The sequence below is a fragment of the Bos javanicus genome, chromosome 5 (assembly GCF_032452875.1).
Source record: "Bos javanicus breed banteng chromosome 5, ARS-OSU_banteng_1.0, whole genome shotgun sequence".
Lineage (NCBI taxonomy): Eukaryota > Metazoa > Chordata > Mammalia > Artiodactyla > Bovidae > Bos > Bos javanicus.
Window position 1 is genome coordinate 18,291,039 of NC_083872.1, and position 288,358 is coordinate 18,579,396.

A 288,358-nucleotide genomic window follows, 5' to 3' on the forward strand; every position below is an offset into this window, starting at 1 on the left:
CAGATGAATGAAGTAAGGATAAAACAAGAACTTCAAGTGAATGCAAATAATGAGTTGTAGTTACGTAACTTTATACTCATGTGTGCCTGATTGGCATTAATAGTTTTTTCGTCCATTTGTCCCTTCAGGGCTTGAGGGCAGTAAATTATAATGCATTTGCCCTTTATCCTGTAAAAAAGGTATAAACCATTTATATATTTCCCTATTCCACAGAAAAAATGAGGCAGCAATTTTGACACATAACAAAGCCTTTCTGTGAGCATCATATTGTTAAATAGTGTTGTCAAGAAATATACCCTGATTGAATGTATTTTTAGATCTTGATAGCAGTTTGTGCATGCTTGCTAGGTTGCTTCAGTCGTGTCTGACTCTTTGCAACCCCATGGACTATAGCCCGCCAGGCTCCTCTGTCCATGGATTTCTCAGGCAAGAATACTGGAGTGGGTTGTCACACCCTTCTCCAAGGGATCTTCCTGACCCAGGGATCGAACCTGCGGCTCCTCCATTGCAGGCAGATTCTTTACCGGTGAGCCACTGGGAACACTGGCCAACAGCAGTTTCACAGAAGGTCAGGCAATACCAGGAGAAATAGATACTCTATCTGTGTCTCTGTCTCTGTGTCTCTTACACAGACACTACACACACATACACCTTTTCAATTTCTTTATCAAAATAACTGAATTTCTCCAAAAAACAATCACCCTCCCTCAAATTTAAATCTAGTATATTATCTTCTGACAGTTTGCGTACCCATATGAGTACCTACTCTGTTTTCTAACACAAATAGATACACCACCTTTTTTATACAAGGCTGTGTGTTCCTTTCTAAAATAAATAAGTATTTGTTTTTTCTCATCCTTTTCAGCAAACACTAAAGTTTTACTAGTTTCCCTGGGACTCTGCACTTTCTACCTTTGTGCACTATTTCTTTTTGTTTTATTTCTTACATCCTCCTTTATTCCCCAGTGGAAGGAAGATTACCACCCCCGACTCAAGCACTCCTGACCTGCTGGGCCCAACAGCTACAGCTGATTTAAGTAGGGCCTCGGGCAGCAGTGTCACCTTTCTTAGGAGGCATATATACTAAAGTCTGCAGCCTCGCCCTGGAGAGGAATACCAAATCTGAACTGGGACAAGCCGGGCTTCAGTCTTCCCTCTCCTAATGCAATTCATTGCTGCAAGCGTGGTTTCAGCAAGGGATCCAGAGAAAAATACGCCCCAGAGTGTCCTCCACTCCATCTGTCTTTATGCTTTTATTTATTTTCAGATACTGTAGAAGCCCTCCAGCTACATTATAGCTTCTCTGGATCCCTATAACCTGAAATAAACTATTTTTTTCTTTATCCAGTGATAAAGAAAACCTTTCTTCGATGAAAAGGTTATGCTTTGTTTGTTTTCATTTCTGAAGACTCCTGCTGCTAGTATCAGTGAGTTAGAAATAAATGTTCCCAAACTGTCTTATTGGGATTTCTTCCTCCATTCATTTTCTGTTAGTGTGATACTGCTGACCTCTAGTGTACAGAACACCAATGTTTTCTGTAACTTGATTTTTGTTTAGTATTTTTAAAACTCAGGTTTGGCTCTTCTATTAGTGGAAAGTGTGCGTGTGTGTGTACGTGTGTGTGTGTGTGTGCTAGTTGCTTCAGTCATGTCAGACTCTTCGCAACCCCATGGACTGTATTCCTCCAGGGTCCTCAGACTGTAGGGTTCTCCAGGCAAAAATACTGGAGTGGGTTGCTACGCCTTCCTCCAGGGGATCTTCCTGACCCAGGGATTAAACCTGGTTCTTCTGAATTGCAAGTGGATTCTTTACCATCTGAGCTACCAAGGAAGTCTATTAGTGGAAACATAAAAATTCTAAGTTCACTAATAAGTAAATAATTGCCCTTTAATATAAGTACTGGATCTGAGAATTAAGGCTTGGGAAATTTTTAAAATAGGAATTATTAGAAGAGATGTGAACATTTTCAATTTTCATCACAGACATTCCCTCTGAAGCATCTCAAACTGAACATAACTTAAAACCAAACTCCTTCAGTCTCTAGCCTTCCAATTTATTCACACCAAAAATCTTGGTGTTAACCTTACCTCCTTTCTTTCTCTCACCTTACAAGTCCATGATAAATCCAGTGGGGTCTGCTGTTGAACACATCACAATCCAGCACTTTTCACCCTCTCCACCACCTCCCTGTCCCAAGCCACATGCTCCCTCACTGGTATTATGGTGATAACCTTCTAACTGGTCTCTCTGAACCTGTGGCTCTCATCCTACATGGAGTCTGTTAGCTTTAGCAGCCACCGTGCTCCCTTAGGGATGGAAGGCAGGTTGTGGCATTCTGCTGCCCAAAACCTCCAGATGGCCTCCTGGGCTCTCAGAGAAAAGACTAAAGTCTGGAGATAACCACAAACCCCCATCTGACCTGTCTCTACAGCCCACCTCTCTAAGCCCATCATTCACAACACTCCCTCTTTCTCTTTCCAGTCCATCCAGTTGGTTTCTTGGCTATTTTACGAACAAAGGCACTAACCAAGAAGACCTGAAAATTCTCTTCAGCTTGACTAAAATTTCGACAGGGTTCTTCCTGCCTCTAAGCCACTGACATCCCTTTTCTTAAAGGTTTTTTGCACTTTGCAAGTCATCTAAATGAAACCGTGAACTCTCCAGGACCAATTTGTAACAACCAAGAAGAAAGTTAATGTTTACAAAACTGAATATAGAGGTTGAGAATATACATCCTAGAATCAGAAAGACTTAGGTACAAAATGGAGTGCTGCACTTTTTGGCTGTTGACTTGAACAAGTTACTAAGAAACTGGGAATCACAGCATTCTCATTTTATAAGGTGGAAAGGTAAAATTAGTGCATATTTGAAAGAATATTATGAGAATTAAATTTGATAATGCATGTAATACACTTAGCATATGCCTACTACAAAGTAAGCAATCTATAAAATTTTGCTATTACTGTTGGTGTCATTGCTTTTTTATTTTTGGTCACAACCAACACATAAAGCTTCAGTAAAATATAGCTATGCTAGAGGCAAAATTTATTATTTATTATAATATTATGGATTTTATTATAATTTAATATTCAACTTTAGAAAAATACTGACTTTTAATTATTAAATGTTCTAATCTGTTTTTCTCCTTAAATAATTATTTTATTTCATTTTCTGATAGACTGTAATCTTGTTTAAGACAGAGATTGAGTCTCCTTCCTTTGATTCAGCAAGTCCTTATTTATTGCCTACTATGTGTGAGCCATCATTTGAGGCTCAGAGAAAGCAATAATAAACTAAACAGTCCTTACCTTCATGATGCTTTTATTCTTAAGGATAAAAACTGGAAATAAACAAACAAACATATGATATACCACATATGTAGTTAATGGGATATCACAAACCTCTTGAATTGGAATGGGTTCAGAACTGGATTAAATTTGATTATTTTAAATTATTTTATTATAACAAAGAGAACATGCAGAGATGTGCTGAAGTGAGTTCTTTCCAGCTCAGGAAAGTCTGTTCAGTTCAGTCACTCAGTCATGTCTGACTCTTTGCAACCCCATGGACTGTAGCACGCCAGGCCTCCCTGTCCATCACCAACTCCCGGAGTTTACTCAAACTCATGTCCATTGAGTCGGTGATGACATCCAACCATCTCATCCTCTGTTGTCCCCTTCTCCTCCCACCTTCAATCTTTCCCAGCATCAGGGTCTTTTCCAATAAGTTAGTTCTTTGCATCAGATGGCCAAAGTATTGGAGTTTCAGCTTCAGCATCAGTCCTCAGGACAGTCAGTCGTCCATTTCTTCCTAATTCTGTATTTGATGACTTCGATTTGGTGGCTTGAAATCAACCATGGTGAGAGCTTTTACACCACAGAAATAGACAAACTGCGGCTGTTTTTGCTAAGGATCAACTGTCAAACATTTATCAGCACACAACTGGACAAAAGCTGATCAAGTGTGGGATCTTAATTTTATGCACTTCTGGAAATAAATAACCCTTAGTATACCACATTAATATATTAACATATATTACTATAATGCTGCTACTGCTGCTAAGTCGCTTCAGTCGTGTCCGACTCTGTGCGCCCCCACAGACGGCAGCCCACCAGGCTCCCTTGTCCCTGGGATTCTCCAGGCAAGAACATTGGAGTGGGTTGCCATTTCCTTCTCCAATGAATGAATGTGAAAAGTGAAAGTGAAGTCATTCAGTCGTGTCCGACTCTTAGCAACCCCATGGACTGTAGCCTACCAGGCTCCCTCCATGGGATTTTCCAGGCAAGAGCACTGGAGTAGGGTGCCATTGCCTTCTCTGATATTACTATAATAGCATGTTAATATATTATTTCAGAGAGTCACATTTACAAATTATACAGCACAATGCTAGTCTGAAGATGATTCAGAAGTATATATACTTACATCAATAGAACTATTTTTTCCCAGTAATAAATAGGCATTCTTGATTATTCAGGCCCATGCAAGAAGCATAATGTAGATAAACCATAAAATCAACCAACTAACAAATGTTCTCTCTAAAAATTTAAATAACCTTTTTAATAAAACAATTTTATTTTGAATAAGAATTCATGTAGTATGATGAAAGCAATTTCACATCCTTTAAATATAACCCATATGGAGGGAAAAAAGAAGCTTTTGTATGTCAGGAGGAGGCAAATGAAATCATTTTCCTGTGGAAAATCTCAAGAAAATCACTTAATTGACTCTAGTGGCCCTACTGGTAAAAAAAAAAAAAAAAAAAAACTTGTCTGCAAATGCAGGAGACTTAAGGGACATGGATTTGATCCCTGGGTCAGGAAGATCCCTTGGAGAAGGTTGTGGCAACCCACTCCAGTATTCTTGCCTGGACAGTCCCATGGACAAGGAGCCTGGCGGGCTACAGTCCACAGGGTTGCACAAAGTCTGAAGCAACTTAGCACAGCATAGCACATGCAGTCACAGTGCCCTAGGCTAGAAATTTTCTAGCACTGCATGCCTGGAGGGTATAAATTATTAAATCATAATTTAAAAAGGAAAATAAAAAAGAATCTTTTAAAATTCTCCTACAACTTAAGACTTACTTAATTTTTAATGGTATAATGTATCAAATTTATTTCCTTCTTATTTTGTTTTGTATATGTGTGTGTATATATATATATTAAAATTGAGCATTGTTTCTGAATCAAAAATATAAAAAAGGGAAACATTTGCTCATCTTTTAGTCACCAGGAGACTTCAGGGAAGGAGCTAGTGAGTCTGAGAATTATCAATCTGTTCTCAAAAACAACTTCAAACTGTATTTCTGCCTATTCTCCAGTAGAAATATACAGATTTTATTATATTCGGTTGTTGTTCAATATCAGGCAAAGAAGACATCAGGTTAAGTCCTGAGAGTATGGCCACATTATTTCTATTATATTGATCAACAAGTAGTGATAATCTGTCAGATAACTTCCAGTAATAATAAATGAGTATCATTTGTTGAAAACCTCCTCTGCCTGCATGATAAGTTGCTTCAGTTGTGTTCAACTCTTCATGACTCTACGGACTGTAGCCCACCAGGCTCCTTTGTCTGTGGGATTCTCCAGGCAAGAATACTGGAGTGGGTTGCCACGCCCTCCTCCAGGGGATCTTCCTGACTCGAGGATTGAACCTGCGTCTTATGTCTCCTGCTTTAGCAGGTAGGTTCTTCACCACTAGCACCACCTGGGAAGCCCTGAAAATCTCCTCTATCCCAGACGCAACTCGTGGCATTTCACGTATTATCCCTAATGCCCAAAACAACCCTATCAGAAAGGTGTTATTACTACAAGTGAGGGAATTTATGCACAAAGAGACTAAATATTTTCTCCCAGGTCAAACAACTAGCAAAAGGCAAAGCCAGGAGCCTAAAAATGTCCCCTGGTTCCAAAGCCCATGTGAATGTATTGAACTCATTGGCAATTACCTACTCTCCTTGATAATCACCCTTAATTTGTTCTACAGCAGTCTTTCCCTGGGGGGAAGAACATAAATATCAAGTTGGCAATAGGGGCAATTATCTCCCCAAACACTGCCTTCCAAAGCCAACCCAAAGCAGATTGAATTGTAATGAAAATTCTCCCAGCCTTACTGTGGATGATCGGTTTTGATTAGCTTTCAAATGGTACAAATTGTCCTTCTGAGTTTTTTCAGGAGGAAAGTAGAAGTTGTGGTTTTTATTTTTTCAGGCAGTTTAGTCTCCAGTTTGTGACAAAATAATTGTAAGGAAAAAAATTGATTTCCAGGTCAAACAGCAGCCTCTGGTAAAAGGGTCTGGAAATTATTTTCGAAAGAAAGGCTGTCTATAGAAAACTGTCTTTAAAGATAGCATAGATATATCCTAAGATTAGAATGGAAAACAAGCTATTTGGATCCCTCAAGTAAATCTAAGAGAATTTAGGTTAAAATGTATAATAGTCATATTATAAGGTAAGAAGTTATCTACATCAAAGGAATAAAGAGTTTTAAATAAGAAGAGAAGTAAAACACAGCCTCTTGGGTGATAAATGCAAGAGTACTGATGCCTAGTTTTTATAAACGTGCCCTTGTTTATTTGGAAAGTATACCTAGCGTGTTCTTGCAGCTTTAGGAGTTGAACATGCTTGCCTTTTCCTCTTCCTGCCTTCCTTCCTTTACCCAAATATTGGCAAGCATAGCAGTAAATAGAAGCTTAACAAACTTTTCATTCAGTGGTACATTCTAAATATTCTTAGATTCATGTATTCATTCAACAAGTAGTTTTTGCAGAGTTTGAATTTTGCCTGTGACATTGTATTTGAGTCATTTGAAATTTATTTTCTGTGTAAGATTAGGGATTCATTGTCTTTTTTTTTTTTCTTTAGGGATACTCAATTTCCCAAAACATTTATTTAATAACCTCTTCTTCTTCAACTGATCTACAGGACCATTTTTGCCATATATCAGATTGACATAGATATGTAGGTTGGTTTTCTAGGTTCTCTATTCTCTTTAATTTTGCCTCAAATATCATAATAATGTCAACATTATTCTGTTTCAGGTATAAAATATAGTTTTATAATATTAGAAAGCTTTAGAGAAAATCTAAATATATGACAGGCAAAGCCCCAAACTTTATTTTTCTCAGATGGTAGTATCTTGGTTATTCTTAAGGCTTTGGAATTTCATATTAATTTCAGAATAAGCTTGTCAAGTTTCATGAAAAAACCTGTTAGAATTTTGGTTCACATGATATCATGACTAGATCAAATTTGTAGACAATTGACATTTTTTAATATATTGTGTTTGTTTATCCATGATCCTGGTCTAGAATGTTATTTCTTAGGTGTTATTAATAAGTTTCATTAATGTTTTATAGACTTATGCACAAAATTTTTGCCCATTCATGAATCAATTATTTAAACTAATCTCTTTCTCTTTTCTATACACACACACACAGCCTATTGGTTATGTTTCTTTAGAAAATCCTAATCAAAATTTTGGTCTAAGAGTGGCTGTATGGGAACATAAGGATGAGTTTTCTGGATTGTTCCTGGGTTTTCTGCCCTTGGATCTCTAATCTGATTAGTTTTGAAGACATTGATTATTCTGTTTCTAGCAATAAAGCATTGCTAGCTCATAATGTGATGTGGCAATAGAAATATGCACAAATATCGCCATTGGATACCCATTATCAAACACCTAGGTAGGGCAAGGATCCATGTGACTGTGTATATGATACTTTCAAACATTTTTGTCACGCTAACAAATATGAGACTGGCTGATTGCTCCTAATATCACTGAACAAAAGACAAAAAAAATGAGCTCAGGAATTTGGATATTTAAAGACAAACAAAAATGAACACGGAGTAGTTATATTAAGGGTTAAATCACAACCCACTGCAGTTGCTCACTGACACAGCATGCCCTGAGAGGAATTCAGGATGGAAAAAACAGGATGAGACATGCTGAGCTTTGGAATAAACAGGCCACTGGATAAACATCTCAGGAAGAACTTCAATAATCCCAGATTTGTGCATCTTTCCATACATAGGAAAGCTCTAAAATCATTATGAGATAACTGTTCTTCGTGATTAGCAGTAATCTTTTACTAAGATTTGATATATATATGCTTGATTACATTTTTCCTAGCCAAAACATTCATATATGTATGTATTGGCTTCTCCTCTACTTCTTCATAGCTGGTTACTCAGAGGTACTGAGAAGCTATCTCCCCAGTGATAATCCACAAATAAGATCCTGAATAAAACTTAAACTCACAACTGTCATGTGCATTTTTCTTTACACTTACAAATGCAAATGTGTCATGCATTTATGTAAATTTTTAATTTACATAAATGTAATTCCTAGCTCATACATCAATAAATGACCAGAAAAGTTCTATGTCTGCCCTGAATGAATGCTCTCTATTGCTCATAGGTACACTGTTGAGAGTGCTGGAAAACAGACCCAAAATTTCATCCTAAAGTGACTGAATTGTTACAATGATTGAATTAATACAGTGCAAATTGAGTTCCCAGGCTCATAGGTTACAATGATGGCATTGATTGGGAAGGAACATAATCCTGAAAATTGAAATAGGAATATGTAGGAAGACTCTGATGAAGCTGGGAACATGGAGCCCCTAAATTTTGATATCTTCTTTGCCAGTAGAAGTAGTCTCTCTACCCCACAGTAGAAGCAGCCTTTCCACCCCCATCTGAAATTAACCTTGAGATAGCTGCCATGCCAGATATGCTGATTCCCTCAGGATCCACCCCCTGAACACCTCTTTGCTACCCATCTATAACTAGACTCAAGTCCCAAGAGGCTCCTAAAGTACAGTGTGTGGCACTTGAAGATGTATGCTACACGTTACAGTAACTACTTGAGTTTTCTAATTTATACAGGCAAAAACTGAGGGAATTCATGTGGGAATGAATATTAAAGATACAGAATAATCATGGAAAGAACAAAAAGTTAGATCAAGCCTAATTTGTTGAATCTCTCCCACTAAGCAGAGATTTTGCACTTGGTTGCAGCTCAGGGCATTAGAAACGGTTCTAATAGTTTGGTTTGTTGGTTGGTTTAAATATGCACTAAAAAGTAGTCCAGAATGAGTAAGCTAGAAATGCCAGACCTGCCTTGATTTACTGTAGAGGAAGGGATTCAAAGGTTTAGGGAGACTGGAGTCTTTGAATGGATTTGTCACCTAAGAACTACTCATCCTCCGTGGAAGGGTCGCAGAGCCACCTTTGCTGCTAAGTCACTTCAGTCGTGTCCGACTCTGTGTGACCCCATAGAGAGCAGCCCACCAGGCTCTGCTGTCCCTGGGATTCTCCAGGCAAGAACACTGGAGTGGGTTGCCATTTCCTTCTCCAAGAGCCACCTTTATGTCATCCCAAATTCATATGTTTTGCAAGATCTAACACCCCACGACCTCAGAATGTGACCTACTTGGATATAAGGTCTACACAGTTGAAATGAGGTCATTTAGATAGGCCCTAATCCAACATGACTGTATCCTTATAAAAGAAGAGATATGAATGCATAAACACATATAAAGGGATTTTAATATAAAGAGACACAAAGAGAAAGATAGTGATCTGTAAGCCAAGAAGAGAGTCCTGGAATAGATCCTTCAGAAGGAACCAACCGGCACCTTGTTTTCAGACTTCTGGCCTTCAGATTCGTGAGACAATGAATTTCTGTTGTTTGAGCCTCTCAGTTTGTGGGTACTTTATTATAGTGGCCCCAGCAAACTAATATACTACATTTCCAATAAATGCTATTTTAATTATTATTATTATTGCATTTTGAAATGAATAGACTCATTGAACACCAGTAAAATTCATCAAACTTCTTTTATGTTCCAAAAAAGCAACTGCCCAGCCAGGGGCATAATGGAATTTAAGCTTAAAAGCACTACTTGTACACTTAAGAGTCTATAAGCATTTCTTCCTCCATCAATTAATAGACAGCTTTTCAACTCAGCTCTTTTCTTATCTCCCTCTCAAGTCTGTCTTACCAGGATATTTTGCTGACCCAGTTTTTATTTATATCTATGTGTAAAAAAACCATAATGACTACATCCTTAAGTTTTTGAAAGTGTGGAGACAGAGCCCCATTAAAACCAAGAAACTACGGTTTATTACTCCACAAGTTGGAATCACAGCATCAGTTTAGTTCAGTCGCTCAGTCATGTCCAACTCTTTGGGACCCCATGAACCACAGCATGCCAGGCCTACCTGTCCATCACCAACTCCCAGAGTCCAACCAAACCCATGTCCATTGAGTCGGTGATGCCATCCAACCATCTCATCCTCTGTCATCCCCTTCTCCTCCTGCCCCCAATCTTTCCCAGCATCAGGGTCTTTTCAAGTGAGTCAGCTCTTCACATCAAGTGGCCAAAGTATTGGAGTTTCAGCCTCAGCACCAGTCCTTCCAATGAACACCCAGGACTGATCTCCTTTAGGATGGACTGGTTGGATCTCATTGCAGTCCAAGGGACCCTCAAGAGTCTTCTCCAACACCACAGTTCAAAAGCATCAATTCTTTGGCGCTCAGCTTTCTTTATAGTCCAACTCTCACATCCATACACGACTACTGGAAAAAGCATAGCCTTGACTAGATGGACCTCTGTTGGCAAAGTAATGTCTCTGTTTTTAAATATGCTGTCTAGGTTGGTCATAACTTTCCTTCCAAAGAGTAAGCGTCTTTTAATTTCATGGCTGCAATCACCATCTGCAGTGATTTTAGAAAATGTTTTAAAAATAAAATATTCCTAAGAGTCCTTATTGCCTCTCTTCTCCAATAAATGTTGAACAAGAGGCTACCAGTAACTATAAGACACAAGCAAATACAAATACAGGGGGTTCCAAAGTCTTAGTGAAGTTCTGAACTTTTATAAACATGGGAATACAAATGTTACAAATTTACAAACATATCATTTGAAAGGTTAATTATTTATATTGCTCTCCTATTAAGTTTGAAGAATAAATTTTTAATTTTAAGTTTTTGTTTCAGTCACTCTGCAGATGAAATTTTTTAAATAATAAAATTTTGTTATTCAAGATTCACAATTCTAAACGAGCACAAACAAAATGGAAATAAATTTTCAAATGATGTCTCTCTCTTACATTCATAAGCATTTATACTTCTGGAGTTTCTGAAACCTTAAAAATTCACTCAGACTTTTGGGATACCCTATTATTAATTCACTTTTTTTCTTTTATGAGTCCTTTTCTCCAGTATGATCATATAATTTTTGTTTTCATGGTAGGAAATATTTGTTTTTCAGTTCTGAACGTAGCACATTCCAGCAGTAGATTTTGTAGTTTCCCTTTAAAAGCCATTGTTCAGCAACAGCCCTGAAGGACAAACCAGACTTTGTCTCTTTCTATAACACATCAAAGTGTATATCTATTAGAATTCCTCTCATACTCATCACCATACTGTAACCCTGGGACTTCACTGAATTTGTTTACATTTTATCTGTAACTATCACAGAGGGCCCAGTTAAAATCTAGGTAAAGAAAGAAAATGTGAGGTTTCTTCCTTAAAGAATATTGCAAAACAGAAATCAAAGGCACAATTTTACTCCTCAATCTGTGCAATCTAATTTAGTTTACAATTAAAGAGTGATCTTAATTGTCAAACTTTTAAATTTTATTAAATGTTTGTGGCAATGCATCGAATGAATCCCAGACCTATACAAATACACAGGCAGCTGTTTGTAATTTGCATTTTTATCAGTTTTGAAAGAGCACAATGTACTTCCTGCATCTTATTTTCAGAATTTGCATTTTATCATCTTTGGCTATCCAGTATATAGTATGGAGTACTTGAATATCTCATTCTTGGAATTTTCATTTTTGATTGTAAATCAGATGATTTCTGGCACTTTTCTCTTTTCTCATTTTTCTCTTCTCTCAACCTCCAGGTTTACTTGCTCCCATTTCTTCTTGGCTCTAATAATGAAACACAAAACATATTTCAGTTATTTTCTTTTTCAGCATTGTTCAGGGTACAAACATTTTGCATTTCTTTTGTTAATTACGTCCCATAAATCTTAAGACAAAACAAAAACTAAGCTTGTTTTAATTCATAAATTTTCAGAACGCCATTCAAATTAATTCCATTTCTTTCCAAAGCTTGCTATGATTTGAATTTAGATGAAGGGGAGGATAGAAAGGAATAGAAATACTACTATACAGAAGGCTGCACCATGGGGCACCCAGAATGAAGAGAATGAACGTTGCCTTCTGAGCAGACAGGCACCTCCAGTCAACCAGCTATATCCCTATCGGAAAGGACATGTGGCCTCAAGGGAAGGCTGACAATGACATCTCTAATTGCCTTCAGCTCCTTTCCTCGATTCTCACAGACACACTTTCCTCTCCTCTTGCATTATCCTCAGAGCGTCAAAAAACATTTTCCCAAAGGGCTCCTCTCACCCATTTACACTTCCTCTGGCCTTGGCGCTCAGGTATTCCTCAGAGGAACAGACTAGTGGCAGCTCGTGTTTTCTGCCTCCTCTCTCCACAGGCCATCTGTCCACTGGGAAATGCTGCAATCTCTCCACTGTGCCCTAGCAGGAAGTGCAGGCGAGAAAACACAAACTAACCTTTCTCTCCCTATTCTGGGGAAAACAACAACTGCAAAGGGGAAGTGTTTAGGGGTTACACATTACCCAGCCAAACCTTAGGCAAATAAGAAAACTAACTTTATTTTGTTAGAAGCCTTTTTAATTTCTTGACTCTAAATTCCCATTCAGCCTGATGTCGAAAATTTATCTAGTCCTGTGCCTATAAACTTAGTCCAAATTCAGTGGTTCCACAGTTATTTCACATGTATCTTTCAATCACATTCAAATTTGAAACTCTTTCCCAGGTTGGTTTTGTTTTTGTTTTTGTTTTTTTCCCTCTGTTACCTTCCTGCTGTTTATCCTAATTTCTAGGGTTGGGACTGGGCTTCCCAGGTTGTACTAATGGTAAAGAACCCACCCAGTCAGTGCAGGAAACATAAGAGATTTGGGTTCGATCCCTGTGTTGGGAAGACCCCCCAAAGGAGGGCATGGCAATCCACTCCAGTATTCTGGTAGGCTACAGTCCACAGGGTCGCAAAGAGTCAGACATGACTGAGGTGACTTAGCACACATGCATGCAGGGTTGGGACTGGGGAGAATGGCTGCTGCTGTGTGACCATTAGGAAAAGAATGTCATCTCAACAATCTTGGGTTTCAACAAGGTCTGGGTCCTATGCTGGGGAACAGTGCCCATATAACATAGTCTAAGGTTTCTCAGACTTTAATGTGTATCCTAATCACCTGGGGAATCTTGTTAAAATGCAGATACTGATTCAGTAAGTCTGAGATGGAGATTCCATATTTCTAACAAGCTCCCAAGTGATGTCATTGCTGGTGGCCCTCAGACCATCCTTCAAGTAACAAGGGTTTGATCAGTGAGTGATGGCCTGGTTTCTAATCAACTCCCTGGAAATCTGTTGTGATTCCAGCTGAGTCCTCCCCTGGAAGAGAACCCAATCACAAAGGCATCTTTCTGATGCTATCCCTTCAGTCCCAGCCAGGAGACTCTGTGTACACCCACAAGTCCTCTCTCCCAGAAACTCACTCTCACTTGAAACTCACAGGAATACGTAATGCCCTCCCAAGCAAACTTGGAGCTTGGCAATTTCAAGAGGCTCTGTCTCCAACCCTCTAGCATTAGACGGGCTTACCCTCCCTGCAACCACATCACCAGAGGGCATTGAGAAATTCTCTCCAAAGTTTTTCCCCCTAGGTTGCATCTGAGAAGTACACTGCAGGTCCTTTCTATGCTCTGATTCTTAAAAATTCAAGGGAAATTCTGTCATTGACTTTTCTACCCCTGGGCCCTGGCGGAGCTGGAGGTGGTGAAAGATGAGGCTCCACAAAGTTTCTGTTCTCTTGCTGTCTGTTTCACGTACCTTCCTCCATGCTCTCCAAAATTGAAAGAATAAAGCAGTTTTGTTAGCTTGCATTCCTGTCACATACAGGGATGGTACGTGTTTCATATTCCGAAGTGACCCCTCTTCCCTCCCAAACCTTTGGTGATTCATGTTTAACTATGTAGGTGAAGGCTGTTGGAATACAGGAGCTGTCCCTGGGACAGGGGTGGAAACATCCCACCCACAAGGAAATCATGGGAGAAAAAGACATGGCTTAACAATTGGTAGTTTTATTTAGGATTTTCACCGGCTTTTCACCTCTTTCCTCACAAAATTAAGTGCAGCCCACATGAACTTAAGATGAAATATAAACAAATAGCACTGCAGTAGCATTCTCTTGTAGTAACATACGCAGAGACGGGAAAAAAAGAAAAGCGATTCACTCCAGTATAAATATATATGAAAGTGTTAGTTGCTCAGTCATGTCCAACTCTTTGTGACCCCACTGACTGCAGCCTGCCAGCCTCCTCCATCCATGGAATTTTCCAGGCAAGAATACTGGAGGGGTAGCCATTCACTTCTTCAGGGATCTTCCCAACCCAGGGATTGAACCTAGGTCTCCTGCATCACAGGCAGATTTTTTTTTTATCGTCTGAGCCACTAGGGAAGACCTATAAATATATATACAGGTCTACATACTGCATCACAGTTGTAGTGAAGAGTTTATAGGGAAATACTGCTTTAGAAGATCCTGGCTCTTTATTTTGGGAAGTGTACAGTTTCTAGTCTGGATGTATTCTGATTATTCTGGGAATCTCTTGTATAAGGTTTTATGAATTTCAGATGATTCTGAAAGTTCTAGGCTACTGATTTAGGTAGGAACTCTCTACCTAGGAGTTTTTCTGAAAGTTTCATGTTTCTAAGAAGTAACTGAAACCAGTTTATCCTGTGTGATCTTTCAAACCTACTGAGCAAGCCTCAGAATAAGCTGGGGTAAGACACCAAGCTTTTTAGTAAAAGAACCACATCTGGAACCCGAGGTTGGAGCTTCTATAAACCTTTACCCTCAGGAGGTCCCCAGAATCCCTACACCCTCCCAGGGAAAAGAGCACAAAACAGAGACCATAGTCACTTTGAACCTCCCAGGCTGGAAACTACAACTTAGGTGCCCTGTCAGCCTGCACTAGCCATTATGTACTCACTAGCCAGGATATAGCAGGGCTTTAATATTTTGTGTCAAAATATGGTCTTATATATTGCTTTGTAGTTCAACAAAGAATGCATCTTAACAGATTATATAATTGCTGAAACTACTATGCTTCTGGCTAAGGAGAGAAATATATCAAAAGACTTCTGACAAAATAAAAATAAGCAAAGAAAAACCTAATTTAAAAAAAGGTAAAATTAAACCAACACAGCATTGTAAAGCAATTATCCTCCAATTAAATATATAAATAAAAGGCAAAAAAAAAAATTGCTAGTCGATGAGATCTCTTCTAAACTCCAAGTAATTATATTCATATATATCATGAAAATTTTCTAAAATATGTTGCTTGAGCTTAAAACTTGTCATTCATTTTAGAGTTATATGATACATTAAAACCACTAGTAAATATTTACCTGCATATATCTTTTCATTTTTTGAATACGTTTTTGAAAAAGGAATTCTTTTTTGCCACGCTGAACCATTATATGATGTTGACATATATTTATCTGAGAGAAAAAGGAAACAGGAATTAAATATTTTATAATGTTAAAATCATATTCCAGGTGTATTTCAAAGTTATTATTCTCAGAGGTGAAGCTAGTCTCTAAGTAATTCATTTTACCATTTCAAGGGTAAGGAATCAGGGATACAAGTAAGCTTATTAAGACCATTTAAGTTATCAATGACCGTGGTTACACATCTCTTAATTGGCTGTTCAGTTCCTCAAATAAGAATTGCTCCCACGAGGCTAAGCTAAAGTATGATATATGTACGTGATCAAAATATTTCATTGTCTGGCTTTCCTGTGATTTTACATATAATTCTGCTAATATTTGCAGAACTAAAGAAAGGAAGGAGAGAAGGAAAGGAGGAAAGGAAGGTCTGAGGCCCCCCAAATACAAATCTAGACAATTGCATCTAACTGTCCGGTAGTCACTGTATTCTTCACAAATGTCCACTCACAGTAAAATAATAATAAAATGATAATAGAAGTAAAGGGCTTTATTCTTGCCTGGGAAATCCCATGGACAGAGGAGCTTGGCAGGCTACAGTCCATGCTGCTGCTACTGCTGCTAAGTCGCTTCAGTCATGTCCGACTCCCAGCGACCCCATGGACTGCAGCCTACCAGGCTCCTCCATCCATGGGATTTTCCAGGCAAGAGTACTGGAGTGGGGTGCCATAGCCTTCTCCGATGGGGTCGCAAAAAGAGTTGGACATGACTTTGCAACTAAACAACAACAACAGTAGTAAATATAAATAAAATCATGTATATAAATCCATACAGATTCTATTTGAAAACAAACAGAAGAAAAATAATTTAAAAGCTAGCTTCTATGTAAATTGTAAAAGAAGGACCAAAGATAGACACAGAGTTTTTTACTTATGCTTCAAGAAGTATACAACAATCAGAATTCCACTGACTAGAGGCAAAAACAGGCAAATACAAACAAAATTACAGGGAGTTGAGTGACCTTTTGTTAAATTGAGAGAATCAAAATCCAGCTTTAAAAGAACCAAATTCATCTGAGACAAGGGATTCAAAAATAAATCTGGTTCCCTCCTCCCTCAGGGCCTTGTACTTCCTGACACATACACTATGACTTGGCCTATTACATGATGGAATGATTTAAAAGCAGTCTGGACATGGATGGGAGAGATGAGCGGTTGTCAAAAATACTGCAGTTAACCCCCAAACTAACCTTTTCAGAAAGTAATCATGAAGGCCTAAAGAAAAACCAAGGCAGTAGCCAAAAAGTGATAACAGAACAATGCAGCTGGTGGAACAAGAAAATGTCAACCATTCAAAAACAATCCTCAAGAGTGAAATAAAGCCATCCAGGGGGAACAAAGTGCAGTGCTCTGAGACAAAACTCTAGAGAGGGTCAGTGACAAGCTATCTGCACCTAACACGTTCTCTCCAATGTCCTTTAAACCATGTGTACTCCTACACATGGACAAAATCCTCTCACTAGTTTTCTAAGATGTTATGGTGGTGATGGCCTGGAAAGGGAAGGGGTGGGGAGAAGCTAAGATTAGCTGGTCCCACAGGGATGCAAATCACAGACATGAATCAACAGTTATGTAAGTGTAGAACCTCACCTGAACAGAGCTTGAATTTGGGTTCCTTGTTAACATCAGCTTTATTGTAGGACCCGTGTGGAGGCCTGCCGTGAGGAGGTGCATTCAATGAGACAGTTCTGACAGCATCTCTCTGAACATGGATATAGGATGCATTCTCAGAATTTTTGTTTTTATTATTACGATGGTAACTCATTTTATTTTGGGGATTTGAAGCCTGTACTGCTATAATAAAGGAAAGGGGAAAGGGAACAAGGGATGAAGCAAGCTGGTTTCACACCTGTAATTAATGCACTGCGCTTTAAATGTTTAATAGCACGATGGAAGATAATGTAAGCTGAAAGAACTAGGTTTATAGGAATTGACATCTCAAATACATGGTGCATGATAGTGCCTTGTTTGTTGGCTAGAAAATATTATTTAATCTATTTTCAAATTATAATTCAGGAATACCAAATATAGAGACACTTTACCTCTCTGCATCCCTGGGTCAGGAAAGTTCTTTGGTTCGTCATATATCCATTTTCTTTTTTTCACACCTTTAAAATGAGGCTTCATCACTGGATGGACATCATTCACTTAAAGAAGTTACAAATTTTTACAGTTTTTAAGGAGATGCTTTCATCTGAAAATTACTGTAGGTACTAATTACATATCTGTGCATTCACATGTCAAGCAAGGAGGAAAGAAATGTACCACCCTAATACTTTACTTTCTAGAACAAATGGTGATTTATTTTTAAGTACCAAAAAGATTCTATCTTGATTTTTCTCATCAAATTGATTGATGAGAAAACTTTCAATAAGTAACACTCCTTTGGAGGAAAGATGCTTTTCGTCCAAAGGAATATGTGGATCCTTTTAAAGAACATAAAATTACAATCCAAATATAATTATATATCTCATTATAATGTTATTTTTAGTAGTTTTAGAATTGTCATTGTGAACATAAATCTTTCTTTACTTTTTAAGCCAAAACTACTACTTCTTAAGAAGTTGGATTAGTGTAAAATACTTTTAGTGAATATTATCTTATTGTTCTAAGCTGGGGTCATGGATAGTTTGGTGAAACAAGACTCAATAATCAAAATTTGTAAGTGCTAATATCACTAAGTTATTCACTTCTTGCTTGCTTGTTTTAACACGGAAAATTTTATGTGCAGGCTCAATTTTCCAAGAATTTCTAAGGTACATTTCTCCAGAGTAAAAATGAATATCAAAATCACTATGTAGATTGCATTAGCTCTCTATAGTGGGCTAATAAATCTCTCTTTGCCCTAGCTCCCATCTTCAGCTTAAGCAGGAAGCGTTCAGTGAAGCCCTGATTCACTGCCTCCTCTCCAAACATCATGCTCCATCCTTACTCGCATGCTCCCCTTCCTAGAATTTGGAAACTATATTTTTCACAAGTGTCACTGAACTAAGCTCCTCTGAGGTAAACCATGGTTCTCTTCGTTGCCCAGCTGGGGTTGAAGAATATTACAGGGGTTCAACAAATGAAATAGGAAGGAAGGAGGGAGGGAAAGAAGATTCATGAGTCTTGATTGTATCAAGAGAAGAGGCTTAGAGTACTAAATGGCAAGGAGAAGCAAAATCAAGAAAAATTTAAAAAAAAGAAAGATAATTTAAAAAATATGTCAATGAATCCCACAACAGGTTAAATTTAAAATATCATACTAATGGATCTTCTAAGAATGTAGTATTATATTATCAATTTTAATACCTAAATTAAACTAATGGGAAAGTATTTAATTTACTAGGACCCACATCACAATTCATTGTCAGAGTTAGTAGAAGACTATTGTGTCTTTAATTCTTAATCTTGAATAATTTTCAAACCATCCTTTTTTCTTTCTTTTTAAAAATTCTATTTCAAATAAGCAAAACAAATCCATGATAAGACAAATATATCTAAGGCCAAAAAGTGATAGAGCTAATGTCTCACTTGAAGAAAGGTCCTCTCTGCACTTCATACTGATATTCTCAGTAGCATTTAATACATGCGTTGTAGGTACTAGTCGGGTAGTTAGGGAACGCTTTGGATGAGGGCTGTCCTTGTTATCTTTTAAAGCAAATTAAGAAAATAAAATGTCAGTATTAATAAAAAAAAAAAAGAAGTATTTCTGTTGGTATTTCACTTTGCAAGCATTATATGATGGGCATATATATGCCCATCTATGCTCTTTAAAAAATATATATGCATATTAATTTTTAGAACCCACCACTGAAATTCCCTAGTTAGCACATTGAGTCCTCCAAATCTGTCAGTATCAAAACATTAAAAATTTGAAATACAGCCATTATCTTCAATAGGTAAATATGTATTTGTGGCAATATTTTTAATACCTCCATACAAAAAAATTGTTTTTAAAAAAAGGGTTATCAATTTTATATCAAATGTGCCAATTAAAAAAAATTACTGATTTCATTTACTTATTTGGCTGGCCTGGTCTTAGTAGCAGCACATGGGATCTTTGATGCAGCATATGGGATCTAGTTCCCTGACCAGGGTTTGAACCAAAGCCCCCTGCATTGGGAGCACGGAGTCTTAGCCATGGACCGTCTGGCAAGTTCCAAGTATGCCAATTTAAACCAAGGATGAAGAAATATCTGTAAAACACTTCACTTGTTCTAGGCTTTGGAGCAGAACAATCCAACAAAGCTTTCTACAATGATGGAAACATTCTGTGCCATCTGAAACGATAGCCACTGGTCACATGTGAATACCGAGCACATGCAATATGGCTAGTGCAACTGAAAAACTGAATTTTAAAATTGTATTTAATTTTGATTAACTTCAGTGTTAAAAGCCACATGCGAATGATGGCTACTGTTATTTGTGAAGTTAGAGGTGTGTTTTTTGATGGACTGAACAAAAGAGAGGAGGAGAGATTTACATATTGTTTTCCATAGGAAGAGTTTGATCACGTGTCTTTCCCTGTCTTTGAGAATATTTATTTAATGATGGAGAAGACAGTAGATAAAATTGGTTAACACTTATATGGAGAATAGGTGAAGTCCTCTAATTACAGGACAGCTCTCCTGTCTGTGGCTTAGAGAGCTGCCCAGCCAAGGTCCCAGCTGGGGGATTCTTAGCAAGGTAGAGGCAGCATAAACCTACAGAAAATGTACAATATTAACATGTTTCTGGATTATTCCCAGACTACAGTTAGTAATAATCCTAAAGCGGGAAGTCAGCATGAGATTAGTACTCTTCTCAGTATATATATCTTCACAAAAGCTTTCTAAGAAAATTCAATCACACTGAATATTAGAAGCTGGGAGGAAAAAAAAAAAAAAAACTAAAGAGAGCTGGATATTACCATTGGAGAGAACCAATGACTTTAGAGCCAGGAGGACTCTCAGCAATTGTGTAGTCCAACAGGCTAGTTTCTCCCATAAGGAAACTGAAGGTAAGAAAGATAAAGCTCTACAGGAGAATAATTAGTGACAGAGCCAGGACTGGATACGGAGGGACCCTGACTCCTATCCAGTATATTTTGGTGTGTATTTTTATTTATTACCTTGTCTCTTGTATTGGTTTCTACAACTGTATAATACAATCAAATTTTACGTTTTGAACTTATTTAAACAAGTCACAAATGGATCAAAATATAGACTGGCTCATTACCTTTAGCATTTGAACATTTTGATATGGTACTTTCTTTCTCTTCAGTTAAAACTTCATTTTCATCTACTCCAAGAAATATGATTCTCTGTGGAACGTAGCAGTCACCTCCTAGGACAATAACTTACTGTCAGTGGCAACAATGGCAAACAATTGTACAAAGCTATCTTTCAATACAGCATACTCCTCCTCTGAAACACTATTTAAATACTTCTCAGTGATACTATTGACATCTCTATACATATCATATATGTTTTGATTAATATATATGTATATGAATATTCAGTATGTACACTTACAGGTAATTGTCAGAAAATTCAGTCAACACAGTTTTCCATCTAACAATCTTTACCACACTTTGCTATGCTATGCTAAGTCACTTCAGTCGTGTCCGACTCTGTGCGACCCCATAGATGGCAGCCCACCAGGCTCCCCGTCCCTGGGATTCTCCAGGCAAGAACACTGGAGTGGCTTGCCATTTCCTTCTCCAATGCATGAAAGTGAAAAGAGAAAGTGAAGTCGCTCAGTCGTGTCCGACTCTTCTCGACCCCATGGACTGCAGCCTACCAGGCTCCTCCATCCATGGGATTTTCCAGGCAAGAGTACTGGAGTGGGGTACCATTGCCTTCTCCGTTACCACACTTTAGAGATACTCAATAAATATAATTGCTTTCCATATAATATCCTCAAGTGTATGAAAGCAGTTTTCATATTCCCTAAAGATCTATTTTCCAGGATAAATATCCACAGGTGCTTTAAAATGTATTTAAATACTTAATTTCAGATCTTCACCATACAAGTTTCCGTTTCTTAACATAGAATACTTGTTTTCAAGTAACCTTGTTTAAAAATAATTCTCAAATATGGACTACCCTGTATAGAAATCAGTGGAACTAATACAATAATAGATGACATTTATACAGCATCTTTCTACATGTCAGATAGTCTACTGAATATTTTAAATGACTTATTGCATTTAATTATTTTTCTTTAGTACTCCTAATAATGCAATGTAAGTTTATCTTAGCTATCTGGTAGCTGACACAAGTTACTTAATCATTTTGAAACTTTGTGGCCAACAAAAGCATTTATTTTTCCCTCACAATCTGTATCATATCAAGTCTTTCCCAACTTGAAGAAAACCTACCAGTTACGTCTTGGACTTAACTGCAAGAGGCTACGTTTATCACAGTTTGCCTTTGCCTCTTTACATTCCACTCACTGTCCCAGCATGTTAGCTTCCGGTCACCTGTGCATTTTATAAACAACGTCTCTATACATGTAATCGCCGTTCAACTGTTTAAGCACAAAGCCATTTGTTCCACAAATATTTACAAAGTGTACTGCATGTGCCAGGAATTCTACTGCAGAGAGCAACTGATTATACACAATTCCTGGCCTCAAGGAGCTTATCCAAAGTCAGTGATAAAATATCAAAGAGACATTGATGAAACAAGTTGCTTATGAGAGAAAAAACTCAGAACTATGTATTTTATGGTGATATACTCAGAATCAATCAGTAATAAATTAACTAACCTCCATTTTCAAAAGCAGCAATGTCAGTCCTTGGTTTCCTGTCCAATGATGCTTTTATTTCACCTTGCCTTTCAAATAGGCTGAATTTTGTTGGAACTGTCAGACCATCCCCTAAAAATTAAAAAAAAAAAGAAATCACTCAAGAAACCATTAGGTGCTTATCTAAGTTTCTGATAGAATTTATGATGATAGTAAAGAATCTAAAAGTTAATCGAAGTATTGTTTGTCTAGTGATTTCATGAACAATAAAATTATAATTATATACATTTTAAGCCAACTTATAATAATCAGGAAAGCAGAAGGGAAGTTTATTTTCTTATGTGGATAACGTAACAAGTGGCAGTTAAAAAATGTGAGCAATCTAATGCTATAGTGTATATATATTTAATTTAGTTGATGTGACATATAATGAATTTTATAATATTTCTTTTGTTTTTATCTACTCACCATGAATAAACTGAGTAAAATGTATTAGGATCTACTTCCTGGTGGCTCAGACGGTAAAGCGTCTGTCTACAATGTGAGAGACCTAGGTTCAGTCCCTGGGTTGGGAAGATTCCCTGGAGAAAGAAATGGCAACCCACTCCAGTACTCTTGCCTTGAAAATCCCACAGACGGAGAAGCTTGGTGCAGGCTACTGTCCATGAGGTTGCAAAGAGTCAGGCACGACTAAACAACTTCACTTCACTCACTTCACTGATTGAAAAATGCTAATTATACTGATAATTAAAGTCTCTCCATTCTCTTTATACATTTTTAGATAATTTTCTCCTAAAATAAAATATTAAAAGGAGAATAAAGGAGCTATGGTAATCTGATATAACTTGTGATTCTGAACTGGATTCTAAATAAGGTAGATTTCATTTTAGTATAAAGAACATTAATGGCACAATTAGTGAAACTTTTTTTTAGGTTTGTAAATAATATCACTAGTAATCTTCTGATATTGGTATTTATACCACATTTGTGTGAGAGTTATGTATGCCTGCAACTTACTCTCAAACAATTTGAAAAAAAATAACAACAATGTGTATATTGAGAGAGAGAGAGGAAGGGAATGAAAAAATCAAATGTGTAAAGTGCCAATATTTGGGGAAATCTGGGTAAAGAAGGTTCATGAATTAACTGGAATTATTTAAAAATAAAAAGCTTTTTAAAACCATAATATAAAGTGAAAACGCATGTAACTGTCTTTCTATCTGACATTTTTAATACTCATTGCTAACATGTTTGCCCTTGTTTTGTTTTTCTTGTCTGTGTCATTTCCTTCTCCAGGGGATCTCCACTCCCCAGGGATCAAGCTCATGTCTCCCGTGTGCCCCGCGTTGGCAGGCAGGTTCTTTACCACTGGCGCCACCTGGGAAGCCCTTGTCTGTGTAATTCGGACAATCTGTCCTTCACTGGATGGCCCCCACCTATCAGCTTGGCTTTTTCGACTGTTCTACCGTTTGACAGTATGTTGCTGCCACCTACTGCCATATATGTTTAAATGGCTTGCCACACATACTTGCAAGACAGACATTCTACTCTTTATCTTATATTCATCTTGATCCTGGGAATCTTTTCCAACTATTTTTTTGGTACCTAAGAGGAGGAAAGAATTCTGATTTCGCTTACTGCTATAAAGGTTTTTTTGTTTAAGCTCATCCCAGAGGCAAGAAAACTACTTAAACCCATGGCATCCATGGATTTTTCTCTGAGTTCCTTGTTTTATATCCAGAAAACAGTGTTCTTTTTATCTTGCCTTCAAGAGCAAAACATTCACCAACAGAAAAGTCAGATTCACCAGAACATAAGACCCGTAAAAGGCACAGCCTTATATTTATTCACCTGTGTTGCCCTTGAAATTGGCTGGTACACAGGAAGCACTCATTCAATGAACAAATATACCCTTGTCCTGCCGCTAACATTATTCCGTGATCTCCCTTTTGTCCTTCTAGGGCTAAGTTGTCCATTCTACTTATGAAAAAAAAATCTACATTTGTTTTACAGGGAGATTTATTTTCATAGACAAATGAAGTGGTGAAACCAAGTTATTTACAGAATGACTGCATGGGGTATGTAGTGTCACCATGGTTTATGTAGTCTATTCATTCTGTGGTTCCTCTGGGAAAATATGATTACATTAATAGCAGCTTTTCATATTAAATTTAGGTTATGCAATAAAATCACTTCCTTCTCACTCTCAATTCTGATGTATTATTTGTCATTTAACTCCAGTGCACACTTAATAATCCACAGCCTATCACACCAAGTATTCACCACCTTGAAAAGCTTCCTTTTCATTCCTTACCTTCTTGCAATTCACTGCCACTTTCCAAAGACTTTTCTATCTCTTTTTCCACTATAGAGGCTATGCTTTTAGATGATGAAATATCTGAAGGAGTATGAACTCTGTAGTATTCACCTAATCTCCCACAAGAAAATCAATGGTTAGTGCACTTCTCACATCAAATATTAGAAAATATACAAATGTTTGATTTCTTACCAGATTTATAACACATCTCCTTTATTGCTCTTTTTTCTTCAATTTCTTCAGGAGTCTTTGTCCATAAACTAGAAGCATCTATAGGATATATTTTTTTTAAATTAAATTGTCCCAAAGCCAAATAATCTGAAAATTTATAAACCAGAATGAAAAATCCCACACATTGTCCTCATAAATGGATTACTGTTTTAAAAATATTTAAAGTCAATAATTTGTGTACTAACAAATGTTTCTTATTGCTATATTTTATGTTTTAGAAAGAATCAGTCAAGAGAAAAATGACTGTACATTATATGTGTCTTGAGATGAGAGGCTGGACATATAGGTTCACATTTGAGATTATGTTTGTCTGGAGAAGGAGGATGTTGGGATAGGAGACAGAGCTAAACAGCAGAAAGTGGCACATCTCCTTTTTCCTATTCTTCCTCAAAGTTAGTTTTAAAATTAAAGGATGATGAGTGGGTTGTAATATATCCTCCTGAGGTTTCAGGGGGTTCTGACTCTAGATCAGAGGTGGAATTCCCTATTAATTATCTTTCTGTAGTAAGATAGCTACAGAAAAAAATGTAACATTTCAGTCTTTTCAATGTGCCCACATTCTGAGTCTCCATACAATGACAAATTCCAGGGCAGAGACAGACTTAGTTTATTTCTCTGGATGTTTAACTTGTTTGTACATACTTATTGGTACTGCAGTGCTGTGGTGATATGGGAGGAATAGGATGGACTACAGTGTAAGACCTGGGTTCTAGTCTTCTTTATGCTGGCAAGGATTACTGGGATAATGCAGATGATAATGCTTTACACATTACAAACTACTCTACTGATCTCTATAGCTTCAAGGATTAAATGTGAGACAGATAGATTGACACTTATGTATATCAATGTTGTTACATATAAACAGACAATGTTATATATAAATTTATATGATTATATAAATCATATTATCAATGTTAATTTATACATAAATAAAACATGTTATTAGTATACTTACAAGCAACTGTGCATATTTAAACATGAGATCTGTCTTCTAGCCATCATACAACAAAAAACTTTCAATCCAAACAATCATAAATATATGTGTAGATGTCGAACAAATTAGAACATAATGAATTTAATATATTTAATAAAATTAAAGCTATTTTCTCACCAAAATATGTCTTATATATTATAAACTTCTAAAAGTTAAACAAGTATGCAGAAAATATCATGAAGTTTTTGAATGTGCACTGTAAATGTGACAAAAGGTTTATTCACCATTTTGTTCACCTTCTTCCTCCTCCTCTTCCTCAAAGTTAGTTTTTAAAACTAAAGGATGGTGAATGGGTCGTGATATATTCTCCTGAGGTTTTAGAGGTTCCTGACTCTGGGTTGGGGGTGGAATTCCTTCCTGAGTTTCTTTCTGTAGAATGATATCTATAGAGAAAAGGCAACATTTTAGTCTTCAAGACATACCTTTTGGCACATGTTCAATGATTAACTATTGTCCTCCTGATTAACTGCATACTTTTGTTAAAAGACGTCTCGTTTCTAGAAAGGTTATTAAACTAACTTATAAAAATCAGCATTTTGCTGGTAAGATGTGGAAAATGTGCTAATTCATAGACTTTAGATAGTAATTATAACCACATTTGGGTATATATCATACTTTGGTATAAACACAAAGTGATCACAAGCATTACTGTATTCTTCGATTACATCTATGGGATAAGAATAACTTAGTTAATCACATTATGACTATTTAACAAAGGTAAACTCATATAAGACATAAGTCAGAGTATACACGTTTAAAGGGGGGGGGGGAATCCAGAGGTTCTAATTTTCTGTGGTTGGGGGTTGATGACTTGGAAGTAAGAATAATACCTTCAGATTTCTCTATTGGCTCCACATAGGTCAGACTGAACAAAGCTCTAGGTCATATTTAAATGTTCTGTAACCTTCAAAACTAACCAGCAAATAATAGAAAAAGCTAGTGAACACATACATCTTTGATCGTTACTTATTCAAGTCTCTTTATTTTTCAAGCCAATAGTTATCAAATCTGGCTAAATATCAGAATCAACTGAAGAAATTATTCAAATCATCTTTTCTATCTCTGTTTTCCAAACTTCTGATTCTGAAGGTTGAGATTAAAGCCTGGAAATCTGATGGTATTTTTCAAATGTCTCAGATAATTGCAAAATCAGTCAAGACTGGAAACCAATGCCCCAAATCAAGGATCATCTACCTGGGGTCCAGGGTCATGGGAAGCCTTTTAGCGGTTTTGCCACCAGAATAATTTGAAAGCCTGTCAGGCTCCCCTGTCCATGGAATTATTCCAGGTAAGGATACTGGAGTGGGAAGCCTTTCCCTTCTCCAGGGGATCTTTGTAACCCAGGGATCGAACCCAGGTCTCCCACACTGTAGGCAGATTCTTACCATCTGAGCCACCAGGGAAGCCCTGAAAGCAATCAATTGTATTCCAAATTCTTAATTTCTACATCTATTTCACCTAAAATTGCCCGAGAACAGGCCTCAGTCCATAATAGCCTTTTCTCTACTTTACAAAATAAAGGTGGACAGGAAAGCCTGGCATGCTGCAGTGCATGGGGTCACAAAAAGCTGGAACTGACCTAGCAACTGAACAACAACCCTTTACTCATGCCAACATTTTCTATATAGCACATTGCCCAAAAGAGAAATCCTCTTTTGCTGAATAATCAAACCACCAGGAACCCATAAGGCTTTTTCCATCACCTTGACTTATACACACTCCTAGAAAAGGTTGTAATAGGCAGAATAATGCCCTCCCAAAGATGTCCAAGTTTTTATTGCTGAAACCTGTGTACACACTAGGTTATACAGGAAGGAGGAATTAAGACAGCTAATCAGCCAACCTCAATATTAGCAAATTATCCTTGATTATTCAGGTGGTCCTTTGGAAATAGACAAGTTGCAGAGGAACAGGTGTGACAGTGGAAGCTAGGTCAGAGTAATGCAGTATCAGAAGGACTTGACTACCCATTGCTGATTCTGAACTTCAAGAAAGGGTACATGAACCAAGAAATAATGAAGACCTCTAGAAACTGGAAAAGATAAGTAAACAGGTTCTCCCTCAGAATCTCCAGAAGGAATGCAGCCCTGGAGACACCTTAATTTTAATTCAGAGAGATTTCATCGAATTCCTAAACTACAAGCTAATAGAATTGAGTTGTTGAAGCCACTTGGTTAGGGGTAATTTGTTACAGCAGTAACAGGAAACAAATACACATGGGATTAGAAAAAGTGCTACTGGGGTTTACATTGGAATGGTCTGAATTCACATGCATGATAGAGTATGTCGGTAGTTAAGAATTTTTATTGAAAATTTTTGCTTCCTCCACTTCTAGACTCTTGTTAAAGAATATGTCAGTTTTGAAAAAAAGTCTCATGGCATCAGTGAAGAGAGAGCACTAGTTAGAAATTCTGAAGGAAAAAGATGGCTTTAAACAGAACTTTTCAGCTATTCTAAATACCTATTCCCAAGACTTGTCATTAGCTGCAAAGAAAAGCTTCACTGAACACTCAAAACAGTAAATGTTAGTCCCATTTTTTAAAAGCTTTCTTGAGATTCACATACTATACAATTCACACATTTAAACATTTTTTTAGTATATTCATAGAGGTGTGCAAATATTGCCATGATCAATTTTAGGATATCTGATCCCCTCAAAAAAGAAACCCATACCTATTAGCAGTTAACGTTCATGTCTGCCCGATGTCTCCAGCTGTACAAACACTAGTATACTTTCTGTTTCTATGGATTTGCCTGTTTTGGATATTTCATATAAATGAAATCATACAGTATGTAGTCCTTTGTACATGACTTCTTCAACTTACCATAGTGTTGTGCTTTTAAATTGTTTATTTGTTTGGCCACACTTGCTCTTTGTTGCAGCATGAAGGATCGTTAGTTGCTGCATATGGGATCTAGTTCCCTGACCATGGATTAAACCTGGGTCCCCTGGATTGAGAGTGCTGGGTCTTAGCCACTGGACCACCAGGGAAGTCCTCTCACAGTGTTTTTTTAATAGTCAAATAATATTTCACTGTGTGCATATACCACAATTTTTCCATTCATCAAATGATGGACACTTGGTTTATTTCCACTTTTTTAGTTGTTTTAAATAATGTTAGTATGAATATTTATTGTTGTACAAGTTTCATTAGGACATATGTTTTCACATTTCTTGGATATACTTAGAAGTGAGTAAGTAGGACATATGGTGATTCTAGGGGCTTCCTAGGTGGCTCTAGTGGTAAAAAACCCACCTGCCAATTCAGGTGACATAAGAGACATGGGTTCGATCCCTGGGTCGGGAAGATCCCCTAGAGGAGGGCATGGAAACCCACTCCAGTATTCTTGCCTGGGGAATCTCACGGACAGAGGAACGTGGTGTGCTACAATACTTAGTCTCAGGAAGAGCTGTAATGACTGAAGCAACTTACATATGCACACTTAGTGATCTATGTTTACTCTTTTGAGGAACTGCCAAACTGTTTTCCAAAATTGCATCATCTACATTCCTATCTGAAATGTATGAAGATTCCAATATCTCCATATTCTTGTCAAATCTTCTTATTATCTATTTGATTAAACCATCTGAGTAGATAGGAGTGATACCTCATGGTTTTGACTTACATTGATCTAATGGTGAGTTACAATGAGCATCTTTGCATGAGCTTATTCAGTTCAGTTGCTCAGTTGTGTCCGACTTTTTGTGACCCAATGGACTGTAGCATGCCAGGCTTCCCCGTCCATCACCAACTCCGAGAGCTTATTCAAACTCATGTGCATTGAGTTGGTGATGTCGTCCAACCATCTCATCCTCTGTTGTCCCCTTGACCTCCTGCCTTCAAACTTTCCCAGCATCAGGGTCTTTTCCAGTGAATCACTTCTTCACATCAGGTGGCCAAAGTATTGGAGTTTCAGCATCGGCATCGGTCCTTCCAATGAACATTCTGGACTGATTTATTTTAGGATTGTCTGGTTTGATCTCCTTGGTGTCCAAGAGACTCTCAAGAGTCTTTTCCAACACCATATTCAAAAAGCATCAATTCTTCAGCACTCAGCTTTCTTTATGGTCCAACTCTTATATCCATACATGACAACTGGAAAACCATAGCTTTGACTAGACTGATCTTTGTTGATAAAGTAATGTCTTTGCTTTTTAGTATGCTGTCTAGGTTGGTCATAGCATTTCTTCAAAGGAGTAAGTGTCTTAATTTCATGGCTGCAGTCACCATCTGCAGTGATTTTGCAGTCAAAGAAAATAAAACTGTCACTGTTTCCCCATCAATTTGCCATGAAGTGATGGGACTAGATGTCATGATCTTAAAGTTTTTTGAATGTTAAGTTTTAAGCCAGCTTTTTTACTCTCCTCTTTCACTTTCATCAAAAGGCTCTTTAGTTCTTCTTCCCTTTCTGACGTAAGGGTGATGTCACTGGCATATCTTAAGTTATTGATATTTCTCCTGGCAATCTTGATCCAGCTTGTGCTTCATCCAGCCTGGCATTTTGCATGATATACTCTGCATATAAGTTAAATAAGCAAGGTGACAACAAACAGCTTTGTGGTACTCCTTTACCAATTTGGAACCAGTCTGTTGTCCCATGTCCAGTTCTAACTGTTGCTTCTTGACCTGTATACAGATTTCTCAGAGGGCAGGTAAGGTGGTCTGGCATTCCCATCTCTTGAAGAATTTCCCACAGTTTGTTGTGATCCACACAGTCATAGGCTTTAGTGTAGTCAATGAAGTAGAAGTAGGTATTTTTCTGGAATTTTCTTGCTTTTTCTATGATTCAACAGATGTTGGCAATTTGATCTCTGGTTCCTCTGCCTTTTCTAAATACTTGAATATCTGGAAGTTCTTGGTTCACATACTGTTGAAGCCTGAATTGGAAATTTTGAATATTACTTTGCTAGCATGTGAGATGAGTGCAATTGTGCAGTAGTATGAACATTCTTTGGAACATTCCTTTGTGACTGGAATGAAAATTTACCTTTTTCAGTCCTGTGGCCACTGCTGAGTTTTCCAAATTTGCTGACATATTGAGTGCAGCACTTTAACAGAATCATCTTTTAGGATTTGGAATAGCTCAACTGGAATTCAACCACCACCTCCACTAGCTTTGTTTGTAGTGATGCTTCCTAAGGCCCACTTGACTTCGCATTCCAGGATGTCTGGCTCTTGGTGAGTGATCATACCATCTTGGTTATCTGGGTTTAAGATCTTTTTCGTATAGTTCTTCATGTATTTTTACCACCTCTTCTTAATATCTTCTGCTTCTGTTAAGTCCATACCATTTCTGTCCTTTATTGTGCCCAACTTTGCATGAAATGTTCACTTGTTGTCTCTAATTGTCTTGAAGAGATCCCTAGTCTTTCCAAGTTTATTGTTTTTCTTTATTTCTTTGCACTGATCACTGAGGAAGGCTTTATCTCTCCTCACTATTCTTTGGAACTCTGCATTCAGGTGTATATGTCTTTTAGCCATTTTTATATCTTTGAGAAATGTATATTCAGATTCTTTCCCCATTTTCTAATGGAATTGTCTATATTACTGAGCTGCAAGAGCTCTTCATATATTCTGGATATAAAATGCTTATATAAAAGATATAAATATTTTCTCTCATTCTGTGGGTTGCATTTTTACTTTCTTGATATTCTTTGAAACACAAAAGTTTCTAATTTGATGAAATCCAATTATTTTTCTGCTTGTTTGTTTTTTCTTTTGGTGTCATACTGCTATTGCTACTGCTAAGTCACTTCAGTCGTGTCTGACTCTGTGCGACCCCATAGACGGCAGCCCACCAGGCTCCACCGTCCCTGGGATTCTCCAGGCAAGAGTACTGGAGTGGGGTGCCATGTCCTTCTCCAATGCATGAAAGTGAAAAGTGAATGTGAAGTCGCTTAGTTGTATCTGACTCTTAGCGACCCCATGGACTGCAGCCTACCAGGCTCCTCTGTCCATGGGATTTTCCAAGCAAGAGTACTGGAGTGGGGTGCCATTGCCTTCTCCGTTTGGTGTCATAACTAAGAATTGTTTGAGTAGTCTATAGTTTCTAATAAGAATTTTATAATTTTAGTTCATATTTAGGTCTTTGTGGCCTATTTTGATTTAATGTTCACAAGAGCAAGGTCTGTACTTACCAAAGCCTAAAAATAACCTAAATAGATGATAAATACTAAATTATTATTCAATAATAGTGGGATATGTAGATAAATTTTCTATATGTGATGCTTGTGTATAGTGTGGTTAGGTATACGTGTGCTTAGCTGCATCCAACTCTTTGTGGCCCCGTGGACTATCAGACTCCTCTGTCCATGAGATTTTCCAGCAAAAATAATTGAGCAGCTTGCCATTTCCTACTCCAGGGGATCTTTCCAACCCAGGGATCGAACCTGCATCTCTGTATTGGTAGGTGGGACAAGCACCACTTCAGAAGCCCATGGTTATATCTGAGAGTGTTGTTAAACATAGGAGATCTATGTAATGCATTTAGAGATAACGTGTCATGACATTTGCAACTAACATTTAAATGGTTCAAAAACAAGGACAGAAATATATGTTTGTACATTTTTTGTGTATATGTAAGTACAATAAAGGGAAAAGAGAAAATAAATTGATAAATTGGTGAATCCTGGTGAAAAGTACATGGTTGGGTGTTCATTGAAACTATTCTGAAACATTTTTGTAGGTTGAACATTTTTGAAATAAAAAGCTGGAGCTAGAAAAGTACACTGAAGGCTCAGCTCTAACACTCATGAATTTAACTGTTGGCTTAAGTGGTAATAGGAAATAGGAAAAGGAGTACGTCAAGGCTGTATATTGTCACCCTGCTTATTTAACTTATATGCAGAATGCATCATGAGAAACACTGGGCTGGATGAAGCACAAGCTGGAATCAAGATTACCGGGAGAAATATCAATAACCTCAGATATGCAGATGACACCACCCTTAAGGCAGAAAGTGAAGAGGAACTAAAGAGCCTCTTGATGAAAGTGAAAGAGGAGAGTGAAAAGTTGGCTTAAAGCTCAACATTCAGAAAACTAAGATCATGGCATCCAGTCCCATCACTTCATGGCAAATAGATGGGGAAACAGTGGAAACAGTGTCAGATTTTATTTTGAGGGGCTCAAAATCACTGCAGATGGTGATTGCAGCCATGAAATTAAAAGACGTTTACTCCTTGGAGGTAAAGTTATGACTAACCTAGACAGCATATTAAAAATCAGAGATATTACTTTGTCAACAAAGGTCTGTCTAGTCAAGGCTATGGTTTTTCCAGTAGTCATGTATGGATGTGAGAGTTGGACTATAAAGAAAGCTGAGCACAGAAGAATTGATGCTTTTGAACTGTAGTGTTGGAGAAGACTCTTGAGAGTTCCTTGGATAGCAAGGAGATCCAACCAGTCCATTCTAAAGGAGATCAGTCCTGGGTGTTCATTGGAAAGACTGATGTTGAAGCTGAAACTCCAATATTTTGGCCACCTGATGCGAAGAGCTGACTCATTTGAAAAGACCCTGATGCTGGGAAAGACTGAGGGCGGGAGGAGAAGGGGACGACAAGGGATGAGATGGTTGGATGGCATCACTGACTCAATGGACATGAGTTTGGGTGGACTCCAGGACTTGGTGATGGACAGGGAGGCCTGGCCTGCTGCAGTCCATGGGGTCGCAAAGAGTCGGACAGGACTGAGCAACTGAACTGAACTAAGTTGTGATAGGAATGGTTTGGGGGGATGGGTTGGGTTGTTCTTTTCAGTTACTGCTGTTGTTTCAAGCTCCCCAGATAATTCTAAAGGGGAGCCAGGTTTGAGAAACATGATTCGGGGTACCTGGTCTTCCTAGATTCCGATGGTTAAAGGGAACAAGCCCCACCTATGTGTGTCCAGAAGTAAACAGAAAAAGAGAAAGAAAGAAGAAAATTTATTTAATGGAAATACACATAAGTCAGAAATGTTAGAAGTATTCTACTGTTTAATGTAAATTAAAGGGGAAAGGGCATCTTTTATTATATGTAAAGAATCTTAATAGCTTTGAAAGGAAGGTTGTGCCGTAGGGTGGAAGAGCATTACCTCTTAGAAGGAGGAAGCCGGATTAGGTGGTCTCGTGGGTGGATCCATTCAAATTACCAAAAGGACTGGTTATACTTGAAATGCCAAGTCTGGGGTTGTTAGGCAGTTTTAGAGTCAGAATTGTGTTTGAAGTCAGGTACCTCTAGTTATGAGATATATTATGTCACCTAAGGTATTTAACCTGTCTGGGCTTCATTTTCCTCATCTGTACAATAAGAATACTATTTTTCAGATTTTTGTGAGGATTAAATAAAATTAGGCATGCATAGTACTCAGCATAGGGGTGCCACACAGAAAACTCATATTATTTGAAAACTGTGGATATGAGATTTTCTCATTTCTTATAATCCTACTTCATTTTTTTTTAATCGATTACATTTTTAGTTTATAAAGTCTTAAAGAGAAAGTCTGTGGACATCTCAGACATGACTAACAATGTTAGGCCTGGGAACTAAGACTTGAGTATGAAGCATGAGTGTGCTCAGTCATGTCTGACTCTTTGTGACCCCTGGACCGTAGCCCGCCAGGCTCCTCTGTCCATGGAAATTCCCAGGCAAGAATACTGGAGTAGGTTGCCATTTCCTTTGCCAGGAGATCTTCCCGACCCAGGGATCAAATCCAGTCTCCTGCATCTCCTGCATTGGCAGATGGGTTCTTTACCAGCTGAGCCAGCAGGAAGTAACCAACTTTACTTCCAGAAGTACCATGCTCATCGATGAGAGCAGACAGCATCCAGTTAGGATGAGGAGTCTCCCATCCAAACCCAAATTGTTACAGGGGTCACCATCATCTGGTTTAAGACACTTGCTCAACCCCTCTCCCCTTTCCCCAAAGAAGAAAGAACTGATGTGAACAGTTTTTCCTCTTATAACTATTAACAGTTGTCTTACTCTGTGTCTTATCCACACACACACAAAACTAGTCTGTGTTTTACTGACTCAAATATGTAAGTCAAGGTGTTTGTTAAATTATTTAAAAAACATGAGACATTGGTTTTTTAAGACATAATGAAAAGGTCATGTACACATATTCATGTAGGCAAGACCTTGTAAAGTGAGCTACCCAGGCTTCATTTAATGTGGTCAAATAGTCAGTTGTTGAAGGCATCTCCAACAGTGACTCAGAATACACAAAAATCAAATTATCCTTTCAGGTATTCATTTTAGAATAACATGGCAAATAATCAAGGAGATGAGCATTTGCTTCAATGTTTGAGCTACTCTGTTCTGAATAAATTGTCCCTTAGCAAAATGTAAGGAGTTTCTTAAGAGGAACCCTTTGTTTGGGTATACTAACCTCTACTGCGTACCATGGGAGAAAGAACAAGAACCCACCAAGCTCACAAAGAAAATGCAAAATGTACTCAGAAATGCCTTGCAAATTCTTATAATTAGAGCAAATATTAACTGAGCTATGTTTTTCTTAGCACTATCATTTGGTTTTAATAGCTATTTGCCTCTAAACTTAGAGATGATAACCAGAGGGATTAGGCCACCTTTGAAAATGTCTAGTTTAGCAACATTTAAATGAAATATTTGGCAAAAGAGTCCAAGACCTTTTTTTAAATTTGTTAGCAGATTAAAGTTTAAATTGCAAAAGACTAACTGGCAGTTTTACACGTCCAGACAAAAAATGTCAGACTCCTGATAATTGAACTTAGTCCTTAAAGATAACAGACAATGGCAAATTAACTAATGGGAAATTGCTTTCGGCAAACACCTCATTCTGGAAGAGCACAGCTGGTAACTTAGATAGCACTGCTGTGGCTGCAACTCACCCACTTAATACGGACCACATGATGGGTCTCAATTCCTTGATCAGAAGCCTTAGAAATTTTCACAGTGTATGCATTTAATAACCTAGATTTTATCTTATTTTAACTGGACACAAACTTACACATGAATTACACAATACCATATATGAAACAATAGTCATATTTTGCTACCAAAGAAACCCTGTCATAATCCTACCCTGAATTTGTTAATCACGTGTACCCACTAAAACATAAAGGTAGATTTTAATAAAGTTATAACTTTGTAATTTAACTTTTGTCTAAGGTGAGAGGATTTAATTTCCTGGTTCTGGTTAATATGAACCTTGGTAGGTAGATGCTCCTGGAAATATTTTAGGAAATATTAGGTCTACAAAAAATCACACTATAACTTCTGAGGTATTGAAATATTCTTAGAATGAATAAATGATGCAGTAGTTCAATACATAATTCAAATGAGTTTAGTAGTTTTCTGTGGTGGTGGTGGTATAGTCACTAAGTTGTGTCTGACTCTTGCAACCCCATGGACTGTAGCCTGCCAGGCTTCTGTCCATGGGATTCTCCAGGCAAGAATACTGCCATTTCCTTCTCCAGGGTAATAGTTTCCTACAGCCTGGATCCTCTTTCCTAAAGCACAGAAATGTGCCTGGGCAGAGAAAAAATAGTTACCTACTTATTGTGAATAAATATTTTTCAGGACTTCCTGGAATAGAATTAGCCACAATGTGAAAAGTAATACTTTATGTTTGGTGGTTGGGATTTATCAGTAAACAAAGATTCCTATTCTTACAGAAATTTCATTCTATAGGGAGGAGTCAGACAAACAATAGATGTAGTGAAGAAATATATCTGAGAAAGTGATACGGAAGTGGCAAAGATAAAGCAGAGCTTATCTCCTCTCATGATGGGAATAGAATGGCTAGGAGAAGGATCTGGTCCTTCCAAAACCAGTGCATGGATCTGGTTTGACCCTATCAAGAGAGGGGAAAGCTTATCCCAAGAGTCAGAAGCAGTTTTGACATGTGTTGAAGAAACTGAGACTTCCAGAAGAGCCAGAACTATTTTTGACCCCCAGATTCTATGCCTAATCTATGAGGATAATGGAATGTATCCCTAGAGAACTTAGCTGAGGACATGTCTTAACAGTGGGGAGCCCACTGTTTGTTACAGAGACATTCTACCTTTCCTTTGCCCTTGGAGATGCAGTCTTTCCTCTAGTACTGAAATAATTAGTTTGAAAGACAGCAATTTCACCCCTAGACCACTAGGAAGTAGGCTAGCACACTATATAGAGAGAATTTAATACAATGTTCTTAATGAAATAAAATCACGCTAGATGTTAACCAATGGGACAAAGTTAACCACTTAGTAGGTGTAATAACTTTCATCCCAGTAGGTTACCTTCACTAGTCATCTGTACATCTATCAGTTCAGTTCACTCAGTAATCTCTGACTCTTTGTGACTCTATAGGCTGCAGCACACGAGGCTTCCCTGTCCATCACCAACTCCTGGAGCTTGCTCAAGCTCATATCCATTGAGTCGTTGATACCATCCAACCATCTCATCCTGTGTCATCCCTTTCTCCTCCTACCTCCTATCCATCTATCCAAGCATCCAATTTTACTGAGCATCTGGGCTCCCCACATTGTGCTAAGCATTGGTAGGGAAACTAGCTATGAGCCCCATCCTTATGATGTTCACAGTCTAGTGAAGAAAAACATTGATCCAGGTATTATATGTATGATGAATGCTCTGAGAGCAGCATTTTCCAGAAGACTATAACAAAGAGACATGGTTTTTAATCATTCATTTGCCAAGGATTATCTGAAGCCAAATCTTCAAATACAAAGGACTGATATTCTATAAACTCATTTCTAGAATAATTCCATTATAAGAAATGCAGTGGCCATAGCAAGAGAGTGAAGTGGCTATAGCATCAGAGAAACCTGATTCTCCCAACTTTTCAAAGTTCTTGCCATTTACTGTTATAGGACATGGTGTCTTCTATACCCCTTTCCCATAACTTAGTTTAAGGTTCACCACACAGTAGAGTCTCAGTAGCATTTAGCTGGTTTGAAGGGTGCCACTTATTTAGCAACAATGGGATTGCATCTTCCCCACAAATGAAGTCTTAGGAAGAACCACACATCTAGCTGCTCTTCTAGAAGCAGAAGCGTGCAAACCAGAGCATGCCCTTGCTCTCCCCATGTATAAGAGGTTTCTGCACATTTACAGGGAGCAGTGGTGAGGCCAGAACCTCCTAGCTTTGCTCCAATCATGGGATGAGTTGCTGAGACAGCTCCCCTCTATCCAGTGAGGGCAGCAGTCATCTCACTTTTCACATGACTAAAATCCACTTTAGAAACACAGTCAGAGAAAATTTAACTCTGGTCATTCCATTTGGTTAGCTACTTGATGGCTCAATCTCATAATTCTTGATATAACCATCCTAAATCATCCACTGGCGATTACACTGTATTACTCACCTTGCCATACTTTAATGTGTCATTCTATGCTGCTATTCCAAAATCAGACTATAATATGGTATAACCATGTTATTCAAAGAATATACTCACTGCTACTTGGTGGCAAAAATAATCCATTGATATTTCGAGGTTTGCTGTGATAAAAGATACAACTGATCTTCACACAACCAAGAGGTTGAGTTTCCCAGAAGCATGAAATACTGCAGTTTTGCTAGATAAAGGAGGTGAGGCAAATGTAAGGATGAGATGCCATAATCACAGTTAAATACAACGTGCTGCAACACGACATGACAAAAACTACTGTAATTGCTGATTTACGATTGTGTGTGTTTCTAGGCTCCGTTTCGAAGCTCTGTTATTTAAAAGATGCAATGGGTACTCCTCAGACACATTTGCCCATTTTTCCTAAGAATTTAAGTTGAGCAAAGTGGAAAATGCCTAAAATTAAGTCATTGGAGGAAAGAATCATTTCTTTTCTATTGTGTTGTAAGAGTACAGAGTTCAAAACTATCGGAGGGAGGTGCTTATAACAAACATGATAATGTTGAATAATTCTACCTGCATTTCCATGTGTCTAAATCTGCAAAGTGGATCTAAACATTTTCCCTCTCTCCATAATGAGCACACTGTGTCACTGCCAAGGGCCTCTTCACAGTGTCGGAATCGGCACTGGGAACCCTGAAAGAAAAAAAAAGTAGACAGTGTAGAAAAGTCAATATATGAACGTCAGTGTTTAACAGTAGATTACTAATCAACTGAATAAAGTATGAGATCAAAGTAAAATTAAAAAACACTACAAATCCAAGACCGTCAAGTCTAAATTTTAGCAAAGTATCAAATTTTAGTGAGACTGATAAAATAATCTAATGATTAAACAGTACATTCCATAAGTCACTGATAAAATTCTCGTAGTGCCTGGAAAATCCCATGGATGGTGGAAGCTGGCAGGCTACAGTCCATGGGGCTGCAAAGAGTTGGACACGACTGAGCAACTTCACAAGGATAAATATATAAAAGGTCAGTGACACTCTTGATCACAGTCTAATGACAAAGGGATCTAATTTTCCTTATGAAAGCCAGAATTATTTCTAAGAATCATCACCCATATTCTAATTGTGGAGATTATCTCTATTAATCATAACTTTTATTAGATAATTGTTCTCTTACTCAGATTAGGCACATACTGTTAAGTGTGCTTATAGAGGGAAAGTGAACAGAGTTTAAACTTTTTTATTGTGGAATTTTAAATATTTAGCACATTGTACTAAGTTATATACACATATATATTTATACATTTACATCATTATATCTCAACAAAAGCAGATGTGGATTTTTTGAATGGGCTGCTATTTTTTGCTTATCTTATGTCTTTTACACATAGATCAACAGCTGGGAAAATTGTAGGTCATTGTCTTTTTTTCAGCAGAGGGGTGGGTGACATAGAACAAAAGCAAACATATCCTATTAAGCTCATCCCTTTTTTGACAGGTTTCAGGGTTGTTCCTTATTTTTTTCCCCCACCTTCTTACTGTCTGTCTTCACTCTCTCTCCCTTTTAAGGTGGCTCTGTAGATCTCATAGACCTAGATAGCAGGCAGAAACCAGATAAACCAGTATTTGAATGCCTGACTCTGTTTTGCCCATAATCACAAAATCAATCCATTACTCACTCTCTGTGCCTCAGTTTCCTCATCTGTAAAAATGGAATAAAATGCCCTTCTCACATACTGTTGTAAAAATTATGGGAGATAAGGTAATGTGATTGCTATTATTATTTTTATTTTTTTCATTTAATTATTTATTGATAACTTAGAATTTGAGGATATAGCAGTGAAACTGACAAAACTCTCTGCCCACACGGAACATAAATTCTATTATTTATCATCATCCCAGGGTTTAATCTTAAGGTAACAGGTAATAGAAGTGGATCTAATTCTTACAGTCTAAGAGGCTGACTCTATTCAGTTATCCTAGCAGAGACGAAATGCTTCAAACCAGACACAGCACGTCTTTCACTGGGTTCATTCTGACATGAACATGAAGCTCCAAACATTGGATTTCTACATTTATTTGGCTTCATTGAGATCCACTAATCCAAATCACTTAGACATTTTTTTTTCCCATTTTAACTTTATAAACTTGAATTCTTGTTTGGCCAGTTTGTATTATTTTTTGCCTTTTCCATGATATTAATTATTTACTATTACTTTGACAGAGGAAAATTCAATAATTTCATTAAAAAATTCCAAAAGAGGGAATCAATTAGATTTATTAAGCTGAGTTTGATAGTGAACCTGAATTTAACTATTTGAATATATATGACTGGAATCACATTAACCAAAATATCATATGCTTTAACATTAGTAATTTGATGTTTCAAGGAGCCATAATATAGGCAAAAGTGCCACATGAGGATTAAAAAGCCATAGGCTCGTAACTGGCAGATAGAAGGAGAGTTTCAGATAATTTTAAATATTACCAGATCTCCTCAGAGAAACTCAACATATCAAAAATACATGATAAGGCTTTACTTCATATTTTAACTATGTACAATATTTTGTGGGAAAATAGTAAATTTTTACTCAGCAATACAAATAAACTGTTGCCATATTTTCCTTCATTCTACTAAAAAGCTTAAGCATGTGGAATATGTACCATAAGTTGTACAATATTTACCTTTATGCATGTGGAATTAAAAAAGAAATAGCAGTCATTCCCAACTTCTGCCATTTTCAACTCTCTTGCTGCTAATCCAATGTTTTTTAATATAAGAATTGCAGGAATGCAAATATAAGAACTATCAGTGTGTAAGGGGAAAAAGAATTTCTTTTCCACAGTCTTTCAGGCTATCAGTAGTATTCCTTTAAAACTGACTTCCTGTTGACAGTCTATTACACAATAGATAATTCTTAAAGAAATTTAAATTAGAAGATACCTTCTCTAGCTTTGCAGAAACCTTGAAAGTGGTTGCTAGTAAGCACACAAACTCAAACTTCCAGAATTTTCCTCATTGTTACCTAATTCATTATTTGCTCATCATAAATGACGTCATATCTAACTGTAGGCTAGTTTACCTTAGTGAATACTGTACAGTATTTATTTCTGTTACTCAGTTTAGTTATTGACCGGAAAAAGCTAATACAAATAAAACAGTATATTTTATCCTTCAATGTTCTGATTAAATATGGAATATAAACTAGTTCATACTTTCATAATTAAGAAGTATTAAATATTTTACAAGTTAATTATTTTCTAGACTCATTTCTATGTATGATTTGAAAACAAAACAAATTTTTATATAAGTAAATATGCTATATTTATTTTAAGATGAAAACAAAATTATGTACTCACCACTATCCACTGATTTGGGAAAAAAACCATTCAGATTGGGATATTTAATAATACCTGAAAATAAGTTGGACTACTTATTCATCTTGTAGCTATAGTCCATTCACTCTTCATCCATCATTAAAAGGGAAATAGATTCTTCCTATAGCACTAAGTTTCCAGATGCTTGCAAATTTTGAGAATTTGTTGAAAGCAAAGTGAAGTACTCCGATTCCCAGAATGAGACATTTCAATCAGCAGTTATTGAGATCTTTCTTCATCTTAGTATCTTTACTAAAAACTAGAACCTAGAAGAAATTAATAAAAATATTCATAGTAGGTAATTTAGGAGATGCCATAGAGATGAGAAATTACAATAGATCAACATGTATTTTTAAATACCTTTGTACTTTTAATTGGAAATTTACAAAATCAAGACATATATTCATTTTGATATTTGGCAAAACCAATACAATAGTGTAAAGTTTAAAAATAAAATTAAATTAAATTAAAAAAAAAGACATATTCACTTTGGTTAAGTGAAACAGACTAAGTTGGTATGAACTTGAGTACACTGCTTTAGAATAAAAATCTAGAAAGTATGCTAAAATTTATAAAGAATTATAATTGTAAATAAGGGAAAATAATAAAGTCAAAAATAAAAAACAAGAGCCATGCAGCATTGAAAGTAAATGAAGTAGAAAATAAAGACTTAACTTAAATCCTTGAAAATATTAGCAATTATATATAGAAAAATCGAATATCTCAACTTTTGTTTTGCCCTACCTTCTAATTCTAGAATAATAATGCACCCATCTCAAGCACATAGCTTACTGGGAGAAACACCCCTAAGAAACAGCTTTAAGTAGTCTTTGCCTCCAGATAAACTTCCTCTTCACATATGAACTTACAGCTAGCTGCATTGCACTATTATCAAATACTTTGGTAATCACTATTACCAAACACCATTATTGCATGATTACATTAACATCACGATTAAAGCCATTGTGAGAATCCATGTTTTACATAGGAGAAAGGCTGAAAAAATGCTTTACCTCTTGAAATTAGTTTTGAACAACTATGTTCCATTAGAAACAGCAAAAACACAAAAACCCACAAGGGGATTTTTTTTTTTTTGTCATTGTAAATAGATCTGTGAATTTTGGTAGTCTTTAGCATGCCTGGAGCCCTAATTTCCTCTTCTTTTTTTCCAATTCTCTTTTCCTTCCCTTTCTTTCTTTTTACCCTCTCCCCCACCTTTTCCTTATTCTCTTCATTTCTTAACTGTTGTGAAATTCCTTCTAGTTTTTTAGGGAAAGCTATGACCATACCCAGGATGACTTTTCTCTCTGTAATGAGTAAAGCAGAGTTATGAGAAATTTGCATGCACTACTCAGGGTAGGCCTGCAAATTTTGTTTTTTGAGTGTGTTGGCCAAGGTATACTCTGCACTGTATACTTCATTTTCGGTTCATGTCAGAACACTAACACATTAGAGAAAAAAAGTCTTTCTTCCAGATTGTGAAATCCTGTAACACCACTTTTAAATACTGGGGCTGGTAATCAGTCCTTGCTGGCTCTTCAGACTTATGAAAATCAAAGGGGCGGGCTGCTGATTGTCAGAGTGGGAGTCCAGACTGTGAGTGTGAACTGCACCAGTGGCTCCCCTTAGTGTTGGACTACCTCGTTTCTGCTGGAGGCTTTACTCCAGGCACTGATGAAATCAAAGTATTAGAAATAGAGCGCTTCTTAAAACATGGTTTAGCTTTGCTGCTACTTTCAAACAGCAAGTGGAATATTTTGGAAGGTGATCTTCAGAAACGATAGAAGGTTGGACCTAAAAGATTCTCTGGCAGTTTGGGAAATGGCAGTTGCAAGTTTTAGGAGTTATTTCATTGTTGTCTCCTTGAGTTCCATGAAACAAGCTCTCAGTTTAGGACTCCTGTGGAGGAACAAAAAGTCCCTGGTTTTTGACTATGCAATGTTAAGGACTTTCCGATCTCAGGATCTCACATTAGGTGTTTTCAGCCACCGCCCCCCGCCACCCCGCCCCCCCCCCCCCGCCCCCATCCCGAGGCCCTTTTTTATTTATTTTTCCTATGAGAAAGTCAAAGATAGTAAAAGAAAAAGTAAATACTTTTGTATGGCAGATCTCTTCTTCCCTCCCTCCCCTCTAAATCCAGCAATCAAAAAACAGTGACTTTTTTTGAGGGATATTTTATTCTTTGGGAATTCCCTTATACATAGATACCTCCAAGTGTAATACAGTAGATGCCTACAGATAAAACAACTATAGAAATGAGACTCGGGCTTTGTCAAAGCACCTAAAAGATGGCAGTAATCAAAAGTCCCTATTCCGGACTACTTGCTTCAGTGAGAAAGGGTACTATTACTAAAAGTTTACTTTTTCAGCCGTTTGATTGTTATTACTTACCCTCCGAAATTCTTTTGAGAAGTCAGAGCTGTTTTTAGCTCTGCAGTTGATTGCTGACAAGTACTCAAGCCATTCTGTTGGAGCTCATACTTAACTAAGGTAAGTGAGATTCCTATGAAAAAAATGAGACTGAAATCTGGTTGTTGGTATTCCAGTGGTTTGGAATTGGTCTAATACTAAACTTTGCACTCACTCTGGAAAACAAAACAAAACAAAACACCAGAACCAACTTCGACCATATTATGCCTTACAATGAGTTTGAGCAAACTCTGGGAGTCAGTGATGGACAGGGAGGCCTGGCGTGCTGCAGTCCGTGGGGTCGCATGATCGGACACGACTCAGCGACTGAACTAAACTGAACTGATGCCTCACAACAAGGAGTAATCCAAACGGTAATTTTCTTTCTTTTTTTGGCCCCAGATATTTTAATTGTAGCGTTTTCTAACATTTTTTCCTGGGAAATTACTTTTCATTTCGTTTTGAGATGTCCCCGGATATTTCTAAGCTTCTACAGTGCTTTCCTGGAGAAGGCAATGGCACCCCACTCCAGTACTCTTGGCCTGGAAAATCCCATGGACGGAGGAGCCTGGTGGGCTGCAGTCCATGGGGTCGCCAAGAGTCGGACACGACTAAGCAACTTCACTTTCACTTTTCACTTTCATGCATTGGAGAAGGAAATGGCACCCCACTCCACTACTCTTGCCTGGAGAATCCCAGGGACGGTGGAGCCTGGTGGGCTGCCGTCTATGGGGTCGCACAGAGTCGGACACGACTGAAGTGACTTAGCAGTAGCAGCACAGTGCTTTCCCCAGGAAAATATTAAAGGGAACAAGTAAATCTGTTTCATCAAAATGATGTTAAGTAGCCACCTGAAATAGTTCATTACTTATCGCTTGATAACATTTAATTTTCATAAATATCATCGGCTAGTAATACACACACACCAGAAACGGATAAAACCAGAAACGGATCTTTGTATTTTCACGGTCATCAGAACCCCGAGGGACGCTCTCGAGAGCGCACACGAAGGTACCTCGGCTTCCGCACTACAACTCCCAGAAGGCTCCGCGGCCAGGAGGCCGTTTCCGGGCGTGCGTCCCCGTCCTACGCTCGGAACCGGGGGAATGGGGAGCGGTGCTAGCTGGCCAGCTCGCGGCGTGTTCGCGACTTGAGTACGCGGCTGACCGCTCTGAACGCTTCCCTGGTCAGGACCCGGCGCTGCTCGGAAGGGCCCTCTCCAATAGCACTGCTTGAGGACCGACCATGAGGCGCTTGGGGTCGGTGCAGCGGAAAATGCCGTGTGTGTTTGTGACGGAGGTGAAAGAGGAGCCTTCCACCAAAAGGGAGCATCAGGTACCAAGGAGCACTGGGCCCGCGGGGCGGCCGCGGGTGGGTTCCTCCCCGCGACGCGGGCTGCATTCGAACCCGCGAGCGCTTCCAGGCGCGGTAGAGCCGCCCTGCAGCCCGGGGGTCTCTCTGCAGGGTTCGCTCCGGCGGCCTAGGGTACAGGTCTTCCTTCAGATAAAAGTGTCGTAGACTGTAAAGACTGTAAAACGGTGGCATAGTCTTTCTCAGAAGTGAAAATGAATCACGAAGTTCGTTGGAACTTTTTTTTCCTCCATTCTTGATGCTCTTTTGGCTTCCTGACAATAAGCAAATCATAAATTAAAAACGCAGTTTACTACTGATAAAGCTGAAAGGGTGCCCGTGTTTCTCCTTTGCACTTAACGTACTTAACATTGTATTATGCATTTTATGACTGTTGTCTCCTTCCTTAAAATAAACGTTCCACCGAAGGCAGGTGCCATTTGACCTCTATCCTAGTGCTGAGGCCAGTGCTTAACCCTTAGGAGGCTTTTAGCAAATGATTATCAAGTAAATGAACACACGTAACACTTGAGCTAGGCATACAGCTCTGCATAGGATATGATTCCTGGTGTCAAGCTCATTATGGTGGATAAAGAAACATGTGAATACAGTTGGTCTGTGAACAATGCCAGGATTCGGGGTCCGATCCCCTGAAATCCGAGTATAACTTGTGGTTGGCCCTCATATTCAAGTTTCCTCCGTAACAAGGCTTCTGCATCCAGGATTCAACCAACTGTGTGTAGTACTGCAGGATTTCCTATTGAAAAAAAAATTGCGTGTGAATGGTCCCATGCAGTTCAAACCCCTGTTGGTGGAGTCAACTGTACTTAACAAATCTCGGTGGACAAACATGTATTGCTGTGATAGCATAGAAGAGGAGGAGATGATTTGTAAGAACTTTACAGGAGAAATATTTTGAAGGATAAACTGGTGGTCATACCTTGGAACTAGGGAAATTAAAAACTTCCAGGTGAGAGCATGTAGAAGGCATAGAGGCTGTTTATCTTAAACCAGTTTTCTTTTTCTCTTTTAAGCCATTTAAAGTTTTGGCAACTGAAACTTTAAGTCACAAGGCATTAGATGCAGATATACACAATGCAATTCCAACAGAAAAAGTGGATGGAACATGTTGTTATGTTACTAACTACAAAGGTAAAATAAAACTGTACTACAAATATTTATTTTTCTTAATCACTTAAACTGTATATATCTGAAGTGCTCTTCATAAACCCTTGGAAACCTAAGTTTAATGGGAAGATAATAAAGTCACAATCACTGTACCATTGTATCTTTCTCTTGGGGGAAGAAAGGATGATAACTTAATATTTACTTAATACTGATTAAGGGCCAGACAGTATGATAAATGCTTTATGTGTTATCCTTATCTATCTGCACAATAAGCCTCTCCTGTTGCACTGAAACAGAAACCAAAGCTCAGAGAACATAAATAATTTGTTCGAAACCATTTAATTAATGAAGGCTCAACTGGTAATAGGACCCAGGTTTATGTGACCCTAAAGCTTGTTCTTATTCTGCTGAGCCCAGTGCTAATTCAGTTGTTTTATTACTGTTGCCAGTGTCTCTTAATTTGTTTCATTTTAATGTACTTTAAAAGAGATAGAAACTCAAATCAAAATTGTCAACTATGTTATGGAAAAAAATGCATTGAAAAGACAGAAATAATCTTTGTGCTTTTTTTCTAGATATTGAAATTACTTCTCACTTCCAGCAAGAGAAATAAAAGTTAAATGCTTATTGGATACATTCTTCATAATAGGAAGTCTCTTCTGAAGTGCACCTTTTTTCCTTGTGGTGTGCTGATGTTCACATAACATAGAATTCCCTGTTAGTCCTTTTTAAGTGTGCACTTCAGTGTGGTGCGCAGTTCCCATTGTTGTGCTGCTGTCAACACCATCCGTCTCCAAAACTCTTTTCATCTTGCAAAATTGAAACTTCACACCTTTTAAATAACAGCCTCCCACCTTGTTGCACACACTGCTTTGTTTCTAGGATTTTGACTAGGTAACTCACGTACGTGGAGTCATTTGGTGACTGGCTTATTTCACTTAGCATATTGCCCTTAAGATTCCTTCGTGTTGTAGTGCATGTCAGAATTGCCTTCCTTTATAAAAGGGTGAATGCCGCATGTTTGTGTATACCACATAATTGCGTGCATACTGTTCATCCATCCGTGTGTGCTAGGTGGGACTATTAGCTGTCGTGAGCCGTGCTATGAACATGGTACACAGGTCTCTCTTAGAATCCCTCCTTTCGGTCTTCAGGGTATATATCCCAAAGTGGAATGGCTACTGTAACTCTTTTTTGTTTTTTTTGAGGCACTGTCATACTCTTTTTGTAGCAAGTGCACTGTTGTGTTCCTACCAGGAGTATAGAAGAGTTCCAGCTTTTCCATATCCTCACCAGCACTTGTTATTTTCTGTTTTTTTGATAGTAGCCATCTTAATGGGTGTGCAATGCATTTTTTATGTTTATTTTTAAAAAGAACAAAAGGTTTGTTCAACAGAAATGACAGTGTAGTTTTAATCTGGTTCTTCATATTATTTATTGGTATAGCTAATAAGTAATGTAGAATGCCTTACCCAAACTGTAATCAATAATTTTTCAAATAGCTGATTTATATATTTGAAGAAACAAAGTTTTCTTTAGGGTTTTATATTTATATTATGGGCTTCCCAGGTAGCACTAGTGGTAATGAACCCTCCTTCCAATGTAGGAGACATAAGCGAAGTGGGTTCCATCCCTGGGTCAGGAAGATTTCCCTGGAGGAGGGCCAGGCAACCCACTCCAGTATTCTTGCCTGAAGAATCCCATGGACAGAGGAGCCTGGGAGGCTACAGTGCACAGGGTTACAAAGAGTGAGACATGACCAAAGCGACTTAGCACACAGGCACATATTTATATTAAGAAACTTAAGTATGCATCATATTGTGTAATTACTATCAATATAATGGTGGCAGTTAAACAAAATTGGATTGCTAAAGAACACTTAGAGAACCCAGACTGACAGTGCTTGTAAATCCACAGTTAATTACAGGTACAGGATAGGCGATGCAGTAAGGGCATTAAAAGGATGCACATCACAACCAAAGACTCTCTCAGAGTGAAGGCTCTGCTGCTGCTGCTAAGTCACATGAGTCTTGTCCGACTCTGCGGCCCCATAGACGGCAGCCCATCAGACTCCTGTCCCTGGGATTCTCCAGGCAAGAACACTGGAGTGGGTTGCCATTTCCTTCTCCAATGCATGAAAGGGAAAAGTGAAAGTGAAGTCGCTCAGTCATGTCTGACTCTTCACGACCCCACTGACTGTAGCCGGCCAGGCTCCTGCGTCCATAGGATTTCCCAGGCAAAAGTACTGGAGTGGGGTGCCATTGCCTTCTCCGAAGGGTCTGATGAGACCTGGTGAAAGCGTCTATGGTCCTCCCCTGATGCCTCCCCTACCTTCCTGACAAATCTAGGAAAGACAAACTTTTTAAAATTAGGGACCACCGCTGATGTAGACAGAGAACACCTCAGAAACAGAGAATCTGAAATGCAGTCTCAGCTGGGGATTTTTATATTTTGCTGGTCATGAAGGCATCTTCCTGCTAAGTAACCAGCCTCAGCAGCAGCCCCGCAGGAGGCTCACTGAGACCAAGTGCAACTCCTTAGTCTCACTGTTGTCGAGAAAAAATGCTGGTATGTTTTTTCGTACGTAAAAGTTTCAGGGGAAATGTTTGAGACCCCCGACTGCAAAGCATCACTGTAAATCAGTGTTCCATGCCTTGGCCCAGGGGTCAGAGCCATGTGAAACAACTAGCTTCACTCCATGTTTTGGGGGTTAACCCTCATAGCATAATTTAACATAGTTACATTTTAGAGCAGGTGTGAGTACAATTTCTGGTTATGTTTCCGTTAGCAAAGAGAGAGCTTCAGTTTCTCGCGACTGCTAGTTTCTCATATGTCTGTGGGATGACGTCCTTACTGAAATGGTCAAATTTGTTTTGTTTGTTATCCTGCATATTTCTCTTTGTCTTTTGGAGAAATATGCAGGATAACAAACAAATTTGTCTTTTGGGTTGTTTCTCTTAGAGGAAATGACCCTGCGTTTATTGAAAAAGGTTATACTGAAATGTCTTTCAAGCTAAATTTTATTGTTTGCCTCTTAAACTTTTTTTTTCTTTATTATTTTTTAGGTCAGCCATACCTTTGGGCTCGGCTAGATAGGAAACCTAACAAATTAGCTGAGAAAAGATTTAAAAATTTTCTACATTCAAAACAAAACTCGAAAGGTTCGTGGGTCCTTTTTTTTTTTATTAAAGTTATTCATGATTTATGTTGAAATTTTTGTCTTATTTCTTGCTGTGGTGTTCTATACATTATATCCTTCTTTACAGTTTAAGCACTTTGGGAAAAGAAAAAAATTACAACTGAGTATCCTTTTATGTAAAAGCATATTCTTGAACAAGATTTCAAAATATTTTCCTAACATTTCTGTGACTCTTCATTGTAGTTTGTCAGTTTGATTAAAACATACAAGTTACTATGAGTGACACATTTGGTTATTAATAGTTTTACGTTACATTCCTCTAAGTAGATATATATGTACTTTGGCCACCTCATGCGAAGAGTGGACTCACTGGAAAAGACTGATGCTGGGAGGGATTGGGGGCAGGAGGAAAAGGGGACGACGGGATGAGATGGCTGGATGGCATCACCGACTCGATGGACGTGAGTTTGAGTGAACCTTGGGAGTTGGTGATGGACAGGGAGGCCTGGCGTGCTGCGATTCCTGGGGTCGCAAAGAGTCAGACACGACTGGACTGAACTGAACTGAATACATGTATCATTATATATCCACTCATATATATAACTTTATATATTTGTATTCATAGTGCATTAAAAATTCACCATAAATCTATACATACTGTAACATTGTCTGCTTTAATTAGACTGTTAACTTACTGTTACAGATGTTGGGTTCATAATTGAAAATTTGAAGTGTTAGTAGCTTAACCCTGAGAAATGTGGTGGTAATGAATGGAGACTAATTAATATGGTACCTGATTTGATGGGACTCATTAGTTGTTCCCACTTCGAATTTGTTCAGTGTTTTATATTGTTTAAAATGTCACCACACATAAGATTATTTAATTCTTTTAGAATTTTTTTGGAATGTTGAGGAGGACTTCAAACCTGTTCCAGAGTGCTGGATACCAGCGAAGGAAATAGAACAGATAAATGGGAATCTGATGCCTGATGAAAATGGACACATTCCTGGTATTACTAGATCTCTTCTAATATACAATTTTGTGTTTACTAGTAAAAAGAATAAGATACATGCAATTGGAAATTATAGAATATAATTTTAATATGGTGGTTCATGGTATTTATACCAAAGATGTTTCATATCAAGACTGTCCTTTCAGTTTTAGAATATTTTCTCAGATGGACAGTTTACTACCTCTGGTCTATAAAAATTAATAAAGCATTGAGTTTGGGAATAGCCTTGAAGTACTGTCAGGATAGATGGTATGATCGATTAAATCATATTAAGCCTTTACTTTTTAGACTGAAGATAACAATATGCATGTTTCAAGTACCTATAATGTGCAAAGTATTCTTAGATTTTAATAATATAAAAATGAAGATCAGAACCCTTATCCTTGATGATCTTGTAGACAGTAGGATTAAGAACTAGAAGGAAATAATGCACAAGGTACAGTTGGAGAAAAGAGGAAGAATTCCTAGTTCAACCTTGGTGGTTAGTAGAGTCATCTAAGGAGAATGGACATTTATCCTGAAGCTCAAGAGCCAGGAAGTTAGTTGGCAAGGGAAGAGAGGTTAGCTTAGGCAAACTCCTACAAAGGGGAGAGGTCATGGCATCTTTCGGAAATTTTAAATAACACCTTACTGTGGCTGGAATGTTTATAACTTGAGTTATAAAAGTAGAGGCTGGAGATGTGTAATAGGGTCACATCTTAAATGGCTTTGTATTCTATCTGAAGAACTTTGTGAAGTTTATCCTAAAGATGACTATTAAGCAGCGATACAGCAGAACTAAATATAAATTCTTGAAATAGAACTGTGATAAAAGTAGGGTAGGGAGTTGGAGATAGTAGACTAGTGAAGAGGTTATTACAGTAGTCTGGATGAATAATGAATACCAAAGATGTGATGGTCATAATAGTGTTTATGCCATAGTTTGGAGGTTTTTTTTTTGGTAAGGAATTCTCTACAACAAAGAAGCCTAATCTGGCAACAGGAGTTAGGAAGGGAATAGCATTCGATAAATGTAGAATCCATACATTGTTCAATAAATACCAGAACAATACAATAAATTGTGGAACAGTTGCATCTGTCTGTTGTCCCTGAAACTGGAGAGGAGGTAGAGAGAAAACTGAAAAAAAGGTTTTAGTGCTGTGTCTTAGAATGGTGCTCAGTTCTTATTGAAAATATGAATTTTCTTTTAAAAGAATTCTGGGTACTCTGTAGGAAATAATCAAACAGGTTAATTCCTCCGCAGAATCAAGAGACCTTATGATTAGAGAGAGAGGATGATTTACAAAGTAGCAAAACTGTTAACATCTCCACTGATGTTGAATGATACTTTTGTGTGATAGAACATCCAGAAAATTGGCGACAAAAATTAAAATTACCATAGTCTTAATCCAGAGAAAAACAATGCAAAAAAACAAAACAAAACAAAACCCCTCACTTGTTTCTTTAAATGACAGGTTGGGTCCCAGTGGAGAAAAACAGCAAACAGCACTGCTGGCATTCGTCCGTAGTCGATTACGAGTCTGAGATCGCCCTGGTCCTGAGGCATCATCCTGACGACCCTGGGCTTTTGGAAATCAGTGCAGTGCCGCTCTCAGATCTTCTAGAACAAACACTGGAGCTTATAGGAACCAATATTAATGGAAATCCTTATGGTGAGTAAAGCCTTTTTCTTATTTAGTTAGTTATATATAAAGAAAACTTCCTAGGTTCAACTGAAAGAAATACACACTATAGGAGTGACTGATAAACTTGGAATTATTTGTTTTTTTGGATTCACTTTTTTAGTGACATCATATTGTATTTGTCTGTTATTTCACTTAGTATAATATCCTTTAGGTTTATACATGTTGTCACAATTGACAGGATTTCATTCTTTTTTTATGCCTAATGTTCCATTTTCTATATGTGTACCCTATATCTTTATCCATTCATGGGGAGGTAATTAGTTTAATTATAACAGGTAAGAGTAAAATAAATAAAAGAATTAGCAATGAATATCGTAAGAAGCATCAGAATATATACCATGATGATTTGAGTACAAGTCCTGAGTGCACTATGGAGTATTGTTGACAGGCAAATGAAGACAGACCCAAGGTCATTAAAGCTATAATAACAAAATCCAATATAGCGATCAGCAGATTGATTAGCAGGTGAAAAGAAGCTAAGACAGTAACTGTGCAAGTTACCAGATACAGCGTGGCCATTTGGCAAACACTGAATGATTGTGGCCACTGGCGTAGAGCAGTGGTTGGTGGACTTTTCTCTAAAAGGCTACATAGTAAATATTTAGTTTTGGGGGGGCATATCTCTCAAAGACCGTAGATAGTGCTTAAATGAATGGGTTGGCTGTGTTCCATTGAAACAGTTTACAAAAATAGGCATTTGGCTGGATTTGGTCTGAAGGTTAAAGTTTGCCAACTCCTGGTATAGAGCACTTGAAGTAGAATTTAGACTTAGTGCGATAAAGTGCCAACTGGTGAGTGAAGGCAGTTGTAATATATTTCTCTTCAAGGAATTAGACTTTTTGGTAAATTTATCCCCTCAGTGTTTTAAGAGGCTTTTTTTTTACTTGGAGAGAGAAATTTTCTAATTCTTTTTGAAACTTCTGAATGGCTAATGGCAAATTTTTATGATTTTAGGGTTAGGAAGCAAAAAGCATCCATTACATCTTCTTATACCACATGGAGCGTTTCAGATAAGAAATCTACCTACCTTGAAGCACAGTGATCTGTTGTCCTGGTTTGATGGTTGCAGAGAGGGTAAAATTGAAGGAATAGTATGGCATTGCAATGATGGTTGTTTAATCAAGGTAATGGCAGAAAATAATTTGTAAGGTTATGTCACTTTATGTTCCTGAAACAAAGTAGAAGTGGCACTGCAGTACTCTACAAATTGCAGCAGTTCTGATATGCAATAATGTCTTCATCAAATTGCAGTAATTCTGATACTCAGTAATGTCTTCATCTCACGTGCCACCATCTTTATACAATAACATTGTTTCCCAATATGCGTTCTGTGGGGCTTTGGTTCTTCCAGATGTGCTTCAGAATTAGTGATGAAAACATCTGGAAGACCCTACATACTACATATTCCTTCTTGGAAATTCATGTTGAACATATGTGTTCTCTGAATCATCTGTACTATAATGACTTCACGTGAAAGCATTTCTCAAACTTGCTTGATTATAGAATTTGTTAAGAGAGTGCCAAGGTGACAGTTAATATGTACAGAATAAATTATTTTACACTTTTTGCCCTTTCTGTGTCCTGGACTTGTCTATTTAATTTCACATAGGTTCACACTGTAATGTTCAAAACTGGAACTAATCCAGTTTGGACCAACCCAGACTCCAAACAATTAACTGAAGCCAAAAACTTAGAAATCATTTTTAACACCTCTGTCCATCACTTCATACATCTAATTATCAGTTCTGAAAGATTCTCATCTGTTGTATCTGTGTACTTCTCAACAACCAATGGGCTGTTAATTTTAATTTAAACCAAGACTCATGCTTGAATTATTTTATCACCATCCCAAGCATTATCTTTCAGTCTTATTCCTGTCCTGTCTTTACAAATGAATGAGAATACTGTTCCCCTGCCTAGTGACATTTAAGATTTTTCATGATCTAGCACCTGCTAAAATTTCTAGAACTCTCCACTTTCATCTTTCAAACATACACATTGTGTATGTTCTTAACTAAATGCAACCAGAGCAAAAAGCACTATTCTATCACATGTTATTCCCTTTGGTTAGAATGACTTCTACCCACATTTTTCAGCTGGCTACCTTCTGTATTTAGCAACAGACTCTGTTATTCGTTACCATTTTTATGGAGCCCCTGATTATGTTCCTGGAATGTTTCCAGGTGCTGAAAGTACAGAGTTAACGAAACAGTGTCTCTGCCTTCATGAAGCTTACATTCTAATGGGGAAGACAGACAATAAGCAAGTAAATATATACTATGTCAGGAGGAAAACATCTATTAAAAAAAAAAGGCTAAGATGAAGTGGAACCTTAAATAACTCCCAGAGGCTGGGAAATAGTAGGCACTCAAAAGATTTGTAAGTGAGCAAAAATAATATAGGCTAAAGCTAACTTTTTTTTTTTCTTTTCAGGTCCATCGCCACCATCTTGGTTTATGTTGGCCGATCCCAGATACTTATATGAATTCAAAACCAGTTATTATCAACATGAATCTGAACAAATATGAGTATGCCTTTGATGCTAAGTGTTTATTTAATCATTTTTCAAAAATAGACAATCAGAAATTTGGTAGGCTCAAAGATATAATACTTACTGTATAAACTGGAAGTGCAATTAAAAACCAGCTTCATTGTTGTTCTGTTTTAATGTTGAATACTCTGCCATGTTCATAAGGTAAAAATATCTCAGTTTCAGTTTATTATTCAGTGTCTTAATATAGCAGCATTTTAGCATTTGAAGCAATCAATTTTCCAGTTGCAAATATCTATTCAAAATTTTATTTAGAAACAGCAAATGAATTTTAACCTCTGGAAGTAAAAATATAATAATAAGCTCTCCACTTTGTACAAAGGTTGGATTCGGTCCATTGTATGTGGGTGGTTTAAAAGACAAACCAACAATTTTGGACCATTACTTTAAAAATTAAATAATTTACACTGAATTTAAAATTGCTAGACATTTAACAAAACATATGGCTCAACTTAATAACATTTATATAGACATAATTTGAGAATCTTAACACATATATAAATATGTAAGTATACATAAAACCCCAGTTTTAAATGTTTAAAAAAATTAGTACATTATAAATGTATAAAAATTTACCATAGCTCATTGCCTATTTGACAGACATAACTTATACTAACAGTCTTCAAAAATATACTTTCCTAATATGTTGAAATTTTCATATAATTTTATTTACTAAAAATTCCAATTTAAGTAAAGCTATGAGGTATTGGGAAGGAAATCATGTAGGTCAAACTTGCTTGATTTCCAGATGGAATTTTAACTTACAAAGTTAGTAAATAGTTAAATAAAACTATTGTTAGAGATGGCCTTTTAGTATATGGGGAAATTAACAGGATTTTCCTGCTCATCTTCAAACTGTTCAGAAGCAGCAACAGGACTAGTTAATTCAACTCCAAATTGTTCAGAAAGTTTTTTTAACTTCTCTTCTAAGAGAATATTTTTCTTCACTTCTTCTTTGTAGTTATACTTCAGATCTTCAATTTCTTCAAAAAATGATGGATCAAAATTTTCCAGTTCTTTTTTCAGCTTTTGTATTTCCTCCTAATAAGAATATATTATCTTTTAAAGGTATACACAGGAAAAAAATACATTCTTTAGGTATGAACTAAAGAGAATGAATTACAAACATGAAAGCCAAAGAAACTTGAACAGTCAAATATAAGGCAGAAGTCAAATTATTCTCTAAGTTATATCCTAGTCTGGCACTATAATTTATCAACTATTAAATCAGAGGGGATTTAATCTTTCCCCAAAAGAATATTAAGATGTTCTCAGTGTGAGGCAGTCAAAAAACTTGGTTATTCACAACACTGAAGTTATTCTGGTTACAATTCTTTGGTTTAGGCTTCATTTGTATTTTCTTTACAAGTATCTAATTTTTAATGAATAATGGTCACCTGTTATATTTATGATCATGGAAACTGTATGGCTTCTGCCTGGCTAAAAGTAAGCATCTGGTAAAGAAACAATTTGAGCTTTAATGACCAGGTAGAATAGCCAGTGAGCACTAGTTAATTTTCATATTTATGTTCTTTCATTGTGTTTAGAGTATTAAAGAAAGTGAAAAGCATATCAAATATCTTTATGTGAACTATTTCTGAAAAGAATTTAAAAAAGAGAAAGACACTATTCCCAATGTGACCCAAAACTTAGGAAAATATTAAAATAATGAGCTATATTTGTGACAATTAAAAATAATTAACTCTCTAAAGAATCCCATTTGTTCTGTCTCAATTTTTTGGTAGTTCTCTATAATATTTTTAATATTTTAAGTCGGACGAATATAAAAACCTTAATGTCAAGGTTTAAATGTAAGTATAAAACATGATTCCAGGAATATTTAGGATACATAGTTAAAACTCAGAGATGGTGATCATAAAAATAGTTTTCAACAGCTGTTTTCACAAAACATGTATAATACGATAATTAGATATAATTAAATACTTGCCTTCAAATGCTGCTTTTCCATGTCTGAGGTTCTGAGCTGTGTCTCTAGATCTTTGATCTTTTCCATTAGGTGATCAGGATCTGCCCCCACAAAGTGAAAATTAGACTAAGCTTTTTCCCACTCTGAGTTCAAGATAATGGACTTATTTTAGAAGAGAAAGAAGAAACTTATGGAACTAGAGCCTGGAAAGGTCCTCTTAATCTTCTGAATAAGGTTTTATTCTTAAGGTCTGAATTGCAGGCAGATTCTTTACCTCTGAGCTACCAATTGCTTATTAATACATTACCTATGCACACTGGAATAGCGAAATGATTAGTAACCACTTCTGAATGCAAATAGAAACTAGAAGGTTAGATTTTACTTTGTAAAAGGAAAAAAGAAAGGATATAGGCAATGTTTGCTTATGTACACGTAGTTTTTAAATTAATAACAAGATGAAAGTACATTTAGAAGAATATGTTAAATGGGCTTCAAAGTGCCTATACTGAGAAACTGGAAGCAAGAGAGTATTTATTACTTAGCATTATGTGATGATAAATCTGTAACATCCAGAAGGGACACAAGGAGAAAGGTTTGAATACCTGCTACTCAGTATTACAAATAAAGGGCTCAATGGGAACACTGCTCTGTGGAGTAAAGAGACAGCTCTAAAAACTTACATCAAGGATTTGATTTTTTAGGAAGACAGTTAAATCTGTAAACAAGGCAAATCCTAATTCAAAAACTTGGGTTAGCTAACATGCTATAAGTATGTTAAAAAATACATTACCAGATATGGTACTGTCAGGTCCATTTTGGTCTTTGCTAATTTCTATCCGATGGATTAATTCTTCTTTTTCTTTTTCCAGCTGACTATTAGCTAATCTAGAACACAATGATAATGTGTTAAAAAAAAAAGACACTGCACCACAAAATAGGTCTGAGCATTTCTCTAACTGTGATACACAGTGCTTAGAACTTGCTAATATTTATAAAGGTAAACATTTGCCCATCTACTTCAACTACTGCAGTGCTACCATTCTCAAACAGAAATCACAGATTAAAAATCCATGTTTTTCTTAAAATTTTATGTCATTTTCAAGAGTAGTTTTGTAGGGAGGAGCCTTGGAAGTAAAGAATTTTTTTTCTCATTCCATTAATACTTGCCTTTGGAAGCTAAGGTTTAATATATTCTATGCTACTAAGAAAGTTTAAATTACAGATGACACCTGTATTAGGATCTGGTTTATCCTTTTTATACCATCTATTATATAAAAGAATGACTGGCATTAGAAGGGTGAAAGAAGGCTGATAAACCAATTAGGCAGCAAGGGTGAAAAATCTTAACTCTAGATACAGCAAACCTGGTTGTATTAAAAAATAATTTTTAAAAAAGTAGTCATATGAACAAATAATATACCTAAGAACTCGAAGCTCCCGTTGAAGGCCTTGCTCTGTCTCATCACCTTCAGGAACATGTTTGAGAATCTCAATCTTTGTGCACAATGAAAAGTTAGAAGACAAAGTTTGGAAAGGGTTTTACAAAGATCCATACTTTCAATAAAGCATAAATTTATAATCTGAGCTTTCAAAAGTACATATGATTACACATCTATGGTGACTCTATCCACTATTAATTCAACAATTATTTACTGACGAACTATTGCATGCCAGGCACTGTCCTAGGCACACTGGATACAGCAGTGGAAAAACCAGGCAAAATCCCTTCCTGCATGTTCCTGTGGTTCTCTCAATGTCAGTGGGGGAAGACAGTGAGCATGTGATGTGATGTGATTGGTTTACATTTCAAGATGGAGGAGCCTCTTAAGAAAAACAACAGAGTAGCAGGACAGAGAGTGACTGAACACTGTGTGGGGATTGGGAGGGTCTGAGGAGCCTGCATTTAAGGAGAGATGCCAGTGGGGAGTGAGGTATGGGAATATTTGGACAAACAGTATTCTAAACAAGGGAAACAAAAGCAGAGCCCTGAATAAACCAAATGAGTTTGGTCTGTTCCAAGGACTGAAAGGAGTTACTGTGGCTAGAACACTAAGTGCCAGAGAAAGTAAAGACGAGGCCAGAGAGGAGACCAGATGTCAGACCATGTAGGTCCCTGCCGGCTACGAGAGAACTTCAGGATGTTATGCTAGGGTATGGGGACCACTGGAAGATTCTAAGGGTGGACTGCTATGATGTGCTTTATACTTTAAAAGGACTACTTGGTAAATACGTGGAAAATATGTCAGGGGTAGGGCTTCCCAGGGCTTCCCTGATATCTCATTTGGTAAAGAATCTGCCTACAATGCAGGAAACCCTGGTTCGATTCCTGGGTTGGGAAGATCTGCTGGAAAAGGGATAGGCTACCCACTGCAGTATCCTGGCCTGGAGAATTCAGTGGACTGTGTGGGGCCGCAGTGTCGGGACACGACTGAGCGACTTTCACTTAGGGCTTCCCAGGTGGCGCTGGTGGTAAAGAATCTGCCTACAATGCAGGAGACGAGACGCAGGTTCGATCCCTGGGCTGGGAAGATCCCCTGGACTAGGAAATGGCAACCCGCTCCGGTATTCTTGTCTGGGAAATCCCATGGACAGAGGAGCCTGCAGTGCTACAGTCCATGGGGCCATAAAGAGTCAGACACAAGTGAGCAACTAAACATACACACACGCACACACGGAGAAGGTGAAACAAGGACACTACTTGCCTGTTGCTCAAGGTCTGCTGTGTATTTCTTAACTCTCTGTTCCCTCTCTGTTGCTTGTCTTACAAGCTGTTTAAGATCAGTAAGGCTTCTAGTTTTTTTGGCAATATCCGTTTCTAATTCTTTCAACTTGGTTTCATACATTCTAAAAGTATAAAGGGAAAAAATGGTATAGACATGGAAAATAATTTCTCTTACTGATTTAAAAGCCACTGAAAATTTCTTCATTAAAAATAAAGAATATCTTATTGTACTGGTTCTTCTGGTCAAATCATCTCCTACATATTTATTTAGCATTACATGACAGCAACAGAGAAGTGCCCCTTAATTAACAGGCCAGTTAAACTGAGGATTTAGGTGTTTCCCAAGGTTATAAACAAGGATGGAGCCTGATGAATCTGACCACTGTAAAAGATTAAAATTAATACCTTTTTCAGTCACAAAACTAAGAAATAGAAATTAAATTCATAAGAATATAAAATTATATATTGCTGGATATTCTTAGGAATATACTTAAAGATAACTAAAGCATTTCTTTCTCTCTCACACACACACACACACACTTGAGTTAATCCAGTTAGAACAAAACCAGTACAACACTCCTGGGAGAGGGAACAGAATGTGTAAAAGTAGGGATAAGAAAAATGGCCTATCTGAATAGATTTGTAACCTTTCAGGAAATGATCAATAGTTCAAAAACAAAAAAAAAAGACCCCAAAAGAAATTTCTAAAACATTGAGCCAAAACGGTTTCCACAAGCATATTCTATCTTAAAAGAGACAACGTTCATAACATTCAAATTTCTCCAGAGAAAAGAAAAAGAAGAAACACTTTGGCAAAATCAGGTTAAGGACAGGACAAGGAAGAAAAATTATTATTTCAATATTACATCAAAGTAATTATCATCAAAGAGTATTTAATAAACCTTAGGAACTTACAAGGCAACACTGTTAACAAAAACTGTCAAAAAAGTGCTGAAATACCTGAAGTGAAGTACCTGAAGTGCACTCCTGCACTTCATTTAATTCCAAGCTCTAATGCCATCCAGAGAGACCTTCTCTGACCACCTGTCTAAAACACCTCCTGCATCACCCTGGACTGTCTCAGCAGTTGGTATTATAAAGCCAGACAGAAGAGATGTCATTAGTCTATTGAGTAAATAATACAACAACTATAAAGGATTTCAGTATAAGCATAATGTGTCATGGATACCAAAAGATAAATCACTTTACTGACCTGGGTGTCTAATCCCAGCTGCAGATTTGAGCCATTTTTAAGGTGGATTTAGGGATATATGAGGCTACAGACCAGAATTAGCCTTCTGTAAAGCTATGTTTTTTTGAAAGGTGTTTATTGAATGCCTACTCTATGCTTAGTTACCTATACAGTTTTCAGATTAAAAACACAGAAATGATCTAAAAAGTCTCTCATTTCCCTGCTCAATTTTATAAACCCTTTTCACATTCGTAATTTTTTTGTGTGTGCAGCTTCACAGAGCCCTTTTTAGAAAAGAAAGGACGGGATTTATCATTTCCACAGATTCAAAAAAAAACTAACTCACAGGAGAACTGTAATTTACTTGAGGTCATAGTGAGAAATGTGTGTGTCAGTCACTCAGTCGTGTCCAACTCTGCAATCCCATGGACTGTAGCCCACCAGGCTCCTTAAGGGATTCTCCAGGCAAGAATACTGGAGTGGGTTGCCACTTCCTTCTCCAGGGGATCTTCCCGACTCAGGGATTGAACCCACGTTTCCTGCATTACAGGTAGATTCTTTCCTGTCTGAGCCACCAGGGAAGTCTCTTCAGTGTTCAGATATTATAAAAAGTCAGTTGTTGTTGGGGAGGAAACGGAGGTACACTGACCCCCCACCCCCACGCCAGGCCTCTATGTGCCAGTCCAAGGTACTTCTAAGCGTGGAAGGGCTCCCCTGGTGGCTAAATGGTAAGGAATCTGCCTGCCAATGCAGGAGACACAGGTTTGAACTCTGGATCAGAAAATCCCCTGGAGAAGGAAGCGGCTACCCACTCCAGTATTCCACCTGGGAAATTCTTGCCTGGTGGGCTATAGTCTATGGAGTCACAAAACAGTCAGACACAACTCAGTGACTAAACAACAAGAAGCCCCAGAAGCTACCTGGCTTTCTGAAGAAACCTAGTTAAAGTAGGCCTTTTAGAAATACATCTAACATAAAGCAGAGTCTAGCATGTAGCAGGTACTGAGAAAATACCTGCTGGATAAATACATCTCAAAGCAACTGAGAATTCTTTTGGTCCCTACATGATTGTAGCAAGAAATAAAGGGCCAATCAAGAAACCAATGGCCTGCTGGTTGATAGCCTCTGCTGGAGTCCAAGCAAACAAAAGGAGAGTCTCCTTCTCCCCTTTATACCATCACAAACTATTTCACTCAGCCCTTACATTAGCCCCTTGACAGAATCAAGAAACAGCTATGGGGTGGGAAGAAGAGTAGATTCTGAGTACTCTCATTATGATGTTAGAAAGGGACCCTTCTTCAAGACTGCCTGCCACCTGGGCCCTCTAATCTACCTGTAAAATCTTCCTCCTCAGAGTTGTCTGGCAGGGGCAAGTGCAGTGCAGCAGGCCTTCTCTGAGACCTGCTGTAGCCTCAGTGTGCTAAGATTTCCATCCCAGCTGTAGTGATGGTGACCGCAAACCCACATCCAGTCCATCCTAAACAGCAGCTAGACATCCAAGAGGACACTTAGATGCACAGACAAGGAACTCTGGGGATACGGTAAGGTAAAGATGAGTCTGCCTTCTGAAATGGGGTCAGCAGATGTAGAGAACACAACTTCATTCAGGATGATGTCGCAGGGAAGGATGTGGGCAGGATCTCATTGGTCTCCACTTCTATATATACTCCTTGAAGTAATTGCTTAAGGTTGAAATGAGAATGACTTTTAGTGACTCATCAGTCACAATGAACCACCCCTGGCGGTAGTGACAATGAACATACGAATATTTGCTAGTGAATTCCTGTTGCCCTCATTCACAGAATTAAGAAGTAATTAAGCTAAAAATTGATCCCGGCTGTGTGGCTTCTACATTATGTGTGCATGTGTGCTCAGTCATGTCCGACTCTTCTGGCAACCCCTGGATTATAGCCTAGCAGTGAATTATAGCCTGAACCTCTTTCATAGCCACAAAGTTTATTTGATAGGCAGGAATCACATATACTTGTAGAAGAGGCTCAAGGGGTGGGAGAAAATCAAGTGCCAGAAAGTAGCAGCTGAAAGACACTAAAACTGTCTGCTGAATTCATCTGCTGAAGTTATATGAAGACCAAGCTGCCCACAGCCTACTCTGGTATGCCACAGCTTGTGACAAGACGGCTCCACTGTGCCTGGCTTATATTCGGGGTAGAAAATGAACGCAGCACAAAGAAAGGCAGGACTAGTTGGGCACCGTCAGTCTGGGCTCATGGTTGACAGTTGCTTCAGGAAACTTACTGGGCTCCAACACCCTCAGCCCAGCCCTAGCTCTGCTATGATCCATGCCCTGACACCCCAATTAGTTAAATCTCTTAAGGAAGAAAGAGTAAGGATCATGTTAAACCACCTTCTTCACAAAAGAACTAAGTGAATTAGAATAGTGTCATATTCTTTAAAAACAATAATGGGGGAATTAGAACTGATAAAACTGTGCAAATGTTAAGCTGCTTGTTCCTACCTTGTAACAACAATTGATTTCCAGCTCTTGCTGTCAGCACCTTCAAGCTGTGGACCTCTACTCTCTGCCAGCTGTAATCTCTTCCCACTCTCTTCTAGTTGAACTGTCATCTTCTCATTCAATATCTCCAAATTATTCTTAGCTATCCGTAATTTCTCTGCAGCTTCAGTTTCCTATCATTAAAAGCTAATTAATATGTTATGCCAAAAGGTAAAACTGTTCTCATGAATGTAATATATTCAAAATTATCACTACGAACTAGAAAGAAAAATAACCTGAAGTTCTAAATGCTGATTAAAAGTCCAATAAAAATCCAGTGTTTTTTAAACTCTAAAACTGCAATATGGTCAACTTAATTACAACCATGCATGTAAATGAGGTTATAAAAATACAATATTTTACTCCATAGTTACTTTGTCATATGTGTTATAATAGTTACAGAAAATAGGATAGTTTATGTCTTTAAATTAAAAAAAAAAGATGTTTTGGCTCTTTAATACCTGAGATATAACTATAAGTATAAACTGTGTGTAAGTACCACAGATTATTTCCACTATTAAACATCTACATTCAAAGAACAGTATCACTCTGGCCTCAAAATGCATTCAGATTCCATTATAACTAGTTTAAAAATATTAATTTCAATTAATTCACTGGATCATCCATATAAATAATGACACATTTGTCTGGGGCAAGGAATATATTCTGTCTCTTAAATAGAAAGGAATCTTACTGTTTAACAAAATAGTTTCATATACTGTCTTGTACATGAAGTGTAATTCTAAGACAAGTACATAAATATTAATTCATTTAAACCCTGTAGCAGCTCTGTGAAATAGATACACTTAATAGTCCCAGTTTTATAGATGAGGAAACAGAAAGAAGGAGAAGGAATAGGAGATTGCCCTCATTCCCAGAATTAAGAAGTAATGGAGCTAAAAATACAGGGAGCTGACTGTGGCTCAAATCATGAGATCCTTATTGCCAAATTCAGACTTAAATTGAAGAAAGTAGGGAAAACCACTAGACCATTCAGGTACGACCTAAACCAAATCCCTTATGATTATACAGTGGAAGTGAAAAATAGATTGAAGGGACTAGATCTCATAGAGTGCCTGATGAACTATGAACGGAGGCTCGTGACATTGTACAGGAGACAGGGATCAGGACCATCCCCATGGAAAAGAAATGCAAAAAAGCAAAATGGCTGTCTCGGGAGGATTTACACATAGCTGTGAAAAGAAGAGAAGTGAAAAGCAAAGAAGAAAAGGAAAGATATAAGCATCTGAATGCAGAGTTCCAAAGAACAGCAAGAAGAGATAAGAAAGCCTTCCTCAGTGATCAATGCAAAGAAATAGAGGAAAACAACAGAATGGGAAAGACTAGAGATCTCTTCAAGAAAATTAGAGATACCAAGGGAATATTTCATGCAAAGATGGGCTCAATAAAGGACAGAAGTGGTATGGACCTAACAGAAGGAGAAGGTATTAAGAAGAGGTGGCAAGAATACACAGAAGAACTGTACAAAAAAGATCTTCACAACCAAGATAATCACGATAGTATGATCACTCACCTAGAGCCAGACATCCTGGAATGTGAAGTCAAATGGGCCTTAGAAAGCATCACTACAAACAAAGCTAGTGGAGATGATGGAATTCTAGTTGAGCTATTTCAAATCCTGAAAGATGATGCTGTAAAAGTGCTGCACTCAATATGCCAGCAAATTTGGAAAACTCAGCAGTGGCCACAGGACTGGAAAAGGTCAGTTTTCATTCCAATCCCAAAGAAAGGCAATGCCAAAGAATGCTCAAACTAACTACCGCACAGTTGCACTCATCTCACACGCTAGTCAAGTAATGCTCAAAATTCTCCAAGCCAGGCTTCAGCAATATGTGAACCGTGAACTTCCTGATGTTCAAGCTGGTTTTAGAAAAGGCAGAGGAACTTCCCAGAGATCAAATTGCCAACATCCACTGGATCACGTAAAAAGCAAGAGAGTTCCAGAAAAACATCTATTTCTGCTTTATTGACTATGCCAAAGCCTTTGACTGTGTGGATCACAATAAACTGTGGAAAATTCTGAAACAGATGGGAATACCAGACCACCTGATCTGCCTCTTGAGAAACCTATATGCAGGTCAGGAAGCAACAGTTAGAACTGGACATGGAACAACAGACTGGTTCCAAACAGGAAAAGGAGTATGTCAAGGCTGTATATTGTCACCCTGCTGATTTAACTTATATGCAGAGTACATCATGAGAAACGCTGGGCTGGAAAAAGCACAAGCTGGAATCAAGATTGCCGGGAGAAATACCGATAACACCAGATATGCAGATGACACCACCCTTATGGCAGAAAGTGAAGACGAACTAAAAAGCCTCTTGATGAAAGTGAAAGAGGAGAGTGAAAAAGTTGGCTTAAAGCTCAACATTCAGAAAACTAAGATCATGGCAACTGGTCCTCTCACTTCATGGGAAATAGATGGGGAAATAGTGGAAAGAGTGGCTGACTTTATCTTTTTGGGCTCCAAAATCACTGCAGATGGTGACTGCAGCCATGAAATTAAAAGACACTTACTCCTTGGAAGAAAAGTTATGACCAACCTAGATAGCATATTCAAAAGCAGAGACATTACTTTGCCAACAAAGGTCCGTCTAGTCAAGGCTGTGGTTTTTCCTTTGGTCATGTATGGATGTGAGAGTTGGATTGTGAAGAAAGCTGAGCGCCGAAGAATTGATGCTTTTGAACTGTGGTGTTGGAGAAGACTCTTGAGAGTCCCTTGGACTGCAAGGAGATCCAACCAGTCCATTCTAAAGGAGATCAGCCCTGGGTGTTCTTTAGAAGGAATGACGCTAAAGCTGAAATTCCAGTACTTTGGCCACCTCACGCGAAGAGTTGACTCAATGGAAAAGCCTCTGATGCTGGGAGGGATTGGGGGCAGGAGGAGAAGAGGACGACAGAGGATGAGATGGCTGGATGGCATCACCAACTTGACGTACGTGAGTTTGAGTGAACTCCGGGTGATGGTGATGGACAGGGAGGCCTGGCGTGCTGCGATTCATGGGGTCGCAAAGAGTCGGACACGACTGAGCGACTGAACTAAACGGAACTGAACTGAAGCTAAAAATTGATCCCAGCTGTGTGGCTTCTACATTATGTGTGCATGTGTGTTCAGTCATGTCCATCTCTTCTGCCAACCCCTGGATTATAGCCTGCCAGGCTCCTATGGCCGTGGGATTTCCCAGGGAGGAACACTGGGGTGGGCTGCCACTTCCTTCTCAGGGGATCTTCCCAACCCAGGGATCAAACCCTGTCTCCTGCACTGGCAGGTGAATTCTTTACCCCTATATCACCTGGGAAGCACAGCTTCTACATTATACTGCCTGTTAATTTATTAATTTTTTATTTTCAGTGTTCCTCACTATGAGAGGATGGTGGGCATAAAACACAATTCCTAAATCTCTTAATATCTATTCTGAATAGACGTTCATCAACTTTTTCATTCAGTTTTCCCAAAATGTATTAATTAACATAAAAATAAGTATAGTCAATAATGAAAGTCATACTTTTTTAAGTTCTTTACGAAGTCTCTCATTTTCAGCAACAATTTTCTCTGTGCCTTTGGCTTTGGATTCATAGTGCATGCTCAACTGACGTCCAAGATGAACTTTGAGTTTTTCTAATTCAGCCTAGTAATTTAAAAAACTCTATATTATCAAAGCGAGGAAATAAATGATGATCCCATAAACTCATAAAACTTAGTCTAACGTAGTTTTAGAGCTCATATTTGATACAATTAGAATTAAATTCTTCCCTTTAATACTGGTCATCCAGAGCAGATGGTTTCCGATCTTGGCTTAGAATGAGTTGATGACTTAAAAAAACAACAAAAACAAAAACACAATACCAATGGTGGGACCAATCCTGAAATAACTGATCAATCTTAAAATTAGGGTCTTAGGCAACTGTATTTTTGAAAATAGACACAGTTAATTATTTTATATTGCCAGAGTGAGAACCAATGGTCTGGAAATAGTAAGATGACCACATGATGCTACTGTAACACTTTAATCATTGTCTCCAATATTTTTTTTCACATGTCTAAAATACCTATGCATCCATTAAAGCCACTTTATATACTATATTTAAAACTGTCTTTAAAAATTAATAAAAATTGTATCAGTATAACATTCTGTACAAATGGCATTAAGAATATTACCTTCAACTTTTCATTTTCCATCTCAATATTAGCCATTTTTTCACTGGTCAATATTCCTGATGCTTTTTTCAGTTGTTCATTTTCCCTTTGGACTTTTTCGACTACTTTTTTCATTAAACCAATGGTTTTTTCTAGTTCTGGGATTGTCTTTCCACTTCTACCAGACTAGGAAAGAACGTTAACTTTTTATTTAACCAAATATTTTAGAAAGTACAGTATAAAGTACCAATAATACAAGAGGTTTATTATTAAACTCATTGTTGATTCCTAACATTTGAAGCCAAAGTTTGTATTACTTCAACTCATTATAATAACCTTATGAAACAGGAATTACAATCTTCACTTTACAAGAAAATCAACACTCAGAGAATTTGATATTCCTAAAGTCATGCAGCTAATAAGTAACAGCTTAAACCCAACATTAGTATATTAGCATTATAACTAAGAAGCTGCCATGAATAGCATAAAAAGTAGTTACAAAATGTTAGAATCAGACCAAGAAGCAGTTAGTAGTTACCTCAATGAATAGAAGAAGGAAGATTCCTGGAAGTTAAATGTTTTCAAGGTGTGGAGGGAGATGCAAAGAAAAAAGAGACGGTATAGAGTCCAAGTGGAATAAAAAGCATGTAAGATGTGACAGATGATGAAATTTATTAACTTGAAACAAAGAGAAAGCTTAGTGATGTTTTACCCTGTGCATGCAGCAGAACGTAACTGAAACTAAAGGCACTAGTAAAGGCATATCAGTGCTGCTATGACATATCCAACCTTTTATTCTCACTTCCAGCTTATCCTTTCTGAAGCTAAAACCAACATGTGGTATACTCTCACATACTCACCCCTCTAACGCGGCCAAGTTTCCGCTCTACTTCTGCTTTTTCTTTCTTCAGGAATTCACACATTTCCTTCAAGTCTCTTACCTGATTCTAGAATATTAAAGAAACATGTAACCGTTTAACACAGCTGTAGTCACTGATAAGGAAAGGCAAATCATCTTAACTACCAATCTCTTCAACTGTATAGCTTAAGTAAACAAGTGGATCTTCCTATCAAAGAGAGGATTTTGAACTGTGACATATGTTTAAGTAAAGTGTACTAATACAAGAGATATTATATATGGATTTAAATATATATTTCCTACATTATTACTTCAGTTCAGTTCAGTCGCTCAGTCATAACCAACTCTTGGCGACCCCGTGGACTGCAGCACACCAGGCCTCCCTGTCCCTCATTACCGCCTTAGTACACAATAATAAATTTGAGTTCAGAACTTCTGATTTTAACTGTCCCATAAATTACATATTTAGAACCATATCCACATGGTACAAAGAAATAAACAATTGCTCTTCTGACACTAGTTCTAACTGTAAAAACCAGAATAAGAAATAGGACATAGGTTAATTATACTATTACCAGTGGTATTAACACGTTGCTAATATTCTAAGTTAAAAAAACAGAAACAGTCAGTCGAGAAAAAGACTCCAATAAATAGGATAAGATTTCAAAAACCAAAAATAAATTTATTATAAATATAAAGTAAAATTTCTAACAGAGACAATCATCCTAAACATTTTTTAAAGACTTTATATTTTAAGAGCTACCCTAATATTTTATTACTTTTTTATCCGAATGTTTTGAAATGTGGTAACTGTTAATTAAACACACCAACTATCGTCTTGCCACACACACAGCATTTGAACTTGCCACTTCTGTTGTCTGGAATTCTTTTTCTAGTATCTGTATGACCCACTTCCTTACCTGTCCCCTAGTTCTCTGCTAAAATATCATTTTATTAATAAGGCCTCCCCTTACTACTGTATTTTAAAGAGCAATCCCATATACTGTTGACTGCTAAACAATGTGGAGATATAACTTATAGTCAGTCCTCTATATCTGCAGTTTCTCTGCATTCATGGATTCAACCAACCATGGATCAGGTAAAACAGCAGTGTTTACTACTGAAAAATATCCCCATATAAATGGACCCTTGTAGTTCAAGGGTCAACTATACCCCTATCCAACGCACACACATGCACACACACACACAAACCGTGCTTTTTTTTTAGCATTTAACATCAGCTGACATACAATATACTGATGTTTACCTATTATGAGCCTTCCTGCTGGAATATAAGCTCTACAAGTGCAAGAATTTTTCTGATGGCTGTTTCCCAGCACATAGAAGAGTACCTGATACAAAGAAGGTGCTCAACAAATAACTGTTACATGAGTGAATGTAGAAAGTGTAAACGCTACCATATTTTATGAATATGAGTTTCTGGCTTCTTCATAAGCTAACATAGTAAACATAACAATTAAGTAGGGAGAAAAAGGTTTTCAGGCATTAGATTTTCTAACTATAATAAAGAATATTAAATTTACCTTTAATCTTGGCAAATCTTTATTTGCTTGTTCAAGCTGAAATTTGAGTTCAATATTTTCGGATGACAACTTCAAGTTTTCCCTCTGGAGCTCCTGTTCTCTTTGATAATGATCATCTGAATCTATTCCTGAAGTCTTCAGGAAAATGAAGTTAGGAGTATTTTTAAGGTGTAGCAAATAAAAGCTGCATAAGACATGCTGGGTAAGAAAACACTATGCTAAAAGGGAACGCTATTCCTCAAAAGAATGAGAAAATTGGAGAGCTCTAGAGAAAACAACCATAAACAAACTCACAAAAGGTAATCAGTCTCTTGAAATTAATACAGAAAACAAAGTCAATATGATTTAATGATGTCCACACATATAATTTGTGGTTCTTTCAGTCCAAAATAAAATATTATTGTTATCTGACTGTTATAGATTGCATTGTGCCCCAACCCCCCTCAAACCCCCAAATTCGTATGTTTAAGTTCTAATTCCCAGTACCTCAAATGACTTTATTTGGAGATAGGGCCTTTTCAGGCTATAAGATAATTAAGATAAAAAGGGTCACTAGGGTGGGCCTTAATCCAATGTCTGATGTACTCACACAAAAACAAAATTTGACACACAGACAGAAGGGAGTAACTATAGAGACCAGGAGAAGCTAGCCATCTATGAGCCAGAAGAAAGGCCTGAAGGGACCCTTTCCCCAAAGACTAAAGAAGAAATCAACTCTGCCAATACCTTGATTTTGGACTTCTGATTTTCAGAACTGTAAGAATAAATTTCTGTTGCTTAAGCCATCAACTCCGTGGTGTTCTGTTATGGTTGCCATAGCAGATGAATACACAAGCCTACAAAAAGTGCCTCAATTCCTTCCTCCTTTAGAAAGCTATTCCTCATTCCTGGAGCTAAAATAATCACTCCCTCCTCTGAAATCCAGTAACACTTTATTTGCATTTGTTTTGGCATGAATCCACCTTGGGGGGTTATTATCCATGTTCATATTTATTTCTCATTCTAAACTGTACATTATTTGAAAGAGAAATCTGTGTTTGGTTACTTTTTACTACTTATAAGACTGTTAAAGAGCATTATATGAGATAATGTTGTGAAAGCACTCAGAACAGTTTTAGTTTTAGTTTTTTCTCTCCCATTCTATTCTCTTGGCTTGGTTAACTATCAAGTCAGTAATTCCAGAGACATTATTATGATCATCATATTATATGCTTATATACATCATTATTAAGGTATAATATTCTGTAAATACATTTATTATAACTGGCTCTGTAACATCATTTGAATTAGCAGTAGGTTAAATACATTCTGACACTTTCACTCTTTGGTTAAAAAAAAAGTAAAAAAAAGAGTAAGTTTTCTTAGGTAAAACAGAGTTCAAGTAAAGAAATTAGAGAATAGGATATAGAAAAGTAAAGAGATTCTGAGCGGAGAGCATATAACACTACACAACACTGGCAGAAACACTGCACGCATCCACCTGATTTCTAACTGTCTGAGAGAAGGTGTGTCCATACGAACATACACAGTGGCCAGCAAAAGCAGACAGACATGTTTCATGGTGTCAGTAAACTACAGCAATATGTTCGTACTTTGTCAGATAATCCAAGTCTACATTCTGGTTCTACTACTATTAAGGTTAAAGTGAGGAAAGTGAAGTCGCTCAGTCGTGTCTGACTCTGTGCGACCCCATGGAACGCAGCCTACCAGGCTCCTCCGTCCATGGGATTTTCCAGGCAAGAGTACTGGAGTGGGGTGCCCTTGCCTTCTCCAACTGTAACTATTAAGGTTAACACTAAGCAAAACCAACCCCTGTAAGGTCCTCTGTTTCTACATCTCACAAGTGAAGGCACTGATACGGTTTAAGGTCTCTTCAGACATGGCAAGCTGTAGTTTCCTATCCCTGAGCCCTTCTGTTTCCCTTACTTCATCTCTTCAGTCTACAATAGCCATTTAATAAATGATAATCAGTACCCCTGACTGATAGATATAAAACATAATACATTTCACCCACAGGAAAGACTAATTCTATCTGATCTTACATGAAGATAGTTTTTCAACAGTTCTCCTCACTAAAATACAGATGCAATTATTCAAGTAAGTGAATGTGGATCATTTTTTTCTTCCTATTCTCAGAAAACAGAAGTGCTAGCTGAAATTGTTTAAATTTGGGGGAAAAAATTCTAGTAAACTCATCTATAAAAGTAAAATAAACAAAATTCTTGTGTAATCAATTTCAGGGAGACTTACAAATTGTTCTGTAGAAGGAGAATCTTATTAAAAGGTATACACTGCTTAAAGTCAAGTTCTTAGGGGATGGGAGTTAGAGATAATACACAGGGGAAGTCTCAAATTCTCAATTACTTATTATCAAGTGAAAAATGCCTGAAAAAGGAAATGAAATAAGAATTAAGTCATTTTTTCCCATTTTCTTTTAATTTAAATGTCTAATTTAATGAGGACTTAGGTAACTAGAATATCCAAGGTGGAAAGGAAAGAACAAATGAATGAATGCTATTTGATTTCAACTCGGAACGAACTTCTTACTCTGGACTGCCATATAAATTGACCAAAAGTAGAGCATATGTAGAAAGTTCATTAACTGCAGAATTAGACCTCCATATAAATCCTAGTTCTGCATCTTCTTGATCACTAGAGATGTTTCTCCAAGCTTCCGAAGTAAAACAGAAGTAATTCTCTGCAGAGTATTGTGAGAACTATACCTAAGCAATACAAATAAACTCCCTTTTCTCATTATATATAAAAAAGTATCTGTTATAATACAAGGCAAAAAGATCATCAAAGGAACTTGCTATGTATATTAGAATGTTACAGAGCATCATAACAGATTTTTATTAATATTTTCTCTGTAGTGAAATTTGACTTGCAGTGAGATTTTACAACATGCTGAATTAGGAATTTCTAAGGCAAAACACTTCTAAAGGGCCTTATTTTTGTTATTCGGTTATCTAATACTTTTTAAGTGAATACCAGTAGTAAAACAGAGAATACACAAATGAATTAGAGAAATGCACAACCACTAAGTTTTAGTAGGAACTAGTCAAATATTGGGGTTTAAGAAGTTTATTAACAGTTAATATTTTTTACAAATCTGACACAGTTTGTTTCCATTTGTACCATACGCATATGCTACTTGCTCTAAGAAAACCCAGCCAACAGAGAAATAAAGGACTGCCATGTACTCAGAGCTGGGCCGCTTCATTTCTTGGCTGGCCTGGCTCATTGGTTTCAGGGTGGGCCTGTGCACCCTCCTCAGCACACTGATTCAGTGCAGCCACCCCTGTGGCCCAGCCACGGTCCTCCCCAGAAGCTTCTGCTGGATCCGTGTGCTTGCTGTGACTCACTTCTTCAGTTAGGTGTCCCTTTTCTTTCTCATCTTGCTTAGCTTTCTCTTCCCTGTTTTTATCTTTCTGCTCATCATTTTCACAACAGTCTTGATTAATTTTCTGAACTTTAGGATTTGGATCATTTTCAAAATTGGGGTTAAAATCGGTCAAGGTACCTTCAGTTGACCTAAATGGACTTGATGTATTGTTTGTTCTTGACTCTGATTTATTTAACTCCGTAGGATCTACAGTATCTTCTGCTTCGTGTTTTTCTTCATTACTGTAATACTGTAGATTATGTCTAGGTACCTGATGTAAGTTGGCACTAACATCTATTTCTTTCTTATTTTTAATTCTGAGTTCTGTTATGCGATTGTTTTGTTTCCTGTGTAAAGTGTTCTTTTTGTGAAAAATATTATGCCTGTATTTATTAACACTGGCAGCAAGAGGAGAAAGCGTAGTTGTGTCACATAACACATTCTGCTTGAAGCAGACAGAAGAAAAGAAACAGGAAAAGGAAAAAAATAATAAAAATATAACACACAAGTGTTTTAAAATAAGATACAACAAATAATTCTACATTGATCAGACTTTACAAAGACACACTAGAAATGTATCACACACATAAATGGATACAATGTTATAATGTATCTTCCTAATTTATCTATGTGTTCTTGTCACAACAGAACTCATAACTACATTTAAAATCTACAGAAATCATTTGTAATGAACCTTTATGCAAAGCATAAGAACCACAAATTTATATTATGTAAAAAGAATTAAAGAAAACATATATCTTTACCAAGTAAAAACAAAAGCTGGATTTATTATATTAATATTAATGAGAAGGATCTACTATTTCTAGTCAGATAAAGGCAGAAGTTATTTCACTTTTAAACTTTAGAATTAAAACAATGAAAAGATATGCACTTACTGAAGGCCGAGTATATGCATCCTTTGAAATCTGCTTTTCTAAAGCATGAAGTTTTTCTTGGAGGTATTTATTTTGCAAATGTAAGTCTTCTATAACAGAATCTCGAGGAAGAGCTTGATGAGACCTATGAACAATAATCATAGACTCTTTATTATTCAAACTGCCAACTCTTTTCTGTTTTATTACATTAAAATATAGAAAAATATATTTTTAACACTGTATTTTAAATTCTACAAAACTTCAAAACTATACAAAAATTAAATTGGGATATGACTATCCTATAAAATGATCCTCTATAGACGATTTCATGGCTGGCCTCCTTTAAAGTAAGAGTTAAAAAGCGTATTTTGATTTAAAGAAACGCATTAACATTTGTAAAGAACATACATCTATTTTGGGATTGTGTAAGATAACTGAATAAAAATACCTACTATTTTTAAAACATCACATAATAATTTCATGACATTCATGTGCTTCTCAAAAAGTTCAAGGATTTTAATAGGTTCTTAGTGGTGCCAGATAATCTATTTTTTCAGTTCATACTCATCTGCATGATATACAAGGCCCTCCACTATCTGGCACAATCACATCTGTTCAACACAGCTGTCCATGAGTTTTCCCTTACTGAGGAAAATACATCCACTCTTACCCACACAAGAAAGATCACTTCTGCCCCTATGTCTCTGCTAGGGTTCTATTTTCTTGGAATGTCCTTTCTCCCTTTAATAGCTACATGTGATTCATAAAATTCAGAAATTCACATTTGAACTGAGAGAGAAGACAAGTTGAAGTTCTCTTTTATAAAGTCTTCTCAATTATTTCAGCCTACATAGAGTCATACTGCTCATACTAGAAAAGAAGCTATTAAATATCTAAAAGTATTAGAAGGTTTCAAAAGTAAAATATTTTGATCCTTCTGAAAACTGCAAAGAAGAATAAAAGGATTTGGTTTTATTCTGAATATATGCTTAGACTAAGAAAAACAAGGAAGCTAGATCCAGACAGTGGCTCTAACAGGTGTCAAAGCGAAGAAAAAATTTTCAATCACTTTGTTCTTCACCATCAAGGAAAATTCTGAAGAATTTAAGAAACAATCATTTAGGAGGGAAGGAAATGGAATATAGGTAGCTCATGAGGACTTTAAAAAGTAAATATTTTACAGACTGGGATAAAGTTCTGGAATTTGAAATATCAGCACACAGGTGATGAATTTACCTCTTCCTTTCCTCTAGTATTTCCTAGCCTCAATACAACACAGCTTGAAACATGAAGATGAGCATCAGCAAAGCTTCAAGTTCTAGCTTCAGCAGGAGCAAGGGCCCTTAAGAACACTTAATACTCTTAGGCACTGCAAAAATCCCTCCTTATTTTTCTCTCCTATGCACTCTCCTATCTCAACCCTCAGGCAATCCCAAGGCAGTGGTGGCAAAGGCTGCAAAGGAAATTCAAAGGAGCCGAAATTTTTAGGGAGAGGAATCTCCTCCAATTGGTAGAGCTGTGATTAGTAAAGGGGGAAGGCAAAGGAGGGACCCCACCACCACATGTCCCCTTTTTTGCTCTCCTGCTGCTGGCTTAGATGCAGACAAGAGCACAATGGCTGAAGTGCACAGTATAACGGGCAACTAAAGCCTCAGGTCTTTTGCCCTAGAGACCAAAAAGGGGGGCTTCCCTGGTGGCTCAGCATTAAAGAATCTGCCTGTGATGCAAGAGACACAAGTTCAATCCCTGGGTCAGGAAGATCCCCTGGAGGAGGAAATGGCAACCCATTCCAGTATTCCTGCCTGGGAAATCCCATGGAAAGAGGATCCTGGTGGGCTACAGTTCATGGTGTTGTAAAGAACTGGACACGACTTAGTGATGAAACAATAACAACCAAAAAGGGGAGCCCGAGGAAACCAAATGCATCAGTGAGATGACAGAAGGAAAGAGCTCTAGAAAGGAATCTTATAAAGTAGTTAATGAAGTACTGAGCTCACTCCTGAGCATGCATGTATGCATCTGATCCTAATCTGAACATTAAAGAATCTGAGAACTGACCTAACAGAAGACAGCCGACATACCAGACTGTCAATAGGGAAGTGCTCAGGCAGAACAAAGCAAAAGAGCACTGTAAAAGTTTTGAAAATGGTACTGGAACCACAGCCCACAGAAAGCAGGTTAAAAAATGAGGCTGAGCCTATCTGCTAAGTTGCTTCAGTCGTGTCCAACTCTGTGCGACCCCACAGACGGGAGCCCACCAGGCTCCCCCGTCCCTGGGATTCTCCAGGCAAGAACACTGGAGTGGGTTGCCATTTCCTTCTCCAATGCATGAAAGTGAAAAGAGAAAGTGAAGTCGCTCAGTCGTGTCCAACTCTTCGCGTTCCCATGGACTGCAGCCTACCAGACTCCTCCACCCATGGGATTTTCCAGGCAAGAGTACTGGAGTGGGGTGCCATTTCCTTCTCCAGAGACTATCTAGACCTGGTAAAACAAAAATACTGCATTTTCCACAGAATTCAATCAAGATCCAGAGTTGCAGAATATAATGTTCAGAAGCTCAATAATATAATCTGTATTATGTGATGTAAAAAGAACCAGAAACATCTCTACTCACATGGGAAAAGAAAAACCAGAACTCAAGCTTAAGATAAAACATTTTCAGTTCAGTTCAGTCACTCAGCCGTGTCTGACTCTTTGAGATCCCATTGACTGCAGCATATAAGGCTTCCCTGTCCATCATCAACTCCTAAAGCGTCCTCAAACTCATATCCATCGAGTTGGTGACGTCATCCAACGATCTCTTCCTCTGTTGTCCCCTTCTCCTCCCGCCTTCAATCTTTCTCAGCTCAGGGTCTTTTCTAATGAGTCAGTTCTTCACATCAGGTGGCCAAACTACTGGAGTTTCAGCTTCAACATCAGTCCTTCCAATGAATATTCAGGACTGATTTCCTTTAGGATGGACTGGTTGGATCTCCATGCAGTCCAAGGGATTCTCAAGAGTCTTCTCCAACACCACAGTTCAAAACCATCAATTCTTCGGCGCTCAGTTTTCTTATTGGTCCAACTCTCACATCCATATATGACTACTGGGAAAACCAAAGCTTTGACTAGATGGACCTTTGTTGGCAAAGTAATGTCTCAGCTTTTTAATATGCTATCTAGGTTGGCCATAGCTTTTCTTCCAAGGAGCAAGCGTCTTTTAATTTCATGGCTGCAGTGACCATGTGCAGTGATTTTGGAGCACCCAAAAATAAAGCCTCTTCCTGTTTCCATTGTTTCCCCACCTATTTGCCATGAAGTTATGGGACCAGATGCCATGATCTTAGTTTGCTGAATGTTGAGTTTTAAGTCAACTTTTTCACTCTCTTTCATCAAGAGGCTCTTTAGTTCTTCTTCGCTTTCTGCCATAAGGGTGGTGTCATATGCATATCTGAAGTTATTGATATTTCTCCTGGCAATCTTGATTCCAGATTGTGCTTCATTCAGCCTGGCATTTCACATGCATATAAGTTAAATAAGCAGGGGGACAATATCAACCTTGATGTAGCCCTTTCCCTATCTGGAACCAGTCTGTTGTTCCATGTCCAGATCTAACTGTGGCTTCTTGACCTACAAACACATTTCTCAGGAGGTAGGTAAGGAGGTTTGGTATTCCCATCATTTTAAGAATTTTGGACAGTTTGTTGTGATCCATGCAGTCAAAGACTTTGGCATAGTTAATAAATCAGAAGTAGATGTTTTTCTGGAAATCTCTGGCTTTATGTGTGATCCAACAGATGTTAGCAATTTGATCTATGGTTCCTCTGCCTTTTCTGAATCCAGCTTGAACATCTGGAAGTTCCTGGTTCATGTGCTGTTGAAGCCTCACTTGCAGAATTTTGAGCATTACTTTGCTAGCATGTGAGATGAGTGCAATTGTGTGGGAGTCTGAACATTCTTTGGCATTGCCTTTCTTTGGGACTGGAATGACAACTGACCTTTTCCAGAACTGGGGCCACTGCTGAGTTTCCTAAATTTGCTGGCATATTGAGTGCAGCACTTTAATAGCATCGTATTTTAGGATATGAAATAACTCAACTGGAATTCCATCACCTCCATTAGCTTTGTTCATAGTGATGCTTCCTAATCCCACTTGACTTTGCATTCCAGGATGTCTGGCTCTAGGTGAATGATCACACCATTGTGGTTATCTGGGTCATGAAGATCTTTTTTGTATAGTTCTTCTGTGTATTCTTGCCACCTCTTAATATCTTCTGCTTCTGTTAGGTTCATACTATATCTGTCCTTTATTGTGCCCATCTTTACATGATATGTTCCCTTGGTATCTCTAATTTTCCTGAAGAGATCTCTAGTCTTTCCCATTCTGTTGTTTTCCTCTATTTCTTTGCATTGATCACTGAGGAAGGCTTTCTTATCTCTCCATGCTATAGTTTGGAGCTCTGCATTCAAATGGGTATATCTTTACTTTTTTCCTTTGCCTTTTGTTTCTCTTCTTTTCACAGCTATTTGTAAGGCCTTCTCAGACAACCATTTTGCCTTTTTTGCATTTTTCTTGGGGATGGTCTTGATCACTGCCTCTTGTACAATGTCATGAACCTCTGTCCATAGTTCTTCAGGCACTCTATCAGATCTAATCCCTTGAATCTATTTATCACTTCCACTGTATAATCGTAAGGGATTTGATTTAGGTCATACCTGAATGGTCTAGTGGTTTTCCCTACTTTCTTCAATTTCAGTCTGAATTTGGCAATAAGGTAGTCATGATCTGAGCCACAGTCAGCTCCCAGTCTTGTTTTTGCTGACTGTATAGAGCTTCTCCATCTTTGGCTGCAAAGAATATAATCAATCTGATTTCGGTACTGACCATCTAGTGATGTCCATGTGTAAAGTCTTCTCTAGTGTTGTTGGAAGAGGGTGTTTGCTATGACCAGTGTGTTCCCTTGGCAAAACTGTTAGCCTTTGTCCTGCTTCATTCTGCACTCCAAAGCCAAACTTCCCTGTCACTCCAGGTATCTCCTGACTTCCTAATTTTGCATTCCAGTCCCCTATAATGAAAAGGACATCTTTTTTGGGTGTTAGTTTTAGAAGGTCTTGTAGGTATTCATAGAAACGGTCAACTTCAACTTCTTCAACATTATTTGTTAGGGCACACACTTGGATTACTGTGATATTGAATGGTTTGCCTTGGAAACGAACAGAGATCAATCTGTCGTTTTTGAGATTGCAGCCAAGTACTGCATTTTGGACTCTTTTGTTGACTAAGATGGCTACTCTATTTCTTCTAAGGGATTCATGCTCACAGTAGTAGATATAATGGTTATCTGAGTTAAATTCACCCATTCCAGTCCATTTTAGTTCACTGATTCCTAGAATGTTGATGTACACCCTTTGTATTTCCTGTTTGACCGCTTCTAATGTAGCTTGATTCGTGGACCTAACATTCCAGGTTCCTATCCAATATTGTTTCTTACAGCATCAGACTTTACTTCCATCACCAGTCACATCCACAACTGGGCGTTGTTTTCGCTTTGACTCTGTCTCTTCATTCTTTCTGGTGTTATTTCTTTGTTCTTTTCCAGTAGCATATGGGCACCTACCAACCTGGGCAGTTCATCTTTCAGTGTCCTATCGTTTTGCCTTGTCATACTATTCATAGGGTTCTCAAGGCAAGAATACTGAAGTGGTTTGCCATTGCCTTCTCCAGTGGAGCATGTTTTGTCAGAGCTCTCCACCTTGACTGGTCTGTCTTGAGTGGCGCTACATGGCATGGCTCATAGTTTCATTGAGTTAGACAAGTTTGCGGTCCATGTAATCAGTTTGATTAGTTTTCTGTGATTGTGGTTTTCATTCTGTCTGCCCTTTGAGGGATAAGGATAAGGGGCTTCTGGAAGCTTCCTAATGCGAGAGACTGGCTGTGGTGGAAACCTGGTCTAGTTCTGATGTGCGGGGCCATGCTTAGTAATTTCTGACTAAGAGTTACTGCTGTCTCTTCAAGTAGACTAGTAAATTCCTAAAGGAATTGTCTTGAACTTCTCTATGTTACCCAGTACCACTTATGGTATATGTATGGTTATATGCTTCTGCATTTTAATGTATTAGCTTACCTCATATATGATATGTCATTTTCTAAGTCAAGATTTCTCTTTTTTAATTCTTCTAACTCTTTTTCTGACTCCAACACTCGCACTGCCATAACCTGATCAACAGTCAGGCCAGTTGTTTTTAGTTTCCTTTGCAGGGTAAGTTTCTCTTTATCAGCTCTGTGGGATTTAATACAGAATCATGAAAATGTACCATCCACTCTTTGGCTTGTTCAATTTATTAAATTGTAGCTTCCTTATTATAAGACGTACGTATGTACAAAAACCAGATCATTCTCTATTTGCTATGAGCTAAATTAAAGAAATTTCACTTAGAAATTGTTAAAATATATTTAACGCATATTTAAAAAAAAATAAAAAGTAAAATATAGATAATAAATGATAAAGCTAGAGAATTTCTCATTTTAGCAAGTACACAAAAACTATGTAACTTTCAGGTAAATGAAAAAGTATACATAATTAATTAGTTTTACATTAAACTCACTTGGCAAAAAGATCCTTCAAAGTAGTCAACTGCTTTGTTAGAATATAGACTTCCCCCTCTTTCTCTTTTAACTTGTTTCGAATTCCCTCTATTTTGGTTTGCCATTTTTTACCTTCTTCCCACCGAATTACTTCTTCTCTGGCACTCTGTAAGTAATAACAAATTATTTACAAGTTTAATTACATGGATTTTAACCAATTTGAGTTCTTCTTTGGACTATTTCTATCAGTAATTTTTTTACTACAAAATACTAGTTAACTTGTAAGAAAATTTCAGGCTATTTTCACACTACAGAATCAATTTATGAGTGGGTTGGTTATTGACTGTTACTGTAAACACTGAATATATCCAAGTCCCTCTATTTACTCTGAAATAATAATCCAGTCCACTGAAGGATTAAATAGGACACATCTGGGTCAAGAAGTAAGGATAAAAATGCCCAGATTTCTTTCCCAAAGGTCTGTACAAACCAATCTATATAAACAATTACACTGGGAAAAGTGATAAATACAGCTGAATACATAGGGTATAAAGGCATTTTGGATGTACTGTAATGTCAGAAAGAAGAGTAATTTCTGATGAAGACTTACTGGTATCTCTTCAAGTAGACTAGTAAATTCCTAAAGGACAGACACTTGTCTTGAATGCCTCTATGTTACCCAGTACCACTTATGGTATGTGTATCAGGTCCACAGATGAACAAATTATCTAGTCTTCAACTACACATTTAACTATCACTGCCTTAAACATATCAGTACATCTCTTCACATACCTTTTCTTTCATAGGTTTCATTTCTGCTTCATCCACCTTTCTTTCCAGTTGGCTTTCTAGCTTTTTAATTTTCTTTTGGAGTTCTTCAATTAAACTTTGTTTGTTATCTATCAAAGGTTTGCCCTAAAAAACAAGATATAGGCAATGGCACCCCATTCCAGTACTCTTGCCTGGAAAATCCCATGGACAGAGGAGCCCGATAGGCTGCAGTCCATGGGGTCGAGAAGAGTCGGACACGACTGAGTGATTTCACTTTCCCTTTTCACTTTCATGCATTGGAGAAGGCAATGGCAACCCACTCCAGTGTTCTTGCCTGGAGAATCCCAGGGACGGGGGAGCCTGGTGGGCTGCCATCTATGGGATCGCACAGAGTCGGACACGACTAAAGCAACTTAGGAGCAGCAATAGCTGCAGCAGTTTTACATTAAACAAGCATAAAAGTATCAAACAAGCATAAAAGTATCAAACAAAATACACAATAAATATTCCAACTGTAGAAACTTTGAGACTACAGCTAACCATACTTTCTAAATGACACTGTTGATATTTAAGCATAACATGGTAACTACTTCTATATTTTAATAAGATATGCTACTTTAAAACTACAAATACAATAGAGGTCACTGAAGGAATTAGCGGCTACATTAATCAAAGTGATTTGAAAGCTAGTTTCAGCAAATATTATCAATTCAGTTCAGTCGCTCAGTCGTGTCCGACTCTTTGCGACCCTATGAATCACAGCATGCCAGGCCTCCCTGTCCATCACCAACTCCTGGAATTCACTCAGACTCACGTCCATCGAGTCGGTGATGCCATCCAGCCATCTCATCCTCTGTCGTCCCCTTCTCCTCCTGCCCCCAATCCCTCCCAGCATCAGAGTCTTTTCCAATGAGTCAACTCTTCGCAAATATTATAGATAAAATGAAAAAGTGGAAATAAACTACTACCTGTTTATTGTAAATCAAAACATTATCACAAATAAGATTACCTGTAATCCACTGGTTAATCTTTTAATTTGCCTCTTCAGTTCATTATTCTCTTGATCAACTGCATCTTTCTCTCTAAGCACTTTACCATAGGCTTTTTGTTTATTTTGCAGTTCACTGGTTAAGTCATTCAAATTATCAGTTAGTGTGTTTTCTCTGTTTTTACTTGTTTTAAGAGCTTCTTTAAGTTTTAAAATATTTTCATTTAAATCTTCAATTTGCGACTAATATAAGATAGAGAAAGGTGTAAATCATGAATCTTCAGCAAATATCAATGATAAAAGCAATAATAATAAAGTACGCCACTAAAACTTACTAATAAAGTTTCAATCTAAATTTTTAAGGACACACATACAAAAAAACCCACCAAAAACTACATAAATTCTTCTATCCTCATTTCTAATGAATTAAGTCTACTTTAAGGGAAAAAACAAAACATGAAAAAACAGTCTAAAGCAATTCATCTTCAGCAAACACCTAGAACCAAAATTTCATCAACTAAGCAAATGTTTCACTTTGGCTGAATTAATTTATTATAAAAACAAGTAAATATCACTGTATAAGGCGTTTTTTTTTTTTTTTTCCAAACACTGTGAAGCCTAAGAACAGCATAAAACAAAAATCTTTTAGTAGTTTGTAATCTTTTGTAAAGACAAGACATAAAAGGGCAGCTCACAATACTAGACAGTATACATAAGCCACTAGAAAGGAGTTCCAAGCTGTCCTAGATAGCAACATTGATAGGATTATTGGTCCTTAATATATGTTTTGTTGAATAAATTATTACAGGCCCAAAGGGATTACCAATAGCCCTAATAGGAAATTAGTAGTATTATAGCAATTACACAAAATACAAACTCGCTTGGAAAAGTCAAAAATGGTTTCAAGAAAAATGACTGGAAGTATTTAAGGAATTCAGAGCAGAAATTTCAGACAAAGAAAAAGGGACTGATCATCACAGGGCTATACCTATTTACATAGTTATGACTTACTGGATTTTTACTGTCAATTATGCTAATAATCTCAATAGGTCCAATAGGAGATTTTAAAAATCTGAGTAAAATCCAGTCCTTACATGGTTTAATGGTGATAAAGGGTATATATAAATAAACCAAAAGTAAATAAAAATTACAAACAAAATAAAACATATAAAAACTAGATTTTTCATTTTATTCAAACTGTATGAAACTCTATGTAGAGAAATTTTAAAATCACAATTAAATGTACACATTTTAGAAAAAAAAATTTTCATATAGTAACAAACCTAATAACCGGGTAAGAAAATAATACACTGTTAAAAATTAAGAAATAATTTAAAAAAGAAAAGGCTTTAATGTTGGGCAGCCCTATAGATTAAATGTGGACTACATAATTTCCATAAACTATTTCAGGGGCTAAAAAAGGAAAGCCAATTAAGTCATATTATGAACTTAGCAAAAACTAATCTCACTTATCAATACAGAATTTAAAAAGCCTAAGAAAAATGTTTCTTAAATTTAATTCTATTAAGAGGACTGTCTTATAATGGACTACTCTTTACTAACCTTCAAGACGATATTCAGTGAATATGGTAAAGATATTTAGTGTTCAGAACTGTGAGTATGTATACATCTATGCACTAATTATTTATTAGAATAAATTCCTTATTCATTACCAAAATTATTATATATCTAAGTGAATTTTCTTCCACTAAGGAATTAGTGGGAACTCTGTTATATGAATGCACACGTTCATGATCACCTTTAGCTCTTTAGTATGTCGATCCACAATTTGTTGAACATTGAGATTTGCCTCTTTCTGAGAAGTCATGGAAATAATACGTTCTTCAGCTGCTGCTGTCATTTCTGCCCGAAGTTCCAAAAGTGCCCGACTAAGTGCCTAAAAATTTCAAACCATACATAAGTTTTTAAAAATGACACTTTATATGAGAAACATGTAATATAAAATATACATAAGATTCATTACTTTAAACTATTCTCTTATAATACCATATGTTTAATCAGTGTTCACAAACAATCCAGCTGTTTCAAATGGATTTCCATTAGTAAGTGAACTCAATTCTTCCCAAATTGAGTGTGAGAATTCAAAATCTTGATAATGATAATTGTGAAAATCTAGCATTAAATCAAGGCAAAGGCAATGGCAGCCCACTCCAGTACTCTTGCCTGGAAAATCCCATGGACGGAGGAGCCTGATGGGCTGCAGTCCATGGGGTCCCTAAGAGTCGGGCACGACTGAGCAACTTCACTTTCACTTTTCACTTTCATGCATTGGAGAAGGAAATGGCAACCCACTCCAGTATTCTTGCCTGGAGAATCCCAGGGATGGGGGAGCCTAGTGGGCTGCCGTTTATGGGGTTGCACAGAGTTGGACACGACTGAAACGACTTAGCAGCAGCAGCAGCAGCATTATATCAAACAATCTGCATTACACAACCCAGGCATGTTTTGTTCTCAAAATTCTAAGCTGAAATGTTTATTTAAATTACTCATTTAATATATGCTTCCATGTGAAATTAATTGAATTTAAGAAGACGAAGTTACAAGATTAGAAAAGACTTAAAATCTGCCAATAAATTTCATGAGCTAGCACAGAAAAACAGTAGCACCTTCTAAAACAGTTAATTATATACAAAATCTGAGATAAATGGAAAACAAACTAATCAACCTGTTAATCCACTGACCAACTCCTTTTCACAGCACTGTCTCTGAGATCTCCTTTAATCTTTCCTCCTCTTATCCTATCTCCTTCTTAATCCCCAGAATTGTTTAAAATTTTTTAATTATTTAAATTGTTCAAAATGGCCTCACTAACAGAGCATCCTAACAGAAAAGGAGAGAAAATATTTTCAAGAAGATTTCTCTTTATTTCCTATAGCTAACCCACAAATCAGACTGATAACATAGAAAGATAAGTTAGACGATGCATAGATATAAGTGTTAGCAGCTCAGTCGTGTCCGACTCTTTGTGACCCTATGGACTGCAGCCCACCAGGCTCCTCTGTCTATGGAATTCTCCATGGAGTGAGTAGCCATTTCCTTCTTCAGGGATCTTACCAATCCAGTGATCAAACCCAGGTCTCCTGCATTGGAGACAGATTCTTTACTGTCTAAGCCACCAGGAAAGCCCAAGTTGGACTATATTTGAACTTAAAAACACCACCAGTTTATAGGGCTTTCTAAAAGAGTTATGTTGAAAAACCCAAACTTGCTTAACAGCTTACTGCTACTGCTGCTGCTAAGTCGCTTCAGTCGTGTCCAACTCTGTGCGACCCCATAGACGGCAGCCCACCAGGCTCCCTTAAGATAATGCTTATACTTTTTATTACAAGAGAGAGATGCATGCTATCATCTTTTACAAATCTGCATTCTACCACATGTTTTTTTGAGATCTTGTTAACTTTCTATTGTTACTTACTTTTTGTTGTTTTTCTTTCAAGGCTAATTGGCTCTTTAGCCTTTCTACTAGATTTCTCATTGTAGTTGTTGGAGCTCTTGAATTTGCTTCTTTTTGAGTCTGAAGTTCAGATTTTAAACTTTGTGACTCCTTTTGTGATTGCACCAGAAGACACCTCAAATCCTCTACTTCTGCTTTTATTTTTTTCACTTCATCTGCATGATTTTCTTGGAGCCTAATATACAGCAAACATATGTATTTAGTAGAGTGGTTGTTGCAATTAACAGTTTGATTGATACAAATTTTACAAAGAACAAATGTTTGGTCCTCGGTATCCTTAAAAATCTAAGTCTCAATCTAAATCCTGAAAGATGAACAATTCTTTACTTAACTACTATTTAACTGAACATAAAATAGACTTTCTTCCAGTTTCTGCCTACTATGTTTTTGCAACAACTGCATCAGTAATTTGTGGCTCTAGATGAAATAATATAGAGAATGAACAAAATAACACTTTAAATATTATGGTTCCTGCAAGATGCAACTGCTTGCTTTATATAAGGGTTTCTCAACCATAGCACTATTAACATTTTTGCTGGATAATTCTTCATTGGGGGTGGGGGCTACTGTCTATGCATTTTAAAACATTTAGCGGTATTCCTTGCTTCTACCCACAAGATGCCAATACTACTCCTAATCATTCATCAAAAATGTCTACATCAAATGTCCCTGAGGGGAGAGGAGAGAAAAATCACTTCTGCTTGAAAAATCACTGCCCTATAGTGACATTTACAAAGACAAAATATGAACTTTCACAGAAACCATCCATGTGTACTCTTAATTTGTATATGGTTTTAAAGTCACCAGTATTGCATCTATAATTCTGTAGCTCTATACTATATGGAAGTAGATACTATAGTAGTAACTAAAGACTTTTTACAGCTGAAGTGACTATGCACGCATGCATGCACAAAGACTTAGTAAATTCAATTAGTCCTACTGCTCATTCAATATTAGTCTCATACATGGAATTACATCATTACATCCAGTTCACTGTACTTACATAGATACTACGTTAATAAGGCCATCAATATTGATATTCAAATTATTAAACTTTGTTCAATGAAAGGTATGTTGAACTATCAACAGGTACAGTGTTAAACAATCTGAGACTTGTTTCTTACAGCAAAAACTTAAGTCACTTTAAATAATCATCATACTGTAAAAATATAAGGTTTCACTAAAGAAATCACACAGAACTATAATTTCCTAAGACACATTAAAATATGCATACCATTGCACACACAGAGAATAAAAGTATTAACTTTAGGCTAAAATGACAGAGGTACAAAACAGTAACTTCAAGTGTTTCAGGTGGCGAAATAGTAAATATACAAGATGATATCAAAAGTTGATTATTTTCAACATCCAAGAATCAGATTCAGAAATGAGAGAAATGTTATGCTCTAAAATATGACAGAAACTTATATATCACATGCTACTTTCTGTTTTCTCTTAGAGAATAATTCATTTAAAGTGGCAGCTTCTTAATAAAGCAAAAATAGTGTTAACTTTGTCAGAAGTATCTTGGATAAATGAATAAATCAAAGGTTCTAATAAGGACGTCAGAGATGGAATAGAATTATAAGCCAAGTAGTTTACTTTCTCCTTTTTTTTTCAGATAAGAAACTGAACACTAGAGATAGTTCTCCAGTGATTACAAAATACCTAAATATAAACCTATCTTATTATTTATTTATGGCTGTTCTGGGTCCTTGCTGCTGCATGCAGGCTTTTGGTGAGTGGTGGGGGCTACTCTCTAGTTGCTGTGTGTGGGCATCTCATTGAGGTGGTTTCTCTTGTGGTGGAACATAGGCTCAAGGGCATGCAGAGCTCAGCAGTTGCAGCACTTGGGCTCAATAGTCGAGGCTACAGGCTCCAGTGCACAGGCTCAGCAGTTGTGGTACATGGGCGTTACTGCCTCGCTGCATGTCCAATATTCCTGGACCAGGTTTAATCCTGGTCCCTAACCACGGGATCACCAGGGAACTCCTATACCTATTTTAGTTTTAAAATGTATACTCTGATAAATGAATGAACAATGTTTAGAATTTCTAATATAGAGAATGCTTTGAGCCCTCCACCGTTAATGTGGTTAATAAAAAAGATTAATATTTCATTCAACAAATATTTGAGCCTTAAATGTATGCCACAAACTGTTGCTGCTGCTAAGTCACTTCAGTCGTGTCCGACTCTGTGCGACCCTATGGACAGCAGCCCACCAGGCTCCTCTGTCCACGGGATTCCCTAGGCAAGAATACTGGAGTGGGGCCACAAACTGTTACAGGTATATAAGTAAAAGTTTTGTATTTATGTTACTTTACAATTTTCAAACTACTTCCATATATAGCATCATCTGGCCTTCATATAACCACCTTGAAAGAGCCAGATTAAGTATTTTCATTTTCCTTTACAGATAATAAAAAGGAAATTTTCAAAGGTTAAAGATGAAATTCTACACAAGAATCTTTTGAGTCAGACTGACTAGATTCAAATCATGGCTTTCCCATCTTCTCCTAGGCATGTTACTGAGGCCTTCTGTAGCTTAGCTTCCTATCTGCAAAATGGAGTGACTATCCCATATCATTAGTAGTACTGAGGATAAAATGAGATAATATAGTCAATATTTTTAGACCAGTGCATGATATAACAAATGCTTACATTTATATTTATTATATCATTATTCCCATTTTCCTATATTTACAATCTATTTCTAAGACTTACCGTAATTTCATATTTTCAAATTCTTTGATTTTTAATTCAGTGATTTCTTTTTGTCTCTCTAAATCTTGAGATACTTGTTTTAGTTTGATCACAAGTGAGGAGAGAGAGTCATCTTGTTCTGCTACTGTCTGTTCCATCTCAGCCAAACGAATAAAATGCTTATTGGTAGGAACTGGAGTGGGAGACTGTTTTATTAAATCCTATGAAATATCATTATATTAGCCATGAGCAGGTACAATGCAATGCCACACTTATCTCATAATTTTAACTTGGTTCCTTAAATAATCAAAACAATATCAAATCTAAAATGTAATGAAGGCAATGAAGGCTTAGAGAAGACAGGAAATAGAGATCTTATTCTTTGTATTCCCAGCATCTGACAAAGTACCTACATGTAGGGAAGGATCAATAAATAAATGTTGATTGAATTAATGAGTTAAAGTTTGAGAAAGCTAAGGTTTGCATGTTAGGAGAAGAAAGACAGGTCTTTTGCACATACAGAATGCAATGATCAAGAGGCAAGAATAAACTGAATTCAGAACATAGAAAGCAGTTAGATACAGGTAAACTAATAATGTACAGATTTGAAAAGACAGACAAGTCAGAGGAAGAAATATAAACATGATTTTCTAGGCAGCAGTAAGTTATAACAAATGTACGTCTAGGGAAAAAAATGATCAGAGCTGTGTATTCAGATTATTCTGGCAAAAAAAAAAAAAAAAAATGTAGAATGGCTTCCAACCCCCCTTCCCCAAAAACAGAGCTAAATTTTCAACTGTATGGTCTGAAAAATCAATAAAGAATAGAACAAAGTTCCTAGACTCTTACCCAAACTGTAATCTTACCCAAGCTGTTTCTTTGAATTTACTGAGTGAATTATCAGCCTGCAGTTCTAATTTACGATGAAGAGTATGAAGTTCTTCTTCATGTTTCTTAACAATTTCTCTTTGTTCCTGTTTTATAACAAATTAAAACTATAGCTTACATTGTGATTCATATAAATTTACATTCTAAAAGTCTTAAATATTTTATCTTTAATATACTAAAATCCTTATGAGAAGGAAGGAACAACATGTGCATACATTTCTCTAGCACATGTTCAAAGTGACAAGCCTAGCCTTAGAGTATAATTTATTCTTAATATTAGAATAATATGGATTCATTATCTTTTAACTTGTTTCTAGCAATTTTTAAATTTTAGATTTTTTTTACCCCTTAAAATTCTAGCAAATTTGATTTTCACTGATACCAGTGTGATGGATTTCATTCTAACTTACTGCCTCAATCTTCACCTATTAACTCGAAATCACAGTTTCACCATGAACACCATTACTGGTTTACTCAGTCAATAACACAAACTGCCAGTTTTACTGACAGATCTGTAATCCAATCACGTGAAAGTAACAATACCTGAATAGAATCATTTGAAAACAAAAAATGAAACACCACTTAAGGGCAGAATAGTATTTGGCATTTGTCTAAAAACACCATAATAAATAAGACAGCATAACATAATCAAATACCTCTCTGGCTTTTTCTAGCAGATGTTGATACTTCTTTAACACTTCTTCCTTTTGATTTAACCTTGCTTGCATATTTGCAATGGTCTGATGAGCAAGTTTCAACGTGTGATGAGATTTTGGTTCCACCTCTTTTCTGCTGAACTCAGCTAGAAGCTTTTCTTGTTCTGCAGTGGCAGGCAATCGAAGCCTCAGTTCATTGATTACTTTGTCTCTTGACAGAATATTCTCCTCTGCTAACCGTAAAGCAGATTCTTTTTCTCTAAGTTTCTGTAATGATAAATCATTAAAAAAAAAAATACTTTTTTTTTCTTTTAAATGCTTCATCTGAATTTTAGTCAGACTAGTGGTGGTGGTTTAGTCACTAAGTCGCGTCCAATTCGTACTACCCCATGGACTGTAGCCTGCTGGGCTCCTCTGTCCATGAGATTCTCCGAGCAAGAATACTGGAGTGGGTTGCCATCTCCTTCTCCAGGGGATCTTCCCAATGCAGGAATCGAACCTGGGTTTCCTGCATTGCAGGCAGATTCTCAACCAACTGAGCTACAAGGGAAGCGCACTGATAGCCAAATGCTACTTTCAGTTCAGTTCAGTCTCTCAGTCATGTCCGACTCTGCGACCCAATGGACTGCAGCATACCAGGCCTCCCTGTCCAACTCTCAGAATTTACTCAAACTCATGTCCATTGAGTTGGTGATGCCATCCAACCATCTTATCCTCTGTCATCCCCTTCTCCTCCTGCCTTCAATCTTTCCCAGCATCAAATGAGTCAGCTCTTCACATCAGGTGGCCAAAGTGTTGGGAGTTTCAGCTTCAACATCAGTCCTTCCAAAGAACACCCAGGACTGATCTCCTTTAGGATGGACTGGTTGGATCTCCTTGCAGTCCAAGGGACTCTCAAGAGTCTTAATAAGGTTAAACTGTATTTCTATATGACAGCAGTTATCTACATGCATATTTTATTTATAAGATTATTATATATGTTAGAAACTTCATTGTTATGATGAAAATGAAATTTAGTTACAATACTTTATTTAGATCTTATAGTTTTAGAAATAGAAATGTGGATGGTGATAGATCTATAAAGAAAATGTAATAAATCATTTCTTTTATTTTGATTCATTGACTCATTAGAGCACCAGAAGAGTAACCCATAGAAGTCAACAAAGTATAAAAGTTGGAATTTTAGTGGTCTGGGTCAATGGCTCTCCATTATAAAATGTGCAGCTTCTCAAAACAAAACTGAAAATAGTATTTATTCCTCAAAAGAATTAAGCAAATACTCAAAAATCAAATAACTCAGTGGCAACTCACATAAATGACAAATTTACAATACAGAAGACAATTTAAGTTTCTTTGGTTGATTTAAAAATGCACAATTTAAAAAATCATTTTAAATGTATTTATAGTAATATGATTTTCATTTTAGTTGGCATCTAAATATATTCAGTTTTTACTATTTTCTGTATAATTTAACAAAGAGAGATGTGACCATCTATTAACCAAATTTAAGACCTATATTAAACTAAGAAACAATTCCTAGTTTACCTTCAAGCCCTTTAACCACCCACAAAAAGAAATAAACTGAAAATTGATCCAGAGTTTAGAACATATGCTTCAAAATAAAATATAAAAATAAACAAGGATGAAAACAATTCTTGATCATTGAGGGGAAGGAAACACATTGTTCATAAAGCTATAGTCAAATGCTCTTTTGGTTTCCTTTCATGCTAGCAACTGACGAGTGTACCCAAAAGTGGTAAGTAATGACTAAAAGAAGAGTGATTTCAAATTAGCCATGTCTACTGTTCTTTGTTGGCAAAAGAAAGACTAAAGAAAAGTAGAGCAGAATAAGCAACAGATTCATCATTTTATGCTTCATCCTCATTTAAAAATATTACTTATAAAATTCCAGAAGTATATCCAATAATACACTTATCAAAATGCAAGAAGAGGGCAACAGAGGATGAGATGGTTGGATGACATCACCAATGAAATGGACATGAACTTGAGCAAACTCTAGGAGATGGTGAGGGGCCAGGAAGCCTGGCATGCTACAGTCCATGGGGTCACAAAGAGTCAGACTTCGGGTCAGACTTGCCAACTGAACAACAACAATACGCAAATTCTTCTAATTACCTCTTCCAGTGATCTGCAAGTTGCTTGGGTTTCTAGAATTATTCTGATATTTTCCTTAATTTTTCTTAGAGCAATCTCAAGTTGATTTGGAACGGGCAAACTAGGGTCTGGCATTGATCCTGTAGCCTCTTCAAACTATTGAGAAATAGAATTTTTTTTAAAAAAAGCAGTTGCAACATTGGAAATAACAATATTAATGTTTACAACTATATGACAAGACATGGTTAAATACACTTATAGTTGACACATAAAAAGATATCATCAATTAAAATTGCAACTCAGCCATAAAAAGGAAGAAAACTGGGTCACTTGTAGTGATGTGGATGACCCCTACAGTCTGTCATACAGTGAAGTAAACCAGAAAGAGAAAAACAAATACCGTATATGAACACATATACAAGGAAGCTAGAAAAATGGTACTGATGAACCTATTTGCAGGTCAGGAATAGAGACACAGATGTAGAGAATGAACCTGTGGACACAGCAGGGGAAGGAGAGGGTGGGACGAATTGAAAGAGTATATACACTGCCGCATGTAAAATAGATAGATACTGGTAAACTACTCTATGACACAGGGGGCTGACCGCAGTACTCTGTGACAGCCTAGAGGGGCAGGATGTGGTGACTGGGGGGGAGGCTTAGAAGGGAGGGGATGTACGCATACATATAGCTGATTCACACTGTTGTATACCAGAAACTAATGCAACACTGTAAAGCAATTATCCTCCAATTAAAAAAAAAAAAACAGAAAAATAAAAATAAAATTCCATCCAACCTTAGAAAATATTTCTATTGGTTAACATTATAGGTCCTGCTATAGAGTAGCAAACAGGATTAATCATTTATACCTTTTGTGCTTCACGTAGTATTTCACTTTGCTGACGGTCAAAAACATCTAGTTGACGTTCCAGCTCAACTTCTCTCTGATCCCAGGCCATTTGTCTTTCTTCATGAAACTAAAGAAAGATAGTTGGGTCATACACACACAAAGACACTCACCAGGCCTATGAGAAGAATTTTTACATACGTTTTTCTTCTTTAATCCTCACAACAACCATTTGAGGTCACTGTTATTATTTTCATTTTAAGGAAAAAGGAAGAAAATTCAGAGATTAAGTAATTTTTGCCTAAGATGACAAGGACAGGCAGGTGTGGAGTCAGGATTTCAACCCATCCATGTACCCATCCATTTATCCATCCATCCATTCATCCAAAACACGTTTAATGACACATTCTATGTGGCAAGTACTATTTGAGACAATGAGAACACAGCAATAAACAAAACCAAGTCCCCTTCACCACAGGATTTATATACTACTGAGGGGGAGATAGTAAACAAATAAGTATGTCATATGTCAGAGGGCGATGAGTGCTATGGAGTTAAATGAAACTAGGTAATCCGTATTTAAGGAATCCGAATTAAGGAATTCCAAATTAAGGACATTTGATGATAAAATTTACTGTTGTATGTTGGGTAACTAGTGAAGGCCTCATTGATAAGGTAAGACATTAGAGGTAAGATCAGAAGGCAGTGAAAGCATTGGTATCTTAGGTAAGAACAATTTAAGCAGAAGGAACAACAAAATGTCTAATGCTTAGTGAACTGCATCTGCCTCCAAAGCTTCTGTGCTTTATTCTAAACCAAGCTGCCTTATTCCATCAGTGACGGCCAGTAGAAACTGGTAAAGGTGAATTTAAATAACCAACAGTGAAACAAAAATTAACTTACCAAATAAACTTGCTTATGAATTCTTCCTTTCAAGACTACTAATACAACTAAATAAATGAATAATGTATTTTTAGAATAGCTTAAAAAATGACAAACAATATTTTATAAGAGTAATAATAGAAGCTATACTTGATTAGGAAAATAAGGTAGTCATCAATGCAATGTTGTTATATTAAAAATCTTAGCAACAAAACACCAAAATAAATATAAAATGAAACCTTATTCTGCTGCACAATTTCTTCCTCCAGACTACTGATTGTGTTCTCATATTCAGAAATTATATTATTCAAATATTTTATTTCTTCTTTATCCTTGACTAATTCTCGATTGAGTTTAAGCTCTTGAAGACGGAGTTCTTCTATTTTTGTGTGCCAACTGATTACCTAAATATTTATAAATTACATATACAAATGTTAATATTATATTAATAAATAATGTATTTCTCTACTGATCTTAATGATTTTAATTCAAATTAATGGACATTCTAAAATAAAATAAGATATAAAATTATCCTTGGTTGTGCCAAAAAGAAAAGTTTATTTAGAATTTCTATAGATTTTTTTAATATGTAGAATCTTAACATAAAACATTTTTCAAAAGATGCTGAAACGGATATCACTAATAATCACATTTATTTATTCATTTACTTTCATGTATTTGTTGGGTCCTTAGTGTTTGTGTGTAATTGCAACACTGGTTTTACTTTCGTAAATAAAAATCCCAAATGTTTCCAGCTTAGAGAATAAAATTTAATTTCAAAATAATTATTTTTCATTAATTCCTTCCAAATAAGAGTAAAAACAAAATTACATTAAAAAATAAATGTAGGCCTACTACTTGTTTAATCACTATAATGTTTAAGAACAATTACAACTAGTATTTAATTAATACATACTTTCCTGGAGTGTTTAAAATTCTTTGATATTACACTCTAAGCATTTCTACTGAAACTATGGCTTAGAGGAGTCTCATTTTATTTATAAACAGATATTCTAATAGCCCAAACTCCTAATTTATATAATCTAAATTAATAAATTATATCTGGAATTTTGCTCATATATTAAGCATTTTCCACATATGCACATATTAACTCAAAATGATTATGTACCTCTTTTGAAAATACTGAACTTAAAATCGGTGTTTTACCTTTTGGGCTCCCCTGGCATCCTTTAAAGTGCTTATTAAATCTTCCAGTCCCTTTAACTTTAATTCCATCTCCAGTGTTTTGTTCTTCAGACTTCTATGTTCTTGTTGAGAATTTTTCATTTCTTCCATTATCTTAAGTTTGTCATTTTGTAACTCAATCATTGTTTTAGAGAACTTTTCCTGTTGTGCCAAAGGTAAAGCTCCACTAAACTGTCGTCGTAGAGACTGAATTGTTTGGCGCAGATGTTTTGCTCTGTTTCTACCCTCCAAACGGGCATAAAAGAGAGCTTGTTCTTTTTCATCGAGTTTCTGCTCTAAGCGCAGAGTATGGGCCTCCACCTTCTGCAGTTTAGATGCAACTGACTCCACCTTGCCAAGAGCAGCAGCCTCACTAGCCTGAAGGGAGACTACGTGTTGGTGCAGCTTGGCAATCAGTGCCTTTTCATCAGACTGTGCCTGACATGAAAAATAAATATTTGTAGTAAGTTTCAAGTTTTCCCAGTGAAACTTATCGTGGACTTAAAAATCAGAATTTACTAATTTAAAACAATTACAAAAATCTAACCTTGCTTTAACATAAGTTGCAAAAGACTGCAGAAGAAAAAGAACTAGAATGAAACTTATTTAAAATCTAAATGTGGCACCTAACTACATACCAGTTGGAATATTACTAAGTTTACTTTAAACGTCCATATGTAAATAACAATACTGATAATAATACTAATGTAGACAACGGGTAGTTTTTCAATCCTAAAAAACTATAATGTGAGAATATGTGGAAACCTATACATAAATACAAGGAACAATGCTGTTATGAAAGACATGTTTCTCCCCATTGTCTGAACTGTGATCAGCAGTTGGTACAATGCATCTGTAAGCATTTAAATGTTTTCCTGTGTTATCAATGGCATTTCAAATTAAAATTTTTCTAATCAAGTTACAATTAACGAAAACAGGAGCCTCTATTTGATATATCCTGATTAAAACTACAAAATGATCCCAATATCTAACATAAATTTTGGAAAAGAAAAGCCTCTATGTAGAAGAGTTAACACTGCACATACCTGATAGTCTAACAGCTGTGTTCTGAGGGACTCTACTTCCTTCTCCCTGGACTGTTGTTGTGCATTCAAAATTTCAACTTGCCTTTTGGCAATATCAGAAATCTCTTTTAGTCTAGGAAGTAATAAGATACTTCAGATATGATTAGGTACATACTCTAAGTAAATAAATACTAGATTTTCCAATTTCTAGACCCTTGTGGAAAAGCTGTTAGCTTACAGCATCTCTTCTTTTTACGAAATACTAAAGTTTCCTGAAGTATTTCATGGAACATAATTCCATGAGAGGTTAACAGGTTTTAACCACTCCATTCCCAACATTCCTCTCCCTTGAAAATTCATATACACAGTATCATATCAAATGCTCTGAGAAGTTCTAAAGTAAAAAAGGATCTCAATCTGTACATATACATTTCCCAAACATAAATGGCCAAGAAACTCCTCTCACAAATTTTTTCATGAGACACTTGTTACCGTGGTTTGGTATAGCTGGAATAAGGTATTAGGTAGGCTTACTTGACAAATTGTACAGTTAAGATTATAGAAATTTAAATTTTCCAGGTCAATCAATGATGCTTTGATTGGCTTTATTTTAATTTATAAGTTAGCAGAAATGTGAAAAAGATTATACATTTATTACTATTACCAAAAAAGGAGGGGAGCTTGATGATAATTATTAAATGTCCTATATGACTATTGTGATAAGATTAAATAGGTAAACTAAAATGCATTTTACTTTGGACTGGAATAATTTTAGTTCAGTGTAACTGATAAGTCTGGTTTCCTCATGTTGATTAGAAATTCTCATTGCCAGTTATATGAGTCTTAACAATTAAAATATGACAAAATGATTAATTATAACTTAGTTTACTAAAAAAGGTGAGGTCCATGACATAAGAAGAATAAAGGAGTCCTTCATAGTGAAAGGGCTGGAAATTAGTGATATTACCAAAACGAGGTTCCAAAACAATGGCTATACTTTCATGGGTTAGCCATAACTCTTTTTACTAATTATTTGAGCTTGATGAATCAACTCAAGGATCCTCATACTACTCTAAAGCAGCTAACACATGATTACAAATGGATACAAGCATATACCTGGTGTATAGTACTTCCTCCTACATATATTTTGAATTCTAAGAGAATACACTGTTTCTTTATATAAAATGAAAACAACAAATGTTATCTGGATTATTAAGTGGATCGGGATGATTCAATAAATATTTAATACAAAGCACAGTACACAGAGTGTAGCTTCCCAGGTGCTCGTCCACCTGCCAGTGTAGGAGAAGCAGGTTAGAGCCCTGGGTTGGGAAGATTCCCTGGAGAAGGAAATGGCAACCCACTCCAGTATTCTTGACTGGAGAATTCCATGGACAGAGGAGCCCCGTGGGCTACAGTTCATGGGGTCACAAGAGTTGGACATGACTTAGCGAATGAGCCCACAAACAGTACACAGTAGATACCCAAGATATGCAAACTGAATCAAATCTGAATTGTTCTTTATATTTTTACAGCAACACTATTATAACTAGATATACTATAACTCTCTTAGTAAGTTAAGTAAATGCCACAACCCTTCCTTCCAAAAAAATACTAGTATGTGGTAAAAAAACAGATTTCATAGGGTCCTGATGCCAAGTTCTGTGTTTTCTGTAATACTGGGTTCTGATAAATATAAATCTTGAGAAGTTATTTCCTCTCCAATATTGTTATTTATGCCAGTTAAATATCAATCTTGTTAATATTACTTAGTGAAAGTGAAGTTGTTCAGCTGTGTCTGACTCTCTGCGACCCCATGGACTGTAGCCTACCAGGTTCCACCATCTATGGGATTTTCCAGGCAAGAATACTGGAGTGGGTTGCCATTTCCTTCTCCAGGAGATCTTCCTGACCCAAGGATTGAACCTGGGTCTCCCGTATAGTAGGCAGACGCTTTACCATCTGAGCCACCAGGGAAGTCAATTATTACTTAACAGAGTTCTATATAAAAAGAAACCAGCATCAACTGCCACTAAGGATATTACCCTTGATCACTGTAATGAGGTTTCATAATACAAAGCACAGTGGACACAGCTAACCAAATGACAAACATGGACACAGCTAACCAAATGACGCACACGGACACAGCTAACCAAATGACGCACACGGACACAGCTAACCAAATGACGCACACGGACACAGCTAACCAAATGACGCACACGGACACAGCTAACCAAATGACGCACACGGACACAGCTAACCAAGTGACGCACACGGACATAGCTAACCAAGTGATGCACATGGACACAGCTAACCAAGTGCCTAAAACCTGCACATGCACTTACTTTGATACTTCAACTTTTAGTTCCATTTCACTCTTCTCTAATTCTAGAATGTGTTGCCTGTCAGCATCGCTTACTGTCTTGCTCACACTATCAGCTAATTCATCTCTTAACATCTGTTCCACTTTCTGTGCCTCCAAATTGATTCTGGTAAGCTGGGAAAATAACAATAGATGTTTAGAAACATTAGCTTTGGTGAAGTTTTCCTAATATACCTTTAAGCATCCTGCAGTCCTCTTTATTTTAGTCCAGATACTAACTTGGGTGTCAAGTATTAAGAATAGATTGAAGATGATAAGGAGAGAAAAAGCCAGGAACAAATTAGGAAAACTCTAGTTATATGTCAACCCACCAAGTCATTTATATTGGTCAACTCACAATCTAGTAAGACATGAATCTATGATACTCTTAATTTACTTAAAATGCTTGTTACATTTTACTTCAATTATATCATCTATAAATAAAGTTAATATTAATGAAATCTTAATATATTATTTAATGACTTGGTTAAAACAAACAAAATAACATGAATGACCTGAGAAATTTACTAATTGTCAAGGAAGAGTGCTTGAGAATATATATGATTATATATTCATCATAAATTGTTGAATATTTGCAAACGATATTATTGCCAGCCAATTTAATAATTTTAACCATATCAAAAAAGTCTAAAACTTTCTATTAGAATGAAGTCCCTGAGAGGAGAGATTACTGTCTTTCTTACTTTGTGCTATAACTCCAGTTCCCACACAGCATCTGGCATGTTATAGGCACTCAGAAATAATAACTGTTAAATGAATGGATGACAATGGAAGGAAATTCCATTAAGCAAATAATATCGTTTTGCACATTACATCTAAATTTTGTAATGCTGGTAAGAAATAAGAACTCAATCACAGAAATACATGGTTTCTTTTTAAACATTTCAGATATAAAGCTACATTATTTATCTATTACATGAAACACAAGCACTGTATTAATATGCTGCTTCAGAGTTACAAACAAACCTCTTCCAATAATACAATGGCTACCGTGAATAATTATTTACTTTCTAACTGCATAATAAAAATTATAATATCAAACCTCAGCAAATTTGGTTTCCAATTCAAAATTGCGTTCCTCCATTTGCTGTAGTGAAGTCTTCACATGTTCGTACATTTTTTGAGAATGTTCAGCCCTCTGCCTTTCATTTAATTCCTTCATCTCCAGCATAGTGATTTTTTTTGAAATAGAAACAATCTCACTGTTGGTTACAGATTTCTTTGCCTTATCCATGTTAGATTCATTTCCTAAATGCAACAATATGTTGGTAAATCTTAAGCTCCTCTTATCAAAATGTTATCCCCAATATTTTAGACATCATATAAGGAGGTAATATGGTTCTGTGGAAAACACATGAGCCTTCTGAATTATGACAGACCTGGGCACTAGTCATAGCTCTGTTACATCTTGTCTGTATGCTGCCTACCCCATTTAATCTCTCGGGAACTTCCACGTTTCATCATTCAAATGATCATAAAAATTATTCTTCATAGGATGAAAGGCATTTTGTGCTTTACTTTATTGAGCTTGGCAGATAACTGCATTTTTTTTTTCTTTTTGTTTTTAAATTGAAGGTATGTCGCGACAGGCCTGAGCCGAGTAAGTCTACTGGTGCCATTTCTCCAATACCGTTTGCTCTTTTTGTGTTTCTGTGTCACAATGGTAATTCTCACAATATCTCACCCTTTTCCACTACTAGTATATTGGTTATGTGATCCATGATCAGTGATCTTTGATGCTACTACTATGACAAACTGAAGGTTCAGATGATGGCTAGCATTTTTTAGCACTAAAGTATTTTAGCATTAAGGTATGCACATTATTTGTTTATATATAATACGATTGCACACCTAATACACTATAGTATAATGTAAACATAACTTTTATAGGCACTGGGAAACTAAAACATTTCTGTGACTCATTTATTACAATATTTGTTTTGTTGTGCTGGTCTAGACCTGAACTTGCAGTATCTCCAAGGTATGCCTGTACAGAAGTAACCATGTAAAAGATGTAGTGTGGGAGGTGTCACAAATAGGAAGCCAAAAAAGGGCAAACAAACACATTTTGTTAACTGAGAAATACATTGTATAAAAAGAAATACAGTGAAGTAACACTACTCTGTGAATGCAAGTTCAATGACTTTACTTTTAAAGTCTTAAAGAGTAAAAAAGTAAAATCTGAAGCAATGTGATTTAGCGATTTTACCAAATATCTTCTTTAACCCTGAATATTATTTGGCTTTTGTATATATCTAATGCTTTTGAACTGTGGTGTTGGAGAAGACTCTTCAGAGTCCCTTGGACTACAAGGAGGTCCAACCAGTCCATCCTAAAGGAGATCAGTCCTGGGTGTTCATTGGAAGGACTGATGCTAAAGCTGAAACTCCAATACTTTGGCCACCTTATCCAAAGAGTTGACTCACTGGAAAAGACCCTGATGCTGGGAGGGATTGGGGGCAGGAGGAGAAGGGGATGACAGAGGGTGAGATGGCTGGATGGCATCACTGACTCGATGGACATGAGTTTGACTAAACTCCAGGAGTTGGTGATGGACAGGGAGGCCTGGCATGCTGCGATTCATAGGGTCACAAAGAGTCGGACATGACTGAGCAACTGAACTGAACTGAATGGGTTTCCCAGGTGGTGCTAGTGGCAAAGACACTGTCTGCCAATGCAGAAGATGAAAGAGATGCAGGTTTGATCCCTGGATTGGGAAGATCCCTGGGTGAAGGAAATGACAACCCATTCCAGTATTCTTGCCTGGAGAATCCCATTATTTATTTATCTTTAAATATTTATTTATTTGTTTGGCTGTAGCAGGTCTCAGTTGCCACACACAGGTCTTCCAATCTGTGTGGCAGAATGTGTGGTCTTTTAGTTGTGGCATAAGAACTCTTAGTTGTAGAATATGGGATCTAGTTCCCCGACCAGGGATCGAACCCGGACTCCCTGTGGTAGAAGTGCAGAATCTTGATCACTGGGCCATCCTCAAATAAGTTATTTTATTTAATTTTATTAGTTATTACACCCTCATCTTATATATGCAGTTGTATAGCTTATCTTTGTACACAAAAGTTTGTGGTTAAATGAAAAGAAAACCAAAAAAACACCCCAATTTACAATGAAAAGGTATCATGTAGGAATGTTAGTCATTTTTTAAGAAGAGAAAATGAGTATTTCTGTTATGCATAACAGACGTGCTCCAGGAAAAAGACATTTGGTAGAGAGTTTTATTTTTTAGAGTGTCAATTAATCATTATGTTCAGGCAAGTCAATTATTTTAAGGAACTGTGCAGTGATTCATTTTGTCTTTTACAATAATGCCCTTCTATCTTTCTAGCTTTACAAGCTTGAGTTCTATAACTGAGTTTGCTCAAAAGTACATAAATTTTTTGGAAACCAGGCAAATTGTTTTGGTGTCTACATCAGTTTTAAGAAGTACTTCCTTTTGTCCTGTATATATCTAAAATAGTTGCTGCAGGCAGTGATCAAATAACTAATAGTAACATTACTGGAAAGCTAAATGTGTTAGGAAAACATTATGGAACCATTTAGGCAACTAACCACCATGAAGGACAGAAAAAAAGTTGCAGTAAATATAAATATACAAAGAACATAAAACCCCTTTCCATTTTCTTTTGTGCTAAACTCTGATAGTGAAAAGAGACACTCTGTATTTGGAGTGTCCTAGGGAGAGTAAGAGCCAACACCAATCAATTTCTGCATGAAAAAAAGTAATAAAGTGACACTAATAAACAAAGAGATAAGGAAGGGCAACAGGAAATAAAAGCTTTTAAAAATTCAGTGATACAAAGCCACGTATCAGAGAGATTAAAGTATTTGAAATTAAGGAATTTCTATAAGGAACTCAGCACTTATTAAAGAGACACAGGATAGGATGAACAAAGAGCTTACTGAAACTGTATATAATATTCTTTTCTCTATCTCAGTTAAAATTTCATCTTCTTTCATTTAAGAGTTAGACGAAAGTCAATTCACTTTTAATCTCTTAATGAATTAAAAATCACATTTCTAAAAGTAGCTTATTTTAGACTTCCCAATGTCAAGCCTCTCTAAACTACATCTGTTAACAATTTAACAGTAACAGAAACCTTGAAAAACATTAGAGCTCCAAGGTATAGAAAACAAAAGAAACACCTTACCCAAAGGAGCAAATTTATCTGGAAAGCATAATGCTAGTAAGATAAAATAACTTAAATCTCATGAACTAGGAAAACCATTTGAAAAATGAATATGGAAAATCTTAGCAGAAGCCACATAGAATTTAATACCCTTTGAGACAATAGTATCTCTGTTAGATACACATGAAAATGTTGACAGCAGCAATAAATAAGCAATACCAAAACTTAGAAAAGCGGGTGATTTAATCCCTCAAACACAGTACTTTATGGTATGAATATTTATAAGTATAATGAATAAAAAATGAAATATTTTGTATCTACTAAATAAATATAGCATACAATGTTTATTATAGTTTTAAGTATATAAAATATATAAACATGTATAAGGTAATACAAAATTGATATAGTAGTGAAACTGTAGCAATATGCTTAAGGTCATCTTTTAATTTAAAAATATCAAATGATATATTGCTAATATAACTTTACACACAGTGAAAGAGTTCATTATACTATCATTAAAATACAGATATTTCAAAATTATCATCTGCATTAATTCTTAAATGGTTCAATATAATACCTAATGCTAACTCATAAATTTTAGCACATATGATTTCCTTAGAAACAAATCCAATTTAATAACTAAAAATCAAATCTTGGTAGAGATTAGTGCAACACAGTATTCATCAACTGCCTGCTAAATTAAACAGTTAGGCAGAGAGTTCATTTTTTATCAAACAACTTCCTTTTTATCTATCTGGTATAGAAAGGGAACTTTAAATGAAAAAATACTCACTATTAGATCTTAATTATTTTATATTATCAGAGTCATAATACTTACCTAATTTAGTTTCTTGTTCCCAGGCTTGTTCAATAGTGTGAAGCTTTTCTTTGGTAATCTCCAGTTCTTTACTGATAGACTCCATTTGTTCTTTTAGGGATACATTTTCACACTAAATAAAATAGCAACATCACTGAGAAAGGACCCTGTAATTTTGACTAATACCACAGAAGTGACATTGTCTTAACTTCACACAATAATCTCCTAAAGCTCACCAACTTTTTTTTTTAACAAAAGTAGAAGTTTCCCTATATGTAATACAAATATAGACATACACATGTATATATGTTGTATGAACATACATATAAAATATTATTTTAAAATAATCATTAAAATCTTGTATATCCAGTATATAAAATTGTATACTTGTACATCTTGTATATCCTAACCTTCTGAGCACTAGCTTATGCCATGTTCACTTTTGGCCAACATGGATACTCAACAGTTTCATAACCTTCCCTTAAGGAAGGGAAGGGCATCGTCAGATTCCTGTTTAGAATGACCATTCTGGTGGCAGCAAGTAGAATATAACATGGAAGTATGGACATGGAACAGCAGACAGGTTCCATATCTGGAAAGGAGTACGTCAAGGCTGTATATTGTCACCCTGCTTATTTAACTTCTATGCAGAGTACATCATGAAAAATGCTGGACTGGATGAAGCACAAGCTGGAATCAAGATTGCCGGGAGAAATATCAATAACCTCAGAAATGCAGATGACACCACACTTATGGCAGAAAGCAAAGAGGAACTAAAGAGCCTCTTGATGAAAGTGAAAGAAGAGAGTGAAAAAGTTGGCTTAAAGCTCAACATTCAGAAAACGAAGATCATGGCATCTGGTCCCATTGCTTCATGGCAAATAGACGGGAAACAATGGAAATGTGAGAGACTTTATTTTTGGGGGCTCCAAAATCACTGTAGACAGTGACTGCAGCCATGAAATTAAAAGACGCTTGCTCTTTGGAAGAAAAGTTATGACCAACCTAGACAGCATATTAAAAAGCAGAGACATTACTTTGCCAACAAAAGTCTGTCTAGTCAAAGCTTTGGTTTTTCCAGTAGTCATGTATGGATGTGAGAGTTGGACTATAAAGAAAGCTAAGCACTGAAGAATTGATGCTTTTGAACTGTGGGGTTGGACGATATTCTTGAAAGTCCCTTGGACTGCAAGGAGATCCAACTAGTCCATCCTAAGGGAAATTAGTCCTGAATATTCACTGGAAGGACTGATGCTGAAGCTGATACTCCAATACTTTGGCCACCTGATGCGAAGAACGGACTCATTGGAAAATACCTTGATGCTGGGAATGACTGAAGGTGGGAGGAGAAGGGGATGACACAGGATGAGATGGTTGGATGCCATCACCAACTCGATAGACCTCAGTCTGAGTAAGGTCCGGGAGTTCGTGATACAGGGAAGCCTGACATACTGCAATCCATGGGGTTGCAAAGAGCTGGACACGACTGAGTGACCGAACTGAACTGAACTGAATCATTACCACAATAATAATGGTAGAGAATAAAACTAAGACTTCCCAGTAGAGAGGCACATATGTTCAGAATTATAACTGAGATACAGGAAGTAAAGAAGAGAAAAAGATATACTACAAATAGAAAAAAGTTTAAGGTTTGAGTAGAAATGAAAAATGTTATCTGGGAAAATAAATTTTAAAAGTTAAAAGTTATTCATTCATATCTATAATTTTTAATGTTAGAGAAGTGAGGACAGCAGATATAAAAGATGGGGAAAAGGTGAGATTATTATCACACTTAAATATGCAGAATTTTACACAAAATTAATATAATCATCTCTCTTCAACAAAAATAATAAAAAGTAAACTGATCCTGATTATTTCTAGTTAATACTAATAAATAATGACTCAGATAATTGTGTCATTATAAAAGACTGAAAGCAGGATAAAAAATAAAAGATTGAAGGCAGGAGGAGCAGAGGACAACAAAGGTCAAGATGGTTGGGTGGCATCACTGACTCAATGGACATGAGTTTGAGCAAGCTCTGGGAGATGGTGAAGGGCAGGAAAGGCTGGCATGCTGCAGTCCATGGGGTCGCAGAGTTGGATATGACTGAACAACTGAACAACAAAAACATATAACTGTGTAGGAGCCACTGAAAGCTATTCAGAATATTTTCTTGAATATGCCTCCCTAAGCAAGTGAAGAGGAACTCAAAAGCCTCTTGATGAAAGTGAAAGAGGAGAGTGAAAAAGTTGGCTTAAAGCACAACATTCAGAAAACTAAGATCATGGCATCTGGTCTCATCACTTCATGGGAAATAGATGGGGAAACAGTGGAAACAGTGTCAGACTTTCTTTTTTTGGAGCTCCAAAATCACTGCAGATGGTGATTGCAGCCATGAAATTAAAAGACGCTTACTCCTTGGAAGGAAAGTTATGACCAACCTAGACAGCATATTGAAAAGCAGAGACATTACTTTGCCAACAAAGGTCCGTCTAGTCAAGACTATGGTTTTTCCAGTGGTCATATATGGATGCAAGAGTTGGACTGTGAAGAAAGCTGAGCGCCGAAGAATTGATGCTCTTGAACTGTGGTGTTGGAGAAGACTCTGGAGAGTCCCTTGGACTGCCAGGAGATCCAACCAGTCCATTCTGAAGGAGATCAGCCCTGGGATTTCTTTGGAAGGAATGGTGCTAAAGCTGAAACTCTGTGCAGAGCTGACTCATTGGAAAAGACTCTGATGCTGGGAGGGATTGGGGGCAGGAGGAGAAGGGGACGACAGAGGATGAGATGGCTGGATGGCATTACCGACTTGATGGACGTGAGACTGAGTGAACTCCGGGAGATGGTGATGGACAGGGAGGCCTGGCGTGCTGCGATTCATGGGGTCGCAAAGAGGTGGACACGACTGAGCGACTGAACTCAACTGAGAAGCAAGTGAGAGCTTTCAAACCAAAAGATTTAAATCTCATTCTATTTCAATGAGTATCATAAAAGAAAATGAACCAAAAGACATAATTTCTTACTTTTGATGAAGAAGAGAAACAAAAACAGGAGCTTGTTTTGCTTAATGTAAAACATATGAAGATCAAGTGGCTAGAAGAGAATTATAAAGGGTCTTGGGTCCTATTCATGAAAGTGTTAGCCACTCAGTCCTGTCCAACTCTATGCGACCCCATGGACTGTAGTCCACCAGGCTCCTCTATCCATGGAATTCTCCAAGAATCCTGGGAGTGGGTAGCCATTCCCTTCTCTAGGAGATCTTCTCAACACAGGGATCAAACCCGGATCTCTTGCAAAGCAGGCAGATTCCTTATCATCTGAGCCACCAGGGTTATTTCATAGACTTGAATTAAACCAAGATACTCCAGGCCACTTTTCTCTTTCCAGACAGTAAGAAAGGCTACAGATTTGCAGAGGTCATCCATGGTCTAGGAAGAGAGATTTATGTCTCATCTACTCTCTGCTACATCCATCCCCCAAAACTATGGGCCATGAGGCAATCAGAGGTCAGGGTAAGTGAAAATGGTGGATGCTTAATAATGCTTTCTCTTTTGATTACATTATTCTATATGTTCCACATTCTTTTTTCAAGTGCCTGGTTTAAGAGGTCTGATTCAGCTAAATTCCGCAAATAGGCTAAGGAAGATGACCTGGAAGAAGCTGTCCAGAAATTATTCTGTACCTACAGATACCACCCCCCTCACACACAAAGAGAGGCTCATATCACAAGGTTTAAGGATCACATCAACTTACCTCTAGGTGTTCCAAGTTATTTGTTCTTTGAACAAGCATATTATCTTTTTGCAAGATATCTCTGTACTTAGCAGTCAGTTCATTGTATTGTCTATTGGCCAATTCTAGTTCCGACAGAGAGACACTATTATCTACAACTTTTTGTAGTGCTGCAATCTTGAAAACGGCCATTTCCTATGTAAATAAAGATACATTGAATTGAAGTGTTGTTTTTTTTTTTTCTGGTAAAGCACTAGCCACTTTTGAGATAATACAGCTGAAAGCAAAACAGATTTCAGAATCATTAAAAGAATCAGATGTATCCTGTATGAAAACATATTGCAATAATTATTAATTACTTTCATATAAGAAATGATATTTGGACATTGAAAATCTTAACAAAAATAAAATGAATTCTTTTATAACTCCTGTCATAGTTAAATGAAATTCAGTTAATCTGAGAAGTATATATACAGCAGCAAGAAAGCGTATCACTTAGAATATATCTTTGGATGGCTTTTTAAAATTTTATAAGGTTTAAAAAAACTTATCTTTTGAAAACTGAAAGGCAAAATTTGCATCCCTGCAGGTAACATTTAGAGTTTAGCTACTTCTGCTTTTCTTTTTAATTCTGGCTGTGCTGGGTCTTTGTTGCTGCGCAGCTTTTCTTTAGTTGAGTCCAGCAGGCGTACTCCCTAGGTGTGCGTAGGCTTCTCACTATGGCGGCTTCTCTCGCTGCAGAGCACGGGGCGCCAGGACGTGCGGGCTTCAGGAGTTGTGGTTCCCAGGCTCCAGATCACAGGCTCAATAGCTGTGGCACACAGGTTCAGCTGCTCCACAGTATGTGGGATCTTCCCAGATCAGGGATCGAAACCATGTCTCCTGCACTGTCAGGCAGATTGTCTACCACTGAGCTACCAGGGAAGTCCCTATTTCTGATTATTTATTATTAAACAAACTCGCTATAAAATTAAAGAAAATCTTTTGCTCACAGAAAAGAAACATTATATAGGGGAAAAAAACTTCTTTGAATCATAGCTATCTAGAATAAATAGTATCGAAGTCTAAATTACTTGGTTTATCTTCAACTCTTTAGTTACAGAGCTATGAAAGTCACTACTTAAAGACATCATATTAACACCAAAAAGAAATGTCTGAACAGAAAACCAAATTTATGACATGAGAAAGATAAAGAATTTATGAGTTCCCTGGTGGTCCAGTGTTAGGACTTAGCACTTTCACTGTGGTGGCCTGGGTTCAATCCCTGGTCAGGGAACTAAGATCCGGCAAGTCAAGTGGCAGAGCCAAAAATTAAAAAAAAAAAAAAAAGTAAAAAACCCCCCAAATTATTTATGGTTATAATTCATTCTGAAGTAGAATAACGAGGGGAAAATATTTGTAATAGTACTTCAGACCTCATTTTGAAAACTCCTCTATAGAAATAAGTATCCCCTATCCTACCTTACCCTTGGGATTCTGTTTCACTTTTGCTGTGTGGTGAGGAAGACCATGTTTCACATCTTTAAAAATAACAGCCCCCCCTTTTCTTTTTGGCTTTCAAAGTGTTGCAAAAACAAACAAAAATTTAGGCTGAAGAGGAAGAAAATTCCAGTTCTTTCTTCCGTCTATCTCAAATACTAGCCATATTTGTAATACTCCAAGAAAAACATTCTATAAAATATAACACAAAAATAAGAACATTTCATATTGTAGATAAGTTTATTAGCATGACAATTTCACTCACTATTATCTTTAAAAGGAGATGGCAAGGAACTCAAGTAACATTTTAATTTTACTTTGAATTCTTTGGTTTACACTGTTGTTGTTGTTTAGTGACTAGTCGTGTCCAAGTCTTTTGCTACTGCATGGACTGGAGCCCACCAGGCTCCTGTGTCCATGAGATTTCCCATAAGAATAGTGGGGTGGGATGCCATTTTTTTCTCCAGGGGCTCTTCCCGACCCAGGGATTGAACCCATGTTTCTTGCACTGCAGGTGGATTCTTTACCACTGAGCAACCAGGGAAGATTTACATGCTCTATATAAATTCAGACATGTCAAATGAATATGCTGCTGCCGCTAAGTCGCTTCTGTCGTGTCCGACTCTGTGCGACCCCATAGATGGCAGCCCACCAGGCTCCGCCCTGTCCCTGGGATTCTCCAGGCAAGAACACTGGAGTGGGTTGCCATTTCCTTCTCCAGTGCATGAAAGTGAAAAGTGAAAGGGAAGTCACTCAGTCGTGTCTGACTCTGAGCGACCCCACGGACTGGAGCCTACTAGGCTCCTTTGTCCATGGGATTTTCAAGGCAAGAGTACTGGAGTGGGGTGCCATTGCTTTCTCCGCAAACGAATATATACATACTTAAATAAGCTATAAGATCAGATGTAAAACAAGATGTAGAATAATACACATGGCATGCCACTTTTTGTGTCTTTGCTAACACTTGCAAAAGGAAACAGAAGGATTTTCAGTTACCTAAAGCGAGAAGGCAATGGGAACCCACTCCAGTACTCTTGCCTGGAAAATCCCATGGAGGAGCCTGGTAGGCTGCAGTCCATGGGGTCGCTCGGAGTCGGACATGACTGAGCGACTTCACTTTCACTTTTCACTTTCATGCATTGGAGAAGAAAATGGCAACCCACTCCAGTGTTCTTGTCTGGAGAATCCCAGGGACGGGGGAGCCTGGTGGGCTGCCATCTATGGGGCCGCACAGAGTCGGACACAACCGAAGCGACTTAGCAGCAGCAGCAGCAAAGGAGGTAAAGGGCTTCCCAGGTGGCTCAGTGCTAAAGAACCCACCTGATAATGCAGGAAACACAGGTTCAATCCCTGGGTTGGGAAGATTTCCCTGGAGTAGAAAATGGCAACTCATTCCAGTATTCTTGCCTGGGAAATCCCATGCAAGATTTCAGAGGAGCCTGGCAGGCTACAGTCTATGGGGTCACAAAGGAGTTGGAGACGACTTAGCCACTAAACAACAACAAAAGAGGCAAACAGGTGGAATATAATGAAGCAAAAGGTACAAGGACAGAAGTAAGATTTCTCTGATGACATCTTTTGTGTAAATACTTTATGTATTCAAATTTAATTTTTAAAAAGTTATCCGTGAAGTTGAAAACAAATGTAAAACAAATGAGCCTAACCACAGCAAATGTATATCATAACCACACAAAGGAGAATTACTTCACATCACTATAGAATATGTTATTTTGATGACACATTCTTACTCAGAGATAGTATAAAGACAATAAGAACTGTAAAGAAACTTTAAACTATGTCTGACAGCAGGAACCATACTTCAAGATAACCAAAGAGCTTTGGCTTATGAGGAAAAGCTGTTTATTTTATAAAAGAATATCTGCTAATAAATGAAAAATACATAATAAACTAGAAACATCATGATTTTTGCAACTCCTGATGAAATAATTGGGTCAGGCAACAATTACCAATGGATGTTAAAACCATTAGAGAACTAATAAAGAACTGATTATTTGCATGGTATCAAAACATTACCAAAGAGTTAATTAACTAAATCACTTAAAAATAGAGATATATGGCTGTCTTCCCCTTAACACAGTTATCAGTCATGAAAATGGGACTACCAGATATTCCATCTCTTGAATGACACAATATAAAGTGTTACTTACAAAGTACAAAGTAGTCTTGCCAAAAATGTTTCCTTGAATATAACCACAGCTTCAAAGATAACTTTTAGTAAATATAATGGTTAGTGGAACAAATAAAATTATGACAGAATATAATTAAACATTCAGTATTTTTCAGAGAGGAGGAGAAAAAAAGGGGGAGATTCTATATTAAAAAGATTTAGGATAAGAAACATCCAAGGAGAATGCAGAGTCCTTGACTGGATCCAGGGACAATAAGGAAATGTGGATGTGGTCTGGACATTCGACAATATATAAAGTACTGTTGTCAATTTTGTTAAGTATGATAAAGTTACTGTAGTCATATAAACAGAAAAAGACTTTTTTTTAAGAGATGCATACTAAAATACTAAGGGGAGAAATGTCTGCAATTAAAATACTCTTACAAAAAACAGATGGAGCGATTATGGTCAAATGTTAGTAACTGTTTCCTATTAATCCAAGTGATAGTTATTACATATTATCCTTCTTGTCTGAAAACTTTCAGAGTTGAAAAAAATCAGACATACCTTAAACCGCTGCAAACGTCCAATTTTTTCACCAACTTCAGCCTCCATTGCCATCAATTCATTCTTCTGTTTCCCATTTTCTTTTCTAAGCTGTCTCTCCATTTCTACCAAAGTTGTATATTGCCTGATGAGTGACTTTTCATTCACCTGTAAGACTGTGATCTTTCTACTATTTTCTGCAAGTGTTTTTTTCATTTCATCTGAATCCATCTGAAGAGCACTGAGCAAATTCTGCACAAAGTCACATTTATATTACTTGTTGAATCTAGCTATCTTAGTTTGAATAATATTGAATATTGATTTTAAAAGTGCTTTACTTACATTATATTCTTTTACTTTTATAGCATCTTGTTGGATTTGATCCTCAAGTCTTTTCTTTTCCTCTTTCATTGTTTCAGATTCTGTTTTCCAGTTCTCCTTTTCACTTTAAAGAATTTAAAAATAAAGCAATACAGTAAATCTATAGGAAGAGATAACTTTAGATAATGGAAATTTAGTTACCATAAAACAAGAGAAATTATAACTAATCAACATATGATAACATAAGTTAAAATCCCACTTGAAAGGGTTAATCCTGGAAGTTATTATTATTATTTAATTAAATGAAGGTAAAAGAAATTATTTTATCAAATTAAACTACAAATTACTACTCTATAACTATTACAATATAATGATAATGGATCTTGTAAACATTTTATTAAAAACAGAAGATAATTAAGAAATAATCAATATTCCAAACTTACTCTGGAAATCAAGTCTCAGTATTCTGACCCTATTCTTAAATTTGAGTGTTAAATAATCGTGAAATATTTAGAATCCATACAAAGTGAGAAATCATTAGACTTAAAGAAGGTGTATAAGATATTATTGCCTACCCAGACCTCCAATTTGGTTGGCATAAACCACTTATGGTGTCAGCACTGAATGGTTCAAACCTGGACATATGACTTGGACAGCTCATTTACTATTCTGGCTAATGAGATCTAAGTCTGCTGGAGTCCTCTAGAAAAAATTTTATAAATAAAAATGAAGAATTGTGTGAAAAGAAAACACCCCTCTTCTTCAATGGACATGGTTCCATCTTCCTTGAAATCCTAACTCCTGCACCATCATAGGAGATAACATGACATACACTAGAAGATTCCCAAACATGACCCACCTATAATTAGCTTTGGCTTTCTTGTTGGATTAAATCATAATCATTCTTACTGTTTAAACGAACTTTGATCAGATATTCTAATTATTACTAAAGCTATTAGTCCATTAGTACAGATGAGATGGCAGAGATAAGAAGAAACAGGCTAGTTCTCTATGAAAACACATGAATAATGATGCTGGTGATGAAAAAGAACTACTGTTGACACGAACTGTTCATATGTGCCATAATATTCACAAAATACTCAGATCTGGGCATTTTCACATAATTAAGTTATTGAGTTAATAATAACTATGAAAAAGTATCACTATCACAGAATTTTATGGACAAGGAACTAAAACACAAAGCAAAGGAGAAGAGGCAGGAGGATAAAGGAAAAGAAAATATCTAAATATCTTTTGTTACTTAACTTTAATAAGAATATGCTACATTCATATTTATAAAGTTTTGCTAACACCTATACCTTAGGTATTCTTTATATAATAAGCTTTGTTGATGACGAATTACTGCAAATTTTCTGTTATAGTCTTCAAGAGAATCTTCTAAATTCTTTAACTTATTTTCTTTATATTCTAGTTCCTAAAAATTGGTTTAGAAATGAGAATGAAAAAATCATCAGGATATATTTCAAATCTGAAAGTATAAATTCATATTCTGACAAGATTATAGAAAAATATATAAAAGATAATCGACAACAAATCCATAAGCAGCCCAGATCATTTCTATGATTATTTTGAACATCTTATGGCATATGGAATGAGATAATATGTGTAAAAGAGAAGTTCTATGAAACAGGTAAGATTATTTTCATCATATATTTGTAATAGTTACAGTAACCATCAAATGATCAGATTCAGTGGTTACAAACTTGCCTCTAGCCACTCAGTCCCACATACCCTTGAGTGAACATATGCATTCATATCTTCACTCAAATTGTCCTCTCCAATTATTTAATTTTAAAGATGAAGAAACTTGAGACTCAGAAAGATCAAGTAACTTATTTAACATTAAAAACCTCATTAGTACTAGGCTTGGTAACCATTTTCTGAGACGTATGCCAAGCTTGGTGCCAGGTGCCTACATATTTGCAGATCTAACACTTGCAGTCAGGTCTGGCTGACTCCAGAGATCTTGCTACTTCCAGCACTCTATGCTGCCTTAGGATTGGGAGTTCAAGTATTGTTTTGCCACTTTGAACAGGTCTTCGGATTTTTAACTGGTGTTTGCTAATCTATCACATCTGGTCCCATCACTTCATGGGAAATAGATGGGGAAACAGTGGAAACAGTGTCAGACTTTATTTTTGGGGCTCCAAAATCACTGCAGATGGTGACTGCAGCCATGAAATTAAAAGATGCTTACTCTATGGGGTCGAACAGAGTTGGACACGACTGAAGCGACTTAGTAGCAGCAGCAACTCCTTGGAAGAAAAGTTATGACCAACCTAGATAGCATATTCAAAAGCAGAGACATTATTTTGCCAACAAAGGTCCGTCTAGTCAAGGCTATGGTTTTTCCAGTGGTCATGTATGGATGTGCGAGTTGGACTATGAAGAAAGCTGAGCGCCGAAGAATTGGTGCTTTTGAACTGTGGTGTTGGAGAAGACTCTTGAGAGTCCCTTGGACTGCCAGGAGATCCAACCAGTCCATTCTGAAGGAGATCAGCCCTGGGATTTCTTTGGAAGAAATGATGTTAAAGCTGAAACTCCAGTACTTTGGCCACCTCATTCGAAGAACTGACTCACTGGAAAAGACTCTGATGCTGGGAGGGATTGGGGGCAGGAGGAGAAGGGGACGACAGAGGATGAGATGGCTGGATGACATCACTGACTCGATGGACGTGAGTCTGAGTGAACTCCACGAGATGGTGATGGACAGGGAGGCCTGGCATGCTGTGGTTCATGGGGTCACAAGGAGTCGGACACGACTGAGTGACTGAACTGAACTGAACTGAATCTACCACAATGCTTTCTATGTGTTTTGTGTGTGTGTGTGTGTTTACACAAAGATTAAAAAATAATGAATCATCACAAGTAACATGACAAGGCTATACTGTTATTGACATACTACTTATTGACAGTGTTCCTGAAGTAAAGAAGAATAAATTCAGGAAAAGTGTTAAAATCAGAAATCTAAGAATAATGACACAACATGAATAATAAAGTAATGATCCAATAAACAGTTCAATTCTAATACTCAAGGATTGCTGCTGCTGCTAAGTCACTTCAGTCGTGTCCGACTCTGTGTGACCCCATAGACGGCAGCCCACCAGACTCCCCGTCCCTGGGATTCTCCAGGCAAGAACACTGGAGTGGGTTGCCATTTCCTTCTCCAATGCATGAAAGTGAAAAGTGAAAGTGAAGTCGCTCAGTCGTGTCCGACTCTTAGTGACCCCATGGACTGCAGCCCACCAGGCTCCTCCGTCCATGGGATTTTCCAGGTAAGAGTACTGGAGTGGGGTGCCATTGCCTTCTCCAACTCAAGGATTAAGTAATATAATTTACAAATACAAGCAGTTGATAAGCATAACTCAAATATATTCACAAGTAGATTACTTAGGAAAGGGAAACAGCAGTGCTTACAATCAAAAACTTATTTTCATTGATTCTGAACACATTTGTAATTATATTTGCAAAGTAAGTGATTTTATGGTTATTTACACACACTTCAAATGGAAAAATGAAAAGCGACTCTCATTAGGCCATTCATAATGACTATAACATAGAGAGGAAAGCTGACAAACCAACACAGGGCAAGCAGTATCCTCTCTGATTTGCTAACGGAGTAACTAACCTTACAGGGCAAAGGGGAGAAAGAAATAAAAGACAATTTTAAGACAATTTCTCTTAAAAGTTTTTCTAGTGGTTAACACACAAAAAAGGAAAAATTCTAATCATTACACAAAAAGCTGTGTCAGACTTTATCCATCTGAATTGCTTTTCCAACCAGCAACAGATAAAAGAGCTCACTTTACTTATACATTACTACCTTATAGTAGCTGCATGTTATTCTGTCAATCATACATTTCATATGAATGGCATGCCTGCTTTTCATTCAGATGAATAGAACGAACTGCTTTTATTCATAACATTCCATCTAACATCAAAATCCAGTAAAAATACATCTCACTGTTAATAGTCTAAGAACTCAAAGAAACAGCTGATGATTGTTATTTTGCTATTCACATATAAAGTTTTCAGTACCTGTAAGATATGTATTAAATATTCATTCTGAGCATTAATAATATTGGCACTAGATGGTGCTATCCCATCAGGTAAGTCTATTCCCTTAAACACAACATTTGATCCTTCTGTTTGTCGTAAAAGACTGGTTTCTTTTTCAAGATGATCTATCTGGAAACAAACAATTCAGAAATGAGAATCTCATCTCTTACACAAAAAGACAAATTAAAAAGCAGTAACTTAAATTTCCTAAAGAGTAACTTTAACAAGTAGATATATGAATGCTCTGCCAGGTATTAATTAAATTAATGTAATTTCTGCTTAGAGATGCCTAAGAATACATTTAAAATCTCTGTATCCTTTTATGTTTTCCTAGTGGCTCAAACTGTGGTGTTGGAGAAGACTCTTGAGAGTCCCTTGGACTGCAAGGAGATCCAACCAGTCCATTCTGAAGGAGATCAGCCCTGGGATTTCTTTGGAAGGAATGATGCTAAAGCTGAAACTCCAGTACTTTGGCCACCTCATGCAAAGAGTTGACTCACTGGAAAAAACTCTGATGCTGGGAGGGATTGAGGGCAGGAGGAGAAGGGGACGACAGAGGATGAGATGGCTGGATGGCATCACTGACTCGATGGATGTGAGTCTGAGTGAACTCCGGGAGTTGGTGATGGACAGGGAGGCCTGGCGTGCTGCAATTCAAAGGGTCGCAAAGAGTCAGACACGAATGAGTGACTGATCTGATTGATTTGAGTGGCTCAAACAGTAAAGAATCTGCCTGCAATGCAGGAGACCGGGGTTCAATCCCTGGGTCAGGTAAGATCCCCTGGAGAAGGAAATGGAAACCCATTCCAGTATTCTTGCCTGGAAAATCCCATGGACAGTAGAGCCTGGCAGGCTACAGTCCATGGGGTCGCAGAGTCAGACACAACTGAGCAACTAACACACAAACATTTTTACATTATAAAGTACTGATTTTTCCACTAATTCTATTTTAAAAATCCAAACAGAAGCTTTTCTAATATAGAAAGAATTAATTCAAGGGGCATATTCTCATAAAATAGTCATTAAAAAAACAAATGTTTCATATTAAACCTTTGTTCATAAGCTTAGCATTTTCTTTTATTTAAAAAAAATTCTCACCTTTAAATGTGCTTTTGTCAACTGCTGAGAATAATTTATAGCCTCTTTCCGAGATTCTCTGAGCTCCTGTCTTAATTCTTCATTTCTTCCAGTAAGTTGATCAACTTGGGCTTTTAAATGCAGATTAGCATCAAATATTCCTTCTGCATTCTTTGATTCTATAGCCTAATATATTTAAATTATATTGAAGAAATGTAAAGAAAAACACTAAAATCACAGTATAATAATTAAGTTTAAATAACACTTACATTTAAGCATTATACTACTCCCATGTGTAATAATGTATACCAACTCTATCTCTTACAAATTTATAAAATACCAGTTAACCTACATCAGTATTACCAAGCATACTGATCACCTCATTCTAACAATTAACAAATACTGAGCTAACTCAAGTAGACTGGTAGACCAGAAAAACAACTTAAACAGGAACAAGGTGACTAAGGTTCAAATATAAACCAATCTCTTGCTAGCTGGACAACTGACTTAAAATTCCTTAAATCTTAGCTTCTTTATCTCTAAAGAAGGGGAAGTAATGTTAGCTCTGTCTGCTTCACAAAGCTTTTATACAGTCAAAATGAGATAATTTATATGTAAATACTTTGAAACCATGAAGCATCTTAAAGTAAAATATAAGCAATGGAATGAAATAGCTACTACATTCAATCAGATAAAATTTACACTGCTTCCTTTCCATACAGTTAAAGCATACAAGATAACAAAAGGAAAGTATGATAAAAGTCTTATCCAAGAGTTCTGGATAAAAAAAAAAAATATGTCAAATATTGAAGTCACCAACCCACTTCGAATACTATGTCTCAGATCAAACTCTGCTCTACAAGGGGAATTCTATTTAGTGACCAAATAGCCCAGTAAAATTCGAACTTTTTCTATTTTAATTGACAGCCTCGAGCGTTCCTGATACCACTGCTTCCATAGACTTCATCTGCTTCTCTTCTGGGTCATTATTTTTCTTTTTTTCTGATTGATATATCCCATTCAATGACATACCAGTATCTTGTCTAAGAGATCATCAGAATAGCACTTTAGATCAGATAATTGTTATGCACTTAAGTTTACTTTCTATCGCTATAGGATATTTTTCTGGGTCCCTATCACTGTCTAATTCAATCTCATTTTCCAAAAGGCCTTATAGACAACATGATGCTATTTATCAACAAGACAACTAACTAGACTACTTTATCATCTGTCAGAGTACCTCCTTCTGCCTATTTCTTCCTGCTATCCCTTTTGAATCAGTATAAATTATTACTTCATGTAGCCTGTTCTGATCTCCTTAGGGTAAAGGCTTACTCTTAGAAATCTACTGCCTTGAGTTAAATCCCAGATCACACTCTTGATGAGATTACATATGATTTTACTCATCTTGCTGCCTTTGTCTCAGCATGACCCTTAAAATAAAAAGTGGAGATGACAAAGAAAGTATCAGTGAACTTGAAGATAAATCAATAGCAATTATCCAACTTGGAGAAAAAAGATAAAATTTTATGGAAAAAAAATGAACAGAGCCTCAGGGATTTGTGGGACAATGTCAAAAAGTCTAACATGTATCACTGGAGTCCTAGAGACAATGGGGCAGAAAAAAATAAATGAAGAAATTAATGGCAGAAAATTTCTCAATTGTGGTGAATAACATAAGTGAACAACCTCAGGAAACCCCAAACAAGGCACACACACACACACACACACACACACACCCTTTGGCACTTTACAATCACGCTGGTGAATACAAAATAAAAAGAGAAAGTTTTGAACTAGTTTGAGAACTATACATTTCATACAGTGGAATGACTCAAATGACAGTAATGTTTCATTAGAAGCTGTGGAGACCCATGAGAGGGGAACAACATTTTTAAAGTGATGAAACAACAAAATAAAACTATTAATATAAAAATAACTTACATTAACTAGTCTTTCAAGACTAGGAATAATTAGAGATGTTTCCCCTCCTTTAATATCAGGATCTTTCTGCATTTCCTTAATAGCTTGCAATATTTCTTTCATACCTTCTTCAAGTTGCTTATTTTCTTCAACTAATTCTTTTACTAAAAAAGACATATTTATTGAATGAATGAGATTTACAATTTATAATTTACACTAGGTATAAATTTCCAATTATACTATGCTATAGAGATGACAAGTATTTCAAATATAGCAAAAATAGCCCATTTATAAAATGTGAATACAAATAAATGTGCAAAAAATTCAAGTATAAATCCAATGAGTAAATAGTTAAATAAAACTGGACACCTATTTAAATAATACACATATACATATATAGCTCATGGATGAAATAAATAAATCATAAGCATACTTTGCTTTCACTTTATATTAAAACTTTTACATTTATTTTCTAACTTCACTTTCATTAGAGGACCAAAGAGAAAAAATAGACTCATTTATCATTACAATAAATTCAGATTAATAACATTCTCTGAAAAAGAAATAAAGCAAGGCAAACCAAATAAATGAGAGATTGACATTGATACATTATAGACATTGTTAAGGCTAAAACAGACTAGAGAACAGAATGTATTAGTCCTTTAGACCCATAATTTTCAGTACAGGTTAAGTAAGTAAAGAAAAATAAGAGATAACAGTGACTTACATTTATTTTGAAATTTCGCTATTACTGTTCTACTTCTTTCTAAATCTCTTTCCTTTTCAATTAGTTCTCTTGAAAGAAATTCATTCTAAACAAAACAAAGAGAAAATTGTTTTTTTAAAAAAATATTACAATATTTATAGTTTTGAAGTTTAAAGAAAAGTTTGATCAACTGAGGTTTAAAATACCTAAAACAAGCTACAGAAACATAGCAACAGTCATAAAAATAAAATTTAAAAGGTGAAACACGTAATGATCACCCCTCCCACATTCTCCCTCCCTGAAACACCATGGCAAAAGGGAAACAGATACTGAAGGTTTTGTCTTTAGCACCACAATCATCTCTTTTAATGATCTGCCTTTACACTACCTGTTCTGCCTGGCTTCTATGACGTGCAAGCTCTATTTCTGCATTTCTATTCTGTGCTTCTTTGATCAATAAATCCTGTGCTATGACTTCATTCTAAAGAAACATGTTATAAATTAGGCAAGTTAATGAGTTCATCTCAAACGTACTTCATTTTTAGATTTTTAAAAGACAGAATGTGTATAAATTAGTGTTAATGTGCAAACAGAAAAATTATTACAACTGCTACTTACAGAATTTCGTTAGAAAGTCATAAAAATGAATTTAAAAAAAAGTCCTAGGAATGTTATTTGGAGGATAGCTCACCTGAGATCTAAGAAATACTAGTTCTGTCCGTAGCTGTTCTATAAGATTTTCAAGTGGATCTATCTGAGGTAATTTTGATTGTGCAGTAATTGGCACAGGGTCTGGAACATTAACTTCAAGTTTACCTTTCCAGATTTCTGTCTGTATGGGAACTTCACTTTTTCCTATATCTTCTTTCAAATTGGTATCAGCAAAGTTGATTGGGGTATGAACCTGTTCATCTTCTGATGTTGCTACTTGTGATTTATCCATGCCAGCACTATTGTCATGAATTTGTTGACAAAATATTGCTGATTTTTGCCTAAGTGATAACTTCTGCATTAAATCTGAAGCTGTTGATAAGGCTCGTAAAGATGAATCACTTTTTTGTGTGAAATTAGTCTTTTCAAGTGCCTGATGGCTTCTTGTCACTTTCTTCATAGACTCATCAGAAATAGAACATAAATATTCGTTTATTTCTTCATGACTCTCTCTACTAAAGGTACTGATTAATGATTCTAGATTTCTTAAAGATTGTAGACAGGGTGCTTTAAAAATCTCCCTTATTGTAATAGTTTCTGGAGGTGAAATATCATCTTTCACTTGTACAGATGAAGAATGTGTAGTTAAAGAGACAAAAGGATTCACTTCACTTTCTACACGCTGGTGAATTTCAGATAACATTCTCGATAATGATCCCATGGTCATATTCTCTTCTGGCTCATTCTGACATGACTGTGGAATATTGAATGATGGTCTCCTATGCAGCAGCTCTACTTTATCTGAACTCCTAATCTGTATTCAGAGTAAACAACGTTTCATTAATCTTGGGATCTATCTGAGACTTTTTAACAAGTATAAAAAGAAGCAATGTCCAAAATGAGATAATAGGGGAAGAAATGAAAGCCTGATAATAATATTCTTTAACTTTGCCATAGTAATACTTTACTATTTACCTTTGACTGTTCTTCACTCATATTTTTGAGGCTCATGAAATCAGATTTTCTTTCTCCCATTCTATTCTCTTGAGAAAAGTGTTCAGTTAGGTTCAGGTCCTCAGCAATTAATCCTACAAATAAAAGAATTAACAAATGAGAAACATAAAAATAACTCTTATTATTCCAATATTTTAATGTTCTTGGTATTTTTTTTGGCTATGCCTCACAGTACATGGGATCTTAGTTTCCAGACCAGGGATCAAACCTGCACCGCTTGCAGTGGAAGCACGGACTCTTACCCACTGGTAAGCCCCCAAAACTTTAATTCTTAAAAACTAAATCAAGTTTTAAATCAAACAAAACGTAAAATAATTATTTCTAAGATCCTGGATCCACATGTAGCCTCCTCTACAACTGCCTACTTTAGGCTACTTTTAATAAGATATTAATGAGAAACAATACGAATTCTATTTTCTCTGTCATTCTTTTTCACATATTAGTAAGTGCCAATATAGTTAACAGATATACCCATAAAGAATCATGAATGATTACTAAATTGCTTAATATATGAATAAATTACAAAGTTTTGCCCTTCGAGAAATGTTTGATATACTATAGAGAGCATAAAGCTAAAAAAAAAAAAAATCTTTATTATTCACAGATACTTGTGAGCTGGGGCCAAGTTAGAAAAAAAATTCTGTCTCTATGGTCTCCTTACAAAAAAGCAATAGCTATTAAAGAACTAATCCAACTGTTCTCTTTATATTATGTAAGATAAATCAAAACAAAAAAATATGTTAATTTTTATTCAATAAAATATTACTTTCACTTAGCAAAGAATAATGTACAAAGAAAGCTTTCAGTGCATAGCTTTTAAGGAAAGAGAAAATATTAACATAATATATATTAACAAATTACTAAGTTTTATCATTACTAATCACAACATACTGTGATTGACTAGAAATTAGTAAGATTATACTATAAAGTTTTCTAAAGTCCATGATTCTGAAGTTTGTTTTTTGTTCACTTATTATTCTTTTTAACTGTTTCAGATTTAGGACTGAACTCAATGACACTCGTACACTTTCATCAGGCCATTATTTTCATTTATTAAACTTGTAGTAAAACCACAGGAACATAGCAATAATATTTCCAACTTACAGAAAATTCTATATCCACACCATTCATTTTCCAATGATTCTTTAAAGGTTTGGAGTAACAGAGTATACCTGAAGTGACAGTTCTTTTTCCTTTTTCTTGAGCCATTCGACGAATTTTTTTCTTCAGATCAAGTCGTTCTTCCTCCAGACTTTCAATCTACAAGGTATAAACTATTAGTATTTCTCTTTGCTTCAACCAGGAAAATAACCAGTTGACTACCGCACTTGCCTCTTTCAAAAGAATCTGGTTTTCAGCTCTGTATTGCTGCTGTTTTAAACTTTTGGTATTTCTAAATTCAGTTAAATCAATCATTGTTGTTGGTTCAAGGCCTAAAATAAAAAGCAATATGATTAAAACCTTATTAATATTCAAATGAGCTACAAAAAACTTCATATAACAACTGGTTATAATCAAGCAACTGGTTATAATCTATTTAGCCAGCATCACTGAAGAACGGGGTACTTTTTGTGCAAGAGTTCTTCAGGTATTTGAACTGTATAAGCTAAAATTTTATCACAATTTTTAATGGAAATCCTGACAAAAACATATTATGATCTGTCTTCTCAATGTTGGACTATCATAGTGGTACTATCATGTATTAAGAATAGAAGCTTTGGAATAAAACAGTTGGGTTCAATTCCTACTTTTAATTATTAACTAGTTGTAGGGATAATCGGTTTGGAGAAGGCAATGGCACCCCACTCCAGCACTTTTGCCTGGAAAATCCCATGGATGGAGGAGCTTGGTGGGCTGCAGTCCATGGGGTCGCTAAGAGTCAGACACAACTGACCAACTTCACGTTCACTTTTCACTTTCATGCACTGAAGAAGGAAATGGCAACCCACTCCAGTGTTCTTGCCTGGAGAATCCCAGGGACAGGGGGGCCTCGGGGGCTGCCGTCTCTGGGGTCGCTCAGAGTCGGACACGACTGAAGTGACTTAGCAGCAGCAGGGATAATCGGAGAAGGCGATGGCACCCCACTCCAGTACTCTTGCCTGGAAAATCCCATGGACGGAGGAGCCTGGTAGGCTGCAGTCCACCAGGTCTCGAAGAGTAGGACACGACTGAGCGACTTCACTTTCACTTTTCACTTTCATGCATTGGAGAAGGAAATGGCAACCCACTCCAGTGTTCTTGCCTGGAGAATCCCAGGGACGGGGGAGTCTGGTGGGCTGCCGTCTATGGGGTCACACAGAGTCGGACATGACTGAAGTGACTTAGCAGCAGCAGCAGCAGCAGGGATAATAGTGTATGTATGTAAGCGACTTAGCATGTATGTATATATGTATTTCTTCTTGGCTTGTTGTCAGGGGTATAATAAAATTAACCCAAATAAAGTATTTATAGCAGTGCTTAGCACAGAGCAGTCATTATTAATATCAACATCAATTATATCATCGTGACTAGACTGACGTGCTCAGTGTGCCTCTTTCCTATTTTCCTATTACTAAGATGCCACCATGCTGTGAAAACCAGATATCAAGACTGTCTCAATAATTATGAAGCAAGACTTGGGGCCTTTAAAATACAGAAAGTTTGATGTTTGTGACTACTATCTATATAGTTCAGTCATCTTTATGAACATCCAGATTCAAGTTGGCCATAATCTGATAGGTCAAATTGATTAGACTAAGTCTAACTTGAGGTCCTTGCATGACTCTGGGTCCCAGTTAGAAACTTTTACAAATCAATAGTATGTATGAAATTTTTACTTCTTTTTCCTTTGGAGAATAGTTTTTACAGGGGATCACTTTAACCCTAGAAGAGCATTAATTGGTATCTACCAAGTATAATTAAATCATTATTTACAACATTATTTTCATTTTCAAGTAGCAATTTATACTGGACTGTCATAACATTCAAACTAGTGAAATATTCACTAGTGAACTATTTACTGATATCAATATACAAACTTTCAAGCTATATTTACTAACTACTTCTTATAATCGGTAGTAACCTTATAATACTCAACCTAAGTAAAACTTAATCTAAACTATAAAATTCAAGTATTTATCAAATAAAGTCTTAAAAAGGATTAAACAGTATTTCTAAATGTTTCCAACATTCATCTGAAGTTAGAGCATTTTTCAAACTAACAAATTACTTTTGTTGAAAATAAAGGTAATGTGTAATATATGGTATTAAGAAAGTAGACTTTCATTTTTTAAACAAGCAATTATTATTGAGGAGATCTTGGACTGAATATAGTAATGCTCCAGATCTGGCCAACTATCATCCCCATTCCATCAAATCCATAATCCCACTTCAATTGGAACAGTTCCACTTTCACTAATTTTAAATATTTTTATAGGAGAAAGTATTTGGAAAAAAAGGGTATCCAATTATTAAAAATAAAAATAAACAACAAAAAATGACTTGACAATTAGGGTTGAGCAAACTCCATATCTTAAAAGATGCCTTACCCATGCGCTCTCTAAGGGCCTCATTTTCATCAAGAAAATCATTGATCTTCAACTCAAGCTTATTGATTTCCTTTGTCAATACTTCAATCTCTCGATCTCTTATTTTAATTTGGTTTTTGCAATTCTTTATTTCAATAACAGCATCTTCTAAACCATAAACTCCCTGAAAAATACCCAACGTGATTTAAATATAACATTGTTTATTTGAATAAATTCTCAAGTTCAAAAATTTGTTTTCTTATTAAGTCGAGGGGAAATAACACAAATAACTAAGATTTACATCTTTAAACTGTGTTTTTTTATGCTACTTTTAAAAAACAAATCCAGGAGTAATAATAACAGGAAATGGAACAATTGACATTTCCCAGTATAGCATCATAATGGCAAAGCAACTCAGAATATTACATATTAAACAGTTAACAACATATGGAAAAAGAACAGTAAGGGAGAATCAGCAATACCATTAGAATAAGTAGGTTATCAGTTGTGTGATATAGCTGTAATCAGATTTAAAAATATAAAAAGCACAAAGTAAAGCTGTGTTGGCACAGTACTTACAAACCTGCCCCAATTACAACTTTTACACCATCAGTGGTGTCACATGGTGGTACAGTGGCATAGATTACAAAGAATGGAATCCAGGTGCCACAGCAAAGCTGATTATCTGGGCAAAAGCCTTTAGCCAGATGGTCTGAAAACAATTTTCCTGCCAAAAAGTTAATGTTACACAGAAGTCTGAACACTTCAGTGTAACTCAGTTAGGATAACCTTTATCATGAGATACTTCTGGAATGTTTTTAAATGCACACAGTAAATGGCACAGAACAGTCTTACTTGAAGTGGTTCCGTGATTGACAAGATAAAAATACATACGGATTCATAATCTTTTAATCGCTTCAAAGTCTCAACCAGTTCTTTATCCTTTTCCCTAGCATCAGCCTCAGCCAGTTCAGCTGTTCTCTCAGCCTCTTTAGTTCTCTCTTCTAAAATTTGAACCTTAGACTGAATTTTCATATAATGAGTCCGCTGCGTAAGTGTTGAAGCTCCTACAGGGTAAAAATTAAAATCGTCAATGAACTAAAGTGATTACTTACTCCTATAAATGACTGATTACAATATGGGAAGCAGGAAGAGTGATATGTCATTTAAAAAAGACCATTTAATATTACAAATTTATATTTATAAAACAGCTCAAACTACCACACAATTGCACTCATCTCACATGCTAGTAAAGTAATGCTCAAAATTCTCCAAGCCAGGCTTCAGCAATATGTGAACCGTGAACTTCCAGATGTTCAACCTGGTTTTAGAAAAGACAGAGGAACCAGAGATCAAATTACCAACATCCAATGGATCATCAAAAAAGCAAGAAAGTTGCAGAAAACATCTATTTCTGCTTTATTGACTATGCCAAAGCCTTTGACTGGGTGGATCACAATCAACTGTGGAAAATTCTGAAAGAGATGGGAATACCAGACCACCTGACCTGCCTCTTGAGAAACCTGTATGCAGGTCAGGAAGCAACAGTTAGAACTGGACATAGAACAACAGATTGGTTCCAAATAGGAAAAGGAGTACGTCAAGGCTGTATGTTGTCACCCTGCTTATTTAACTTATATGCAGAGTACATCATGAGAAACGCTGGGCTTGAGGAAGCACAGCTGGAATCAAGATTGCTGGGAGAAATATCAATAACCTCAGATATGCAGATGACACTACCCTTACGGCAGAAAATGAAGAAGAACTGAAGAGCCTCTTGATGAAAGTGAAAGAGGAGAGTGAAAAAGTTGGCTTAAAGCTCAACATCCAGAAATCTAAAATCATGGCATCTGGTCCCATCACTTCATGTCAACAGATGGGGAAACAGTGGCTGACTTTATTTTTCTGGCCTCCAAAATCACTGCAGATGGTGACTGCAACCATGAAATTAAAAGACGCTTACTCCTTGGAAGGAAAGTTATGACCAACCTAGATAGCATATTCAAAAGCAGAGACATTACTTTGCCAACACAGGTCCGTCTAGTCAAGGCTATGGTTTTTCCAGTGGTCATGTATGGATGTTAGAGTTGGACTATAAGGAAAGCTGAGCACCAAAGAACTGATGCTTTTGAACTGTGTTGTTGGAGAAGACTCTTGAGAGTCCCTTGGACTGCAAGGAGATCCAACCAGTCCATCCTAAAGGAGATCAGTCCTGGGTGTTCATTGGTAGGACTGATGTTGAAGCTGAAACTCCAATACTTTGGCCACCTCATGTGAAGAGCTGACTCATTTGAAAAGACCGTGACGCTGGGAAAGATTGAGGGCAGGAGGAGAAGGGGACAACAGAGGATGAGATGGTTGGATGGCATCACCAACTCAATGGACATGGGTTTGGGTGGACTCCAGCAGTTGGTGATGGACAGGGAGGCCTGGCATGGCACAGTTCATTGGGTCGCAAAGAGCTGGACACGACTGAGTGACTAAACTGAACTGAATTCAGTTTTATTAATAAAACTAAAAAGGATTCTAAGAAAATCTTCTTAGCTGAAAGGGTATGGATTATAAAAGACTGGAAAGCACTGCTTTACAAGGAATGATCATTGTGGCCCACTGTGTCCACTGTAATAGAATTATGGTCTTTTAGTTGGACACATAGCCACTTCAAATAAAAACTAAATTTCCACTTATATTTCAGTAGCCAAGGGTGGCCATGTTTATAACGGATATAAACAGAAAGACCATGTGCACATTTTCAGGAAATGTTTTTTAAAGCAGAGGAGTGAAACTTTCTTTCTCCTTCCTTCTGCCTGCCAGCTAGAATATGTACATTAGGGCTCCGGCCAGACTCAAACAGTCTTCTTATAACATGAGATGGAAACCACATGTTGAGATAGGCAGAGCAACAAGATAATAGGGACTTGGTACCTGGTATTTGTACAACTAGCACACCAACCCTATACAAGTTGCCTCAGCTTTGATTATATTATGGAAAAGTGCATTTCCATCCTGTTTAAACCACTGTTACATTTGATTTTTTTTTCTATCACTTGCAATTAAACTTAACTGTAACTAGTTGCTAAAAATTCCTACTTGTACATCTTACCAAATTGTTGCTAAGACCAAAATAAACATTCCTATCATTTTAAAATTTACTGCCAATAATCACTCTTATATAGTAAACATCTACTGAATTACAGGGTTTATACTTATATAAGGCATTGGTCTAGTGTGGGAGATCACACGTGTTTCTAAGAAGTGAGCCCTGCTCTCTGGAGAATGTGAAAGAGGCTGCTGTCCCCACAGTCTATTCTCCCTTTCTTCTGCATTGTTGTTCAGTTGCTAAGTAGTGTCTGACTCTTTGCGACCCCATGGACTGCAGCACACCAGGCTCCTCTGTCCTTTACTACCTCTCGGAGTTTGCTCAAATTCATGTCCATTGAGTTGGTGATGCTATCTAATCATCTCATCCTCTGCCACCCCTTTCTCCTTTTGCCTTCAATCTTTCCCAGCATCAAGGTCTTTCCCAATGACTTGGCTCTTCGCATTAGGTGACCAAAATACTGGAGCTTCAGCCTCAGCCATCAGTCCTTCCAATGAATATTCAGGGTTGATTTCCTTTAGTACTGACTGGTTTGATCTCCTTGCAGTCTGTAAGGACTTCCGCTGCATGACCCTTCCGCAGTAAATTACTCCTTGTCCTTCAGTACACGCTCTTTGCTTCTTGCCTCCTCTTGCTCTATCTCGCTGTTTGGGACTGGAAGTGAGGGTAAAGTTCTATTTTACATGAGGCAAATGAAGGCAGTACCCTAGACCACCTAATTCTAGATCAGTACACAGTGATAAATAAACTTCCATTGTGATTTTTGCCACCATTTTTCAGATACTCCTGAGAGCTAAAACTAACCCAAATCAATGAAGGGGGAACACCACAGACTGACATATACATGTTAAAGCCAAGACAAAGAGACTGTGTAGTATACACCCCTTCTGTAGGCTTTAGAGGTCATATGACTACAGACCAACATGCTGCTGCTAAGTAGCTTCAGTCGTGTCCGACTCTGTGCGACCCCATAGACGGCAGCCCACTAGGCTCCCCCGTCCCTGGGATTCTCCAGGCAAGAACACTGGAGTGGGTTGTCATTTTCTTCGCCAATGCATGAAGGTGAAAAGTGAAAGTGAAGTCACTTAGTCGTGTCTGACTCGTAGCGACCCCATGGACTGCAGCCTACCAGGCTCCTCCATCCATGGGATTTTCCAGGCAAGAGTACTGGAGTGGGGTGCCATTGCCTTCTCCAACATAGTGTCATTAAATAAGACCTCTTCCTTATTTGACAGCAGAGATCAACTGTCAGTTTTCCTCCTCTTGACTGGAATATGCGAACTCCACAATATCTATCATCCTTTTAAAGTAATTTAAGCTACTGGCAAAATGTAACTCTCATACATACATAATAGAGACACACATATAAATAAGTATATCCAGTGGACCTTGATGGTGCTCAATGATTACAGTACATTTCCTGAGTCTGTTCATTCTTCCAGATGACCAGTTCATACTTTCTCTTTACTTCTTTCACCTCAAACTTCTAATACATCTGCTTCTATCCACACTTTCATCTGAGAACTCTGCTTGTTTACTGAGAAAATAGAAGTTTTTACTGTCAGGACATCTACCCAACCACATTCAACTCCATGTATACACTCTAGCTTTCTTCCTGCTACTATGGGTAACTCTATGCTCCTAAGCTTTCTACTCCAGTGAACACTAGATCCCATCCCATTGCTTCCTCGAGGCTGTTAGTTCAGAAGTCCTTCTCTCATTTCCCTGCTTCATCAATTCATGACTTGCTTCTTCTTTAATGGATCTTTCCTATTAACTTAGAAACATGATTATTTCATCCATTTTAAAAAACACTTTTTAACCTTCTTCCCCCAAGATACAACTCTATTTCTCTCTTTTCCTTTGCAGAAACAGCCCTCAGAAGTCTTTGTATTTGCCCTATTTCACCTCTGTATTTTCTCTTGAACTAAAACAACCACTGATAAATCCAGTGGTCAATTTTCAGTGCTCCTGTTGACTTACCAGCAGCAATGAACATAGCACTGAACACAGCTGCTTATGCTCTTCCTTAATGACATTCCTCATGTGAGTTTCGGGACTCCTTACACTTCTGGTTTTCCTCCCATCTCCCAGGTCTTTCCTTTTCAGTCTCTTTGGTTGTTCCTTTTCATCTCCCCAACTCTAAGGTAGAAGCATCCCAGAGCTCGGTCTTAAGATTTTTCTTCTTAACCAACACTCTCTATCTTCTCCCTTGATCATCTCAGCCAGCTTCATGACTTCCACTACCATTTTTATGCATATACTTCCCAAATTGGTATGTTTAGCCTAGACTACCCTCCTGAACCTGAGACTTTTATATACAAGTACCTACTTAATGTGCTTTCCTGGCGGCTCAGTCAGTAAAGAAACTGCCTGCAATGTAAGAGACTGCCTACAGGAGAACTGGGTTCCATCTCTGGGTCAGGAAGATCCCCTGGAGGGGGAAATGGCAACCCACTCTAGTATTCTTGCCTGGGAAATCCCACAGATAGAGGAGACTGAAGGCAACAGTCCATGGAGTCACTAAAGTCAGACATGACTTAGCAACTAAATCACCACCACCACCACCTACTTAACACTTTCACTCAGATGTCTACTAAGCATCTCTCACTTAACAAGTCTTATTTAACTAAGTATCTGATCATCTCTAAACCTTCTCTTTCCACAGTCCTCCCCGGCATTCAGACCAAAAACCTTGATAACTTTCTTACCTCTTGCATCTTATCTGTCAGCAAATTTCATTTCCATCACCTTCAAAATACATCCAGAACTGACTACTTATAACTTCACTGCTACCTCCATGCTTTTGGCTACCGTCGCTTTTCCCCAGGTTGCTACAATAGATTTATTGTAAGCAGGTTTCCCTGCTTCTGTCCTTACCAGTCCTCAAGTCTATGGCAAACACAGTCCAAGTCAAACTACATCACTCCTTTCTTCAGAAACTTTCCTTGATATCCATTCTCACTTAAAAGAAAAACCAAAGTCCTTGCAATGAATTGTAAGGCCCCATATGATACAGCCTCACCTCTCTGATTGCATACGGAGGACTGCCCACCTGCTCACTCTACTCCAGGCAAAATGGCTTCTTTGCTGTCCCTCAAACATGCGCCATGCACTCCTGCTTCAGTGCCCTGAGCTTATTTGCCCCCTCCTCAGGAACATATGCATGGCTCCCTCCCTCAGTTCCTTTAAGTCTTTGTTTAAATATCTCCTCAATGAGGCTTTTGTTTCACTATCTAAATTACAACTACACCTTCACCAACACCAACACCGTTACTTCACTTACACAAAAACACACACACAGACTCACTCATTATTTCCCATGTCTTATTTTTTTTATCTTGGCAATCATAATAAATGGACTTACTATGTCATGAAATTATGAACAGTTTGCATTAATGTGCTCTAGTATAACTATAGCATGTAGTGGTATGGAAATACAGGATCAAGGATGTTGTAAGGACTTACATTCAAAAGATTTGATGAGTTAGGTAAGCTTGCATGACCCAGGGTAGGGAGAAAATGACATTAGCAAGTCCAGTAAGATTAATTCACATGTTGACAAGTCAATTACTTTTGAAAAATCTCTGCAACATTGTTACACTTATCAAAAGTTTATTTTCTTTCCTTCTCTGTTGATTACAAAAAGGAGGATAAATACTATCACCATTTTTCATTTCTTTTATACAGCCAATCTGGCAATAGAGGTTAATGTAATTTTCATCAGAGAAAATCTATAGAAAATACTGCCACCATTTACAAGTTTAAACACTAGTATCACATGTAAAGTAGTTAATAATATCAGGTAAAATTTTTTTAAATATGGTAAAATCCAAATAGAGAAAAATCAACAATATATCTATTGCTATAACATAATTCCATTTTAATAAAAATAAAACATTTTTAAAATTTAATGGTATCTAAAATAACTACATACTTATTAAACACTGAATTACCTTTATTTCTTTGGAGCTCATTTTTCAGATCTTCAATTATAAACGTATTTTTTTCCATTTCTTTTGTATATTGTTCAACTTGTTCAGTGAGCATTTTAATTTGACTATCTCGCTCTTGTATACCCTATAAAATATTTTGAACATCACATATTTTCACTTTCTGAATATTAATATACAATTTAGAAGTAAGAGGGCTTCCCTTGTGGCTCAGCTGGTAAAGAATCCGCCTGCAATGCGGGAGACATGGGTTCGATTCCTGGGCTGGGAAGATCCCCTGGAGAAGGGAAAGGCTACCCACTGCAGTATTCTGGCCTGGAGACTTCCACGGACAGTACAGTCCATGGGGTTGCAAAGAGTCAAATACGATTGAGCAACTTTCACTAGAAGTAAGAAAAAGGTAGGTCTTGTTTTATTCAACAGAATTATAAAATATATTTTTTATAAGTCAAAACTCTGTCTTTTACTATTTTGTATACCTCAATTACACTACTCACTGTAGGTATACTGCTGTCTCTCCAGTACTTAAAGATAATACAAGGGCTAGCACTCTGGCAAACAGAAATTCCAGAACTCTCTAATGTTTGTGACTTATGACTTCTTATGTGTTATGTTTCCTCATCATCCAACTATCTTTTTATCATTTTATGTTTCCATTTTGCCTTGTGCTTTTTTTCCCTTACCCAACTTCACTTTCATCCTTATAGTACACTTCAAATGAAAATCTTGTCCTTTGCAACTGTCCTTATTCTCCAAATACTTCCTAAATTTCCTTCTTTCTTTTAGACTATGACTAGAAAAAACAGTTTATGCAAGTGTAACTTCTTTCCTTTTTTCCTTTCCTTCTTTTATTTTTGGTCATGCCACACAGCTTGCAAGATCTTAGTTCCCAGACCAGGGATCAAACTCATGTCCCCTGAAGTGGGCACATGGAGTCCTAACCACTGGACTACCAGGCATATATGAATACATTGGTACTAAATATAAAAATTCTATGCAGTAAAAATTATAGCCATATTTTAGTTTATTTCACATTGTATAGCATATTTCAGCAGTAAAACACAGTATAATAAAGTTTAGTAAGAGTATTAGGATATTCAAATTTCTAAAAGTTTCTAATAGTTCCTTATAAATAATTCCCAAACAATAAATGTATTATCTGCATCAACAGAGAAAAATACACAAAATAATTCTATTCCTAACTCTAAACCTAATTATAATTTTTGCCTAGGAATGGATGGTATAAGAAACTTCTAAAAACTTTATTATCTACCCAAAGGTGCCAGTGACTAGATTAGGCCCAGGAGATAAATGAAAGACAGTTCAGAGTTTCACTGCCAACTTTAATAAAACTCATTGACAAATCAAATTTTGAGAAAGTTTTACCTGTTGTAGAGCCATAACATTACTTTTATCAGCATCAAGCTGGGCATTTTTCAGTTTGTCCCGCAGACTATGTAACATTTGCTGATACTCAATAATTTCATCATCTTTAGAAGACAAAATTAACTAGAAATAAACAAAATAGGGTCTGTTACATAACATCAAAATTAATAAACCATTTCTCATTTATGATCAACACTTCAATACATACTATTAGCAGATCAAGAAAATGCAGGCAAAAAAATCCTGGAAGTGAGAACACAGCAACAATTGGAATGACCAGTGTCCCTTTTGTGCATACCACCTGAAGTTCAAATAAGAAGTGATTCAAAGATACACACTGTGCTTTTTTCTTTTTAAGGAATTCAATCTTTTCATTTAAACAACCTCAAGTTTTCAAAACCCATTCCTAAAACAAGAAGTTATAACTACCTCCCTGCAATTACAAAGTGTATACAACTAATCTTTAAAAAGAAAACATTAAAATGACATGAAGAAGCATAAATATCCTGAATGAATGAAAGAGGCATTATCTACAAAGAAAAATTACAGTCATACAGTCATTAAAAAGAACAAAGCAATACTATATGCACTGATGTAGACTAAAACTTAAAAGATACTAAGTAAAAACAAAGTGAAGAATACATTTACTAACGTCTCTCCTCCAAAATTAAATGACTAAAAACAACTCTAGAGGTCTATACATGGCAGTTCTTAAAACTTTTCGAGCTAAGATATTTTATACACCTTTGGAAATGCCTAATAAAAATGTCACTAACCAGTACAAAGCCTTTAAAGAAAATTAAGACTAAAAATTGAAATCTAAAATTAAAAGCTATTACAGCAATTGAAAAAAAGCACCTTCCACTCTTCTACTTTTGCATTGACAGCTGCCATGATTGGATCATCTTCTTCATTTTTTGCTTTCAGAAGATCTGTAAGCTCCTGCACCTAAAAGGCAACAATTATTCCAAAAACGTTGTAAAACAGTGTAACACAAACATATTTATTATAACTGAATATTTATACATGCATTATACACAGTGATAAGCATACACATGCACATATATACATATATATTTAAAGGCATATTCATTATTGGAGCAGTTCTGTACCTAGCGTGACATTAAATGGTTTGTGCATCTTTACAGTTGTTCACAGGACCTCTAGGAGTCTTTAATAGAAAGTTCCCCAAATTAATAGCTTTGTAGGACTGCTGTCTATATACTCATTCAGATATCACCCATACATCCTACATGGCAAGAAGTATAAGGTATGGGTAAGGAAACTAGAAAAGCACATAGAGACAAATATATCAGCATGGTAACATATCACAGTGTAAGATGGTATATTAGAGCATAAGACAAAATCTCATATCCTAGGAAGTTAAAGTACTTTCCAATTTCAAATAAACAGTAATGAGGCAATATGAAGTCTGTCCAAATAAGTTAATCTAACGAGAATCCTTACTTGAAGCCGGTAATGATCATTTTCTTTTTTTATCTGGTCCATCATACTATCTGTCTGATGCACAACAGCTTTCATCCTATTATATTCATCAGTCATCTTCTCCATTTCCTGGACAGACTCCTCTAAATTTTTTCTCATTTCTTGATTCTGAAGTTCAATTTTCTCATTAGCTTCTGTTAAAGTCTAGGAAAGATAAAGGCATTACTAAAACAAATTAAAATTAAATGGAGAAAATGGAACTTTATAGATATTTTGTATCAACTAAATCAAATTTACCAACTAAATCAAATATTAAGAAAACTAAGAATCTTAGTTCTTAAGAAATGTACAAGATAGACATAAAACAAGAATAAATTTGCAAGATTTGGAACTCCAAAGATGCAATTTATTTAATGTTTTACAAATACACATTTGCAGATTTACATTAAATATATTACTAGATTTACATTATAGTGAAAGTTTTATAAAAAAATTATGGCTTTGAACTGACTTCCATTCATTTTACCTGAATTTCATCCAGATATTGGACAAGTTCATAGTTTTTTTTAGACAATTGTGATCGGTAGTCACTGTCTTCTCCTCTTCTTGATAAAAGTGTTTCTTTTTGCGAATCTATTTGTTTTTGATAGTCAATAATATCCTGACGAAGCTGTTCATTCTGAAGGTAGATCAAGCACGATATTCTATTTTAAAAAAACTATCCAAAGAAACAAAATTTCACCCTCTAAATAATGATCTCAAAACAGACCTTTAAAATCCCAAGGTTTCACAACACTTAAAGCCTCACCTTTTTCTTTAGACGTTTGTTCTCCAGAAAAGGACAAGAAGAAGGTAATTAAAAATGAGAAAGATAATATATAATTAAGTATAATAATAAGAAATTAAAGGAAAAAAAGAAATTTTAGGAGAATAAGATATTATTTTGGATAATCAAAGAAAGCAAGAATATTAATTATCAACCAAAACAAAAAACATTTTGATTATATTAAAAAATAAAAATTCATGATAAACAATGTACATTATTTGGCTCAGAAGAACCAAATAATTAACAGAATTTGTAAGATTTCATAAGAAACAAAAGTTTTAAAAGAATGCCAGATAAAATAAAAGGAAGTAAGGCAGAAATCCACTCACACATTGAGTTAGCAAACTAGCAATGAACAGCTTAAAAAAGAAAGTAAGATTTACCCACAGAGATCTAACAAATGAATGCAGTACTTAACGAGTTCACCTTTCTATTTATTTTCTATTTCCCTAAGATAAAGTCATACCATAAAAATCACAGTTCAAAACATCAATTACTTAGACAATTCCAGTTCTGGTTACACAATTAATTTATGAAAACTTTTTTAATATGTATCTTTGTTGAACCACCACAACTACTGAATTTGTTTTACCAACCTCTCTCCTTAATTTGCTGTTTTCATTTTCTGCCTCCTCATTTCGAAGAGCCAACTAAAATAGGAAAAAAAATAAAAAAGATAACATTCAGCGGTAATTCAATGTAATGTCAGGTTTTCAGTTTCTCGTCAATAAAGCAGAGAATGTTTAATTACTGAGGACTTCATGTTGACCCAAGACATGAACAGTAAGCCAAAATTTTGAAAACTAAGGATAGGAAGGATTAAGCAGGTTGAGTTTAAAAAAAAAAAAGACTCTAACCAAAGGATACAGAAAACAAAACCATTACTCTTATTCCCCAGCCTAAAACCTATTAATGAGCAGTCTTCTGTCCAAGATCTCTACTGTTTTGCAGTTCTATCATCAGAGCTAAAAGACTTCGCTCTCAGGGAGCATTAAATTACTTAGAAATACAAAGCAGTACAACATAATGCTTAAAAAGAACCATGGATGCTTGGATTTTGGCTGGGGAAACTAAAAAGACATCACTGGGTCAACAGAGGAAATCTAATTATGGACTATCTATTAGAAAACAGCATTGAATTGACACTACATTTCCTGAGTACGCTAATTATATAAGTAGTTATATTGAAAAATACCTCTCCTTTCAGTGGAAATATACTGAAATATTTAAGAATAAAATATCATAATATTTGTAACATTTAAAAGAGAAGTACCACACTATCTCACATTAACTCTAATGGCTCACCAAAAAAGAAAGGAGAGGAGAAGGAAGCAAGAGGAGGAGGGAAGGGGAGGGAAGTAAGTCTGTGTGTGCAAAGACACTGACAGATAAAGCATATGTAGCACGGTGTTAACTGGTGAGCCTACATAAAGAGTATGTGAGTGTTTATTGCTTTTCCTAAAATCTTCATGAAGATAAAGTTTTCAAAATAAAAAGTTTAAAGAAAATTCATAATCAAATGCAATGTGCTATACAAATTTGGGGGCTTCCCTGGTGGCTCAGCAGTGAAAAACCTGCCTGCAGTACAGGAGCCATAGGAGACAGGGGTTCAATCCCTGGGTTGGGAAGATCCTTTGGAGGAGAGCATGACAACCCACTCCAGTATTCTTGCCTGCAGAATCCCATGGACAGAGGAGCCCGAACAGTCCCTAGGGTCGCAAAGAGTTGGACACGACTGAAGTGATGCACGCTTACAAATTTTACAAGTTTACCATTATCATTATCATCATCTGGGAATTAAGAGTCCTATCCTGTTTTGAACTGGAAAATTTAACAATAAAACACATGTCAAGAACTTAAAGACAAAACCGTTTATGCTACTAAGGCTCATTTTCCTTGGTTTTTGAAACATCATACTCCTGATACTTTTCTTGGGCTGTTCCTTGAAGCATTCTTTCTATTTCATTAGACATTTCTATGCCTTAGAGATCAGCCTTCCAATCACTTCTATTGCTTCAGTATCTGTGACCCACAAACTCTTATCATCTATCCAGTGTCTCTCATGATTTCCAATCCACAGATATCCTTTTGGAATATGCATGTTCCACAACAAGAAAAGCCACTGCAATGAGAAGTCCACATAATGCTACTAAAGAGTAGACCATACTCGCTGCAACTAGAGAAAGCCCACACAGCAATGAATATCCAGTGTAGCCAAAAATAAATTAATTTGAAAAACTGTTTTAAAAAAATCAAACTCAAAAAAAAAAAAAGACTGACTTATGTATACCTTTCCATGGTATCCCACAGCATTCTTATATCCAAATGTATCCCCAGAGTATCCTATTATCTTATATTATCTTTGAAATTGACAGTGAATATGGCTAAGAAACAGAATAGTATGCCCACTGTATCCTTAGTATTTCGCATTCTATAACTACTCAGTAAAACTCAGTGACTGGTGAAGGGCAAAAACAAATTGCCAAAGCAACTCATATCCATATTCTATTTCAAGGAACCTAGGAGACGGCAATGGCACCCCACTCCAGTACTCTTGCCTGGAAAATCCCATGGACAGAGGAGCCTGGTAGGCTGCAGTCCATGGGGTCGCTAGGAGTCGGACATGACTGAGCGACTCCACTTTCACTTTTCACTTTCATGCATTGGAGAAGGAAATGGCAACCCACTCCAGTGTTCTTGCCTGGAGAATCCCAGGGATGGGGGAGCTTGGTGAGCTGCCGTCTATGGGGTCGCACAGAGTCGGACACGACTGAAGTGACTTAGCAGCAGCAGCAGCAGCAGTGGCTGGAAAGGTATATTAACTATGTATTCAAGTTATCCCTGAATATTCATTGGAAAAACTGATGCTGAAGCTCCAGTACTTTGGCCACCTGATACAAAGAGCTGACTCACTGGAAAAGACCTTGATGTTGTGAAAGATTGAGGGCAAAGACGGGGATGACAGAGGCTGAGATAACTGGATGGCATCACTGACTCAACGGACATGAGCTTGAGCAAACTCTGGGAGACAGTGAAGGACAGGGAAGCCTGATATGCTGCATTCCTTGGTGTTGCAAAGAGTCAGACAAGACTTAGCGACTGAACAAGTTGTCTGTGTGTGCCTAAGAATAAAGATAGTAGTCTAGGATATGAATGGACAAGATAGTTCTGATTAGCTAACAGTAGGTGGTATCAGTGATGAGAAGTTGATGAATACACAGGCTAGACAAAGAACAATAGCCTAGAAAAAGACACACACCAAAATCTCCCTAAGCAATTCTATTACTGTACAGCATAGGTAGGATCCTTCATGATAAGAAATCTATAGGTCTGTTATGTTTCACTGAGTCAACTAAACAATAATTTGCTAAGAGCTTATTCTTCACTTTTGTTGTTGTTATTTAGTCACTAAGTCATGTCCAACTCTTCAGTGACCCCATGGACTGTAGCGCATCACGTTCCACTGTCCAAGGGATTTTCTAGGCAAGAATACTGGAATAGGTTGCCATTTCCTTCTCAAGTTCAGTTCAGTTCAGTCATTCAGTCTTATCCAACTCTTTGGGACTCCATGGACTGCAGCACTCCAGGCCTCCCTGTCCATCACGAACTCCTAGAGTTTACTCAAACTCATGTCCGTTGAGTTGGTGATGCCATCCAACCATCTCATCCTCTGTCGTCCCCCTCTCCTCCTGCCCCCAATTCTTCCCAGCATCAGGGTCTTTTCCAATGAGTCAGCTCTTCTCATCAGGTGGCCAAAGTATTAGAGTTTCAGCTTCAACATCAGTCCTTCCAAATGTACATCTAGGACTGATCTCCTTTAAGATGGACTGGTTGGATCTCCTTGCCTGTCTAAGGGACTCTCAAGAGTCTTCTCCAACACTACAATTCAAAAGCATCAATTCTTCAGCGCTCAGCTTTCCTTATAGTCCAACTCTCACATCCATACATGACCACTGGAAAAACCATAGCCTTGACTAGACGGACCTTTGTTGACAAAGCAATGTCTCTGCTGTTTAATACGCTGTCTAGGTTGGTCATAACTTTCCTTCCAAGGAGTAAGTGTCTTTTAATTTCATGGCTGCAGTCACCATCTGCAGTGATTTTGGAGCCCAAAAAAATAAAGTCAGCCACTGTTTCCACTGTTTCCCTATCTATTTCCCATAAAGTGATGGAAAAGGATGCCATGATCTTAGTTTTCTGAATGTTGAGCTTTAAGCCAACTTTTTCACTCTCCTCTTTCACTTTCATCAAGAGGCTCTTTAGTTCTTCTTCACTTTCTGCCATAGGGTGGTGTCATCTGCATATCTGAGGTTATTGATATTTCTCCTGGCAATCTTGATTCCAGCTTGTGCTTCTTCCAGCCCAGCATTTCTCATGATGTACTCTGCATATAAGTTAAATAGGCAGGGTGACAATATACAGCCTTGACGAACTCCTTTTCCAATTTGGAACCAGTCTGTTGTTCCATGTCCAGTTCTAACTGTTGCTTCTTGACCTGCATACAGATTTCTCAAGAGACAGGTCAGGTGCTCTGGTATTCCCATCTCTTTCAGAATTTTCCACAGTTTATTGTGATCCACACAGTCAAAGGCTTTGGCATAGTCAATAAAACAGAAATAGATGTTTTCTGGAACTTTCTTGCTTTTTCGATGATCCAGCAGATGTTGGCAATTTGATCTCTGGTTCCTCTGCCTTTTCTAAAACCAGCTTGAACATCAGGAAGTTCACGGTTCACGTACTGCTGAAGCCTGGCTTGGAGAATTTTGAGCATTACTTTACTAGTGTGTGAGACAAATGCAACTGTGAGGTAGTTTGAGCATTCTTTAGCATTGCCTTTCTTTGGGGCTGGAATGAAAACTGACCTTTTCCAGTTCTATGGCCACTGCCGACTTTTCCAAATTTGCTGACACACTGAGGATCCTCCAAACCCACATGTCCTGCATTGGCAGGTGGATTCTTTACCACTAAGCCACCATTCGTCACCTTTAGGTGGCATCAATCTACACTTTTTTCACTGCAAAAACTATACAGATATTAATAGCTCACTTTTACATTACTTCCAAACTATCTAATAAAATAGATACATCAAGAATGGGAATTTGGGACTTCACTGGAGATCCAGAGGTTAAGACTGCATGATTCAATGCAGGGGTCATGTGTTTGATCCCTGGTAGGGGAACCAATTGTAGGAGAACGGAGAAGGCAGTGACATCCCACTCCAGTACTCTTGCCTGGAAAATCAGATGGATGGAGGAGCCTGGTGGGCTGCAGTCCATGGGGTCGCTAAGAGTCGGACACGACTGAGCGACTTCCCTTTCACTTTTCACTTAAATGCATTGGAGAAGGAAATGGCAACCCACTCCAGTGTTCTTGCCTGGAGAATCCCAGGGACGGGGGAGCCTGGTGGGCTGCCGTCTATGGGGTCGCACAGAGTTGGACACGACTGAAGCGACTTAGCAGCAGCAGGGGAACCAAAATCCCACATGTCCCATGGCACAGCCAAAAAAAAAAAAGAATAGGAATGTTTTTCCTTATATATCAGTCTATGATGAATTCTTTTTAAATATCAACATTACCTCATAATCAATGTCATTTACTTATATTTATAACAATCTATTTCCAAGAGAACAAGGACAAAATAAGATTATCAGGACATGATACAACATTGACCTTATAAAGGACACGAAAAGCTTCTGGGCATCAGGGATGGGACAACTAATACACATATACACCAAATTTTTTACTAAGTCAGTGACAGTGGAAGCAAAAAAAGAAAACATATTATTTTCTAAAAGTAAATATAAATTTATCTGCAAAAATATAATTTTTTTCTGAAACTAAACTTAAGTGAACATTGAATTATTTTATAAATAACAAGTATAACATAAGAGGGAATAATAAACTATGCTTGTATAAAAGATGACACATTATGATTTAATATATGATTTGATTTACAAAATGGTGACATTAACACTCTTTAAGAACCTCTATATTACATAAAGTGAGGTATGCCTGAAAATAAAAAATTTGATTATTATTGAATATATCATTAAAGATTAATTTCCAAGTCTACCACTAATATAAATAAAAACTTCTTTTTTCCCAAATTATGGCAAATAAGAAAATCAATTGATTTTGAATGCCTAATTTTTTCAAATCAATATTCCAGGCCAAATCATCAACTTTATGTAAAGAATTTTTAACATCTGCAGAAAAAGATACCTCCATATATAAAGAATTAATGTCTAGGTCATATTCATTCACTAGAAGTACTTGATCCATTGTATTTTAAAGACGTGATGACAACATCAGCTATGATATAAAACCTTAGAAATACATATAGATCAATTTCCACAAATACATAAAACTTGCTATCGTTACTAAAAATGATAAAAAGTATACACAGGTAGTGTTTTTTGGTAACTTGAACAGTTAAGAGTCAATGGAAAAATGTGCCTCACTTGTTCATTAACTTTCTTTTCTTTCTCCAACTCTTTTTCCATGTCCTCCAATTCTCTATCTTTTTGTTCCAATTGCTTTTCAAGTTGGCGAATTTCATCACGTAAAAACCGAGTGTCACGTCCACCTGCAGAGTGCTGTGCCATCTGAAAGTAATAAACCAAAAGTATAAATTAATTCCATTACATTTGGAGATTCAAATGAATCAACAGCAAATAATTATTTTGACTTTTAAATTTTATTATAATCAGTACCAAGTGTTTAAAATCAAGCTGCTGAAGAACCATTTTTATTAAGCTTATTTAGGCTTTAGTTCACAGACAACCCTTTAAGCTCTTCCTAAGCCACCCAGAGCTACAAAGAATTGAGTGTCAATCACTCAGATTCTGTTATAGCTGAGCCACAGGCATCAGGGTAAACTACAAAGGCATACAATGGTCTATGCAATGAACTATTTAGGCTTTCCCTGAGTACCAGAGCTCTGAAACAACACCAGAATCCACCTGAGCCTCCACCCTAGTCACTGACCCATGGAGCTTAAATTAAGCAGCCCTTCCCCTCATATCACTGACTCATATTTACACCAGTGCTATCTAAAAGAACTTCTAGGATAATGGAAATGTTCTCTGCACTGCCCCATATACATGTCTCTACTGAGCACTTGAAATGCAACTAGTGCAATGAAATGATTTCTTAATTTAAGTTGTAATTAATTCACACAGTAATTAATTTAAACGCTAACAGCCACACATGGCTAGTACTATCATATTAGACATCCAGACAGATTACCTTTAAAATATTGCAGCAGACTAAATACATTTTGCTTCATATTCCAGTTACTTTTGGAGAAGGCAATGGCACCCCACTCCAGTACTCTTGCCTGGAAAATCCCATGGACAGAGAAGCCTGGTGGTCTGCAGTCCATGGGGTCACCAAGAGTCAGACACAACTGAGCGACTTCACTTTTACTTTTCACTTTCATGCATTGGAGAAGGAAATGGCACCCCACTCCAGTACCCTTGCCTGGAGAATCCCAGGGACGGCGGAGCCTGGTGGGCTGCCATCTATGGGGTCACACAGAGTCAGACACGACTGAAGTGACTTAGCAGCCAGTTACTTTGGGTCATGGTCGAAAACACCAAAAATCCTCTGGTCCTCTAATCTGTCTCTAAGTCATCTCCCTGCCATTCAGTTCTGTTATTTTTCTATGTTAACCAAATTTTTCATACTCTTTACCTCCTTCAAAAAGCCTTCCATTATGCTCTCAAAGCAAACCTTCTTCCAAGATAAACTAGTATTTTACTTCCCCACCTTTCCACTGACTTATCCTTTCTACCTCCTTGCTTTAGCTATAGTTTGGCTCTTTTAGTACACTACTTCATTTGGAACTTTTTCAGATTGGAAATGCTTATTCTTTCAAATCTCATATACCTAGGGGTTAAGAAAAGGTGTTGATTTACCCCAAACTATAATTTCTAGGCTATCATTCCTCCGCCATCCTGTAAAAACTCCTCCTGCTGCTTTGAATCTCACGTGACAGCCAGCTTTCTTATCACTACCTACTCATGGTAGTAGCAAACTACCAACTTCTCAGTCATTCCTTCACAAATTCACTGAGAAATTTTGGCACGTGGCTCACAGTCTTCCATCAAAAGTCCCCAAGCAATTTCTACACATATGTAACTCTCATTCTGGACTTTCTTTTTTAAAACTCTTCTTGTCTGCATTATAGCCTCACACTCCCATCCCCACACCAGGACCTTGTCCAAGCAGAAACATTCTTCAATTATTCACAAAACATCTGCCCTTTTACCTCACAAGACCCTTTAATCCCTTGACTCCTCTTCTCCTTAATCTCTCCCTAACATCCCAACCTTGATTTCCTTGCCTATTTAGCTTTTTATAATCACTGCTTCAACCAATATCTCCAACTGCCCTATTCTGTTCTGTAGCAGTTGCCCTGCTAAACACTAGCACAGACTTGATCTGACTCCGTTAGCTCACTTGTGCTTGTGCTTAGTTGCATCTGACTCTTGGTGATCCTTGGACTATAGCCCACCAGGCTCCTCAGTTCATGGGATTTTCCCAGCAAGAACACCAGAGTGGGCTGTAGCCCACTTTTTCTGGCCGGGAAAATACCACGAACTGAGGATCAAACCCGCATCTCCTACATCTCCTGCATTGCAGGCAGATTCCTTACCCACTGAGCCATTGAGGAAGCTCTCATAATTCAGTTAACAAGTACTTATTGAGAAAGACTGGTATTTCCCTAGAAGCTGGATATACAATAAGGAATAAAAAATAAAACCATCTGAATCCATACAGCTAATATGTGAAAGAACCAAGATCTGAACATTCCAGATCCTGAAATCTCCAATTCATTCTCCATATATTTTAGGTTTTATCCGACTTCCTTAAAGTTTGACTACACATCTCCCACTCTTAGCAGATGACCTCTTCATCCTCTCAAATTCCAGGCACTAAACCTACCGACATGAAAAGCTTCTGTAAACATCCATTCTTCCTTCCTTTCAAGTACAAAGGAAAAAAGGTCCTTCCTCCTTATAAAGACTAATCCATTTGTATCACATTCTTTCCAATAATCTCCATAATTTCAATGTATTCAGTTCCTTCACTGAAAATTTATGTTCACATTTCGGCTCTTGGCTTTCTCAAAAAGCTCCTCTTCTCCTACACCTTTCTGTCACTGTTCCTCAAATTCCAACTTGCCTCACTACACCTCAGTAATAGTAATCTCTCTGTATATTTCTCTAGACTGTAAGCTCCATGAGGTTACTCAACATTTTTATTTTGTTCACAATTGGACGTGCAATCCTTAATAGAATTTAAGGTACATGAAGGCATGTAAAATATATACTGAACAAGTAATTATAAACACAGTATCATTCCAGTGATTTTCCAGCCAAATATAATGAAAAAAATCTGAAAATAATAATTGAAAATGATAATATTTACAACAATTATACCCTAAGAAATACAAAAGAACATACCTCTAGTTCATTTTCCAGTTTCATTACTTTAGTTTTTAATTGATTTTCTATTAAAAAAGATAAATGTTTGAATTGGTTAGATCTCAAAACAAACTTTTAAATAAATTTCAACAAAATAATAAAATTATTTTTTAAAGTCTATCATATTTATAATAAGGTAACAGAAGAGAAAGTAACTATTTTGTACATTTTCCATGAAACAGGAGTTCCAGAAAAATCTTTCGAAATAAACTATACACATTTTATAGAGTCTATATTAAAGTTGATTCTCTATTGCTTAGTGAATAAATGGAATCTACTCTAACACCACAGTAATCCTTTCTCCAAGGCACTTACCAAATTTTGCTTGTTCTTCTCCAGCTTTTTCAACTTCTTCCAAAGCTAGCTCTACTTCTTGAGCTTTCATCTAAACATTAAAAAAAGTTGTTTCAGTATGCCTTTACATCAGAATATAAGCACTAAAAATAAGAATTTAGTTTTTATTTTCTATCCTACTACTTAGGGCCTGCAATGCCTGGCACAAGGAGACATTCTGCGAATATGGGCTGAATGAATAGGTGAATTTCTTACTTAAGGCTATAATTTCTAGATTCCTAAAAGTTTGAAACATCTTTGATTCCTCTTTTTCCCTCAAGTCTTATATCAAGCATTGCAACTTTCCCTTTGTAATGTTTTCAGCTATCTCTTTTTTCTATTTTAATTTTCATTACTCTAGCCCATAACTTATGTCTAACTTCTTACGTAATGTTATGTCTAAACCACTTCAGTTCTCTTCAATGTGTCATTTAACATAACTAATTTAACCCTCTGAATGCAACTGTATAGCTCAAAAACCTTTAATGGCTTCTAACTGTTGAGCATAAGATACGCCTTTAAGGCCCTGGACAGCTTATTCCAACATCTGTTTCTTCTACAACCTGCTATAAACTTTCTGCACTTGTCTCCTCAAATGTAAAGAATATGCATATTTTCTATCCCCAGTTTTTATTTACGGTAACTTTCAACTCTAGAGGGCTTCCCTTGTGGCTCAGCTGGTAAAGAATCTACCTGCAATGCGGGAGACCTGGGTTCAATCCCTGGGTTGGGAAGATCCCCTGGAGAAGGGAAAGGCTACCCACTCCAGTATTCTGGCCTGAAGAATCCCATGGACTGTACAGTCCATAGGGTTGCAAAAAGTCAGACAGGACAGAGCGACTTTCACTTTCACTTTCAGCTCTAGAGGGCTTCCCAGATGGCACTAACGATAAAGAACCTGCCTGCCAATGCAGGAGGCATAAAAGATGTGGGTCGGGAAGATCCCCTGGAGGAGGTCAGGACAACCCACTCCAGTGTTCTTGCCTGGAGAATCCCATGCACAGAGGAGCCTGGAAGGCTACAGTCCATAGGATTACAAAAGGAGCCTGGCAGGCTACAGTCCATAGGGTTACAAAGAGTCAGACATGACTAAAGTGACTTAGCACGCATGCACGCTAGCGCTAGAAGCTCGTAAACACTTTACCATTGCCTCCACTTACCAAAAACTACTCAACAAGTCTTTGACCTTTATAAGGTGTGAGAGTGAGCATTGTTGAGCTGTGTCTGACTCTTTGCGACCCCATGGACCATATAGCCCACAGGATTCTCCAGGCCAGAATACTGGAGTGGGTAGACGTTCCCTTTCCAGGGGATCTTCCCAACCCAGGGATCAAACCCAGGTCTTCTGCATTACAGGCAGATTCTTTACCTGCTGAGCCACAGCAAAGCTCTTAAAAATCAGTTCAGTTCAGTTGCTCAGTTGTGTCCGACTCTTTGTGACCCCATGAATCACAGCATGCCAGGCCTCCCTGTCCATCACCAACTCCTGGAGTTTACCCAAACTCATGTCCATCGAGTCGGTGATGCCATCCAGCCATCTCATCTTCTGTCGTTCCCTTCTCCTCCTGCCCCCAATTCTTCCCAGCATCTAAAAGGTATTCTCACATCTAAATCTCTTCCTCTCCTAACAAATGTGTACAGTGGTTGGCTACTCTAACAAATTATAACATAATTAAAATAAAACAGGCTTCCCTGATAGCTCAGTTGATAAAGAATCTGCCTGCAATGCAGGAGACCCCGGTTCGATTCCTGGGTTGGGAAGATCCTCTGGAAAAGGGATAGGCTATCCACTCCAGTATTCTCGGGCTTCCCTCGTGGCTCAGCTGGTAAAAAAAACTGCCTACCATGTGGGAGACCTGGGTTCAATCCCTGGGTTGGGAAGATTCCCTGGAGAAGGGAAAGGCTACCCATTCTAGTATTCTGGCCTGGAGAATTCCATAGACTATCTAGTCCATGGGGTCAAAAAGAGTCGGACTGGACGGAGCAACTTTCACTCACTAACGTAAGACATCCATATGCCTTTTAATACAACTATTCTGTTTCCCCTACACAGTCTTTTAGGAACTTTAGCTGTCATTTAGATTTTACAAAGTGCTTTAGAGATTAACTTATCTAAGAAGAGATTCTTAAGCTTTCTCTAAAAGTTAAAGCTATTATTAAAGTACTGCATACAAACCTTCATTAGTGATTGAGTAATTCTAAAAAGGTGTATCATATTTTCTTGACTTTCACTTTTTAGCTCATTTACTTCCACCTAAGAGAAAAGCAACAATTTCATATTTTATAATTCTTAAACAAAATATAAGAATTCTTTCAGTTGTACCATTCAGCGATTTCAGGGACAATTTAATCATAGTTGTATGTATGTAGCTATGCTTTATTTATCAATTAAGTACCTTGGATAAGGAAATTAATAAATTATCTGCCAATTCTTCTTGACGAGGCAGCTCATCTGGGTCAACCTTTCTTATTTCTTTCCAGTTTATATTAGGCGGCATCTTGAATTCTTTCACTGTGCTTTACCTTCTATAACAAAACAAGTGGGTATTAGCATTTACAAGGTAAGTAGCATTACTGTTTTTACAGTAATTTAAAGTTGTTACAGATCAGATTATTACAACTCTCTACGGAGTTTGCAAAAAGTTATTGCTTCTTAATTGTGTAACAGATATGTCGATTAAATAGCCTGTATGAAAAGTACAACAGTTGCAAAAAATCATCAGATATTTTATCGGCCAAATAACTTACGAAGGCTTCCACGCTTAAACTTCCACGCTTAATCTAAGTCAGAATTAAGATTCTGAGTCCCGCTCCTCCACGCCCCCTTACCACCTCGAACACCTAATGGTGCCAAGCGCGGGGGTGCTTGAAAGGCTGAAATTGAGCCCTGATTCTGAGAAACAAGAGCTAGAATTAAAAAAAAAAAAAAAAAGTGAGGAAATTTACGATTGAAACGAGTGCAGTTGGGCCTGGGAAATCAGGGCTGCAGAAAAAGGAAAGCAAACCGATTGCGAACAGGCGGCTAAGGAATGGGGAAACTAAGCTGTTGTCTACCTGGACCCCGAAGGTTAAAGAACCTGCGTGGGAAGAGACTATCGGTTTGCGCTCACCAGGATCCACCTACCTACACCAAACCTGGCAACCAGCGGCGGCCGTTCAGCTACCATACCCACTCGGCCCGGCCCAGCTGCCAAACCTGACCGCTCTCCAGCGCCGTTCCTATCGGACACGGGATCCAGCCAACTGGTCCGGAGCGAGTAATAGCGACGGCGGCTGCTAGGCGACACCATTCCCCACCCCGCCGAGGCCGCAACAAGAGCCCGGATGCTAGCGATGCCTACATTTCACGACCGTGGGTGATGCTTTACGTTCAGATTCCCCCGCGAGTTCCCTGCACTGTGTGTTATGGACGAAGTGAAGGCGTGAGGTGAGGACTCCAAATCCCAAAATGCAGTTCTGCTTGGAGGCCGGGACTTTTAGGACGATGAAGTCTCTGAGAAGTGGAGGTAGGCCGTTCCCGGCGTGCAGTGCGGGAGGCTGCGGCGGTACCGGGGTGCGGGGGAACCGCCCGGAGGCGGGAGGCGCTGCGGCCGAGGCGTGTCTGCGCTGGTGACCTGAAAGAGGCCGAACATGCCTGTGCCTTCGGTGGCGTCGCTCGACGGACCGCTTTTCCCGAGGTTTCTCTAAGTCAACCCCGCGTGGAACTGCTCCCAGGTGAGGTCGGGCTATTGGTTGGTGGCTGGGGAGGAGTTGACGGGAGCGGTCCCGGGTGAGAGAAGCTCCTGCCTTTGGGGCTGAGGGGCCCAGCCAGAGTCTGAAGAGGTGGGAAGACGCCGCCCTCTCCTTGGGTGTTCGCTGGCGACGCCCTGGGTGGTGCCCTCTGTAAGAAGGCAGAAGTTTTAGCTTCTTTGATTTCATAGTCTGTCCCTGTACGGTGGAGTGGGGGCCGCGAGCTTGGCAGGGGGCGAGTGAGAATTTGGGAAGAGGACACCTCATCCTCCGACCTCGTACGCCTTACCTGTAGCCCCATTATCTTCGCGGGTTGACGAACTTGAAGGTTGAGCGAAGGTTCCAGAGAGGAGAGGTTAGAACTTGCCCAGGCCACTGCTAGGGGGTAGAAAGATAAGGCACCTCTGTACTCAGCAGCCCTGTTGCTGTCACTCGCTTGGTGACCAAGGGTGGCTTTCCCTAACAACTGCCTTCTTAAACGCTTGCAGCTTTTCTTTGTGCAAGTTTTGCCCATCGGGCTGCTCTCAACCATTCTGGAATGTGATACAACGCTAGGAAAACTTTCTTAAGCTGTAGACTTGAAATCTGAATACATTTTCAACTGTTTGGACCAGTGCATCCATCTTTGTAAAATTTTAAGCACGCACTTTTCATTTGCTAACTATAATTGATACCGAAGTTTACTTTTGAAAATAATTTCTTTCCAAACCATTCAGTAGAAAATAAAAAACATAATTTTGTGATCCATTTAGAGACGTTCATCGGATTTGTAGTAGTGATCATTTTGTCTAGTCCTTTCCTGGAAGATGGTATGCCAAACATTAACCCTTTTTTGACTATGCCGTATGTCCCCATAAATTATCTTATAAATGAAGGTTTGTACCTGTTGACAGATCTGTTCTTTTTGTCAGTTTGCTTTTTTTAGATCCCACATATAAAGGAGATCACAGTTGTTTTTCTTTCTCTCTCTGACATTTCACTTAGCATAATGCCATCATGTTCCATCCATGTTGTCATGATGTCATAAATGGTAAGATTTCTTTTTGTGTGTGTCTGAGTAATATTGCATTGTGTGTCCATACTATTCATACATGTCCTTTATCCTTTCATCCATGCATTTATACTTAGGTTGTTTCCATGGGTTGGCTATTGTAAGTAGCGCTGAATGAATATCTCTTCAAAAGAGTGATTTAGTTTTCTTCAAATATATACCCAGAAGTGGAACTGCTGGATAGTATGGTAGTTCTGTTTTTAAGCTTTTGAGAAACATGTATCATTGTTTTCTATGATGGTTTCATCAGTTTGCATTCCCACCAGTATACACAAGTGTTCCCTTTTCTCTACATTTTTGCCACCAATACTTATCTCCTGTCTTTTTGATGATAGTCATTCTTACCAGGTGTGAAGTAATTGATACTCTGATTGTAGTTTTGATTTGCATTTCCCTGACTTTGCGTGATTATGAGCACCTTTTCATATACCTGTTGGCCATTATATGTCTTTGGAAGAAGTTCCTGTGCCGTTTTTGAATCAGGTTTTGTTTTTTTGTGATTCAGTTGTATGAGTTTTTATTTTGAATATTAACCTGTTTTCATATCTATTTTTGCAAATATATTCTCCCGTTCCATGGATTTCCTTTGTTATGTGAAAATGTTTTAATTTGACATAGGACCATTTATTTATTTTTGTTTTGTTTTTGTTGTGCTTTGGTTCCAAATCCAAAAAGTCATTTCCAGGACCAATGTCGGGGAGCTTACCCCGTATTTCTACTGGAAGGATTATGGTTGCCAGTTGTATGTTCAATTCTTGAATCCATTTTGAGTTGATTTTTGTGAGTGACGTAAAACAGGGGTTAGTTTCATTCTTTTGCTTGTGGTTCTGTTTTCTCAAAACCATTTATTAAAGAGACTATTCTTTCCCCATTGTATATTCTTGATTCTTTTGTCTATTTCTGGCCTCCTGAGTCTGCTCTATTAATCCGTGTGTGTGTGTGTGTGTGTGTGTTTTCATGCTAGTTGCAAACTGTTTTGATTACCGTAGCGTATTCATTATTTCATTTAATCTTCATAATAACTCAGTGAAATAGCTGCTTATATTGTTCTCATTTTCCAACTAAGTTAAGAAACCTAGGCTTGGAGAGTTTAAGAACTCTGCTCAGACTTGAGTAGTATGATTGCACACGAATCTTTCTGGTTAAAGGATATGTTTATAACTGATACATGGCTTTCTCTTGCGTGCTGGATACCAATACTTGTAATGTGCTTATTCCTCTGTCTTGCTGTCTATATTAAAATATGTATTCTGATTACATAACTTTGTTTACTCAAGAATTTGAATTAAATATTCTTCATATTCAGTGTTTTCAATTCATAATTTAGCAGGGGGAGGCAGAGAGGAAAGCTAGTGTTTCTGGAGCACATATGTCATTTACTGTGCTTAAAACTACATACTTGCTTTTGTAGTAGTAATCTGTTATTTTTGCTGCATCACCTTATTTTTGTTCTTGTTTTTTCATTCATTGTGACTGTTATTTTCTATTTATTATTTTTGTTCTTGTCTGTTTTAGTCTTTTCTACCTTTACCTCTCCTCACTTTCTTATTCACATTTAGGGTACCTGGCCTAATAGTAAGTTTTATTCTCATTTTTCAAAACTGAATGAGTATAGGTTCAGAGAACCTAAGTAATTTTGTAATACTTACTGAAACTAAAGTTATAACCCACATCTCAATTGCAGTACTGATTAAATGCAAAATCTCACTTAAATTTTATAACTTTGTTATTGTTGTTCAGTCTCTTAAGTCATGTCTGACTCTTTGTGACCCCATGAACTACAGCATGCCTGGCTTCTCTGTCCTTCGCTATCTCCCAGAGTTTGCTCAAACTCATGTCCATTGAGTTGATGATGCCATCCAACCATCTCATCCTCTGTCACTTCCTTCTCCTCCCGCCCTCAGTCTTTCCCATCATCAGGGTCTTTTCCAGCAAGTCAGCTCTTCACATCAGGTGGCCAAAGTATTGGAGCTTCACCTTTGGCATCAATCTTCCCATGAATAATCAGCGTTGGTTTCCTTTAGGATTGACTGATTTCATCTCCTTTCTGTCGAAGGGACTCTCAAAGAGTCTTCTTCAGCACCACAATTAGAAAGCATCAAATCTTCGATCCTCAGTCTTCTTTCTGGTCCAGCTCTCACATCTGTACATGACTACTGGAAAGATCATAGCTTTGACTCTTCGGACCTTTCTAGGCAAAGTGATGTCTCTACTCTTTAATACACATTACTCATTCTAACAGTATTTTAGGGCTTATTCACTCTGCTAGACACTGGGGGTGCAGTAGGAAATGGCTTAACTAAGGTCTAGGCTCTAATGCACTGTAGTATGTTTGTACTTAACTGTGGACAAAGAAATTTAACTCAGGTTCTAGTTCAGTCACTTCCTGTGTATAATTTTGAGGAAAATCCCTAAAACCCACTGTTATTCTTCGTGTAGTTTTCTAAATCACTCAATTTTCACCAAGAGAAGGAATTTATCTGACAGTTTTGTAAATGTCTTTACTATAGGAGCACTTGCCTAAATCTGCCTTCTTTCATCTCTTTGGTTTTATGAGCAGTTTTATCTTCCCAGAATCATTTCATAAGAAAGGCTTGCCTTTTATAATTGATACTTCTGTTCTCTGTACCAACCAACCTGCATTCTAGATGTAATTTCCATCCCTTTTATGCTACCTTATCAAGAAAAGGAATAGTAACTTACTGTTCCAGTGTCTAACATAAAGCATGGTGTTGAAAAATTTAGTCTCTACTGTGTACAGAAAATGTTTTGTTTTGCCTTGCACTCATGGAGAGGAATCAGTGTGCAGCAAGCAAACACTTGTCTTCTTTCAGCATGAGGAGACTGGAAAGATTAGTAGGAGTCAGTGTGAATACAGACCATGCAAGCCAAAGTTTTACTTTTGAAGAAGATATAATCATGAAATTACTGAGCTGAGAAGACGTTCCTCTCCAGGCTAAATACTCCCAGATTTTATATAATATAAGTATTTCATAAAATAGTCCTATAGATTTCTTTTTTCCATGATTGTATTGTCGGGATATGGAAGAGTGAGCACTCACTACAATTTTGAAGGAATTACATTGTTTTCTGTGTTCGTAATGTGTTTATGAGTGGTCAGTTGCATTTGGATTCTTTGCATATAGTGACATTGCATTTGGTAAGCCAGTCAATCTTTCCATCCACTCACACTGTGCATCTGTGTGAATATGCTTTTGTGTCTAGGAAAAGAACTGGAAGTTCCCTTTGGTCTGTTTGTGCTGCCAACAGAATACCGTAGATTCGGTGGTTTATAAGCAGTAGGAATTGCTCGCAATTCTGAAGACTGAGAAATCCAAAATCAAGGCATAGCAGATTCAGTATCTAGTGAGGATCTGGTTCATAGCAGGCATCTTTTCACAGTGTCCTCACATGGCAGAAGGGGCACTGGATCTCTCAAATCCATTAATAGGATTAATGCCCTTATAATAATATGAAGCTCCACCCTCATAACCTGATCACCTCCCCAAGGCCCCCTCCTCCAAATAACATCGGGCATTAGGATTTAACATGAATTTGTGGGTAGGGGAGACACACAAACATCCAGTCTATAGCATTCAACAGGGATGTGTTACATTGTTACAGAAAAGTGAATCTCGCTGCCCTCTCTCTGTGTCCTTATGTAACCCTCTCCCTTTGCCCTAACCTCTTCCCTTGCAGGTGACTCTTTTGGACAAAACCCAAGATGGCTCCAGAACTGAACTCAGGGTATATATGAGAAGTAGCTCTCCTCCCTTTCTCTCATAATATGCTTCCTTAGAGAATCTTCAAAAATTCTATTGTCTTGACCCTTTATAACCTCTCCCACATTGTTTCTGGGTTTACCTTGCTTGATTGATAGTAAAAAAAAAATGCAGTATGCAAGAACTTGAAAAGTGCATGTGCATTGGGACTTACCATCTGGCTTTCCTGACAGTACCATTTAAAGTTCAGGTTAACCTATTGAAGAATATGACTACAAGAAGTAGAAAGGACTAACTGCTCTTAGCTACATTTAAAGCTTGATTTGCCTAATTTAAAGCTGCATTTGTAATTTTAGTATTTTCATTTTTATTCAGGGACTTCAGATGCCTGACTTAACAAGCAAAACTTTCTCAAAATTTAAACAACTTCTATAAAGCTAGAAAACTATACTTAAAACTATGGCAACTGCCTTGGTCTTACAAAAATTTCAATATTTGTAAACTTGGCTATAAATTCTTATACTTTTCAACTAAAAGTCTTAAATCCAGAAATTGCATGGTCGATAATTTAATATTATGGATAGGGAGGCCTGGCGTGCTGCAATTCATGGGATTGCAAAGAGTCGGACACGAGTAAGCGACTGAACTGAATTGACTGACTGATGTTATATATTTTACATAATATTGTATTTTAACTTACAGTTTTGAAGCTAGTATATCAGAATTTCTAGTATATATGTTAAATACTCTTCAACATTATAAGTACTCTAAAAATCAAAAACATATTATTCCCGTATATAATTTCAAAGTATTAAAACCATCAGTTTAATTTGCTTATTTTTTCTGTTAGTTTTAAACTTTCTTTATGTGAAAACATATAGCCAGGCAGCAGTTTGTCACCCCAAGTATTACCTGGTCAGCGACCTGAGAGGTTTCTGACCCCATACACAAGACTTGATTTTCACTACCTGATGGTGAATGTCTTGAGTTGTTTTGTTTTTCTGAATTAGAGACACACATGATTTTAAAGTAAAATCATTCTTCACTCTATGTTTAAACGCATCAAGTATTCTATGAATTATATCTTCTTGAGACTGTCATTCAATAGCCTGCTGACCTATTCTATTGTTGCCTGGGTATTACTGCTTGGAACGGCTGTAGTTTGGGTATTTCCTTTGTTACTCTCTTGTGCTTGATTCCCTGTCTCTTGATTTCCCTGTCTTTGTGTTTCTTACTCCCTCATGTTATTGGAGTAAGTCTTCTATTAGTTTCCTGAGAGGAGAATTGTTGGAGGTACGTTTTTGAGATCTTGAATGTTTTACAGTATTTTATTCTGCTTTCCTACTTGGGAAATTACACTTTATTAAAATAAAATTTTAATTTGGAAATGATTACCCAGCAGAAATTTGAAGCGTTATTTCCTTTTTGTTTTCTGGATTTTTTTCTCTGGCTGCTAGTATTGTTGGTGAAAAAAAGGGGTTTAATTGGATTCTGACCTTCGGTATGGAACCTGCCTCATTTCTTTCTGAAGGTTTTAGTACCCTCTCTTTTTGTACAGGATTCTGGGTTCAAATGGTAGAAGATAGCTTGAGGGTCTAAAAGCATGTACTTTTAACTTAACCCTCATTTTCGATAAGCTGTGTCCTTTCTATTGTCTCCAGTAGCAGACACTCTGTTTTACCTGCTCCAGAGAAAAATTCTCCAGTCTTCTGCCTTGATGTAGGAGAGAAAGTTACTTGACTGTATGCAGTGAGAGAGGGGTCTAAACTTTAACAAATCCATCTGTTCCTCACCCTACTTCTTGAGTTCCTTTGTACCAGTTTTTGAGATTGGTGCTGTAAGGGGTGCAGAAAATTTTCCAGTTTTTCCCCCTTCAGTTAAGGATTCACTTTCCTGAGCTTTGTTGAGTCATTTAGGAATCCTTTTGCCTTTTTAGCTTCCAAAATGTTCTGAGATCTCCTCTCCAGTTGTCTTTATCCTTGTGAATGTATAGCCTTCCTTTTCTAAGAAGTAACAACTGTTATTTTAGTATGATTGAGAAGGAACTAAGCAGATCTCTCTACTCTTTAAATAAGCAGTATCAACTCTGTCATGATAATAGGTATATACAAGTCCATACCATTTAGATATGCTAAATTGCTTCTGGATTCAAGATAAGCCCTTCAATAATTTTTCTATACATCTTCAAAAGGTACAGCTAATTACCTTTCTGATGTGCTGGTTTCAATTTAGCATGTCTTTAAAAAGTGTCAGTCAATCAGTTCAGTCCCTCGGTTGTGTCCAACTCTTTGCGACCCCATGGACTGCAGCACTCCAGGCCTCGCTATCAATCACCAACTCCTGGAGTTTACTCAAACTCATGTCCATTGAGTCGGTGATGCCATCCAACCATCTCATCCTCAGTCGTCCCCTTCTCCTCTCACCTTCAATCTTCCTCAGCATCAGGGTCTTTTCCAATGAGTCAATTCTTTGCATCAGGTGGCCAAACTATTGGAGTTTCAGCTTCAACATCAGTCCTTCCGATCAATATTCAGGACTGATTTCCTTTAGGATGAACTGGTTGGATCTCCTTGAAGTCCAAGGGACTCTTCAAGAGTCTTCTCCAACACCACAGTTCAAAAGCACCAATTCTTTGGCACTCAAATTTCTTTATAGTCCAACTCTCACATCCATACATGACTACTGGAAAAACCATAGCTTTGATTAGACAGACCTTTGTTGGCAAGGTAATGTCTCTACTTTTTAATAAACTGTCTAGGTTGGTCATAGTTTCCTTCCAAGGAGTAAGCGTCTTTTAATTTCATGGCTGCAGTCACCATCTGCAGTGATTTTCAGTTCAGTTCAGTTTCTCAGTTGTGTCCGATTCTTTGCCACCCCATGAATCACAGCACGCCAGGCCTCCCTGTCCATCACCATCTCCCAGGGTTCACTCAAACTCAACATCCATCGAGTTGGTGATGCCATCCAGCCATCTCAGTGATTTTGGAGCCCCCCAAAATAAAAGTCTGTCACAGTTTCCATTGTTTCCCCATCTATTTCCCATGAAGTGATGGGACCAAATGCCATGATCTTCGTTTTCTGAGCTTTGAGTTTTAAGCCGACTTTTTCACTCTCGTCTTTCACTTTCATCAAGAGGCTCTTTAGTTCTTCTTCGGTTTCTGCCCTAAGTGTGGTATTATCTGCATATCTGAAGTTGTTGATATTTCTCTTGGCAATCTTGATTCCAGCTTGTGCTTCATCCAGCCCAGCATTTCTCATGATGTACTCTGCATATAAGTTAAATAAGCAGGGTGACAATATACAGCCTTAATGTACTCCTTTCCTGATTTGGAACCAGTCTGTTGTTCCATGTCCAGTTCTAACTGTTGCTTCGTGACCTGCATACAGATTTCTCAAGAGGCAGGTCAGGTGATCTGGTATTCCCATCTCTTAATGAAGTTTTCACAGTTTGTTGTGGTCCATACAGTCAAAAGGCTTTGGCATAGTCAATAAAGCAGAAGTAGATGTTTTTCTGGAACTCTCTTGCTTTTTTGATGATCCAGAGGATGTTGGCAATTTGATCTCTGGTTCCTCTGCCTTTTCTAAATACAGCTTGAACATCTGGAAGTTCACAGTTCACATAGTTTTGAAGCCTGGCTTGGAGAATTTTGAACGTTACTAGCATGTGAGATGAGTGCAATTGTGCGGTAGTTGGAGCATTCTTTGGCATTGCCTTTCTTTGGGATTGGAATGAAAACTGACCTTTTCCAGTCCTGTGGCCACTGTTGAGTTTTCCAAATTTGCTGGCATATTGCGTGCAGCACTTAAAAAGTTTAATGTTGTCTAAATTGTTCTTAACTCTAAAATAATTTAATACCTTCTCATAGGCTCTGTGTATGCATTTTTATACAAATCTTACATCTGATTTGAAGTCTCTTGTTCTTCTCTGATCTTTCCAGAACTCCTACAGATTTATCTCAGGTTCCAGATCTTCTGGCTCTGTGAATGATACATTAATTTTCTGTTCCTACTGTAACACATGCCACAATGTGGTAGCTTAAAATAACAGATTCATTATTTTACAGGTCTGTAAGTCAGAAATCCTCAACAGGGCTGTAGTCCTTTGAGGAACTCTAATGAATAATGTGTTTCTTTGCCTGTTCCAGCTTCTGCCTGTACTTGTGGCCCCCAGCTAACCATCATATCACTCTGACCTCTGCTTTTTTTTTTTTGACTCCTGTGTCCCTCATTGACTTGTGAGGCTTCTTTTCATTGAATTGGCCCACCTAGATGGTCCAGGATAATATCCTCATCTCAAAATCCTAAATTTAGTCACACCTGTGAAGTCTATTTTGCTATAAGGTAACCAGTCCATTCTAAAGGAGATCAGCCCTGGGTGTTCTTTGGAAGGAATGATGCTAAAGCTGAAACTCCAGTACTTTGGCCACGTCATGCGAAGAGTTGACTCATTGGAAAAGACTCTGATGCTGGGAGGGATTGGGGGCAGGAGGAGAAGGGGACGACAGAGGATGAGATGGCTGGATGGCATCACCGACTCGATGGATGTGAGTTTGAGTGAACTCCAGGAGTTGGTGATGGACAGGGAGGCCTGGCGTTCTGCGATTCACGGGGTTGCAAAGAGTTGGACATGACTGAGTGACTGAACTGAACTGAACATATTCACAGGTTAAGATGGTTTACATATTTGGGGAGGGTTCCCTCCACAAGTGATAAACTAAAGTTATGCTAATGACACTACTCAAGCTAGAAAAGTAAATCATCAGCATCCTTATTTTTATAATAGGGTTGTTTCTTCAGTAACCTCCACTTCATATAGTTCTTTCTCCTCTATAAACATTGTTTCACTGGATTCTTTTTAAAGCAATAACTTAAATTATGCATTGTCATGTATGAATGAAGGCCAGTCTGTAGATTAAAGGCTTTTGTTACATTGGGAAAAAGGAAAACAGTGTTTTATATCTGGATCATAAACTGCTTCTATACCCCAGGGGCCAACCAGATAACATAAATCCATCGAATAACTCAACCTCAGTGAAAGATAATGGAACTGTAGTAAACTGGCTAGTATACAGTGAGCTTAAAGGCATTCAGACGGACATTTTAAAAAGACTTGATCAATCTGAGCAAGGCTTCAGGCTACAATTTTGGACTCTTGATGTAAGTAATAGTTGATCTTCAGATTCATAAGGTACTAAAACGTGAGATTTATCTACATTTTAGAAAACCCATGATCAGTGTCTTTTTAAGTATGTATTTGTTTTCCCACAAGGATTCATTTAGATCCTGCTGGGACATATCATACCAGGTTTTCTTCAGTTATCTTTGTTTCCCAGGTAACCTGACCTGTGACAGCTGAAGAAGTTAGCTGTCTAGTTAGCTAAAGAACATGAACGTGAAGTCGTTCAGTCATGTCCGACTCTTTGTGACCCCATGGAATGTAGACTACCAGGCTCCTCCCTCCATGGGATTCTCCAGGCAAGAGTACTGGACTGGGTTGCCATTTCCTTATCCAGGGGATTTTCCCGACTCAGGGATCAAACCCAGGTCTCCCACATTCCAGGCAGAGTCTTTAACTTCTGAGCCACCAGGGAAGGTTAAAGTTAGCTAAAGAGATAGGCTTAAAGATTGATTAATGTGATAAAGAACTGTAATAGAGGTATGAAAACACACATGAAAGAGAGTGAGTGAGTGAAGTTCTCAGTCCTGTCCGACTCTTTGCAGCTGCATGGACTGTAGCCTACCAGGCTCCTCCATCCAAGGAATTTTCCAGGCAAGAGTACTAGAGTGGGTTGCCATTTCCTTCTACCTTTGGAATATGGAGAGGTGGTCTACTAATGCTTCTTAGGTGGATGATTTTAGAACAGAGTTTTAAAGAATTAATTCTCTGTGAGAATTAACATTCTGTCTTTATTTTACTTATTGTCCTTCTATTAAAACTGTTCAGTTCAGTTGCTCAGTCGTGTCCGACTCTATGCAACCCCATGAATCGCAGCACTCCAGGCCTCCCTGTCCATCACCAACTCCCAGAGTTCACTCAGACTCAGGTCCATCGAGTTGGTAATGCCATCCAGCCATCTCATCCTCTGTCTTCCCCTTCTCCTCCTGCCCCCAATCCCTCCCAGCATCAGAGTCTTTTCCAATGAGTCAACTCTTCGCATGAGTTTCATGAGTTTCAGCTTTAGCATCATTCCTTCCAAAGAAATCCCAGGGCTGATCTCCTTCAGAATGGACTGGTTGGATCTCCTTGCAGTCCAAGGGACTCTCGAGTCTTCTCCAATACCACAGTTCAAAAACATCAACTCTTTGGTGCTCAGCTTTCTTCACAGTCCAACTCTCACATCCATACATGACCACTGGAAAAACCATAGCCTTGACTAGACGGACCTTTGTTGGCAAAGTAATGTCTCTGCTTTTGAATATGCTATCTAGGTTGGTCATAACTTTCCTTCCAAGGAGTAAGCGTCTTTTAATTTCATGGCTGCACTTATTAAAAAAAAAAATGTTTATTTCATTTTGGGCTTCCCTTGTGCCTCAGAGGATAAAGCATCTGCCTGCAATGCAGACCTGAGTTTGATCCCTGGGTCAGGAAGATCCCCCTGGAGAAGAAAGTGGCAACCCACTGTAGTACTCTTGCCTGGAAAAATCTATGTATGGAGGAGCCTGGTAGGCTCCAGTCCATTGGATCGCAAAGAGTTGCACAGGACTGAGCAACTTCACTATTTCATTGTATCTTCATGTTCTTTTCCCCAGATCCTGTCCACAAGTGCTTATGGAAAAGATGGCTGATATTAACCTCAAAGAAGTAACCTTAATAGTTGGTGTGGTTGCTGTTTGCTATTGGAACAGCCTGTTTTGTGGTTTTGTTTTTGATGATGTTTCAGCAATACTGGATAATAAAGACCTGCATCCATCTACACCTTTAAAAACTTTATTTCAGAATGATTTCTGGGGGACCCCTATGTCTGAAGTAAGTATGAATTACTTATATGTATCTCAGATTTTAAAATGTTTTAGTAGTTTAGTTTTTTATCAGATATTTCATATAAGACATGAATATTTGTAATAAATTAGATAGGAAGTGGAAAACGTGATTATTTTTTTTAAAGTAGTACCTGATACTTTCCTTGATTGTGTACCTTGGCTTAAATGTTTTAAAACTAATATATGTGTGTAAAAACCAAATGTATTAGGAGAACAATAAGGGCTGCTGCTGCTGCTCAGTCGCTTCAGTCGTGTCCGACTCTGTGCAATTCCATAGACGGCAGCCCACCAGTCTTCTCCATCACTGGGATTCTCCAGGCAAGAACACTGGAGTGGGTTGCCATTTCCTCCTCCAATGCATGAAAGTGAAAAGTGAAAGTGAAGTTGCTCAGTTGTGTCCGATTCTTCGCGACCCCATGGACTGCAGCCTACCAGGCTCCTCCGCCCATGGGATTTTCCAGGCAAGAGTACTGGAGTGGAGTGCCATTGCCTTCTCTGACAATAAGGGCAATACATAACTATTTCTTGCTAACTGACTTCATTTCTTTTTTCTTTTTTATGACTCAAGCAAAGGAGATAACTGTTTGTGGTATATTTAACCATTTAAAAGGACTTCCCTAGTGGCTCAGTTGGTAAAAAATCCGCCTGCAATGTGGCATACCTGGGATCGATCCTTCAGTTGGGAGGATCCTCTGGAGGAGGGCATGGCAACCCACTCCAATATTCTTGCCTGGAGAATCCCCATGGACAGAGGAGCACAGAGGGCTACAGTCCATGGGGTTGCAAAGGGTCAGACACAATTGAGCAACTAAGCATTAACCATTTAAAAATTATATAGCTTCATTACAGGTTGAGTAAAAATGCAAAGTACACATATTAACTATTTTTCTGCAGAAAAAAATGATTTATTAAAAATTTTAATTTGTGCCATATCTCATATCTAATAATTATTTTGATTTTATACTGAGAACCCAAGAGTTTAGGTTGTTTTTTTGAAGGTATTTTTCCTGTGCTAGTAACTTTATTTTGAAGGTCAGTGTTAAACTATTAAGGACCAAACACCTGTCAGCTTAGGATCATATAGACTAGATTCTAATTTTAGTTGTATGATATAAAAGCTGTGTGAAGTAGGTGGGCACACAGCTTTTAGGTAATGAGGTATTTTCCAGATCTGTAAAAGAATAAACTCTGAGGATTCATTAATTGTCTGTAATATGTAGCACATAGTTGTTGAAACATAGCATGTAACACTCTTTTTGTCATTTGTCATTCATGGCCCCTTTCCAAGTTCTCCAAACTTGGAAACTTCTCAAGAAGGGGTATGGAATCTTTCATTCTTTTAGTCACAAACAAGTATTTTTTTTTCTTACTAGAGAAGCAGGTTATTTATTTTCCTGCAGCCTTTCTGTTCTCACCCAATTCTAACCTTTAGAAGAAATGTCTTTTGATAACAAGGGAAAAATATGGTCCTGTTGTGATATTACTTTCTTGATAAATACTACATTATTTTCTAGATAATTCATTCCCCTGTACGCATACCCTCTGTCCCCAAATTATGCTAATATGTACTGTGGTTTTAATCATGATATTAGATTTTGACCTTAAAGGTGCTTTCTGGTATAAGTGATCTCAGTTCAGTACATTGCCTTAAAAACATTGCTGTATGTTTGAGGTGAAACCTGAAGGATGTACAGGAATTAGGCAAGAAAGAGAAAAACATTCGAGGTAGGTAGCACTCATGTTGTATGTAGTCAGTACAGACGGAGATATTAGAGTGCTATTAATTTCAAAATAAGAAATGTTTGGTTCTTGTGCTTTCCAGTGTTCCCTGTTGGGGATGAGCAGGCTTAAGTCTATAGATATAAAACAGAGTTATAGCGAAATACAGTAGATGTAGGAGAGCAAGGAATGTGAGTGTGGATGCCTTATATAAAATTACAAAAAAATGACTAGGATAATATTTTGTATCTTTTTAACTTGTGTGTTTTATTCTTAATCTGCTTTGATTTTGTCTTAGAGTAAAAATATTTCTTGTTAAATGTAACTTTTAGTTTATAAAGAAATTCAGTACCTAACATAAAATTTTATCTGCTACAAGTAGAGACCACAATAGCAAAGGTGTCTATTCTTTAAGAAAGTTTTTCTCTTATATCACTCCCTGTGTGGTACTTAGGAATTTTTGGTTTAATATATTCAGGTTTATACATTATGGAGGTGTTTTTTCATGAGACAACTAGGCAACCTTTTTGAGTCATTGTTATTTAAATGGAACTGGGCGATCATTCTATTCTTATGTTTCCTTTAGAAAGTCTAGCCAGCAGTTACATGAATGTTTTTTGGTAATAGTTTGGGAAACAGGCTTTGGAGGGAAATCCTGTACTACAATTTGATTAATGCCACCATTATCCTATTTTCTTAATCTGGGTATTGAATTAATAGTCAAATGTTTTTCTTCTATTCTTTGATTACTTTATATCAGTGTGTGTATATATATGTGTGCGTGTGTGTGTGTGTATGGCATCACCAACTCAATAGACATGAGTCTGAGCAAGCTCCAGAAGTAGGTAATGGGCAGGGAAGCCTGGCATGCTGTGCAGTCCATGGAGTTGCAGAGTCAGACACAACTGAGCAACTGAACTGAACTCAACTATATATCAAAGAGGAAATTGCCTTGTTTTTGGACAAAGAAAGTAGGAAAACACACACACACACACAAAAACCCACGTAAAGCTATGTCTTATATTTATGTTATTCTTGAGACTTTTATTATTTTATTGTTATTTCTCAGCCAAATGTAGATTCTTTAGTAGTAAAAGCAGTGATTAGTTTATGTATCCAGAAGAACCAGGATACTTTAATAATCAATGATTGTTTTTTTCCTTATAGGAGAGAAGCCACAAGTCTTACCGTCCCTTAACAGTATTGACATTTCGCTTAAATTATCTGTTCAGTGAACTAACACCAATGTCATATCATCTCCTAAATATGATTTTTCATGCTGTGGTTAGTGTGATATTTCTTAAAGTCTGCAGACTTTTTCTGAATAACCAGAGTAGTATGATTGCCTCTTTACTTTTTGCAGTGCACCCAATACACACAGAAGCAGTAAGTAAAATTTATTTTTTGCATTATTCCTACACATGACTATGATGGTATATGTTTTTAAGGAAAAAAAATTAACCATGACTTCAAGTGTTTAAAGACTCCTTAATTTGGTACAGTGTCTTACCTTCCTAGTGCACAAGATATAGCTTTCCTAGTGTGTAAAATTTTTCAGTTTAAAACAATTTTTGAAACATAAACATTTAATGTGTAATTATTCAACTTTAGCAGTGTAAAATATAAATGAATACAGTTCTTTGCTAATTTTTTTTGTGAATAAAGATTTTAAGTATTTGTCAACTTGGCTTTGTGTTTCAAAGGACAGAAAATAATAAGAGAAACTTATGTAAGGCATGAAAATGTATCAGAATACATGCAAATATAAGCAGACATCCTAACAAATGATGTTCAGTAATTTCATATTATTTATTACCATGAGTTTAAAAATTGTGCGCTGTCTCTACTATTGCCAGTATGCTTATGACCAACACATATTCAAATTATAACCTTACTTAATTCTGTAGTCTTGAGACTCCAAAATTGCCTCTCAGCAGAGCAAGGAGGACTCTATTCAGTTGTTTTATTACAAGCTTTTAGTTTGAAACAATAATCTGTGTATTTAAACTTTGCAGAGTTGTGTTTGTGTGTTGCAGGGGCGTTGTGTGTCTCTCCCAATATCCTGAACCTTTTGGTTTCTAACTGAACATTTTTCTATACATCTGCAAAGATGCTAGGTTGTTTTAAGTTTTATAGTGAGTTCAGAACACTTTAAAGGGAGTTTGGGGGGATTTTATATTTAAATTTTTTTGAGTTTAAAAGGATATTTTAAAGTGTATTATCTTTTTAAACTTTTCAGGTTTTATTTGTGAGATACGATGCATTGTGTTGAGTTTATTATATACTTATATTTTAAGAACACTTGTATTTAAAAAAAATTTAGAACTAAGTCTAGATGGTATACTATATAATTTTGTAAGATGTTACTATTGAAGGAAGCTGGGTAAAGGGTAAACAAGGGCCTCTCTGTACTATTTCTGCAACTTCCTCGGAGTCTATAAATATTGATAGTTAAAATAATAAAAGTTACTGATGAATATATTTTTATGTAAGATACACAAGTTCACCACCTGAGGGCACTCAAGGAATGTCTATAAAACAGAAATGTGCACTTGATAAGTTACAGCAGCTTAATTTCTAATTAAACTACTGTTGCAATTATATATAGTTAAAATTTCAAAATGCTTTTCATTAATATGGACCTCCCTGCCTTTCCTTTTCTAGGTAACAGGTGTTGTAGGAAGAGCAGAACTTCTGTCATCTATCTTTTTTCTAGCTGCATTTTTGTCATATACTAAATCAAAAGGACCAGATAATTCCATAGGTAAATGTCTAATATTCAATACTTTTCCTTTAGCTGTAAAACTCAATCAAATTATATATATTAATGTATTTTTTTGAATATATAAAGCAGAAATTGCTTACAACATTTGAAGTTTTTCAGTAATATCTAATTGTCTTATTCTTTAATGATATTATAAAATTGTTTTTGTGTGTTTTTATATTTTTCTGTTCCTGAATTGTAGTGTGGACTCCAATTGCATTGACAGTTTTTTTAGTGGCTGTTGCAACACTGTGTAAAGAACAAGGAATAACAGTTGTGGGAATTTGCTGTGTATATGAAGTATTTATTGCCCAAGGGGTAAGGAGAAATATAAATTTCCTTGTTGCTGTCTTTTATACTATTTGAATCAAATTCTAATGAATTTATTTTCTAAATGTATCATCATATAAATTGCTTTACCAATAATATTTAGCAAAAATTTGCAAAAAACAAGCATGTTTTGCCTTCATACCCACTGAATATTACTTAACATTTTATGTTACACCTTCAGTTTTTTAAGGACAGATTTTTAAGTTTCAGTAAAGGAACTATAGGGCAGTTTGGGAAAGCACCCAGTAATACTGCATAGTGTAATTCATTATTGGATAAGACTTTGGGGCTCAGTTTTATTCATTATCAGTTCCATGTTGATTTTATAATTATAGTCAATTTTTATTTAATCTTGCAATTAGAAAGTACAGTTGTTGAAAACATTACAATAAATTGCTATTTTTTACTTAAATTTTTTTCTTTTTCTAGTATACTTTGCCATTGTTATGTACTACTGCTGGACAGTTTCTTCGTGGAAAGGGTAGTATTCCATTTTCTATGCTGCAGACACTAATAAAACTCATTGTCTTGATGTTCAGTACCCTGTTACTTGTTGTGATTCGAGTCCAGGTTATTCAGTCGCAACTTCCAGTGTTCACCAGGTATGACATTCTGGTTCTTTTTGTATTTTTCCTTTTTTTAACTTTGAGTTTTAAGTGATTGCAAATGTTCCAGAAAGTCTTTGATTTGCATTAAGGTTTTTTAACAGCTTTATTGAGTTATAATTTATACTTTTTAAGAATCCTCATGTATTTAAAATGTTCAGATTAATAGGTTTTGACATACATGTACACTCTTGGAAGCATCAGTCAAAATAATGATCCCCCAGTTGGTTAAGTGTTAAGTCTTCCATATCCTTAGTCATTTTTGTCTACTTGCTCTATTAATTATTGAGAAAAGGATGTTGAAATCTCTGACTGTAACTGATCAGAGTTACAAACTGACTGATTTGTCTATTTCTCCTCAGTTCTGACAATTTTTGCTTCCTGTATTTATTGTAAAACTAAAGTATATCAATATTTAGGATTTTAATGTTCTCTTGATGTATTGATCCGTTTATCGTTATTAAATGAGTTTCTTTATCCCTGCTAATAGTCTTTACTAAGAAATTCACTTTTCCTTATATTAACTACTCCAGCTGTCTTTTGTTAGTGATAAACGGTTTATCTTTTTTCATCTCTTTACCTCTTAATTCTATCTATATCTTTATATTTAAAGTAGATTTTTTTATAGGCTACATATAGTTGGGTCTTCCTTTTTTGTTTGGTCAGATAATCTGTCTTTTAAATGGTAGGTTCAGCTGTCTGATACAGTTTGTTGTAAATCTACCATCTTGCTAATTGTTTTCTCTTTGTCTCATCTGTTCTTTGTTCCATTTTTTCTGTGTTTTGAATTGAATGTTTTATATTACTCCATTCTTATCTCCTTGTTGGCTTATTAGCTATAAATCTTCCCTGTGTATTTTTAGTGATTGCTTTAGGGGTATTTTTGGTTTACATCATTTGTTTATCACAATTTATCTTTAAGGAATATTATAATTGTATGAATATAAATTATAAATGTCAGTATATATAGTACAAATACATATACAATAAATAAGTTTATATATAAACACTTTAAATAATAACATAGCCTTTGTGCTATTTGCATATGTTTTTATTGAGTATACATTATAAATCCCACGATACATTGTTAATTTTTACTTTAAACAGTTATCTTTGGAAGAGATTAAACTTAGAAAAATTTTTGTTTTACCCTGTAGAGTTACCATTTCTAGTGTTCTTCCTTTGTTAGATCAAGATTTTCATCTGGTACCATTTTTCCTTGTGACTGAAGGACTTTCTTTGACATTTCTTGACCGTGTAGGACTGCGCTGGTGATGAATTCTTTAAGCTTTTGAAAGGTCAGTTTTCATTCCAATCCCAAAGAAAGGCAATGCCAAAGAATGCTCAAACTACCGCACAGTTGCACTCATCTTACACGCTAGTAAAGTAATGCTCAAAATTCTCCAAGCCAGGCTTCAGCAATATGTGAACCATGAACTTCCTGATGTTCAAGCTGGTTTTAGAAAAGGTAGAGGAACCAGAGATCAAATTGCCAACATCCGCTGGATCATGGAAAAAGCAAGAGAGTTCCAGAAAAACATCTATTTCTGCTTCATTGACTATGCCAAAGCCTTTGACTGTGTGGATCACAATCAACTGTCGAACATTCTGAAAGAGATGGGAATACCAGACCACCTGATCTGCCTCTTGAGAAATTTGTATGCAGGTCAGGAAGCAACAGTTAGAACTGGACATGGAACAACAGACTGGTTCCAAATAGGAAAAGGAGTTTGTCAAGGTTGTATATTGTCACCCTGTTTATTTAACTTATACGCAGAGTACATCATGAGAAACGCTGGACTGGAAGAGAAACAAGCTGGAATCAAGATTGCTGGGAGAAATATGAATAACCTCAGATATGCAGATGACACCACCCTTATGGCAGAAAGTGAAGAGGAACTAAAAAGCCTCTTGATGAAAGTGAAAGTGGAGAGTGAAAAAGTTGGCTTAAAGCTCAACATTTAGAAAATGAAGATCATGGCCTCCAGTCCCATCACTTCATGGGAAATAGATGGGGAAACAGTGGAAACAGTGTCAGACTTTATTTTTCTGGGCTCCAAAATCACTGCAGATGGTGACTGCAGCCATGAAATTAAAAGGTGCTTACTCCTTGGAAGGAAAGTTATGACCAACCTAGATAGCATATTCAAGAGCAGAGACATTACTTTGCCAACAAAGGTTCGTCTAGTCAAGGCTATGGTTTTTCCAGTGGTCATGTATGGATGTGAGAGTTGGACTGTGAAGAAGGCTGAGCACTGAAGAATCGATGCTTTTGAACTGTGGTGTTGGAGAATACTCTTGAGAGTCCCTTGGACTACAAGGAGATCCAACCAGTCCATTCTGAAGGAGATCAGCCCTGGGATTTCTTTGGAAGGAATGATGCTAAAGCTGAAACTCATGAAACTCATGCGAAGAGTTGACTCATTGGAAAAGACTCTGATGCTGGGAGGGATTGGGGGCAGGAGGAAAAGGGGACGACAGAGGATGAGATGGCTGGATGGCATCACTGACTCGATGGACGTGAGTCTGGGTGAACTCCGGGAGTTGGTGATGGACAGGGAGGCCTGGCATGCTGTGATTCATGGGGTCGCAAAGAGTTGGACACGACTGAGCGACTGATCTGATATATAATACCTTTGTTTTACCTTTATTTTTGAAAGATATTTTCCTTGAGTGTAGAATTCTACAATGCTGGTTTTCATTCACTAATCTAAAAATATTACTCTATATTCTGTGGCTTGTGTTATGTTAAACGGAAAATCTTTTCATCCTTATCTTTATGTTTCTGCATGTAGTATGTCTTTATTTTTCAATCCTTGCTTTTAATAGTTTCTCTTTATTGTTTCTCTTCTCTGTATTTTTTAATTAAGACATAATTAACATGTAGCATTGTATTAGTGTACAACATAATGAATCTTATACATACACACACAAATGATTACCATAATAAATTTAGTCAACATCTGTCACCACACATAATTACCAAAAAGTTTTTTTTTTTTCTTTTGATGAGAACTTTTAAGATCTACACTCTTAGCAACTTTCAAATATATGATACAGTATTGTTAACTACAGTCATGATGCTATACATTGCAACTTCAGGACTTATTGTACAATACAGTTTGAGTGAAAATGGCCAAAAGTTGCAAGCTTTCAGTTACTGTTTGTTTTATCTTCATGTTTCTTGTGCTTAGGTTAATTTAGCTTTTTAGAATATGTAACTCTTACTTCATTACATTTTAGAATTGTTTCAGTTATAAACTTCTTGAAATATTTTTTTCTTTCCTCTCCCTTCTTCCCCTGGGACACCAATTACATGTATTTTAGGCTTCTTGAAGTAATACTGTTACTCTGTATTTATTCCTCTTCCCTCCAAAGCCATTTTTCCCATTTTCATTTTGGATAATTTCTTCCATTGTAGCTTCAAGCTTACTAATTTTTTTCTGCATGTCTAATCTGTCCTTAATTTCTTTTATTTTTCATCTCAGACATTTTCATCTCTATTTGAGTTCTGTTTGAGGTGTGTGTGTGTGTGTGTGCGTGTGTGTATTCCATGTTTCTGACTGTTTTAGCACTTTAATGTCCTTTTCCACTGATTTTGTCATCTGTGTAATTTCCTGGTCAGTTTAGATTGAATAATTTTTCTCCTCATGGATTGTATTTTTCTATCTCTTCACATGCTTGGTAGTTTTTCTAATAGGTACTGTATCTGATTTTACCTAATGTATTCCTATAAATATTGTAGAGCATTGTTCTCAGATGCGTGTAAGTTATTTGAAAGATGTTTCGTCTTCTAGTCTTGCTTTTAAACTTTGTTTTAGGAGACCATAGCAGTGTTTGTTGTTGTTTAATAGCTAAGTCGTGTCTGGCTCTTTTTGCAACCCCATGGACTATAGCTTGCCAGACTCCTCTGTCCATGGGATTTTCAGGCCAGAATCCTGGAGTGAGTTACCACTTCCTTCTCCAGGGTATCTTCCCTACCCGAGGATTGAACCCACTTCTGCATTGGCAGGAAGATTCTTACCACTGAGCCACCTGGGAAGCATAGCAACATTTAGGATAAGGCTAATTTTGCTCCTTTGCTGACACAAGACCCTTCTGACTTCTCTACTTGATAGACTTTGCACTATGAGGATTTCCACTCTGGCTGCTGAAGAACTGTTCCTAGTTGTGAGTTTTTATCTAACCCTTTCAGAAGGTACTTTCCAAACTGTATTTTCCTAGACCTGTTGTAACAATTTACCAGAAACTGAGTGGCTTAAAGAGCAGGAATTTATTCTCTTATGGTGCTGGAGGCCAGAGTCCAAAAATCAAGGTACCAGGCACAGCTGGTTCCTTCTGAAGGCTCTGGGAAAGAATCTGTTCTATGCCTCTTTCCTAGCTTCTGGAGGTTGCTGGCAATCTTTGACATTCCTTGGCACGTTGCTGTATCATTGTAATCTGTTCTGTCTTTGCCTAGCCTTTTTCCCTGTGTGTTTCTCTGTATTTTCTCTTCTTTGTATAAGAACATCAGTCATTAGATGGTGCTGTGCTGTGTTTAGTCGTGCAGTCATGTCCCACTCTTTGCAACCCCGTAGACTGCAGCTTGCCAGGCTCCTCTGTCCATGGGGATTCTTCAGGGAGGAGTACTAGAGTGTGTCACCATGCCCTCATTAGACAGTGGGCCCACCCTTAATCCATTATGACCTCATCTTAACTATAACTGAATTGACAAAGACCTACTTGCTAATAAAGTTACATTCTGGTGTTTTGGGTAGACATAAACTTTGGAGAAACAGAAATCAACCCACTATACTGTCCTTAGGTATTTCTTTGTATATATATGCTGATCAGTTCTCAATAGTACTGAAAACTAGAGAGAAATCCTTTACAGATATGAGTTCTCTTTCTCAACAGTTTTCTTCTCCCTGGTATTCTACCTGCTAATTCTAACCCCCCTGGACTTCTAGGGCTCCCAGCTTCATCTTTTCAATTTAGGGATACAAATGGTCTCCACTCAGATTCTCTCTTGCTACTGCACAGACTAAAAATTCTATCCAAGTTCTAAACTCTTTAGATAGGGCTCCCCTCATCTGTTTTTTTGTTTTTGTTTTGGTTTTTTCCTATCAATCGAGTGTCATTGTCTTTCTTTGCTCGATGCTTAGAATGTTAAAGGAAGTTTTAATTTTCCATTTTTTTTATTTGTTTAAGGCTAGAAGCAAAAGTTATACTGAATTTTAACATTATCGTTTTTTCCTGCTCTCATCGCATTTTTCCATTTCACCTCACTCATCCAAAGTTTAAAAGAAAATTTACAAAGTTACCTATTCATAGTTTTATTCAAGTGACTGACATTACATGCAAGAACTTTTTTTTTAAACAAAATCCCAATATTTTTCCATTATAGGTTATTACAAGATACTGAATATAGTTCCCTTTGCTATGCAATAGGACCTTGTTTATCTCTTTTATATATAGTAAGGTATATCTGTTAAATCCAAGCTCCTAATTTATCCCTTCCTCACCTTTTCCCCTTTGGTAGTCATATATTTGTTTTCTATGTCTGTGAGTCTGTTTCTGTTTAGTAAATAAGTTCACTTGTATCATCTTTTAGATTCTACAAAAAAGTGATATCATATGGTATTTGTTTTTCTCTACCTAATTTACTTCACCAAGTATGATAATCTCTAGGTCTGTCCATGGTGGAGAAGGCAATGGCACCCCACTCCAGTACTCTTGCCTGGAAAATCCCATGGACAGAGGAGCCTGGTGGGCTCCAGTCCATGGGGTCACTAAGAGTTGGGCACGACTGAGCAACTTCACTTTCACTTTTCACTTTCATGCATTGGAGAAGGAAATGGCAACCCACTCCAGTATTCTTGCCTGGAGAATCCCAGGACAGAGGAGCCTAGTGGGCTGCCATCTATGGGGTCGCACAGAGTCGTGTAAATGGCATTATTTCATTGTTCTTTTATGTCTGAGTAATATTCTATTGTATAATAATTATCCTTAATAGCATTTTTTTCTATAAAGAATATTTAAACATTTTACCTCCAGAATTTTTACTTCTGAGTCTAGCCATGCTAAACTAAAAGCTCATTTAAGCATAATAGTGTGAAAAATAGATTGAATTGTAGATAGATATTTTGTATTTCCTTCTTCACTCCTTAATGTTTCCTGTTTATCATTTGTTTTAGGGAATTTGAATCAACTCTTTTGCATCTCTAGTTCTATAATATGACAATGTGCCTTATAGGTGTGAATGTATTCATTTTTTGTATATATATGTAGATGGGTATATGGAGTATGTTATGTTTACACTGTATTTTCCAAATATAAGCATTTTAAAATGTGTGTATATGTACTTGTGTTATATAAATTTTATTCTGTTATCCTATGAGGTTGATTATAATATGATTAGACTTGGTTTGACATATATTCTTTGACTAAAGTTCGATTATCAAATAATTTATCCTAAATAGTTAATTTTTCTAAATGAACTCTGAAAAGTGGATGACAGGAAAAAGTTTTGTGTTCAGTTTTGTTGGTCATGTTGAGAGTCAAATCCTGACTTTCAAGATTTAGTATTTTTCATACATGTATATATTGAAGTATGAAAGTTTTGGAGAAGGGGTTGGCTACCCACTCCAGTATTCTTGCCTGGAGAATCCCAAGGACAGAGGAGTCTGGAGGGCTTCAGTCCATAGGGTTGCAAAGAGTAGGACACGACTGAAGTGACTTAGCACAGCATGAAAGTTTAGAAAATATTATTTGTTCAAATAATAATTCATTTTTCTCAACCAGTTGATATTTTTAAGAAGACCAAGTCAAATAAGTGATAGAGGTTGATTTTTCCTTGACTTACTCATTTTAAAATGAGAATTGGGTTTTTAAGCAACTATATTAGAGGAAGGAGAGATACTCAGTCGTGTCCAACTCTTTGTGACCCCATGGGCTGTAGCTCACAGGCCCCTTCTGTCCATGGAATTCAGGCAAGAATTTGGGAGTGGGTGGCCATTCCCTTCTCCAGGGGATCTTCCTGACCTAGGGATTGGACCTACCTTGCAGGCGGATTCTTTACCATCTGAGCCACCAGGGAAGATTTAAACAACTATATGTTAACACAATTTAGATATGTTAATACAATTTAAAACATAGTGTAAAGAATTAAAAATCTGAAGTGATTAATTTAAATGTACTTTTAAAAAATGATTTGACTTAATTTGCAGTAAACAGACTAATAATATATCATGGCCTATATAAACTAGGATATAAGTTTGTATTAAGTAGAGCACAAATAAAATGTTCCATAGGGCTGTGAAGTTACTACTCTGTACTAGAATTTGGTTTTTAGCTTTGTAGAAATCAAAAAGAAAAAGCTCATAGGTGATTTAGTTTTCTCTGTTTGTGACAAAAGAAAACATAGAAATTCTTTCTAGAAAACATAATTTTCATTAGCATTTGGTGATGAAAGAAACATCTCTTAAAGGAAAACATTAGTGTTCTCAGAAGCATTCATACAACACATACAACAATGAATCGTACAAAACTTTTCTTATGATGTTGAAGCAGAAAGCCATAGTTTAATAAAAGCATTTCTGCAGAATGTCATAATATTATAGAATACCTGTCTGAAGCATTCTCATAATAAACTAGAAATAGGTAACCTGCTTGCCCCTCAAACAGTTCTTCATAAATATCATTCCTCTTAACTAGACATTTCATAAAGAGATTTGAACTCAGGCAAGAATCTAAGGTATCCATAAAAAGTTTATGTCTTTAACAAGATTACATGTAAAATGCCGGTCTTATTGTTGTTGTTCAGTATTTGTATTTTTTATATATTAACTTTGTGTTTAAAGTGTTTTAATTTCAGTAACTTTTTTTTTCCCATTCTTTATACAGGTTTGATAACCCAGCTGCTGTAAGCCCAACTCCTACAAGGCAGCTAACTTTTAACTACCTGCTTCCTGTGAATGCTTGGCTTCTATTAAACCCTTCAGAGCTCTGCTGTGATTGGACCATGGGAACAATACCACTGATAGAGTCGTTTCTAGATGTCCGAAATCTTGCCACATTTATTTTTTTTTGCTTTTTGGGAGCTTTGGGAGTATTTAGTCTCAGATATCCTAGTAACTCCTCCAAGACCGTTTTAATGGTAAGAAAGTTTCTTAAATTTTCAGATAATACTATATTCAGTTTATTGAGTGCCTTTACTTTTTCAAAAGCATCTTTGAAAAATTGCTGTCTTTGTTCATGTCATCCTAATTTATGAACTTATTTTAGGCTATCCTGTAATTTTATGTCATATTTTGATTAATGCTGCACATTCAGCATGTGACACAAAGAGTGATTATGAATTTCCCTAATTTAGTGGGATCTCTGAAATCATGGAGCATCCTTTTTAGCATTAATTTTTTTTAATATTTTTTTAATATTTCTTACCTTTACCCCACTAGATTATACATCCTTTTAAAGAAATGAATTATTCAGTATACTGTATACTTCTTTGTTTTCTTGGCACAGAGAAGAGGATCATGTAAGATAAGCCCCTAGAAATGCATAGCTCTTTATTTTTCATTAGCAAAACTTTAATTACTCCCTGAAGTATTTCTTACTGTGTTCAGAGAATTCTGATTATTTGAAAGTCTTTTTTTTGTTTTTATGAGCTCTGTTTCCAGTTTTCTTAGCTCTGCCCTCACTTCTTACTCATAATAATTGTGTTGCCTCTTACTTTAAATTATGCAAGGAAATAATCATCTTTAACATTTTCTTCAGATTTTACTGTATGCCAGAAAGTGCTTTTAATACTTTGCAAGTGTATTCTGGCTGCAGCACTAGATTCATTTATTCATTCAATAAAAATTTTGATTTGTAGCCTATGTATCAGGTAGCGTTTTAGGCACTGCATATATGATAGTAAAAGAAATACAGGGCCCCCATTGCCAGAGAACTCACATTCTAGAGAAATTTGAAAGAATATAGGGTTTGAAGAAAGATCATATTGACTAGTATCTGGACCTGTTGAGTTTGAGGTGTCTTTGAAATTTTCTAACGGAGATTTTGAATGGCGCTTTGTGCCTGGAGTTCTGTGGCAAAGCCTGAGATACACATAAACATATGATAAATTGCCACAGAGAAGTTTGACAGCTGCCATAGAGATAGTAATTGAAAGCAAGATATAAAGAAGAAGACCTTTGGAGAGGTTATAGAGCAGCCTTTCTCAACTGGGATTTTGTCACATCTCTTAGAGATGGTAATTAGCTATCACCATTCTAGATGCATAGAAGTTAATTCATACATATAATGCCTTAGACTATTTGTTCTTAAATTTCCCTCAATAAAGAGTTGAAGGGGCTGAATAGAGAAGAAGGCTGTATCTCAGTCAGTCTTTAAAAGCTTCCATATTTAGGTGTTGTGTAAAGGAAAATAAACCAAATAGCTGCTGCTGCTGCTAAGTTGCTTCAGTCGTGCTCGACTCTCTGCGACCCCATAGACGGCAGCCCACCAGGCTCCCACGTCCCTGGGATTCTCCAGGCAAGAACACTGGAGTGGGTTGCCGTTTCCTTCTCCAATGCATGAAAGTGAAAAGTGAAAGTGAAGTTGCTCAGTCGTGCCTGACTCTCAGTGACCCCATGGACTGCAGTCTACCAGGCTCCTCCATCCATGGGATTTTCCAGGCAAGAGTACCAAATAGGAAATAGACCAAATGGACAGAAAGGTAGGAAAACGTTTCTGGAAAGAATGGTTAACACCAACAGTTGCTGTCAAGTAGTGAGTGAGATCAGTTGGATTTGACTTCTTTTATGTAGTTACTTAAATGAAATTTGTATCTGTGGAATGATTTGATTAGGAGATGAGGAAAGGAAGATTGCTAGTGAAGGTAACCTTTAGGAGTGATTTAACTGAGATAAGGTCTAATTTAGAGAAGATAGCCAGGCAGGCAATGGCTTCAAGTATAACAAAGCAACCGATCTTTTGTTGGGGGATCAGGGCTTGGGGGAAGCATAGAGACCTGGAATTGATGGACCTTCCGAGGCTGAAGTGGGTTGATATTGGGGGAAAGACTTGCTTGGTTGACATTTAGAATCACATTCCTTGGAGTGCTCAGTTGGCTGACCTTTATACACAGAGATATCACTAATGGGTTTGCTTACAAAAACATGCTCTTTGAGTTGAAACGTTAAGTGAGGTTACAACCAACTGCTTGTGATCCATGTCCACAAAAATCTTTCCCTAAGAGTATGGGAACTTGTTTTATACCTAAGGGTCATAATGAATGGTTAAGATAACTTAAAGATAATATTGTCAAAGGAGAAGATTTTTAAGGTTGGAAAGGCAAGAGCATTTTTAGCATAGAAAGTTGATATAAGAAAGTGATTAGGTAAATGAAAGAAAAGCTAATTGATAGTAAGATTACAGGTGTGGAGCTCAGGTTTGGCCTCAGATAGATGGAGACACTGCTTATGTTATAGGAAGGATGGCAATGGTCGTGAATGTAGATGTTAATAGATTTAGTAGCAGAGAATTAAAGAAATTCTTGTTTTATCGCTTTTGTTTTTTCTGAAAGTTTGGTAGTGTAGTCACCTCCTAAAAGTGACATGGGTCAAAAATTTGAGAAAAATAGTCAAGACTGAAAATAGTAAAAGAGAGTGAGAGTGAGCCTACCAAAGAAACCTAGAATCTTGAGCAGTCTTAAGGATTTAATTTGAAGTTGATCATGAATTTATGACGATACAGATTTATTTTTGCTTTGGGACTTTGTCTAATAGTGCTTTGCAGCTCACATAAATAAAAATGAAGTAGATACATGGTAGAATACATCCAAAAGTGAGTTTCTACTAAAAAGCAAAGTAAAGAAGAGTAGTTAAATACAAAGTTTTGGCAAATAAAATAATTTGTATAGTGCAAACTGAATAAAAAATAGAAAGGATATTGCCAATGAAATTAACATAGATTTACATTAATTAATTATGTTATAGTTTGTTTGTATAAAAAAGGAACCCTTGTGACTTTAGGTATAACTGCTTTAAATATAGTCCTAAACATACTCTTAAATTTTTTGAAATTGAAATAGAGTCGATTTATAATACTGTGTTGTTAGTTTTGTAGAAAACAAACTTAGCTACCGAAGGCGAAGGGTCTTCCCTGGTGTCTCTGGTAAAGAATCTATCCGCCAATGCAAGACCCAGGAGATGCAGGTTTGATTCCCTGAAGTAGGAGATGGCAACCCATTCCAGGATTTTTGCCTGGGAAATCCCATGGACAGAGCCTGGCGGGCTACAGTCCATGCAGTCGTGAAAGAGTTGGACAGGCCTCTTACCAATTTAGCAATCTAAAAAAGGGAAAGGGAAGGAAGAAGTGGAATAAATTAGGAGTATAGGGTTAACAGATACAAACTATTGATACTATACATAAAAAATAGAAAACTATATTCAATAGCTTGTAATAGTCTATAATAGAAAATAGTCTGAAAATAAATTAATATGTATGTATAAAACTAAACATACTGTTTTTAATGGTAATATTATTTGAAGATATCTGAAACAGGTAAGTAGACCAAAGGAATATCTACCAAGCACCAGGTATGTTAGGCACTTAGTAAATAAGATGTCATGTTTATCTCAAAAGTATAAGTAGTTAATAATCCCGCTTATTTATTTTAAAAAATGGAGTCACAAGGTGATTGGAGTAGTTTACCTTATTATAAAAAGTGAAACAGATTTGCCTCCAGAACTCTTTGCTCTTTCCACTCTCTGAAAAGATATTGCATTATGGTTAACTTGGTTGGCATACATTAACAGTGTATTAGAACATCTGAGTAAGTTAATCATTGAGATTTCTAATTGAAGAATCAATAGATTTTTTTTTTTTGAGAGAGAGAGGGCTTTTTTTGTGTGTAGCTTATTCATCAATCCATGATGCCTCTTTAGATGAATTTAACACTTTTTATTCTTTCAAATGAAATTGCTTTAGGGCATCCATGAATTAACAGGGAATTTTTTTTAAAAGGATCATGTATTTAGGAACAAATACCTCTGTTTCACAGCTACCTGGTTGTTTTTGTCAAATATTTCTGGGAAGTGGAAAGTGAATTATGCACTCTTAATGTTTTACCTTTTTGACTAAAAAGAAAGCACTAAAATTTCAGATTTATAAATTGATAATAAGTGAGCAGTTTGATGGTAGTGCTTTTCTTCAGATTCAGTGTTGGATCATTACAAATTATTAATTTGTGATTCATGGAGAAAGTATTCTTTTCACTATTTACATTTCTACATCGATTTTCAGTAGTAATGTATAATAAAAAACATTGCTTCCTCAAACTATTAGAAGACTCTCAGACTTCTGAAATTGAAAAAACAACATGTTTATTCCACAAGGTACTATAAAACAAATCAGAGTAACAGAATATGGAAGCAGATGTCCATGAAAACAGATATCCTACTGACAACCAGCCTATTTCTTTCCATAAGTTATTTGTGTGCTAGTTATTTTGTCTTATCTTTTGTAATGACTATAATCGGGAAACCATATGCCATCCCATTCTCAAAATGGCAAAAACGTCTAAGCATTTTGTGATGTTTATTTCTAACACAGTGCACAGTGTTGGAAATTTAGAAATTCTTATGGAATAAATGACTGTTGATTTAAAGGGGCCAGTTTTATTTTTAAGTCGTTTAAATGTATGTGACCCATCAGAATGCTATGCAGAGCAGCCCTGAAGTAACGTGTAGAAGTAGGCTGCTGTCTTGTTTGAGATGTAGCTTATCAATTTCCAGTGTTCCTTACACATAGTAGTAGTACTAATATCTTTTCCTGTCAGTTTGTTTTTACCACGTACACATAAGTTATGTAAATCGTTAATCGCTCAGTCGTGTCTGATTCTTTGTGCACATTAGTTAGATATATAAAAATTACTAATTTTTTTTAGATATATTTTCAAAAAATTTTTTTTATCTGATGAGGCTGAGGTGTAAGGTCTAATACTATTTAGGAAGACTTCATCTCACCTTGCTGACATACATCCTCATGTTTATTGTTACCATCCTTAAGTTTCCTTCTTTATGTTTAAATCAGTATTCTTTATAGTGTTATTAAAATTGATCCACTGGTACATTATCCAGATTAAATGATAAAATATTTGGATTTGACTGTTGATGTGTGTATATTTTTTAATTTAATAAATTATCTTTTTTCTCTTTGTAGGCGCTTTGTTTAATGGCATTACCATTTATTCCTGCATCAAATCTTTTTTTCCCAGTTGGATTTGTTGTTGCTGAGCGAGTATTATATGTTCCTAGCATGGGGTTCTGTATTTTGGTAGCCCATGGATGGCAGAAAATATCAAACAAAAGGTGAATTAAAATGTTAGTGCATTTAATGCTTACTAACTGTAGAATTTAGTATGATGCATTTAAGTGTTTAAAATGTTTATTCTATTTTTATGTCATCTTTTTAACCTTTTTGTTTTTCACATTGATAGTCTCCTTAGCTCCTTAACTCCTACCTTATCTATGTTTTTCCTCATATTTATACAATTTTATTTTGCAGTCTAACACATAAGAGACTTTCATTCAGACACAGATGCTACAAAGAACATTATTGAGACTAAAGTTTCAAATGATCATTGCTGCTTTCATATGTAATGAACTAAGATACAGTCTTCTTAAATGAGTCATATTGGATTAATACATGTAAAATGCATATGGAAAGCAATATGTAATTTCTTGCTTCATAGAAACCACCATGTTTGAACTCACTGCTAAGGAACAGAATAATCACTGACTGTATATGGAAAAAATAGTCACTGTTTCTTTTTTCCTACTTTCCTGTCCCTTTTCAACCCACAGAATTGACTTGTCTTCATCACTTTACTGTCATGTAACACATTGAGTCTTGTGGCTAAATCCAATCAGTGCTTGGTTTAAAGTGTATCTCCCTGGCAGCTGTAAAAGTCTCTGTCCTGACTCTCCACCACCTGTGCTCATTTCTGCTCAGCCTCTTTTCAGATTCTTCCTGTTGTACCAGCTCTTTAAATGTTTTTTTATTTCTCAGAGTTTTTCTCACATTGCATGTTCTCCCTGACAATCTCATCCATGACTACAATTTTCACTCTAAACTTTCTCGTAGATGTATCTAGTTATAATCACTGCCTATCTTGTAGTGCCTCCCGTGTGCCAGCTCTGTAATACACTATATAGATTTGTTTTCTCGTTTAATCTAGACATCCCTTAACTTCATTTTGCACACTTGAAAATTGAAGCTCATATAAGTTACCTGAATTATGCAAGAACACACAGCTAGTAAACAGTAGAGTCTTGATTTAAATTTATATCTGACTATCTCTCATGTCCATGGTCCTTCTGATCCATGCACTCTTATCCTGGTTAAGTGGATCTATCGAAAGAAACAGAACTCTGTAACTGAGGCAAAAAGCAAAAGCTCAAAGAACATTAATACTACTAATACCAAATAAGATCATAGTGATTATCGAAGTATAACAATCATTTTGTAAGTGACAAATTGTGTCCCAAGTGATTAACCTAAAGCTATGTAATTTGCATCTATTTTATAAAGGGTTAATTTTACTATGACTTTTAATGAATAATTCTAGCTTTTTAAAATGTAAAATTCTGGGACTTCCCTGGTGGTCTACTGGTTAAGAATCCCTCAGCCAATGCAGGGGACACGTTCAATCCCTGGTTCAGGAACTAAGATCCCACATGCATAGGGCAGCTAAGCCATGCACCGCAACTTTTCAGCCCATGTGCCCTAGAGTCCATGTTCTGCAGCAAGAATAGCCACCACATTGAGAAGCCTGCACACCACAACTAAAGAAAGCTGTGCGCAGCAACGAAGACCCAGCACAGCCACACACACAAAAAAGTAAGATTCTTTGGAGAATATCATGATAACCTGTGGTGTGTATTGTAAGTGGTAATGTTTTTAAATATAGCCAGGAATGAGATTGACCCTTTATAAACACCACTAAGAATATTCAGGTTATAGGTAATGATACAAAAGAACTCTAAGAAGTCACAATTAAAAATTTGGTTTATCAGTTTTTTTGTCATTGAACTTTATACAGTAGTGTTTATAGTAAATAATTTTTTTTGGTGTTATTCTCTCTCAAGCTGGATGATTATTAGAACAGTCCCTAGTCTTTAGAATTCAAACACAACATTTAGAGATATTTAACATATTTCTTACCTCTTTTTGGTGATGAAGACAATGTTTTTTTTGTTCTGCTTTTTCTTCCTTAAACAGTGTATTTAAAAAGTTATCCTGGGTTTGTCTCTCTTTGGTGATATTCACTCATGCCTTAAAAACACTCCACAGGAATTGGGATTGGGAGTCTGAATATACGCTGTTTATGTCAGCCTTGAAGGTAAAATGTTATTCAAAATATATCACCAATTATTTCTTATTGCCATTTCTGCTACGGTGTTCTAACTTTACTTTTAACTTGACAATTAATTCTCAATGTTAAATACTTCACCAAAAAATTAATAAAAACAATTTGTTCTTTGTATAATCTACACCATAACCAGTGCTCTGAATAGTCTTAGTTGTATGTCTGGAGCATATATGAATAATTCCCCAAATGCTATACAATTGTTAGATGCTTAAATGATAAAATGTTTAAATGTGAATACTTTGTTTCATTTGTTCTTAAGGTGTACTTTTTTTTTTTTTTAACCTTTTAACATGTCTGAAATCAGAATAAATCTTACAGTGAAAGGCATCTTACAATTAATGACCTTTTTTGTTTCTTAATGATATATAAGATAACCACGAGCCTTATAACTGGTGATGTTGGGGGCCAGAGTGAGGTACTCCGCCTGTGACAAAGGTCATGAGGAAGGAGGCTCGACATACGCAAAGGCAGGATCGAACCTCAGGAGTCCCCCTGGAACTCCTCAAGCATCTACCCCCATAACCAGAGCCTGCCTACTTTACTACTTTGTGCTCACCTACACCTCTGACTTTACGGGGGGGCTGTCCCCCACCACCTCTTTCAGAGAAGGAGTTAACTTAGAGCTCCAGTTAATAATAATTCCTGGGCATGATAAGAGTGTTTTAACCTATAAACTCCTCTGAAGGTTCTCTAGCCTGCCTGACAGGCTTATCCGGCCACATGTGATTGCTCACAGCCTCCCAACCGTGAGAGGCACGAGATGCTTTAAACCTTCTAAAAACAGGTTCCTTAGAAAAGTTAGAAAACTATTAGTATAAGTATAATGGGCTGATTAGAAATTGTATTGGTGAAGGGTTTTTCATTTGTTGAGCCAATGTTTGTTGCTAAGTCTCCACATCCCCTGCCCTTACATACATTAATGAATATATAGAAGAAATAAGTATTAACCTTTGATATTAATCACATTAGACCTTAGGGTAAGTAAATTCTTTCCTTAACTAAAACCCACTACACCCTCACCCTATAGGAATGTAACTTTATTTGGGTAGTGTCTGTTTTAAGAATAATCACCCCTGGAGAAATAAGTGTCCTGGTTGACTGACCGCTGTCACAAGGAGAGGGTCATAAATTGTCAGCAGGCCCCCTGGCCAGAAGATGATGTAACACCCCTAAGACCTCTGTATACATTTGTATGAAGCACCTGACTTTGATAAAAGTCAGGAATGCTGACCCCGCATGACTTTTGCATAACATCTCAGTGTATAAAAGTAGACCATGGAAAATAAAGAATTGGGATCAGTTTCTCGAAATACTGGTCTCCCCATGTCGCTCTCTCTCTCACTCTGGTTGAGTCTCCATCTGGAGCGCGGAACCCGCCATGCTTACTAATTATGCCTGGGCTTCTAAGATCCGACCGGGGAGGCCTCAGTGTCTCCTCTCCTTCGGGAGAACGGAAGGACGCCTGCAGCCTAAATAAGTGGTACAAGCTTCTTGTCTTGAAGTTTTATTGGTCTCCCGCGTAAACCAAGCTACTCAGCCTCTTTTCTCCACTGAATTTTCCTACTGAGCTATCCTCATCCTATTACTCTTTATATCTTTGATAAAATATTTAAATAAATAGGTCGCCGACGCCGTCCCCGCTTCGAATACCCTGGATCAGCCAGGGCTGGACCCCGGCATGGTGGCATCTTAGATTCAGTGAAATAAAATACATGGCAGATAATGGCGCCCTATCATACTGAGGATAACCAATGGTTATAAAACTATAAGAAAGATAGGAACTGGCAGAAAGGAGGGATGTTGCATCTCTATGGAATGGACAATATAAATGAGAAAAGTTCTTTTTAAAAATCATATGATTTGTTTTCTGTAAAAGTTATAAGCAAAGATGTTTTTTTCAGTTGCTCCTTTTCTTCAAATCTTTAAACTCTTAACTTCCTTTTTGGCTGTTTCTGTATTCTGCACAGTTCCCATTACTCTAATAGACTACATAAATAGCTTTATGTCAAGCCTCAAAATAAGTCATCAGTGCAGTGTTTAAACATATTCTCTTGTGCAAATTCCTTCTTTCCCAAAAGACTATAAATAATAGAGCAGGAATTTTCAAACAACTCTATGCTTTGATGAAGTAAAATTTTAATATATAAAATAGATGAACTGAAGTTTTAGCATGTTGATGTTGAAAGGGAGGAGAGGTTAAATTTCATGAAGCAATTTTCGTTTTGACCCCTTCTTCATCTCCATGGAAAACTCTATTCCTAATAATATATCAGACAGTTATCTGTGTTAATTGGAGTTATATATATGGAGTTATATATATACACATATACACACACACATGTACATACACTTTTTTTTTCCTGAAAGAAATCTGAATGACTTCCAGTTTTTTTGGGATATAATTGACATATAACTTCATCTTAACTTTAAAGTGTATAATATAATTATTTTTAGATATATATATAAAACAATTACCAGAATAAATTAATATCCATAACTTCATTTAGTTACTTTTTTCTTGTGATGAGAACTTTTAAAATCTACTTTCTTAGCAACTTTCAAACATGCAATATAGTACTGTTAACTGTATTCCCTGTTCTATATATTTGCATCCTTAGACCTTACTTATAACTTAGAAGTTTGTACCTTTGAACTGCCTTCATCCATTCATAGACATTTCTGTGGAGTACTCCTTTCCTAATAGTATACCAAATAAAACCTGTGTTAATTAGACTCATTTTTAAAAATTTAACTAATTTCTATCTGTACTTCTGTATTTAAGGTAAATAAAAATAATGCCAAATTATGGAATAATGTGGGTCATGCTCTGGAAAATGAAAAAAACTTTGAGAGAGCTTTGAAATACTTCTTACAGGCTACGCATGTTCAGCCAGGTAAGCATTATTGATTAATAAAGCTATTGTTAATAGTTTGTTTTCTTTTTGAAAATTTGATTATATTTGTAAAAAGTAGGTGGAGTTTATTTTCAAGCTTTATTCCAGCTGACACGAATACTATAATGTTTGGTGCTAGCTTATTTTTTGAATTGGGTTATATGTTAGAGCTGTTTATATCAGACATTTAGGGATGTTTTTAAATACAGATTTGTTGGATGGCAGTGATGAGCAATTTTGGTGGAATGATAGATACAAAGGCCTATTAGAGTAGAAGAAGAACTGGAGACAGTTGATATTAAAAACTGGTAAGAAATGTTGGTGTTGAGTGTGGGGTCAAGAGAGGGAGTAGGATGCTGGGGTTTTTGGGTTTTTTTTTTTTTAAAGGTGAAAGAAACAAGGCATGTATGTGACTAGTGCATTGAAGTTGGGCAAAGTAGTAATTCAGGGTTGGGGAACAGAGTAAAGGATCAGTGTTCTTGAATAGATGAGAATAGATAATTAAGATCTGATACTCAGGATGAGGATTTCAGTCAGCTGAACCGGTAGTTACCATATAGTAACAGGGAAAGCAGAGTGTAGAAACATGGATATAGATAGGCAGGTGAATAATAGACAAATAACTTCTGAAAGTTATTGTTTGCTTGTTTTCTCAGTGACATAAAAAGCAGAATCAACAGTAGATTGTGGGGAAGGGAAAGGACGTTCTGGAGATCTAAGACCAGGAGAGAGTCTGAAGTAGTCATCTAGGACATGGCTTCAGAAACTTTAATGTGTGTGTGAGTCACCTGGAGATCTAATGGTGCATGTTCTGGTGTATAGCGATTTAGAGTAGGGCCTGAAGTTCTGCATTTCTGATAAGTTCCTAAGTGATACTTAGCCCATGAATCACGTGTTGAGAAACGAAGATCTAGGAAAATGTATAGACTAGGAAAATGCAGTGTGATTGCCAAGCAGCTGTAACACCCTTCTTGAGGTTGCTATGCTAAGTCACTTCAGTCGTGTCCGACTCTGTGCGACCCCATAGACGGCAGCCCACCAGGCTCCCCCGTCCCTGGGATTCTCCAGGCAAGAACACTGGAGTGGGTTGCCATTTCCTCCTCCAATGCATGAAAGTGAAAAGTGAAAGTGAAGTCACTCAGTCGTGTCCGACTCTTAGCGACACCATGGATTGCAGCCTAACAGGCTCCTCCGTCCATGGGATTTTCCAAGCAAGAGTACTGGAGTGGGGTGCCATTGCCTTCTCCACTTCTTGAGGTTAGCAGTGCTTAATTAAAATTAAACTGATTGATGTGATTATGTTTTTCTCCCACTACTTTATATATAGTATAGGCAGGCACAGAGAATTTGGTTAACAGGATTAGGATTTTGTCAGATGTGTATTACTAAACAAAGGGTTAAGGGAATTTTGAAACATAGTCTAAACTGGTTATGAAGAGATGTGAGAGAGGGTGAAACATGAGGAAAAGATGATCAGATCAGTGGTTTATAGATCTGAAATTGTTGGCTTCTGAGGACGGTCTAGCTGGAGCATTGCTTGTTTTCAGTAGAAATGCTGTCGGCATTTCAAGTATGCAGAACTGTCTGTATTCCAGGGTATGTACCAAATACGGCCCCCACCTACCAAATAAACTCATTACTTTCCATTCAGCATGATAACCAGAAAGTACTTCCACACACACACATTTCTCAATATACTGGCGGGGTGGGGAGTGCTGTGCATGGCCCCCTATGTTTCTGCTGGACAAGACAGTGACCATTGAACTGACAAATTACAGGAGAATGGTGGTGAAAATCATTGAAAGAAAGGATATCAAAGCAAGTATTAGAAGATACACCTTACATAGATTTGAAACCACTAAAGAACTGTGACAACTGTGTGATGTTGGAGAGAAGGCGAGAATAACAAGGAACCAGAAGCTTGCAATTGGTCACTACAGTAAGGAGGGATAGTGGATAACAGAGTTTAATGACCTGAAATTCAGAAAGGAGTGGTTTTAAGGAGTGGCAGTGGTCTGCAAGTGGTATGGATCTAGGAGGACACTTAACTCCAGGCCCAGTGTTGCAAAAGATAAAAACATCACAGTCATCACTTGGAAAAACTACCAGTTTCCCCAAGGCAAAGCTGAATTCTAGTTAGAGATTGTTGTAGAAATATGTAACTGATGGTCTGGCCGTCTTTCCAGTTTTATCTCCCCTGGCTCTTCATGCAGTTTAGTTTTTTCTCGAAATATAGGGGATATGTGGTGGGCTTCCTCACCTCTTTGCATTTGTTCATGTTGAACCTAGAACATGTTTGAACCTAGAACTCTCTCTTCTCCTTTCCTTCCAATCTACCTTCTACCATATCCTACGCATCTCTTGCAACCCATCTCACATGGCTTCTCTTCTTATTAGAGGGAAAAAAAACCCTTCTGTCTTTCAAATTAGAAGCAAATGTTTCTCATCTTCAAGACTCCTTACAACTTTCATATCTTTCCTGTGATATCTGTTATTTAAATGTTTATTTAAAATATTTATTTATTTAAAATATGTATGTTATATTTAAACTGTGGGGCTCCCTAGGGGTAGCATGAACATCTGGCTCGTCTTCGTACCTACTGCATCATCTAGCACAGTTTTATACACAGTCAGCAGTCACTAACTCTGGCAGTTTTAATTCATTGCTTTCTAAAGCCTTTTAGGTTCATTCTAGGAGTTTTTAGAGAAGCAAAGTCATCTTTATGCCGGGCATGCAGGGACTTTGAGACTTAGGATGGTATTTAGGCCCCTTCAGACTTATCTTAAATTGGCATAGTAATTTCTATCTCATTGTATTGTTGAAACTGAATGAAATTGTGTTTAGGGCTGCATGCTAGTGCTAAGTTGGAGAAGACAATGGCAACCCACTCCAGTACTCTTGCCTGAAAAATCCCATGGATGGAGGAGCCTGGTAGGCTGCAGTCCATGTGGCCATTAAGAGTCGGACATGACTGAGCGACTTCACTTTCACTTTTCACTTTCACACATTGGAGAAGGAAACGGCAACCCACTCCAGTGTTCTTGCCTGAAGAATCCCAGGGATGGGGGAGCCTGGTGGGCTGCCGTCTATGGGGTCGTACAGAGTCGGACACGACTGAAGCGACTTAGCAGCAGCAGCAGCAGCTAGTGCTAAGTAGCTTCATTCGTATCCAACTCTTTGCAACCCCATGAACTGTAGCCCGCCAGGCTCCTCTGTCCATGGAATTCTCCGGGCAAGAATACTGGTGTGTGTTGCCATGCCCTCCTCCAGGGAATCTTTCCAACCCAGGGATCAAACCCACGTCTTTGGTATCTCCTGCATTGACAGGCGGGTTCTTCACCAGTGGATGTAATTATGGATGTTTAGTTTAAAATCATTTTTCCTCTCATTGTCAGTTGTCACTTTTGGCTGTTTTTGAGATACTTACTAAACCTATTTCCTTTAGTATGACTTACCTACCATCCGCTCAAAGTTGCTATTTCTATTAATAATAAGCAATGAGCTAGAAAAATAGGCAAATGATTTATTACAATGATTTATTGTATTTCACTTATAATGTATTTTCATTGTATTTCATTTATTACAATGAAAAAGTACATAATGTTAGAAACACTGAATTTGGCATTCAGAGACTTCTGGCTCATTCTGTGTTTTTCAGCTATGTTCTTCATAGATAGATTTGACAGGTGAAACAACATGGAGAGGAGGAAATCAAGTCTTTTTGTCCCTATTAGATGTGCAGATGGAGACAGATCTGTAAGTTTGGAGATAAGGGGAATGAATGGTCAGGACTAAAGATAAGATTTGAAGTAACAAGCATGTAGGTAGTATTTAAAACCCTAGAGAAGTGTAGGATCACAGAGAGTAGAGATTCTTAACATTTAAAGTAGCTTTAAAAAAACAAGAAGACATTCAATCTGAAGGCTTTTCTTGCTTAGCCAGAAAAAGAATATAAACTGCAGAGTGGTCTTTAACCAGGTGACATGCATGTTAGACAAACAATTGATGTTGGTTTTTTGTTTGTTTGTTTTGATGGTTACGGGTGTTTTTAAAAAATCAATTCACAAGCTAAAATTTTTTCGAATAGAATTAAAGTTTCCATAAATACATTATGAGAGTGGATTTTTCTCAGGAAACACCAGATTTCCCCTATGGTTTATTTTTGCCTTAAAATCAGTAAAATTTCATTTTTATCTAACTCCAACAAATCTTTGACACTGTTTATATCATAAAACAATCATGGGCCTGTAGTTCAGATTTGATGCCATCAAGAAGGGAATGATTTTTTAAGTTTTCAGACGTTTCCAGATGTTTATAATTTATCTTTTTAAATAAAATTGACAAATTTGTGCATAGGAAATAATGGGAAAGCAACACAGATGCCTAGGCTATCAGTGCGAGAATACGTAGCTCTACTGTTTATGGCTGAAGAATTATTCGGCACAGAGTTGCCTGATGTCTGCCAGTCCTCCTTTATGTTGAATTAAAGACAGACTGCCAGGTTCATGCTGCTTTTGGTTTGGATAGTGCACTCACAATAGCAGGGTTGTTTTTTGAAACTCTGTAGCTTCTTAGTCATTCAAATGTAACTGATTTTTATATTTTGCCTGCTTGCTTACCTTTTTTTTTTTTTCCAAATTTAAATTTACTTTAACAGTAAGGCTGTTTCCTCCTGGAATCTTAAAACTTTGTAACTTATAAAGAAATTTGCTTTAAAAATTGTGTTTTTTCATTTTTTCTTTTTAGATGTGTCATGTAGTTCTTTTGATGCTAAAAGCTATCTAATTGCTATCTTTGTTCCTTGAGAAAGTAAGGATGTCTTACTGAGTGTCTGAAGTCTTCATCTATATCTCCTTGTCATAATTCTAAGAACCTGACCAGTGTGTAGTAATTTGCCTTGTCTTTCATCCTAATGGATAACCTCTTTCTTTTCTAAGATTAATTGGAGCTCCTTTCAGTGATATATTAAATACTTAGCTGACCTAATTGCACTATTTACTTAAACTTTCAGTTTATTCTTTTCTTAGATTAAATTTTCACTGTATAATTAATTTTTTCAGGTTCTGTACACTCTTTCGTTTTTTCTGGGTAACTTTCTGATCTCTAGAGTAATTGGTATAGATTTATCTGATGTTTAAAAAAATAAAGAGCTTGGATAAACAAGATCCTACTGTATAGCATAGGAAACTATATTCAATATCCTGTGATAAACCATAATGGAAAAGTATGAAAAAGAAAGCTTATATATGTGTAACTGACTCACTTTGCTGTACAGCAGTAATTAAGACAACATTGTAATACAATTATACTTCAATAAAAAGTAAATTTTTAAAAAAGCTTTTAAGAGCACAACTCTATATACTCTTGGTAATGCGGTATATTTCAATCTTCGCTCTACATCAGAATTGCCTCTGAAACTTTAAAAAACATTTTTACAGTCCTGTTTTTGAAGATTCTGTTTTGATAGAACTGAGTGGGATAAGATATCTGAATTTTTCAAAGCTACACAAGTGTTCGGAATGCAGCCAGTATTGGGAAGCATTTTTTTCTCTTTTTTTTGACTTGACCCCCTACTGAAACCCCAAGAGATTCAGTAATGTATCTAAAAACAAAAAAATCAACCTTTTTTCCCCAATCTTGTCCCTTAGTTCTCTAACTGAAGCTGTATGGCATCTAACAGCTTTTGTGCAGTACACACAATTGCCAACCTGAAACATAATATAGCAAGATCTTAGGACTGTTACTCTCCTCCTAGGGGAATGCCTAAGATATATATGCTTGGCCCCTATGTGTCCTGGGAGTTGCAGGCAGAGAACTATTCCACAATTGCAAAATCATCATCGGTGTCACAGGCAAGTAGTAATCATAATTTGAAACCTTGTCATGTCTGTTAAGAGATTCATGTTGAGTAAAATTTGTCTAAATTAAGATCCTTCTCTCTATCTTTATTCCAAACCTTTGAAATATTTACTGGAAAGTATATCTTAAAACTAGTGTACAGTGAACCCTCATATCTTTGTAATTTGAATTGCATATTTTTCTGTCTCTGAACAAATTTGCTGAGGGCTCAATTTTCTGTATCACAAAATGAGACAAAAGTTCCTGACATTCTGATACTAACACAACCTTTTTAAAAGTTTTAATTAAATTATATGGTAATATATCATCATTTAAGGGAGCTGGGCTGCTGCATCTTAAATAATACTATAGAACCTGATAACTTACACTCTAACCATATTCACAAAAATTTTTTTAAAGTTTCTAAGTTTTTCAGTCTCTTTGCCCCTTTCCCACCATGGATGCATATTTGCAATTTATAATACTTGAGATTATTCTGGGAATTATGGTGATCCTTTTCACTTTTAGAGTTGAGCCATACTTTCTTAGTGAATTCCACAGCCATGTGATTAAGGAAATAGAAGCCTTAGTAGAGGACAGTAAAATATAGTGAAGAAAAAAAAAAACCGTAAATTCCTTCATTATGTTTATTTCTCCTGTCTCGTCTCTTAACCCTTCCAGGAACCATTCAGATAGTTTTTTCATGTCATATGTGTATTTTCTGTTCTTCCAGTACTTTATTTAATAGTCTTCTAGTATAGCCTTGCTCATAAGTTATAGTAAGTTGTGTTAGAAGAGCTTTAAGGAGAAAGCAGGACCTATTGCCTGCTTCACATTTTTTGCCTAGTTGTTTGTTGCTCGAAACGTGTCTTCTTAGTTTATACTGGACACTAGTTAGTGTATCTGCCAACAAATGATTTTTTTATTTTAGATGATATTGGTGCCCACATGAATGTAGGAAGAACTTACAAAAATTTAAATAGAACCAAAGAAGCTGAAGAATCTTATATGACAGCTAAGTCGCTGATGCCTCAGGTAAGTTGTCAAAAATTATTCCTATTGTGTCATGTCTGCTGGATGTTTATATTGAATAGAATTATCCAGATGGAAAATCTTCATCTTTTCTTTAATTTGGATTAAAATTAAGGTGTCCAGTGAACCATCTATTATTGTGTTATAAAAGATTGCATTTACCTATCTAGCTCATAATTTAAAAAGTTCATAGTCATGAAAACTAAATCTATGAGATTATGAGTTTTAGATATTTTTTATTATAAGTTATCTATGACTTTAAGTGACTTTAAATGAAAAGAATTTTATTTATGTACATTAAGCAGTAAACATTAACTCCTATCAAAAAATAAATGAACAAAGCAAAGTGATAAAATGAGTAGATATATATTTGTGCCTGTCAGTTGCTATAATATCACAAGTACCAGATTTCTTGGATGTCACAAGACAAAGTTACAAAATCTGACACTGCCCTTTATCAGCTGTGTGTAATCAAAAAAGATAGTTTACATTGGGCTCTAATTTTCTCAGTAGTAGTTTGTATTAATACTGTAGCAATATTGAAATGAGTTGATAGTTTGATTTTGATAGTTTGATAAATGTTTTTAAAACACTTACACCACATGATACATTAAGAATTCTTTCAGTCCTAAGATTCTAAAGTTAAATTGTGTTCAGCGGATTTTTATCAGATATAATTTATTATATTCATTGAGAATTGGGGTTCACATATATTATACCTAATAACTTTTAGAGTTAATTAGATATTTTTATGTCTTAACTCCAGCAAACAAGTGAGGAATTAGTAAAGCTCTGAAGTTAACTACCCCACTGTCACAACCAGGAAACATTTTGCTGACAACTTGAAAGTTGACATGGTGTAACAAATATACTAGACTGAGGAAAAAGACCTGAGTTCTGTTCCTGGTCTGACTCAAGCGTACTAAGGGACTTTAGCCTGTGGAAGTTCTGATTTATATGACTTCATAAAATAACACATATATGAAAATCTAATGATAATCTACTGAGATAACATGAATGAAAAAATACATCCGTCATTGTGTCAAAGCATTATTTTACTTATATTTTGTGAATACTGCAGGTTATTTCATATTTTTATGTTTTACTTTAATACAGCAATTTAGCTTTTTATGCTCTGTGTAAGTTTTTTTTTTTTTTTTTTTTTAAACTTTACATAATTGTATTAGTTTTGCCAAATATCAAAATGAATCCACCACAGGTATACATGTGCTCCCCACCCTGAACCCTCCTCCCTCCTCCCTCCCCATACCATCCCTCTGGGTCGTCCCAGTGCACCAGCCCCAAGCATCCAGTATCGTGCATCGAACTCTGTGTAAGTTTTAAATAAGACTCTAGGACTTCTTACTTCAGATTTTATTTGGTACTGAAATATCAACTTGTAGAAATGTTTGTTTTTTTATTAACAGATTATTCCTGGTAAAAAATATGCAGCCAGAATTGCACCTAACCATTTAAATGTTTATATTAATCTGGCCAACCTGATCCGAGCAAATGAGTCCCGACTAGAAGAAGCAGATCAGCTGTACCGACAAGCAATAAGCATGAGGCCAGACTTCAAGCAGGCTTACATTAGCAGGTATTGTAGTTTGCTTTAGGTTTTCACTATAAAAGATGGAAGCTTCATCTGCATATACATTTAGGCTATCTTCACTAATTTGGCTTTTTTTTCTTCTAGTAAATCTTAGTTGACAACCAAGAGCATAGAAACATAGCTTGTTTTAGACTAACAAATTTAATTTATTTTAAATTGACAAGAGAATCCATAACTTAAAGCAGCAAACTTAGATTTATTTATACAAAAGGAAGGGTAGGAAAAGCTCATTGGTTTCTTCTGCTTCTCAACACCAAATTCATTTTTACCTAAAACAACCAAAATTTACCTTTTATAATTGCTTCTTAATTGTAACAAAATAATTATTTTTGTAAGAAGTTATTACTTCTTAATTATTATAGATTAAGAAATCATTGTATAATTATGGAATCATTATATATAAAATAAATAATAAATAATTATATAATATCCAACTATTAAGAGAATTGACTGGTTATTTATGATTTTATTACAAAGACACTTCAGTTGCTAGTAAAAAAAATTTGGCAATAAGTGTCAGAATCTTAGATATTTTCTCATGTAAATGTTATCATTTGTGTTATACTTGAGAAAAAATTGTTTTAAACTTTGTTTTGAAGCCTGCTCCAGAAACCTAATTATAATTTATCACATTGTTTACATGGAAAATGCATTCAGAATTTAAGTTTTTGAAATAAAATCTGTTCATAAGCTGAAAGCTGTCTTTCTTCAACATTATCTAGTACTTGCTGAAATTCACTAAGTTTACTGGGGTTGTATCAATAAATAAAACTGTCTTAAGTAAACTTATAAAGAATTGCTTAATAATCTTTGCATTTATTTTAAAAATAATATTTTGGACACATTCTAGGAAGTGTGAATGTTAATAGCTCATTTGACTTCATGCCTATGCTAATATTTTAGGAAAGAGTAGTATTAAAATAAAATTGACTCTATATCAGTACTTAAATTGATTTTCACATATGTAAAAATGACTTTTTAAGTTCTGTAACAGAAAATATAACCTTATTAGAATGATTTTCAGACTGATCATCATTTCCAGATGTGTTCCTCAAAAGTATCTACAGGTGGCAGTATTGCCCTTCCATGCTACCAGATCAGCTTTGTAATTCCTTTCTTTTAAGAATTCATTGAAGAAAACTAAATAATTATAAGGGGTAAACAATTTCAGATGTTCTGCTTTTTTTTATAGTTAGACATTGCTAACAAAGATTTGAATACTGGAATTTCCCCATCACTACTATGTTTATTTTCCTTCTCCAGATGCTACTCATCTTCTGACAAATTGATCTCCCACTCTAGTTGCTACCATTTTTCTTATGCAGACTAGTCTGCTGTTTTTCAAGATATATTCAAAGGATGTATCTTCTGTTCCCCTTTTTTGGATACCTCCTGATATCTTACCCTCTAGAATCAGGCATGTTTTTTCCTTCTTTAATAATACTTGAAAACATATCAAACCAAATGTTCAAAATTAATGTGTTTAGGTGTAAGGACAGTTTCAGGTAGTTATTTTTGAAAAAAAAAATTTAAGAACCTAAGTTAAAAGGAAAGCTGTGAATATGTGGAAAAGCTTAAAACTTGTGAAAATAGTATCTACAGACTGACATGATAGTATAAGTAAAACTTGTGTTTTTCCACAGAGGAGAATTGCTTCTAAAAATGAATAAACCTGCCAAAGCAAAAGAAGCATATCTTAAAGCCCTAGAGCTGGACAGAAATAATGCAGATCTTTGGTACAACTTGGCGATTGTTCATATTGAACTTAAGGAACCAAATGATGCGCTGAAAAACTTTAATCATGCTTTAGAACTAAATCCAAAGCATAAACTAGCATTATTCAATTCTGCTATATTAATGCAAGAATCAGGTATGTTTTCTCAAAATTTCTCTATATTTAAACATACTCTAGTTTGAAATATGGTAAAGTCATGTATTATGTTACCCCAGCAAACATTTTATGAATGGATGGTTTTTATCAAAACTTCATAAATAGTTATAAGAAGAATATTTTAAATACTTAACGTAAACCTTTCAGGTAATATACCCTAGCATATGTGTCATTCTAAATGTTAATTTCTCTGGTATATGCTAAAAATGACTTCTCAGACAGTCTATTAACAATACTTTATTCATCTATTTTGTTATTTTATGCCTGGAAGTATATTTCTTATGCATAAATATCATACTATTCAAATAATCTGAATTTGTAAAAAAAAAAAAAAAAGTTTTAAGTTATTATTTCTAGGATGTCAAGAGCATTATATGTTTTAAACAAAATAGTATTCTATTTTCCCTTGATCTATAAGTCCAAATATTTTCAATATCATGTTATATCCAGTGTTACTGTTTTCTGAGATATTATTATAATTTCCTATATTTTATATAAATTAGCAAAACCAAATTATTCATCACAATAAACTAGGATCTTTGATATATCAGAATTTTAGTTCTGCTCCAGAAGGCAGTATATATAATTTATGGTTTTCTTAATTTTTATGTTTGGAAAAATCTTTATATTAATTATTAAATACTTTCATAAAACTTCTGCAAAAAATGTAAGAATCATATTTTATAATTAAAGAGAGTCTTTGAGTTTATTTCTACCAGTCATCTATTTTATAGATTAGAGAGTGAGGACCAAATAAATGTATTAACTACCCTAACTTCATATGGCTAGGTTAGTAAGTAGTCCAAGACAAGAACTTAAGCCTACTGATTTATTTCAGACTTCTTTAATCATCATGTTATCAAATAAAAGGATAAAGATCTTTATGCTTGGCATTCAGAAAAGCTTAATTTAGAAAACTAATGTTTTTGTAAAGTTAGCTATCCTTAGTAATCATGAAAAGTGCCTATAATTTAACACAAGATTAAACCCTGGGGTGTATAGTTGTAGAAGTTGAAATTTTTTTGGTACTTATTTGCAGTAGAAATCATCTCAATAAATGTTTGCTTCCTGAATCTTAATTGATATTTATAGGCTTTAGATATAATAGTATTCTTTTTATATTTGAAATTTCCTAAAAAATTTTAAATAACATACAAAATATATCTAATTTAGTAAGACTGAAACATTTTGTTTATCCAAAATAGTTACTATTTGTTGAGCATTTTGTATATATCTCATATAATTCTTAGAAGATTCAATAGATTAACCCAGACAAGTAATTATTTTAGTGAGTAAAAGTCATAATATTAACAGAATCATGACTGAATATATGTCTCTATTTTCAAATTCCATGCACCTTCCTCTTAATTCTGTATTCTTTCTCAACTCCCAGTTAGAATCTAAACTTATCAGGAAATATTTCACCCTTTTTTAGTTTTTGAGGAACTCTTACTACTTGTAATGCGCTGTCAATCCAGTGCATCAAACACACTGTTTTTCTTATGAAAACTTTGAGGGTTTTGCTTTCTGCTTTTTAATTTAGATACACCAGTTAGTTGTTTTGATGCTCAGTTCAGTCACTCAGTCGTATCTGACCCTTTGCAACCCCGTGGACTGCTGCACGCCAGGCTTCCCTGTCCATCACCTATTTTGATGCTATGTTTTTATAATCTAGATATATATCTGCACCTCCATTTTTTACCTCAGACTTACTCATTTGCTAATGATATAATTTTTTTTTTCTTTTTAAAAAAATTCTTAGGAGAAGTTAGACTCAGACCTGAAGCTAGAAAACGACTTTTAAGCTATATAAATGAAGAGCCACAAGATGCTAATGGTTATTTCAATTTGGGAATGCTTGCCATGGATGACAAAAAGGACTCTGAAGCAGAGATGTGGATGAAGAAAGCCATAAAATTACAAGCCGACTTCAGAAGTGCTTTGTTTAATCTGGCTCTCCTGTACTCTCAGACTGCAAAGGAATTAATGGCTTTGCCAGTCTTGGAAGAATTACTCAAATACTATCCTGATCATATCAAGGGTCTCATTTTAAAGGGAGACATCCTGATGAATCAAAAGAAAGATATACGTGGAGCAAAAAAATGTTTTGAAAAGATTTTGGAGATGGATCCAAGCAATGTGCAAGGAAAACACAATCTCTGTGTTGTTTATTTTGAAGAAAAGGACTTACTAAAAGCTGAAAGATGCCTGGTTGAAACATTGGCATTAGCACCACATGAAGAATATATTCAACGCCACTTGAATATAGTCAGGGATAAAATTTCTTCATCTAGTTTTGTAGAACAACCTATATTCCCAGCTGGTAAGACTTCAGGTGTTGAAGGAGATAAAATTCCAACTGAAAATGTCAAAGAAATAAAAAGCGAGCCCAGACCTACACAGATAATAAAAACAAATGATAATAAGAGTCAATCTAAAGCCAGCAAACAATTAGGAAAAAATACAGACAAAGAAATTCCCCACAAAACAACAAAAGAAATCAAAGAAATTGAGAAGAAAAGAGTTGCTGCTTTAAAAAGACTAGAAGAGATTGAACGTATTTTAAATGGTGAATAGCATTACTCTTTATCATGTGACAGGGTTTCAAAGAACTTCAGTCTATATCATGTGATTACTTATACTGAGAGCTTTGAAAATAGTGAGCATACTAAGAGTCTCTCATGAGCTGCCTCTACGTAGTATCAAAATAAGATTTTCATTGAAGACCCTTTCATTACCCCAGGATATGTTTTATATTTGACAGTAGTTTTTTGAGTTTTGGGAACTGTAGCATAAGTAGTAATCACAGGTGGCAAATCTGTATCTTTTCTTATAGAAGGTAGATAGATTCTTTCAGCAGAATAATATTGACTACTCTCAATTAAAAATAATCTGAGGTCTGAATGATAATCCCATGGTGGCAAATCCAACATGTGCTGGTTTATTCTGTGAATTCACATTGATTAGCTAACCATATTTTCCTTTAACTATTGGAGTCTGACTGTGAGTTGAAAACACTATTTAACACATACTTTTTCCCTTTGTAACCTTCTATTTAACCAAGGGACTTTGCACTACAAAAGAATACTGGCTGGCTTTCTTCACTTTGTATTCTTTTTTGATTTTTAGAAGGAAAGCCAGATGAAACATTTTAAAATAAGTCATATGACATGTTAGCTTTAGAATGTATTAATACTTTCATAACTGTGTGCTTGTCCTTAACTTCCCTATCTATATGGCAATTTTTAATCAGGGAAAGTTTTAAATAAGTATATACACACATTTCTGATGGTGCTCATTTATACTGGACTTTGATTTGTGTACTGAGTTTCACAGCATGAACCACATAATCACCACATAATCATTGACCCTGACTTTTATTTCCCAAACTGTCCTGTTTCTTAGGGTCATAGTCATATTGAGAAATCCCAGTAAGTATAACTTCATTAAACTTTTGAGTTAAAAATGTAGTAAGATTCTCTTTCACGTTAGTGTTATCTTTCTAGAGTTACTTGAATTTTAATTTTGTTTCCAAAACACACCTTAATTAGATACCTAAATTGAGTTCTGTCTAACTGAAGGCAAAACAGTGTGACAAAGTTTATTTTTAAACACTAAGTGCTTGATAGCTTGTTATGGTGTATATTTTTATTAAATATTTATTTTGACTACTGAGCTTTCATAAAATTCTTAACACTTTTAATTCCATCAAGTATGGAAAATAAATTGCTATTGCATTTTTTCTCGGCATACATATTTGTTATCATTCAGTTGCTCACTCATGTCCAGCTCTTTGAGACTCCATGGACTGCAACATGCCAGGCTTCCAGGGCATTTAGTATAGTTTAACCAAAATTTCATCATTTTTTTTGGCCTGCTGTCCAGCTAGAAAAAATGGTAATTAGCCAAATATAGGATTAGCAAATTAGTCTGCTGGTCTTAGCACATTTAAAGCTGAAAATTGTTTGAAGAATAGATACAAATCCAATTTATTAATTTAAATCTGATTTTTTTCATGAGTAAAATGCATTTTATAATACTAATATAGTTGGTTTTCGTTTAAAATGTTAAAGGTCAAGCTATCATCCTGGAATAGTAACTAACTTATAATGTAGCGTTTCAAAAACCACATTCTTGTAACTTTTTTCTTAAATGTTTTATAAATACTCATAAGAAACATGGTCTGCATTAGAGACCCACTCTTACTAGGCTCTCTGAGGCTCTGTCATAGATTATGTTTTAGGCAATATAAACCGAGCACTGACGACAGTGGTAGTGCATTTTTGATTCACTAAAGCATTAAAGCAATACCTAATTTCAGTTTTTAAATCACAGCTTTGTTACTCTGGATATATGATGGAGAATACCTCATATACTATGACTTGAAAAATTAAATTGTTATTACATTCTCTGCACATATCTTGAGAAGTTTGAGTTTAATGTCTTCTTATAATATCAAGTGAGGATAGATGTGAAAAGTAGAAGGCAATCTTTTATGACAGCAGACCAGAATAAAAACTTTGAATAATATTTTAATAAAATTATGTAACTTTCAAAATATATATTAATATTATCTAATGATTTTTACAGAAAAAAAATTGTTCTCCATATTAGAACTTAATGCCTATCATGTTGAATAATTTATTTAAATCAAATTCACTGTAATTAATTTTTCCAAATCATGTTTCTAAACCTTCATTTCATATTAGAATCATCTAGACCCCACCCTACAACAGTGCAGTCTGAATTTCTTATTGTCAAGCTGTGCGTCAGTTTCTCCAAAGGCTCTCAGAGTGATTCTAATTCATAGTGAGGGTTAAGGATCACTAGTCTAAATTAGTTCAAGAAAATCCTCTTCTGTCTCCCATGTTAACTTTTAAACTAGTGATATAATCCAATTAAGTTCTGATGCTTTAACTTAACTAAGGAATATGTTCTGATACCTAGTATTTATTTCATCTTAAGTTCCATCAAGCTTGCTTAGGTATAAGATTATTTCTTCTCTTTAAATTCATAATACAAATTTTATTCAAGCTGTTCAGGTGAAAAAGGGAATTAATATTTTTTTCCTTTGGAGCTGCCATTTTGAGGAAATGGGGTGTAGGGATATTTTAGCCCAGTTCACTAACTTGTTTCAGCGTTGTAAGCATCTGTAAGTTTGCTTATCATAGAAAAAAAAGCTTATCGTAGGTTTATGTATTAGTAAGAGGATGTAGTTTTAGTTCTTGCTGTTTTACAAAAGAACCTACTCTGTGGAGTTCTAGGAAAGCTTTGACAATCCCCAAGGGTTAATTATGCTACACTTTCCTTCACTGCTTCTCAGAAGGAAGAATTAACTCATTATTGTTCCTGTGTGCTTCTATATATGCTTCTCAGAAGGAAGAATTAACTCTCATATTGTTCCTATATGTGTTTCCTTACTAACATTCAGAATTGGGAATTTTGTCTTATAATAATTATTCCAGTAAGTAATTTTTATGAAGTTGGTAATTTGGAGGATAAAACAAATATGTTTGCAATTTTGTATTTACTTTTATGTAGATATCTCGTATGTGAATTACTCAATTCTATAAAACCTCATGCCTTTCATCTAATTTGAGCTCTCAACTTCATGTTCCAGAATGCTTCTTTAAAGATGCTTTAATGAAAAATATTATGAAAATATATAGATTTGTATGTCAATTTATACTTCAGAAATCCATATATTTGTCATATTTATTTTTTTAAAAACCTCCTAATTGTCTGCATGACTAAATGGTATTTAAAATGAAACCTCAAATATATCTGGTACTTTTGTCTGTAGTTTTATTTGTTGGAAAATGTCACCCTCCATGTTAAAGTTTCATAAAATAGTTGCTAGTTGTATGCATTTTATATTTCTATGGCATCTGTGTACCGTATTTCTAAGTATTCAGTATTAAATTGATACTTTTTAAAACATTAACCTGAATTGCCTTTTAGTGTTAAAGTGAAAAAATATAATAGTAATTCAAAACATTTGAGCCTCCACAAAGAAAGAAGAGCTGGTGGGTAGTTTTATTAGCAATGATATGAGAAATGAAAGAAAGAAAGTGAATTTGCTCAGTCATGTCTGACTCTTTGCGACCCTTTGAAATGTCACCTGCCAGGCTCATCCATCCATGGGATTTTCCAGGCAAGAATACTGGAGTGGGTTGCCATTTCCTTCTCCAGGGGATCTTCCCGACTCAGGGATCAAACCTGGGTCTTCTGCACTGCAGGCAGGCTCTTTACCATATGAGCCACCAGGGAAGCCCAATGTGTTAACTTAGTTCCTAAGAGTGATACATTTACAACCCAAAGTGACAGAAACTCAGTTAAGAAAATGAGACAATTAAATTCATATGTGAAATTTTATATATATGCACAGTTGGAAGTCACTGTAATGAAATAATTAGTTTGAATTATGAATCTACCTGGATTCAAATACTGGTACCACCCTTGCTAAAAAAGTACAACTTAGGAGAAGTTGTTTAACCCGCATGTCATCAGTTTCCCTATCTGCAGGTTGGGAAAAATACTTTTCCTCATAAAGTTATTAAAAGGAGGTATATATATGTAATGTATGTTGTATATTTGCTTATGTATATATTACAATAGATATATATCTCCTATTGTAATAAATTGGCAAGTATCTATAAATAGTGCATGCTCAGCCATGCACACTGTAAATAACTTTTACCAAAAGTTTTGACCACAACCATGATTAACGTCACTCAGTGAATTTTGTGATTTTATTTTTCAGCCATGAAAATTATTGGATGTGATTGGCTAAATTGTTTTTATGTGTCTCAAAGAATGAAACAGTTTTAACAGCCATGTTACCAGTGATACAGATGGATCCATTCACTGTTGTCTTTATTATATTTGATTATAGTTTGATGGTCTTCCCTAATGGCTCAACAGGTAAAGAATCCGCCTGCCAAGGCAGGAGACATAGGTTTGATCCCTGGATCAGAAAGATCCCCTGGAGAAGGGAAAAGCTAACCCACTCCACTTTTCTTGCCTGGAAGAATTCCATGAACAGAGGAGCCTGGTGGGCTACAGTCCATGGGGTCACAAAGAGTCGGATATGACTGAGTGACTAGCACTTTTCACTTTCATAGCTTGATCGTGTTGCGTTGTCAGACTAGAAAAGCTGAAGAGTCAATATATTTTTAGTTTTGATGAAGATGAAACTTATTTATGGACAGCTTTCCAACAAGCAATTTTTAATTTTTATCAGATATCTACATCTGTTTCAGGAACGGGACACAATGTTTACATGTCAGAAGTTTTGTTTAATTCTATGACATTTCTAAATTGGTTTGTTTAATAAGTTCAGCAAATGTAAATAGACAATGTATATTAAACATGTTATATTTAAATTATTTGGGACAATAGTAAATAATAGATACTAGTTATTGTAATTGCAAGATTCAGACTTCCAGATGTATATGATTTATATATGTATTAGCATACATAATATCAATGATTGCAAACAAATTACTAGAAATTTAATATTTATTAGATTAGATGTTCCATAGGCATCTAAGCCAACAGATATATAAATAATCTAAAATAAAATATATTCATTAAATATAAGGTATATAAATTTATTTATTAAAATGCAAAAATAACTCAAATTAAGACACCTTAAAAGCATACTACCGCACTCTTGCTCTTCACTGTCATTCAGATCAGATCAGTCGCTCAGTCGTGTCCGACTCTTTGTGACCCCATGAATTGCAGCACACCAGGCCTACCTGTCCATCACCAACTCCTGGAGTTCACTGAGACTCAGGTCCATCAAGTCAGTGATGCCATCCAGCCATCTCATCCTCTGTTGTCCCCTTCTCCTCCTGCCCCCAATCCCTCCCAGCATCAGGGTCTTTTCCAATGAGTTAACTCTTCGCATGAGGTGGCCAGAGTACTGGACTTTCAGCTTTAGCATCATTCCTTCCAAAGAAATCCCAGGGCTGATCCCTTCAGAATGGACTGGTTGGATCTCCTTGCAGTCCAAGGGACTCTCAAGAGTCTTCGCCAACACCACAGTTCAAAAGCATCAATTCTTCAGCGCTCAGCCTTCTTCACAGTCCAACTCTCACATCCATACATGACCACAGGAAAAACCATAGCCTGGACTAGACGAACCTTTGTTGGCAAAGTAATGTCTCTGCTTTTGAACATGCTATCTAGGTTGGTCATAACTTTCCTTCCAAGGAGTAAGCACCTTTTAATTTCATGGCTGCAGTCACCATCTGCAGTGATTTTGGAGCCCAGAAAAATAAAGTCTGACACTGTTTCCACTGTTCCCCATCTATTTGCCATGAAGTGATGGGACCAGATGCCATGATCGTTTTCTGAATGTTGAGCTTTAAGCCAACTTTTTCACGCTCCACTTTCACCTTCATCAAGAGGCTTTTGAGTTCCTCTTCACTTTCTGCCATAAGGGTGGTGTCATCTGCATATCTGAGGTTATTGATATTTCTCACGGCAATCTTGATTCCAGTTTGTGTTTCTTCCAGTCCAGCATTTCTCATGATGTATTCTGCATATAAGTTAAATAAACAAGGTTACAATATACAGCCTTGACGAACTCCTTTTCCAATTTGGAACCAGTCTGTTGTTCCATGTCCAGTTCTAACTGTTGCTTCCTGACCTGCATACAAATTTCTCAAGAGGCAGATCAGGTGGTCTGGTATTCCCATCTCTTTCAGAATGTTCCACAGTTGATTGTGATCCACACACTCAAAGGCTTTGGCATAGTCAATAAAGCAGAAATAGATGTTTTTCTGGAACTCTCTTGCTTTTTCTGTGATCCAGCAGATGTTGGCAATTTGATCTCTGGTTCCTCTGCCTTTTCTAAAACCAGCTTGAACATCAGGAAGTTCACAGTTCACATATTGCTGAAGCCTGGCTTGGAGAATTTTGAGCATCACTTTACTAGCATGTGAGATGAGTGCAATTGTGCGGTAGTTTGAGCTTTCTTTGGCATTGCCTTTCTTTGGGATTGGAATGAAAACTGACCTTTTCCAGTCCTGTGGCCACTGCTGAGTTTTCCAAATTTGCTGGCATATTGAGTGCAGCACTTTCACAGAATCATCTTTTAGGATTTGGAATAGCTCAACTGGAATTCCATCACCTCCACTAGCTTTGTTCATAGTGATGCTTTCTAAGGCCCACTTGACTTCACATTCCAGGATGTCTGGCTCTAGGTCAGTGATCACACCATCGTGATTATCTGGGTCATGAAGATCTTTTTTGTACAGTTCTTCTGTGTATTCTTGCCATCTCTTCTTAGTATCTTCTGCTTCTGTTAGGTCCATACCATTTCTGTCCTTTATTGAGCTCATCTTTGTATGAAATGTTCCTTTGGTATCTCTGATTTTCTTGAAGAGATCTCTAGTCTTTCCCATTCTGTTGTTTTCCTCTTTTTCTTTGCATTGATCGCTGAAGAAGGCTTTCTTATCTCTTCTTGCTATTCTTTGGAACTCTGCATTAGGAAGCAGTCACTGTCATTAGGAAGCAGTATAAGATGAAATATACCTAAAAGTCTCTGAAGACAATTGCAGGCAAATTCATGTGCTTTAGAATCTACGTTCTTGGTGAATTCTGTGACTGTAGTAATGGATAGCGTATTTCCCATCAAGTAGCATTTATATTCTGTGAGAACCTGTTACCTTCATGTTTCTGCCTTGAACAGAATACCCCTTACAAAACCATTTTAGTTTGCCCTTTCTTAAAGACTTCCATGATTAATACTCAGTCTTCTTTATTCCTTCCTCTCCTGTGGCTTCAGTTTCTGATATTAGGAGCATAGTTTGATTAATGGGTGGCCATCTTGACAGGTAAGTCAAGTGAGCCTCTTATTTTGTAAAGTTGCAGGCAGTGTAATAGGAGCTATTTGAGAGCTATGGAATTTCTCAGTGCCTAAAAATTGAAGTAGAATTCTGCGTAGATTTGAAAGAGGCCAAAAAAAGATTTGTAACCACAAAGCCATTCTTGACCAGAGCCCTGTTTTTGGTAGGCCCTGGCAAGCCAAGTGACTGCCCTTTGGAAGTAGAATCAGCAGTACTGGGTTGTCAACAAAAATATACCTTACTCTAATAGCAGTATCTGTAAAATGAATTCCTGAAAGTAGATGTAGTGTGTGCATTTTAAATGGTCTCTTTGTATGACACCAATTCCTTTCGTGACTCTACAGTATCATTTGTGGGGTTTTTCTCTGCCTATACCTTAAATTTTAGTGTTCACTCTTCTACCCATCCTTCCCCCCTTCTTGGAGCAATGGTTTTGTCTATGTGCTGAGCTGCTCAGTTGTGCCTGACTGCAACCCCATGGATGGTAGCCCGCCAGGGACCTCTGTCCATGGAGATTCTCCAGGCAAGAATTCTGGAGTGGGTTGCCGTGCCCTCCTCCAGGAGATCTTACCAACCCAGATATCGAACCCAGATCTCCTACCTTGCAGGCAGATTCTTTATTGTCTAGGTCACCAGGGAAGTCCAAGAATACTGGAGTGAGTAGCCTATCCATTCATTCTCCAAGGGATCTTCCTGACACAGGAATTGAACTGACTTCTCCTGCATTGCAGGTGGATTCACTACCAGCTGAGCTACAAGGGAAGCCTGTGTTTTGGCTATATGTGATTCCAAATCTGTAGCCCAGATTTTCTCTAAGCACCTGACCTATGAGTCCAGTGGTCTACTGAACACCAGATCCACAGACATTCATTCCCCCATCCTCTCTTCCAAATTTCATGCCTACTAAGTATTACTCAGTCATGTCCAACTCTTTGCAACCCTGTGGACTGTAGCCCACCAGGCTCCTCTATCCATGAAACTGTCCAGGCAAGAATACTGGAGTGGGTTGCCATTCCCTTCTCCAGGGATCTTCCTGAGCCAGGGATCGAACCCAGGTCTCTTGCGTTGCAGGCAGACTTTTTACCATATGAACCACCAGGGAAGCTTTCCCTACTGAATAAATTTATTCTAATAAAACATATTTCCAACTTAAAGCAAAAAAGGGAGGTAGGAGCCAAAGGGACATGAAGTCTTGCTAATGGTCTAGTATCTACTCAAATACTCAAAACATCAGTTTAAGACATTAGTAGGGTAAATAAGGCTTCTCTCATAGGTCAGTTGGTAAAGAATCCACCTGCAATGCAGGAGACCCCAGTTCAATTCCTGGGTTGGGAAGATCCCCAGGAGAAGGGATAACCTACCCACTCCAATATTCTCAGGCTTTCCTTGTGGTTCAGCTGGTAAAGAATCCTCCTGCAATGCGGGAGACCTGGGTTCCATCCCTGAGTTGGGAAGAGCCCCTGGAGAAGGGAAAAGGCTGCCCACTCCATTATTCTGGCCTTGAGAGTTCCATGGACCATATAGTCCATGGGATTGCAAAGAGTCAGACACAACTGAGTGACTTTCACTTTTAGGGTAAATAAATATAATTATGGAACTTATGTTAAAAATAAATACACAAAAAAATTGATTTGTAATCAGAAGAAAGCTCATGCTAATGAAATGTAATGGAGACAAGGCAAATAAACAGTGTGGTATAAAAGAAGTATACTATCAGGCTTCAAAGGGCCTTAGTAAATTCTAAAAGATGATGTTCTTTGACCATAATGCAAATGTTCATAGTTTCATTCATAGTAGCACAAAACTGGAAGTAAACTAAATGTTCATCAGCAGAATGGATAAATAGGTTGTAATATTCAAACAATAAAATAAGTTTCAGCAATTAAAAAAAAATCACATATTTAACTACATAGATGAATCTGAACAGATGAAGCCATACATAAGAGTACATTATGTGCAGTTTCATATGTGTGAAATCTCAAGATAATTTATAGTGGATGCCTAGAACTACGGGGTTAAGGCAGGAGCAAAGGAGCCCAAGGGAACTTTCTGTGCTTGTATTCAGTTGGTCAGTCATGTCCAACTCTGCTTCCCCATGGACGGTAGCCCACCAGTTTTATCTGTCCATGAAATTTTCCAGGCAAGAATATTGAAATGGGTTGCCATTTCCTCCTCCAAGGGATCTTCCTGACCCGGGGATTGAAGCCACGCCTCGTGTTTCTTGCATTGGCAGGTGCATTCTTTACCCCTGTGCCACCTGAGAAGCTTTAGGGAACTTTTCAGGGTTAGGTAAATACCCATACCTAGTAATCCCACTCCAAGTTGTATAGACAAAAGAAATACATATAATGCACACTAAAAGACAGCTACCAGAAGGTTCTTAGGAAGATTATTGGGGCCCCAACAAATAACCAAAATATTCATGAAAAGTAGAATATTTGAATTGGATAATTTAAGTTCTGACAATATAACATGCCTGTGAAAGTATCGCCAGTTATAATAGTGAACCTATTTGCCACCCCCTCAAAATTTCCTCATGTCCTTTGTCCCCTTTCCAGTTTCATCCCTCCGTTTTAGCCCTGTCCCTAAACTACTAATCTGCTCTCTGTCTCTATAGATTAGTTTACCTTTTTAAAAATTTATATATATTTGTCTGACTTCTTTCACTCTGCAGTGAACTGAATAGGTTTACACCAAAATCATATGTTGTAGCCCTAACTCCAATGTGATGGTATTTAGAGGTAGAGCCTTTGGGAGTTAATTAGGTTTAGATGAACAGTATGATAAGGCAAAAAGATATGACACTGATAGATGAACTCGCCAGGTCAGTAGGTGCCCAATATGCTGCTGGAGAAGAGTAAAGTAATAGCTCCAGAAAGAATGAAGAAGCTGAGCCAAAGCAAAAACAATGCCCAGTTGTGAATATAACTGGTGATGGAAGTAAAGTCTGATGCTGTAAAGAACAAGGTTGCATAGGAACCTGGAATGTTAGGTCCATGAATCAAAGACAAATTGGAAGTGGTCAAACAAGAGATGGCAAGAGTGAACATAAACATTTTAGGACTCAGTGAACTAAAATGGACCGGATGGGCAAATTTAATTCAGATGACCATTATATCTACTACTGGGAGCAAGAATCCCTTAGAAGAAATGGAGCAGCCCTCATAGTTAACAAAAGAGTCCAAAATGCGGTGCTTATGTGCAATCACAACATGGCAAGATGATCTCTGTTCATTTCCAAGGCAAACTATTCAATATCACAGTAACCCAAGTCTGTGCACCAACTACTACTGCCGAAGAAGCTGAAGTTGAATGGTTCTATGATGACCTACAAGACCTTCTAGAACTAACACAAAAAAACATAGGTACTTTTGATCATAGGGGACTGGAATACAGAAGTAGGAAATGAAGCGATACCTGGAGTAACAGGCAAATTTGGCCTTGGAGTATGAAATGAAGCAGGGCAAAGGTTAATAACAGTTTTGCCAAGAGAACATACTAGTCAAAGCAAACACCCACTTCCAACAACACAATAGACAGCTTGAGATGTGGACATCACCAGATGATCAAACCAAAATCAGATAGATTATATTATTCGCAGCTGAAGATGGAGAAGCCTTATACAGTTGGCAAAAACAAGACTTGGAGCTGACTATGGCTCAGAACAAACTCATTGCCAAATTCAGACTTAAATTGAAGAACATAGGGAAAACCACTAGGCCATTCAGGTATGACCTAAATCAAATCCCTTATGATTATACAGTGGAAGTGACAAATAGATTCAAAGAATTATATCTGACAGTGTGTCTGAAGAACTATGGATGAAGTTTTATAAGATTGTACAGGAGGCAGTGATCAAAACTCCCAAGAAAAAGAAATGCAAAAAGGCAAAATGGTTGTCTGAGAAGGCCTTACGAATAGCTGAGAAAAGAAGAGAAGCAAAAGGGAAAGGCGAAAATGAAAGATATCCATCTGAATGCAAAATTCCAAAGAACGGCAAGGAGAGATAAGAAAGCCTTCCTAAATGATCAATGCAAAGCAATAGAGGAAAACAATAGAATGGGAAAGACTAGAGATCTCTTCAAGAAAATTAGAGATACCAAGGGAACATTTCATGCAAAGATGGGCTCGATAAAGGACAGAAATGGTATGGACCTAATAGAAGCAGAAGATACTAAGAAGAGGTGACAAGAATACACAGAAGAACTATACAAAAAAGACTCTATGACCCAGATAACCACAATGATGTGATCACTAACCTAGAGCCAGACATCCTGAAGTGCGAAACTAGTGGACATGATGGAATTCCAGATGAACTATTTCAGATCCTAAAAGATGATGTTGTGAAAGTGCTGCACTCAATATGCCAGCAAATTTGGAAAACTAACAGTGGCCACAAGACTGAAAAATGTCAGTTTTCATTCCAGTCCCAAAGAAAGGCAATACTAAAGAATGTTCAAACTACAGAACAATTGCATTCATCACATGCTAGCAAAGTAATGCTCAAAATTTTCCAAGTGAGGCTTTTATTGACTTAAAATGAGAGAGAATGTAAGTTTATATTTGTAGCAGCCACCTTCCCACCATAACAAGAGGTCCTATTAAGAATGGAGTCAGGACAGAGTAGGCAGATCACGGAGATAGGAAACTGGGTTAGAGATCTTGTTGGAGACTTGGTCAAAATGCATCTGAAAAGACAATAAAGTGGAAGCAACTTAAGCTATATCTGAGTCGTTGTGCCAACTTTGGAACAGGGACTAGACCTTCTGAGTAGTCTGGCCAAGCTCATGAAGTCACCTGAAGGGCAGCATGGGTCTTTCCATCCAAATCTTGGATGTTAGCAGTTTTAAGTATAAGACAACTGGCTAAACTGAGTGTCTTGTGCTGAACAAGGCAACAGGTAAGAGAATATTTGTTTTGAAAAGTCAACATGATAAGAGTCTTTGTTTTGAAAAATCAACTTGTTAGAACCTTTACGAAGGTCAACAAGAACAAAAAAGTCTTAAGGTGGATCCATTCTCTCTGCAACCAGATCAGAGAATTATTTTAGTATAAGGACCCTGTCTACCTGCAGTCTGAAGCCTGACATAGCTGCTACTACTACAGTAGCAGGATTGGCAAGGGTTAGCACTCCAGGTTCTCTGCCCCAAACTAAAGTTGACTCAAGCAAAATCAGAGCTGGGAGACTTATCAAGAATGGTAGATGAAATTGTAATCTAGTAGGTCCCTTTCACATTCTTCCATTTAACCAAACATTGCCTGAGGTAGGAACAAATTACTCCTATTGAGAAGATGTAATCCAGAGGCACAAATACTAAGAAAAAGGACATTCAGCTCAAGGCCAAAGGGATTGGCAGTGCATTGTGGCTGTATTAGGTTCCTGGGTCTGCTGTAACAAGATGCACAAACTTGGGTGGCTGAAAATGACAGAATGCATTGTCTCCCAGTTTGAGAGACTAGAAATTTGAAATCACAGTGTTGACAGAGTTGATTCTTATGGAAGCACTGAAGGAAAATCTGTTTCATAACTTCCTCCTAGCTTCTGGCAGTTGTTAGCAGTCTTTTTTTATGTGCTTTGGCTTGTGGATGTATCATTTTAATCTCTGCCAACATTCATATGGCATGGCGTTCTCTCTCTCCCCCCTCTCTCTCCCCTCTTCTGTCTGTGTGACTGTGTGTCTGTGTGTCTTTGTCTCCTTTCCTCTTAATCTATAGTATTGGATTAAGGACCCACTTTAGTGTGACCTCATCTTAACTAATTATGTTTGCAACAAACATATGTAAAAATAAGGTCACATTCTTAGGTACAAAGATTTCTAATTTCAGTGTATTTTTAGAGGGACAAAATTCAAGCCACATAAGTGGCCATGGTCAATTTCTAGAAGACAGGAAATCCAAGGGTGACTTCCTGTTTGAAAGAATGATTCTTCTTGATACTCTTTGTTTACTACCCCATCATATAGAGTTAATGGAAATAGTTAAAAGTATACCAATAGTTTAAATAAATTTTATTATTAGAGAAATCTCAAGCCCTACAAACAAGAGGCTGAGGTTGCTCAAACCTTAAAATAATCCTCAGACTCCAGAACCTGAAGTTAAAGTACACTGATAAAGAATTACAAGAGGCATCTCAAATGTGGTCATGGAAGACAGTTGTGTTTGCTCAATAGATTGAATTGTCAAAGCAGACACATACAAATCATAAATGTTACTTTATTCTCAACAATTTTATATCAAAAATATAAGCAAATACCAGATAGAGGTTAAAGTCCACAAGTTTCAGATTTGTGTACAATAAGAAAAACAGATGGATCAGAAATATCCTACTAAAACATATAAGTAGGGAATTCCTGTGTGTAAGGAGATCTGATGAAAATCATTTTTTCCTGATATCTCCACTAGGAGAGAAGTGATTTATTGACCTGTGATTAACCATTTTCTCCTCAACAATGGAACAAAGATACTTCCAGAGAACAGGTTTAGAACAGCCAGACTTGTTGACCAAGAAACTGCATTTTATTTCTAGACTGAAGGGTCCTTACCTTATCCTTCACATAAGATGCAATGTAAGTTATGTACCAGAAACTGTTTTTTGTCGTTCCCTTTCTCCAATGACAGCCTATGGGAAAAGGTGTGTTTTAGATGTTTAGGGATTCATTAAAATGTACTATTTAGCATTAGTTCTCTGGGCACAAAGGAATCAGAGAGTGGTCTGATTGAGAAGACTGTGCACTAAACGTATTTTTGACTTCTAGCTGTAGCTGTAAATGAATGAGACTTTAAGTGTTATTGTTAATACTTTGGGAAGGTAGAGGCGAGTGTGTTTTTGATGGGACATAGCATAGATTTATTATGTAGGCAGGGCTTTTTTTGAATATGATCGAATGGGAATATGGACTAGACAAAAGAATGGACATTTCCTTGGTTGTGTCTGCTGTTCAACATCAATTCACTCTATTTCTAGTACTGCCATTGGGAGATTCATTCAAGGATGCTCTGCTGGAGGGGAGAAATTAAGCCACCCTGAAAGAAATCAGTACATTTCATCCCCTGTACCATTGCCATTTGTAGCCATAAGTTCAGGAATTATATGTGTCAAAATTACTAAAATGCTGGAACTTCCCAAAATCTCTTGCTCTTTTCCAGTGTTTTGATTGAAAGACCATCTAAGTCAGGAGTTAGAGCATGAAGGGCATGAAATCTGACAGTAAAGGAGCACAATGAATGAACAGAAGCAAACAGAATCTGGGTTCAGGTGGCATCATTTGGTCCCCAGTCAAGATGCAGTAGAAGCCAGAAATTGAATTTTTTAGACACATGAAGTAATTATTTTCCTTTTGTTCTTAAACCCATTGCATTGGATTTCCTGTTACAAGAAATTAAATAAAATCCACTGATAGTTTTTTAAATATTTAAATACATTTTCAGTGCTTCGTAATCCAAGAAAAACCTTTTTCAAAGCAACATGTTTTCCCAAAGTCAGTCTGACATTAACCAAAGACAAATTGGAACTGGTAAGCCTGCTCAACAGGTGGGAATATAGGAATTGTTCTTCACATTTTCTGAGTTTTGTATCCTCTCTCAAAAATCTGCCAAAAAAAAAAGTCTGATTAATGTGCTTTTAAAAGTCCTACATGACCCTCCTCCTGGCTTAATCTCCTGTTTCTCTCCACTTCACCCATTTCATTCCATCTCAGCCAGCCAAGTTCAGTTCTTGCTGAACTCCCACCCCAGGGCCTTTACACTTCCCATTCTCTGTGCCTAAAAACTCTTCTTTCATGAATCTACATGGGTTCCAAAAATTCTTTGCATTTCTTTTCAAACAAAACTGAACACCAGACACAGTGAAATTTTGAAGAGTGCATAAATATAAAGAACTGTAAAAAAGGAAATACTTGATTATAGGCCAGAGAATTATTAAAAATGAAAAAGGTAAATTAATTACCATGCAGGCTAAGTCTTCAGAGCCTGCAGCTTAGGACACTGCCTTCCTAGAATATATGTCATTAGAATCAGAATATCCAAGGGTAACTGTGGGAGGTTGTGAAGATTTCAGGGACTCAGGTAACCATATTATGATCCTGTAAATATGTTCGTTTAATAATTCTCTCCTCTGCACAGTGCTCACTTCTTTTTGGTGTGTTTCTTTTGATATTTATTCCTTTGTCGTTAGTTATCCTCCTTCCAGGTTAGTTTATATGTGGGGTCCCATGTAAGAACACTCCTGAGAAGCAAATCTTTGAAAATCTTGAGGAGCCAAAGCTGACTGAGGTGTAGGTCAAAGGATAGGGCCTCTGAGGGAGACATTTTACTTGCTACTTTAAGGCATAGCTGGAATGATGAGACATAGAAACATAGGCCCAAGATTCCATGCAGCAGCAAGTGGGAAAGGAACAAGCAGCCCCTACTGATGCCTTGAGGCTTACAGACAGTTTAGGGATTGGACATTGACATCATTTCATTCTATTTTATGGCTGAGTGGTATTCCATTGTATATATGTACACATCTTCTTTACCCATTCATGTGTCAATGGACATTTAGGTTGCTTCCATGTCTTGGCTGTTGTGAATCAGAGATAATTTTAAGTTGATTAAGTAAGAGGAAACCCAAGCACCTATGTGGTGGCTTGAGTAGTTTCCAAATCAAATGTTTTGTGAAAATAGAGAAGTTGAGTCAACCAAGCCACAGTAACTGAAGAGAGGAACAACAAATCCCTTATTGGTAGATCCTATTGCATATCCCAGTCTCAGAAGATCTAGAACGTGGGTTGACTGCGCTGTTGCTAACATTAAGAACTGTGCTACTAGTATTTGTCTATATTCTCGTAAACCCCTTCACTAAGGGTACATTAGTGATTGTGCATGTGACCTTAAATAGCCTCACCAGTACAAGTACTCAAAATCCACTTCAGTTCAGTTCAGTTCACTTCAGTCGCTCAGTCATGTCCGACTCTTTGTGACCCCATGAATTGCAGCACGCCAGGCCTCCCTGTCCATCACCAACCCCCAGAGTTCAAACTCACGTCCATCGAGTCGGTGATGCCATCCAGCCATCTCATCCTCTGTTGCCCCATTTTCCTCCTGCCCCGAATCCCTCCCACTTAGTAATAAACTATTAATAGGCCATCAGATCAGATCAGATCAGATCAGTCACTCAGTCGTGTCCGACTCTTTGTGACCCCATGAATCCCAGCACGCCAGGCCTCCCTGTCCATCACCAACTCCTGGAGTTCACTGAGACTCACGTCCATCGAGTCAGTGATGCCATCCAGCCATCTCATCCTCTGTCGTCCCCTTCTCCTCTTACCCCCAATCCCTCCCAGCATCAGAGTCTTTTCCAATGAGTCAACTCTTCACATGGGGTGGCCAAAGTACTAGAGTTTCAGTTTTAGCATCATTCCTTCCAAAGAAATCCCAGGGCTGATCCCTTCAGAATGGACTGGTTGGATCTCCTTGCAGTCCAAGGGACTCTCAAGAGTCTTCTCCAACACCACAGTTCAAAAGCATCAATTCTTCAGCGCTCAGCCTTCTTCACAGTCCAACTCTCACATCCATACATGACCACAGGAAAAACCATAGCCTGGACTAGACGAACCTTTGTTGGCAAAGTAATGTCTCTGCTTTTGAATATGCTATCTAGGTTGGTCATAACTTTCCTTCCAAGGAGTAAGCGTCTTTTCATTTCATGGCTGTAGTCACCATCTGTAGTGATTTTGGAGCCCAGAAAAATAAAGTCTGACACTGTTTCCACTGTTTCCCCATCTATTTCCCATGAAGTGATGGGACCGGATGCCATGATCTTCGTTTTCTGAATGTTGAGCTTTAAGCCAACTTTTTCACTCTCCACTTTCACTTTCATCAAGAGGCTTTTGAGTTCCTCTTCACTTTCTGCCATAAGGGTGGTGTCATCTGCATATCTGAGGTTATTGATATTTCTCCTGGCAATCTTGATTCCAGCTTGTGCTTCTTCCAGCCCAGCGTTTCTCATGATGTACTCTGCATATAAGTTAAATAAACAGGGTGACAATATACAGCCTTGATGTACTCCTTTTCCTATTTGGAACCAGTCTGTTGTTCCATGTCCAGTTCTAACTGTTGCTTCCTGACCTGCATACAAATTTCTCAAGAGGCAGATCAGGTGGTCTGGTATTCCCATCTCTTTCAGAATTTTCCGCAGTTGATTGTGATCCACACAGTCAAAGGCTTTGGCATAGTCAATAAAGCAGAAATAGATGCTTTTCTGGAACTCTCTTGCTTTTTTAATGATCCAGTGGATGTTGGCAATTTGATCTCTGGTTCCTCTGCCTTTTCTAAAACAGCTTGAACATCAGGAAGTTCATGGTTCACATATTGCTGAAGCCTAGCTTGGAGAACTTTTAGCATTACTTTACTAGCGTGTGAGATGAGTGCAATTGTGCGGTCATAGATCCTTTAAATTCATATACTTTAGAAATCTAGGTGATTAGATGGAATTTAAATAATTCTGTTTTTTCCACCTATGATAGCTATATTTGTTATTCAGAAAGTTGTTTGCTAAATATATTTAAATTAAGAAAATATTTATTTAGGTTATAATAATTACCATTTACTGACAGAAACTATTCTAGGCGTCTAAGTATAGTCCTCATTTGATCCTCACATCTAAAGAGATTAGATTACATTTTCTCTTTTTAAAATGATAGGACTGAGGTTTAAAGAGGTTAAGTAAAATATCCAAAGAAACAGCTAGTGGAAAATTTAGGATTTGAACTCAGATGTATCCAACTTTGAAATTTGTTCTTTCCACTAGTCTATTATCTCTCCTTACATGTTGCCAGTTTATTGGTGAGCACTTTTTTTTTTCAAGCAAGTATTTATTTGCATAATAATAATACTTGTCATACATTGAACACTGACTACATTGGGTATTGTGTTAAACTTCAGATTTATTTCATATTGTAAAAACAAACAATTAATAACTGCAGTAATATCTGAAAGAGCACATATATTTAAACAGTTGATCCCAAGAGACTCATGCTATGGAAGACATGAGAAAATTGAACCTAAGTAAGAGCAGAATCAAGTAGCCCATAGTCACTCTTTCATGTATCCATTAGGTGGAATGGCATATATTATTTACATTATTTATCTTTCTCTCTTCAAGCATGCAAGTTAATTCAAGTAATTTCAGGGTGACCAGAATGAAATTTCAGTGTGCTGCAAACATGCGGCAAAAGTACCGAGTTTATCCCTTTTGCCCTCAAGAGTTACTTTTTAGCACAATACCCACATACTCTTACATGATAGAATGGAAATAGCTCTTTATACACTATGTCCTTGAGTTCTCAGGACATCTCTGAGTAAGTAGGCATTAGTTCTATTTTACCAGTGAAGGACACATAAGGTTCAAGGAACTCGTACTTGCCCAAATATGTATCCATACAATGAACTGTTCTTTTATGAAAGTAGCAGGTTAAAGATGAGTCAATAAGCGTGTGGATCAGCTGTGTGTCTTCTCCAATTAGTTAGAATTCCCTAGTATAGTGACTGTGTTAGGCTGAGTAATGACACCCAAAAGATGCCCATATCCTAATCCCTGGTATAAAGATGTCACTTTATATGGTCAAGAGGGCTTTTATAGATGTGATTAAATTAAGCATCTTTAGGTGGAAGATTAGCCTAGTTTATCTGGATGGATCCAATATAATCACATGTCCTTATGAGAGGGAGGCAAGAATGTCAGAAGCAGAAATGAGACTAACAGTGCAAGAGGTTGTTGTGGTGTGCTTTGAATGGAGAAAGGGACCATGAGAGGCAGCCTTTGGAAACTGGAATGCGCAAGGAAGGAGGTTCTCCCCAGAAACATCCAGAAGTTATGTAGCCTTAGAAATACCTTGCTTTTAGACTTTTGACCTCCAGAACTGTGGAAGAATACATTTATTTGTTTTAAACCATGAAGTTTTTGTGGTAATTTGTTATAACAACAGTAAGAAATTTACAATAATTTTATCTTAAACACTTTGGGAATGAATAGAAAAGGGGTTCAAAATCCAGACCTGTTTCTTTCAGAGTCCCTTCCTTTTCAAACATGATGCATTTTCTCTGCTTATATTTGTCTCTCCTAGATGATACAGTGTACATATTAACAACTACAAATGTTAAATTCATCTTTTAAAAAATCTACCAGCAAACACATCTGCTTTATGTAGTATGTCAAGTGAAATAAGTGTTTTTTTTTTGTTAATATATAACATGATTTACTCAAGAAGAGGACAGTATTCCAATCTTGTAAGATATATTCAAGAGTATTGTCATAAGCTTATAAAAATTATTCTTTGATACTGCAATTAATAAATGCAATGTTAAAATGGATGAAACTAACCTTCAGTAGATATAAACTAGCTTGAATGATATGTTGCTAAAGTTATGTTGCTATTGGACAAGATGTCTTCAGAACCAAATAAAAAATACAGGGTATTTTAAAAACTTTTATTGTGATAAATTGGTCAAATCCTCAGAAAGAAGTGATTGAAGGCTAATTGATCAGGGACCAGGGATCATTTGCTAAACCATATACCTTCATATCCTAGTTTTTTGAGACAAATAAAAGGCATTCAACAAATAGTTTTGAGTGGTTGAATAAGATTGCTCTTCAGTTCAGTTCAGTTGCTCAGTCCTGTCCGACTCTGCAACCCCATGAATTGCAGCACACCAGGCCTCTCTGTCCATCACCAATTCTGGGAGTTTACCCAAACTCATGTCCATCAAGTCGGTGATGCCATCCAGCCATCTCATCCTCTGTCATCCCCTTTTCCTCCTGCCCCCAATCCCTCCCAGCATCAGTCTTTTCCAATGAGTCAACTCTTCGCATAAGGTGGCCAAAGTATTGGACTTTCAGCTTCATCATCAGTCCTTCCAATGAATATTCAGGACTGTTTTCTGTGAGAATGGACTGGTTGGATCTCTGTGCTGTCCAAGGGACTCTCAAGAGTCTTCTCCAACACCATAGTTCAAAAGCATCAATTCTTCGGCGCTCAGCCTTCTTCACAGTCCAACTCTCACATCCATACATGACCACTGGAAAAACCATAGCCTTGACTAGATGGACCTTTGTTGGCAAAGTAATGTCTCTGGTCATAACTTTCCTTCCAAGGAGTAAGCGTCTTTTAATTTCATGGCTGCAATCACCATCTGCAGTGATTTTGGAGCCCCAAAAAATAAAGTCAGGCACTGTTTCCACTGTTTCCCCTAACCCTAACCCTAACGCTATCCCTAACCCTAACCCTAACCCTAACCCTAACCCATGAAGTGATGGGACCAGATGCCATGATCTTCGTTTTCTGAATGTTGAGCTTTAAGCCAACTTTTTCACTCTCCTCTTTCACTTTCATCAAGAGGCTTTTGAGTTCCTCTTCACTTTCTGCCATAAGGGTGGTGTCATCTGCATATCTGAGGTTATTGATATTTCTCCTGGCAATCTTGATTTCAGCTTGTGCTTCTTCCAGCCCAGCGTTTCTCATGATGTACTCTGCATATAAGTTAAATAAGCAAGGTGACAATATGCAGCCTTGACGTACTCCTTTTCCTATTTGAACCTATTTTCCATGTCCAGTTCTAACTGTTGCTTCCTGACCTGCATATAGGTTTCTCAAGAGGCAGGTCAGGTGGTCTGGTACTCCCATCTCTTTCAGAGTTTTCCACAGTTGATTGTGATCCACACAGCCAAAGGCTTTGGAATAGTCAATAAAGCAAAAAAAATCACTAATTCTGTGAATTAGTCCTAGAGAAATAGATAATATAAGAATGTAAACACAGAGAACCACCATTTCAGTATTGTTTATGGTATTGAAAAATTGAAAATGATGTTATTTAGCGGTAAGATGTTTACAGTATAGTATTTGATGGACAAAAGTAGACTAAAAAAAAAGCTATGTATAATATTCATTAAAAGACATAATTATATTTAGATATAAATATGATTATGTTGAAAAGATATAATTATATTTAATAATATTATAATTACTATTAAATATATCACATGGATATTTATATTTACCCTAATTCATGGGGAAAAGTACTTTATATTAGCTGACAAAATTTTAACAGAGATTCATCTCTGAGTGGATGGGATTGTAGTTGATTTTTATTTTCCATGATTTTATTATACTTATCTATATTTATAATTTTAAACATAAATATTCTTTTCTGATAAGAATAAAAGAAGAAAAACCAAATTTGATAAAAGAATAAGGTTACTCTCCCCTCCACTCCAAATCTGACTATGTATTTACTACCCAGTTTAACAAATCTCTACTGACTCATTTACTGCATAAAAATCCCAACACTTTATCTTGGGACTAAAGTTATTTCACATCTGGTCTTACATATGAGATTGATTTAATTATTCACCTCTGTATCCCATGGGTCCTCTGAATACTTTTGACAACAACTATCAAGCCCCCCCCTTTTTCCCCTTCCGCTGAAGGACCTCTAACCTTATTTTTCTGGAAAACATCACCTTTTCTATCAAGCTTTCTTTCTCCCCTAAGAAGAGTAAGTGATCGCTTAGCTTTGCTCTCATGGCATATTTTTAAGGGACTTGCCTATTGTCTTCCTAGCTCCTGTTACTGCAAATCACATGTTTGCCACATTCCAAGTAAATACAAGCGCATACATGGCAGCTATGCTTTTCTTATGTCTTGGGAATTGAAAGAGTTGGCCCTAGAGGATGCTGCAGATTAGATGAAATAAAGCAGAGATTTCTCTTAAAAAACAAATCACAATAAGGCCAATATAAAACCATCACAAGTGGAATTAGGAAGTCTTCACATCTAAATAGAGTTCATGCAATATAATTAATAATTTGAGTGAAACTCAAAATGACAATTTTAAGCTCTTTCTAAAGCAATAACTCACAGGAGCCTTTGCTAAGGGGATGTGAACAAAAAGATTGATTGATTGAAGGATGGGTGAATGACTACATGATAGATAGCTAAGAGAGATAATAGTGAGCCCTTCTTCTTGATTAAGGATTCATGAAACTATGATCATATACTACCCCCAAAATGCATTAAAATAATCCCTCTTGATGAAAGTGAAAGAGAGTGAAAAGTTTGGCTTAAAACACAGCATTCATAAAACTAAGATCATGGTATCTGGTCCCATCACTTCATGGCAAATAGATGAGGAAACAACGGAAACAATGACAGACTTTATTTTGGGGGGTTCCAAAATCACTGCAGATGGTGACTGCAGCCACGAAATTAAAAGAGGCCTATTCCTTGGAAGAAAAGTTATGACCAACCTAGACAGCATATTAAAAAGCAGAGATGTTACTTTGCCAACAAAGTCCGTCTAGTCAAAGCTATGGTTTTTCCAGTAGTTGTGTATGGATGTGAGAGTTAGACTATAAAGAAAGCTGAGCACAGAAGAATTGATGCTTTTGAACTGTGGTGTTGGAGAAGACTCTTGAGAGTTCCTTGGACTGCAAGGAGATCCAACTAGTCCATTCTAAAGGAAATCAGTCCTGAATATTCATTGGAAGGACTGATGTTGAAGCTGAAACTCCCATACTTTGGCCACCTGATGCAAAGAGCTGACTCATTTACAAAGACCCTGATGCTGGGAAAGATTGAGGCGGGAGAAGAAGGGGATGACAGAGGATGAGATGGTTGGATGGCATCACTGACTCATTGGACATGAGTTTGAATAAACTCCAGGAGTTGGTGATGGACAGGGAGGCCTGGCATGCTGCAGTCCATGGGATCACAAAAAGTCAGACATGATTGAGCCACTGAACTGAACTGAATCGCTTTCAGTCTTTTCCTGGATAACTTTTGAATGTTGTGAGCATGGCAATTTGTTTTCAAGTAGTATGCTAGCTCAGATCAGTTGATAGTGGCTGCCTAGAATCCTATGCTGGTTCATCCCTGTTCAGCAGAAAGGAGGAGAGTGATCAGTGACAGTAAGCAATGGACAAGAGGGTGGCAGTATATGCCCTCTGTGGGCATACCAACCTCTGAAACACTTTGATAATGGGAAATTAAGAACTGCAAGACTATATAAACTGTCTTCTTTTGCTTTTTCATTCCTTGATTCCTGTCTTTTCTTGGAGGGTTTATGGATAACATCACAAAATGATTGTTTTGTTTTGTTTTTGTAGTCAATTCTATGTATAGTCATGAGGCTAAAACACCTTTAGCTACTTCATTGTAAATAAAAAGATTGGATTACCATGGTTCATTTTAATGAGTCAGTAGGTAAAAATCACTTAAAGCAACTCTGTGGCTGAATAAGCAGTGTTTCTGTGCTATTGCTGTATTTTGGCTACCAGCTCACACTAATGAGCCGTTTTAAGAATAAGAAATTTGGGAAGTTATCTGGCTGGGTTATGCCAAAATAAGATGTCATGCTAAGGCTTGTTAAAAGTTCCTCCATGACAAATTCAAAGATATACAACATTATTAACTGTATCTTGACAGCTCATTTTCTTCTTTTATAAACAGTCCAAAAAGCTGCTCTGGTTTATTTAATTTTCAGAAAAGAAGAATTGGAACCATTTAGCCTGCTTAATATCAAAACCTACCTGACCCAAAAGAGAATCAGAAAGAATTTCACAGAACACTTTATTTTAGTTACAACATCCCATACATAAACTCTGACTGCAAATAAAATAGAATTTTTTAAAGCCCTGTTGCAAAATTTATAGCATTCATTTCTTCCATCATTTTTTCCTTGAATACTCTTTCTCCGATTCCTTTTTCCTCCTGCAATCCTTTAGGAATTCTCAGGAATTAATGTCTTAGTCTTTCCTCCTTTCCCTTAACATTTATTATTTTCAGAAACTCCTCCTTTCTCATGATGAACTATCAGCTTTGTATGGATTAACTGCTAAATGTTTACCCTAAGTTCCAAACTCTCAATAATTTTCTGTAGATCAGTCATGCTAATATCAAATACTAAACTCTTATCTTTCTTTACCAAAATTGATACTTTTAAAAATATGTTCATCCACTCATTATCCTTTGTGTTATTACCTATTATCTCTTTTACCAGAATCATAAAAGTGATTGAGTGCTAGTCATTTCCTGAATTCTTCCCCAGCACTGTCTAAACTTTTCTTAGTTTCACTTCGGCTATGGCCTGAATACTTTAGGGCCTGATCACTTAATAGTAAATATGAGAATATGGTAAGAGTTATGATTTTAGACTATCTCTAGCTTTTAGGTATGTTCCAACTATCCATAGAAAATGGATAGTTGGATAGTTGGAACATACCTGAAAGCTGATTTTAATTCTTCAGTGAAGTTAGGGATGAGGAAGGAAAGGAACTTACAAGTAATAATGTTGTGTTAGCATCTGTTGATGACTTTCTATGTTACTCTTCCGGGAAACAATCATCTTTAAAATGACTCAAAACTGAAAGAAATGAGGGAGAAAAGAAAATACTTGCACTGGCACCCATGCAACTTGGTGTGTGGTATTCAATAAGTATGGTCTGGTTAAATGAATAGCTAATGGGTCAGATTAATGGTAAAAGTTTAAGTCACCTTAGAGGACTGGGAGGGCTTCCCAGATGGTGCTATAGGTAAAGAACCCGCTCACAAATGCAGGAGACCTAAGAGACGTGGGTTCAATCCCTGGGTCGAGAAGATCCCCTGGAGGAGGGCATGACAGCCCACTCCAGTATTCTTGCCTGGAGAATCCCCCATGGACAAAGAAGCCTGGCAGTCTACCGTCCATAGTGTTGCAAAGAGTTGGACATGACTGAAGCGAATTAGCACACACACATGTATGCAGAGCGCTGGCAGGGAAAATATTTTTTTCTCTAAAAGTGGCTTTCTCAGCACATAGCCATTTGCATCATGCACCTGGCAACCCAATTTACTTCTGGGTATTGCTGCCTATCTCGTCTTCCCTATCTCTTGTTTTGCTCTTATCAGTCTTCTACATCATTTTAATATCATATACTTCTTAATAATAGCTATATAATAATTCTCTGTCATTTTGCTTGCTCTTATCTTGACTCCTTCCTTAATGTCAGAGACTAGATTTTCTAAATCAACCACAATACCTAGCAGAGTGCTCTGTACACTGGAGATCTAAATATGCTTGGTGCCTTATATGCTTATATTCTAATATGCTAACAAGTGTAATATTATGATAAAAAAATATTGTTTATGAAGTTTACAGGTGTTTCATTTGGGTTATGTTAGGTTGTTTTGTTCTATGCTGTTTTTGTATTTAATTCAAAACATTTCTCACTTTGGAGGAAAATTGCCTTTAGTTTCCAGAAAGCAAACATTCCCAGCAGATTAATTCTTCATTCCTTTGTTGTCATTATACTATCCCTTCCCATGATTTTAATTTCCAGATGTTGATGGGTTTCTTCAACATCTGTGAATCTTGGTATTTGGTTTTATTCATACACAAAAGCCCTGGAATTGAGGTTTATCTACTACATGTCACAAACAGCTTTAATTAAATCATTTATTTAAGCCTTGATAAAAACATTCCATTACTTGGGACTTAGCCATGACTAGTATAGAATCTTAGAATTAGTAAAGGAAATTAATCTAGTAGTTCCTTTGTGACGAGAGATATTGCATATTATTTTACAAGTTATGTAAGATTAATTCTTTGGCATCATGAAAACACTTTTTCTTTTGAATTTTTATATTTTTCCAGGTTTATTGAGATATAATGGACATGTAACATTGTATTAGTTTAAGGTATACAATTAAAATATGCTTGCTCCTTGGAAGAAAAGCTGTGACAAACCTAGACAGTATATTAAAAAGCAGAGACATCACTTTGCCAACAAAGGTCCATGTAATCAAAGCTATGGTTTTTCCAGTAGTCATATACAGATGTGAGAGCAATAACATAAAGAAGGTTGAGCACTGAAAAACATGCTTTTGAATTGTGGTGCTGTAGAAGACCCTTGACAGTCCCTTGGAAAACAAGTAGATCAAACCAGTCAATCCTAAAGGAAACCAGCACTGAATTTCATTGGAAGGACTGATGCTGAAGCTAAAGCTCCAATACTTTGGCCACCTGATGAAAAGAGCTGACTCATTGGAAAACACCCTGATGCTGGGAGAGACTGAGGGCAGGAGAAGCAGGGTGGACAGAGGATGGACATTTTAATTGGATGACATCATTGACTCAATGGACATGAGTTTGAGCAAACTCTGGGAGATAGGGAAGGACAGGGAAGCCTGATGTGCAGTTCATGGGGTCACAAAGAGTTGGGCACAAATTGGCGACTGAACAACAGCAACAACAAAGATGTACAATATAATGATTTGATATCTGAAAATGTTGTGAAATGATTACCACAATAAATTTAGTTAATATCCATCAGTTCACATTGTTACAAATTTTTCTTGTTATGAAAATCTGCTCTGTTAGCAACTTTCCAGTATGCAATATAATACTTTTAACTATAGTCTTCAAACTGTACATTAATTCCCCAGAACTTAGTTACTTTTGAGTTTTAGAACTTACTTGTCATGAATATAACTGTATGCCTTCTTGTGAGCAAAGACTTTGTGTATAAAGCTATTGACTCCTAGACCTGTCATATTTTGAAAATGTTTAATTACTTACTCTTTCTTGTATTGAAAATCTTTTTACCAAGACAATTTCTATTTCAACATCATGGAACACTAAAGAAGTGCATAGATTATAAAATGTATTAAAGATTGTTAGTTTTCTATTGCTGGCGTAACATATTACCACCAACATAATAATGTAAAACTACAGAAATGTATTACCTTGCAGTTCTGTGGATCAGAAATCAAACAGAAGCCTATGTTTCACTGGGCTAAAATCAAGGTGTTGGCAGAGCTATGTTCCTGTCTGGGGATTCTAGAGGAGAATTTCTTTGTTTTTCCAGGTTTTAGAGGTCACTTCATTCCTTGACTTGTGCCAGCCATGACTCCCCAAAGCCAGTCATGCTGCTATTAAGTCCTTCCCATGTTGCATTTCACTGATCCTCCTGCCTGTTACATCTCTCTCATCACAGCCAAGAAAATTCTCCATTTTTGAAAAATTCTCAAAGGGCCCCCACATCTATAAAATGCCAACTTAGTTTTCACATATGAAATTTTTAAAAATATAGTTTACTCTGCTAGAAAAAAAAAATCTTCGGTCTATTTCTGGCCTTAAAAGATACTAAACTCAGTCTCAAACCTGATCCCTTTCCTTGAAGTCTTTAAAGACTCTCTTATAAGTAACTGCCTTGTAATCATTTTCTTCCTGCAAATAACTGAGAAGACAAACTATATAATTAAAGATAATGAGGTGGAAAATCTATTGCCCTGTCTCCGAATAGACAAAAGAAGGTTTCTCTATGCCCAGAAGAAATTCTCAGGCTATAAATCTGGATATTAATTGAAGGTGTCAAAATAAATATGGATGAATCAAACTATTGAAAGTTGTTAAAATAGGACAAAAAATGCTTGTGTTTGTATGCAAGATTATTGATTCAGGTAGCATTTCATGCATGTGCAGAGCTTCTCTCTCTTCCTTTCACTGAAATTTTCAGTATAATTTATTTGAAAAAAATTATTTTAACATTTTAACCCTGTCTGTTGCCATGCTCAACCTAGAGTTTTTTTGTTTTGTTTTGTTTTTTTAAGGTTTTGAGGGTGTCTCCCTCGGGGCTCAGTGGTAAAGAATCTGTGTACTAATGCAGGAGACACAGGTTTGATCCCTCATCCTGAAAGATCCTATGCCACGGAGCAACTAAGCTCGTGTGCCACAGCTATTAGTATTGAGCCAGCGTTCTAGAGTCCAGGAACTGCAACTGCTGAGGCCACACACCACGACTACTGAAGCCTGGGCACCCTAGACTTGTTTCAAGGCTTCACCCTTGAAGCCTGAAATACGAGAAGCCACCGCAATTGGAAGCCTCCGCTAGAGAGTAGCGCAGCTACAGAGTAGACCGGACTCACTTCAACTAGAGAGAAGCCCACGCAGCGGCAAAGACCGAGCCCGGCCAAAAAAGAATTAATTAATTTAACTTGATTAAAACAGAAAAAGAGAAACCTATTTTTAAAACAGGGTTTTGCGTAAGAGAATTATTTTAATAACTCCATGATGGTATAGATAGATGTCAGGCATAGACACTACAGTTCTGTTCCCTGGATTAAAGGGAATTTAACTGGTTTGGATAATGATAAAAAGTGGTTTTATATTTATAATTTTCCTTTTGGTGTTCAAGTTTTAGATTTACAACTTCAGCATAGTTGATTTTAATGAAAGACCAGCAGGTGTATTGTTCCAGGGTTTCTTTGCTAGATTTCACACCCATAGGGACCTCAAGCAAATGAACATGATACTACACATGTTATTCCTGGTCAAGGATTCTTGTGAAAGTTTGCCTGTAGTTATGAAGATATCCTTAGGCTAAAAGCCCAAAGAAGATCACAGAGAGGAAGAGAATACAGTCAATGGAAAAGCCAGGCGAAGTGTCAGTTTATAACATCAGCACTTCATAGCACTCAAAAGTTTATCTCAACTATGAATTTTATTGTGTTTTTTCTTTTGGCATAGATCAGCTAGCACTATAGAGATGTCTTTACAATGTGGTTGGCATATAGAATAGGATAGGAAAAGGTGGCTTCAAAGATGAAACTTTAGATTCCAGTCCTTCTTTATGTTTCTTGTTGCTAGTGCCTCTTCAAATTGCTCACCTGTACTGTATACTACATAATATACTCATACTATATAGTGTGTAGATACCATATACCATATATATCTCTATAAAACAATGAGAATAATGGTACTGTAAAGTGTAAAGCTTTTCAGGAGTACTAAATATTATGATGGGTAGCCAAATTTAATAACTACCATAGAGCACTGTGTTTGAGTGAGGTATTCACTTAAGCATTTGATATTATTAAAAAAAAAAATTTATCAAGTTGGCATTAGTTATCCTCACTTAATTAAAGGAGGAAACCAAGGCAACTTTCTCTAGGTCCCACAGCTAATAAATGGCAGAGCCCAAATTGAATGCAGGATACCCAGGTACAGTCCTTGGGTTGGGACGATCCCTTGGAGAAGAGAATGGCTACCCACTCCAGTATTCTTGCCTGAAGAATTCCATGGACAGTGGAGCCTGGTGGGATACAGTCCATGGGGTTGCAAAGAGTGAGCGACTTTCACTTTTTTTTTTACTTACTTGGATCTGAAGTTTTTCCTTCTATGTGTTAATCAGTATGGTATCATTTACTAATAATGGAACTCCTAATAGCATGTTATCCCAAATTTCACTTTCAGGTCAAGTAGAACACTTTTTAGGTTCTAATTTTTTGTCACTTTAGTCTGTCATATTTACTCTTCAGTCTCTACTGAAATTTTAATTCAAAGTCATTTGATATAAGCAAATTTTTACCAAGTCTGAGAAAAAGAGTGAGAAGGAAATTTCTTCTTAAAGATTACAGATGAATTCATGTTTGCCCTCTCTGTTTCCAAAACTACTGTAAAGGAATAACAATGTGGAATTAGAAGGGGAAAAAGGAATGGGAGATAATGGAACATAAAATATTATACATCAACAAATTTTTGAAGATGGAAATCTGATGGATGAATTGGTAACTGATTTAATCAAAGAAGGAAAAACAAATCTTTTTTTTTTTTTTTTTAAGAGAGATGTCACATGACACAAGAGAAGTGTCATAGCACCATAAAGATTCAGGAATCATAGACGTTAATTACCCAGGAAAATAGAAAGGTTGAAACTACCTCTCTTTAAGAGGTAGTTAGGCATCTTGATTCCATTCTTACCTTTTGCTAGTGTCTACTTTCCCACTTCCCTGGTGGCTCAGATGGTAAAGTGTCTGTCTACAAGTGGGAGACCTGGGTTCGATGCCTGGGCTGGGAAGATTCCCTGGAGAAGGAAATGACAACCCACTCCAGTACTCTTGCCTAGAAAATCCCATGGACGGAGGAGCCTGGTGCAGGCTACTGCCCATGGAGTCGTGGAGTCAGACGAGACTGAGCGACTTTACTTTCACTTTCACTTTCCTACATCCTGGTATTTAAAAAGAAATTTGTTTTCTGGAGAAATTGAATCCAACTGGAACTATACTTAGAGACATATACTAAAGACTTGATGATTAATTGAAAGCATACAGAGTGAACTATGAGATCCCAACCCACTTCCTATATTTAACTTAATACTGACAGCTAAACCTATGCCATTTATCATATGCATTTCTTAGTCAAAGATTGGAGGAGTACTTTCTGAGGAAACAAACCAGTCTAAAAGTGCCACAGATTCTATAGTTTGAGGATCCTAAAACAAGCATCTACAATTACCACATGGCCATAATCCCCCAATCAACACATCTCACCCCGTCAGCATTTTAGGGCTTCATTCTTAAATATAAATAAACAGCCAAGAAGGATGAAGAGATTTTCAATGACCCTTCAGAGCATGTATATTGTGTTATATTATGTTTATATATTTCAAAGTGCTCTTATACATAGCTTTATTTTACCAAAGTCTCGAAGAATTGCTTCCTTGTACCTTCTTCCACCAGCCACCAACCACTGTCAAATCTACTTTTCATGCCTTGGTGAGTACAATAAATGTTTATTATACTACATTTTGCATTTAGTCAATTGCAAGTTATTATATTTAGTTATATAAACATGTTTATATTTTTATATGCTGCTACTGCTAAGTCGCTTCAGTCGTGTCTGACTCTGTGCGACTCCATAGATGACAGCCCACTAGGCTCTTCTGTCCTTGGAATTCTCTAGGCAAGTATACTGGAGTGGGTTGCCATTTCCTGCTCCAATGCATGAAAGTGAAATGTGAAAGTGAAGTCGCTCAGTCGTGCCCGACTCTTAGTGACCCCATGGACTGCAGCCTACCAGGCTCCTCCGTCCATGGGATTTTCCAGGCAAGAGTACTGGAGTGGGTTGCCATTGCCTCCTCTGATATCTTTATATAAGCATTTTTATATAAACATTTGATATTGTCACCCTGCTTATTTAACTTATAGGAAGAGTACATCATGAGAAATGCTGGGCTGGATGAATACAAGCTGGAATCAAGACTTCCAGGAGAAATATCAATAACCTCAGATATGTAGATGATACCACCCTCATGGCAGAAAGCAAAGAAGAACTAAAGAGCCTCTTGATGAAAGTGAAAGAGGAGAGTGAAAAAGTTGGCTTAAAGCTCAATATTCAGAAAACTAAGATCATGGCTGCTGCCGCTGCTGCTGCTGCTAAGTTGCTTCAGTCATGTCTGACTCTGTGCGACCCCATAGACAGCAGTCCACCAGGCTACCCCATCCCTGGGATTCTCCAGGCAAGAACACTGGAGTGGGTTGCCATTTCCTTCTTCAGTGCATGAAAGTGAAAAGTGAAAGTGAAGTTGGTCAGTTGTGTCTGATTCTTAGCGACCCCATGGACTACAGGCTACCAGGCTCCTCCAGCCATGGGCTTTTCCAGGCAAAAGTACTGCAGTGGGTTGCCATTGCCTTCTCCGAAGATCGTGGCATCTGGTCCCATTACTTCATGGCAAATAGACAGGGAAACAGTGGAAACAGTGGCAGACTTTATTTTGGGGGGCTCCAAAATCACTGCAGATGGTAATTGCAGCCACAAAATTAAAAGACACATACTCCTTGGAAGGAAAGTTATGAACAACCTGGACAACATATTTAAAAGCAGAGACGTTACTTTGCCAACAAACATCTGTCTAGTCAAAGCTATGGTTTTTCCAGTAGTTATGTATGGATGTGAGGGTTGGACTATAAAGAAAGCTAAGTGCCGAAGAATTGATGCTTTTGAACTGTGGTGTTGGAGAAAACTTTTGAGAGTCTCTTGGACTGCAAGGAGATCCAACCAGTCCCTCCTAAAGGAGATCAGACCTGAGTGTTCATTGGAAGGACTGATGTTGAAGCTGAAACTCCAATACTTTGGCCACCTGATGTGAAGAACTGACTCATTGGAAAAGACCCTGATGCTGAGAAAGATTGAAGGTGGGAGGAGAAGGGGATGACAGAGGATGAGACGGTTGGATGGCATCACCGACTCAATGGACATGAGCTTGGGTAAACTCTGGGAGTTGGTGATAGACAGGGAGGCCTGGCGTGCTGCAGTCCATGGGTTCAAAGAATCGAACACGACTGAGCAACTGAATTGAACTGAACTGAAACATTTTTATTGCTCAATTGATATATTTTTCTAGCTGTGAAAATAATATGTGTATTTTTTATTAGGAAAGAATGAATCATTGCTTTCCCCATTAAATTAATGGGAGACTAGTTTTTCATTTAATAACTGTTTACTTAGCAACAGGATTTTCAGAAATAAACAAAAACTGTTAATTGAGGGATAAGTATATAATAAAGACATTTTCAGGTGCTCAATTTCTCAGAAAATTTTCCTCCCAAACATGCCTCTTTAGGAAACTACTAGGCTCAAGAGAATTTTGAGGATGAAAACAAAGAAATATGGGATTTGGGAAACAAGTATTCTAACCAAGGAAAAGTATAAGGAATTCCCAAGATTGTGTTGAAAAGGAAGACTTAGAATAACTGTGGGGCATGCCTGGCTACCTTTGGTCTCAAAGCAGTCTCCTGTAATTACAGACCACATTAATTCTGGTCTGTAATTAATGTATTATAACTTGTAAACTGGCACCTCTTGTCTTGGCCAGAATTTGAATGGCATTGCCTAGCTGACTTCATCTCCTTCTAGCTACAGAATCAAGAGGTGCTTCCACGTCCTCTCTCTCTCTCAATCCTAAGCCTCTGCCAGGAATCACTGTGCTCCTTCCAGCTGGCTCTGTGGCAAGCCCTCTGTCAATGCTCACCCATGTCACTCAAGGTGGAAAGGTTTGAGAAAGTTGATTCCTAAGATAGTTGATTCCCTATCTCACCTATCTCATAGAACAAGTAAGTATGGCCCAGCCCCAGAGTAGTACAAGAGGATTGGGCTAAATCGCTTCATGTCTGACACTTTGCAACCCTCTGAACTGCAGCTTTCAGGTTTTACTATGGGATTCTCCAGGCAAGAATACTGGAATGGGTTGCCATGCCCTCCTCCAGAGGATTTTCCCCACCCAGGGATCAAATTTGCATGTCCTGAGTCTCCTGCATTGCAGGCGGATTCTTTACCACTGAGCCACCAGAGAAGCCCATAAAAGTGTTAGTTGCTCAGTCATATCTGACTCTTTGCAACCCCATGGACTGTAGCCCACCAGGCTCCTCTGTCCATGGAATTCTCCAGGCAAGAATACCGGAGTGGGTTGCCATTTCCCACAAGAGCATTACACAAGGTAAACTCTTTCTATAACTTAAGAGATTGAGGAATAGCCACACTATCCTCTCCCCATCCCCATGTTGACTTCACTTTTCTAAATCACCTAATCCTCTTTCTTAAACTAAGCCAGAAGATGGAGGACCAAAGGAGGTTGTCATACACTCAGCTCATGCTTACCTTTCTTTGTTGCTGTCTCCTCCTTTTCTCCCCTGGGACTGGAAAAAATGACTTTTTGTTTGTTCTCCTTTCCCTATGTCATTTCTCCCTTCTGCCTTTGAGTATCAGCAAACTCGGCTGCTTTTATGTTATTGGGTAGGAAGTGCTTCTGTACTACAGGAGGGCTCTGTGAGACAAGTCCTTCAAGCTCCTGATATTCTAAAGGAGGAAATGAAGCAATCTAAACAATTCTGTCTCTTGACTTGCTCTCTCCACTGTAGTCTTGCTTCTTGGCTAGTTGCCTCTTTCCCCAACCACCTCAGTGGTTGCTCAATGAACTCAGAGAAAAAGTGGCCATGATGACAAGTATGGAGGCTATGCATGGGCTCAACAACCTGAACTTCCTTGGACCAAGGCTGACCTGGCTACTGTTTCTCATTAAATTCCTATCAATTAACTGCCAAGAAAACCACCATACTCTTGATATGGTCATGCCTATGTTTATAATAAAGATACCAGTTCTTTAGTAGACATAAGTTTTACAAATACTTTTTTCACATTCTGCATCTTGTCTGTTTCTTCCATTATATGTTTTTATGAGTAGAAATTATTATCTTGATTAGTTCTAAGCTGTCATTTTTTTTTTATGGTTATTACTGCCTTTTCTGAGAAATCTTTGTCTACCCCTAGGTCACAAATGTATTTTGTTATATTTCCTTATAAAATTTTTATAATGTTTTCTTTTACATTTTAGGTCTATGATCCATCTCAAATTAATTTTTGCAAACTGTGAGTTAAAGTTTTGTGTATTCTTTTCATATGGATATCTATGTTTTCTAGCACCATTTGCTGAGAAGATTTTCATTTCTTACAGATTGCTTTGGAGCCTTTGTGAAGAACCAAAAAACTGAATGAAAGTGTAAGTCAGTTTCTGCGGTCTCTGTTTTGTCATTTGTCTATCTGTTGATCCATATGCCAGTACAAAACTATTCAAATAATTGTTGTTGCTGTTAGTCTCTAGGTTGTACCCAGCTCTTTTTCAGTGCCATGAACTGTGGCCCACCAGGTTCCTCTGTCCATGGGATTTCCCAGGCAAGAATACTGGGCCACCTGACTGAAGGATCGAACCTGAGTCTCCTGCATTGGCAGGCAGATTCTTTGCCACTGAGCCACCGGAGAAAACCCAAATAATTGTAGCTTTATATTTTGTTTTGAGATCAGGTAATAAAAGCTTTCCAACTTTAGTCTCCTTTCTCATGACTGTGTTGGATATGCTGGCTTCTTACATTTCTGTATACATTTTAAAATCTGCTTCTCAATTTTTACAAAAAAAGGAAAAAGCCTTCTGGTATTGATGGAGATTGATGCTATCTTTAATGTCTTGCTGGTGAATGAGGGATGCCCTTGTTTTCCTGGTAAGAATAATTGTTTAATTACAAAACATGACAGGATATTTAAAATTAGACTTCAGTGTTACGCCAGTATCCTGTCTACACTGTAATCCTTTCATTGTTGCTAAGTCACTTCAGTCATGTCCGACTCTGTGCAACCCCATAGACAGCAGCCCACCAGGCTCCCCCGTCCCTGGGATTCTCCAGGCAAGAACACTGGAGTGGGTTGCCATTTCCTTCTCCAATGCATGAAAGTGAAAAGTGAAATGAAGTCACTCAGTCGGGTCCGACTCTTAGTGACCCCATGGACTGCAGCCTACTGGGCTCCTCCATCCATGGGATTCTCCAGGCAAGAGTGCTGGGAGTGGGGTGCCACTGCCTTCTCCCAATCCTTTCATTAACTGAGGATATTTGTGATAGTGTTCCCTCCTGTGTGTGGGCTAGACTGAGAGATAAGTGAAATCCCAAAGTAATTCTTTATCTTTTGTAACCTAACCAAAATTTTCAGTTTCCATCTAAACAAACACTGATAAAAACACTACATTAATAGTGCTATAAACAAATGGTTATAAACACACACACACAAAGGAAAACTTTATTTCTAGTGAGTCTAATGATCACCATGTGTTCATAATTATTGGAACTTTACCACAAGTGAGCTAGGTTTTTGTAAGCAACTTTAGTTAGGGTACTTCAAAATAAAGTCAGTAGAAGACTTCAAGACTCCCTGTTGTCAGCTGGCCAGTATTTAACAGCAATATATTCTTTTAGTCTTACAAGGGTAATAAAGATGAACTCCTTCAGTCAGTCAGAAGCCCTTTAAAACCCTTTATCAGGTACTCTGAAGGACATGACCCATCACATATGGTGCTTCAGTAGCTGCTCACATTTTTTTCCATTTGTTTGTTTCTTAGTAGTTGATCTGTTTCCTGATGAATCATAGCACTTTTAAATAAAATACAATTTAAAAGCTTGATCCAGACATACCATCCATTTTATATTACATTTTATAATTTATTTCCATAGCTGTATAAAGGCATTAAATTCTGTGACTTGCTTAAAGAGCCCTTAACAGAAGAGAAGTCTGTTTAATTTAAGTCAGTAGGCATTTTGTCTTTTGGCTGAATATAATCCACAGAGAATTTTGAAGATACAGATGCACATGGAGAATGATCTAAGGGACCAAAGATAAATAAACAATGTAGAACTTTTATGGCTAACAAATGTTATCTACGGCAGCTGCTAGTGTTATCCATGGTCACTTTTTAGTGTAACTGGCTGCAGATCCACCATTCCACCAAACTTCATATTTAATTCGTGACCACTCAGTTTTAGACACTGTATTAAACAGTGAGATAAACATACTAATAAAATGCTGTTCATGCGTTAGCATAATTTCACAGCTAGTGGGAAAGGAATATGTTACAACAACTCACTCTAATAATAAATTATGACAGAGCTATGTACAAAGTGTTCTAAGAGTCCATGTAGAGAACAGTGAGTACAGCTGGAGCAAGTGCATGTATTTGCAGAGAGAGGACAAAGACAGCTTCAGCAAAGAGGTGATATAGCTGTGGTACATGTACACAATGGAGTATTACTCAGCCATTAAAAAGAATACATTTGAATCAGTTCTAATGAGGTGGATGAAACTAGAGCCTATTATACAGAGTGAAGTAAACCAGAAAGAAAAACACCAATACAGTATACTAACACATATATATGGAATTTAGAAAGATGCTAACAAGAACCCTGTGGACGAGACAGCAAAAGAGACACTGATATATAGAACAGTCTTATGGACTCTGTTGCAGAGGGAGAGAGTGGGAAGATTTGGGAGAATGGCATTGAAACATGTATAATATCATGTATGAAACGAGTCGCCAGTCCAGGTTCGATGCATGATACTGGATGCTTGGGGCTGGTGCACTGGGACCACCCAGAGGGATGGTATGGGGAGGGAGAAGGGAGGAGGGTTCAGGATGGGGAACACATGTATACCTGTGGGGGATTCATTTTGATATTTGGCAAAACTAATACAATTTGTAAAGTTTAAAAATAAAATAAATTAAAAAAAAAAAAAGAAATGGGTCTTAAGGAGCTTAGTAAGAGTGGCTCATACATCTGAAATCAGGAGAAAACAAATACGCCTTAAGTCTAGAATAACTTTTGGGATGCATTAAGTTCTCAGTTCCACTATTGATTTAGTTAATATTTTAATTAAGGCACTTTTAAAATCTGTATTCTGAATCTGTTTCTTTTAGGATTATATTAAGTGGTGCTAATTTTTATTGCTACTTATAATTCCTGTCCTACAGTTTTGTTTAAAGAACCAGAAATCCTCTCAGTGACAGTGGAGTTACATAAATATTTTAGCTCACTAACCAAATTACTGTACAAAATTTACTCCTATTGGCCAACTGATAGCAGGGTCCATGAAAGGTTGCTGCACAACTCAGCAAGAATCAATCAGTTGTATTAAAATACTATTCTTAGAGGGCTCTGCTTCTCCAGGTACTCAGGACTTGTGAATGTTAGTCATTCTTTTGTTTCTATCAGATTACCTAATTGCCTTTAGTGTAGGACAGGGAGGCCTGGCGTGCTGTGATTCATGGGATCGCAAAGAGTTGGACACGACTGAGTGAACTGAACTGAACTGAACTGAGAGTTATTTTATTTGGGATAAAAATAAAAACTTGGGATTTTATTTTAAAAAATAAGAATATCTTGAAACTAAACAAATATACACTAAGACTTGAAAAAGTATGTAAATTACTATGTTGTTGTTGTTCAGTCACCAAGTCGTGTCCAACTCTTTGAGATTCCATGGACTGCAGCATACCAGGCTTCCTTGTCCCTCACCATCTGGTGGAATTTGCCCAAATTCATGTCCACTGAATCGGTGATAGCATCCAACCATCTCATCCTCTAGAATAACTATAAATACAACCTGCTGTAAACAATGAAGTCCTTTGGAACTTCCATTCTTAATTCTCTGGTAAAATCTTTAGGCATATGTGGCCAAAGAAGATCTCTAAAGAGATTAAAACAGATTAAAGAGATCAAATCTCTTTTAAAATTACTCAATTATTCCACTCATTTCTCCGTCTTTCATATCTGTGTTGAGTCTTGTCTGAATTGGAATAGCCACTTGCTTTATATCAGAGAGGTATATCAGGGCTTTAAATACAATTGCCCAGTACTCTCAATGTCCGTGTTTATCATTCAGACTTTATAACAGAGTTAGCATCATTTGCTGCTCAGCAATATTTATCTCGGAGATATGGACAAAGATAAAATTAAGATCGTCTCCTTTCTGTAAAAGTTTGACAGCAGCTTTTTGTTACCCAAGTTGGGTACTCTGCATCTGTCTCTTCCTCTGTTTGCTTCAACAACACAATGGCTAAGATTTTCTCAAATACTGGATTTCCTATAACCTTGTTGTTTTCAGTAAAGATTACTTCCCACACTCTCATCACTTCAGCTTCAGAGAGAGGCTATGTAATGGTTTCTTAATGGATACACAATGTGATCCCTGTACTAGGGTGGAGATTTTGAGGGGAAGGAAAGAATGTTATGATTGGATTGGCAACTTTTCTGGGAAAGATTCTGTGATAAGAGACTAATACCTCCCTATAGGACTATAAAACAGTCTGGGAGATCCTCAGCTCTGGATGGCCATTTGAGGCCAGCATAGGATCAAAGGAAAAGGATCAAGGGGAGATGGACTAGCTGTGAACTAAACTTTAAGGAAGAGATTTTTAAAAGTGGGGGTAGGGATCTTTGATGTCTATGACTTATCCAACCAAACGTTATGGCAGGGATTTGGGGAAGGAGCCCTGTCAAGGAATAATGTATACACACTTTGCTGAGGTGTAGCTGGTGTCATAAAGCTTAGCCGTCTTTAGCAACCAAGTCACGTAACAAAGTACAGATGCAGTGAAGGAACTGGAGAACTCACTAATAAAGGCAGTTAGTTCAATAGAGAAACTGAAATTTAATACAGAATTGCAAAGAAATGTTCCTTTGTCAGCTTGTCTACATAAACTCTCTCCCTTCACCTCTACCCCTCCAAAGATCATTTTTACAGACAATGAATACATTGTCTGTATTCATTGCCAATACTCTAAATATAGAAAACACCTCCTCAGGACAAGCTAAATGGCTCTCATCTCTACCTTTTTTCACTAACACCCTTTTTAAATGGCTTTGTAAATCTATTAGCACATTATGGAGATGTTTTCATTATAGAAACAGACAAGTTGCTAATTGATCTTTTCTGAAGATGCTCCCCTTCTATAAATGAAGCAGTTTTAAGATTCACATATGTACTGAGGACGTCTTTCTTCCATATTCTAGTACTTAATATAAATTTTAGTACTTAATACAGTGAATGTTGAATGTGTGAATGAATGAAAAGAGTTCAGAGATTTGAATTTCACCAACATGAATTAAAAGACACAATAGTGCTTTAAAAGAAAAATAACATTTCAATCTTATAGTTCCTATCATTTCTCCAAAAGACTGTCCTCTTGGTTCTCAGAAGTTCCTACCAGTTTCTGATTTTAAAATGAGTAATTTCTCTTTTTAATGCCTGTAGTTGCCTTTCCTGAGTATTTGGAAGTCCTCTGACCAAAATCAGAAGGATGGAAGCCCATATTTCATTGGAGATTTAAAATTACTGATTACTGGCATCAAAGTAATATTTTAGTAAATTCACAGTCCTCAATTAACCACTGACTCAAATAATTTATCACTTAAATAAAAAAACATATTTAGCTTAATAGAAATTAACAAAGAATACTGAGTTGAATTGTATGTGGGGTACTGAGAGAGGGTGTGAATAGAGTGAAGAGTAAGAACCAAGACCTCTTAGGAAGTCACAGCTACTGTCACTTTCTCATATCTGGAGTAAAATCATTTCAAAGTTAGAAAATATCCAAGGATGCAATTCATTATTTTACAGCTGAGGAAGCTGAAAGATGGAGTAATTTAAGAAGCCTTACAGTTGTACTCATTTCACACGCTAGCAAGGTTATACTCAAAATCCTTAGAGCTAGACTTCAGCAGTATGTGGACCAAGAACTTCCACATGTACAAGCTGGGTTTCAAAGAGGCAGAGGAAACAGAGAGCAAATTGCCAACATTCCTTGGATCATGGAGAAGGCAAAGGGGTTCCAGAAAAATATCTACACTTCTGCTTCATTGACTATGCTAAAACCTTTGCCTGTGCATCACAACAAACTATGGAAAATTCTTAAAGAGATGGGGATACCAGACCACCTTCCCTGACTCCCAAGAAACCTGTAGGTGAGTCAAATACCAACAGGTAGAACCTTACACAGAAGCACCGTTTCACAATTGGGAAAGGAGTACGACAATGCTATATATTGTCACTCTGCTTATTTACCTTATCTAAGGAGTACATCATGGGAAATACTGGACTAGATGAATCACAAGCTTGAATCAAGATTGCCAGGAGAAATATCAATAACCTCAGATATGCAGATGAAACTACTCTAATGGCAGAAACCAAAAGAGAACTTAAAGAGCCTCATGAGAAGGTAAAACAGGAGAGTGAAAAGACTGGCTTAAAACTCAACCTTCAAAAAACTAATATCATGGCACCTGGTCCCATTACTTCATGGCAAATAGAAGGGTAAAAAGTGGAAGCACTGACAGATTTTTCTTTTCTTGGACTCCAAAATCACTATGTTCAATGACTACAGCCATGAAATTAAAAAGCACTTGCTTCTTGGAAGAAAAGCTATGACAAACCTATATGGCATGTAAAAAGCAGAGACATCACTGCTGACAAAGGCCTGGTTAGTCAAAGCTATGGTTTTTCCAGTAGTCATATACAGATGTGAGGTGAAGATCGCTCAATCGTGTCCGACTCTTTGCGACTCCATGGACTGTAGCCTACCAGGCTCCTCTGTCCAAGGGATCTTCCAGGCAATAGTACTGGAGTGGATTGCCATTTCCTTCTCCAGGGACCTTCCCGACCCAGGGATCGAACCCGTGTCTCCCACATTGTAGACATTCGCTTAACCGTCTGAGCCACCAGGGAAGATGTGAGAGTTGGACCATAAAAAATACTGCTGCTGCTGCTAAGTTGCTTCAGTTGTGTCTGACTCTGTGCGACCCCATAGACAGCAGCCCACCAAGCGCCGCCATCCCTGGGATTCTCCAGGCAAGAACACACAAGTGGGTTGGCATTTCCTTCTCCTGTGCATGAAAGTGAAGAGTTAAAGTGAAGTAGATCAGTCGTGTCTGACTCTTCACGACCCTATGGACTGCAGCCTACCAGGCTCCTCCATCCATGGGATTTTCCAGGCAAGAATACTGGAGTGGGTTGCCATTGCCTTCTCCAAAAAAAGGCTGAACACCAAAGAAATGGTGCTTCTGAACTGTGGGGCTGGAGAAGACTCTTGAGAGTCCCTTGGACTGCAAGGAGATCCAGCCAGTAAATCCTAAAGGAAATCAGTCCTGAATATTCATTGGAAGGACTGAGGCTGAAGCTGAAGTTTCAGTACTTTGGCCACCTGATGCGAAGACCTGACTCATTAGAAAAGACCCTGATCCTGGGAAAGACTGATGGCAAAAGGAGAATAGGGCAATAGATGATGAGATGGTTAGATAGCATCACTGACTCACTGGACATGAATTTAAGCAAACTCCAGGAACTCATGGAGGACAGAGAAGCCTCATGTGCTGCAGTCCATGGGGTCACAAATAGTTGGTCTTGACTTAGCGACTGAAAAACCATCAGTTCAGTTCAGTTGCTCAGTCATATCTGACTCTTGGGGACTCCATTGACAGCAGCATGCCAGGCTTCTCTGTCCATCACCAACTCTCAGAGCTTGCTCAAATTCATGTCCATCAAATCAGTGATGCCATCCAACCATCTGATCCTCTGTCATTCCCTTTTCCTCCTGCCTTCAATCTTTCCCAGTATCACGGTCTTTTCCAGTGAGTCAGCTCTTTGCATCAGGTAGCCAAACTATTGGAGCTTTAGCTTCAGCCTCAGTCCTTCCAATGAATATTTAGGACTGATTTCCAATAAGATTGACTGGTTTGATCTCTTTGCTGTCCAAGGGACTCTCAAGAGTCTTCTCCAACACCACATTTCAAAAGCATCAGTTCTTTGGCACTCAGCTTTCTTTATAGTTCTGACTACTGGAAAAACCATAGCTTTAACTAGATGGACCTTTGTAGGCAAAGCAATGTCTCTGCTTTTTAATATGCTGTCTAGGTCGGTAAAAACTTTCCTTCCAAGGAATAAGCATCTTTTAATTTCATGGCTGCAGTCACCATCTGCAGTGATTTTGGAGCCCAAAGAAGTAGTCTGTCACTTTCCATTGTTTCCCCATCTATTGACATGAAGTGATGGGACCAGATGCCATGATCATAGTTTTCTGAATGTTGAACTTTAAGCCAGCTTTTCACTCTCCTCTTTCACTTTCATCAAGAGGCTCTTTAGTTCTTCTTTGCTTTCTGTCATAAGAGTGGTGTCATATGCATATCTGCTGCTGCTGCTGAGTCACTTCAGTCGTGTCCGACTCTGTGCGACCCCATAGATGGCAGCCCACCAGGCTCCCCCGTCCATGGGATTCTCCAGGCAAGAACACTGGAGTGGGTTACCATTGCCTTCTCCAATGCATGAAAGTGAACATTGAAAGTGAAGTCACTCAGTCGTGTCCGACCCTCAGTGACCCCATGGACTGCAGCCTACTAGGCTCCTCCGTCCATGGGATTTTCCAGGCAAGAGTACTGGAGTGGGGTGCCATTGCCTTCTCCGCTGCATATCTGAGGTTATTGATATTTCTCCCGGCAATCTTGATTCCAGCTTGTGCTTCATCCAGCCCAGGATTTCACATGATGTACTCTGCAAATAAGCAGGGTGACAATATACAGCTTTGATGTACTCCTTTCCTGATTTGGAACCAGTCTGTTGTCCCACGTACAGTTCTAACTGTTGCCTCTTGACCTGCATAAATATTTCTCAGGAGGTGGGTTAGGTGGGTAAAATTCATCTCTTGAAGAATTTTCCACAGTTTATTGTCATCCACACTGTCAAAGGCTTTGGCATAGTCAATAAAGCAGAAGTAGATGTTTTTCTGGAACTCTCTTGCTTTTTCTATGATTCAACAGATGTTGGCAATTTGATCTCTGGTTCCTCTGCCTTTTCTAAAACGAGCTTGGACATCTGGAAGTTCATGGTTCACATACTGTTGAATCCTGGCTTGGAGAATTTTGAGCATCACTTTACTAGCATGTGAGATGAGTGCAATTGTGCAGTAGTTTGAACATTCTTTGGCATTGCCTTTCTTTGGGATTGGAATGAAAACTGACCTTTTCCAGTCCTGTGACCACTGCTGAGTTTTCCGAATTTGCTGGCATATTGAGTGCAGCACTTTCACAGCATCATCTTTTAGAATTTGAAATAACTCAAATGGAATTCTATCACCAGCACTACTTTTGTTCATAGTGATGCTTCCTAAGGCCCACTTGATTTCACATTCCAGGATATAGAGAAAAGGAAAGGTATACTCATTTGAATACAGAGTTCCAAAGAATAGCAAGAAAAGATAAGAAACCCTTCCTAAGTGATCAGTGCAAAGAAATAGAGGAAAACAATAGAATGGGAAAGACTAGAGATCTCTTCAAGAAAATTAGCGATACCAAGGGAACATTTCATGCAAAGATGAGCACAATAAAGGACAGAAATGGTAGGGACCTAACAGAAGCAGAAGATATTAAGAAGAGGTGGCAAGAATACACAGAAGAACTGTACAAAAAGATCTTCATGACCCAGATAAGAACGATGATGTGATCACTCAGCTAGAGCCAGACATCCTGGAATGCAAAGTCAAGTGGGCTTTAGGAAACATCACTACAAACAAAGCTAGTGAACAACAATAGCAACAACAATTTTGATAGCACTGAGGAAAAGAGAGTAACAGCCTAGTGGGAGTGGGGTTGGTTTTTGTTTTTGGAAAAAAAATGTCTTTGTTCGACTATGCCAGGTCGTAGTTGCACAGGCAGGATCTTTGAGTTGTGGCTTGTGAGCCCTTAGTTGCAGCACATAGGGATCTAGTTGAAACCCAGGGCCCTTGTATTGGGAGGCTGCAGTCTTAGCCACTGAACCACCAGGGAACTTCTCTGGTGGGTTTTTAAAGGCTAGACTATTAAGAGAGAGGTCAAATTATTCATGTAAGTCTCTAGTTGAACTAATCCAAATGAAATAAATAGGGAAAATATTAACTGATCTCATACTGTTATTTCATCACTCTCTTCAGCTCTGAGGAAGGGGGCATAGAAACCTTGAATTTTATTCCTGTTGCTCAGTGACAATGTTCAGAGAAATGTGGCATTTTTGCCATCATTTTGGCAAACTTGGTTATTTTTGTATGGCCATCTGTCCCTAAACCTGATTATTAAGGATATTCTTAACTTTGTTCTTTTCAATGTAAAAATTAGCAGAAAAATTTAAAAAGCACTGAAATGTCTTCCTACTCTATACTTAGATGGGTGGAAAGGAAAGAGAAGGAGAAGGAAGAAAAAAAAAGATATGCTTTAAATATTATTTAATTATAATAGGAATTAACATTTTAACTTTTACAGAGTTAATGCTACTTAAAGGACAGAGCACTCTAAAAACTTCTATTAAATCTTCTAAACTACATACAAAGTTCCTGTGATTTACCTCTTTAAATACTGTACTATTTATTTTTTGCTGGTATATACAATGCTAATCTGATTTAGAAAGATACTTTTTACTATTATGAATAATAATTACTGAGTAATATCCTGCCACAAAAGCAATATATGTGCACAAGGTAATTAGACATTACAGATAAGGAGAAAGAGAAGAAAATAAAAATCACATGCAATTCCACCATCTAGAGATTTTTCTCTTATAGTGGAGTATTAATCTTCACTGTTAAAAATGATGTTTCTGATAACCTGGATCAATTATCAGCCATGTGAGTGAGCCTCCTGGCACATTCCAGCCCAAGTGAGCCCCCAGATTGAAACAGGAGAAAAGGGGACAGGGCACAACCTTAAAAGAATGACATAGCCATAGGGCATGACAAAAACTGGTTAGAACTAACTAGACGCTAATGGTGGAAGATTCAACTTCCAGGAGAACTTGAGCCTCATTGTATCCTCATTGTAATGCATTAGTATCCTAAGTGACACACCAGTGCCATGACAGTTCTTAAGCCAACCATAAAAGGCCAAAAAACTGGCAGTGGCCCAGTTCCTAGAATTCTCCTCCCTTTCCCCAATACAGTTGGAATAATACTTCCAGTCATTCAGTTCAGTTCAGTTCAGTCACTCATTCGTGTCCGACTCTTTGCAACCCCATGAATTGCAGCACGCCAGGCCTCCCTGTCCATCACCAGCTCCCGGAGTTCACTTAGACTCACGTCCATCGAGTCAGTGATGCCATCCAGCCATCTCATCCTCTGTCGTCCCCTTCTCCTCCTGCCCTCAATCCCTCCCAGCATCAGAGTCTTTTCCAATGAGTCAACTCTTCGCATGAGGTGGCCAAAGTACTGGAGTTTCAGCTTTAGCATCATTCCTTCCAAAGAAATCCCAGGGCTGATCTCCTTCAGAATGGACTATTTGGATCTCCTTGCAGTCCAAGGGACTCTCAAGAGTCTTCTCCAGCACCACAGTTCAAAAGCATCAATTCTTCGGTGCTCAGCCTTCTTCACAGTCCAACTCTCACATCCATACATGACCACTGGAAAAACCATAGCCTTGACTAGATGGACCTTTGTTGGCAAAGTAATGTCTCTGCTTTTGAATATGCTATCTAGGTTGGTCATAACTTTCCTTCCAAGGAGTAAGCGTCTTTTAATTTCATGGCTGCAGTCACCACCTGAAGTGATTTTGGAGCCCCCAAAAATAAAGTCTGACACTGTTTCCACTGTTTCCTCATCTATTTCCCATGAAGTGATGGGACCGGAGCCATGATCTTAGTTTTCTGAATGTTGAGCTTTAAGCCAACTTTTTCACTCTTCACTTTCACTTTCATCAAAAGGCTTTTTAGTTCCTCTTCACTTTCTGCCATAAGGGTGGTGTCATCTGCGTATCTGAGGTTATTGAGATTTCTTCCAGTCATTAACCTATGAAATTATCCAGCCCATAAAAACTAACATTAAGATTAAAAGATGCTTACTCCTTGGAAGAAAAGTTATGGCCAACCTAGATAGCATATTCAAAAGCAGAGACATTACTTTGCCAACAAAGGTCCGTCTAATCAAGGCTATGGTTTTTCCTGTGGTCATGTATGGATGTGAGAGTTGGACTGTGAAGAAGGCTGAGCGCCAAAGAATTGATACTTTTGAACTGTGGTGTTGGAGAAGACTCTTGAGAGTTCCTTGGACTGCAAGGAGATCCAAACAGTCCATTCTGAAGGAGAGCAGCCCTGGGATTTCTTCCAGTACTTTGGCCACCTCATGCGAAGAGTTGACTCATTGGAAAAGACTCTGATGCTGGGAGGGATTGGGGGCAGGAGGAGAAGGGGACGACAGAGGATGAGATGGCTGGATGGCATCACTGACTCGATGGACGTGAGTCTGGGTGAACTCCGGGAGTTGGTGATGGACAGGGAGGCCTGGCATGCTGCGATTCATGGGGTCACAAAGAGTTGGACATGACTGAGCGACTGAACTGAACTGAACTATTTTCTGAGATGGCCCACACGGTGTTTGTGGAATGTTTCTCTCTAAATAAATCCTCTACTCATCTGTCACTTTGTCTCTCACTGAATTCATTCTTCAATGAGACATAAAAGAAAGTGAAAATGAAAGTCACTCAGTCGTGTCCAACTCTTTGTGACCCCATGGTCTATACAGTCCATGGAATTCTCCAGGCCAGAATACTGGAGTGGGCAGCCTTTCCCTTCTCCAGGGGATCTTCCCAACTCAGGGATCGAACCCAGGTCTCTCACATTGCAGGCAGATTCTTTACCAGCTGAGCCACAAGGGAAGCCCAAGGTATAAAGAACATTTAGACATAAAGAACATCTTTAGACATAAAGAACATTTATTATGTTTGGAGACCAGGTCTGTGATCTCAAATAAAAGACAATGTTTCTGGCTTGTTTGAGTCCCAGCTCGTGGGTTCAAGTCTCAGACTGAGTTTTGCCTGGATTTGAGTCCTGGTACATGTGTTCAAGTCCAATGTGAGATGTGCAGTTTCAGCATGACTGTGGCCCCAGTCAACATGATGTAGTACATTAGAACTTCTCAGCTGAGCCCAGTCAACCTACAGAATTTTGAGATACAATAAAGCAGTTGTTGCTTTAAGCCACAAGCTTTAAGTTTTTCTGGTATGCAGTGGTAGATAACTGGAAAAACTGTTGGAAAATTAAAGCTATTAAAAAATAGACTGTAATGATGTGAGAAAATGTCGATTTTAGTGTTAAAACAGATGCAAAAAGAGACAAGGTGTGATTGATATTGTTTAAAAATGTAAAGATAACATAATTTAGTACTTCATTTATATATATAGGATCTGTTTTTCACAGTCGTGTGACTAAGAGGAAAATAAAAGATGTTACCAGTGTTTGAATAATTTATTTCCCTGAATCTCTGTTTTTTTTTTATTATTTTTTTCATTTGGCAGGTAATACTAGTTGCAACACATTAACAACAGGTAATAAATCTAGTAGTACAAAAAAAGTAGTGTATATGATAATAAATAGGTCTCTGCTTGAAAGAAAAATTTAGATTACTAGATCATGTGATGCTGTAATATAATTTAGAAAAATAAAAATCATTAGAAGAATAATCCAATTGTTGTTTAGTTGCTAAATTGGGTCCAACTCTTTTGCAATCCTATGGACTGTAGCCACGAGGCTCTTCTGATTAAGGGATTTCCTAAGCAAGAATACTGGAGTAGGTTGCCATTTTGTTCTCCAGGGAATCTTCCCGACCCAGGGATTGCACCCAGGTCTCCTGTGTTGGCAGATGGATTCTTTACCACTGAACCACCAGGGAAGCCCAACCCAATTGTAAGTAAAATCAATTCTAATTTAGCTTTGCTATAATAACCAAGTAATTATTTAATTTAGACAGTGTTGATGTGTAAATAAACACTGGCTCTTAATGAGCAGATCATGTTCTGAGTTTAACCTATGATCAAATGACTTCTGTTTTAAAGTTAAAATTATTTTTAGAAATATATATTTTAAATAAAAGTAATTTGAATGTATTACCCCCAATTATCTAATTATGCTAGTTAGAATTCAAGGAGATAATATATCATAGAAAATATAGTAAGTAAGACATGAAAAGTAACTTCATGCCTATCTATTAATAGTTAATAAGTTATTATTGATGCCTATTAATATAGTTAATATTAACCTCTAGAGAGAGAGAAAGGTAAGCTAAGGAATTGATCAGATCCATCATATAAAATGGAAACTAAAAAGAGGGTTGCACAGAGATTAAAATTTGATCATCCAAGTTAGATCATGAAATGTTATTCAGGCTTCACGAGCTCTTGAAGTAGTGGTATTGTTGAGGAGTGGATAGGGACCAGAGGCAGATAATTCCACTGAAAAGGAATTTCAATAAGAGGCAAAGTCAAGCACTGAGAAATATCAATATGTATAGTTTTGCTCATGTAGGTCATCATTTGGAAAATGAATTTATCTGACCTCATAGGAGAAATCTGAACATTATATTAGGTTATACGACATGCCTATATTAGGTAAGTGACATCTTAGGAAGTGAGAACTCTAAATATTTTCCACATAATGCCATATTATCTTTCTCCTCTAAGGACTTTTATAGCATTAGAATAAAATTCATTAGTTATCTATTATAAGCCAGCTATTTACAAGGCAAAATATTTTTATGGAGAATGTGAATACCCTGGCTCTCAACAACAACATCTACTAGGGAAGACAGTTTTTCGTTCATTAGTCAAATATATTTTTACTGATCACGTTTGTATTCCAGTCACTTTAATAGATTCTGGGATACATTAGTAAATAAAGTCCCTGTGCCTGCATGCTAAGTTGCTTCAGTTGCGTCTGACTCTTTGCTACCCTATGGACTGTAGCCCATCAGGCTCCTCAGTCCATGGGATCTTCCAGGCAAGAATACTGGAGTGGGTTGCCATGCCCTCCTCCAGGGGATCTTCCTTACCTAGTAACAGAAACTTCATCTCCAGTGGCTCCTGCATCGCAGGCAGATTCTTTACTGCTGAGCCACCAGAGAAGCCCAAAACAAAGTCCCTACTAACATGGAACTTATATTATTGAGAGGAGAAAAAAATAAGTGTATTTGTGTGCTAGTCGCTCAGTCGTGTCCGACTCTTTGCAAACCTATGGGCTGTAGCCTCCAGGCTCCTCCATCCATGGAATTCTCCAGGCAAGAATACTGGAGTGAGTTGCCATTTCCTTCTCCAAAATAAGTGTATAAATAAATATAAAATATTAATATAAAATAAAATATATTTACATAAAATAAATATGCATTTATATAAATATAAAATATTTATATTAGATAGCCATAAAGTGCTACAAACAAAAATAATGTAAAGTAATGGGACTATTTTAAATAGAATGATTTGGGTAAGTCTTTTCAAGATGCTTATTTCTGAGCAAAAGCTTAAATGAAGTGAGAAACATATAAGTAATAAATATGTAAATGTTTATTTATTTATCTATATTGACATATATGCAAAGTGAAGAATATGTACATCACATCATTGTTTATTTGACATATAAATATTTCCAAAGATTTATAATCTCTAGCCAACCTCAGTAATTTATTCTAATGCCAGCCTTCTCTCAAACAGAAAATTTTCCTGTGTAACTTAGAAAATTGTTCATGTAAGATGAATTACTTTTTTTCATCCACAATTTGGTGTATATCTCACTTAATACAATAATTATGTTATTCCTTAGTTACTTACAAATAAATTTTAATTATAAATAATATAGTCTCACTGACATAAAAATCAGAGAATTAGAAGTGTTAATAGAAACATTCACCCAACTTTTTAAAATAATATTTACAGGTATAGCATAATTTTAAAAATGATATAAAAAGAAAGTATTTTATGATGAGAATGATTACTTTCTACTTTTCAGTTTTCTTTTACTTTGACTCTGAAAATAACAATAGTAGTAGTAGTAGTACCAGAGTAATTTAAAATTTCCCAAATAAAAATAAAGTCACACTGCTATCCCATGGAAGGTAATTCAAACTTGAAGGGGAAATACCATAAGATTTGCATGTTTCTTTAAATGTTTTCCTACGAAATTAGATGATCTTTTGCCTAGGAAATTATATGATCTTTTGCCTATATATCTTATTCTGTATCCCCAGCTGGCTTCTCTTGTAGCTCAGTTGGTAAAGAATCTGCTTGCAATGCAGGAGATCTGGGTTCAATTCCTGGGTCAGGAAGATCCCCTGGAGAAGGAAATGACAACCCACTCCAGTATTCTTGCCTGGATAATCCCATGGACAGAGGAGCCTGGCAGGCTACAGTCCATGGGGTCACAAGAGTTGGACACAACTTGGCAACTAAACCGCCACCACCATCTCCAACTAAATGTACGTTTTAAAAACTTCAAACCAAAAACTGTGGTGTGTCTTCCATTTATTGTCTATTAACTTTCAATCTTCTCAGGTAGCCCTAGTAGTAAAGAAAAAGTGAAAGTGTTAGTTGCTCAATCTAGTCTGACTTTTTGCAACCCCATGGACTAACCTGCCAGGTTCATCTGGTCCATAGAATTCTCCAGGCAAGAACGCCAGAGTGGGTAGCCATTCCCTTCTGGAGGAGATCTTCCTGACTGAGGGATTGAACTCAGGTCTCCTGCATTGCTGGCAGATCCTTTACTGTCTGAGTCACCAGGGAAGTGGTAAAAAATCCACCTGCCAATGCAGGAGATACAAGAGACGTGGGTTTGATCCCTGAGTCAGAAAGAGCCCCTAAAGTAGCAAATGGCAACCTGCTGCTGTATTCTTGCCTGGAGAGTTCCATGGACAGAGGAACTTGGAGGGCTACAGTCCATGAGGCTGCAGAGAGTTGGACACAGCTGAGCATACACATATACACAGCTTTCAAAATTAATTTAGTTTGTATTAAAAAAAATTTTTTTTTCTCTAGGACTGTTTGAGATAACCCTCTACATTTTGTTCATTTTCTTGAGTCATTTTCTCAGTTGAATTTTTCCTCAATTAACGTATGATTATAGTCAATATTTTCAAGTGTTTCTGGAAGCAAGTGTACCTGTTCAAGTAACTGGTGAAAACTAAACAATCAGGGAAGCACAGTGTTTTCATCAGGATAAAAAAGGGCTAGGTTTCAAGAGGCAGTTCTTCAAAACAACTGTTTCCTATCAATCAGATTTTATGAAGAATTACTCTAAAAATTCTCAAACAGTAGGCCAAGAAAATGTCAAAACAGATTTTAATTTCCACCATACATGTAAACTGTTCAAATCTGTATGACTCAATCAACCTAAGTGTGACAAATAATATTCAAATACTTGAAAAATGATAGTTTCTTTTTTTTCTTAATAGTTTACAGGGTTTTTTTCCCAACTAAACTTTTTCTGTTACTTATGGGAAAAAGTGAGATTGTTGTCATGTGGCATGCATTTTGCTTTCCAGAGATAACTGACTATTCATTAATTTTATATTGCATAAAGAGGTGCAGTATATCTGAGCATTGAGGGACTAAAAATGTACTAAAAATATGAGAAAATTCAGTCCAAATGACTTCACTGATGCAACTCTGCTAGTTAAAAAATGATACAAACTTGAGAGCTCTTAACTCCTAGATTCCCCACCCCCCACTGCATTGTTTTGGAGGAATTATGAAACTGGACTGAAGAACTGAATCATTATCATTATCAACCTTTTGCTGAGAACTTAATTCAATCCTTGATCTTAGATCTCAGAGCATAATTTTTATTACATCATTTAATCCTCACAAGCACTCCGTAAGGTAGGTTACTATCATTATTCCAACCTTGTGAAGGATATATCTGAGGTTTGAGGAGTTTAAATTCCCTGTTCCTAAGGGGCAGAGCTAACTTTAGAAATCTATTGCCTAGATTCTTTGGTATAAGAGCCCTAATTAGAAAAATTAATAACAAATGTTTCCTTCTCTCTCTTATTCCATTTTTTTATAGTAGTTGGTTGTCTTTGAAATATATATATACATATATATATATATATATATATATATACACACACACACACACACATATAGATATTTCTTCTTAAATCCTACATGGTTGATTTTATCATGTCAACCATACTTAGTATTTGTTGATTTATTTTCTTAGATTTCAAAAGTGTCAGGACTGAGGATTCAAGTTTCTTTGTGTTTGATTGCTTAACTTGATTTTTATTTTGGTATGAAAATTGGCTCATCCAGTAAACTCTCATCTTAACATACTAAAACATTTGTCTTTAGTATTTCAGTCCCTGAGGAGGACTGGTGAGCCAATTCTAAGTTTTGACATCTCTGTAAATCTTTTTCTTTTACCCTATCTGACTCCAGAAATTCCAGAGTATGCTACCAACCAAATGTAATTTTATGTAATTTTATTTTTCACTTTTATTGAGAAATAGACATATATCACTGTATAATTTTAAGGTGTTGGGCATGGTGGTTTGATTTACATATATTCTGAAATGATTACAATAGATTCAGCTAACATTTAACTTCTTATATACATAGAATAAAAAGAAAAGAGGAAAAAATTTTCCTTTTGTGATGAGAAAATTTCCCTCTTAGGATTTTCTTACTTAAAAACTTTTGTATCATACAGAAGTGCTAGCTATAGTCATCACATTGTTCATTGTATCTGCAACTGAAGTCTCTGCCTTTTGATCACCTTCCTCCAGTTCCCCCACCCCACACTCTCTGCCTCTAATAATCTCAAGTTTGACCTCTTCCTATGAGTTTGGGTTTGTCTTTAATTTTTTTTAGATTCTATGTATAAATGAAATTGTATAGTATTTGTCCTTCTCTGACTTATTTCACTAGCATAATGCCTTCAAGTTTCATCCACGTTTTGGCAAGTGGTAGGATTTCCTCACTTTATATTGCTAAGTAATATTCCACTGCAATAATGTTTATCACAACTTCTTTTTCCGGTCATTCACCAATAAACAGATTGTTTTAATATGTTGGTTATTGTAAATAATGTTATGAATATCAGGCTGTAGATAGCTTTTTTTTTTAAGAAACAGAAAAACTATTTCTTTGTGATGATGGGAACTCTTAGGACTTACTCTTTTAATAAGTTTCCTATATAACATACAAACAGAGTTAACTATTATGTTGTACATCACATTTATAGTACTTATTTATGTTATAATCTGAAATTTCTACAAGAGGCTTTTAAACTTCGCATTTGATTTCCTTAATAGTTTTTGTCTTTCTTACAGAAAAATTCCAAATAATAGATGAAGAAAAAATGAGGTAAATAGAAAATCACCATTAGAATATCACAGTAATACTCCTATAGAGAACATCACTGATGAATGCTGTATGTATTTAGTGGGTAAAAGAAACAGGATATTTGCATAGACTGAAATGATTAGGGAATGTTACAGAAAATTTTAGTGACCTCTTTATTGATTCCCTAAGGATGTTTTCCAAGATTCAAGTATAGAATTTATGTTATTTTTAGTACGTTTAGTTTTATACCTTTAGTCCCTTGATTGTGACTTGCACTACACAGCCCACTGGATAGAAGTGTTTCTAATTAAAAAAACAAAACAACATAAATGCCTAATAATAGAGTTTCATCTTGTTATAGTTATATGTTGAAATATATAGCCCTGAAAAATACATTTTTTTGAGCCAAAACTATCTAATGATACTGGGAAATGATCATGATAAAATGGTAAATATGTAAAGGCAAACATATAAACTGTATATGTGTTATGAAACAAATTTAGTTTTAAAAATATGTATATAAACAAACATATAGAAAAAGTACTAGAAAAAAATAGATCAACAGGTTAATGGTGTTTATCTTGAATAGTAGAACTGCAACTGATTTTTCTCTTCTTTTTTTATACTTTCCTCCAATGAACATGTGTTTTTTATGTTACCAGAAAAAAAATAACAATAAAACAAAAGTCACTTCCATGTGACAGTTGACACTATCCAAATCCTTCATGTGGATTTGTGTTAAGGTACTCTGGCTACCAACCAACCTTGGCACTGGGAATGGACCCTGTGGCTACCAACCAACCTTGGCACTGGGAGTGGATCCCAAAACAAAGGAGAACCATCCTACCAGAGACAGTCTAGAGTAGGAAGTGTAACAGGGTTGCTACAGCTGCTAAGTCACTTCAGTCATGTCTGACTCTGTGACCCTATGGACTGCATCCTGCCAGGCTCCTCTGTCCATGGAGTTCTCCAGGCAAAAATACTGGAGTGGGTTGCCGTGCCCTCCTCCAGGGGATCTACCTGATCCAGGGATTGAACCCATGTTTCTTACATCTCTTGCATTGGCAGGTGAGTTCTTTACCATTGGCGTATATGTCAAAATACGTACATGAGTTTGAGCAAGCTCTGGGAGTTGGTGATAGACAGGGAAGCCTGGTGTGCTGCAGTCCATGGGGTCACAAGGAGTCGGACATGACTGAGCGACTGAACTGAACTGAAATGTCAAAAACCGATTAAAGAGAATCAATAACTAAAGTCAGGGAGATTGAATATAGACTTCCAGATCCAATAGGTGAAACATGTAGCTTCAAATAAGAGCCAGGGCTGAGTCAGAACCATATTGAAAATAAGGATGAGAATAGGAGTATGATACAGAGGATCTGATGGGGCCTTTGATTGCCATGAATTCCCCAGATGGGTCTGGGGCTCGTTTTCATTTGGGTTACTGGTTCCAAAGAGTTCAGGTTGCGTTAAATGCCTTGTGTCAAGGTAGCAAGAAAAGAGACATAACTAATTTCAAAATATCAATTTTGCACTACAGTGTTTAATGTACTTTGAGAAACATTTATATTTCCAGTCCTCTTCCTTCTGCCACAGACTCATCTGTCAGAATTCTTGATGGTCTAGTTCAAGTTCCACCTCCTCTCTAAAATCTTCTTTGGTCCCCCAATTGGATGTGATTTCTCATTCCCTCCTTGAAAACCCTGCAGATTTTCTTTATACTATTTGTAAAGAACACAAGTTTGTGAGCACAGTGAAATAGCAAACTGGCCTTTAAGGTTTGAAAACTTACACAAGCCTGGGTTGGCATATAACTGTTTTATGTGACTCACTGCGTGTAGCTTTTACTGAACTAGCTACATGACAAAGTGCTACGAACATATACATATTTATTAAGATAAAAATGATAAGGAAGCTTGTCACCCACTGCAAACACACTTCTCTTGGAAGATATATTTTATCTTAGTAGCTAATACTTTTACATACTTGTTAGGTACTTTCCTGCTTGCTTTTGACTCATAAATTCTTCTTTAAAAGTTGGCATGCTTCCCAATGTCAGAGTTCACACATTAAATTATAATCTTGAACATTTCCTTTACCTTGCCTGGTAAGATTTTATGTAGGCTTCCAAGTCACTGACATTTTTCAGTTAATCATGTAATAGTACTGCTGTGGAGATTAGTGCAGAGGAGGGAAATGGGACTGAATATCAGTCTCATTTTAAAGAAACAGATATCAGCAAACGTTGTCACTGCTGGTTTTCCTCACATCACACAGATTTTCAAATTAATGAAATGCTTTGAATATTTCTAATTCCTAAATTTTTCTTCTAGGATATGGTGGTCTTTTTATGAGACTATGGCTATCTCTCACTACATTGTGTTGCCTTTAGTAATCTGTAAATCAACTTTCTTCTCTTAACTTATGAAATGTGTATTCTGGAATGAATTTTTGGCACCTTGCATAACAAGGCTGTAACTCTTCTTGTAACTTCTTCCTTGATGTCTCCATTTGAAGTCCCACAGATGCCTTAAGCTCAGAGAACAGAATTATGGTATTCACTGCTTTCTGCCACTTCTCCTGTAAAGGTTCTCTTAGCATCTGGGGAATCATTCTAATTCTCTCTCACCTTCCGTATCTAACCAACCACCAATTCTCATGGCACACAGAAAATAATTACAAGTGGGATGCAAATTACTGGGATTTCAGGTGGTCAGTAACACAGTACCCCTTTTTATTTGTCCACTTCATAAGCAACTGAGAAGAGTGTTAGAAAGTGGAGATCATATTGGCTTTTTTTTAATATCTAGTGGTTTGTACCTCTTAATCCCATACCCCTGTCTTGGCCCTCATACCTTCCTTCTCCCCACTAGTTTATTCTCTATATCTGTAAGTCTGTTTCTGTTTTGTTATCTTTATTAATTTGTTTTATTTTTTAGATTCCACACATAAATGATAACATACAGAATTTATCTTTTTCGGTGACTTATTTCACTAAACATAATCCCCTCCAGGTCCATCATGTTGTGGCAAATGGCAAAATTTTATTCTTTTTTTATAGCTAAGCTATATATATACCACATCTTCTTTATCCATTTGTCTGGTTAATGAGATTTGTTAATTTGTTAATTTGTCTGGTTAACTGAGATTGCTTCCGTAACACAGCTATAAACATTGAGGTACATGTATCTTTTCAAATTAGTGATTCTGTTTTCCTCAGATATATACCAAACAGTGAGATTGCTTGATATGGTAGTTCTATTTTCAGTTATTTGAGGAATCTCCACACTATTTTCCATAATGGCTGCACCAAATTAAATACTATCTTGATTGCTCTTGAACTCCTGAAGTTGGATGAGAGCCAAATGGACTGACTAGAAAGTCCTGGTAGCCGCTGGCTCCTCTCCTACCTCCCATCTATGTCTTCAGAAAGTTCTTCTAGGAGTTAATTTGGTATTGAAAAAGTAACTTAAGCTTCTCTGCCTCCTACTGGTCTGCTAAAGAAAGAAGAAAAGACATTCAAATCCTCAGTGATAGCAGATGATTGACATAAAATGTGGACCAGTGACTTTCAACATAACACAATCTGCAGTCTTCACAGGGAGGAGTGGTTAGGGGTGGGGCAAGCGGCCAGGAGTTTATGTTAGTGAATTCCATCCACTGGAAGCAAGAGAAATGGATAATACATGTACTCCTCCTCCAACGAGAGACAGGAGGAAAAGAGGAAGAATTTAGAGTCATGGAAATCAAGAGAGGAGAATGTTTCAAGAAGAAAACAACAGTTAATCACTGTTCAAATGCCATGCTTGCACCTTTCTTTAAGCTCATGGTCTGTCTGCGTGTGCGTGCTAAGTCGCTTCAGTCATGCCAGACTCTGTGCAACCCCATGGGCTGTAGCACCCCGACAGCCAGGCTCCTCTGTCCATGGGGATTCTCCAGTCAAGAATGCTGGAGTGGGTTGCTGTGCCCTCCTCCAGGGGATCTTCCCAACCCAGGGATCAGATCCACGTCTCTTATCTCTCCTGCTAACAAGCTCATATTTCTCCTTGAAGAATCAAGCAAGTGAGATCTCTGTGAGACCTTGACAGGTAGGCAGAAGGCAGGTAGTTCTGTATCACCTATGCTTCCATTGAAATTGATATTTATCCTTTACCTTTTACCACATCAGAACAGTTATTTATACTGTTTTTTGTTCTCACCAGAGAAAGAATTCTAAAAGCACAGATTGTGTGTGTCATTGGAAATGACCAGCATATTTTTGCTTTAGATATTTACCAGTGCATGAATGTCAAAAATAGACAAAATAAATATTTAGGTTGGAAATAGCTTAATATCTATTATATGAGGAGATTTAATGAATTATATTTTATGTAAATTAAGAATATAATTTATATTTATAATTACATTATTATATTAAATTTTGTTAATGATATCATTAAATCAACTAATTAATTTGTTACAATCACAAATAGAATACTAAATATATTCTAAAAGTCTTTAGAATAAAGACTGAAAAGATGTTTTTATAAGGACATGTAGTAACATAAGAAAAAAAAACCCTGACATCATAGGTGGGAAAAAAGAAAGGTGCAAAGTAATTTTTAAAAATTACATACCAATATTTAAAATTTACATATACATATTCATATGTAAAAACACATATAAATTTTAATACAAAACATACCAAAATGTTAACTATGTTTTTGTGATTTTATATTTTCTTCTTTATACCCTTCAATTTCTTTCCAAATAATAACTAGAAAAATATTATTGTAAAACAAAATAATTATGTAAACTGTGCTTCACTGGCTGCCTGTGGTGCACAGTGCTCTTCCCATTGTCGACCTTCTATAAACTGTGATGAGTTGCTAGGTATATTGGGGCCACTGGTTTGTTGACATTTTTTAAAATCTTCTAATCATTATGTTCCTATAAACTTTCTGATGAATTGATTTGAAAATGTTTATTTAAAAATTTTTTTCCCACATTTCCAAATAGGGTACCAATGTATTACTTCACCTATCCATTCTTCCCCCTGAAATAAAACATCTAAGAGAATTTCCTGCCATCTGGGGGTGGGGTATAGAGTAGCTAGTGGTATAGAGTATCTGCCAATTCTTAAATAAAATGTGTTGATTTCAACATTTCCAAATTGGATGTATTAAGTTGTTCTACCAATGTCTATTAATTTTCTTTCTCTATTTACTTTTCAGCTACTCCCCCACCCAAAATAGCTTTCATTCTGAGTATGTATATCAGAGTATTTAATTAAGAAGATTAGTATATCTAAATATAACATTCTTAATTATTAAGGAATTTGGTAATCCTCCTTGTTTTTCATTATGAAGAGGTATAATTGGCTAGTCTCTTTTAGAGCCATAGGTCTTAAACTCCTTTGCCTAAAACATATTTTTCTTTAGTGTTATTACTTAAACTTATTACTAAGTTTTTTAAATTATTGCACTTTCTTATGACCTTTTTTTTGTTAAAATTATTTAATACTTTTTCACATTTTTTATTGTGTTGACCAAGGTCATTTCTGAACTGTCAATATCTTTACTTAACTATTTGTATTGGTAACCACAAGTCATGATAAGCAGTTATTCTTGTAGAGGGTGACTAGGAACATTCTTTTTTTTTTTTTTTTTAAACTTTACAAATTGTATTAGTTTTGCCAAATATCAAAATGAATCCGCCACAGGTATACATGGTATACATTCCCCATCCTGAACCCTCCTCCATCCTCCCTCCCCATACCATCCTTCTGAGTCGTCCCAGTGCACTAGCCCCAAGCATCCAGTATCGTGCATCAAACCTGGACTGGCAACTCGTTTCATACATGATATTATGTATGTTTCAATGCCATTCTCCCAAATCTTCCCACCCTCTCCCTCTGCAACAGAGTCCATAAGACTGTTCTATACATCAGTGTCTCTTTTGCTGTCTCGTACACAGGGTTATTGTTAGCATCTTTCTAAATTCCATATATATGTGTTAGTATACTGTATTGGTGTTTTTCTTTCTGGCTTACTTCACTCTGTATAATAGGCTCCAGTTTCATCCACCTCATTAGAACTGATTCAAATGTATTCTTTTTAATGGCTGAGTAATACTCCATTGTGTATATGTACCACTGATTTCTTATCCATTCATCTGCTGATGGACATCTAGGTTGCTTCCATGTCCTGGCTATTATAAACAGTGCTGCGATGAACATTGGGGTACATGTGTCTCTTTCCCTTCTGGTTTCCTCAGTGTGTATGCCCAGCAGTGGGATTGCTGGATCATAAGGCAGTTCTATTTCCAGTTTTTAAAGGAATCTCCACACTGTTCTCCATAGTGGCTATACTAGTTTGCATTCCCACCAACAGTGTAAGAGGGTTCCCTTTTCTCCACACCCTCTCCAGCATTTATTGCTTGTAGACTTTTGGATCGAAGCCATTCTGACTGGTGTGAAATGGTACCTCATAGTGGTTTTGATTTGCATTTCTCTGATAATGAGTGACGTTGAGCATCTTTTGATGTGTTTGTTAGCCATCTGTATGTCTTCTTTGGAGAAATGTCTATTTAGTTCTTTGGCCCATTTTTTGATTGGGTCATTTATTTGTCTGGAGTTGAGCTGTAGGAGTTGCTTGTATATTTTTGAAATTGGTTGTTTGTCAGTTGCTTCATTTGCTATTATTTTCTTGCATTCTGAAGGCTGCCTTTCACCTTGCTAATTTCCTTTGATGTGCAGAAAGTTTTAAGTTTAATTAAGTCCCATTTGTTTATTTTTGCTTTTATTTCCAATATTCTGGGAGGTGGGTCATAGAGGATCCTGCTGTGATGTATGTCAGAGAGTGTTTTGCCTATGTTCTCCTCTAGGAGTTTTATAGTTTCTGGTCTTACGTTTAGATCTTTAATCCATTTTGAGTTTATTTTTGTGTATGGTGTTAGAAAGTGGTCTAGTTTCATTCTTTTATAAGTGGTTGACCAGATTTCCCAGCACCACTTGTTAAAGAGATTGTCTTTAATCCATTGTATATTCTTGCCTCTTTTGTCAAAGATAAGGTGTCTATATGTGCATGGATTTATCTCTGGGCTTCCTATTTTGTTCCATTGATCTATATTTTTGTCTTTGTGCCAGTACCATACTGTCTTGATAACTGTGGCTTTATAGTAGAGCCTGAAATCAGGTAGGTTGATTCCTCTAGTTCCATTCTTCCTTCTCAAGATAGCTTTGGTTATTCGAGGTTTTTTGTATTTCCATACAAATTGTGAAATTATTTGTTCTAGCTCTGTGAAGAATACCATTGGTAGCTTGATAGGTATTGCATTGAATCTATAAATTGCTTTGGGTAGTATACTCATTTTCACTATATTGATTCTTCCAATCCATGAACATGGTATATTTCTCCATCTATTAGTGTCCTCTTTGATTTCTTTCACCAGTGTTTTATAGTTTTCTATGTATAGGTCTTTAGTTTCTCTAGGTAGATATATTCCTAAGTATTTTATTCTTTCCGTTGCAATGGTGAATGGAATAGTTTCCTTAATTTCTCTCTCTGTTTTCTCATTATTAGTGTATAGGAATGCAAGGGATTTCTGTGTGTTGATTTTATATCCTGCAACTTTACTATAATCATTGATTAGTTCTAGTAATTTTCTGGTGGAGTCTTTAGGGTTTTCTATGTAGAGAGGATCATGTCATCTGCAAATAGTGAGAGTTTTACTTCTTCTTTTCCAATTTGGATTCCTTTTATTTCTTTTTCTGCTCTGATTGCTGTGGCCAAAACTTCCAAAACTATGTTGAATAGTAAAGGTGAAAGTGAGCACCTTTGTCTTGTTCCTGACTTTAGAGGGAATGCTTTCAATTTTTCACCATTGAGAATAATGTTTGCTGTGGATTTGTCATACATAGCTTTTATTATGTTTAGGTATGTTCCTTCTATTCCTGCTTTCTGGAGAGTTTTTATCATAAATGGATGTTGAACTTTGTCAAAGGCTTTATCTGCATCTATTGAGATGATCATATGGTTTTTATTTTTGAATTTGTTAATGTGGTGTATTACATTGATTGATTTGCGGATATTGAAGAATCCTTGCATCCCTGGGATAAAACCCACTTGGTCATGGTGTATGATCTTTTTAATGTGTTGTTGGATTCTGATTGCTAGAATTTTGTTTAGGATTTTTGCATCTATGTTCATCAGTGATATTGGCCTGTAGTTTTCTTTTTTTGTGGGATCTTTGTCAGGTTTTGGTATTAGGGTGATATTGGCCTCATAGAATGAGTTTGGAAGTTTACCTTCCTCTGCAATTTTCTGGAAGAGTTTGAGCAGGATAGATGTTAGCTCTTCTCTAAATTTTTGGTAGAATTCAGCTGTGAAGCTGTCTGGACCTGGGCTTTTGTTTGCTGGAAGATTTTTGATTACAGTTTCAATTTCCGTGCTTGTGATGGGTCTGTTAAGATTTTCTATTTCTTCCTGGTCCAGTTTTGGAAAGTTGTACTTTTCTAAGAATTTGTCCATTTCTTCCACGTTGTCCATTTTATTGGCATATAATTGTTGATAGTAGTCTCTTATGATCCTTTGTATTTCTGTGTTGTCTGTTGTGATCTCTCCATTTTCATTTCTAATTTTATTGATTCAATTTTTCTCCCTGTTTCTTGATGAGTCTGGCTAATGGTCTGTCAATTTTATTTATCCTTTCAAAGAACCAGCTTTTGGCTTTGTTGATTTTTGCTACAGTCTCTTTTGTTTCTTTTGCATTTATTTCTGCCCTAATTTTTAAGATTTCTTTCCTTCTACTAACCCTGGGGTTCTTCATATCTTCCTTTTCTAGTTGCTTTAGGTGTAGAGTTAGGTTATTTATTTGACTTTTTTCTTGTTTCTTGAGGTATGCCTGTATTGGTATGAACTTTCCCCTTAGGACTGCTTTTAAAGTGTCCCATAGGATTTGGGTTGTTGTGTTTTCGTTTTCATTAGTTTCTATGCAAATTTTGATTCTTTTTTGATTTCTTCTGTTATTTGTTGGTTATTCAGCAGCGTGTTGTTCAGCCTCCATATGTTGGAATTTTTAATAGTTTTTCTCCTGTAATTGAGATCTAATCTTACTGCATTGTGGTCAGAAAAGATGCTTGGAATGATTTCTATTTTTTTTAATTTACCAAGGCTAGATTTATGGCCCAGGATGTGATCTATCCTGGAGAAGGTTCCATGTGCGCCTGAGAAAAAGGTGAAATTCATTGTTTTGGGATGAAATGTCCTATAGATATCAATTAGGTCTAACTGGTCTATTGTATCGTTTAAAGTTTGTGTTTCCTTGTTAATTTTCTGTTTAGTTGATCTATCCATAGGTGTGAGTGGGGTATTAAAGTCTCCCACTATTATTGTGTTATTATTAATTTCTCCTTTCATACTTGTTAGCATTTGTCTTACATACTGTGGTGCTCCCGTGTTGGGTGCATATATATTTATAATTGTTATATCTTCTTCTTGGATTGATCCTTTGATCATTATGTAGTAACCATCTTTGTCTCTTTTCACAGCCTTTGTTTTAAAGTCTATTTTATCTGATATGAGTATTGCTACTCCTGCTTTCTTTTGGTCCCTATTTGCATGGAAAATCTTTTTCCAGCCCTTCACTTTCAGTCTATGTGTGTCCCCTGTTTTGAGGTGGGTCTCTTGTAGACAACATATGTAGGGGTCTTGTTTTTGTATCCATTCAGCCAGTCTTTGTCATTTGGTTGGGGCATTCAACCCATTTACGTTTAAGGTAATTACTGATAAGTATGATCCCGTTGCCATTTACTCTATTGTTTTGGGTTCGAATTTATACACCGTTTTTGTGTTTCCTGTCTAGAGAATATCCTTTAGTATTTGTTGGAGAGCTGGTTTGGTGGTGCAGAATTCTCTCAGCTTTTGCTTGTCTGAAAAGCTTTTGATTTCTCCCTCATACTTGAATGAGATCCTTGCTGGGTACAATAATCTGGGCTATAGGTTATTTTCTTTCATCATTTTAAGTATGTCCTGCCATTCCCTCCTGGCTTGAAGAGTTTCTATTGAAAGATCAGCTGTTATCCTTATGGGAATTCCCTTGTGTGTTATCTGTTGTTTTTCCCTTGCTGCTTTTAATATTTGTTCTTTGTGTTTGATCTTTGTTAATTTGATTAATATGTGTCTTGGGGTGTTTCTCCTTGGGTTTATCCTGTTTGGGACTCTCTGGGTTTCTTGGACTTGGGTGATTATTTCCTTCCCCATTTTAGGGAAGTTTTCAACTATTATCTACTCGAGTATTTTTTCATGTCTCATGTTCTCTTTCTTTTTGTCTTCTTCTTCTGGGACCCCTATGATTCGAATGTTGTAGCATTTAATAATGTCCTGGAGGTCTCTGAGATTGTCCTCATTTCTTTTAATTCGTTTTTCTTTTATCCTCTCTGATTCATTTATTTCTACCATTCTATCTTCTAATTCACTAATCCTATCTTCTGCCTCTGTTATTCTACTATTTGTTGCCTCCAGAGTGTTTTTAATTTCATTTATTGCATTATTCATTATATATTGACTCTTTTTTATTTCTTCTTAAACCTTTCTTGCATCTTCTCAGTCCTTGTCTCCAGGCTATTTATCTGTGATTCCATTTTTATTTCAAGATTTTGGATCAATTTCACTATCATTATTTGGAATTCTTTATCAGGTAGATTCCCTATCTCTTCCTCTTTTGTTTGGTTTGGTGGGCATTTATCCTGTTCCTTTATCTGCTGGGTATTCCTCTGTCTCTTCATCTTGTTTAAATTGCTGAGTTTGGGGTGTCCTTTCTGTATTCTGGCAGTTTGTGGAGTTCTCTTTATTGTGGCGTTTCCTTGCTGTGTGTGGGTTTGTACAGGTGGCTTGTCAAGGTTTCCTGGTTAGGGAAGCTTGTGTCGGTGTTCTGGTGGGTGGAGCTGTATTTCTTCTCTGGAGTGCAATGAAGTGTCCAGTAATGAGTTATGAGATGTCTATGGTTTTGGAGTGACTTTGGGCAGCCTGTATCTTGAAGCTCAGGGCTGTGTTCCTTTGTTGCTGGAGAATTTGCTTGGTATGTCTTGCCCTGGAACTTGTTGGCTCTTGTGTGGTGCTTGGTTTCAGTATCAGTATGGAGGTGTTTGATGAGCTCCTATCAATTAATGTTCCTTGGAGTCAGGAGTTCCCTGGAGTCAGGGTTTGGATTTAAGCCTCCTGCTTCCAGTTATTGGTCTTATTTTTTACAGTAGTTTCAAAACTTCTCCTTCTATACAGCACAATTGATAAAACATCTACGTTAAAGATGAAAAGTTTCTCTACCGTGAGGGTCACCCAGAGAGGTTCACAGTGTTACATGGAGAAGAGAAGAGGGAGGAGGGAGTTAGAGGTGACCCGAATGAGATGAGGTGGAATCAATAGAGGAGAGAGTGGGCTAGCCAGTAATCACTTCCTTATGTGCACTCCACAACTGGACCGCTCAGAGATGTTCATGGAGTTATACAGAGAAGAGAAGACGGAGGAAGGAGACAGAGGTGTCCAGAAGGATAAAAGGGGGGAATGAAAAGGAGGGAGACAGATCCAGCCAGTAATCAGTTCCCTAAGTGTTCTCCACCGTCTGGAACACACAGAAATTCATAGAGTTGGGTAGAGTAGAGAGGGGTTAGGGAGGAGACACAGGCAACCCGGTGGAGAAAAAGGAGAGTTCAAAGGGAGAGAGAGCAGTTAAGCCAGTAATCTCGTTCCTTAGTGAAAAATGGGTACTGAGGATTGGGTTCTTAAAGGTAGAAAATTGGTAACAAATACCTAAAAGCAAAAATTAAAAATCTAGAGTAGAGTTTGTAATTTTAAAAACACGATGTTAAAGAAAAGAAGAAGGAAAAGAAAGAGAGAAAAAATGAACAAACAAAAACAAACAAGGTCGTGAAAATGATAAAGAAAATATAGGTACAAAATTGATGACTAATACCAAAAAGCAAAAGTTAAAAATCTAGAGTAGAGTTTGGAATTTCAAAAATACAATGTTAAAAAAAAGAAGAAGAAAAAGAAAGAGAGAAAAAGAAAAACAAACAAACTAACAAAAACAAACAATGTCGCAAAAATTATAAAGAAAATACAGGTACAAAATTGATATCAAATACCAAAAAGCATAAATTAAAACTCTAGAGTAGAATTTGGAATTTCAGATATACAATGTTATATAAAACAAGAAGAGAAAGAAACAGAGAAAAAAAAAAGTCACAGAAATTATAAAAAAACTATAGGTACAAAATTGATAACAGATACCAAAAAGCTAAAATTAGAAATCTAGAGTAGAGTTTGGAATTTCAAAAATACAATGTTAAAGAAAAGAAGGGGAAAAAAAAAAAACAAGGTCAAAAAATTATTAAAAATATATATATGAAGTTTGCTGAAGAAAAGAAAAAAAAATAGGGTCTTTTTTTTTTCTTGCAAAGTAATAGGTTATAAAAGTGAAAATTAAAGGAATAATAGAGGACTTGAAATTTTTTTTAAAAATTTAAAAAAGAAAGAAAGAATGATCGTAAAAATAGTAAAAATATATTGACGACTTTCTCCAATTTTGTTAGTATTGTGGGTTCAGCTCATTTTTGACTAGTTCCTTGGTCCGACTTTTATTTCTCAAGATCTATAGGCCCCTTCCTATGTAGTTGGTACTAACCACAGGGTTTTAATCTATTGCCTGTAGCTTCCAAGGCGGTTCCCTCTGTTATAGCTTCTTCTGTTTGCTGGACTCTTCAGTGTCTGGTTTCCGCCCTGACACAAGGGGGACAGTGGAGGACACTTTTTTTTTTTTTTTTCTTTTTAGGCTCACTTGTTCAGTCATGCTGTGGGGAGGGAGGGAGGGATGCTGCAAACAAATAACACTGGCGTGTGCTTGCAGTGCCTCAGCCACACTGGGTCTGCCCCCGCTCACAGTGCATGTAGCCTCCCTGCCCACACTGCTCAGGCTCTAGGTTGTTCCACTGGGACCCATCCGTGGCCAGCCCTGGGCTGCCTGCACCTCCCAGGTCCAAGCCGCTCAGGTTCAGGCACTCGGGTAGTCCTCGGAGGCACAGACTTGGTTGGGCCTGCGTTTTGTGCCCTTACCAGGTCTGAGCAGCTCAGGTGATAAGGTGTTTAGCGAGCACGATTGCTGCGACTTATTGCCTCCCCGCCGCTCGGTTATCTAGGTGTACAACCGGTGCACCTTCTCAGAGAGATGTTGACCATCCAGACCCCCCAAGAAGTTTTAGTTAGCAAAGAAGCCTGCTTACAGTTTTATAGATAATGTCTCTCTGGGGCTGCGATTGCCCCCTTCCAGCTCTGGCTGCCTGTCACCGGAGGGGGATGGTCTGCCACCGGCTATCTCTGTTCAGTCCTTTGTTCCGTGCGCGGGCCTGGCGGTGTCTTAGGTTAGGGCAGGCTTTTCGCGTGGTAGATATCCCACAGTCTGGTTTGCTAGCCCAAATTATTTCGCTCAGATAGCGCTCAGGGTATTCAGGCCAGATCCTTACTCTAAGCGATGCAGCCCGCGCCGCGCCTCCCTGCCCAGCCCCCGCTTGCTAATGGTGTGTGCAGACGTCTGCGCTGCTTCTCCGCTGGGGGAGTTACCGTAGGGCTTGCAATCTGCAAGTTTTAATTGTTTATTTAGTTTTTCTCCCTGTTATGTTGCCCTCTGTGCTTCCAAAGCTCAGCACAGATTCGGCAGTGAGAAGGTTTCCTGATGTTTGGAAACTTCTCTCTTTTTAAGACTCCCTTCCCAGGATGGAACTCCGTCCCTCCCTCTTTTGTCTCTTTTTTTGTCTTTTATATTTTTTCCTACCTCCTTTTGAAGAGTTGGGTTGCTTTTCTGGGTGCCTGATGTCCTCTGCTGGCATTCAGAAGTTGTTTTGTGGAATTTACTTGACGTTTAAATGCTCTTTTGATGAATTTGTGGGGGAGAAAGTGTTCTCCCCGTCCTACTCCTCCGCCATCTTGGCTCCTCCCTCACATTCTTAACACTTGTACAGAAATCTGTGGCCTAGTGAGTGTTCGGTGTAAAAGTTCTCATGCTTGTGACTGAAAGTATGTCTCAGAAATCAAACCCCTTCCTCTCCTGGTTTGTAGAACCATATTAGTAAATGCTTTTCATTTTTATCCAAAATCTCACCTTAGTTTTAATGTTACTTTGTTGTGCACTATTTTCTGACTTTCCTTCTGTTTGCTAAATGTCAGAATGTACCTGTAATTCAAATTTCAAGAATCACAGGTCTGGTTTTCCCTGGTGTCATAAGCAGACTCTAAGAGAGCTCCCAATGATTCTTGCTTCTTGGGATCTGCAAACTTATATAAATATTTCCTCTTTAGATTGGATCTAAGTGATTCTCATAAAGATGATGAGATGTCACTTATAAGATAAGGTTGCAAATAAATTATGGTTCCTATCTTGCCAATCTCTCTTACACTCTCACTTTCTTGCTGACAGAAGCCAAATGGCATGTTTGGGCTGCTCTATGGAGAGTCTCATATGGCAAGAGAAAGAGGGAGGCCTCTACCCATCAGTTGGTAAAAAACTGAAGCCATCAGTTCAGTAGCCCATGAGAAATTAAATTCGGTCAGTAATCATACTGAGGCAGGTTTGAAGCAGATCCTCTCCAAGTGGAGCCGTCAAGTAGAACCACAGTCTTATCTACCACCCTAACTATGACATTATGAAAATCCTTGATCCAGAGGCACCCAACTAAGCTGCACTTGAATTCTTAAGCCACAGAGAGAGTGAGATAATGTTTGTTTTTTATGCTGCTAACTTTTGGAACAATATGCTATGATCTAACAGATAACTAAAACATCTGGCCATATATCTTTTCTGATATTCCTATTTAATAGAAGTTTTATAAGTATATTTTTATGACTATTTCACCTTAAAAAATTAAGAATTATGAGCTGTCAGGCTGTGTTCAAGTTTAAAATATACCATTTCAGGTTAAAAGAGATAGATACAATCATGCATTTTTTAGGAAATGTTTGCCACAATATGGGCTAATAATTGCTAGCATGAGCAATGAGCCAACAAGATGTAGTCCTTTCACATCTACTGAGCTAAACACAGGACTGCATAAGTCAATAAGGAGACAGCTGTCCATGAAGCAACCTTGAGAAAAATGAAACAAAGAAACGTGGCCACTGTTTCTATAACAGAAACTGGAGGAAGCGGGAAGAGGCTACTGCTGCTGCTAAGTCGCTTCAGTCATGTCCGACTCTGTGCGACCCCATAGACGGTAGCCCACCAGGCCCTGCCGTGCCTGGGATTCTCCAGGCAAGAACACTGGAGTGGGTTGCCATGTCCTCTCCAATGCATGAAAGTGAAAAGTGAAAGTGAAGTCACTCAGTCGTGTCCGACTCTTAGCAACCCCATGGACGGCAGCCTACCAGGCTCCTCCATCCATGGGATTTTCCAGGCAAGAGTACTGGAGTGGGTAGCGGGAAGAGGCGGGAATGGTATTTTAAATCTGAGTGATAGGTCAGGGCTGTAGGATTTGGCAAACTATATTCTGCTTATTCAAATCAATTTAAGAGATATAAATTCACTTGGTTTAGTCTTAGAGCAAACCCAACTGTGGTCAAGCCATATTCTGAGAGGACTCTTCAAGCATCACCATCCACTTCTACTCCAAGAGAACCAGGAGGATAAGCCATTGCAGTGATACAAATTGGGCCAATGGCTCAGTTTTTACCTCACGGTTGTGTCAATGTCACCACCCTCTGCCCTGAAACACTTACTTGGCCGATTTACTAAAGACAGGAATGTCTGATTTATGTTAGGCAAATCCAGTTCTTTTTCTTGTAGTATGACACTTGAAGAGAGCCACATAGAGACAGGGCTATGAGTGCTTGTTGTAGCTAAAATCAATAGGCAAGAGAAGATTTCAAGTTTTTAGTGCTGAAGACCCAAAACGGCCTTCATTCCCAGACTTGTGAAGGCAGGAAGATGGTTTAATATGTTTTCCACATCTTTGTGTTAATTTAGTAAATTTAATTTTCTTGCTTGAGTTAGTCATAATAATTTTCAGTTGTTTGATAGTTATGCCTTGACCTACTGTATTTATCCACTACATCACCTGTAATAAATAAACTTCTGCTTTAAGAATGTGGTTATTAAAATCTGTGAATTAGTCTTCCACAAATGAACTGCTTTTATGACTAAATTATTTATGATTTTTTTGAGTAAGTAAATAAGTATACATTTATTACAGTCATAGATTGACTAGAGCAGGGATTTATGGGATATGAAGTGAAGTGAAGTGAAAGTCACTCAGTCGTGTCCGACTGTTTGTGACCCCATGGGCTATACAGTCCATGGAATTCTCCAGGCCAGAATACTGGAGTGGGTAGCCATTCCCTTCTCCAGGGGATCTTCCCAACCCAAGTCTCTCATGTTGCAGGCATATTCTTTACCAGCTGAGCCACAAGGGAAGCCCAACATATGTGGGAAAAAATGAGAAAGATCCATACACCTAGCCATCATCAGTAGCCCATTAACTGTTGGATCTTATAAAACCAGAGACAGGTTAAGATCCTTCAGACCTTTGCACTAACATACCCCAGTGTATGGACTACATTTAAATTCATTAACAGGAGACGGGATCCTTTCACGTGTAGGGAGAGGCGTGTAGGTACACTTCTGCAGTCCTGCCTTCTAGGAATAGACACAGGCCCTGTTGCTCATGGCTTGGTCTACACCTGCTGGGTTTGTTGGTTCTACCTTTAGTTCAACATACTTCTGACTTGAGATATGATGTCCAAAGTTATAAGTGTACCCTTGAAGTTTCTGGACTAGAAAATGTAGAAGACTCCCAACAATTATTTTCTTTCTCAAAGGAATCTTCTTGGAACACAAATTTCTGCTTAAGTGCATAGGATATTAGAGACACTAGATCCCATGGTGAGTCTTCTCTTTTCCTTTTATGAATGGTTCTGCCTCCAGGGGACGTTTCAATAGCACATACTTTAACCTTATTCATATCCTTTAGAACATCCAACATGTTTGGAACATCTTCATTTTTATGGTTTTTTGAATGATGACTGTAATTGGGCTTCCTAGCATCTGGATGCTGTTTTCTTTCACTTCAGTTGATCTATGGGATATACAGATGAGTAATTAAGGCATTTCTTCTTGATATCTTGTTGGCCAGCTTTTTTACAGTCCCAGCTAACACTTTTCTCCCACTGTTCTCATTCATTTTTATTTGAATTCTGTATAATTTTACATATACACATAATTACAGATGTGGTATAAATTATACACACACGTTTCATGGTTCCACTTACATGAATTGTCTAAAGTACTCAAATTCATAGAAGCAGGAAGTAGAATGTGGCTGTCAGGAGCTGAGGGAAGAAGAAATGGAAGTTGCTGTTGAGTAGGTATAAAATTTCAGTCCTGCAAGATGAAAAAGATCTAGAGATCCTCTGTACACCATGGTGTTCATTGTTAACAGTACTGTATTATATACTTAAAAATCTGTTAAAAGAGTAGCTCTTGTATATTTTTTACCACAAAATTTAAAAAAAAATGTACTGTCAAAGTGACATTGACAAATGTCTAACCAAAATAAGGTACAGTTATGACTTTTGATGAGTTTGTACCTTCACAACAAATACAGAATACAATATAGTAAATATTCTCAGAAGGCAAGGCCATAAAATCTTGAGTCCATTCTAAACCCTCTACGACCTCTTATGCCATAGGACACAGCTTGAGACCAGACCCTGGTTAGGTTGCATGCTGACTTCCTATGAGTCTCACAGAGCTTTTGTGCAGTCTATTAGGAGGTGGTCTGGATCATCAAGTCTTTGATTAAAAGTGCATTAGAGAAGTTCTCTTAATACTCTAATTAATTTAGGGCCATCTAGAAGAGCAACGTGAAGCCTGGTGGGCTACAGTCCATGGGGTCCCAAGGACACAACTTAGCGACTGAAACAGAGAAAAAAAAAAAAAGAAGAGAAGAGCAAGGTGGTGTTTTAATCTAACGTTATCTTACCACATCTGTTATTATAATTTAGTCGTTGGGAAGATTACTTACATTCTCCTCAGAAAAAGAAGCAGTACAATGCAATAATCAAAAGCATGATATTTTGAGTTATTTCAAATCTTAAGTCTCCTGGATTTCAGCTGTTCCTCCATTTTAGAGAGTCTGCTTTGGGTCATCCTAAGCTCAGCAGTGGCCACAGGACTGGAAAAGGTCAGTTTTCATTCCAATCCCAAAGAAAGGCAATGCCAAAGAATGCTCAAACTACCGCACAATTGCACTCATCTCACATGCTAGTAAAGTAATGCTCAAAATTCTCCAAGCCAGGTTTCAGCAATACATGCACCATGAACTTCCTGATGTTCAAGCTGGTTTTAGAAAAGGCAGAGGAACCAGAGATCAAATTGCCAACATCCGCTGGATCATCAAAAAAGCAAGAGAATTCCAGAAAAGCATCTATTTCTGCTTTATTGATTATGCCAAGGCCTTTGACTGTGTGGATTACAATAAACTGTGGAAAATTCTGAAAGAGATGGGAATACCAGACCACCTGACCTGCCTCTTGAGAAACTTATATGCAGGTCAGGAAGCAACAGTTAGAACTGGACATGGAACAACAGACTGGTTCCAAATAGGAAAAGGAGTACATCAAGGCTGTATATTGTCACTCTGCTTATTTAACTTCTATGCAGAGTACATCATGAGGAACGCTGGGCTGGAAGAAGCACAAGCTAGAATCAAGATTGCTGGGAGAAATATCAATAACCTCAGATACGCAGATGACACCACCCTTATGGCAGAAAGTGAAGAGGAACTCAAAAGCCTCTTGATGAAAGTGAAAGTGGAGAGTGAAAAAGTTGGCTTAGAGCTCAACATTCAGAAAAGGAAGATCATGGCATCTGGTCCCATCACTTCATGGGAAATAGATGGGGAAACAGTGGAAACAGTGTCAGACTTTATTTTTGGGGGCTCCAAAATCACTGCAGATGGTGACTGCAACCATGAAATTAAAAGATGCTTACTCCTTGGAAGGAAAGTTATGACCAACCTAGATAGCATGTTCAAAAGCAGAGACATTACTTTGCCAACAAAGGTTTGTTTAGTCAAGGCTATGGTTTTTCCTGTGGTCATGTATGGATGTGAGAGTTGGACTGTGAAGAAGGCTGAGCACTGAATAATTGATGCTGTTGAACTGTGGTGCTGGAGAAGACTCTTGAGAGTCCCTTGGACTGCAAGGAGATCCAACCAGTCCATTCTGAAGGAGATCAGCCCTGGGATTTCTTTGGAAGGAAGGATGCTGAAGCTGGAACTCCAGTACTTTGGCCACCTCATGCGAAGAGTTGACTCATTGGAAAAGACTCTGATGCTGGGAGGGATTGGGGGCAGGAGGAGAAGGGGACGACAGAGGATGAGATGGCTGGATGGCATCACTGAAACTCGATGGACGTGAGTCTGAGCAAACTCCAGGAGTTGGTGATGAACAGGGAGGCCTGGCATTCTGTGATTCATGGTGTCGCAAAGAGTCAGACACGACTGAGCGACTGAACTGAACTGAAATTTTCCGTATTAGAGTAATGCATTGTATATCAGCATAATGGTATAAGGCTCACAGAATTTTTACTTGATGAATAAATATTTTTTTTACATCTGTCTGGTTAACTTTGCTTTGTGACTGAACCTCTGTTTACTCCTGGTTATGAAACTAGGCTGGGTTAAATTGGATGACATTACCATTTTGTTTCTCTTTCTAGCACTGCCATTATGTGGCCAGGAAAACCATGCTAGGTATTAATCCAACAAATATTTATTCAGCCCTTATTATACTCCAGAAACTGGTGATAAGGCTGTTAACAAAAAACATTACAGCTACTGACTTCACAGAGCTTGTGATCTAGGGTATCCAAAATGGTGACCCATGTTTCTACAATGCACCCAAACTACAAGGGACCCTATCTCCAAAGAAACGATTTTTGATTTTCTTCCCCAACAGCATCCCACTTTTGATTGTGGAAAGTATGTGTCAAAACTGAGCCTCTTCCTCTTATTTAGATCAAATATCTTTGTAAATAGCAAATATAGCTTCTGCAGTACAGGATTTTGGTAATTGACTAGCATCCTTATAAATGGAGATTCTTTTATTTTCTGTTGTGCTTGTTATTTTGGTTACTGTGCTATGCAAAACTGTTACCATATCATCATTATTCCTGAAAGTCTAATTTGATTGAAGTTTGCACATTAAAATAGCAAACTTATTCCCCTAAGATTTGCCATCTCTTTTGGTCACTATTTCAACTGCTCTTCAAAAATGATTTATATGAATGCATAATCAGATTTTAAAATATATGAGTAAGCTTAACTTTTTCAACCAAACTACTTTAAAAATGGAAATTGCCTTCTAGCTTTTTCTCTTTAAACTCATAATAAATATATATTTATGTTATGTTAGTCGCTCAGTCGTGTCTGACTCTCTACAACCCCATGGTCTGTAGCCCATCAGGCTCCTCTGTTCCATGGGCTTTTCCAGGCAAGAATACTGGAGTGGGTTGCCATTCCCTTCTCTAGGGTATCTTCCAAACCCAGAGATCAAACCTGGGTCTCCTACACTGCAGAAAGCTTAGAGTGGAATGAAAATAATTTTTCAGGCTCTTGATAAACTATTCATAGCAGACTAAGTACAAGATCATTACCCTGAACTCAACAGTTTTCCCACTGTTTTCAGGAACTTTCAAAAAGAAGTTTTTAGCCAGTCAGACCTGACTGTTCTACCTATTATTTTTTTTGTGGAATTATGTTTAAATTATTCCATTTAGCTTTATGGTTTTGCCAAGCATTCAAATATATGTTTATACAACTTTAAATTATGGTAATAATAACAAATAATTTCAAAGAAAAATATTATTGCTTATCCTGTCATCCAAAGATGAACAGTATTAACATTTTTATATATTTCTTTCCAAAATGTTTAGTAGACATACACACAGAATTACAGGGAAACACAAAATCTTGCCCTCTCCTTTAAATTTAAATAATTAAAGTTACTTAATGTTATAAAGCCATAAGCTTTAATCACAGAAAATATATCATGGACATATTTAGATTTCAAAAATATTGAGCTATAGCATATTTTAGTGGTTGCATTACAGTCATTTCATGCCATAAGTTATTTACCAAACCCTCACATTTAGTTTTCATTGAACTTTTTTTGATTTTAGAAAATCAAATTATCTCATTCAGGTGCCCTGTGATTCTTTATAAGATTTGATCTCTGTTAATAAAATTTTCATTTGTGTGTACTCTCTTAATAATTAGTAGAGACTCATCTAGCCCATGAGTATTTGATTAGGTATGCATAAAATTAGAAATAATTACACATCAGTATTATATAATGCAGTAACATTGATTTCAGACTTCTTCTTTTCCCTATGTAATAAATACTGGTAATTTGAATTCTGCATTTTGCTCTTGTCACTTTCCATTAGTTTCAAACTGACTTCCTTCCAAATTTAGTAATGCTCATTCCAGAATGAATGTATTCAATCTGAACTGTTTCATTAAAGCAGCAACTCTGAAAGTCAGAACAAAGGGGAAGGCAAACATACCACTCACCCAGGAGCCAGGGCATTTCCAAGGTAATTCTATCATCTATCTTTTTCTTGTACAATATGAAATTCGGCATTCTTGTCTACTCGTTTCCCAGACCACAGCCAGGAGAAGGAAAGAACAGAGGTATCTCTCTTACCCCCATACACAATCAAACAAGCTCACACAAAGGCAAAAGTATTGAGAATTTATCACTGAATCACATATGGTCCTGTCTCCCATTCCTTAGTACTTTTATTAGGGTCTTAGTTTAAAGGGGACAGGCTCAGAAAGGAAGGCCTTATAAACTCTCCTTGATAAGGCATGTAATAATAATTACCAGTATTTATTTAATTTTTACTTAGTACCAGGAATTGGTTTAAGTCTTTTATATGTGTTAATCATTCTACCAATCCCATGAAGACATTGTCACTATTGTTTGCAGGATACAGACAAGGAAGTTGAGGCACGAAGAAATTTAGCAAGTAAAGTCAAACAGCTAATGAATGGCTGAATAAGATCCAAACCCAGTCTGACTTTAGAGCCTCTTCTCCCAACCAATCTGGTGTGCTTTGTCTATAGCTTTCTCTAGTTAACTATGTGAAATACATGCTTAGCAGCCCAGGAATCTAAACTTGTGATGAAACTTGTCTGTTTAAGTTGGATTAAGAGTTTATTTACAATAGCCAGGACATGATGTCCATCAACTGATGAATGGATGAAGATGTGGTACGTATATACAATGGAATATTACTCAGCCATAAAAAGGAATGCAATTGAGTCATTTGTAGTGATGTGGATGAATCCAGAGTCTGTCATACAGAGTGAAGTAAGTCAGAAAAAAACCCCAAATATCATATGTTAACTCATATAGATGGAATCTAAAAAAATGGTACTCACAAACCTATTTGCAGGGCAGGAATAGAGACACAGATGTAGAGAGCAAACTTACAGATATGGAGGGGAAGGAGAAGTGGGATGAAGTGAGAGAATATCATAGACATATACACACTACCATGTATAAAATAGATAACCAGTGGGGACCTGCTGTATAACATAGGGAACTCAGCTCCACGCTCTGTGATGACATAGAGGGGTGGGATGTGAGTGGTGGGATGGAGGCTCAAAAGGGTGGGGAGATATATATATATATATATGAAAAAATATATATATATTTTTTTCATTGTACAGAAACCAACACAAGATTGTAAAGCAACTATACTCCAGTTAAAAAAATTTTTAAAGACTTTACTTACTTTAGATAAAGATTAATCATCAGAATCAAGCAACATTTAGAGAATTGATCATTTTTAGTCTTCATAAACACTGTTACAGATCTGTGATCTCAAATTAAGTTGTCAGTGCCACTACACACTGTGGGGAGCCAGGGGCATTTTTCCAGACTCCAATGTTCCTTATATTTTAAAACTATTGGCTGGTGTTCCTGCCACTGGTAATTCTATCACGTGCCACTGGAAATCCTCCACAGCTGCCAATTGTCCCACTGACAAAAAAAAGTTGTCATTACCACACCATCTCTTGCCACAGATTCCAGGTGCCAGGCCCAGGGAGGAGTGAGTCTCACTTGCATATTTCCTGGAGGCAAAGCTTTATCTTCCTTTGGAGCTGGGGTTCCATGTTGGAGAAACCTCTCTAATTTTCCCTTGATGCTCCCTCTGCTTGGAGAGAATTTCAACCAGAGAGGCTCCATCTTCATTCTTTGATCTTAATTCCTAAGAGTTAACTTCATTTCCTGTCTCAACTCCCACCATTAGCCTGTCATCCCCTGCTTTGGTTTCCTTATTTTTTTTAATAGAGAGGAGAATTTTCTTTACTAGTTGTATGTTCATGTGGACCTAAGCTATATGATGAGTCCTTTTCCAAGCTTTTGTGCTTGGCTTCCAGACATTCTTTTAACATATTTAACTTGTAAACTTCACTTAATGACGTTTAAGATGTCCTTTTATCCTTTAAGGAGCTAATCATCTTTAAAAACAAAACTAAATATAATTTTCAGGATACAAGGAGACTCCAGTGCTTGAGCATGCTTATTTTGCCTAAATATCTCAAGCAATTCCCTTTGTGCCATTCAGAAAAGATCACACAAGATAAGCCCATGCATATCAAGCAGTGAATGTTTGTGCTTTGCTACATTTCTGTTGGCACTTAGCTTAAAGGGTCAAGGGATAAAGGAATAAAATAATATCTGTGTGTTCCACTGTTTGTTACAGATTCTCCATCTGTATGTACTATTAATTGGAGCTGAGTCAGCAAAAGGCCAATCACCAGTCATTATGCATCATGTTGTGTAAACTCAGGATATTGGTCAAGGACCAAGGGGAACAAAGGAAAGTTTTGGCTACATTCACTCAGAAGTACTAATTGAATTTTTTTTTTTAAAGAATGGCTGAAAATAGAACACTCTTTAAGGATACCATGCAGTTTAAGAGGCAAAACTAGTTAAACATAATAAATTAATTAGATAATTAGCTGTTTTGTAGAACTCCAAGAACAGTATGAAAAGGGAAAAAGATATGACTCTGAGAGATGAACTCCCCAGGTCCATTGCTGCCCAATGTGCTACTAGAGAAAAGTGGCGAAATAACTGCAGAAAGAATAAAGAGATGGAGCCAAAGCACAACAATGCCAGTTATGGGTATCACTGGTGACAGAAGTAAAGTCTGATGCTATAAAAAACAATATTGCATAGGAAGCTGGAATATTAGATCCATGCTGCTAAGCTGCTAAGTTGCTTCAGTCTTGTCTGACTCTGTGCGACCCCATAGACGGCAGCCCACCAGGCTCCCTGTCCCTGGGATTCTCCGGACAAGAACACTGGAGTGGGTTGCCATTTCCTCCTCCAATGCATGAAAGTGAATAGTGAAAGTGAAGTCGCTCGGTCATGTCCGACTCTTAGGGACCCCATGGACTGCAGCCTACCAGGCTCCCCGGTCCATGGGATTTTCCAGGCAAGAGTACTGGAGTGGGGTGTCATTGCCCTCTCCCAGTTAGATCCATGAATCACAGTAAATCGGAAGTGGTCAAACAGGATATGGCAAGAGTGAACATCAATATTTTAGGAATCAGTGGACTAAAATGGACCAGATGGGGAGAATTTATTTCAGATGACCATTATATCTACTCCTGTGGGCAAGAATCCCTTAGAAGAAATGCAGTAGCCTTCATAGTCAACAAAAAAGTCCAAAATGCAGTATTTAGGTGAAATCTAGGAGAAGGCAATGGCAACCCACTCCAGTACTCTTGCCTGGAAAATCCCATGGACGGAGGAGCCTGGTAGGCTGCAGTCCATGGGGTCGCTAAGAGTCAGACACGACTGAGCGACTTCACTTTCACTTTTCACTTTCATTGAGAAGTGAAATTGCATTGCATTGGAGAAGGCAATGGCAACCCACTCCAGTGTTCTTGCCTGGAGAATCCCAGGGATGGCGGAGCCTGGTGGGCTACTGTCTATGGGGTCGCACAGAGTCGGACACGACTGAAGCGACTTAGCAGCAGCAGCAGCAGGTGAAATCTCAAAAATGACAGAATGATCTGTGTTAATTTCCAAGACAAACCATTCAGTATCACAGTAATCCAGGTCTATGCCCTGACCAGTAAGGCTGAAGAAGCTGAAGTTGAATGGTTCTATGAAGATCTACATGACTTACAAGAACTAACACCAAGATATACTTTCATCTTAGGGGGCTGGAATGCAAAAGTAGGAAGTCACGAGATACCTGGAGTAATAGGCAAATTTGGCCTTGGAGTAAAAAATGAAGCAGGACAAAGGCTAAGAGAGTTTTGCCAAAAGAACACACTGGTCATAGCAAACACCCTCTTCCAACAACTAAAGAGATGACTCTACACAGGGACATCACCAGATGGTCAATACTGAAATCAGATTGATAATATTCTTTGCAGCTGAAGATGGAGAAGCTCTATATAGTCTGCAAAAACAAGACTGGGAACTGATTGGGGCTCATATCATGAACTCATCACCAAATTCAGACTGAAATTGAAGAAAGTAGGGAAAACCACTAGACCATTCAGGTATGACCTAAATCAAATCCGTTATGATTATACAGTTGAATCTATTTGATTAAATAGATTCAAGGGATTAGATCTGATAGACAGAGTGCCTGAAGAACTATGGATGGAGGTCTGTAACATTGTACAGGAGTCTGTGATCAAAAACATCCCCAAGAAAAAGAAACACAAAAAGGGAAAATGGTTGTCTGAGGAGGCCTTACAAATAGCCAAGAAAAGAAGAGAAGCAATAGGCAAAGAAGAAAAGGAAATATACCCTTTCCTTTTGGAATGCAGAGTTCCAAAGAATAGCAAGGAGAGACAAGAAAGTCTTCCTAAGTGACCAATGCAAAGAAATAGAGGAAAGCAACAAAATAGGAAAGACTAGCATTTCTTCAAGAAAATTAGAGATACCAAGGCAACATTTCATGCAAGTTCATTTCAGTTCAGTCGCTCAGTCGTGTCCGACTCTTTGCGGCCCCGTGAATCGCAGCACGCCAGGCCTCCCTGTCCATCACCAATTCCTGGAGTTCACTCAGACTCACGTCCATTGAGTCAGTGATGCCATCCAGCCATCTCATCCTCTGTCGTCCCCTTCTCCTCCTGCCCCCAATCCCTCCCAGCATCAGAGTCTTTTCCAATGAGTCAACTCTTCGCATGAGGTGGCCAAAGTACTGGACTTTCAGCTTTAGCATCATTCCTTCCAAAGAAATTCCAGGGCTGATGTCCTTCAGAATGGACTGGTTGGATCTCCTCGCAGTCCAAGGGACTCTCAAGAGTCTTCTCCAACACAACAGTTCAAAAGCATCAATTATTCAGCGCTCAGCCTTCTTCACAATCCAACTCTCACATCCATACATGACCACTGGAAAAACCACAGCCTTGACTAGACGGACCTTTGTTGGCAAAGTAATGTCTCTGCTTTTGAATATGCTATCTAGGTTGGACATAACTTTCCTTCCAAGGAGTAAGCGTCTTTTAATTTCTTGGCTGCAGTCACCATCTGCAGTGATTTTGGAACCCCCCAAATAAAGTCTGACACTGTTTCCACTGTTTCCCCATCTATTTGCCATGAAGTGATGGGACCGGATGCCATAATCTTTGTCTTCTGAATGTTGAGTTTTAAGCCAACTTTTTTACTCTCCACTTTCACTTTCATCAAGAGGATTTTTTGTACAGTTCTTCTGTGTATTCTTGCCATCTCTTAATATCTTCTGCTTCTGTTAGGTCCATACCATTTCTGTCCTTTATCGAGCCCATCTTTGCATGAAATGTCCTCTTGGTATCTCGAATTTTCTTGAAGAGATCTCTAGTCTTTCCCATTCTGTTGTTTTCTTCTATTTCTTTGCATTAATCACTGAGGAAGGCTTTCTTATCTCTTCTCGCTATTCTTTGGAACTCTGCATTCAGATACTTATATCTTTCCTTCTCTCCTTTGCTTTTCGCTTCTCTTCTTTTCACAGCTATTTGTAAGGCCTCCCCAGACAGCCATTTTGCTTTTTTGCATTTCTTTTCCATGGGGATGGTCTTGATCCCTGTCTCCTGTACAACATCATGAACCTCATTCCATAGTTCATCAGGAACTCTGTCTATCAGATCTAGGCCCTTAAATCTATTTCTCACTTCCACTGTATAATCATAAGGGATTTGATTTAGGTCATACCTGAATGGTCTATTGGTTTTCCCTACTTTCTTCAATTTAAGTCTGAATTTGATAATAAGGAGTTCATGATCTGAGCCACAGTCAGCTCCTGGTCTTGTTTTTGTTGACCTCGGACGTGGGGTAGCTCTTCTCAGCCGTTGCCCCTCAGGCATGGGGTCCTGGCACAACTTCACAAGCTTTCTATTGTGGCTTTCCAGAGAGGAATTGAATTTTACCTTCTAGATTAACCAAACCATTGCTTTCTCTTTTTTGCCTCAGGGTACCATGGAGCTATAAATTTAGGTGTTTTATTCTCATCTTGACTTCTACTACATGGTAAACCTTTTACTTATATTTAGTAAATTTTCCTTCTCATTCTCCACATTCAATTAGTCTCTCCTATCCCTGTTCACTTTTCTTAACCTTAGCCTGACTTTGCTCTGAACTCAGAAGTTACAGTGACTTTTCTTATTAGAGGAAGGAAAGTTCATTAGAAAGATTCCTTCAGTTTCCTCACTCTTCACCTCTAGGCTACGATGCATTTCACTTTCATTTTCAGAGCCAGAAGAACCTCTCGACGTACACCGGATCATGCATTGAAAAATCAATTTCTTGAAATGTCCTCTTTCATTCCTTTAATACCTGTAAAGACACCTGGATATTAAATTCACAAAGTACATGTCTTTTTCTTTCCTAAAACTTTCATTGCTCCTAAAACTACTTGTCCTAAAACTACCTGAATCATTCATCTAAGTCAGTGATGTTGCTCAAACTTCAAGCTTAAAAAGTTTTAAGTCTTCTTGTTCTTAAGTCTTATTCTTTATCTCTTGCTATGTTTCCCTCCAGTAAACTTGCTCATACTGTAACTGATCCCTATGACTTCCAGCACAGAAATACTCTTTGATTTCATCTTCATCTCCTCATTTCCACTATCACTGCCTTTTCTCAGGTGCTTACTGTTGCTCATCTGAACTTCAGCAACTATCTCCTAACTGGGTTTTCTTTCCTCAATTTCTCCTTTTATTCCAGTTCATTTTCTATAGAACAGTGGAAAGAAATAAGCAATGAAGGGAGAGAGGGAGTTATGAGATTAGGAAGAAAGGAATGAAGGAAAGAAGAAGAGAGAGAAAGAGACAAGGGAAAATAAAATGTTGATCATGTTCCTCCTCTGCTTCTTTTGGCTCCCTGCCTTTTTCCTTTTTCCTAAAACTGAAGCTTTCTTTTCTGGCTTATTCCAAGCCACCTTTGACATTCTATGAAAGTGAAAATCACTCAGTCTTGTCTGACTCTGTGACCCCATGGACTGTAGCCCACCAGGCTCCTCTGTCCATGGAATCCTCCAGGCCAGAATACTGAAGTGGGTAACCATTCCCTTCTCCAGGGGATCTTCCCAACCTAGGAATTGAATCCAGGTCTCCCACGTTGCAGGTGGATTCTTTACTGTCTGAGCCACAGGGAAGTCCTACCTTTCACATTCCATGGATAAACTCTGATTCTGGTGTCACTTACACCACTCCCTGATATGTACCCTGCTCTTCTACTTAGTGTTTCCTGCCCAAACCAGGCTTTTCAACAGATTTATGGTTTCTGATGCATTGTTTCTTCTGCATCCCCACCTGAACTTTTTCACCTGGCATATCCTACACATCTTTTCTACCACAGCTCAAATATCCTCCTCTCCAGAAAGCCTCCTTCACCGACTTTTCCAATAAGTATTTTGAAGCCTTTTATGCTCCCACACTAGTGGCTCAGATGGTAAAACATCTGCCCACAATACGGGAGACCCAGGTTCAGTTCCTGGGTCGGGAAGATCCCATGGAGAAGGAAATGGCAATCCACTCCAGTTCTCTTGCCTGGAAAGTCCCATGGACAGAGGAGCCTGATAGGCTACAGCCCTTGGGGTCACAGAGTTGGACACGACTGAGAGACTTCAGTTTCACTTTCACATGCTCCCACATTACATATTCATACCCCAGTTATTGTACTTAACTTTAAGTTGCAAATGACCTGGGATTCAATAATCAGCTAGTTTTCATAACATCCAGTTTATACCTCCTTAAGGTCTATTAACAGAGAAGGCAATGGCACCCGACTCCAGTACTCTTACCTGGAAAATCCCATGGATGGAGGAGCCTGGAAGGCTGCAGTCCATGGGGTCGCTGAGGTTGGACATGACTGAGCGACTTCACTTTCACTTTTCACTTTCATGCATTGGAGAAGGAAATGGCAACCCACTCCAGTGTTCTTGCCTGGAGAATCCCAGGGAAGGCAGAGCCTGGTGGGCTGCCATCTATGGGGTTGCACAGAGTCGGACACGACTGAAGCGACTTAGCAGCAGCAATCTTGAAAGTGGGGCTTCCCTGGTGGCTCAGACAGTAAAGAATCTGTCTGCAATGCGGGAGACCTGTGTTTGATTCCTGGGTCAGGAAGACTCCCTGAAGAAGAGAATGGCTACCCACTCCAGTGTCCTTGCCTGGGAAACCCCATGGACAGAGAAGCTGGGCAACTGTCCATGGGGTCACAGAGCTGAGCAGGACTGGATGACTAATATTTTCAATTTTGAAAGTCGTATATGACAAAGCAATTATTTTGCATAGGAGAGGTTAAACATCAGTGATAAAAGAGAGGAGAATGCTCTGACTCATTCAGTTCAGTTCAGTTCAGTAGCTCAGTCATGTCCGACTCTTTGTGACCCCATGAACCGCAGCACGCCAAGCCTCCCAGTCCATCACCAATTCCCGGAGTTCACCCAAATCCATGTCCATTGAGTCAGTGAGGCCATCAAACCATCTCATCCTCTGTTGTCCCCTTCTCCTCCTGCCCTCAATCCCTCCCAGCATCAGGGTCTTTTCAAATGAGTCAGCTCTTCAAATAAGGTGGCCAAAGTATTAGAGTTTCAGCTTTAGTATCAGTCCTTACAATGAATACCCAGGACTGATCTCCTTTAAGATGGACTGGTTGGATCTCCTTGCAGTCCAAGGGACTCTCAAGAGTCTTCTCCAACACCACAGTTCAAAAGCATCAATTCTTCGGCGCTCAGCCTTCTTCACAGTCCAACTTTCACATCCATACATGACCACTGGAAAAACCATAGCCTTGACTAGATGGACCTTTGTTGGCAAAGTAATGTCTCTGCTTTTGAATATACTATCTAGGTTGGTCATAACTTTCCTTCCAAGGAGTAAGTGTCCTTTAATTTCATGGCTGCAATCACCATCTGCAGTGATTTTGGAGCCCCCAAAATAAAGTCAGCCACTGTTTCCAATGTTTCCCTATCTATTTGCCATGAAGTGATCGGACTGGATGCCATGATCTTAGTTTTCTGAATGTTGAGCTTTAAGCCAACTTTTTCACTCTCCTCTTTCACTTTCATCTAGAGATTCTTTAGTTCTTCTTCACTTTCTGCCATAAGGGTGGTGTCATCTCCATATCTGAGGTTATTGATATTTCTCCCAGCAATCTTGATCCCAGCTTGTGTTTCTTCAGTCCAGTGTTTCTCATGATGTACTCTGCATAGAAGTTAAATAAGCAGGGTGACAATATACAGCCTTGATGTACTCCTTTTCCTATTTGGAACTAGTCTGTTGTTCCATGTCCAGTTCTAACTGTTGCTTCCTGACCTGCATACAGGTTTCTCAAGAGGCAGGCAGGTCAGGTCTCATCTCTTTCAGAATTTTCCACAGTTTCATGTGATCCACACAGTCAAAGGCTTTGGCATAGTCAATAAAGCAGAAACAGATGTTTTCTGGAACTCTCTTGCTTTTTCGATGATCCAGCAGACATTGGAAATTTAATCTCTGGTTCCTCTGCTTTTTCTAAAACCAGCTTGAACATCTGGACGTTCACAGTTCACATATTGCTGAAGCCTGGCTTGGAGAATTGTGAGCATTACTTTACTAGCGTGTGAGATGAGTGCAATTGTGTGGTATTTTGAGAATTTTTTGGCATTGCCTCTCTTTGGGATTGGAATGAAAACTGACCTTTTCCAGTCCTGTGGCCACTGGTGAGTTTTCCAAATTTGCTGGCATATTGAGTGCAGCATTTTCACAGCATCATTTTCCAGGATTTGAAATAGCTCAACTGGAATTCTATCACCTCCACTAGCTTTGTTCATAGTGATGCTTCCTAAGGCCCACTTGACTTCACATTCCAGGATGTCTGGCTCTGGCTGAGTGTGAGTGATCACACCATTGTGATTATCTGTGATTATGTTGTGAAGATGTTTTTTGTACAGTTCTTCTGTGTATTCTTGCCATCTCTTCTCTTTCTGTTCTGTTCTGTTAGGTCCCTACCATTTCTGTCCTTTTTGAGCTAATCTTTGCATGAAATATTCCCTTGGTATCTCTAATTTTCGTGAAGAGATCTCTAGTCTTCCCATTCTGTTGTTTTCCTCTATTTCTTTGCATTGGTCACTCAGGAAGGCTTTCTTATCTCTCCTTGCTGTTCTTTGGAACTCTGCATTCAAATGGGTGTATCTTTCCTTTTCTCCTTTGCTTTTCACTTCTCTTCTTTTTACAGCTAGCACACTCCGTTCATTAATAGTTTTAGTCCCTGGAGATCTCTCCTCAGTAACCTGACCTATGAGTTGCCAGAGCTTATAAGGGTAACTGTGAGTTGATGCTGTGTGTAAATCATCAAGTGGAACCATCTCGCAGGAAAAATATGATCCTTTTTGCTGTAGCTTGTGCAACTTTGTGAGAAATGTATTATTTTTTTTCTTTTTCATAGTTTAGGATTTCTCTAAAAGAAAACAAAAATCTCCCATATATCTTGTATATTTGATTGTTTCTAAGAAACAATGTATATTTATTGGATGCTTACCATGTAGTCACTGCTGGAGTAGATTCAGAGGAAGATTCAAATGCAATGCCATGTAAAATTTAGTCCCTGACTCCTCCAGGAGTTGAGAGTTCCCTTGAAGACATACTATCTTGTTATGAAATTATCTCTTTTTCCCCTTAACTTCTCCCTCCCTCCTTCTTTCTCTTTTTTTCTTCCCTTTACTCTCTTTCCCCCCCTTTTCCCTTCCTTCCTTCTTTTTTTCCTTCCCCTTCCCCCACATCTTCCTCCTTTCTGTTTAGAAAACTCAATTTGTGTATTAGTGTATAGTTATCCTCAAGGTATCTGAGTAATATTATTCAATTCTTTTAGTCTTTATCTAACTTAACTTTTTTACACTTTCACAAAACAAAATGAATTGACATCTAGGTAAATCAGTTTCCTTCTCACAGGTCCTATAGGCAAGTTAGATTATCCTGTCATATTATAAGCCCTATTAAAAAGTTAACTATCCTCCTATCTACAATTAAATATGACCTAAAACCGGGAGATAAAAACAAATTAAGTAGATAAAAAGAGACCAAAATGTACATTCATTTTGCATGGAATTTCTCAATTTGCAACTTGATCTTTAGAAATTAAAATAGTTGAAAAAATGTTTTAGATTTCCTGAAAGAGACTGTCAGTAATGTTTTCTTTAGGATGAAAATTAGCCTAATCATAATTATTTCCTCTAATTCACCACCCTTAACTATGCTGTTTTCACACATTAATGCAGTGATTAACTGAGAAATATAACAACCTTCATTGCTAGTAATAATACTATTACTAATACTAACGACATACTTTAAAAACCGAAGAGAACTTTTTGTTCTTGGACCCGTATCCTTTTCAGTCCTCTGCATCCTATAATTGTTTCTTGAGAAAAGGAAGAATCAAAGCTCTCATACTCAGAATCCCCTTGGGAGACTGCTGCTGATGTGAACTTTAACTCTTAGAAGTGTCACAGCTGAAAATGCTGTAAGTCACAAGCGGAAATGCTTAAACTTTGAAAAGAAAGTATGAAGTTATTTTGGAACATGGGACAATGCTTGAATGAGGCAAACTTGGGAGAAGAGAGTAAAGATGGGGTATTAGGATGGATGCCTAGGGAAAATTAAAAAAAAAAAAAGAGAGAGAGAACAAAGGCAAAGAGAAAAAGAAGGAGAGAAGGAATGGAAAGACTTTGAAAGCACTTAGCTCATTTAATAATTTTAACTAAAACTGAACTTGAATGCCTTTCAGACAAAATTAAGATAATTGAGCAGATGACCAAAATACTGAAGCTTCAGCTTCAGCTTCAGTCCATCCAATGAGTATTCAGAATTGATTTCCTTTAAGGCTGACTGATTTGATCTCCTTGCTGTCCAAGGGACTCTCAGGAGTCTTCTCCAGCACCACAGTTCAAAGGCATCAGTTCTTTGGTGTTCTGAAATTGTCTTCCAAAATGCATTTTAACACCTCAAAATTTCAGCAGAAAATAGACTGTGAAGTAGCACAGTTCCCTTCTCCATTTAGAAGGCCCAACACTTCCCAATTGGCTGTGCTGTGATAACCCAGGATAATAGATGGCTGGATCTAGAAGAGGCCAAATGTTGTCCAATAAGGCATTTGCCTTATTTCCCCACCATATGAAATACCATTTTCCCTGCAGTCCACAAATTTAAACTTGGGGTATTTTTATTATCAAATATTTCAGCCTATTAATTGTTTTAGGCTCTCTCTTTGTTCCATTTTCTTCTGATATACTGCTATATGAAATTTTCCTTTCATCCAAGTTTTTAAATTTATTGGCTTAGAGTTGTTGATAAGATAATCTTGCTCTCATTTAACTTTGCATTAATCAGTGGATTTGATTTATACATTTACTTGCATCTTCTAGTTTTTCTCTTGATTAATCTCACCAGGGACTGGTCTGCATGGTTGGTTTCTTGATCATCTATATTATTTTCAGTTTCATTGATTTCTGTTCTTTACCTAGTACCTTCCTACTTCTTTTCTTGAATTTATATTGTTCCTTTTGTAAGCTTAGTTTTTTGTACACTTAGCTCACTTCAGGCTTTCTTATTTTCTAATGGAAACACTTAAAACTTCAAATTGTTCTTAAAACACAATCCTACCTGTATACCATAGTTTTAAATATGAAATACGTGTACCATTCAGTTCAAAATCTCTCTAATATTCCTATTGATTTCTTTTTTGATCTGACTGTGAAAAATTAGAATTATATCTTAAAATGTTCAAATATATATTTTTAATTTATTTTTAACTCAGTTGAAATATGATCAGAGAACGTGTGGTGTAGAATATCTTTATTTTAAAACTACTTTATTTTAAGACTACTACCAACAATTATATGCCAATAAAATGGACAACTTGGAAGAAATGGACAAATTCTTAGAAAAGTACAACTTCCCAAAACTGGACCAGGAAGAAATAGAAAATCTTAACAGACCCATCACAAGCACGGAAATTGAAACTGTAATCAAGAATCTTCCAGCAAACAAAAGCCCAGGTCCAGACGGCTTCACAGCTGAATTCTACCAAAAATTTAGAGAACAGCTAACACCTATCCTGCTCAAACTCTTCCAGAAAATTGCAGAGGAAGGTAAACTTCCAAACTCATTCTATGAGGCCACCATCACCCTAATACCAAAACCTGACAAAGATCCCACAAAAAAAGAAAACAACAGGCCAATATCACTGATGAACATAGATGCAAAAATCCTTAACAAAATTCTAGCAATCAGAATCCAACAACACATTAAAAAGATCATACACCATGACCAAGTGGGCTTTATCCCAGGGATGCAAGGATTCTTCAATATCCGCAAATCAATCAATGTAATACACCACATTAACAAAATGAAAAATAAAAACCATATGATTATCTCAATAGATGCGGAGAAAGCCTTTGACAAAATTCAACATCCATTTATGATAAAAACTCTCCAGAAAGCAGGAATAGAAGGAACATACCTCAACATAATAAAAGCTATATATGACAAACCCACAGCAAACATTATCCTCAATGGTGAAAAATTGAAAGCATTTCCTCTAAAGTCAGGAACAAGACAAGGGTGCCGACTTTCACCATTACTATTCAACATAGTTTTGGAAGTTTTGGCCACAGCAATCAGAGCAGAAAAAGAAATAAAAAAAAAAAAGAAAAGAAAACAGAACTTAACAATATATTAAAAAGATAATATATCATGACCAGCCAAAGCTTAAAAAAATAAATAAATAAAAGTACGTGAACTTTTGGGACAAAGGAGAGACCTGTTAAAAAAAAAAAAAACTTGTTAAGACTTCTGTATGACCCAAGCTTCCCTGGTGGTTCAGTGGTAAAGAACTTGCTTGCCAAGCAGGAGACCTGTGTTTGATCTCTGAGTTGGAAAGATAACTTAGAGAAGGAAATGGCAACCCAACTCCAGTATTCTTGCCTGGAAAATCCCATGAACCAAGCAGAGTGGCAGGCTACACTCTATGGGATCGCAAAGAGTCAGACAGTACTGAACAACTGAGCAGGCAGACTAGTGTTTCCATTAATCTAAGCTTTGAGAATTTCCATGCTAAGTGGGTACTATAAATATAAACTCACAGAAATTTCTCACAGAGAATTTTTTATTCTTCCCTAGAGTCTAATCAGAAATAAGCTTGTCAGAAACAACCAAAAGTTCTTGTCTCTTCCCTGACCTAGTGGATAGATTTTCAGGACTCATTTCTTTTTCTGATCTTTTTCTGAGAATCATTCTTTGCAGAGTATAGGCTTTATGTAGTATTTTCTGTTCTTTGTGAAGTATAGACGTATCAACATCTAGATAATGTTTTTTTATGTATCAAGTGTTTTAAGAGATCTATAACAAAAATATCAAAAGCTCAATAGAAAAATGGACAAAGGACACAAACAGTTTGGAGTAAGAAATATGAAACCTCTTTAAATATATGAAAAAATACTCATTCAGTTCAGTTCAATTCAGTTCAGTTCAGTCGCTCAGTCAAGTCCGACCCTTTGTGACCCCATAAACTGTAGCACTCCAGGCCTCCCTGTCTATCACCAACTCCTGGAATCCACCCAAACCCATGTCCATCGAGTCGGTGATGCCATCCAGCTATCTCATCCTCTGTCGTCCCCTCTCCTCCTGCCCCCAATCCCTCCCAGCATCAGGGTCTTTTCCAATGAGTCAGCTGTTCGTATCAGGTGGCCAAAGTATTGGAGTTTCAGCTTCAACATCAGTCCTTCCAATGAACACTCAGGACTGATCTCCTTTAGGATGAACTGGTTGGATCTCCTTGCAGTCCAAGGGACTCTCAAGAGTCTTCTTCAACACCACACTTCAAAAGATTCAATTCTTTGGCACTCAGCTTTCTTCACAGTCCAACTCTCGTGCCCATACATGACCACTGGAAAAACCATAGCCTTGACTAGATGGACCTTTGTTGGCAAAGTAATGTCTCTGCTTTTGAATATGCTGTCTAGGTTGGTCATAACTTTCCTTCCAAGGAGTAAGCATCTTTTAATTTCATGGCTGCAATCACCATCTGCAGTGATTTTGGAGCCCAGAAAAATAAAGTCAGCCACTGTTTCCACTGTTTCCCCATCTATTTCCCATGAAGTGGTGGGACCCGATGCCATGAACTTAGTTTTCTGAATGTTGAGCTTTAAGCCAACTTTTTCACTCTCCTCTTTCACTTTCATGAAGAGGCTCTTTAGTTCTTCTTCACTTTCTGCCCTAAGGGTGGTGTCATCTGCATATCTGAGGTTATTGTTATTTCTCCTAGCAATCTTGATTCCAGCTTGTGCTTCCTCCAGCCCAGTGTTTCTCATTATCATACATAATAAAATAAATGCAAATACACGATGCCATTTCTCATCTATAAGACTGGGAAAAAAAAAATCCAAAAATTTGACAAGTGCTTTCTGTGTCAACCTGCAGAGGAAGAGACATTCATTACAAAGTCAGTCAAAATGATAAATCTCTATGGAAGTCAATCTGGTAGCAGCTCTCAAAAAAAAAAAAATGAAGTTATTCTATGTTCCAAGGATCTCCTATCTAGAAATTAATCCTACAGATATATTTACAAATGTTTGTGATGATGTAATTATAAGTTTATATACTGCAGCAACCTGTGTTGATCAATAAATGACTATTTCCCACACAAAGGAATACTATGCAGTGTTTTAGAAGCTCAAGGAAATCTCCATGTACTGATGTGGCAATATCTCTACAATATACTGCTAACTGAAACAACAAATTTCATAAGATTGCATAAAAAGGTAAGCTACATTTTGCCTATAAAGGAAAAACAAATGTACTTTGGTTTGTACTTATTATTACCTGGGAAACACTGGAATGACCATAATAAATTAGTAAAATACACGATTTACAAAAGAAAGGGAAGTGACAGATGGGGTGAGAATAAAACTTAT

General features: G+C 37.1%; 4 protein-coding genes across 25 annotated transcripts; 2 read left to right on the forward strand and 2 right to left on the reverse strand.

Annotated features, from left to right (window-relative positions):
* Positions 1-11,711: 11,711 nt before the first annotated feature.
* Positions 11,712-44,992, reverse strand: C5H12orf50 (chromosome 5 C12orf50 homolog). Of its 18 annotated transcripts, none has more exons than XM_061415695.1 (17): positions 44,908-44,975; positions 43,964-44,075; positions 43,213-43,471; positions 41,609-41,838; positions 38,763-38,882; positions 38,295-38,415; positions 26,102-26,260; positions 24,845-24,970; positions 24,650-24,763; positions 22,357-22,467; positions 20,824-20,931; positions 19,138-19,254; positions 17,667-17,771; positions 17,215-17,418; positions 15,527-15,619; positions 12,436-12,569; positions 11,712-11,949 (listed from the first exon to the last, which is right to left on the reverse strand). In XM_061415695.1, exons 5-16 carry the CDS (start codon positions 38,772-38,774, stop codon positions 12,475-12,477), a joined length of 1,365 nt encoding a protein of 454 aa, XP_061271679.1. In that variant the 5' UTR covers positions 38,775-38,882; positions 41,609-41,838; positions 43,213-43,471; positions 43,964-44,075; positions 44,908-44,975; the 3' UTR covers positions 11,712-11,949; positions 12,436-12,474. The 18 variants fall into 18 exon arrangements, with proteins under 18 accessions (XP_061271679.1, XP_061271665.1, XP_061271668.1 ...); XM_061415681.1 differs by having other exon boundaries at positions 41,555-41,838; XM_061415684.1 differs by lacking the exon at positions 43,213-43,471 and having other exon boundaries at positions 41,555-41,838.
* On the forward strand, positions 44,989-56,561 carry RLIG1 (RNA 5'-phosphate and 3'-OH ligase 1). 2 transcript variants are annotated; one of them, XM_061415699.1, is made up of 7 exons: positions 44,989-45,316; positions 46,366-46,483; positions 49,525-49,620; positions 50,492-50,608; positions 52,066-52,263; positions 53,251-53,420; positions 54,730-56,561. In XM_061415699.1, exons 1-7 carry the CDS (start codon positions 45,227-45,229, stop codon positions 54,916-54,918), a joined length of 978 nt encoding a protein of 325 aa, XP_061271683.1. In that variant the 5' UTR covers positions 44,989-45,226; the 3' UTR covers positions 54,919-56,561. The 2 variants fall into 2 exon arrangements, with proteins under 2 accessions (XP_061271683.1, XP_061271684.1); XM_061415700.1 differs by lacking the exon at positions 50,492-50,608 and having other exon boundaries at positions 45,066-45,316; positions 54,730-54,952.
* On the reverse strand, positions 55,082-148,505 carry CEP290 (centrosomal protein 290). Of its 4 annotated transcripts, XM_061415677.1 has the most exons (53): positions 148,295-148,505; positions 147,567-147,696; positions 147,347-147,424; positions 145,153-145,222; positions 144,817-144,863; positions 141,808-141,951; positions 135,943-135,996; positions 135,047-135,199; positions 134,542-134,724; positions 133,933-134,022; positions 133,075-133,197; positions 131,692-131,815; positions 125,530-125,702; positions 124,657-124,819; positions 122,462-122,562; positions 122,302-122,389; positions 121,091-121,203; positions 119,486-119,570; positions 118,780-118,922; positions 116,857-117,021; positions 115,738-115,887; positions 112,998-113,113; positions 111,700-111,802; positions 111,379-111,609; positions 107,226-107,399; positions 103,493-103,604; positions 99,552-99,757; positions 98,472-98,623; positions 96,148-96,259; positions 95,084-95,539; positions 94,156-94,320; positions 93,057-93,164; positions 92,209-92,343; positions 90,073-90,339; positions 89,395-89,502; positions 88,550-88,749; positions 85,787-86,000; positions 84,110-84,247; positions 82,372-82,593; positions 81,384-81,506; positions 80,612-80,757; positions 80,131-80,286; positions 74,048-74,171; positions 69,767-69,901; positions 68,224-68,310; positions 67,385-67,549; positions 66,732-66,854; positions 63,165-63,337; positions 59,477-59,618; positions 58,195-58,268; positions 57,565-57,659; positions 56,796-56,875; positions 55,082-55,888 (listed from the first exon to the last, which is right to left on the reverse strand). In XM_061415677.1, exons 2-53 carry the CDS (start codon positions 147,666-147,668, stop codon positions 55,658-55,660), a joined length of 7,422 nt encoding a protein of 2,473 aa, XP_061271661.1. In that variant the 5' UTR covers positions 147,669-147,696; positions 148,295-148,505; the 3' UTR covers positions 55,082-55,657. The 4 variants fall into 4 exon arrangements, with proteins under 4 accessions (XP_061271661.1, XP_061271658.1, XP_061271659.1 ...); XM_061415674.1 differs by lacking the exons at positions 122,462-122,562; positions 124,657-124,819; positions 125,530-125,702; ... (10 more) ...; positions 147,567-147,696; positions 148,295-148,505 and adding exons at positions 119,853-119,945; positions 120,156-120,929 and having other exon boundaries at positions 122,302-122,414; XM_061415675.1 differs by lacking the exons at positions 59,477-59,618; positions 63,165-63,337; positions 122,462-122,562; ... (12 more) ...; positions 147,567-147,696; positions 148,295-148,505 and adding exons at positions 119,853-119,945; positions 120,156-120,929 and having other exon boundaries at positions 122,302-122,415.
* A 294-nt stretch (positions 148,506-148,799) lies between these two features.
* On the forward strand, positions 148,800-200,683 carry TMTC3 (transmembrane O-mannosyltransferase targeting cadherins 3). The gene is made up of 14 exons (XM_061415679.1): positions 148,800-148,884; positions 160,423-160,639; positions 163,540-163,758; positions 165,037-165,136; positions 165,339-165,454; positions 165,896-166,068; positions 173,956-174,208; positions 179,260-179,408; positions 181,321-181,441; positions 184,254-184,365; positions 191,136-191,239; positions 192,664-192,833; positions 194,492-194,718; positions 196,502-200,683. Exons 2-14 carry the CDS (start codon positions 160,442-160,444, stop codon positions 197,314-197,316), a joined length of 2,757 nt encoding a protein of 918 aa, XP_061271663.1. The 5' UTR covers positions 148,800-148,884; positions 160,423-160,441; the 3' UTR covers positions 197,317-200,683.
* The last annotated feature ends 87,675 nt before the right edge of the window (positions 200,684-288,358 follow it).

Bases quoted from the DNA above. Each gene is read 5' to 3' on its own strand.
- C5H12orf50 (XM_061415680.1), bottom strand. From the start codon at position 40,933: ATGGCAGAAGTTGGGAATGACTGCTATTTCTTTTTTAATTCCACATGC. The intron at 20,932-22,356 runs GTTAGTTAATTT...TTATTGTCCTAG, and splicing joins TGCTGCTTTTGAAAATGGAG to GAGGTGACTGCTACGTTCCA. The intron at 17,772-19,137 runs GTGAGACATTAG...AACTTCTTTAAG, and splicing joins CAGAGAGGACCTTTCTTCAA to TGAATGATGTCCATCCAGTG.
- RLIG1 (XM_061415699.1), top strand. From the start codon at position 45,227: ATGAGGCGCTTGGGGTCGGTGCAGCGGAAAATGCCGTGTGTGTTTGTG. The intron at 49,621-50,491 runs GTTCGTGGGTCC...TAATTCTTTTAG, and splicing joins TTCAAAACAAAACTCGAAAG to AATTTTTTTGGAATGTTGAG. The intron at 53,421-54,729 runs GTAATGGCAGAA...TTTTCTTTTCAG, and splicing joins ATGATGGTTGTTTAATCAAG to GTCCATCGCCACCATCTTGG.
- CEP290 (XM_061415677.1), bottom strand. From the start codon at position 147,668: ATGCCGCCTAATATAAACTGGAAAGAAATAAGAAAGGTTGACCCAGAT. The intron at 144,864-145,152 runs GTAAGTGCCTTG...CTTTTTTAATAG, and splicing joins AGAAGAACAAGCAAAATTTG to AAAATCAATTAAAAACTAAA. The intron at 56,876-57,564 runs GTAATGTATTTT...TTGTGGGGGCAG, and splicing joins ACCTGACAGTACCATATCTG to ATCCTGATCACCTAATGGAA.
- TMTC3 (XM_061415679.1), top strand. From the start codon at position 160,442: ATGGAAAAGATGGCTGATATTAACCTCAAAGAAGTAACCTTAATAGTT. The intron at 165,455-165,895 runs GTAAGGAGAAAT...TTCTTTTTCTAG, and splicing joins AAGTATTTATTGCCCAAGGG to TATACTTTGCCATTGTTATG. The intron at 174,209-179,259 runs GTAAGAAAGTTT...TTCTCTTTGTAG, and splicing joins CCTCCAAGACCGTTTTAATG to GCGCTTTGTTTAATGGCATT.